Source organism: Antedon mediterranea, chromosome 6, assembly GCF_964355755.1.
Source record: "Antedon mediterranea chromosome 6, ecAntMedi1.1, whole genome shotgun sequence".
NCBI classification, from domain to species: Eukaryota; Metazoa; Echinodermata; class Crinoidea; order Comatulida; family Antedonidae; genus Antedon; species Antedon mediterranea.
In genome coordinates this window covers 22,254,876-22,535,707 of record NC_092675.1, presented here as the reverse complement: position 1 = coordinate 22,535,707, position 280,832 = coordinate 22,254,876, and the positions used below count along the sequence as shown (strand labels likewise).

Sequence of the window (280,832 nt, the reverse complement as noted above, 5' to 3'; positions counted from 1 at the left end):
TATTTTCGCTAGACACAAACGGAAGCAATTACACTAATAATATGTATACTTTAAAATACATACAAGATTGTTTTGACAAAAAAGATGGTATTTTGTTACAGATGAGATATGTATCAAATGGCATTAAGAATATACACCGATTGCCACATGCTGGTAACGTGTAGATACAATTCCACCAACCAACTCTGTAAATGGTGGTAGTGTCATTTGGTGTGTCGCGTTCGTCATCACGTACTCAGCGGCTCATGTCATTAATATACGGTAGTAAAACAAAAATACATGTGATCTTTAAGGAAGTATTATATTCAAATGATTATGTACATTTTCCAGGTGAAGAATAATTTAGCGTTAATGGAAAAAAAACAGGCAGCATTCTGTAACCTTTTCTGTTTTTAAATATTTTTAAATATAATTAGTATAGTTATTGTCATTTTGCAGTAAAAGGAATCTCGAATACGTAGAATTGATCAACCATGAAAAGAACGCCGGGTGGTGGAAACAACATATGGACTATTACGTAACAATGTAGAGCTTCATATCATTGCATTGAATGGTTGCTGAAATTATTTAAGACCAATATTGACAATACGGCTTGATCCATGAATAAAATGTTAGTACAGATTGATAAACGGGTCAAAGTCTTTTTGTATTAATACGTGTGATTGTGTTTTACTCTAGAAATAAGCCTCACAATATGCGGTTTTGCAATCAATTTAGGACAAAAATTGTTTTAAATTCTGAGCTTAACTTACGTGCTATTTATTAATTTAGAGATAGAGAGCAAATTGCATTGATTGGTTTCCAGACTTGACATCCATGCCTACTCCGTCCAACCTGTGGACACAACAGTTATCATGCTTACGCTAAACCCTATACTCGTGCTAGTAGTAATATTTGTTAAAATAATTATTGTAGGCATTTTTATACGTTATAAAAAGAAGCCTAAACCGCTTAATGTTGCAATAGCGATACTAGTAATAGTTTTTGTGTATCAACTCCATGGATTCATTACCCCAAACGGATACCAGCTTCAGATACCAAAAGGGTAAGTCAATTATAGTACATTTGATCATAAACAATATAGAGTCTCAGTATACCAGTCAGCAAACACAACAAGAAACACTTTACTTTTGAAAACAAAGATTTGATAAGAATGGTATACAACTAAATGGAGGATCATTAAGCGACGACATGTTTAATTCCTACTTAATTCAGTATTTTTAATTAAAAAATAACAAATTTAACAACTTGTGGTTAACTAAAATATTGACGGTATATAAGTTTACTTTAAAAACACCCGATTCTCGGTTACCGGTACTATATCTAGAATTCTCCAATATTATCGTATGTTGAGCTACAGCACTGAGTATTGCGTATTCTAAAATAGGAAATGTTTACAGACAAAGGCGCATACAATTGATTGAAAATGATATTCCAATGTTAACTACCAACCCCACCTATCAATGATTATTTGTTTCATTCAAAGGGATATCAAATGGATGACAAACGACCTTCGTTTAGAAAATACATATAGTAATATATCTGAAGATAGGCTACAAACACTTGAACGGTCATTATTATGCCAATCTTGTCGGATTTTTAATCAGGAACATCGCAAGATATTCAGGTATGTATGACAAAAACATGTGACAGTAGGCCTATGTAGAAACCTTTCAACCTAGTTGAGTCTGGCCCAAACGCTAAAGAAATGGAGATGGGCACAACGGCCGTTAGATTTAGCTTAGGTTTCGACTTTACCTTCCTAGTTATCGTAAATACTGTATAGTAAACCAATCCTCAATTATAACTATTAAGGAGTTACTTATAATAAGGACACTCTCGAGTCAAGGTACGAAAGGCAAATGTGATGAACGAGAGCAATGTGACGACGACCCAATCTAGGGACACCACTATTGAGAGGACCCTTTTTGAAACTTTGTTAATTGGATCCTGGAGGTGAACAGAGGCTCTACTATATTATATCTTACAGATATCAACTAAGACAGGAAGCAAACAGTTCAGCAGATATGTTGGTGATGGCAAAAAACAATGTTCATATCAATGAAAGTATCCAGTATTATTTAGCCAAAGGGCAGAAGTTTTTCGTGGTGAATAAAAAATTATTAAACGTTTTACCAGATGTAAGTTAATACAATACACTCTAGTGTTTAACATAATTCCTTTGCTTTGGTTCAAGTCCCGTCACATGTCAGGATTTTTTCTAAGGACAAAATTACAACTCCACACTAAAAGACTTGTAATAAGACTTTGTTCATGTAGAGCATCTTGTGTATATGTTTGTCTTGTGAACCTCTGACAGTCCCTAATGATCAGCAATTGCTGGATGGATCACCCTCTCATTTAATATGGTTTTTAAAAAAGAGTTAAGGGTGCATAAAACGGAGTTAAGCTGACCCGAGTCATGTCCGGGATACAACCGACCTAAGGGCTCGTATGATCATACTGTGTGTCGTTAACTCCAATTCAGATGTACAACTAGTAAGTTTAAATGGTCACTTTTTGCGATCAAACGCAGAAGAAGCTATTATTATGAAGCTAAACCGTAAGATTTAGAACTCTGATAGAGAAATGACCGTGTTTACGTAACTTTTAATCGCATAATAACGTACATTACCCGATCATATTTCTCACTTAAAAGTCGAGCGCATTTTTTTAAAATTCCACAACAGCTAGGCCTACAATTTTCTAAAAATGTCACAAAATTCTTCTTATTTTTTTCAGAGGTCACCGTTAGTGGGGAAACATTTCAAACGATGCAGTGTAATTGGTAACAGTGGTATTTTGCAAGACAGTAAATGTGGTTCAGAAATAGATAAAAGTGATTACGTATTTAGGTATCGTATTTATTTTTTTATTGTAAAACAAACGCCAACTATACTATATTTTGTTATAAAGTATAACACATTCAACATTCACAATTAGCAGTAGTTGAATTGTAGTCAGTACAGGTTGTTTCCCAGCTTCACAAAGAATACACTGTAAATATCATATGCTGCATCCAGGGAGTTTTTTTCTGCAACAAATTATAATAACGAACCAAAACTGGTGACGATGTAGAGGGCGCAATACCTTGTAGGATTTATCAAAAGTTTTGTCCACAAAACATCATCCAAATCCTTTGTTATGTAGAGTATCTTCTGTGTATGTTTGTATTTTGTGTTGCTATTACGGACAGTACTACTGGCAATGCTACTGAATTTACATTAATTCATTTAATTTTTGGAATAATTATATAATTATTAAATCATATTTAATAACTTAAATATTGTAAAAACAAATTGTGCTTTCATTGTTTATTAATATATAATATAAGAAAACAACTTATAATTATTGTAAAATAAATAAATATTGTTGATATAAAGTTTGCAGTACACCACGTATATTAGTTCTAGACGTTTCATCAATATGCTTTGATCGTCCTCAGGAGTGAGAAAAGCATTGAGAAACTCAACAGTTCTTTTCAGAACTAATATACGTGGTGTACCGCAAACTTTATATCAACATTTGATTTCGCCATGCAAACTGTCAAACAATACAAATAAACATTGTATTTACTTATTAGGTGTAACATGGCTCCAGTAAAACAGTTTGGAAATGATGCAGGATACCAGATGCATTTCACCACCATGAATCCAAGTCTACTGAAAAACAGGTAAGGATTTCACATTTAAAGATTTCTCAAATGCTTTAATGACATTTTGTAATATAATGTGACATTCATTTAGCGCTATTTCATGAAGATTAGAGCGCTGTGGACTTATCTCAACAACATTCTTCTCCCCTAAGGGTTACATCGTGTCATTGGCAGCCAACTACGGCACCATTACATCTGTCCATGAAAGTGTGTGTGAATTAGTACACCGGGGAACGCCCTACTCGTCTCGAAAGATGTACTAGGTTCTTTAAAGTGCACACGAGCAATATGCATACACTGGACCTACGGTTTATAGAGAAGACTTTGTTCAACCACCGGAACCATTGAGCGAGTGAGCCTCGAACCCTTGCCGATGTTATGGCTATGGATTACGGTTCCACTGTCTTACATTACTCACATTTTCTTAGTTCCATGTAACTATTTGAATTGTTGGAATTATCTTGTCTTTTCTTTTTTGATATTTTCAATCGCATTTGAATAAAAGTCAGTGTTTTTTTGTATCAATTTCAGTTCTTGATAAATATATAATTGTTTTTAGGTATAATACATTTGATAGGCAGCAAAATATAAGTGATTTTCGTGAAGATACTTCCAAGTATAAAGGTTTAATATGGATACCTGCCTTTGGTGATAATTATTGGACAAAAACAGTTTTTAGGGCCTTTTATCACCATCGGACGTCAAATTCAAAACTTGTGTTTGGTCATCCAGAACACTTTAAAGCTATCTGGAGGTTTTGGACAAAACAAGGTTTACAGACATGGCCATCAACAGGTAAATTATTTTATTACACATGGAACCGCCTCTTGTTGTCCGAAGAACGAGGCAATGAGTAAGGCATCATGCATAAGGATACAAAGGCACAAACAGGTTCGAACTCAATCACATGCTAGTACGATGTATTATTACACCATCACTCTCTGGTCTATGTTGAATCCGATATTCCCAAACACAAAGCAAACAATTTTTGTACAAGAAAATATAAATTGTCTAGAAAAACTAGAGGCTAAAAAATTACGCATGGACAACCAACTTAACTTAATATCATTTAAAATCGTATTATTTAATTTTGTATAATTTTTTAACATTTTTTTTATAGGATTCTATTTAACAACAACAGCTTTGGATCTGTGCAATGAAGTTCATTTATTTGGTTTCTGGCCATTTAATAAACAATACTACCCAGAGACACATGACGTACAATATCATTATTATGAGCACCTTCCATGGGCCAAGAAGCACAATATGACATCAGAGTTTCAGATACTCTGGCAAATGCACATGAATGGTGTTCTGAAGTTACACATTGGTAAATGTCAATAATGAAAAATGGTTTCTAAAATTGTTTCTACTTCAACTGGTAGGGTTGGATTGAGGGGAGGGAGAAGGTGTTTACTTCAGTATACACTATACTCTCTAGACCATATTCTCTATGTGGAGAGAAGGCATTGATATATATATATATAATATTAGTAAATTTTCAGTATATCACCAGGCAGTTTAGAATCTGTTCTGTGCCAGTGGTGTTTATATATACACATAGAGTTATGTTTAAAGGATGGAGATCATCAGGACTTTGCACTGTAACATAACTGTCTATATTTTATGTGCAATTAAGTTTAACATTTATATTTTCCACTAAGCAGTCTCCATACAGCATGAGGTATGTATCTGTTGTGATGATTGGTTGCTTTATGCAGGAACTTTATTTACTCTAAATCTGCAATGTACTGTATATATACTTTTATGAATGGTAATACATGCATTACCGACATGGACATTGCGAGTCTGAAACAATGAATTGTTCAAAAAAATTATGTATATCAAATTAATATCATCGATAGAATGTTAACTGACAAACAAAGGGTACATACTGCTAAGCCCTTGGCATTTCCTTAATGCTACCTATACCCTTCATCCATCTCTTCCTTTACTTGTTTAAGGGCGTCTTCCATCGTGAGCCTGGATTTCTTATGCATTTTAATATACTGTAAAAAGAAATTAGTTTATTTACAACTCAGGTGAATTTAGTAGGTAAGGCTGAATATAATGCAATAAAGATTATGTTGTTATTACTGCTAATCATATTGATATGTATATATGATATTGATGTTCAAGTATGTTTGACAATACTAATAAAAATAACAAAACTCAATGATTAGTTACATCTTACAAGTACACTTGGTTCCCACTAGGACGCAACACAAAGAGGTAAGCACAACACAAGCGAGTTGACCAATAACACACAAAGGCTTAAATAATCCATCAATTGTGATTGGTCAGATTACTTGCGTCCAAGTGAGAACCAAGCTCTAAATTGATTTCTTACCTGTTTGGTCTGTTCAAGTGTTGTATACTGATAATCTTGTGAGATTGAATCAACTAACTGCTGGTGGGAATACTGCATATGCTGTACAGCTGACTGTGCTCCAATTAGCTGTGCCCTCAAAAGGTCATTCATTGCAAGAATGCTTGGACTGTAACCAGTAAGTGCTGTATCAAAATAATAAAACAAAGAGGTGATATTCTGCTCTGTCTCATTATAGAGTTTTTCATTGATTATTAATCTTTGCTAACAACAAAGGCAAGATTTGAAGTTTGGTTCTTTACCGTTACTTATCATCTCACTCTCTCCTCCTTCATTTCATTTCAAAAGACATTTAGTTTCCACCATAGCAAAACAATACAAAATAGTATACAGAAATGATAAGGTTAAAAAAATATGGATATTGATGATTGTTGGATGGACAAAAGAAAAGAGGCTATGGAGGAAGGCATAATACCGAGAAGATGTGGGTATCTTGTGCTGGGTATGCCTATGCTAATAAAAAGATCTCTGTCTCTTTGCCCTATTTCACTACAGAGTATACAATATAAATGCTTCACTAACATACCTTCTAAGGCCTCTGTTGAAATGACATGGCTTGTAACCAGTTTTGGTTCCATGAATCCAGCAACTATTGACGGGGCGAGGCCTGGGATTTCAGAATCTATATAAAAAAATAGATAACACAAACTATAATATAAAAATATAAACACTATATATAACCAAATCAAACATTTTATCAAATACTAACTGAAAATCATAGCTCTACTGTTCAATATGTTAAAATAGACATTGACATGCTCACAGAAATACTGGATGGATACGGTATGTGTTAAGTTGAGGTTGGATAGCTGAAATTGACAAAATTATATTGGACTGCAAAGAAGAGACAGCCTCATTCAAATATTAGGGGAATACTTCTCTATTTTTGGACAATGATTATTATTTGGCTTGATGTGATTAAATTGATATAATAATTTAGTGAATGAGCACTGTCTGTTAAAGCCCCATTTATTATACTGAATTTCTTATTTATAGACATATTTTTTATGGTCAATTCAGCTGATAGCCAAAGTCAAACAATACAAAAAAGTGTAGTTAAAAACTAATCTTACCAGCATTTCGTTGGTGGCGTATATCTCCCTCGGCTACTTGTGTTCCAACATCAATACCTGGATTTCTGGGTTGACTCCTCCTCATCTTTCTTGGTGTAACCGTTAAAGTCCTTGTTTCAGAGTATGAAGTATAACTACGGGTGTAAATCTCTGATCTCGCTGAATCATTTGGAAGCTCTTCTACCTCTGAGTCGGTTCCACTATGCTTTGAGTAACTATCAAAGTCCTCTGTGTAACCATAGCTTCCTTGCTCCTTAGTTCTATTTTCAGATTTCTCTGATTTTCTTTTTGATTTGTCAGGTGTTTGCGTACCAATAGATGACGATATTGATTCAGATAAATAGCTTTTTCTTTCTTTTACAGAGTCAGTATACGTATCTACTAATTCCTCTATGCTATCAGCATCTTCAGTTTTTATTTCAGAGATAGTCTTATCGGTTGCTTCAGTTTCGAAATCACTTTCATAATTATTTTTACATGGCGTATTAAACTCTTCAACTGATGGTAGCTGAAGATCATCAATCGTCTGATAAGCGAACTTGTTAAGACTTGGTACAGATCTTTCGGTCTTAATCTCCTCTATCATGTCATCATCCTCAATTGTGTGAATGCTAGAGGCCAACGACAAAGAAGATAACTCTTTTACTATTTCTCTTGGTGCTTTTTCCATCACCTTTTCTCTCTTAACACTATCTGAAATAACATTATGAAAATAGATAATATTTAAACATTCACTGAAAGTGCAGTGCTTAATTAAAATACGTTTTTCAGTAAAAGAAATAAGTAATATAATAATAATACAGTACAAGTATATATAGAATAATCTGTTTTTAGTTTGCATTCTATTCATTTAATTTAAGAAATCTTCTGCCTGCCAAAGTGCATTTTTTTCGATTTGATGAGCTATTCCAATAATTCAAAAAGCATCTCGAACTATCAATCTATTTATACTACTGTACTACTATTAAACATTATTTAAAAATGTATAGTCTTTACCTTTCTTGTCCCTTAAAAAGCTTTTATTTACATCAACATTTTCTTTAACCTGCAGAAAGAAATACATAATAACATATTATATTTGATTTCTAATAATAATTTATTAATGAAAGTTTGGTCAGAACCTTTTGAGACATTTTGTATACAGACAAACATTAAACTGCTAACCTTATTTGGTACATCCTTTGGTTTTAGTGCCTGCTTCTTTCTGATGGGTGGGATATCAGGTGAGGTCACAGGTGATAAGTTCATGATAAATGCTTGCATTTCATCATCACTATCATTAAAATTTCTGATAGAATGAAAAGATGACTTGTTGTCTTTCTTCTTAGGTGTTGATGACCTAACTTTGTCTTTCTCCAGGTACTTCTTTTTTGCTAATTTTTTAACAGGTTTAATTTCTTCAGCTGGTTCCCTTAAATTCTGCTCTTCAATCTAATATATAATAACAATTGACTATTATTCTCATTGTTACTTAAAAAAATTGTCTATCTACTATATAGGTATCTAAACACATCCTAAGGTTAGAAAAAGTATATATATGTTGAGGGTATATTAGACTAACTCATAACTGGATTTAAGGGGAGACAGCCCAGGCCCCCAGTAAATAAGATAGGACACCAGGTTAAATTCAGCATTTTTTGCCCTACACCCCTTTTTTAAAATCCTGGATCCAACTCCCAAGTTTGATCCAATAATGTCAGTGTCACCAGAGTCATTAGAAACATGTTAAAATGTAAAAAATTACTTACATTATCATCACTGTCAGTTGAATTAATAATTGTACTCTTATCCTTCTCCAATGTTTTAATTGCGGACTTTTTCTTTGTGCCATACTTAGCATTAAAAGCTGCAGCCTTATGTAACGCTGATGAACTGTAGTTGGGTAGTGTTTTATTTAGATTTTCTGATGTAGGCTGTTTAGAAGACCCAGTGTTCTTAGTGTTTACTAAGGTCTGACTAAGGCTCTTCTTAACAAATCTATTCTGCAAGACCGGCTGTGGGTCATCTTCTTCATCAGTGGTTAAGCTGATATCACTCAGGCCTTCGACTTTTGATTTTTTAACTTGTGTTCCGGATGTTTTCATGGATAGTTGGGATAAATATGCCTAAATAAAACCATAAATTGTTAAAATAAAACGTGAATGTGGTAAAGACACTTGACGTTCATACAGAAAGAACTGGGTTCCCTATAAGAACAACTCCCAGTCAACTCAGCTGTAAATAAGTACCTGATTGAAATACTAGGGAGGATAAGGCCGCATGGAAATGAACTGGACAACCTACCACATAATGCCAAGGCTTAGTACAATGAGTTCTTAACATCCTATTATATTATATGTTCAGAATGAATATGTGACTTATTTTCAAGAATATTTATTTATTACACAATAATGCATTTTATCTTATTGTTTAAAATTCAAATTTTGCACAAGAAATACTTGTTTCAAAGCAATGAAATTTCTACAGTTTACATTGAGCTTTAGCAATGGCTTTGTAATCCTCCTCAACCGTAGTAATAAACTCACATCAAGCTCAGATCCACCATCGGTACTGGCCTTTGTTTTGGTTGTAGCTGTCGGTACATGACTAAAGCGTCTAGATTGTTTGAGTAGCTCCTGGGCCTTACCAATCACTGATGAACTATTTCTTCTACCTTGCATTGTTATCTTTTCACTTTGAAAACATAATCAATATAGTCAAATTAAAAATAAATTAGTAATAGTATTAGTATGTATTTGATAATAAAATATTTATGATGAGGTTGGATTCAGAATTGAGAAAATATTTTAATGAGTTGAAAGATTTTTTGTCTACCTACTACAGTCTACAGTAGTAGGCCTACCACTACCAATAGAGGGTCACTACTCTAGCCTACCGAGCTAGCTACTAGAACTAGACCAAAAAGAAAGCCAATTCTATTTAATTAGTTATACATTACATAATAAGTCATAATACATTTGTGTAGTCAGTAGGCTAGTAGGGGCCTAGCCTCAGCCTGCTGTGCCTAGAACACGATGTACACCAGCCTAGTCAGACAGTCAGAATTCCAGCAGCAGGGCGTTTTTAATTATTATTAACCTGCCTAGGTAGGCACTAGCTTACTCTCTCTCTAACCTAGGCCTAGCTACAGGAAGGTCTAAGTAGCCTAGTTAGGCCCTCTAGGCCTACGCACGCTAGTAGGCCATCTCTTGCCTTGTCAAACTAGCCTTCCTAGGCTAGGCCTAGCAGGCCTAGCTAGTAGGGGGATCCAGTCAAGTCGCCCCATCGCAAAGTCGCCCCATACAAAGTCGCCCAATACAAAGTCGCCCCATCGCAAAGTCGCCCCATTACAAACTCGCCCCATCGCAAAGTCGCCCCATCGCAAAGTCGCCCCAACGCAAAGTCGCCCCATCGCAAAGTCGCCCACGGTTTTATTTCGGAAGTGCCGCCGCTAGTAGTACGCTGTTTTAATCATATAGCGGTTGCGTTTGATATCGATTGCGTTGTTACTTTGGTCGCGCTAAATGTCGTATACATTATAATGTTTATCCTATTATATACATAATTTTTGTTTTAATTTTTATTTTACAGGTTTTAATGGAGTGATGTGCTTTTTAAAAATCATTAAAAAATAGTCCCTTGTTTGAAAGTTCTAAAAAGATTTCGAAAAGATTATCCCTGATTTATAGTTTCGAAAATGTTAATTTAATATGATTTTAAAATTAGTTACCAGAGCCACAATTACGAATCTTTCTTCAACCTACGCGTGGATACCAGCTAATTTTTTAGGATAATATAATAAGTGTATAAATAGTAGGCCTTCGTATATTTACAGTAGTTAAAACAATAACAGCGTTGTAAGACAATAAATGTTATATAGGCTACTTATTGATCATTTTGCATTTATTGACAAGTTATGTGTCTATAGTTATTTAATTTTAATTATGACTTTTCAAAATGAAGAAATAAAAAAAAGGGGATTTCTTCGCCGATATGATCGTTTTACACATGCAGGTATTTTAGTAAAATTAAAACGCTACATTTTGACCATGGAAAAACCATCGTACAGTATGATTATCGTGTGCGTGTTTTTTAAAAAGGGGAATCCCCGACGGGCAGCAGAAAGACGTAGCAGCTGTGAGAAGGAAACAGATACCAGAAGGAGCAGCTCCGATTGGTTTCAGAGAATGTTTCAGATTGCGAGTCGCTTTTTATTCAACAGCAGAATGATCATTTTACTGAAGAAATTCTTTTCAACCCTTTTGGTTATAGAACATTCTAATTATCATGCCTAATAAATATCCTCATATCGGGTGTTTATTTAATTTTAATAAACAAGACAGTGCAGTGAAGAGGCACGGAATAATACGTACACGGACGTACGACGAATACACACATGCACGTCATCATTTACGACATAATAATAGTGGCGATATGATGCAATTTTATAATGGATATAATGATGAGATTGCATTTCCAGGCTTATAATCAATGTTCATTGTAATACTATGTATATAATAGTAAACTGAATGTTTATAAATAAATTGTTTTACCTAATTTGTTGCATACAAAAAATAAAAGACACAGACGTAGCCTACGTTCCCTATAAAATATTTCACATTTAAATTTATGTACTGTTAAATGACATTATGCTGAATAATAGGCTTTATACTATAATCTTAAACTATGTTTACAAATTGTCATTTTTAAGGCACACATCTTTCTCTCATCATAGACCTCAGTGTAAAATAAAAACAAAAATCAATTATTAATATAGGCCTAATAATAATAAATATTCATCGACCAAAGTAAAAATAATCTAGATCGTATAACATCATTTTATCGCGACCAAAATTAAACGCCACCGATTTCGAACGCGACTGATATCATCGTAAAACTCCGACGGGGTTTCCCCATCTTCAGATGGTGCGTTGTAGTGCGACAACGGCGGAGTAATTACGGGGGTTTCTCTCTGGTGAGAGCATGGATTAAAGAATAGAAGGATATGCATCGACGTGAGATCAAGGGTTCCTTGACTCTCGCCGACAGACCGCGGACCGCCCACAATGTTACAGTTTAATTAACCGCATGGTAACAACGAAACGGTCGCGTGCCTAATATATTGTTTACTGCACATGTGCAACGACATTTAACCTTGTTGGCTACTACGCTTCTTTCGCGCGTTCTTTGGTGGCATGATGTTTGTAGATGGTCAACTATTGACTATGTTGGTTTCTGCCGCGATTGATCTACGCTAATGATTTTTTTATGATGATTAAAGTAGCATTTTATGACCTGTAGTAGCCCTACATCTGAGACAATAACTATTAGTTGTCTCATTTGTTGTAAAATTACAAAATCAGCAAGAATGCTAGCCTAGCTAGGCCCAGGCCTTGTACTAACTAGGCTAAACTGGGCTAGTAAACCCTATGATTTGCCGACATTGATACTGCCTAGGTAGGCCTAGGCTAATCTTAAATACTCACCGTTGTCTTACTTCTTGTGTGAATAATAATAATAGGTAGGCCTACTTCGTTTGTTCGTGATCAAGTTTGCCCTGCGTGTACTTTTCAAAACGACCGCTAGGTAACGAATCGCAACTATACATAGCCAGCCAATCCCGGATCAGGGATCGCTGTTTTCATTCAATTAGGCCCGGTGATTGGATGTGATGTGGATGACATAACCACTAGCCAATCACCAGGCACTACAGTTTAAATATAATCACATCGATAATTAAGGAGATTTATGAAGAAACCACTGCTTAGCCATATATTAAAAAACACGATTGTTGTATGTCTGAACACCGGCCACGCTAACAACATACATGGTCAAATGCATAATTTAATATTCTATAGATTAACGCAATTTTTAATGACAGAAGATGGCAGGCAAATAATGATAATTCAAATATAAAAATGGCATATTTTATTAATATTACCAACTACCTAAAATTACCAGTCGTAAGAAAGTGAACTTTTCGTAGTCCGATTGTGATGAAACTAAAACAGAATTATTCAGCAATATATGTTTGTTATCAATTAATCATCGACGCAGACATGTCAATAGAACATTCAGACTGCGCATACGATTTCTACATGGTTACGTTTTGGTCTCAAAAAATGTAACAGTTGATTCGCAGCGTTTTACAGAGGGCCGCGGTTAGAGACACGGAGTTCAATGAACGTGTTTGTTTGATTGGCAGCAGTGCTTTAGTATAGGCAAGCGCGTTGTAAAATCGTTTGATGTCACCGTCGATGCATATCCTTCTATTCTTTAATCCATGGTGAGAGCTAGCACGTTAGTGCGACCGCGGAGTGATTAGTTGGGGGCTTCCTCTCTGATGATTGGAGAGCGTGCCGATCGTGTGACCTGAGACTACATGGCGGGGCTTCCCCTTTTATGCCTACACGTTCCGTGTTATTTTGTTTATCATTGCGACATTTTACGCACTTTTAAACTATTTTTTAACGTTTTGGGGCGACTTTGCGATGGGGCGACTTTGTGTTGGGGCGACTTTGCGATGGGGCGACTTTGCGTTGGGGCGACTTTGCGATGGAGCGACTTTGCAATGGGGCGACTGTGTCAGGGCGACTTTGTTTTGGGGCGACTTTGCGATGGGGCGACTGTGTATGGGGCGACTTTGTATGGGGCGACTTTGCGATGGGGCGACTTTGCGATGGGGCGACTTGACTAGCATCCCTAGTAGGTAGGGCTAGGCCTAACTAGTGTCTGTAGTAGTAGGCCTACTCTAGCTAGGCCTAGCCCCTAAAATATAATAGATTACAAGTTTAATAAACCATTATTTCATTTTGATCACTTACGCTTTTATCCCTCATAATTATGTCTAGCGGTTTACCTGTATAATTATAAAAAACAATATACACTTGTGACTTCCTTCTCCGGCTAGGCCTACATTTTAGTTTAAATCGTCGCTGAATCCCCGCGCGCGACATACATCATCATACACAACAAACACGACTCTTCTTGCACGTTGAGGGCCGGTTTGCCAAATAATTATGTATGGCGCGCCGTAAGTGCCTGTTAGAAATACACATTCTTAGAGCCGAAACCAGTATTTTCAATTTGTATTTTAATTTTATTTAATAACAATTTATTCTAGTAGCTAAATAGTATCATAAGATAACAATTGTAAAATGTATCTTCCTCGCGCAATGTCATGCTCCTGTACTCACCACATTTAAAGAGTAAAAAGTCAAACATCCCAATTACAATCACATTATTTTAATTACAAGTACTGTGCAAAACAAAGTCAATACATGTATAACAATTTCATCAAATAATTTTCATCAAATTTTAGTATGAATACTGTACTACAAAATATTCCATTTATAATCAATTTTAATATAAATAATATTGCAAATACCCAATTCATTGAATTTTTATCTAATTTCTGATCATAAAAATACATCACTTTTTTAATGTGTAATAAATATTGTATAAAATGCAAAAGTTTTTTTTACCTAGACATTTGATCGACTTGGATAATGTTTTATATATACTGTATTATTTTATGTTCTCCTAGACAGAAAGACTGGTCTAAAACTTCCAGAAACCTTTCGCGATGAAGTTAAAAAGAGACTTTTTTAAATAGCAGTATGAACAACATGAATAAGGCTTAAAAAGAAAAAATACACAAAATATGAAAGATTTTAGCCTAAAATAATTACATTTCATAACAATAATTTCATCAAAGTTAAACCTTTATACTGTATTTATAATAGACACCTCAATTAAAGACAATTGTTTTGTGAATTATATATTACTATTATAATTATAATTACCTATATTATATATATCCAAACTGCAGACAGTACTGTTTCGATCTTATTAGATCTCGTCAGTGCAGCTCAGATTTCGAAATGAAATGTACCGCAGAACTGGCACAATATATAGGCTGAGCCAGGTATGCGGGACATGGTACACTGATTATGAACACAAAGAGTGCACAAGCTCAACGAGCGTGCTTTGCAAAATGCTAATAGTATTCACAACAAAAATGCACCGTTTCGAACTGAAGAGTGCTCTACAAAACAACATACTATTGTATATAGCAGATAGTAGAGGAGCGTAATATCCAATCTGCAGATGAACTTTATCGATAACTTATCCAGTTGTCTAGGGGCTCATTCTGGTTTAGTTATTACCCAGGTGAGTTGGTTTCATCATGGCACAGATATCGTTCACAGATATCGTTAACCTACCCAGTTAAATAACTGAACAAGAACAAGCCTAAAAACCTGCTGTTTATATGCTACTATTTGTTTGTTATGAAAGATTTAAACGTATTCCTATGTTATGTATAAAATGCAAGATTTTATATTGGATTCATTGGAATTTGCAATTTAGCCTATGGCTATTAATTGGGTGTTAATCAACATTTTAAGTGTCTTGTATTGCGTGACTCCCAAATTTGTTAACCAACTTTATCGTGTACAGCACACCTAAGAATTCGGCCTCTTTAGCACTCTTATGAAGGACTAAGGACAGTCGAAATACAAGACAGGTGCAAAAGTGCACTGGTGCCACCAATTGTTTTGATAAAACACAAAATCTAACTTCATTTTAGTCAAAACAACCTACCAGTTAAGGAAAATCCTTTAATATATACTTAAGTGAAATAGTACATTTTATTGTAAGAAAACTAAATGAATTGTAATAAATCCCTCAGTCCTGTAGCACCAGTTGTTAAAAAGGCTCGTCTGATATCACCACCAACAGAAATATGTATCTTAATAACAATGTACTTGCTTCGCGCTCGCGACCAATCAGAAATAGTGGGTATAGATTTGTAAACAAACCGAACACCTCTCGCCTAGTGCGTGTTGAAGCATAGCGAAATGGCGACTGCCGAGTGCTTTTGTTGCAAGGTGCATCATAAATGTTGTATATGTTGGATAAATCGTGAATTTAACTACACAAAATCACTGATTAATATTCCTGTTTTTAATTTTCAAACACTTGCCGAGTGATTTGCGTCGGCTCCGAAGGATAGTGGCACAAAATCTTGGATTTTTTTCAAGGAAAGGTACGTCCACGATGTGCTCGTGTCTCTCTGCCCGCCCGGTGGCGTTGCCTGATGCGGTACTTCGTCTACTAGGCCTAGGAGGCTTGGGTGTCTGTTTAAGCGCCGAAAAACATCACATAATACATGGAAGATGCAATAGGAGCATGAAGAAGAATGAAAGATAATAATTAATATATTTACGCAACATTTGTAAATAAAATCAACAGTTAACATGTATTAAATGCACCGTAATATATATGTGTCAAACCAAAAATGACGATACATAAATAAAGTCGATGATTCCGAACCAAATGCCCAAATAATTCTACAGTGAATATAAAACATAAGTTTAGAAAATAAATAACATCCTTACCATGCCATTCCATCAAAAGGCTAGTTTTGACGATTGCTTTTTAAGATGATCATCTCTCAGTTCTCCCATGCTTTAACATACCTCTCGCTGTGTTTGTTTACCATTGTATACCCACTAAAAGGTCAAACTGACGGTGACCTCGCGAGCGCGAAACGTGTCTATTGGAGCTGTGTAATCGAATTAATTGATTTCAAGATAGTTTATATTAATTCATAAAAATTGATTAAAAAAAAAACTGGCTAAAACTAAAGTAGGGATCAGTTTACAAGCAGCACAGTAACTTCCTAACAGTAAAAGTTGCTGAGCTACATGGTAAGTTACACAGTCCCACTAAAATGATAAAACTAAAACACTCACCACTACTAGAATGAATTTTATGAAAAGTACAAAGGGAAAATAACATTGTACTACAATAAGAAGCAGTACCCTCAAACAAAATGTTATGTTTGTTTGTTTGTTTTGCTGTACCTTTTTTAGGTCAAATCCATATACTATAGTTAAAGTTAAAAAAAGGTTGTGCTTTTTTTTCTAATTGAAATAGTACTCTGTTATAAACTTCCTGTTTAAAATGTTTACAAATTAAAAATGTTTAATCACACACTTTTGCCAGTGTAGACTAGGCTTTCAATATTAAAGATGTACCCAGTTCTCAGTGCTTTATTTTCACATGTAACAATATACAGAATCTCATGTGTATCACAAAGTGATGCCTGTATCATGTAATGTTATTGTAAGTCAAGGGTTAGGTTTTGATTTATGATACTAGGTGATTATGTGAAACACATGTTATGCTGTATTACCCCATTTTTCTATAATACTGGAAAAATATAGATACATTACATAGAATCGGGTGAACAATATTGTCAGCCAAGAGGCAAAGTGACAAGGATAATCTTTCATGTAACTACTACTTCTAACAAATAATGAGTGCATACAAAAGTAAATAAAAAGAGAGCAAAATTTGTGACTATCTCGGTTACAGTGTTAAAAATGTTGGAAATGAAAGCAAGTGTTGGATTTTGAACGTAAGCTAAGAGTAAGGTTGTTATCAAGCCAGGCAGTGGTATTGGTCGAGATGGTCGAACAAGCTGAAAAAAAAAAAGAATGTATTATTATAACACAGAGTGGAGATGGACAGAGGACACATTTGTGGTAGCTAAAAATATACAGTATGGTTTTTTAATATTAATAAGGATGGCATCTAACATTTTTGATCTACCCAAAATGTTGGAAATCTAAATTTAATATTTTCAGTGTTTTCCCTAGTATGCCTATAATTTCCTCTGAATTATTTCTGTACTTTATTTGTACCCTACTTCGCTTTTTAAAAATGAATGTAACTTTTTTTTAGCACGTTGCTATTGTATATTATATTTTGGATAGATCAATCACTTAACAAAAGAAAATTAAACACTTACTTCATTCCATGGACTGTATATCACCCATATGGTATAGGAAATGATAAAAACACTGACAACAGACTGCAAGAAAAAAATGATACAGTAAAGTGTGATTCTACAATTGAAATTTATTTACCATAATTTGATGAATAAAAGATATTTTTGCAGGCCTTGTCTTTTTAAAATTGTAGGTGTGCTACAAATTGCACTCTTCCATACATTCATGGGTTCTGTAGGTGTGTCGTTTGATTTATGGTGTGTAGAAGTTTACCAAATTGTGTTGTAAATCACATTCCTGAAGGGGCAGTTTAGGAGTGTGTTAGATGAGTGATCAAACTCGCTAATCTCAAAAGAAAAGGCCTGTTTTTGTGATAAATTTTGAAGAATTTTTCAGACCTAATTTACTGTATGGTATGTTAAACAAAAAAAAGCCAAAACTGGACACAACCTTGTATTGTAATAGAATTTCTGGTTTCTATCCTAGACTGATTTTCTAAATGGATTTTACGCATAAACAGTATATATTGTATTGATTTTTTAATAATTATAATAATTTAATAATTACCTGTTTGTTAATAACTGCAATGTTGAGAGCCAGAATTAGTCTTAAAAGTACTCCCAACCCAACTGCAAGTAAACTGTTTCGTGTTGCAAGCCACTTTACAACCTCATTATTTTTGGGTGTTTCATTACTTGATTGTTCATCAGACAATTGTTCTTTTGAAGTCATATTTTCACTGACTTCATCTGTTGAGTTCGGATTGTTTTTATCTTTTGTTTCACTTACTCCGCCTCCTCCATCTCCCTGTATATCTTTTAATATTCTGCTTGCAGATTTGTTATCAATCGCATTGTGCAAACATGTATTTTCTTCAGATTTTCCAACTCTATTTTCGTGGTCTCCATCTATATAAATTAAATTTAGTATCAATGAATTAACATGATGAATACTAAATTGTTTAAATGACAATAAATATTACCGTATCGCATTGTATCTAGTAAACTTTAGCGCCGGGTTTGAAATTTCTATTGTTTTATAAAATATAAACATTGCCTGGTTACAGCAGAATGAATGATTCTCACTGACTTACAGTATTAACAAATAAATTTGAAAATATACTGTAACAGATTCTAATTAATAAAATGTATGATAGGCCTATGATTCTATTGGCTAGTAGCTACCACCGGAATTCAAGGGCCTCTCTCCTAGTAGTAGTAAGCAGGACAGTATTTCGCCGGATTAGGCCAACTTTGGCCACATACAATTAATACAACAATATCTATGGAACGCCCATGGTTCCGGAAATATACCTAAAATGTAAATTGGAATAGAAGACTGTAATAAGATAAAACTGGAAATTATAATGATAATAATAATTAAACTTACAGTATACAGTATAATTAATAATGTATTTAATAATCATAATTAACGTAATTAATATTAAATTATTATATAGGCCTAGGCCCTACGTATAAATAGTATATTAATATATTAATTTATTTAATTATAATTAAGAAGGATAATTATTAAAGGCAGTATTATAATGTAATTAAATATTATGAGATACAACATAATTAACAATAAAAAAGCAAAAATTGTAATATATTTCTAATAATAATGTACTTAATACAGTATACCAAAATTTGTAATACACTAATAAATGTACTTTTTTTTTATAGAACATTTAAATTGTTAAATAGTTAAAACTTAACTACTGTACAATCTGAGATAACTTTCTAATAATACAATGCGTGATTTGGCACGCCATAGAAATCGTTTGTGGCTGAAACTATCTGTGGCCATGTGCCCCAAGCTAGGCCTAAAGCTACCTTAACACTGATGATGCCCATCCTGCATGATGTAGCATGGGGATGGGGCCTCGCAGCCTGGCAACCGCAGCCTACCACTTTAATTTATTAGCTTTAATTTGGTTAATCTACGTTATAAATAATAAACAAATACACACCATTATGACTAATATCATCAACTGAAGCGACATCGGCTATTTTTTTCATCCGTTCTTCTGAACTTTGAAGAATTTTACGCCGTCTTGCATCCCTCCTTTTAGCTGCTTCGTTTTCTGCCATGTTTAATTTTAGCGGTGAGGGTATGAGACGCCATGCGTGCCTTATTTTTAATTTTGCTCTGCCGTGACCGAAAGATGAAAAACTAAAAAAACCAAATAATGAATGTTTTTTCATTGAATAGAGAGAATATTTCATTCGATGAAAAATTGACTGCTCTATTTTCAACTCGGTTACAAATATAGCAGTCGATTTTTAAACTCATGAAATATTCTCAACTCATCAACATCCAATTAACTCATAAACATTCATTATTTGTATGCAATTTTCTATTATAACGATAGTGTGATCATGGAGGTATTCCTCCATGGTGTGATATAGTACTTTTGTGGTATATACCCATATCACAAACTGACAAACAGAAACATCTTGGCATTCACATTGATTCAAATTTATCTTTTTCTTTTCATGTAAATAAACTCCGTTCCAAACTGGGCTTGTCCATCTCCATCTTATCGCGTGCTCGGTCATTTCTTTAATAAACACACATCCATACTCCTCTATAACGGGTGTCACGAAACCTAAGACCACGAAAGCTAAGACCCCATAAGACCTAAGATCACGAAAGCTAAGACCCAAGACCTAAGATTACAAATTCTAAGATATACTACAGCTTAAAAACAATACTTGTTTATCCATACATAATTTTAAACACAGTAGGTTTCATATTACCATAAATATAATTTAATACTACCGCAAAACATAGATAAACTCACATTATTTTCGCCCGTTGAGTAAATGTATATTTTTTCTTTACAACAAACAAACTTGACGGGTTGTTTGTTGGTATATATTTACTCCATTGTGTTGGTTCAGAGGATGTTTTTCTTACGCACCTGCCTTTCTTGTATTTTGACTCCAAATTTGTTGACTAACTTTATCCTGAACACCACACTTTAAAATTAGGACTTATAAGTACTTTCAGAAGGAGAAACACATAATAACAAATAAATAAATCCTTTAAATTGATGATTTTACAGATGTGTTTCTTTGTATACTGTAATGTAACTCCTCGAGCTCCCCATGCTCAATGTTTTTGTTTCTATGGAGCGCCAAAAGAGCAACAATAATAGTACAAGTATAAAAACAGAAAGAAAACGAAACAAAAAAGCTTATCATGATTTTTAAATTAAAATTTATTTTCCAGTATTTATTTCTTCGTACTTGCATGATTATACTATTATCATTACAATTTTAATTTTACATTGTTCCATCCACACTGTAGATGGACTCCACAGAGTTTTCAGCCCTCTATATAATTTTTGCTCTTTTGACGTTCCATAGAAACAAAAACATTGAACATGGAGTAGGCCTACTTCTAGTGTGCTGTAGGCTAGTCATTTTGTGTGCGAGAAAAACGTCTGTAAAATCATCAATTTAAAAATGTATTTGTTACTTTTTATGTGATTCTTTTTCATGAAAGTGCCAATTCTAAGGTGTGGTATTCAGAATAAATGTTGGGAGTTAAAATACAAGGCAGGTGCGAAAGATAAATATTTGTAATCTTAGGTCTTGGGTCTTAGCTTTCGTGATCTTAGGTCTTAGGGGGTCTTCGCTTTCGTGGTCTTAGGTTTCGTGACACCCCCAATGTTGCAGCATTGATTAACAAAATCAAAATTTAACAGTGGGGCTCGTTGACCGCGAATGACTAACAATACCATCTTCCCCACACACCTGCACAAACTCATTTGTATAACAACGAACGGCATACCAAACTATGATGAGAGATACATTCTCTTCTCAACACGTAACGCGTAACGAAGATAATTAATTCCTTTTTTACATTAAAATTGAGGCCGCTAAACATAACATTTACAAGATCAAATACATGTAGCGAAAGCCAAAAAAAGAGTAAAAATTGTGCTCTCCTTGACTCGGTACTAAGGCCCTGCAGCAGCATTGGGTTCGTTTCCACCACATCATTACCAGATGCATTGCTAGTGCCTTCTCAATATGTGTGGTGGAAAGGGGGACGTATAATTCTATGAACCCCAAACACAATGGTCGCATACCTTTAACTCTATTCCACCGACCAGCGTGGGAATCGAACACACGACGCTCAGGCGACTGAGCTAACTGATCATTTTGGTTTTATCAAGGTTAATAGGATATTTATGATGTAATGATGAATTACGTAATACACGTATAAATAGACTATTATCAGCAGTCATGTTTCAGTTTGTGGTGCAACGGGTAATGCTCAGTTTTGAGTGGTATCAGCTGGGGTTCGAACCTCTACGGATATTTTTTTTTAATGAATATTGGGGTTTTTTTTAAAGAGAGATATTTGGAGGGTTAAAAATGTCAGGCCTAGGCAAGTGGACCTTAAATCATAAACAAAAGTGTATGGCATTAATTTTTCCATTAAATAGACAACATAACACCCCAAATATTCCTCATTTTTAGTACTCTTGGGTACGGTGGCTTCTTTTCAACGGATAAGCTGCTTTTCCACTTGGGGTTCTTTTCAAGATTACTTTTGTAAACTTAAGGAGGGGAGTTTCTAGATTCCCGCCCGGAAAATTGTATGATTTGAATTTCTAATAAAGATTAACAAAATCAAAATTTAACTTTTAAATTTTAATTTGTGGCGTGTTCACCGCGTAGGACTAACAATACTATCTTCCCCATTACACCTGCACAAACTCATTTGCATAACAACGCAGGGCTTACCAAACTGTTTAAAATAGCTACAAGGGCCCCAGAAATGACACCTATAGTATTTTGAAACATAATATATAAGAGTCTTCACTACCACACCATGATTGAGGCTGAGCAAAGACAATTGTGAAAAAAATATTTATTGAAATATGAAATTAAATATTAAGTCTCCAGTTAAGCTCACCATGGTTGGGGCAGAGCTAAGAATGAAAGCTTAGTCCCCGGAAATTATGAAACGAAATATAAAGGTCTTCAGGACCAATGGTGATTGTTTCCCAAGTGTGAGACATGCAATGCACGCGGCCGTGACGGTAATTCAACAAAACAAAATTATGAAATACAAACAGAGCTAGCACACAAAAGCCTACTTACTAATTTTAATATTTATATAATTTAGAAAAAAATTAGATTTATCATATCACCATTGATAATTATAATGTTAAATTTCAACTATTCATATATGCTTCAATTTCGAAGATCTGCTTAAAACATATTTATTTATTTATTTATTCTGCCATAAACGTTTATTCACAACATATTAGTAGGCCTACAATACAATATCTTGCATGAAGCGGATATTTAAAAATACAATAATGTGTAACGGTAGAATTACAATTCTAATGTAAAAGATTAACAAATAAAAATTGAACAGTGTTGTGTGTTGATCGCGAATAACTAACAATACCATCTTTCCCACAGCACATGTGCACACTCATTTGCATAACAAACGCACGGCATACCAAACTACGATGAGATAAAATTAATTCTCTTCTAAACACGTAACGAAGAGAATTAATTCCCTTTTTTAACATTTAAATAAATTGAGGGCGCTAAACACAATCAAAGCAGTTGGCGAGAGCCAAAAAAAAAAGATGGTAAATGTGCTCTCCCTGCCTCAGCACTAAGGCCCTGCCACAGCCTTTTGGGGTCGTTTCCACCACATCACCGGATGCATTGATGTTGTCGCCTCATGATGTGTGGTGGAAAGGGGGACGTATTATCTGTGAACCCCAAACACAGTGGCTCGCATAGCCTTAACTCTATTCCACCGACCAGCGTGGGAATCGAACCCACGACATACGTGTTGTTAACACGACGCTCAGACGACTGAGCTAACTGATCATTTTGGTTTTAGCAAGGTTAATAGGATATTTATGACGTAATGATCAATTACGTAATACACGTATAAATAGACTATTATCAGCTTTTCAGTCATGTACTTGGTGGCGTAACGGGTAATGCTCAGTTTTGAGTGCTATCGGCTGGGGTTCGAACCTCGACGCATATTTTTTTTTAATGAATATTGTTTTTTTTAAAGAGAGATATGTGACACTGTATTGTCGAACATGTATGGTACCACACCGGTAGGTATTCAAATATGCTTAATCGATGTAAAAATACTTTTAAAATAATAATTCATCAATTCTCATCTTTTATTATCTCGTAAAAACTTTTATTACAATTCCTTGGAAGTCATTCTAAGAAATATACATCACCTGAAACCTGTAATAATTGTATAATATAAAATATTACACATTTTCTGTATGTAGTAGGTTTAAGCGTATACACACATTCTCACGATGTCATTGCGTACATATTGTGATGACAGCCTGGTTATGAAGACGTGTCACATGACAAACACAGTAAAATATTCATAAACCAATCCGATCGGCCTACACATTCAATGTCCGTACGTATACACTTGTTGATGTGTATAAACGCACACCGTCACTGCGTACGTATACGCCTATGAATGACAGCCTTGTTATGAAGACGTGTCACATGACAAACGTCTACAAATATTCACAAATATTCAACCAAACAACTTACGGATATCCACATTCTATTGGCCTACATAGTCAATGTCCGCACCTTTTAAACGAACGCGGACAATGCGCACACATTATAATGACCGCCTCGTTATGATGACGTGTCACATGATTAAACGTAATAAATATTCACATTCCACCAATCAACTTACGCCTACCACAGCCTTGTGTATAGGTGTTTGTTGCTGGTCTAAAACGCTCTTTTCCCCTTAGGATACCGTAGCCAAAGAAAGAGCACCAATACTATATACATCATTTGGCTACAGTCATTGTACACAATTAGTGAATAAAAAACATAATATAATATGGTGGGTTAATATATAATAAAACCAGAACAATTAATATGAAAGAACACATTTACAAATAAATGCATCATATTACATATACCGTTCACAATCGAATCTAAAGATTGAAGTTAAAGTACCGTATTATTTAAAGATATATTGTCTCCCTGAAAACAAAAATTTTTATTTTTAATACTCGGAAAAACACTTAATACTTGAAAACATTTAAAGCAAAAATAGTCAAATTGGTTGCCAGGTTTTCGTTGAATTTAACCGTTTATTTTGTCTTTTTATAAGTGAAAACATTGTTTTTGGAGTTTTTCTTTCTACGGAAAGTTTGATTTTAGTAATTTTCATTGTTCATGTTTTTATGAGAAAATACATCTTTAAAGTATAATTTCATATTATTTAATAAGCGCTATATTATTTTCTAAAATATAGTCAACATAATGTGTATGCATTTAGACGTCATATATTATTTTTTTATAAAATATATTTGTATATATAAGAGGCAAATACCAAAACCATGATCTATTTCACTTTTTTTTTTATTACCAAAAGAAAAATTATAAATCATATTTTGTAATGATTCGTTTATATAGTACCATATTGAAATCAGTCGTGTTTGTAGTACTAAATGTTTATACATGCAGTATGATAATACTATATCCATCCTGAATAAGTAAAATGGAGGCGACTTAAAAAAAACTACAAAATAAATAGTTATATATACTATGTTTAGATACCATCATCTTTGATCGGATTAAAAAGCGCAAAATAAAATAGTTTAAACAATCACACTTAGGGATCATGTCGGAATTATTCTACTGCAGTAACGACATTTTGTTTACTGCAGTAATGCATGCTTTCAGTTTGTTTCAATGTTGGTTTATGGTTAGGTTAAAAGTTTTTTTTAAACAATGTGTATGATTAACCAAACAAATTATTGGATAAAAGTGTAGTATTTGCAGTATAATAATTTTGACATGGTTCCTTTACTCTGCACTACATTTTTTCTATACAATGATAAATTACAAAAGAAATTAATAAACAATAAAAATCTGGACACTATTGAGTAAATGTTTAAAGTACTACTCCTCCCTTATTCGTTGTAGTATTGAGCTGGGATTTGGCATGAATATACTACAGGGACATGTCCTCAAAGCTATAGAGACGGATTTTTAATTTTCAAACCGGATGCAGCCATATGACGTCTCGAAGATGGTACCATATAGCCGTATTTGGTAGGTTATTGATGTGTATGTGACGTCACATCCCGTCTTATGACGTCCTTACAGCTTCATTTGCTGTACCCCGAGTATCGCACATTCATGCTTTTTTGTTTGTTAATTAATTTGTTTAATTAAGAACCCACAATGTGTGACACACACCACAGCGTTCATGCGGAATCTTGGCGTAGTGGTTATCACGTTTGCTTAACACGCAGAAGGTAGGCTACCCGGTTCGAGCCCGGGTGAAACCTTTTTTTTAAACTTTAAGGTGAAAAGTATAACTGTATGCAATACACAGTATATCTTATTTTTATTATTTTTTTACATACTTATTTTGTGTAATCGGTAATTATAACTTTTACACATGTTTGTTTTGCTTTGTGCTTATTACCATATTTATTTGTAATGTAAATGGATTAAAAAACTTTGTGTAACCCACATTTTTTGTGTAAGAGGTTTCGTAGTGTGGTGGTTATCAAGCCTGTTTAACACGCAGAAGGTTCCTGGTATGAGCCATGGGGAAACCTATTTTTCTTAAACTTTATGGTAAAATATACTGTATACGTAATATGATATAGAGTATATCTCGTTTTATTACTCGGGGTACCTGGGTCTAGGACTCTCTCATCTTTTCCTCTTCTTCTTCCATCCTGACACTATTGAGTAAGAAGTGCGATTATAAAGTAGGCCTACTACTCCTTCCATTCGTTGTAGTATTAAGCTGAGATTTGGCATGAATATCTACAGGTCTACATGTCCTCAAAGCTATAGAGACGGATTTTAAAATTTCAAACCGGATGCAGCTATTTTACGTCTCGAAGATGGTACCGTATAGCCGTATTTGGTAGCGAGGTTATTGATGTACGTGTATGTGACGTTACATCCGGTTTTATGACGTCATTACAGCTTCTTTTTCTGTACCCCAAGTATCGCACAGTCGTGCTTGTTTAAATAGACACGTCCACGCTTACAGTGAGTTTGATTTGTATTCATTTGGTTGTCAAAATGTACCGGTAATCATTATTCACATAATTGATCCAAATTTAGACATTTGGAAGTTCATAAGATTAAAATTTATTAAAAAGCAGCAACATACTTTAAATATAAAACATGGAAAACAATGTTATATACATAAATAAAAGTCTAATTAAGTTGCCATGAGTTTCATTCATTTATAAACAGTATTGCATTCAATATAATAAACCTATACACGACACCAAATAGTCACCACTAGCTAGCGCTATTATTGTTCATTTTTAGCTAGGTAGCGCAGGGCCTTTTTTACCCCATACACTTTATACGCACATGGTGAATGACACATTAAAACTTATAACGAATTGTTATCACTAGGAGAAATCAGTAGATACAAAACCTTTGTTAAAGTAATAATACCGTAAATCTTGTAATTGTAACCCTGGGTTATTATTCTTTGATTGTTTTTAGGGTGGGTTACTATTAGAAGGGGGTTTTTTTTTTGGCGGGGGGGGGGGGGGGGTTCTTATTAGAGTAGTGGGTTACTACAGGTATTACAGATCTTAATTTAGACACCTGAAAATAGTAACCCACTCCAACTTTTCCGGTCAGCAAATCATAGCAAAATAATAAAACAGTACGAATAAATAAATTTGTTTGAACTATATTTTATACACTCAAAAACACTCAATCCTCCCCACTCCCGAGATCAACATGCATTAACTCCTTATTCCTCCTGCATCCTAAACGCATCCTTCATAATGTCATTTTTGTCAATAGTTTTTGTGACTCTAATATTATTCCACATGGGTAACTATTAGAGTAGTGGGCAGGTTATTATTATAGATTGACTTATAAGGTGGGTTACTATTAGAAGGAGGGTTACTAATAAAGTATGGGTTACTATTAGAAGATTTACGGTAATAACAGTACATTTTTATTATTCTAGTTGTATTTGTAGTCATGATATACCAGTTTTTGTGTGGAAAGTACAGTCCAGTGAACCTGGATAAAATGTAGGTCTACTGGTTATTATACACAGCATTATGGTATACAGTAACTATAGTATGCATCAATAGTCTCGGTAAATTCTTAAGCCACACCACCTAATGCACATTCAATAATGTAGCGGAAAATAAATAATAAATAATTACAAAAAGTATTTTTAGCTTCCAGGTCACATAGTGAGTTTCAAATTAGGCGCGCTTATTGCAGACGGTGCAGCAGTAACATTTGTTTTCGTAGTTTGCGAGTAACATTTTAAAAAATACAAACACCCTTTGAAACCAGTTATGCTTATACTATAGGTATAAGATTTTTTAACTTCGTTATTTATCAGTAAACATTCATTGGTTGATTACCGACGTAAAGCTCTGTCTACACTATCAAACTAGTTTGAAAGAAAAGTGTGATCTGCCCAAATATGGTAGTGATATAGCCTACCCAAATATAGTAGTGATATGACATCATCATGTCAACATATGAGCACATCACATTTTTTTGTCAAATAAAGTTTGATAGTGTGGACAGAGTTTTAGATCAAGAACAAACTCGGTCGCAATACGACGACGGTAACATCGTCAATAAAATAAACTATTAAAATGTTATCACTTTTTAAAAATGTAGTTCCAAGAAGTGGACATGTTACTGTTAATTTTATTATTCTCGTTATACACGAAAAATAAGATGAGGTTGTGAACAACACGTGGTAAAAACTAAAACAGATTGGTATGCAATTAGTCTCATATTACTAATAAGAAAATGCGCACTTGCAGCAGCTGTTGCAGCTGGCTGGACTTTCAAACATCAAACTAGTTTCAACAGCGCAGCTTTCCAAATAATGTACAATACTGTTAAAACAATCACGCGTGCCATTCCCGTGCGACACGCGAGTGCATGCCATTACATACCTGAAGGTAATCTTTGCGCGTATCCCATGTGGTAATAGTTTAGTTTGGTTCCCACGACGCAACGCAAAGACGTAATTACAACACAAGCAAGTTGACCAATGACAAGCGACAGTTAGGATAATCCGTCGCTAGTGATTTTTAAAATTGCTTACGTTGTGCGCTACGTCCTTGATTTCATCCTAGTGATACTCAAGCATTTATATAACGCATATAAGCAAGTTATCAATGCGCTGTAAACATTCTAGAAACATATAAATATAACATATAACATACGGAGCTGGGGTCCCGTTAGGCATTTGAAGTCAGCACTGCTGCTGACTCTTATGTCGTCAGCCCCTGCATCTAGTATCTGCCACAGACCTCTGGTCAAGGTGGGCACTGGACGAGAGAAGCCCTTGATCAATGTTAGCACCAATCAAGGTGCTTTAAACAGTCCTGGCTTTGTTTGTATCAAACCTGTTAGTGGCGGTAATTATCGCTGTTGGTTTCGATTGAATAAAATACAACAAAAATAAAATAATGGTGCAACTAGTTAGTATTCAGCGCGGTGGAGAGAGGCAACTGGCTCTTGGTATTATTACAATAAAGTAACTTATGTACAAACAATATTACATAATAGACATCCACTATTTGTATTATTATCTCATCTATCAACAGACTATTTCATACATATTTCATATAAATAAACAGTGTTATATTTGTTTAATTGAATATAGCATCCATAACTTAACTGTACCATTCTATACGTGCTTGTTGACTTTTGGCAATGTGTTGGCCTTTCTTGTATTTTATTTTCCTAATTTCAATTCGATTTCGTATGCAATAATAGACGGCTGTACAAACCGATAGATACATAATAGACAAACATATCATTTGCCCTTTGTTTACTCAGAAAAGGGAGAAGAAATCGCACGATTGGTGGCGTCACACATTGATCGCATTTTGCACGGCTGGCGTCTCATACACTTCACCTTATTCTTATTCATGTGCTCAGATTCTTAAAGTTTTATTTCCGTTTCTCCACTTTCCTAAGTTATAGCCAACAACATTTTCGATATGATTACGTTTTCACTGGTATACTGTTTATGTTCCCGTATATGCAATTCAATCTAGTCGATTGGTATTATTCATACACTCGCAATGGTTTTTTTGTTTATAACTTTGAAATTGTTCGAAATTCAAAATCAAACATTAATTAGAAACCAATTTAAAAAAAAACTGGACGTCTTCAATCCGTCTATGACGCGTCACCTGTGTCAGAAGGTGAACCAGGTATCGCTGAAGATTTAACTATTGCCTCAGAGTGTTGACGTGCTTTCATGCGAAGTAGAGCAAGACTTGTTGATCTTTTTTCATGTTCTTTCGTGATAACCATCGTTGATGAAGGAGAGTATAGTGCTTGTGGATACCTTTGTAATAAATGCTGATAGGGTCCTGGAAAAAAATAACACTATTCTTTATGGTGGCGCTTTTTAAAACAATTTCTCTAAAAATTAACTTTAACCTCCTAACTATTCAGCTGTCACTAGATACTATCTCACTGACTATTGCAAGTAAGTTGAATACAAGTCTAAATGTATTAACATCTTTTATTGTTAGTATAAGTTATATCTAAAGAAAATTGGAATTAACTCTTAAAGTTCCAATTCGGGGGTTCGCATTCAACTACAGGATAGGAATTGGTGCAAAGTGACAGTCGTGAATCAGATGTTTTAATAATATGAAAGAACCACTGTAGTCATTTTTATAATTTTGAAAAGAGAAGGTAGAAACGCCTTTTTGTTTGTTACTATGTATAGGCCTAAAGATGGTGTTTCAGTTTGTTTACGGTGGTGATCAATCGCATCATTTGACAATGTACATGTTTGTTGATATTCTTTTTACCTTTTCTAGCTGCGTACGTCATTAGCTGGGTTGCATAAGGCGTAGCCACGAGAGGATGAAGGCCATTTAACCAACTTAATGGTCTAAAACCAGTTCTGTAGATGAACAAAATAAATAAATATTGATAAATGTTGCGTAGAAACTAAAATGATTATGTACATAAATGTCAGGTACTATCATGTCAACGTCATTTTTATTTGGTATCGCGCACTATTTCAGGATAACGTACGTAGACAAAATCCGCGTACTATCATGATAACATATTTAACCATAAACTCAAGTTTCAGGGTAAAAGTACATGTTCCGCCTATAAATGTTATCCTTTCTAATCTTACGTTTAACAAGTATTAATTTATAAAATTAAATTACACCGTAATCGCTGTTTTATCCTCATTCGCTTAGTAATTTCGGTCTAGACATCAACCTATTATCAGGTGTCACAAGTGATTGTAATCTGTTTTCAGCCTAATGTAGTATCAACCAGCTTTATTTATCAACCTATAATGTTATACACAATTAACCAATCAAAAAGCCGCAGACACCTGGGCGTATTTGATCATAATTAACGTTCAGGTGAGTATTTTGTAAAGGTTTTTGGTAGGGTTGTTGACTGATGGTTTTTTACTTAAGAACAGTACGTATGCTTTAAATCAAAATAATTAATAGTTTGTAATTGTATTCGTTGAATAGAGGGAATATTTCATTTCGTTGAAAACCTCATAATCCACTTCGTTAAATAAACCAGCCGACTTTTCATTTTTTTTTAAAATCCCCATTCAACGAATTACATAAAAATTTCATTGTATCTGTATGCATGACTTGGCCGATCGATGGAATCTATTTTTATTGAAGCAACTGAAAAACTACTAATTAAGGGTAGGTGAATTGATTGATACAGGGAAGTATCTATACTGAATAAGTTGTCGTATAGTCTCACTTACTTATCATATGGTATTGGTCCGCCTAACATTACTGGTCGATTTAAGTAAGAAGACATCCTATCAATACCATCTTTACTAAGAACTTGACTATCATCGTCTGAATGCTCTCTTCTGATTTCTTCCTTCTCACATAAAGTACTATTTACTGGTGTAGAATCGGTCTGAGGGACTAATGATATAGCGCCACCATGTACCGTTTCATTTGATGAATCAACACTGTCCACTTTCTTTTCTTGCTTTATTCGCTCATGTTTTCGCCATTTTGCCCGTCTATTCTGAAACCAAACCTAAAGAAATATATATAGAAAAACAATAAACGTATAATTTATCACAAAATGTAAGTAAAAGAAACAGTTATTGTCACGTGTCTCATTTTGCTTATGGTTATTTTTTTTCAAAATACTGCAACAAATGAAAATGAGACAACCATTAGGCCTGCGAATTTAACTTGTATATAGGCCTTTTCATCCCAGAAAGGCCAGAAGTGTACCTGACTCGACTGTGTTTGGGTGTCACGAAACCTAAGACCACGAAAGCTAAGACCCATTAAGACCTAAGATCACGAAAGCTAAGACCCAAGACCTAAGATTACAAATTCTAAGATATACTACAGCTTAAAAACAATACTTGTTTATCCATACATAATTTTAAACACAGTAGGTTTCATTTATTACCATAAATATAATTTAATACCACCGCAAAACATAGATAAACTCACATTATTTTCGCCCGTTGAGTAAATGTATATTTTTTCTTTACAACAAACAAACTTGACGGGGTGTTTGTTTGTATATATTTACTCCATTGTGTTGGTTCAGAGGATGTTTTTCTTACGCACCTGCCTTTCTTGTATTTTGACTACGAATTTGTTGACTAACTTTATCCTGAACACCACACTTTAAAATTAGGACTTATAAGTACTTTCAGAAGGAGAAACACATAATAACAAATAAATAAATCCTTTAAATTTATGATTTTACAGATGTGTTTCTTTGTATACTGTAATGTAACTCCTCGAGCTCCCCATGCTCAATGTTTTTGTTTCTATGGAGCGCCAAAAGAGCAACAATAATAGTACAAGTATAAAAACAGAAAGAAAACGAAACAAAAAAACTTATCATGATTTTTTAATTAAAATTTATTTGCCAGTATTTATTTCCTCGTACTTGCATGATTATACTATTATCATTACAATTTTAATTTTACATTGTTCCATCCACACTGTAGATGGACTCCACAGAGTTTTCAGCCCTCTATATAATTTTTGCTCTTTTGACGTTCCATAGAAACAAAAACATTGAACATGGGGTAGGCCTACTGTACTGTAGGCTAGTCATTTTGTGTGCGAGAAAAACGTCTGTAAAATCATCAATTTAAAAATGTATTTGTTACTTTTTATGTGATTCTTTTTCATGAAAGTGCCAATTCTAAGGTTTGGTATTCAGAATAAATGTTGGGAGTTAAAATACAAGGCAGGTGCGAAAGATAAATACTTGTAATCTTAGGTCTTGGGTCTTAGCTTTCGTGATCTTGGGTCTTAGGGGGTCTTAGTTTTCGTGACACCCGACTGTGTTTTGTGTGTGTAGTAGACCATCATTTTTATAAGCAAATAAAAAGCAAAAACCTTTTGGAGGTTTGACAGGTAAAGGTATATAATTAAGAAAATATTGAATATTTTAAATAAAAAGATGATGTCATAATCACATTAAGCATAGCTCATCACCAACAAATTTCAATTCTTTTGTTCATGACAACAATCATACCAGACTCCTTACGGGTCAAGTATGACATTCAATGGTTTTATTTAATAAATATATGTCCGTGACATGTGACGATGTCCTAACTGGGCCAGAACTATTTGCAACGGAAATTAAATTCTGTTATGGAGGGACGAGAAAGATTGATAAAGTTTACATCTCCCGTGAGAGACATACAAGTCTAAATCAAGATAGGAAAAGACAATGTAAATAGAATTTAAACCAACAATAGGGAGTCTTGGCAATGAACTCGTATCGAAGTGTTCATAGATATATGTACTCAGTTCAGTTTCACTACCCTACATAATTGTTTTTCGTACTACTTCCTGTGATATCTGTATAATTTGTGTTTATAGATTTGATTGAAATGTTCATTCAGAATTGGTATTGATATGTCTATCAACATCAAGACCGATGAAACGCACAGACGGACAAAAAGACAAGTGCGTAGAAATCAACTACTTTGTCAATTAGGTACAGTATTTATGATCGGCAATTCTAATTCCATCATTTATTTGGAGAAAGATCGAGTTACTTTGACAAGGCTAGATATAATAAATGAAAATACTATTATTGGAAGTAGGTCGAAACTATTGAGATCATGCCCACGGCGATGTAAAATTGTCGAAATGTCTTATTAAAACATCGTGGATATGATATGATTCGTAATATAGTAATTTGTGAGCGTTTCAGTTAGTAAAATTAGGACATTCTGATTGGCCTTTGAAGGTTGCCGATTTGGAAAATAAAAAGAGAATGTGGTACGGGATCAGATGATGCAGTTTAAAATAATTTCACCTTATGCTTCTACAGATTCTCAAACTGAATATTCACTTCTATCACACCGGGTTTTAAAGAAATCATTGAACTTTAATATGTACTACTATTTTACCTACCACTAAAATAGATTATTATTATTATTTTACTCAATAAAGTAGTAGGCCTACTTTGTTTGTATATTAACACAGGGTAAATGTTATTAAAACTTTGTATCTTTTAAATTTTACGTAACTTTTATCGTATTTAGTTAGTTTCCAAAGCCTCATTCCTATTAGGCGTTGCACTCATCATATTATGATGCGTCCGTCTGGATGTAAAATGTAAAAGTTGACTTAACAAAATACATAATTTTATGGGCTATATAATAAAAAGAATTATTTTCAAAGTTCCAATATCGAACTGTTTTATGAGACAACAGTTTTAGAAAAAACATTGGTGATACATAGACTTTTATTTATTTTGTAATGGATATAAAAGCTGTTTCGTTGATTATACTTTTAACTTTACTTAATGATATTTTAGTAGAGACTACTATTAAAAATACATTTAATTATCATAATCACAAAGATACTTTTTTTTTGTATAATTATTGTATTTAATTATTCACCTGCCGCCGTTTGGTATTTTGTTTTTATTATTGAATTTTGATATCATTATTTCATTCTACTTATCTTAAATTAAGTCTGAACTTATTTTTATGGTTTACTTTTATTCGCCGGTTCATTATCTTTAATTAGTTGAAAGTTAACTGGCGGTTCTATTGTTGTGTTCAGCAGTACCGACCGTTTGTCACATTATCATATAGTACAAATTACACATCATTATGTTCTGTTGTTCGCTATTTACACCTGTCACAACACGATGCGGTTTCCAAATAAATTGCAATCGTTGCTCGGAGAACTATATTTTATAGGTTTTGTTTACACTGTTCGTGATAACTTTAATATTCCTATTACGTCTGTATGATAAAACAAAAGTAATAACACAATTATATGAACCATAATTAAAAAACAATGCATGAAACTTTTTTTTAAAATAATTATGTTGACATAGGCCTAAAACAACAATAAAATAATAACCGTATAATGCATATGTTCTCAGATAATTCAACGGCTTTTGTACGCGCGAGAGTCACCTTAAAAGTCAATTTACACAGGCGAGCCGACGTTAAGCGGAAACCCGCGTAGCTTGGCCTACGTAGAATCTGTATTTACACAGCGAAAATCGCTCGTCCGTTTGGAAATTGGATGCCAATATTAGGCATAGAGAAATGCTCACCTATCATTGTCTTTTACATAAAACACGAGCGCGCAGAAAAATCCATATCAATATTTTAAATCAGTCCTTGACGAATTTTACGCCATAATTGTTTGTTAATAGTTTAATTTTGTTTTTAATGTTTTAGACAAATTGTAAGAAATTACACACGTGTCTTGGTTTTATTATTTCAAATTTACACAGTTGTACATGATTATACATATAATTTAATTATGGTTTTGTTCCTGCTTTAATTATAGTGAATTAACATGAAAAACATTCAAATAATGTAATATTTAGAAGAAAAAACGAAGAAGGGAAGAATAAAATTACATATTTAATTTAATTTAAATGCAATATAACTTTCAACAAATTGATTAAACCGAAATAAACATAATATCTCTTAATTGCTTACTCTATTTATAAATACATATGTTTATTGATATTATAGTTCGTTATTACGTAAGAATTGAAATGGAAACTGCTTTAATGTTTTATAATGCAAAATTTGTATAAATAAATAAAATATAAGTAATGAGATCTAACCTTTTGAAGATATTGATTAGAGATGAGATACTTATTATTAATAATGTAGCATTTAAAAAAAAATGATTATGACGCAAATGGAAGTTTACTAGCGAGATACTGCTACTGATTATAAAAATGAAGGAAATTATGACAACATTGATTGACAAAAATAATAATGATGAATGTAATGACGACGGTGAAAACTGTCTGATATGTGACAATGACGACGGTGACAATCAGTATCATGAATGGGGATGACGTCAATTGTCATGTATCATTTGTGAGACGACGGTGGCAATCGCTTTGAATGTGATGACCATAACCTCGGCAATCATTTTGTCACATGCATACTGGTTTGTGATGACGACGGTGGCAATAAGCATAAGTGTGATGAGGGCAAAGGTGACAATTGCCATTTTTGGTTTGTGATGAAGATTGCGGCAATAATCATACGTGTGTTGAGGGCAAAGGTGACAATTGCCATTTTTGGTTTGTGATGAAGATTGTGGCAATAAGCATACGTGTGATGAGGGCAAAGGTGACAATTGCCATATATGGTTTGTGATGACGATGGTGGCAATAAGCATACGTGTGATGAGGGCAAAGGTGACAATTGCCATTTTTGGTTTGTGATGAAGATTGTGGCAATAATCATACGTGTGTTGAGGGCAAAGGTGACAATTGCCATATATGGTTTGTGATGACGATGGTGGCAATAAGCATACGTGTGATGAGGACAAAGGTGACAATTGCCATATAGGGTTTGTGATGACGACGGTGGCAATAAGCATAAGTGTGATGAGGGCAAAAGTAACAATTGCCATATATGGTTTGTGATGACGATGGTGGCAATAAGCATACGTGTGATGAGGGCAAAGGTGACAATTGCCATATATGGTTTGTGATGACGATGGTGGCAATAAGCATAAGTGTGATTAGGGCGAAGGTTATGACAATTGCCATATATGATTTGTGATGACGACGGTGGAAATCAGCATTAGTGTGATGCCGTCGTCGGTGGCAATTGGCAAGTACGGTTTGTGATGACGACCATCGCGACGGTGGCAGTCAGCATGAGTGTAATGTTGGTGACAATGAGTATTTCGGCGGTGACAACTGTGTTAGACACGGGATGAAATTATGACGAAGGTATTGATGACAATGAGGAAGGTGGAAAATTTGGTGTTAACGGTAATTTATGACGAAAGCGATGATATGATGACGATTTAAATGTTCTTGCTGAGATGACACTGTAATTTTATTTCTTTTGCGGGGTGTAACAACATGATGACTATTGTCACTTTCCTGAATAACTAGACCGTACACACAAAGTAATATATACGATAATTATCAATTAGATGTGCGTGAAATTAAGTTATAAGCAATCCATGGCCAAACAAAACTAATACAGAAAAGAGTGACATACAAACAAAAGATTCATACGAAATTACATTTTAGTAAGTGCGTACACTATTATTCAATTTATATTTTCATTCCGATGTTTCAACTAATTATTGAAATCAATTTCATCCACCGATATATTATTAGTTACATTATACAACTTTGGTCTGTTTGTAAATTGACCATTTTTGTAAGGAGGACAATATTTGAATTAAGAAACGGTACGCATACTAATAATGATGACGTACATAAAATATGTCACACATCTACGCGTGTTTATGCGATGATGTATTTATACGCGAGCGTTGACTGTATGTTTCTGCTGTACAATTTTTAATGACGACATTTCCGATTATCATTTAGGGTGTGTCTTAATGTATACGAAGACAATTATGTAATTATGGCAATGCATTCATTGTGTGGGATTTTCGACATGAATGCTATCGTTAAAAACAACATACGAATGTAAAACTAATTAAGTAATCGAATTACAACTTAATTTATTTATACAATTTTGTGACTAAAATTTCTCTCAATCAAATTGCTGTTGATAATAGATTTGTCATTTTATCATTGGTTAGTAGGACCCTGAATCTTATTTTAATAGGAATCATCTAATTGTACAATTAATCGAATTTCCGCAATTATTTTGTACGGTTATTTAATCTATCATTCGGCGCTAGCTTTAGCGGAGTTTGTGTAAGGAAAATTAGTTAATGTAATTTGTGTAAGTGTAAGAGAAATAACATAAATACTGCATTGCACTGGATCAGACGGATAACAAAATTATAATTTTCAAGTGACGAAGACGTTTGTAGTGTTAAAATGAGATTACATACTCGGAAGGATAGGGTTAACATGTTTTAATTTACGCAAGACGAGTTCAATTTTGCCAGTCACTGGACAAATAGTTTTAATCGATATATTTGTTATGAAACGAAAATATACTGAATCGTCCGTGACTTACAATCGTTAATCGGCGGTATTTTAATAAAAATAATATTTCCTTAAGCTCTGTCTACACTATCAAACTAGTTTGACAAAAAAAAGTGTGATGTACCCAAATATGGTGGTGATATTCCCAAATAATTATTGGCACATCACATTCTTTTGTCTCACTAGTAAAATTTGTTCAAATTGATTGACGTATATAATAAATAAATTTATATGATAGTCAGTGTTTGTGAATTTCCTCTCTTAGACTTTAAAAAAAGGGGGGTGGGGGGTAGTGGAATCATCGTTTGTTCTGCTCCACCGCTGTCGGAAAACAAGGGGATTTATTATCAATTTTGTTGAAAATGTTTATATTTTATAATAAACAATAGAAATTTAAACAATTGTTATACCTGTAATGATGCCAATTGACAAATTGACATCTGTATTTTTGTCTCAATTGAAATTCATTGCTAATTATTATTCATCCACTTTCAATCACCGTTTTAGTCGTTAGATCAAACACGAATTATCATACTAAAATTGTAAGCCTATGGGAATCATTTAAGGATGGGGATGATGGTGGGAAGGGACGACATTTTGTTACCTATTGTCCTCCTCTTTTCCAATTCTTTGATAGCTACTGTATACTTTAACTTTTATATCAACCAAAACTTAGTTTCGACCTGTTTTTTTTTAAAGTTGACACTTTTTAATTATTCATAAAATATGCTTCTTTTTTACCACCAGATTTAGAAGGTACCGCATCTTTTCTGTTTAAAAAAAAGTGAAGAATTCAACACTGAAATGTGGTAACAGGTTGAATGTAGGCCCTACAGTGTGCATCTTTAAGGAAAACCAAACAAACAAGTTTTTTTATCAATGCTGTAAAGGCCATTTTAATTAAATAACTCTTAATAATTAAATAAATTAAATAATTAAAGCAATAAACAACAAACGTACAAACACTAATTGACAAATTAAGCCTAGTAAGAAATGCTCAATTAACCTCAATTTACTTATACAATTGGGAAAGTGGCCGTTAATTTGATTTAAATTCAAATTAACTTTAATAGCGATTGAAACGTCCGAGTAAGTGTTTTAAGCTTATTTTTTAAATGGTTGTAAAATCAATGTTATTCAAACGACATCGTTAATTTTCTATGGATATTTTTAATATAGTTGAAAACAGTGCTAAAATAAACATATTTGCAATGTACTCATGTACTCCCTACACCCAAACACAATATTTTTTTCTGTAGATGTCCAAAGACCTTTCACCATAAAAACAAATTCAAAAAATATCAGCATATGGAAAACCAAATATTAGGCCAATGATGTCCGACATTGGGAAAATTGACTGTAGGCCTACTAATAATTTCTATGGACACCATGTTTTATAAATGAAGGAATTAATATCGAGCGACACTATTTTGAGGGCTGCGGGAAATTATTATAAATTTACTCCGAAAGTAAACACAAAATACAAACATTCCGACGCCCGCTGACTGATGAAAACCATACAGAGCGCGTGTCTTGTGATTGTATCTAACAATAATTATTACGAACAATTATCATACGTAATTTAATCAATCAATCAATCAATTTTTTTATATTCATCACATATTATTTTTTTTCCACATTTTCGCTGAGATGGCCTTATTGTTTCCCAAAATTTAATTTATTTTATGTGAGTTAAAAGTGGCATTTTGTCCCCTTAATGTTCGTGCGCATACGAACTTCCATCCTGAACTTGTAACCTCAATTGAAGTTGTGAAAATTAATGGACTAATAATAATAATAAAAGCAATCGTCATTAATGGCGCACCATAGATCGTTAGGTTTATGATGATAGATAGCGAAAATAAAAGTGTTTGATGTCGTTACGGTAGTGAAGATGATAATGGGAAAGTTATTGAAATAATGAAGTAATTAATCATATTATGAAATAGCGTTAATTAGCAACATCGTGTCGTGGTGCCTTCTGTCCAAATATTTTCAGGCTGATTTAGTTGTTGTCATTAGTAATAGTCTACAGAGATGTAAATCCATCATTTCTTATTGATTTAATGCATGTTAAAAACAAACTACCTAAAACGCTAAACAAAAGGATGTACAGTATATAAATCACGTCAAAATAAGATAGTAAAAAAATACCTAGTCACTCTCAAGTCCAGCGTGGGAAGTCCTATAAACACTCTTGGGTATAAGTAATGTAGGCTATAATCATTCAAATTCATTTTCTGTTGTTAGGGTGTTTTTTTAATCGTTGCTCATATCAATTTTGATTAACAGTTGGTATTCGTTAATTAGTTTGGTGAACTTCTACTATTCTCTAGATAGAAACCACGTTGCGAGTGTGCTGTCCTTACTGGTGGACATGATGAACGTATCCAGTTGATAATAATATATCTAGTTGTAGCATGTCTAGTTTTAGCATGTATATTATCTAGTTGTAGCATGTATATTACTTAGTTGTAGCATGTCTAGTCGTAACATGTTAGTTAGTTAGTTGTAACATGTTTATATCTAGTTGTAGCATGTCTAGCTGTAGCATGTCTAGCTGTAGCATTTATTATATATAGCTGTTGCATGTATATATCTAGTTGTAGCATGTATATATCTAGTTGAGCATTTATCTATAGTGTTAGCATGTAGGCATATCTTAGTTTTAGCATAATCGTATGTATCTAAGTTGTAGCATCTTAGGTTTATTACGGTAGCTTATCATTTAAATTTAAATACATTTCTATTGAGGCAGTAACCTAATTTTAGTTCTAGCGTAAATGTATCTAGTTTTAGCATAAATGTATCTAGTTTTAGCATTGTATCTAGTTTAAAATAATATGCTAGTTTTAGCATAAGAATGTATCTAGTTTTTGTATCTAGTTCTAGCATGATTTAGTTTTAGCATTGTATCTAGTTTTAGTATACACTGGGTATTAGCTTGTAACATGCTATTCGTCGTTTACCTTTTATGAAGGGACATTCATAACACAAGTTGTGACATTTTATCATCGCTTCGAATGGGTTCGTCAAAGTTCGTATTTTGTCGTGGGTTTCAGGAACGAATTCTCTATGAAAAAATTGTGTACGTTGTATAGCCCTATGATTTTTATGAATTTCATTAGCTGAATCCAACACTGAATCGAAAACCACTGTAATGCTCTATATACACTATCAAACTAGTTTCACAAAAAAATGTGCCCAAATATGGTAGTGATATGCATATAGTAGTTATATGACATCATCATATCCATATATGGGAAAATCACATTTTGTTTTGTCACATAAAGTTTGATAATTTTTGATAATTAACAATGAAACAACAATTATACCTGTACTCTAGCTTCTGTAAGGTTTATTCTCATGGCAAGATCCTCACGTGTGAACACATCAGGGTAGTGGGTCTTAGTAAAAGCATTCTCCAACTCTTCAAGCTACATAATAAATCATAAATTAATTACTTTATGATTTCATTTTCATGTTTTAATTAGAAAATAATAATTAGAAGTTCTTTCTTTACAGCCTCAGTAAGATAACGACAAGTGATGATATCTGAAAGGGAGGTAATTAAAAAGTAAACCTATAAACGAAAACAGAAAAATTATGTTATTATCATGAAAAATTAAGCAAAACAATTAATTACAATTTTAATTATGATCGTTGTTATACCAACGCCATTCTTGTCTTGTCATTGCCATATTTATACTATAGCCTTCTAACAATAATTATAATAATAATAATAATAATTTATTTGGAATCTAGGCCTACAGTTTCTACAAATCTACAATCAACTGTGGCACACTTCTTGAATGAAGATATAAACTTTCAAAGAAGAATAAGAAATTTGAACCTATAGATATACCATGACAAAGTATGCAATGTAGTACTACTGTAGTGAATTAGAATTAGTGATATTTCAACCTATAAGCCTTGTCTACACTATCAAACATTATGTGACAAAAACATGTGATGTGAAAAACATGACGCTGTCATATCACTACCATATTTGAGAATATCACTACCATATTTGAGAATATCACTACCATACCATCAAACTGTTTTGGTCAAACTAGTTTGATAGTGTAGATAGAGCTTTAGAAGAAACAGGTATCATGTTGGCGCGGGCGTACAAAAGTAGTGGCAATAATCAGAGTTTGAACTCCCGCGTTAAAATGTGTTAACTCGTGATTAAATGAGGAAATAACAGTAACATAGTTTCGCAAATACGCGTTGTGGAGGGTCTAACTTTCATTCTGCGCATGTTCAGTATGTTTCTAAACTTGAGTAGAAATGACTTTTCTACTCGAGAGCTGCGTCGCCTTATCAAAAAAGTCTTTATTATTTTCACAACTACGCAAAATTGTAAAATGTTTATCGTATCGAGAATACGCAGACGTTTGTAGTGTGTAACATCTCTGACCAGATGAAATACGTACCTGTTGCATTGTAAACGTTGTCCGGTTGCGGCGCTGTTTCCTTCTATTGAAATTCTCGTCGAAGTCTGCATTACCAGCGTTCATATCGCTATCTTAAACAAAATAAAAGATACATTTATGAGTTAATTAATGTAAAGTCAGCAACAAAGTAGTCATAAAAACGTTAGTATGTTTAGCAAACATTAGCAACATTATCAGTACCTTTAGATATATAATGTATTATTATATAGACTGCCGTCTGGCTTAAGTTACAATACAGTATAACTGTACTTTACTAAATAGTACATTTTTCAACAACAATGAAGGCTCTCTATAGAAGTATATTTTAATTATTACATCATTATCAAATTTAATGTGCATTTTTAAAGATGATTGAAAATAATAATAATAACTAAAAAGTGTTCATCCTTTCTTCGATTAGTTTATCAGGAAGAATTCCGCTGGACGGTTCTCTGTAATTATTCTTACTCTTGACACAGGCTCTTGTCGGTGACACTATACAGCAAATTGTTCTTGCTTCTGAACAGCCTATCCTTTTATATAAGACAGGGAAGAGTGAATATCCCTGATAAAATGTCACCTTGCTTGAGCCCAAAGCGGATATTTTTATTTAGTCCCGGCTTTGATTCTAACTGCTCGGATGGATGAAAATGCGTCTTCACCTCAATCGCAACATCGTTCAGTCGGAGTAAGGTTCTCCAACAGTGGTTCATTTCAGCAACTGTCACTATCTAGTTACATTAACTTAACTATTAACTAGCCATAGTTCGATGTGAACGCCACTAGTATGGCCAGTTGAATCTGGCCCATGTCCACCACCAACGAAATTAACTAATTAAAACACACAGAGCAATATTGATATAACACAAAAAAATCTATAACGCACCATATATGATTTGAAGAAGCAGTAGAATGGATATCTTGATCTGTGAGTCGCGTGAACGTAGAAGAAGAACTACATCACAAAAACACTTCACCAGATTGTGTCGCATAATATTCGATAATCGGATTAGCTTATTAAATAATGCATAACTAATGGCTCATTAAAATGGTTCTAATCAAATTACAGAGGTTTCATCTTCTTGAAAATAGTCCAACTATTGAACTTCTACTAATAATTACAATATTTTATGGTTCAATATTTTATTCATACGTCTTTATTTCATCTAAATGTTGCTAAAAAATCTCTCCTATTTAATCTCGGCTATTATTTCATATTCTATACTTTCCAATAATCGCATTTGTATTATGCAAAAATATATGACGATTTGGCTTAACCGTGCGAAAACAAATGTTGACTATTAACGAATGAGAATATAATTTGTAGGGCGTAAGATGGTATTCGCTTAAGCAGCATAGCTTTCGAAATAATGATGACCTGCGCTGTAGTCCCTTCTGAGAATTCGTTTTCAATTTGGCTGGTCGTGAAACGAGGCGTGCGTAATGCAAGTAAACACGGGTGGATAAGCACGCTGACTGAAGGTGAGAAAATTCGGCTCTAATTGAAACACATTGCTGATTATTACAGATGAGAACTGACTTGCAATTATCAAAATACTGCGTAGTTTCAATTCATTATCCATACCCCTAACCACATTACCAATGGTGCGTTTATAATAATCGGTGTTTCTCAATAATTTGGAGGAAATTGATGGGGAGCTGTCGGAAAAAACGTCATCATAAATTGAATCTATGTAGGCCTACATTATATTTCAATCAATTTTAAAGGGTAAATAGCTAAGTTATGGTTATGCCTAGACAAAGTAAAAAAAAAATCATATAAAAAAACAACATTGGACCATGCGCTGTCATCATCATATGATTTAAAATATTTTGCATATAGCATAACAGAATTCAGCCTAAACATTTTAGTTTGTATTCCAGAGAGAAAGATTACGTAATTTCAGATTTCCGCTGGTAGTACTACCGTGCTTGGTCATACGCATGCGTCACGTACAAATGCGTACCATTTTTATCATATTTTATACAGGCACACTGTTCTTATTTCACTAATGATAACAACAATTTCTTAATGTGTATATGTATATGTTTGTATGATGTAGTATGTTTAAGCGAATATTAGCCCTTGATGGCATTTGCAGCAATAAAGAAATTGAATTGAATTGAATTCAATTGAACGAATTTCAACAAGCACACAATGGCAATTTAACTCATTCGCACCGCTGAATTAATTTTCTTTAAAACTAACAGTAATATATATATATATATAGATATATCTGCACTGACGAGATCTAATAAGATCGAAACAGTACTGTCTGCAGATTATATATATATATATTAGCTGTACAGAATATCAATGCAGGTTTACCGGTTATGGGTAATTTAAAATGTACTGTACCTTGTTATTACCTCCATTATATTCTCACTATAATTACATTAGAATCATTAGAACAATTATCAAATGTAGGCCCAGTCATTTAGTTAATTTTACTGAAAACTGCATCGATGTCTTGTTTTCCGTTTCACTTTAGTCTTTTAAAACACTTCATTTACACGCCTAATGTTTTATTATGTTTAAGTGTTATTACGTTTAATTTATCTACTAGGTTTATAGGTGACAGAGTACAAAGTATAGTAGCCATATAAATGAGTAAAATTGGCATTGGGGATACCACAGAGATACAAAATTTGACACGCGCGCGTTCTATCGCGGATAAAATGACCGGTTCTTGAATGTGCGCGCTAATCTTCGTGTGAGCTAGTATAGTGTCACTGTCAATGTTTTGTTGTTTTCGCGTCAATGATATTTTCCAACATAAACTGTTATGAATGCGTTCTCCTTTCATGATCGTGTACGCATGCGTATATAGATCATACAGGGCGGTTCACACTTTCTGAAGAAGAATCTTGCCGCAACATTGTTGCGTTAGCTTGAATTAAGTATCAGAGCTAATTCAGTAATAATATCACTAATAGTCCTATTATGCGTTATTCAATAAGTCGCCTATCATTATCTGTTTGCATCGCTTCCCAATTACATTAATTGCATCGATCTAATAACGCGGGAATTATATCTGGCCGCTGGCAACGATTGAAAGTAGAAACAAATTCCGCCTTGTATTTTTTTTTCTCTGATCGTGTGTTTAAATTAATGATACTATCGGTAACATGACAAGACCCGTATGCTCAACTCATTCTTTTTAGTCGTGATGGAACGCTAAAAACAATACCTGTTTATAGCTATAAAAATAACTAAATTGACTCATAATCTATTTATCATTTTATAACACTTAATTCTTATCTCAAAACATCACAGTAATAATGTTTTTTTGGTTTCTAATAGTACAAATCTTCATTTTTATAGATCTTGAAAAATGCGAGTTTAATATTTAAAAAAACTATCTAATAAAACTGCATTCGAGTCGAACGAACTGAAAAAAGGTGGTAAAAAAGGAATCCAATACAAAAAAAGAATAAAGATATGACGTCTGAAAGTTTTTGTTTTCTCCCAATCACCGCCCATTTTCCGCAAAACATCAAATTTGTTAACTTTTGGTTGAAATTGCGTAACTTTAACCTGCTCTATTTCCATTTTGTGGACTCGGGTCTGCCATGGAAACTCACTGACTTGCGGTTCCATTAATAAAAACCAGGTACCGTTACCACTACAGTTCGTTTTCTGTCCTCGAGCACCAATTCTGGAACAAATTTCCCCTTAATCCGTAAGTCACCCTCACATTCACTTTTTAAAAGTCAACTTATGATCTACCTACAAAGTGAGAAAGTCCACTTCCTGCCATATCAGAAAGTGTTCAAACTCTTTCTGTGGCCTAATTACGACATTATGAGTATGAAACTTACAAAACTTACTAAAACTAATTGTAGGCCTATGTCTTTGTCACAACGGTATATCTTTACCGAGAGCTCTAAATTATTAGTTTCTACTCAGACAGTGGATAGGTCATACTCAATAAATATGGTGATTAGGCCTAAGGAATTAACTATAATTGGCAAATATAAACAATGCGTTATGTATATATTTATGTAATAATGCCGTATACACAGTGACTATTCTTATGAATTCGGTATGGTATTATGTCGATGAGTGAGAGTACGGGTAGGTCTCACATCTTAGTCATCTTTTAAAATTGAGGAATTCGGTAAAGAAGATCAGGTGACACTAATAATTTATTTTACTACTTTTTGCTGGCCTCTTAAAAACATGAGTACAGTGTTGTATTCTTACTATCCTACCATCAATGAATGAATGTCCAGGAAGAATTTAACCATGTAGTATGTATGTTCTTACTGTTAATGTTCCTTTGGTCATAACATACCGTACTATACTATACTAATATACTATATAGATTTATAAAGCGCTTTTCCGAAAAAAGACCAAAGCGCTGTACATTAATCAGAGCAGTATACAAAGACAAACAAAACATATATTATTCCTTAGGAAAAAGAAAACTTTTTAATAATTTTTTAAAATATTGTACACTTGGAGCTATACGCACAGTAATAGGTAAATTAATTCATAACTTAGGTCTAATGACAGAACATGATTTATCACCAATTAATAGTCTACTAGTTTTAGGAACAGCAAGACGAGTGAAAAAAAAAGACGAGTGAAATGATGGTAGGACTGACTGCTAATAAAAGACAGTGTACTACTTTTGTACGTTTGTATGTTTGTATGTCAACTGTTGTGTCCCTTTAGCACCAACCGCACTATTGCATTAAACTGACAACCTGTCGTAAGAAAAACAAAAAACCCTGAAAAACAAGTGTTTTTACACTAGTTTCACTTTATACCGCGAAAAATGAAAAAAATTTCTTACTATTGTTATCATCTTTTAGTACGCACGTGACAACTAATTTCAATAACGAATATTGTAGCCCAGAACTTTTAGATTTAAGATAATTTTAATGACACCACCTACATTCAGTTAAATTGAAAATAACACTGAATTTAAATAATTAGAGAGAGAAAAAAGTGGCCTATCTTTACTATATCTTTCATGCTTTACGTGTGTCTCAATTTACCGAGTTCTATCATCGCTAAACAAATAAATGTTCATCGTAAACTACAGTATTATTATACAAAACTTACTAAGAGGTGAGCCACCGGGCTTCATTTACTAAATGTGTAATAAAATACCAGATTTATTGCTTCGATTTAAGTATGAAGTCTGCTCAATTTATTGCTTTTCAAACATAAGTTACTTAATTGTTGAGTATATTTCGAAAGCACTTGTTAGTGGAAATAGCGATTGAGACGCTAAGGAAAGATAATATTTTTACTGCCTAAAAGGCTTTATAGTTAATTTCATTTGTGTCTAATTGTGTCGTATATCGGTTTGGAAAATTAACAAAGACGCAGTCGATAATCCACTCTCGTTTTTCATAATTTTTCTGCAATATTGTACATCTTAAATTTCAGTTGTGTTCTGGCAAAGTCGGCGCAACTGTAATTATATTTAATAACATAATTGAATCTAAATTATTTGGTATTATTATTGGTAGACCTATATTTCTATGTTTCGCTTAATTTGTATATTTCGCATGGTATTTTCTAATGGCACTTAATTTGCTGATGTTTGGATTGAATTATCAATAAACATTTTTATATAACATGATGGTTCTGCATTCAGTATTTTCCTGAAAATGGCATTAATAACATAACGTTTTGATTTCATTTATTTACTATATTAAAAATATTAAACTTTTCGTTGTTTTTCGAAATGATAAAACAGTAGATACAGTAATTCAATCACAACAATAATTATAATATTTATAATGATAACAGTACTGCAGTAATATACAGTTTGCTAAAATTGTTATATTCGCCATCAAAGTTAGGAAACTTAAGTTGTTAAATGTAGAGCCTGTGAACAGGTATTTCTGTATTGTTTTTCAATTTGTTCCGATGACGAACAGCTTGATAATGTTTAATATATATAAATGAAATTGTCTATTATTTTTCAACAATTGCCCTTTGTAAGAATCTCTTTTGCATGTCTGCTCGATATTATTTTTTCTTGGAGGGTTAGATTGGGACAGAAGAAAAGTGTTCGCTAAGAGAAATTAAATCATATCGACCTAAATTAATAATTGGTTCCCTATACGCAACGCTATGACATAAGCGCAACGCAAGTAAATTGATCAATCAATCACAAGCGATGGATTATTACTGCGGATCGTATTGCGTTGCGCTTACGTACTCACGTTGCGTTCCGGGAACCAATCTTTAGGGCGTAATTTGCAGCAAAAGAAGTATTGCCCTCATACAATACAGTTGTACCACCCATTCTGCGATTTGATATTATGAGAATGCATCTATGCGGCATTATATTGAGCATTGTTATAAAATAGGTTAATCTATTTTGCTACATTAATTTTAATATTTCACTTTTATGTCTCCTACGAATTACTTTAATACACAGAAAATAAGAATGTATTGTAACGTGGAGCAGTTATTAGGTAACATACATTTACGGCTGATTGTTTTTATTAGTGCCAAAATGGCATGATCTGATATTTTTGTATTTCTCTGATTGGCCAGTTAACTATAATCGGCAAATTGATGAGTATAGACACCTTCAATAATAAATGGAACATGAGAATTGTCTTAATTTTTATGGAATTTACATATAAGGTGGTAGTGGTCTATAGGGTGTTGGAGCAGACTTTCACCGTGTCAGTCTGCTGACCTTATGTGCGCAATAGACCGGCCTATATTGACATTCCACTTTTAAATTTTCACCAACAATTTTAATATCACTTTTATTTAGTGATATCAAATTTTTTTTCGTGCTTTTTATATCATTTTTATTGACAGTTTACAGTATTCAACACCAGATTCGTTGTACTGGATATCCAATGGCATAATGTGATACACAGTGTCACATATGTATCACATGTGATGTCTGTATTATATTAAAGTTAGGTTAAGCGTATGACCTATCTATATTATGCATACATTGTATTTTATTTACAGTTGAAATCGGCTTGAGGAAGTCATAATACAAAATTGAAATCAAACAACTTTTAAATCTTAATTTAATGGGATTTTTTGAAAGAAAAAAAAATCAATTTCTGTGATTTGCTCTATTTATTGTTAGTCAATAATACATAAAAGGATATCCACACATTAATCGTTCAAATTGCTATGTTTTATCCATAAATCATCTCGACTAATGTCTGAGTTTGATTGCATTTTTGCAATATTCGGAAAAATACAAAGAAATTGCTGAGATACTTATTCAATAAATTAATTTGGTTATACACCATTCCCAATCGAATTATGAATCAAAAGAAGACGGAGTAATACTCTTATGCAATTTTCATAAATCATTTTTCAAGTCGCCTAAAATATATTTTAAACAGTTTTATTCATTTTCATTTGAAAGCTCATGGGAGATTATTGGACTTTAAATTTCTTCTATGACTGATTATGATTACAGTTATATTAATGTAATTCGTTTGAAATAACTTTGCACGTGACACAAGGCCATGATGACTCAAAAAATGTAAGTGCTTTATGTGCTTATTGTTTGTTATGTTATTCCTTTGTGTTTTCGTATATTGTGTTGTGTATCATTTTGGGATTTTATGGTTCGTTAATGAAACCTAGGCACATCACCCGATTTGTCGATGTCCCCTGCACATGGCCTACTGTAAACAGGTTTCGATTCCGTTTATGTACAGCAGCACATGTTTCACATGTATCGCCTATTATCATTAACCTTGCATAATACAGTGTGATACATATAAGATGCTGTATTACCGAATATTTTGGAGATAATCGGACAAAGGGCGTCAGAAAAAGCTCAGGATTTAACATTCGTCGTCTTCGTCTTTTTTTTAGAGGTATCAGATAATCCGAACTTAAATTTTGCATTAGGCCTAAGAAACGAGTGACACAACATTGTGTATTGTTGAGCCTAATCTTCATCCAAGACCCTCCAGTTAAACATTAGCATTCTGATGTGGTTTTATAAGACATGGATTTTTTTAAACCGAATTGCATTATTTTAGTTGTTACTAAACACACACTTCATCCACAAGAAAGATTTGCATCTACACAATATTGGAAAAAAAATATAATTATTATACAGTTTAAATATGATGAGTTAATTTTAGGCCTATTTCATTTTAATCATCCCAAACTAGTGCACTGATTCAAAAACGGAAGGAAAATCGAACAGGAATGAGATTCCATCATTTAAAGATAAATTTTCAAAAAAGAGCCTGGAAATGTTATATAAAGTAATTGTAACTTTATTGAATACGTTTTCTTTTTTAAAGCATATTTTTCGATTAAACGCCTTTTAAACATTATGAACATTAGGTGTTTATGTATATCACTTTGATATTTATATTAAACACTCGGTCATTATTTAGAGTACCATCATGGTTATTGCTGATTGTTGTGGATGATATCGTTTGAACTCCATCTCACTGATCGGGCATTATATCTGTTTAAATATTATTTATTTCATATTATGTTTAAATTATAATTTTTTTTTAAATGAATATAGTTGATCTCATAAAATTGTTGCAGTAAATGTATAGCAAATAAGGAATAGAAGCTTATTTGTCAGTTTACGACATGTACATGGAACAATGAAATACTATACACACATGATCTTTAGGTTTATTAAAGGCTACACTTAGAAGCATTCAATCCCATCGAAAGCATGGATGACATAAACTGTGCCGATTTCAAATTATATACAGATTAGCATTTATCTAAACACTGCTCTCCTATTTGACGTTAAAACAGCCCTAGTTACTTAACATCCGCCTTGTAAGTAGATGATTAAACGTGAAATAATTAGAACAGAACACTATTTTATATAGGTTGTATTATCTCATAAACGTAGACCAGATAGTTTTCTTGTTTTGTTGTTATTTCTGCCTATTTTGTATCAAATTTCAAGTGAGTATTTTACCGCTATACATATCCCGCTTCGGTCGCAATATGATATAGAATAGTTTGAAATACGTAGCTTGAGGAAAAATACATCAACATTTCTTTTTACGATTAATCTGAACATATTGTGGTTATGTTAGTAAACTGATATGTATTTAACTCTAAATATTATACTATTTGAGTGCAAGGTAAGTGGCCCACAACACAAAACCTATATACTTGATTAAATAATGATTTTTTGATCATTTAGTTAAAATGATGAAAGTACTACACAGCATTTCCGTCAATTTATATATCAAAATATGTTATACCACCTAAAATATAAGTCAGTAAGCCGCGTGATCCTCAGATGAAAAGATTCCAGTCAGCACAAACTTATTCCAAACAGAGGCAAACTCGAGTCTAGACTTAAGGCTTTAAATTACTCAGAATCTTGATTTTAGTTTTAGGCAGAAGCAGTACCGGTAGGCCATGCTCCGTAGAAACGCATTTCTGTAAAACTACGAGTAGGATTATACCATTTTAATTTACTTTTGCAGCATCCATCATTAAGGAGGAATAGAGATCAATGCAAGTATGAGACCAGAGGCATTGTTCAAACTTAGAAACTTTAACACCAGAGGAAATTCACCTAATGCGTGATCAGAAATATCACTATGAACTGTGGAAGTATGAGACCAGATGCATTGTTGAACCTAGACACTTTGATACCAGACGAAATTCACCTTATGCGTGATCAGAAATATCATGATGAACTGTGGAAGTATGAGACCAGATGCATTGTTGAACCTAGACACTTTGATACCAGACGAAATTCACCTTATGCGTGATCAGAAATATCACGATGAACTGTGGAAGTATGAGACCAGATGCATTGTTGAACCTAGACACTTTGATACCAGACGAAATTCACCTTATGCGTGATCAGAAATATCACGATGAACTGTCAAAGTATAAGACCAGATGCATTGTTGAACCTAGACACTTTGATACCAGACGAAATTCACCTTATGCGTGATCAGAAATATCACGATGAACTGTGGAAGTATGAGACCAGATGCATTGTTGAACCTAGACACTTTGATACCAGACGAAATTCACCTTATGCGTGATCAGAAATATCACGATGAACTGTCGAAGTATAAGACCAGATGCATTGTTGAACCTAGACACTTTGATACCAGACGAAATTCACCTTATGCGTGATCAGAAATATCACGATGAACTGTGGAAGTATGAGACCAGATGCATTGTTGAACCTAGACACTTTGATACCAGACGAAATTCACCTTATGCGTGATCAGAAATATCACGATGAACTGTGGAAGTATGAGACCAGATGCATTGTTGAACCTAGACACTTTGATACCAGACGAAATTCACCTTATGCGTGATCAGAAATATCACGATGAATGGTATATTCTCATTCAACAGAATATTCTTTTTAGAGAATCTATCAATACCAAAAATTATTTGTGTAAGGATTCATTGGTGCTACTAAATTTATAATGGTACTAATTAAATAGTTTGTTGGTTAAAATGATTATCTACCAATTATTGTTCTTATGTATCAAGCAAACATGAGTGCAAGGTTTCTCATTGCCAAAAGCAACACCAGTCATCCTCTATAGGCCTACGGTAAGGCCTAGATGTCCATCCACTAGTCTGAGCTCTGGATGTGATTGGAATGAAAATATTAACTATGATTACCTAATGTTCTATTGCGTATATCTTTTGCAACGAATCAATAATCAATTGTAATGAATTCATGATGTAGTCATATATATTCTTATAGTTTAGTAAAATTATTGTTATAATTCACACACAATATGATATGGTTGTATACACCGACGGACGTAAAATCTAGAAAACTAGTATAATCTTCCACCAAATTAAAGCTTAATTCACATAATTCTTTTCTTAATAACTGCAACCAATCGGAGAAATAAGTGCGCCGCTCGATGAGTGTTGAAAAATGAATAAATGAAATCCAAGGATAAAAATTATGTAATTTCATTATCTTTCCTGGATTCATTTTCAATATCAATCGAAAAGTAATTATTTATGGCACCCGTGGGAAAGTTATTCAATGAAACATATCGGCCACAATGGATGAGAAATTGTATTTGATTATTAGGAATTAATTCGTAAATAAAGTTGGGAAATTGATGATGTTCACCGCAATAATATATGAATGAGCTTACTGATTCCCCAATTGAATCTATGTTTTGCAGTTTTTAAACAAAATAAAAGTCCATTTAGAACAAAGAACTTTTAAGAGAATTAACCAATCATATAACTTTGTTTCCTGCTTGGATATAGAGTACTAAATCTAGGCCTATATTGCACTAACTTTAAGAATAAATGCATAGCAATGTTTGAGTTCATTCCGCTTCAACTTAACTGTACATGTGAATTTCATGCACAGTGTCAAGTCTGACGACAATGAACAGCACCTGCGGTTTCTTGTCTGCTGACTACAACCTTCCTTCTACCATTGTTAACTATTTATTGTCTTGATACATTGCCACTTTTTCAGAGCGTTATGTCATTTTTTTTTCAAGTCAGCTGTTTGGCTGAATGCATGGTTACCGGATAAATTTGCATACATAACAATAAAACATACCATTACTTACAACCTAATTCACACTCGCGGCTAGATTCAATGAAAGGAAGTGAAGGAGTGTAACTGGGACTGGTGATAGGTGATATCTAAAATCTGCAATAGTACCGTACCGGTATATAATAGAGTAAGTGGGTTTTTGGGAAAGTGTAATTGTGGCCACTCTCTCACTCTTCTTTATTGGCTCATAATGGTAAGCACAAGCATTGACAGGGTAGATTGTAGATATTATGCCAAACCCAATAGCTCTCAGTTAGGCCCCCTCATTTAATATGCCTATCTTTCGAGTTAAAATAACGATTGTGAGGCATTTGATAAACAGGCAAACTGCCTTAAAATGTCTTGACATGTTTCGAGAAACTATTCTCATCATCATCCGAACTGAAATAAACGCCTAGAGTACTTATATACCAATAGGACAGGGTTGTATATCTCGTGAATCAACGTTTGTATATCAACATTGTAATATTCTTGTTCAGTTCTTTGCCTATACGTTTATTTTGTTCTCCGTGTTTGTTTTATAAGTTTAATCATTATGAATACACTGTCTAAGACAAACGTAAAGTATCAATTGATGCTAGATAGCAACTGTACAACATGTTATAGGTTAGTGACCAAAAACCAAAACCTGTTTCGTACTTAATAACTTTAAACGCATGCGTCTAGCTTAGGCGTATGCCTATACATTCAACAATTACTTAAAAGGTACGTAAGCAGCAGACGTCTAAATATAGCAAAACATATACGCCCTGTACACATACAATCACGGAAATATTTTTATTCATTTTGCAAATTAAATTCACGTGAGTAAATTCAATAAAAGCATATTATGCGGTTTATTCGATTTGGTTATCAACTCGTCCGCCGAACAGATGAATTTTTCAAGGGAATGAGACAGAACCTCTTCAGTATAATTACATTAGAATGGACTTAGCGAATAGATAATTCAATAATTGTATTATTAATGATTCGTGAAAAGAAGCCTTCGCCTTAGAGACAGTTAATGCGTTCTCTGCTAACTGAAACGAATAAGGAAATCTGCAGTAGATGAAGTCTTACTGCTGGTGTACTGTATTTACCTTTTAGTATTTTTTGTAGTTTGCACTTCATTATTATAGGCCTATGGCTGGTAATAATAGTAAAATAATAATAAATAAATTGGCAGTATCTGTATCCGAAAATCAAAATACATTTTTAAAAAGGAATACATTTGAATAGCTTGTCAACGATATGATATACATTAAAAAAAATTATTTAAAACTAATTTTGCGAGCTGTAAAGCATTGTCTACACTATCAAACTTTATGTGACAAAAATATGTGATGTGCCCATATATAAACATGATGATGTCATATCACTACCATATTTAGGAATATCACTACATATTTGGGTACATCACATCAAACTTGTTTGATAGTGTAGACAGAATTTAAGCTAACTAACCATCAAAGACGCAAACTCTTTTTTTTAGTAAATAGAACTGTTTCTAATTAAGTACCGTAATTTAATATGAACATTATTCCAGTACTCTGTGACTGAAGTCCGAGTTATAATTTGGTATAAAATCAATTTAACCTAGTATTCTCTGATATAAATTACATGCTATTATGTATAATCTATAACTTTAGACCTATATTGTAAATACAAATAGTTTTTGTAATTATTACTTGACTGACTCTGAAGAACGCCCTCATAAATCTTTCTTTTATGGAAATTATTCCCCAGCATTATAACATTTTTATTTTGTAGATCAATGTTATGGCAGTAACAAAATTGATTCAATTATATATTTTAGAATATTGCATACTGTACGAGCAGTATAACTCGGTAAGTTCCATGACGTGATTTTTTACCGATGTGAATGGCGTTGGAATTCAGAAAACAAAACAAAAATACCCTTGTTATTGAAACAAGGCCAACAGCCATAAGTCGCGTGCTAAAACGCATAGTGATACCGGACCGACAGACAGACCGACAGACCGACCGACATAGTGAACTATAGAGTAAAAACGTTACTCAATTTGAGGGTTTAATCGATTCAGACTAATTTTATCTGGTGATGTTTGATTGTGCCTACAACGTCGATGTTACCAATTGGCGTAAACGTTTTCCGTCTACCAAGACAGTATTAGAAAGCTGTAAAAATAATCATTATAGACTTATACTGTCAAGTAAATTAAATCATGATCCTCCAGCTAATCTGAATGTGGATACTAATTGAAAAATAGGATTAATAATTAGTGAAATAAATCAAACCTCGTGGCAGTATGTACATGTAATGCTCTAATCTACGATTAGTCAACTCGACCCGAGTGTGATTAACTATGTCAACTTAATTACCGCACTCTTGAGTAACCACGTGTAAGATACACTAACTCGTACATAATTATATTTATTTATTTAACAAGTGGACCTTAAAACGTAAATCGTTATGTAGATTGAAGATAATCTATAACTGAAGGTATCGAGTCATATACAAATTATTTAAAAAGACGTATAACGTGTATTTTGCAAGATAGGCCTCTTCTATGATTGTGAGCATATTCCTTTATGAGAGGCAAATGAACTGCGGAAATGTTTCATGTCTATGGACGGTAACATACCATTCCATGACACACGATTGGACTTTTATATTATGTTTAATACATAAATATTAACTAAACCTAACCCTCTAAATAATCACTCTCACTATAAATAAAAGACACGGTACCACATAGATGGGGTTCGAGTTGTTGGGAAGCTGAAGCAATAACCATTCAACCAAACTAACTTGCCGAAAAGCGTTGATATCGCGTTTGAAAAAGAGTCAATGTAGGACTATAGTGTATAGCGTAAGAAAGTATGTAGTCAGGAGATAAGAAACGAAAAGGCGTTTAAAAATGTATGTGTAATAGTGAGAGAAAGTGTATAGTTAGTCAGGAGACAAGAAACAGCTAGCTTGTCAGAAAGCGTTGGAATTAAACGCGTTTGAAAAAGAGTCAATGTATGTGTAATTATGGGAGAAAGTGTGTAGTTAGTCAGAAGACAAAAAACGGCTAGCTTGCCGAAAAGCGTTTAGACGCGTTTAAAAAAGAGTCAATGTATGTGTAATAGTAGGAGAAAGTGTGTAGTTAGTCAGAAGACAAGAAACAGCTAGCTTGCCGAAAAACGTTGGAAACGCGTTTGAAAAAGATTCAATGTAGGCAGGCCTATGTGTAATAGTTGGAGAAAGGGTGTAGTTAGTCAGAAGACAAGAAACGGCTAGCTTGCCGAAAAGCGTTTTCAAACGCGTTGAAAAAGAGTCAATGTATAGTAATGTGTAGTCAAGAGACAAGAACTTATAACATTTAACGAAAAAGATCTGTTAAATAAACAATTTTTAACTTGATCGATAAAATATTGCTTTATCGAGTAGGCCTACCCGCAATAACAAAGAAGCAACATCAAAGATACTCTTACACATTGTCATCAGAAGCATGCCTTTCTCAAATGCCTCCGTGCCTTCAAACAAGATATTAGTAATGTATTTAATCTACTTCATTTTATTTGATATGACATGTTGTGAGTAAGTAAATTCTTTCGTTAATAGGTTATATGTAAACTTTTATTTCAATGCTTACAATTAAATGACATTTGAAATTAAACGTGTATTTCAACATTAACACAAACACTCTTCATTTTTATCGAGTTATAGCCAGTATATGCTCTATTAATAGTGTTATTGACAACCCTGGAAAAACCATATTTTGACAAACCCTGGAAAAAACATATTTTGACAAACCCTGGAAAAAACATATTTTGACAACCCTGGGAAAAACAATATTTTGACAACCCTGGGAAAAACATATTTTGACAACCCTGGGAAAAACAATATTTAATCTATAAAGCACAAAATGCGTTGTGAAGAAAAAGTGAAAAGGAGGAACAACAATTCATTCAGGTACACCCAAAACGAAGTATCTATCTAGTATCGTTTCTATAATCATGAACTTAACTCTAATGAACTGCGGTTATTACAATGCTAGGCCTCATTACCATTGTTTAGTTCATTTACATACAGTATGTCTACAGGTGTAACTCTTCTTCTGATCCCACCATAATTGATAATTGTTTGTGTTGTCGTGATATCATTATGTTATCGATTATAAAAATAAAATAATATATGTTATAAATATTTTGTATGTATGTACTTACAGGAGGACGCCACTCTTGCTGGGCTGGGAGGTGAATCCACACATCTGTGCGCATGCACAGACGAACACTGATAGCAGAACATTGTAAGACCTTTAAAAAACACAAATAATGTAAAGGTAATTATTCAATCAACTTATTAATTAATACAATGCTCATCAATATATATATACTACAAACAAATCCTGTTTATATATTTTTGTAAATTGTTTTTTTTTTCTGTGCAATAGATTTTTTTGTATAACCATAATCAAATTGAAATGGTGAATGTTTTTTTGTCTGTATTTTTCACAGTAATTATTTTGTTTGTGTTTGTATATGTTTGTTATATCTTGCGTTTATTTGCGGGCTCCTAGATGATCAGCATGCTGTTTTGGTTCACCCTCTTTCAAAATAAAACAATTAAATAAATAGGCCTATATCATCATTAATGGCTCGGCATATTGGTCATGTGGTAATAGATTGGACAATAGATTTGTGGTTACCATGTTTGTCTATCAAACCTAGTGCTCGATAAAAGTCCAAATGCATTCTTATCGATATACCATGAAAATAAGACAGGCCTGAGGCTAATCCTCTCACAATAATTAGTTATTATAAACTTTGTCATTAGGCCTATTATTAATATTTTCATTTCATAAGCATCCATCTATATGATGATGCACTACAATAATGTATCCGGTACTTTATGAACAGTGATTGGAACCTCGAATAACTTTTTATTTTCTGTAGGCACGTTGAATAAAAAAACAGTAAAACAACAACGAACAAATGATATTTAGATATAAACTTTTCACAATTCAAATAGAACACAGACTTAGGCCTGCATCATCTAAGTGGACTAATTGTTTTGACTGAATTCATACATGATTTAAGGTGATATGAACGTGAAACATTGCAGTATTAAAGATAGCTCGAACAGACAATGATGGATGGAAAATAAACAATATTAACAAAGTAATATATTTAATTAAAGCAATGTCAAGTTAGTTGTATAATTATATGATTGATAACGGAGAAGGCAAACTAGGTATTAAAAGAATAACCGATTACGTTAGATAATAAAGATTGATCCAATAATTGTTATCATGGTTTCCTTGAAGACCGCGTTCGCCCCAGGCCAACACATTCATGAAATAATGATAGATCATTGGTATCATCTTTATCAGCACATTTTAGAATTTATACGCGCGCGTTCAAACACTAATTATTGTTATGCGCGTCCGTCACCTATCGCATTTGTTCGTCACTGATGCATTGTCCAGGTCAAACTTCATTTAATCGAAGTCAACGCTAGGCCCAGGTCAGCAGATTAATAAGACATGACATAATACATATTATTATACAAACATTACGAAGAGAAATGTAAGCGCGCGTGTTTTAACACTGATGGCTTTTGTACGCGTTCGTCACGTGTCGTGTTTATCCGGGTCGTCGCTGACGAATTCGCAATTCTAGTTTCCTTGAAGAAAGCGCTAGCCCCAGGCCAACAGATTAATATAGATCAATAGTATTACAATGGAGCAATGATATAACATCTTCACCCTCATCTTCTCACTACATAATGATAGATGAATATTTGTCTGCGCTGCAAGCGTATTTCCACAAGTGTTCTATTCAATAGAGAATGAAAGGCCAATCGTACAAATTGAAACAATGTCTTGAGTGACTCATTTACAGCAGATAGAATTGCTCTAGTATTACAACTTGTTCATTAAAGATTAGTAAGATAATGTCATCACTAATTGTGTATATACTATATAATTATTGCTTGGTTATAAAGAACGAGCTGCAATGAATCTTGTGAAATTAATTATGATGAATTGTAGAAGCAAGTGAATCTTTACATCAAAGAAAAATACGTTAAAATGTATTATTAAACACACTAATTAAACAGCCATATGTTTAATAGTGGAGGCAGTGTGTTGTAGTTCATTGTTACCTCTATACGCTGTTTCTATTAAGGACCATAATACAACACGCTTTTTATATCAATGTGAAACTGTCCAAACTCTCTCTATCCAATGAATTGCATTCTGATTTGATTTGAATCACCCAACATTATTTGTTTTAGTGATCTCTAACCGTAAAATTAATTATGAACCTTAATTGTATTATATTATTATTCCTTCTCCTTTCCTTTTTGTAAGTAATCATGTTGTTTATTTTCTTTGTTACTTGTTAATTCTATCAACTATGTTTTGACGTATTAATAAAGAATTGAATTTAATTGAATTAATGAAGGTAATGTGTTGTAGTTCATTGCTACGTGTGACGTTGTTTCTAATAAAGATCATGAAGTCGACAAGCTACTATCAATGAAAAACTGTTTCATACATTTTCCCCCGAAATTTATAATAATAAACCTTAATAATTTGAATCTTGAAAATGATCTACATCTTTTGTTATCTTTTTTTGTGCCATCGTGGTTTCTCTCCTCTTTAATACAGTTTGTTTCCTTCTTCTTCACTTTTTTGACCACATAATACAATTTTTTTTAACCAGCAAAAAAAAAAAAAAAATAAAGATTCCTTATGCATATAGATGGATTAATTCTACATAAATATTAGTATTTTCCCTCTATATTTTTTGTTAAGCTATGTTCATCATGGTAATAGTCATAGTTATCTTTTTTTCCAATCATGTCATGTTTCGTTTCTCATAAAACATGTGCTTGAAAATGACATTAAACGTTATATTACAAAGTATCAGTGTCCTTTTCGAGTTTGTGTGTTTAAACACAATTCCATAACCTTATCCAGAACCTTTGTCTTAGACAAGGATTATAGGAGAATAATCATGATCTTCTTGAAGAGTTAGAAGTACCAAAGCACACTTGTATTGTTCCTACGATAGGACCCCCTTTCTACACATTGTGTTTATTTCTTCTTCATTACTATTATCGTGTTTTTACTATTCTAATATTAATCACATAACTATATGCTGGATTGTTGAATTCCATTTATATTGTTGTATGTGCATAGGAACCAGGGAAGAACAACAGTGAGTTGGTCTGTTCCTCTGGTTAAAATTGGAGCCAAAAATACATGCTTTTAACAACGCATTCTCAGTCGGTTCTCGCACGGTACTATATCACATATAGGTAGACTAATTATTTCGTTGTACTTCGTTGAAATATTTAAAACCTAATTTTGAGATATATATATATATACACCTTCTGATTCCCAGAGGTTTCACTCATTAAGCAAAGGTCTACTGAATTAGTAGTTGTAGTACTAGAAGCGGAAGAGCATGTGAGAAATAGTCTCATTGATCTAAACTTTGTAATTCGGAACTACCCTAATAATGATATAAACCGTTGTTGCCAGTCGCGTAACAAGGGCCCAGTTGGTACAAAGATAAGAATTGTCACGCTTGCTACTTTAACGAAATACATAAGTCTCCACCACCTTAGCCCACGCATGGTGGGAGTCAACAAATGTTTAAAAATAGAGCTCACTATTTCTCAGGACCAGTCAGGTACCATGGTTGGGGCTGGTTGGGGCTGATTAAGAACATTAAACAAAAAATAGAGCTGCTATTTTAACAAATTGAAATAATAGTCTATTTCGAAGAAGTGCCAAGCAAAAACATTATTAATCAAACCGGTTAGCATTAAATTAGACGTACGTTAAGCAAAAATTATTGACAAATTAAACTTTAGAGAATTTTTTCAGCAAATCTGGCCTTCGGTTCGCGGGTATACTACTGTCATTGATGATGAAGGTACAGTGAATGTAATTGCTAGATCTAATTAGATTAAAGAAAGTATACGTAATATTTGCTTGTCTCAGTTCTAATGTACATCGTATTGCTAGGAACGTAGAAGGTGAAAATAGAGGAAACATGACAATTAGCAGGAAATGTGAGGAATGACGAGAATAATATTACATTTACTCACATCATACATTTAACCTGGGTTTACTATTTCACAATATATCTACGTAATGAAGTTTGCATTGAATTTTACAGTAAAATGACAACCTTACATTGTGAATTCGTCATATGTTTATTAATACATTAGAGGCGAATTTAGGATTTTTCTTGAAAAGATTTCTGTTTATTAGAAGTAAATGTATCTCAGCTGTTACAAGAACAATATTAATACAGGGCCTACTTGAGCCGTGTTTATTATCCACAATAACATGTCCAAAATACATCAATAATCCAATACGACATTACAGTGATTTAAATAGCAAAACATTTTTCATATAGTTTTATTATAGGCCCACAAAGTAGGCCTATCGTTATTCTGTTAAACTACAATTACACGTAAATATCATCAAGTAAAGTTAGACTGACATAAAGCCTACATAATCATTTCTTTCAAAGCATTATGACTATTTTGTTAAATACTTTAATACATCGTTTTTATTTTGTTGAAAATGGGGCCTACTTCGTATTTTAAACAAACATGAAAAAAGCAGTCGAATCTTCGCAGTTCAAAACGCTACCTAAGTCGTAGGCCTATTCATAAGGGGTGGAATAAGATCAATAACTACAATAAAATACCATTTTAAATTGTATGGATATATATACGATACATAAAAATAAATTATTTTAACTCACCAGAATATGAAATCTATATGCAACAAGATGAGGAAATAACAGGTCTCGTATGTTATGTAGACTATATAGACGTCTTGAGAAACGTTAAGAATTCACTCTGAGCGCGTGATGATATTATACTTGCAGTTATTAAAATAATAATTACCACGATGCTAGCTTAACAGTGTTATGTTCACAATTATAATGCACGCTAACATTATTATTACGGGATTTCCTTTGCAAAATTCTACCCATACGCACAGAAACAGCTCAATCCCAAACGTGTCTTACCGCTTAGAGAATAGTAAGATATCCAGCCGCATCTATACATGTGCGATCGACTTGACTCAGATGATTTAGAACTGCTGAGCTGCAGAGATGAGCTTTTAATCAAACGCCACCTTAACGTAATTATCTTCTGTGTTTGTCTATTTTAGCTTGTAGGTTTGAATTCATAGAAATGATCCGCCCGTTTAATGAATCAGCCAATGAGAGTTCAGAATAAGCAAATAAGCTATATCTGTTGTTTCATTTTTTTGTGTTGAATTACTCCGCCATAGCATGGATACAGATAATTGTATACATTGCCAGAATTATGATTTCAAATTTATCATAAGTCAAAATAGTAAGAGTAATCTTTGAATATTTTCTTCAAACTTCTATCATTAAATTACTGGCATTCATTAATAACCATTCTGTTAATAAATTGTTTTAATATAATTCATGCATCATATTAATGTAGAATTCTGATCAAACAAAAAATAACTTTTGACTTTCAAAATCAAATTATATAATTATAAAGTAAATCAATTGGGTAACCGGAAATAGTAGTCCCTAACCATACACAATATAAACTTAAACAATAACAATTTAATTGGTGATTTTATGAATAAACACAATTAAATTCGGTGGTGTATAAATTGGGAAGAAAACATCAAGAAGAGCAAGATTCTGACTGTCGTCTCAAATCATGGAGAAATAAGTATCAACTGATTCCTAGAAAGAACTTGGAAACGTTATTTTATCTGTTAGGAATACAAAAATTATCGCAACTCTATTATATAGAAAATAACGGGTAAAAAACTGATACCAATAGTAATGATAAATGTAAAACAAATTTAGAAATAGAATTTTTAGTAAAAATTACATTATCGAAAAACACTGTTAATTCTGCGGTAATATTCTAGAAATCATATAATAATAATATAGTCAATTACGGTGTAACGATAAAATAATTAATATTTAATGTCCAAAATTCATATACACAAACAATTTTTCAAGTCACTATTAGTTAATTATGATAATCGTTACCTACGTATTCACGACTAAATTAACAGATGGCTTTAGATAATGAACCGTGCAATTTTATTCCATCAGGCAGGGACTATAATTCCAATTATTATTTATAGATTATTTATAGAGTCTCTGGTAATGATTTTCATTTAATTCCTCTCTTATACGATTTTTATGTGTTACAAATTAAGAAAGAAAATTCTTTCATTATTATAGGAAGAATATTATTATTTAAAGAATTGTATATTCTTTCTAGTTTTATATCCTCTTTTCAAAATAAATTGTCAATCGAGGTAATTGAGATTAGGTTAAAATCGAATAATTATAATATTTTTGAAAACTGTAATATTCAAAGGCAAACGTTACTGAAAATGTTCACGGTATGTGGCTGGATCTCAAAGGAGATACAAACAAAATAAGAAAAGCTAATTAAAAACGATAAAGTAAAACAGCCAAACAGAAGTGGAAAAAGTTCAAAAATTATATATATATAAAATATTTTTTCTGTAATTTAAGCAAAAATGATTTTCTAAAAATAATTATGAATATGGATATCGAATCTTAATTTGCCAAAAAGGTGTATTAACATGTTTTTATAAAGAAGAAATTATTTCAGATGTTCTGCGTGTGTCAGTCAACAAAACAAAAACAAAACATTGTAGGCCTACTAGAGACAGATGCTGGTATGCAGAGAGAAGAAACATTTTTTTGTTAGAATTTAAGAAAGACTGTGCGTATTTTGACAACGCTAACTATGTCGGTCGGTCGGTTGTTTGGTTGGTTGGTCGGTTTGTCGGTAAACACTAACTTGAGCACGCGACTGCAGTCATTTGCAGTATATGGCCTTGTTCTTCAATTTTTCAAGTTTCAAACTTGTGTTGTTGGTGAAAGTTGAAAACAAACTTATATTGTTCTTTGAAATAGACAATTTAAATAATATTCTCATTAAATAAGTATTCCGATTTCGAAAAATCTTAAAAGGGTTGGTTTTAGGGCATTTTCCCTTCTTAATAAATGTATTGGTAACCGGCAGCTGTCAACAAGAGAATGGACATGTTGTATGAAATTTAATCAACTTCATCGTGAAATTGTAAACCAAATTATATTAGCTGAAGGTCCCATGAGAGAGAATGAGAGTAATTTACGCACGGCATAATCTATTACTGTACTTGATTTCGTATTCATGTACACATTCAACTCAAATCCAGCCGCCTGTTGTGTATCTTCACACCGCTATGCTAATTAATATAATTAATTAATAAATGATAATTAATCATTAGTATTTCATTTTACGTGACTGTAATTATTAATTAATATTGGTACCTGTCGAATGTTGGTACTGTGCCTTTGATGATAGGCCTATTAGGAATGGTATAAGTTTTTAACAGAACTATTATCAGACCTACATGAGCATGAATATTGCGACAACTTATTTACTTTTACTAAATAAAAAAACATACAATTGTTGAACCTCTCTTTGCGGACACTTCGTCAGCTGAGACCTCCATTATACGAACATTTTCCCTCCAAATATAATGTTTTCAAATTTTAATGACTTTTCTATAAACATTTTCGGAAATGAAGCACTATTACTCCATGATATAACGCAATACAAACATTACCTAAGAAATGAATGGTATAGTCCATTATATTTAGCTGATGTTTGAAGCATTTTATAGCGCTAATCGCGTTAAGGTCACGTGCTCTCTCAGACGTATACGACTTCTTCGGTGGGTCTTCGCTCTATAATCTAATTAAAGCTAATTCGCTTATTATAATGATAATTTAATATTGGTTTTATATGATCCTACACGGTTCACGCACTGACGACTTTATATTATAAAGCAGACTTGGCCACGAATGTCGTGTGAAAAATACTCTCCTAAGGGAAAAGGTGAATACTGTCGTATTCTCTACGTTTCAAACATCCTTCACTCAATTCTGCAACCCAACATATTGGATACAATTCCATCGTAATAACAATGTAGCCATATTTTAATTTCAGTTGTTTATAAATAAAATATCAACGCAACACAAATATGAACACAGCTAAAAACGCCCACATATGGCGCATCCAGTGTGGATATAATAATATTATATAGATTAATAATAGGCTTGAATATTATGGATTATTATTATTATTTCTACTATTGATTTATAATATATAAATGGTTAAATGAATCAACATTCAAGAATTAAAGTGCACACCACCACAACAACAACAACCACTGTCTCTTATTTAAAATGTCACGTTTGGTTCGATGTATGTAGGCCTATGTCTGTCTGTATTCTTACAAAATTCTTCAGTAACTTAGATATACGATCCAGTCTTAAAAAGAATAATAATCATCACGTCGTTCCAGTAGGTAAGGCCTATGTAGTCTGACACAAAACGGGCCTATCCTTCTATTATTAATACGGTCATAAATTACTTGGTTATCATCAAATAGAGCAACGTTCTTATATAAATGCTAATTTCAACAATATATTATTTTCATCTTTGCAATTCAGAATAATAATGAATCAAATGAATGCCCCTCTGTTATCTTGTAAATTCAACACTCTTAATTAATGATAGATGAAGTGACTTGTATTGGAAGAAAGTTTATAATCAATTAGAGAAGAGTGAAATTACACGCTTTCCTCTGTGATCAATGATGCTGTATGAGATCTGGAAAAAGAAGGCCTACGTATTTGAATTTTCTTGTATAAAAAATTTAAATTTCGATAAACTAACTAATAGTACTCACTTGCTACGTTTTTTCTTGTTAGTTAACTTTTTTGCTGTGTGCCCGAACTTTTGTAAAGGTCTTCAATTGTTTAATTGTTATACTTTATTATTATCTTGTAGGCCTAAGTCAATGATTTGAAGCAACTGCTCTATTTATACACCGTACTGCTTAGGGAAGATTTGTTAATGTTCTAACAGACGGTTGATTTACGTTCGGTGAAGGTGACAATTTGAACAAACATTTTTAAGTTTTTCAGGTAAATATATTTTTCTAAGATCCAATTTTTGGTCAGAGTGAAATTAAAATGCCATAAAATTCAACAACAAAAATAATCGTGGATATCACACCTTGAATTAAAAACACAATCACATACAAAGTAACAAATAAATCCTAGTATAAATTGAGGGTGTGCTCCACAATTAGGTGCAATAGTGGCCGTAATTATCACTGTTAGACCTTCTCATAAACACAGATATTGGCACATTCAAGTACGAAGCGACCATTGGACCATACTACTCGGCTCGGCCAGAGTAAGTATGTACAGTATGTATAGCCTACGAAGTCGTTAGCTGAATGCCCACTGGTGGCGCTACGTAAACAGAAACATTTTAATCGTATTATTTTGCGACGTTTGCTTTTCATACTTCTTGTTTCTCTGCTGTCTGTTCTTGCGTGCTTGTTGAAAGCCAAGACTAGATTTTTAAAGACAATTTTCATATTTATTCCAACTTTAAGCTATATATAAAATGGGAGGGGATGATGAAAGAAGACTCGAAGGTGATCCACCCGAAGTAAGTACAGTAATCGATTTTGTTTAAACCTGATTTAAGCTATAATAGCCTAGCCTAGGCCTAAATTGATCAAATGGAAATCGCGAAGCACATGCATGCCTGTACTGGCCTAGAATAACCCGGAATATAGCCTATCAAGGCCTAGGTGCGACAGAGTGCAGTCTATGTTTAGGCTACACAGTAGCTAGGCAGGGTCCAGTCAAATACAGTTTAGTTTGTACTACAAGTAAGCTAATAGGCCTGGATACCTTATTATACTATTACAGTAGAGTAGTGCAAAATGATTCTGACTGCACAAAACAACATGATGATAATAGTTAATACTGTGTGTGTAGGAAGCCCAAAACTATATTATAAGGCTACTCACTGTTAGTCTAACTTTTACTATCTTTAATGACTGTCCTGGTTTTTTTCCAGTTCATTCATTATATTTATACTAATAGTAATAAATACATTTAAACTGGAAATTTCTTTTTTAGGATGAAGAAGAGGAGGAAGAAGAGGACCTTATTGTGAGTTAAAAACCAAATTTAACAGGACATAACAGAAATGAATGAATATACCCTGTCTGAAATGAAATTTTTTTTATTCAGCTAAACTTTATGAAGTGGAATTCCACTAAATAAAGTTTGTAAATATATAGTACTTCCATCAACTCTCTTATAAAAGCAAAATCTGTGAGAGATGGGAAACTTGTTCGGTACTGTAGTAAAACAATACAATGATGACATGCCTATCAATTAATCAATCATTCGATTTATATAGAGCCATTCCAACAGTCATTGCTCATGGCGTTGCCAAAAATATCAGAAAATTTGAGTTTTTTACAGTGGTAATACTAGATGTTGTTAAGTCCACCGTCGTAGATTTAATTAATAATTAACTGTTGTGAAAAATACTGTGGGTTTAAGCTAAAAGTAAACCAGTGTTCAAATTAACTATTTAATTATCAAAAAGGAGTGGGGTTATACCAGTCACTGGGCTTATACTTGATACTAACATGATTTTCTTGTATTAAGGACCCTAGTGATGCTATTAGAGAAGATTGTCAAAAATTATCAGATTGTGAAGCGATGAAAGCTGAGCTGGATGTGTGTAATGCTAGAGTTGAAAGTAGAAGTCAAACAGAGGAGACCTGTACTCAAGAATTGTTTGACTTCCTTCATTGTGTAGACCATTGTGTAAGTACTAAAAGGTTACTCACTCTAAGGGCGCGTTTATACAACACGCTATTACACGCATATTCAACACGCCTACGAGAAGTGTGTTGTATAACATCGAAGAGATTCCGTGTAATGAGATTTTAATTGCAAAAAAGGCTACTTGGCTGAATCCTAAAATTTTGTGGATTCCCGGTTGCTGTTGGCGTGTTGGAAGTGTCCTCGGGGTATTGTTTTGACCTCTCGTTAAATAAAAGTATGTGCTGTGAAAATGTTGACCAAATCTAGTAGATAATTGTGATTTTTTTGAATATTTTAACCTATTTAGCACTTAACCTTAACGCTAATCAAATGTTGGCATAATTTGGCAAAATGTAGCATAGTTTTATCCTAATTTTAAACAGTTTTTTTCTAATTTCAAAAGCAGATTTAAAAAATCAATAATTGAATAAACTAAATTTTAAACGAAATTATCCTTTATGAACTACGGTATAACACGGTATTACGATTTCATGTATAACTGCAAGGTTTTTGTGGGGTTGACCTCGGCCCGTGCAACACGCTAAAAATTAAAGACGTGTTCAAATTTAGGGTGTTGTATAAACACAGCCTAACAAGCTACCATTTGAATATACATCTTGTTTGAATTACTCCATTTGAATTTTTTTACAAGTCCCCTATTTAAGTAAATAGTCATTCGTATGCACCCCATCCAAATAAGGGCTTTGAATGAATGAATAATCGCTCCTGCCAGAGTAATAACCGTTCGAATATGCACACTGTATTACATTATAATTTACACCCCCTCCTGGAATAGTTATATAAAGACCTTTTATTAAGCACCCATTCCATTAAGAACTGTCTTAAGAGCCTAAATCTCTATCTGCCCTATCAAACTTTTTGTGACAAAAAATGTTATGTGCTCAAATATTGATATGTCATATCACTACAGTACCATCTGGAAATATTACTACCATATTTGGGCACATCACACCTTTTTAGTCAAACTAGTTTGATAGTGTAGGCAGAGCTTTATTTGAATAAGCATCTTAATTGAAATATGTAACTTTTACATTTTTTTTTTCAGGTTTCACAGAAGATATTTTCACACTTGAAATAACAAAAGCTTCAAAGATATGAATACGGATTTGAATTGTGGTTTAAATGAGTTGTGTTAGCACTGTTTTAAAAATGTCTAATTAAATGAATTTAAAGAAAACCTGAATAGATGCGAACACACAGGACTGAGAAAGAAAAACTATAATATGATATAAAAATCAAAATAAAATATTTAATATCTATGTATTACAGGATATTACTATTTAAAATATTTGACATTCTGAACACTATACTGTACAGTAAACTTGCAATAATTACTGTACTCTGTTTACATGTAACTGCTGCCCTCTGTAGGCGTTATTAAAGTAATCAAATAAAATTACATTTGGTATTGACTTCTGACGGTATCTACATGTACTAATATCCTACAGTCATACATAATTGTTGTGTTGTGTTTAGTATAATATATAACTCAATTGTTTTTCTGTGACTTCTATAGTAAAAAAATGATTTTCAAATATTAACGTTTCAATAGTTGTTTAATGCTTCCAAAGGTGTTTAATAGATTTCTAATGATAAGAAAAAGTATGATTACTACACTGTATTAGTATTTTTAAACAAAATAACAAAAACTTCATGATACATACATAAAATAACAAATAAAATCAGCGCAGCAGTAACTTGTATTTTCAACAACCACTAGTAACACTAAGATAAATCAGTACCGCTTTACTCAAACTATACAGTTTTAAAAAATACAATGCACAAACATCGTACAAGCCTTTTCTATCTTCTTCATCACTACTTTATAATGAAGGGACGACCAGTTTCAAAATACGATATTTTTAACCAAAAATACCGAGCAATATTAGTACTGTAGACATTTTAAAGATTAATTTTATTTTTGTATTTCTAATAAAAATTTTAAATACATGTATTATAAATTTATTGGAACAACGGACATTTCTGTCTGGATTTGGTTGGTAAAACGAAATCAAAATTTAACTCAAAAAAATAAATTCAAACTCGACTAGAGTATGAGCGCAACTCTCTGTCAAGCTCTATTAGCTGATGAACTAGACTCATTGATAATCTATGCGGCTCTTCGAGGCTGTTGAAGGATTAGTCAAGTAGTATTTGTAGAACTTTATGGGCCAAAGCATTAACATCAGGGTGAACTTCAGGTGAACTGAGTAAATGTAGAAGTATGTCAACCCCACCTTCCTCCTGCAGCATAGAGCAGTTGTCTGATGCTTCTTTGTGTAGTTTTAAGCCTTAAAATGTAAAGGGTTCGCAGAAACATTATTCCACAGTTATTAATTAAACAATGCTCTCGATGTCATCATGTACTAAATGTTTAAATACATATATAGGCCTATACATTGAAATATGTTTTGCTAGTATCACTAAATGAATTGTCTTTATTCCTCAAACACACAGATTTTGCTTACTTGGATTTTCTGTGCAAACATAGTGCAGTGTCCACACTACCCATAGCTGTACTCCTGGTTTATCACATAGTTCAAGCAATGGAAACAACGAACTAAATGTCCGGTAGCGTATTACCCTTCCTGGATTTTTCCAGGAAAGTACCTTAGAATGCTATAAAGGAAATTATAAATATGCTGGATTGTTGTCTTTTGTTCTTGTTCTTTCCACTACGTTATAAAGACGAGTTAAGGCCCATTTATACTAGGACGAAAACGATCGACGATAAATATATAAGCATGCATTTGTTTTACATAAAACAAAAGAAATTAGAAATGTTTTCGTTCTAGAACTATAGGATAATCATTTATGCTGTCTTTGATAAAAATAATATTGTTAAAATTCCAATCAAATGACGTCATGATAAATAAAAACAATAAAATCGTTGTATTTGTCACGATATTTTTGCTCTTTCAAATCATGACGTCATTTGATTGGACGTGTGAAAATATAATTTTCATCAAAGGAAGCACAGATAGTTATTTTATAGTTCTAGAATGAAAAGTGTTTGTATTTCTTTTGTTTTATGTATAAAAAATGCATAGTTTGTCTATTTATCGTCAATCATTATCGTCCTAGTGTGAATGGGCCTTTACAGAGAAAAAAATGGCATTAGTTTCAATTTTTTGCAAATTGTAAAAGGTAAGGGTTTACACTGCTTTTGGCAATAACAAAAACGGTGATAAATGATATTTTGAGTAGGACAGGAAAATAAACAATAAATGAAGGAACGACTCACCAAGGAACTGAGGATGTCAATACGTTGTTTGCAAGACCCCCAATTACGTTCTAGAGCTAGATGAGATAGAGTTCCCGCTGCAGCGTAACTGACTTTAAATTCACTATCAAGTAGTAACCTCCTAAAAAAAATCATATTTTATATCATATTATATTATTTATAGAATCATTCATATCAAAAGTATTTTTGATTCGCCAATCATACCTAAATTCTAGCGAATTGCTCTTGAAGGCATTAAAAAAAACGAAACGGAATGTTACTGCTTGAAGTATTAAAATTGGGGCAAACCGTTTTTTATGTATTGTTTTATGTTTCAAACCTGTTAGTGGCGGTATTTATCGCTGTTGGTTTTGATTGAGTCAAATTAAATAAAATAAAAATAAAATAAAATATAATCTAATAAGTTAGTAAAAATTGAGCTAACCTGCAATGTTCAATTATGTCTTCGCGTAGTAAGACATGGCGTAGATGCTCCACTTTTGCAATATACCTCTATGGAAAAAAAATGTTTTTTCATTGTGTCATTATACCTAATGAATATAAACCACTCTTTTAAACCGGAAAACTGAAAAAAAATTCCAAAACATTCTAAAGGCAAGCTATTTGTACATAATGCTTCGCGTGTAGTATTAACATTATCCCCTCTTTTACGTCAAAATGACTGATAAGATAACTGGAGCAGTAAATTTGTCACTGAGAATCGGTTTTTAGCCGCGTGGACGCGACTCTATAGTTCACTATGTCGGTCGTTCTGTCGGTCTGTCTGTCTGTCGGTCAAGTATCACTATGCGTTTTAGCACGCGACTTATGGCTGTTGGCCTTGTTAAATAGTAGCATACTTACAAACAGGTTCAGAACGTAACGACGTATCGATGCATTCGGAAAGGACTGAAAGATAATATTGTTGTTTATAATTGTTTCTAGCTCATCTGATTAATGGAATAAATATATTCTTGTTAAAAATGCGAGTACTAGGACAAATAACTATAATGGTTCCAGTGTCGAATTGAAACCTGTTTGCTGCCATTTATAGAATACAACTTTTAAACTGTTCTAACCTGTAATATTTCGATAAAAAGTTCAAGTCCACCTTCGTTGACAAATATCTCGCATACTGACGATGACTCATTAGACAGATTAATGATGACGATTAGTGTAGAATCCACTATATCAATATTATCTGATTTCTGCTTTAGAATCTGAAGTAATTTCTTATGAGAAAACATACATAGCGTGTTTTATCATGGTTGAAAGAATCAAATCAAACACACGTAAATAAAATAAAAACATAGATAACAAAAAAGCCCAAATGATATCTTATATTTGTCATGTGTTATATAACTCATTTGTCCCCTTTAATGACACTGTCATCCAGTTCCGAAAAACAGTAGGCCCTACTGTAGTTCAATGGCCAAGTCAGGTGAAAGTCCAGTCCATTAACAGTTGCTATGTGGTGCCTGTTAATAAAATAATGGTTGGACAATTGTTTTTCTAATTTTTTTCCAGTAATTTTGAAATGCTCTAGCAAAAGGGGATGTTGGCATGTTTTGTAAATTTGTTTGTTCACACGATAGACTTCCAGAATGTCCTGAATTATAATTATTCCAACACTGCACTCGTATTATTGTTTAGTTACTGTTACTATTACCATTATTATGATTAGTATTATTATTGTCATTATTTTCATCATATTATTATTTTATTATTATTGATACCTGAACATTCTTCTTTGTACAAAGTTCAGATACTTGTTTAATTGGCATCTTGTTAATTAAGGTTGCGCAGAGTGATATTCTCCTGAGAATCATTGGCTGGTCTTCAAATACAAACAGAGTTTTTATCACCATTCTACAAGCCTGGAAATAATCAAAATCCTACAAGCCAAAAAAAAAAATATCCTTTTAACCGTAAGAAAAACAAATCAGTTTCTGACATAGTAGGCCTAAGAAGGAAACATTTTGAGTGTGAATAATTGTGCTAAAAGTTAATTGAACAAGCTGTTATGCCACACTTATACTGTTTTTTGATTATCACCATTTTTGAGAGAGAGAGAATATTACAAATAGATTTGTTTAGGCCTACTTACCACTTCCTGGATTATTCGCTCATTTCGTATCGTTCGAATTGCATTCGCCTGAAGCTAAAGTAAAACAAGAGTACAGCTAATATAATAACAAAATACAAAAGGTATGCGGTAAAAAAATTACTGTAGGCTACCACATTAATCATAGTTTAGGCTTATTACAATAATAAAAAAAACTCTGTACCTACACTACCAAACTGCTATATTTTGTAAGATGAAGTCACTCATGTATACATGAGTTTTACTGATAACCAATATTATTTTAACTATTAGTGTAATTAGGTATCTATTATATTATGTATATTAGTATGCATGTTATTATTGTATACATTTTACATTACCTCTCCATCTCTTGAGAAGTTGCTCATTGCTTCCAAAATAAGTTCAATCATTGATTTCAAAATGGATAGATCAACACCCTCTCCTAGATTGCCTTTAGTTAGATTGCGCAGACAAGCACTAAAAATACAATTTAAATTTATTTGTCAACAAAACAATCCGAATAAACGAAACCGTAAAGCTAACTTTTACCGTAGGTTTCCAATTGGTTTGTTAAAAAACAAGGCCAACAGCCATAAGTCGCGTGCTCTCAGAAAAAAATTTAAAAAAATAATGTACATCAAAACAGTTCAAAAAGTACAGAAAAGCGATAAAACGCATAGTGATACCGGACCGACAGACAGATCGACAGACCGACCGACCGACATAGTGAACTATTGAGTCGCGCCCACGCGACTAAAAATCCATAATTCATTTTCTACTAAAATTAAGATGAACATTTACAATCAACGATTTCATTCTTGCTTATCACAAACTCTGGTAATTTCTGACATTTTCATGTCTATTTTATTATTTATAGTTTATTTCGTAGTTTAATTGAATACCGTATTAATCTACTTTTCATCCTCATTTGAATCTTGGGTTTCACATTTTACTCAATTTTAATCTAGGCCTATATAGGTTCGTTTAAGAGTAAGCTCAATCTTCCCTAAAAATACCTAATTATTTCAAAAGTTATTGTTTATTTTTAAATTACTGTTTCAATGTTTGAAAAGTTTGTAAATTTCTTGTAGATATTGGTATTGATGATTTCAGATTGTATTTTATTATTTTTTTATATTTTTCTATTTTGACCATAGGTGTTTAGCATCTTGTTAAGGTATTGAACTTTATATCTGTCCATGTATAATTGGCAAAATAGAGTTAGTATTATGAATTAGTATTTCTGAAAAATCTCAATCAACCTAATATCAGTTTGTATAAAGCATATTAGAGAATTTTTTTAAACAAAGCATTGTATGTTTTTATTTGTTTTATGTGTGTAAGCACACTATTCAAGAAATCGTACCACGGTATTGACGATACCAATCCCTGCGCCTACTACCATTTTGAGAAAATTAGAGTCATCTGCCGTGTTTTTTGCAGGTCTTCTCTTTGCTCCAGCTCTTCTACCAGTAGCAACTTGTTTTTGATGTGCTGTTGTTTTTGTTGATGTTTTTGTTGAAGACCTATGGGCTCTTCCACCGGCACATTGTTGGGATCCACTTCCATCATCAGTTTCTGGGCCCAACAATATACGTTTAGCCCTTTCATTCAACTTTGTGGCAAACGTCTTCAATTCCGGTTGTTTGTTGTCTAACTTTTTTTCTTTCTCCAAATGAAATACTACAGCCCATTTATTGCCAAAGCGATGATGATCCAAATCGTAGAACGCGATTAAGTTTCCAGTGTCATGTTCCGTGATATTGATAATTGCTTTGTAAAGTTTTTGACGATACGAAGACAAACTTGCGGCACCACTCTTATTTTGTATACCTGATTTTTTTTGGTAATTTTTGACACTGTCTTTTGCAGAGACATTGTTTGTCAGGTTTGCAATTTCTGACAATATGTTAACATTATCGTTGAAGATATGACCTCCGTTTTTTAATTCATTAAATAATCTCATTCCCGGGTTTTCTCGACTTAATTCACCTAACGGTAAATAGTCTTGTAGAAGAAACCTCAATTCCAGTTGTTTATTTCCAGGAAAAGCATTACTGAATTCGTAAAGAAAGTCTTTAAACATGTCACCCATTACGGCTGTGAGTGCAATTCGGGCTTCCTGGTGAAATATGGATAAAACTGATTTTCTTGTTCTGTAATGTTAGTAACTTCCTTATAGGAACTCAGGAAAGGGGCGTCTCAACACTAAATAACCAATAGAAGATCATATGCTTATCCGAGTCACAACCAATCACCTGACAATTTTATTTTAAACTTTGTTATCTAACGAACAAAGGATCAATGGTATAAAACGATCTGACAGGCTATGATAAAGTACTGATGTCAATCGAACAAACAATATATTAGAAACCATGTTATTATCAGCAACGAACGTACGACGTTTTAAGTTTTTGAGAATATTATTAGAACATTCAATTTGTATATCATTTTATTGTATTTGGTCCAGAAAATCTCAAAGTTCCGTTAATCTATTAGACTATTACATAATGTTTTTTTTATCATGCATATCTTTGTGCACTGCTGGTCTTCAATTCAATATGTGTTTAAAATGCATGAAAACATTTTCTAGTTTATATCTAATAGGAAAATAGAAGAAAACAGCTAAATACAAATAGGCCCTACCTATAAATGAAGCGGTTTTTCAAATATTAATTGTAGTGTACGTGGTGATTGGCTCTTGGAAATTTATACATCATATCGCATCTATTAAAACCGGTTGTTCTTAGGAACATTATAGAGCTGCGTGATATCTGTAAAAGAGATTGTACATTTTGATCAAAGCGGTAGAGGCCCCATGATCAAAGGTCGTCGTAAGTCTTTCTGTTGTTTGTCATAGTTATGTAAAGTCATAAGAAAAGCAATTAATAACAAACCTAAACTATTGTTTGATAAATAAGCTGATATTGCAAAACATAGACACAATTACGCTGCACAAACTCACAGAAAGTAGATAAAGATAGGTTACTTTAGAATTTCTATGGAAAAGCGGCTTATCAATAGCTCTAATTAAACAGAAGATTATAAAGAACTAATTCTATAAATAAATTGAGAATGGCTAAACATATATTGTTTTTATGATCGTGGAAAAATATATAAGGGTAATGTACAGGAACGAAGAATTTGAGTCTCTCTACATTGTAATGTGTCGGAGTACGTTTTCTCGATCGCGAATCCGATCTGAGGATTAAGAAAGTGACATAATAATGATTTGCTTTCTTTTACATCACCGTTCATATGGTATTTGAGACACACAGAAAAATTAACTAAATTAAGTGTTTTAGTTAAAATATTGTACACTAAGCATAATAATTTTACCGTCACTATCTCTAAATTTTCACTTGATGTTTTTAACATAAAGGTTGGTTTGAATAAAATAGAGAAACCTCTGCTATTTGTGGTGCGGTAACAAAGCTGTGCCTTTCCATAATTATTTGTTTACTGATTTAGACCTACAACCTTCTTATCAATAGTGCGTTTCTTGTCAGAATACGATCTACTTTCGGTCTTCTAACCATTTACAATTTTCTCTTCTTAAAGAGTGGTCTCTAAGATTTCTCATTTTCAAAGATTTCCCCATCTTTATCGTTTCATAATCAGTTAATTAATCAATCGATTTTCAGTATATCCCGTTAATGTTCTGTGCCTCTGGTGTTTGTAAGTACAGTATCTCTTTGGATATCCCGGTTTGTGAATTAATACAGTGCTGATCTAATTGGTTAGGACATCAGCATCAAGCAAAAGGTTTAGTTCGAATCTTAGGGGTTGGTTCTCAGTCTCAGATTTCCTCATTTTTGTCGTTTCAGATTAATTAATTTCAGTATATTACTGGGCGGTTTAGAATTGACTTTTGATACGCAATTGACAACGTTTAATTTGATTTAAAAAGTAATAATATGGACCGTGATTAAGTTAATTTGATTATTTCATCTCTTTTTTTTTTCGATGACTATAACTTGTGATACTGTCTGATACTTTCATTAATTGGTTGCTAATTTCAAGAAAAGCATTTTATTTGGGTTCTAGACTACTAGTCCAAGGCTATTAAGCAGTCTTGCATTGAATCTGTTGACTAGTGAACATCGGAAGACTAGGCCTACTTTAAAATATTCAAACATCTTTCCTGATAAAACCGTAATTTATTCGATTAAACGCCCTGCTTTGAATAAATTCCCCCTCGAATAAACTCCCCCATAAAACATCTTTGGAATAAACGCACCGGGACCTTTATTTACTTCCTCGAATAAACATGCATAGGCTATATACACAATAATATTGTATTCTACTTGTAGTTGAATTAATTGATTGACGACCTCGGAAAACATCTCCTCTCAGTGTGAACAATAGTATAGTAGGGGGAGTTTATTCGAATATACGGGAATAATAATTATGTTTATCGTCGGCGTTCCATATGTATTATGATAGAGGGCGTGTTTCCAAAGTCGAGCAGCCATTTTTATTGTCAGCGATCGGCGGTACGGCGTGAGATAAAAAAAGTTCCAAAAAAATGGCTTTTCTTTGCAATTTCAGCCGGGTTTCGTGTATTGTTAGGCAATTTACCAATGCTTCACGTCATCAAATAATAAGAAGATATGCACAGGAGGCTACTGAAACTGCTATACCTGCCGGGCAAATGGCTTTTACATTCGGCTGTCCTTCAAAGGTAGGCCCTTACTTACTATCTAGGGCCTAGGCCTAGAGCGGGTGGAGGCCGGGTTGCCGAGCGAGGCGAGGATGCCGGGTTTCCGAACGAGGCGAGGAGGTCTAGCCTAGTCCTCCCTAAATAACTACAGTCGGTACCGTTTGTTTTGTAGTTAAGCCTATCAAATTAAGAACGTTTCATCCCGGGAAGTTTTGGTCCAGGATGTTTGGCCTACTTTTTGGCCGAAAAGTCCCATTTGAAATAGGCCTATCTTAATTTTAATCATGGAGTAACCTCCATGTTTTAATTAATTATTATTAGGCCTAGCCTAGAGGTAGGCTAGTATAAGTAGTAGTGTAGGGCCTACCTAGCTAGGCATATTTATAGGCTACTCTAGTACTAGGCCTAACTAGCCAGGCTTAGTACTACTCTAGCCTACAATACAAGTCAGATTTTCATAATTGTTGTTTCTTTAAGACTAATTAAGAGTAGGCCTAGGCCTATATAGTATATAGGCTACATTACTAGGCCTACAAACCGTTACATTTATTAACTTTTGAATATACATCATTATCCCTAAAATATAAAAATAGAACTTCTAATAGTAATACTAATAATTATAAACTAGCTAATAAATAATAGAAGATTGAAACGAGCAGCACCGGCGATAGTTCAGTTTGGTATTTTATATAATGGTCAATGCCTGTAGTATTTTAAATACAGTAAAAATCAATAATTAATATGCTGTACTATAATGTTTATGACTTTTAATATTCCATATTGGAATGTGTATTAACAGAGATACAATATCAGTCTTTAAATCATCATGTTAGCTTTATTATTCGCTGAGCTATTGCAGTTTACTGTAATTGTACTAAGTTGGAAACCTTTTTTTTCTGTCAATTTGGATTTGTATAAACTCATCAATTGGTAACACCATGGAGTAAATGGTAACCCTGGGCTGACAGCCTTCAAGTATTTGAACATTTTTTCCACTGTGACAGATATGATCATTGTCGTCGACATCCATACTATAATGCCTTTTTTAATAGAAAATGCATTGGGAAATAACCATTTTGTTTTACTATAAAACTCATTCTGTTTATATACTGCAGATTTTCTATAAGGCAGAAAATGTGAAACAAGTTGATGTACCCTCAGCAACAGGCAGCTTTGGGATCTTAGCTCAGCATGTTCCAGCTCTTGCAGTTTTAAAACCAGGTCTTCTCTCAGTTCATGAAGAAAATGGTGACATTACTAAATATTTTGGTAAGCAATATACATTATCGTATACAATAAATCTATTTCAGTTGATTTCATTTAGTGATACTGCACAGAGATTTGACATGAATATCACTGTGCAAATCCCAAACATTTTGCAGAGCATGACTGGGCTCTTTCCTCAAACCAACACCCAATTTTATATTTATCTGGGGCTTGGCATACTATTTCCTTCTTTAATTTGTATTGCAGTTAGCAGTGGATCAGTAACAATTCATGCAGACTCCTCAGTCCAAGTACTGGCTGAAGTAGCTGTTCCATTAGAAGAACTAGACCCTCAGGTAAACTGCCCTCTGATATGTTGTAAACAGTACACAGATTCCTGGTTAACTAAAGAGTAAACTCTAATATAATCATAGCTCAAACAGAGAGACAAAGATATGTGGTAGCCCATCGGCCAATCGGATACGCAGGTTTGAAATCATGGCCTCTATACTTGGGTCGCTATCTAGACTTTGTTGATGACCAAATTATGTGATCTGATGTCCCATCACTGACTTCACAAAAGGCAGAAACATTCATGTGCATGTATAAATGTCTCTCCTATTCCTATCTCTGTTTCTGAACATCGTATTGAATACAGTATATGTAAATTGTTGTTGCAATGTTATTGTGGTTGTTTACTAGGCTGTAAAGGAAGGCCTAACAAAAGCCCAGCAAGAGTTAGGTTCAGCATCAACTGACGTGGAAAAAGCAGAAGCACAAATAGCAGTAGAGGTCCATGAAGCAATGGACCAAGCTGTTAGAAGTTAATTTAAATCATCAAATAATATGTAAGTCAATTTTGTACATATTGTATTGTATACCACTGCCACAGAGATGCACCAAAATCATCATAGTGTGCCAAGCCAAATGCTCAATTTCTGATACAGTAGTAAAAAATCCCCAAACTATAGAGGGTGCTAATATTATACAGATATTGCCTGCTTAGAGGTGAAATATAAGATTTGACATCCCCTCGGGAATGATATTTTGCTTGAGGGAATATATTTCCCAAGAGCAAAATATCATTCCCGAGTGGATGTCAAATCTTATATTTTACCGATATAAAAGGCGATATCTGTTATATTATATAGCCAACAACAAGTAGAATATCTACTGGGTTGGGTAGCTAGGCCTCCTTTATTTAAATTATCTTTATTAATCCGTCTGGAAATTCATTCATATATATTTCTATACAGTGTGTTTGCCAGATATATAATAAAATTTTAATCAAAAGCATATCATTGTCTTGGCTCCTGTCCAATGAATTTATTGTAGTGGTCTGTCTCAATTGTTTTCACACACCTACTATATGATGTATCCTAGACATCTAAACTCCCTGATAATCACAGGAGTCTCCCAGTATTTTGTGTCATCTCCCTCTAAATTCAATTTTCTTCATTTTTTGGATAAACATAACAAAATATCATGATAAGGTGTAACAATTTATAATTTTTATTTCTTCAATAAATGCTGAAGTATTTTTTGTCTTCATTAATTATCAATTCTTTTTATCTCATTGCAGGTATGAAGAAGGATTTTGCAGTGCCATTTACATTCATATGAAAAAGAACTGACTGTTTTGAACATGATATTTACTAACAGAATGTTAGGAGCAATTTTCAGAAATACAGTATTGCTCAAAGAATTTTCAAGTTTAAGAAATATTCACATTTTACTTTAGTAAACTAATTAATTGCATAATTGAAAGCAAAAACAAAACAGTCGCGTATGATGGAACTTACTTTAAAAATACCCGATTTTCTTTGTAAAATAATAGATTGCATTATAAATGATTCAAATGTGTTTACACATTGTTTGTCAATAAAGGATCTTAATATAAATTTTTTGTTTTGGGTTGTAAAATTGTTCTTATTTGATATGAGGAAAAAAAATCTAAAATTACCAGATTTTTAAAGTTACTATGTTGAAAAATGTTAATTATTTTGTAGAGGTGTGTTTAAAGTGCAAGGGGACACTGGCCATTCATCTAGAGACATCACTTTTATTCATTGATTTTCTTTTTTGGAATGGTGTATTACTTTACAAGGGTTTGAACATTTTTAATTCAAACTTTAATTAGGACTACTTCATTTAAACCACCTCTCAGTACTAGTAGTACATCTTTCGAGATTATTATGGGGAGGAAGGTGCGGGCGGTACCACAATTCATATGGTATACACAGCCTATATTATTATTGGAGAGAGGGCACAACAATCCATCAGGTTAATAAATTCACCTACATTTGTAATGATTAAAACCAAAAGTGTAAAACCATTCATTTACATTTGACTTGTATTTTAACGGTATTTGCCTTCCATACCAATCAGCAGCACATTACGTCATACCTAAATCAACAATAAAAATGACAAGGAAGTAAGTACCTCAGTACCGGAGACAAAGTCCTTTTACTTAAAACAAAAGGTAGTATTGTGATTTAAAAAAACATGCATATTTTTCGTAAAATATATACTATCGTAACCTTTAGATAGATTTAATGTTATTTATAATAATATATATAATATTATATATATTATTATATCTTGTGACAGCTAGTAAAACTTAAGATAAGATTAAGAAAGACCAGCAGCAGAAGAGTTGGCCGGCTAAGCTTACCAACCTAGCCTTAGGCTAGGTAGTAGTAGGGGATCTCCGTAGTAGGCAGGCCACTATGGTTTCGATCCAAGTCGGCCCTAAACCGTCTCGGCCAAAGTCAAGTCGGCCTCAAGTCAACTCGGCCTCAAGTCAACTCGGCTTCAAGTCAACTCGGCTTCAAGTCAACGCGGCCAAAAAATAATCGGTCAACTCGGCCCCGTTAAAGTATGGAACGCAAAAAGTGCAAATGAAGGGGATTGATAAAATAATATTTCTAAACAATTTTTTAACTATAAATAATTCTGACTTTTAATGAATATTTAGACAATAATATATTTAGCAAAAAAAATAGGAATGATTTCACCAACTTTCCTTTATTAATACGTTTAATAAAATTTCTAATTGCACAATTGAAAACAATTCGTAGCTGCGCCTCCCTGCGCCTTTGGCAGCTTTTTCGATATCTACAACTGCTACGTGTTTTCACTGACCGGGGGATTCCCTTTTTTTTAAACGCAAATCATGGACAAAAACGATGTACGATCATTTTTTCTATGGCCAAATGGTGGAACGTAGGCCTCCGTCTTCGATTTACTAAAATGCGGTACCTGCACGTGTTTTTGTAACACGCGGGTACTTATATTCATATCGGCAATGAGTTCATTTTTTTATATGATATTATTTAATTATATATTTTTTTTTATTCATTTTTTTTAAAGCGTGGATAGTAAGAATCATAATAATATTAACCACTTTTTGCGTTCCATACTTTATTGTGGCCGAGTTGACCGATTAGTTTTTGGCCGAGTTGACGTGGGGCCGAGTTGACTTGGGGCCGACTTGACGTGGGGCCGACTTGACGTGGGGCCGACTTGACTTTGGCCGAAACGGTTTAGGGCCGACTTGACCTGCACCCGTTTGAAATCCTCAACTATTTTGTGAAGTGCCAGTAGAAGAGCTTTACACAGTGGCTACATCTATCTACTCCTACGCTTTGAGGATCCTGAAAACAAAAAACATCCCGCTGGCACTATAGGAAATATTGAGAAAAGTTATTGTACTAATGGGTTTTGAACCTTATTAGCATAACATCATAGCGAGACCTACGCACTGCCTATTTCAGATTGTGATACACAGATTGCAGGCAGTGTCTTCAATCAAAGGGCCGAATAGCAGCAGGTATGGTCTAGTGCAAGAGTAGAGCCTATGCAAGCTATGAGTTAGGGCATCTGCCTATTGAGAACTCTGGCATTATTATATTAAAATAGTATGCTTTCCTCTCTCCTTAGTATTTCAAACAACTAAAATGACGTCGACAGCAGCTGTTCCACTGCAAGTTGCTCCAGAGGCTGCACCAGTCTTTCTCTGTCAACCGGGAAGAAGCCAAGTCCCATCAAGTTTAAACACTACAGCTGCACTTGTGACTGGCTATATGCAGATTAGTTTATCGGTTTTATCTCTTGCTTTTGGTGTAGCATGCCTCGAATTTGGATATTTACAGGGCAACATTGCTGTCCCAATCTGGGGTGCACTTGGGGTAAATATAGTTGCTTATTTATTATCTAATATTATATGGTATTTAAAAGTGTTTTGCTAGAGATTTCATAATTTGAAAGATTAATTTCTAATAACTGTAAATTGTTATTTTATTTTTAGTAACTTCAAAGTGAATTTTGTATGTTAAATTGCATCAATTTTATAGGTTTATGTCACATTTTTCCAACAGTTTTATCTTGTTGCTGGAATACTGGGAGTGGTTGCTGGACATTCTAAAGGGCGAAATGCTTGTGTTGTAAGTTACTATTTATATTGGGGACTTTATATGTATAAAATTCTTATTGTTAAGATTGAAATCACAATGGGCTTACATTTGTTTATTCCTTGTTTTAAAAAAACATTTTAAATTACTGTAAAATTAAATGCTAGTCTACCATAATTTATTTCATCTTGTTTTCTGCTAAAAAATCACAATCTTCTGATAAGAGCTTAGATTTTCATTAGATTTGGCAAAGATAATAAGGAAAGATAATGAAGACATCAACTACAAATGGCACATTATTTACTAAAGGCTCCACGGTATACACCCTGTGAAGCCCTTTATGGTGATCTTGGTTGGGCCCCTTTGTCTCAACTACATGAAATATCTAAAACAAAGCTGTTTAATCGATTTATAGAAATGGACACTAGTGGCCAAAAATTGTCTTAGATTGTATGGTACAAACTGATTGTAACTTATTTTTACGTAGTTGTGTTAATGCATTTGACAAATGTACAAATTATGTAAACTCATAATGATAATATATTTAATGTTAATAATCTGTCTTTCACATCATTTTCAGTTTAAGAATATTGAACAGAATCATATAAATCAGAGTGGTCAAAATATTTACTACAAAAACTTCCTTAAACGTTTATTCTAAATCAAAACCTGAACCAAAATTAGAAAAATATCTTCTTGACAAAACAAATTTGTATGGTGCCAGCTTAAAGTTTAAGGCTAGATCAAACAACTTGATTGTAAAACATGTAAGTGGTCAAGTGAAGCCACAGGTGTTTGCACACTATGTAACAATGGTGAATTTGAAGGTATTAAACATTATGTTTTGAACTGTAACGCTTTTGAAAACATTAGAAAAGAAGAATTAAGAAACCTAGAAAATGACTTGACCCTGTGTAATGATTATGACTTATGGACATTACTTGTAAATGCAAATGATGACAAACAAATTAAATTTTATATTAGGAGGAGAGTCTGTCCCTCTTTCTAAAAACTCATTTGATAAATTTTGTAAAAAATATTTAAATTCTGCATGGGAGAAACGATCCTTATAAAGTACTCCCAATAATCAATTTATAATATTGAATTGTTGCTTGTAAACTGTAGTTTCTAGAAGTTATTTTTTTAAAAACTTGGTTATAGTTTTAGTTATTCATGTTTTTAAATTTTCAATATGTTCTGATTAGTTTCTTGCACTGCATATTGTCAGTGCCACTGATTCAAAAGTGTCAACAAATAAATAAAGGCTTTAAATAAAGTACAGTAATACTATACAGTGCAATAAATACATTGTAACATATTTACAGATTATTGGTTGTCTTGTGATGTCAATAATGGCAGCTGTTACAGCAGGAGTCCATGTTATTATTGGTAGTATTAGCAATGTATATGCATCTGACGACTACTATTATTTTGTGAGTTAATTCCCACATTTATAGAGTTACCACAAACCTTTATGATGGACCATCTAACACTGACAAATGTTTGGTTAACTCTTTTGTTCTGTGGCCTATAGTTTCAAATTCATTTTCGCTCAATTATTATTAAATTATATTATCAATAAAGTTGTATAATTACAATATTTCTTTTTTTTAAAAATTTAATCAAAATGTCACAATGTGCAGTTGAAATGTGTTATTTGTAATGTAGGGTACTGGTCATAATGTTGTGAACATTATTTGTACGATAATTGGAGGCATAGAACTTGTGGTTGCAATCATTTCATCGGTCTACATGTGCTCTGGTGCAACATGTTGCTGTGGAACACCAACAAATGTGAGTTTCTATTATTGCTATAGTAGGGAGACTAAAGGCCAACTCAGACAGTGTTGTACGAGGATGCCCGATGAGTTGCCTCAACGACCTAAAATCTATGTCCGACGCTATTTTAAGACGACTCGTCCTGTCTGGATTCAAAGCAGACAGCACCGACAAGTCAAGACGTTTCGTCGTACAATGCTGTCTGAGTTGGCGTTTACAATCCAGACCTATATTATTATGCTCATCTCTATGTGTGAGTTGTGGTACAATAGGAAAACTACCTAAACAGTGGAATTTTGTTTTTTTCCATTAGTGCTATGATGAAAATAGGCCTATTCATACGTGCTCTTGGTGAATAATGGCCAATAACAGTTTTAATTGTATGATTTTAGATTTGCTAGTGTGTGATAATAAATATACAGTATAAAAATTGGCCCAATATATTTTACTTCCCAGATTAACAAATAACTCATGTTAATTGTTGATTTATTATGGAATAGTATAGTTGATATTTGAACATAGACAGTATTGGTAGGCCTATAGAATTGTTTTATTTATTTTGATTAAAGACACCTTCCCTACGTTTTTTAGATCTATTTTAAGATCATAAACTATATTTTATGTAAAAATAATACTATATGGTCCTATTGCGATAACTTTTTTCGTCTTTAAATGGTTAAAAATGTGAAAAATAAGTCGATTCTAATTATTATAGCGGCCCGCTATAAATCCCAAAATGCATTGCGCATTTCTGTTTTTCTTCTGTAATTCACCCACTTTTCGATCGATCGTGAGGCCAAAACAAATGGAAGACTCCTAACTTTTCAGCGAAAATACCGGGTTTTCCCCAATTTGTATCAACGGAGTCTGGCAAAAATAGAAAGACAATTAATGCAGCAACTATACAACATCAGGCTACCTATATAGCTAGCGTACGATGTTCGTACGTTACTGATGTTTACCAGCTAGGCCTACAAAACTAAAGGCCTAAAGACCGTCCACGAGAGGTCGGTCGCCGCGAGCTACTTAGGTAGTGCATTGTTTCTCACTTTTTATCATAATTTACCATAAAACGTACATTTTAGACAAGGAATGACCCGGTTTAATGTTTTTAAAGTAATATATATGTATTATTTCTACAAAACGTCCCAAATTGTAGGGAAGGTGTCTTTAATAATATTGTTATTTTGCTTTATTTTCCAGACTCAATATACATCCTATGTGGTACAATCTGGTAAGATATTATTTATGTATCACAATTGTTTTTTCTTTTTCAAAAAATTAATGGGTTATGAGCTTCTCTCTATTTGTGGCTTATTAAGCAAGATTTTCAGTTTTAGAATAGACACACAATTTTCAACAGATTTACAGTATTTAATGCATTTTTAACGAATTTTACAAGGATGCATTTTCAAATCTCTTTCAATGTATATACTAGAGGCCCTTCCACGTGGATGAGCAGTTGAGCGGAAACCTGCCCATGATAAACACAATTTCTATGTGGGACAATCACGCTGTTTCCACCTAACGTTACCACTTGTCTGTGTAAATTGGCCTTATGGTAAAAGCTTAACTGAGTATGTCTGATTGTAGTCAATTAGGATCTAATACACTTTAAATCCTGATTCACTACAGGACAAGTTGGTGGTCATGGATTCCCTATGGTGCAGTATTTTGGTCAACCACAGTTTATGGGTCAACAACAGGTCATGGGTCAACAACAGGTCATGGGTCAACAACATATCATGTTTCAACCACAGCAAAACAGCCAGTATATGGGGCAAGCTCAAGCGCAACTGCCACAGCAAAACAGCCAGTATATGGGGCAAGCTCAAGCACAACTTCCACAGCAAAACAGCCAGTATACGGGCCAAGCTCAAGCACAACTGTCACAGCAAAAAGGCCAGTATATGGGGCAAGCTCAAGCTCACCTGCAACAGCAAAACAGCCAGTATATGGGGCAAGCTGGAGAACAACTGCCACAGCAAAACAGCCAGTATATGGGGCAAGCTGGAGAACAACTGCCACAGCAAAACAGCCAGTATATGGGGCAAGCTCAAGCTCACCTGCAACAGCAAAACAGCCAGTATATGGACCAAGCTCAAGTACAACTGCCTGCTTATAGTGAACATCCAGTGAAAGAACCTCTTGTAAAACATCTATAATTGCTTGAGTAATGTGGGTGATCCATTTATAAATAGGCAGAAGACCTCTTCAATACATTCAAAGCAAAAATATATAAAATCAAGTAACTGTTGCTAGTTTCATAGACAATTAGTATAGAATGTCTAAGAAAGAATTGTATTGACACGTTAGTAAATGGCATTCTAACCTGGTTATTCAAAGAAATGTTTACTTGGAACCATGATTATTTGTCATTAGTAGGCCTATAATATTCAAGATTCAACAGCATTCATGCTATTTAATTATTTAGTATTTTTATAGTAAAATGTATCTGCTTAGTTATGCTGCAGTCAGTATTGTGTGAAATGTTATACAAGTTTGTAGTTGCAATGTAGCTTGGTGGTTAGAAGTATTTACTACTACCTTGTATCTTTGTTGGTTCTTCCAAATACAGTAATATTTCTAAAACTTATATTTATCAGCCGTATAGTTCAGATGAAAGCATCCTTGAATAGGCATAGCATGATTTTGATCTCTCTACAAACTCGTAATCATCATTAACTTTTTTTCTTCTTTCCATAAACAAATTATGTTGACCATAATACTGCATTTTATATAGTTTATTTTATATCATTGTTGTTACTTTGGGAGTACGGAACCTGAACTCTTGTTATAGTGATTAGGTTCACTTTTAGGTTCCTGCCTACTCCCTTAGTTTCTGTGTTTTGTTTGTTTGTAACTGGTTTTTGGCAATAAATAATAATAATAATAATTTTAAAACTCTCAAGAATAAGTATAAGTAAGCAATATTTCTAATACAAGTAGCAACACATGCATTTTCATTAAAGTGTAGTGTATTAGCACCTTGTTTATTTTAAACTTCACTATCAAGCAAAAGCTTGCACAAATTATAAAGGAATTTATATTTCTATCTAATAGGAATTATGTGTCCATATTTATATACCAAGTATAGTTCATTTTAAAATCTAATTTGTATTGCCATATTTTGTATTGTTTATTTTAGATTCTTAAAGAATAAAAATCCTCAATGCATGATTTATTTGGATTATTAACTTCTTACATTATCAATCACCTTCTGTTATTCCTGCTACTACTACCGTACTAACCACTGGATGCAAAAGTGTGATGGATGGGGATGATCATTCTAAAAAAACACAACAAATAAAAAAAATCACAACCAACTGGCATATTATTTTATAGAGCATGGAGAAAAAATCTATGGTAATTATTCTCACTTATTTATAATATGCTAACTATAAAAGTTGCTTACAACACAAGTAAGAAGTACTGTTTTGATTTGTTTATTTTGACGGATATTGCCCTCCATACAAATCCTTGAGCAACGCATTAACAACAAAAAGTTGGAAATTGTGACGTCATACATTTTGGTTTGATACACTTGGTTGGTTTTGTTTATTGACGACGCAATAATTAATAGTTAATTATAGAGTAAAGAAAGAGCAAACAAGGAAGTGTTTATAAAGTATCAAACAATACGTAATAATTATTAATATACTAGGCCCTAGCTAGTGAATATTCCTAGCTATCTAGGCCACCCTCTAGTAGGTATAGTAAGTAGGTAGCCTACCTCTGTAGTAAGGGATGTCCGTAGTAGGTTAGGTAGCTAGAAGCTAGCCTAGGCCTACTAGCCTCTATCTACTAGTAGGCTCTAGCCTAGGAGGCCTTGCTGATCAACCGGGTCCGCCGGGATTTAATCATTCGTGGGCCTAGGCCGGCTACCTACTACTATCTAGCCTAGGCCTAGTAGTAGTAGCTCTAGGCCTAGCTAGTACTTTAGGGTTAGGCTACCTAGAAAGTAGTAAAAAAAGTTTGTAAAAAAAAAGTAATTACTAGGCCTATTTTTTATGTATTATTAACCAAGTAACTAAACACTAGACCATATAGATAGTTATACTAGCCCAACTAGCTAGGCTAGTTTACTATTACTACTATATAATATAGGCCTAGTAGAAGTAGTAGTAGTAGTCTAGCTACTCTAGTACTAGGAATACTAGTAGTAATACTGTAGGGTAGAGTACTAAGAACACTTGTGACTTTGCCATATGACTAATACGAATAATATTTTATAAAATTTATCAGAGCGGTCATTTTGTTACATTTGTGTTGAATTAAACACTGTTTGGATCTGGTATTGCTAATGCAGATTGTTTTCTTTTCTAGATTTTATTAGCAAATACTGTACAATGACGACAACTACTGTGCCACTGCAAGTTGCCCCAGAGGCTGGACCAGTAATTTACTATCAACAGCCAGGAAAAGTTTCAAGTTTAAACACTAAAGCTGCACTAGTGACTGGCTATATCCAAATTAGTTTATCTGTTTTATCGCTTGCTTTTGGTGTAGGGTGTATTTTTCTTGGATTTACTCAAGGATATATTGCTGTACCAATATGGGGTGCACTTGGGGTAATGATTATTACATATTTTTGTTATGATACCTAACCAGTATAACTGCTTATTTGAATATTTTATATTGAAAACTAATATTAAAATTTGTAAAATGTTGTATGTTGTTACTACATCTAATTTTGATTAGGTTCATGCCATTTTTTCCCCTAACAGTTTTATCTTGTTGCTGGAATTCTGGGAATAATTGCTGGACATTCTAAAGGACAAAACTCTTGTGCTGTAAGTTACTGTGATTGAATTTAATGTATTAATTTATTATTCGTATGAATACTGGTAAAAGGTTTAGTCTTACAAATAAATTGTAACATATATTTACAGATTGTTGGTTGTCTTGTGATGTCAATAATGGCAGCTGTTACAGCAGGAGTTCATGTTATTATTGGTAGTATTAGCAGTGCTGCCTACTACTATTATGTGAGTAATACTAGACAATTTATGCAAATCTATCATATCATGTAATTGGAAAATTACTACATGCTTGCTGACAAAAAGTATAGAATATGCACTAATGTTTGCAACATTATTTACATACATAGGGAGGTGGTAGGGCTGTTGACATTCTTTGTACGATAATTGGAGGCATAGAACTTGTGGTTGCAATAATTTCGTCAGTCTACATGTGCTCTGGTGCAACATGTTGCTGTGGAACACCAACAAATGTGAGTTTCTTATTTTGCTCAAAATATTTATATCATTGTTTATGTACAGTATTATACTCATACAGTATTATACTCATACAGTATTATACTCATACAGTATTATACTCGTACAGTATTATACTCGTACAGTATTATACTCGTACAGTATTATACTCGTACAGTATTATACTCGTACAGTATTATACTCGTACAGTATTATACTCGTACAGTATTATACTCGTACAGTATTATACTCGTACAGTATTATACTCGTACAGTATTATACTCGTACAGTATTATACTCGTACAGTATTATACTCGTACAGTATTATACTCGTACAGTATTATACTCGTACAGTATTATACTCGTACAGTATTATACTCATACAGTATTATACTCATACAGTATTATACTCATACAGTATTATACTCATACAGTATTATACTCATACAGTATTATACTCGTACAGTATACTGTAAAACCTCTTTCGAAAATAAGACCATCTCTTAATCCACTGAGCTTCTTTTCAAGGTATTATGGACTTCTTTTCGACTTAGACTATTTGAATATCAAAGGTTATTTAATGCCAAATATCTTGGTATTTTGTTCACAAATATGTAAAATTTAGTCTTTAGTTTTCAAAAGTAATCTTGAAAAGAAGCTCATCTTGAAAAGTAGCCCACCTAAAAAGTACTTAAAAAGGTTTTACGGTATGACAGATAGGCCTATACTGGATTTGATATACAGTACCATGAAGCAATATATGTATGATAAACCTGCTATTGTGTATCAGATCACAACAGTTTAAATGTTAATGTTTTTTTAATAAACAAACTGTGTGAATTACATGAGATAATTTATAAAAGTGCACATATTTTTGCTCTGTTTTCAGACTCAATATGCTACCTATGTGGTACAATCTGGTAATTTCATATTCTTTGTATTTTATGGTAAATAAGTATTTAAATATAGTAGGTCTATTTTACATGAAACTGCCTAATCCACATGGTGACTAAAGTCTTGTTCGCATATCTCTGCTGGTAGATGGTGAGCAATTATTTTACAGTTTCTATATTTTGTTATTTCAGTTTCTACAATTTTTCTCGATTTGAGTCCTTTCAATCATTGATTATGCTCTTAAAAATTAGTAGTGAAATGGTGACCTAAAGAAACCTGGCTATCTAGTTTTTAGCTATGCATTAATTACAGTTCAATCCTAAATGTTTTATGAAGTCACATTTTTATGAATAGCCCAAGAAAAGTAAATTAATGAATATTACAAAACAGAAATGGAATTATCTATGCAAAATTTGTCATTTGTATTGAATTATGTATGTTATTTATGTGGACCTAATTTACATAAACATATACATTACTTTTTCAATTTGAGGGAAAGGTGCCATGAATACGTAAACATTAAACCAACAAATTTACTGCAGGTCAAGTTGGTGTTCAAGGATATCCTATGGTGCAGCAGTATTATGGTCAACCACAGGTCATTGGTCAACCACAGGTCATTGGTCAACCACAGTTCATGGGTCAACAACCAGGCATGGGACAACAGGTCATGGGTCATCAACAGGTCATGGGTCATCAAGTTATAGGTCAACCACAGCAAAACAGCGGCCACTATATAACGCAAGCTCAACTGCCTGATTATAGTGAACATCCAGAAAAAGAACCTCCAGTGTAAAACACTATGCATATGGTTAAATGTAAAGTTGAATGTGGATTATCTCATTCATAAATGGGCGACAGTCCTGTTCAATAACCATATTGTATTCTTCCAAAGACACATTAAAGGTGTTAAAAACAATATAATAGTCAAATTTATGTTAGTACATGTAGTATAACTATATTTTAATCCAAAAAAATCAAAATGTTTAATTTAATCGGTCATTTAAAAAAAATAGAAATTTGCCTATAAACTTTTCTCAAATGTTACATTTAAAAATTGAATTTGAATATAATGGAAATGTATTCGTGTAGGGTATATCTTCCCTATGTCCAATCAAAGCAAAGGATTTTTGCCTTATCATTTTTAATTAAATGACCCCATTTTGTTTATTATTGTAAATAATATATAATTTCAGTGTAAATCATGGAGTACAGTTATAAATTGTTACACATTTCCTGAGTTGGTTAGTTCAGGGAGTTGTAATGGTTAGTTGTAATTTGATTCACCTATATTGGGGTGATTTTTATAGTTAAATATAATATGTTTGTATAGAACAGAAAGTTGGTCGGTTTTCAATCCTTTAGTCCTGGTTCAAATCTTAGCTTTTTTATAATATAAGTTTTAATTCGTAGTTACTACCAGTCTAATAACTTGAGTTAGAAAGCTCATGTTAAATATGTATGGTCTATGTTGTGAGGTTTCCACCCGTAAACTTTCTTTAAAGCTTTATTCAAGCCGTCAACTTCAAGTCAAAGTAACCATTTTTAAGAATATAATTTACAGTAGTAGTAGTATAAAATATGCCTAATACCAACAACACATTCGTAAAAGTTACTTGATAGATTGAACTTTTATTTCTGAAGGATCCTTTCATTATTCTTTTGAAAGATGCCAGGAAAGGTTGGATTAATGGGCACAGTTTTTGCTAATGTTAGTTGGTGTGTAGGAACCAACTTGCCGGCTCTCTAGTCCCTATGACACAATTGAAAACAAATTAAGGTACAGCAAACAAACTCCTTGTTTATTATAAGCATAATAATATTGCTGTCGGAACTAGTGGTATAATAGGAAATTTTGATATTTTAAATTTACTGAAAATAAAATTTTAAACGGTAAAGATGACGAAATCTGATAATGACAAACAGTCTTTTATGGTATGCTTCAAATTCGAGAATTATAACTTGAATGCACGTAATTAGGCCTAAAAATTCTTTTATTTTGCCTCTAAACGATACATATTAAAAATACAAAACATTGACCAGAAAAGTAACATGATTTTGATTTGTTTTTATTACATGGTCCAGTTTTGCCATCGGACCTAAACTGTACAATTGTCACTTATTTACAGTAGTAGTAGGAAATTAAGAATGTTATTCCATGGTTATTCGATTTTGAATGATCTTATTCCATCCATGGCTAGAGTTGACATTATTCGTGGAGAATGAAAATAAATCAGAACTTAATTTGAAATTTTACAAAAGGATCATGTGATAAAATAACCACTATACATATTAGATTAAAACTTCATTTCAATGAATAGGCCATTTTGTAGTTTAAATAAAATCACATCCGTGTAAAAAAAAAATGAAATGAAAAAAAACCCCTTTTATTTATAAAAAGACAAAATAAACGGTTAATTTCAAACAAAAATCTATTGGCAAACAGCCAATTTTACAATTTTTTTGGATTTAAATTACAGATTTTTTCTCGGGTAAATATTTTTGTTAATCCAATTCCAAAAGTGAATGACTAAGATCAAGGCAATCTACATTGTCTTGCTATTATACAGACAGTGTTTCAAACTGCAATTTTCTTACATACGGTGCTGCGCGTGCGCAATACTGGTGCTTCAATACATAGACAGTAAACTATAGGTTAATTGTCTGTTGCGCATAATCTGAATCGGTTGTATAATAATTATCGTCAATATGTCGCGTTCTTTTAATCATGTATTCAAGGCGTGAATTAGAGGAGAATGATATGATGACATTCGTTTTATCTCAAATGTTATTACTACAGGTAAAATCATATGGGTCACTTTGCTGTTTTCCTTGTTTATAAAGACTGTGTAATGAATTATCTATCCTAAAATACTATTGCTGTACGTTAATCTGTATTAGGCCTTATTCGTTGTAGTACGGAAGTAGTTCAGTACGGTAATTTGAACCGAAATGTGATCCACGCATGCGCAGAAATTTGAGACTCACCGTAGCGTTAAATTTGAGAACGGTAGTGAGAAGAAATAGCGTCCTGTCTGAAACCAGGCCCGTATGCAGCATTTATAATGGGGGGGGGGGGGGGCGTGCGAGCGAAGCGAGCAACAATGGCTGGGGGCCAGGGGGCCGCCAAGGGCCCCCGGTCAAATTTGCGTTATTTGACGTTCTAAAGACTGATGTAAGACTCTCTGTTGTGGCTTGGGCTAGTTGAACGATGGACACCAGAACTTAACGCTTTCGTGATGAGGCCAACTCAGCAGGGGTGGCGCCAGGTGGCTGCATTCCCCGACGAGGGGGGCTATGCGAGCGAAGCGAGCATCACTAGGCTGAGGGCCAGGGGCCGCCAAGGGCCGGAAGCAACGCGTTCTAGCGTCATTTGAGGTCTTTTTAATCAGATTTAGGGTAACCATTTTTTCCATTTTTTATAATGCATAGGGCCTAAATAAAATACTGCGTGCAAAAAAACGATGCGCGATGACTGTTTCAATCCATATTTTTCAATTTAAAAAATAAAAGTTCAAAGAAAATTTAGAAAAATAGAGTTGAAGGTCCCGGAAATTGGACTTATTATACTTCAAAACATGAAAAAAAATATATAAGTCCCTATCATGGGTTGTGACTGAGCTAAGAAATGTTTGAAAAATAGAGATGTTAGGTCCCGGAAAATACGTACTTCTTGTTCTTCGAAATATGACCAGCTTTATTGTTGGGGCTGAGCTAAGAAAATGTTTAAAACTAGAGCTGCAGGTCTTCAAAAAATTGCATTTTATACTTTGGAAACATCAGGCCTAGAGGCTTAAAAAACGCAAGCGTAGACCTTTTTCAGTCGGGGAAAAAAGTTTATTCCTCCCAGGTGTATGCATGCGTACCATCTGGACTTCCGAGTGGTGAGAAATTCATGACATACAGGATATTGAAAATGTAATAACTATAGCTATAATGTTGGCTAAGCGAAAATGGCATGTTTTTTTGTTTAGTAATGGATGAACAATTTATTTTAGGTGCCCCACCACGGTACAGAAGGTTACTTGTAAATAAAAAAATTGGTGAACAAACGAACAATTAACATAATTCGTTTTTGCTGTAGTGTAGCGTACGATTATCATAATTAACTATACTAATAGTGACTTGAAAAATTGTTTGTGTATATGAATTTTGGACATTAAATATTAATTATTTTATCGTTACACCGTAATTGACTATATTATTATTATATGATTTCTAGAATATTACCGCAGAATTAACAGTGTTTTTCGATAATGTAATTTTTACTAAAAATTCTATTTCTAAATTTGTTTTACATTTATCATTACTATTGGTATCAGTTTTTTACCCGTTATTTTCTATATAATAGAGTTGCGATAATTTTTGTATTCCTAACAGATAAAATAACGTTTCCAAGTTCTTTCTAGGAATCAGTTGATACTTATTTCTCCATGATTTGAGACGACAGTCAGAATCTTGCTCTTCTTGATGTTTTCTTCCCAATTTATACACCACCGAATTTAATTGTGTTTATTCATAAAATCACCAATTTTTATTGTTATTGTTTAAGTTTATATTGTGTATGGTTAGGGACTACTATTTCCAGTTACCCAATTGATTTACTTTATAATTATATAATTTGATTTTGAAAGTCAAAAGTTATTTTTTGTTTGATCAGAATTCTACATTAATATGATGCATGAATTATATTAAAACAATTTATTAACAGAATGGTTATTAATGAATGCCAGTAATTTAATGATAGAAGTTTGAAGAAAATATTCAAAGATTACTCTTACTATTTTGACTTATGATAAATTTGAAATCATAATTCTGGCAATGTATACAATTATCTGTATCCATGTTATGGCGGAGTAATTCAACACAAAAAAATGAAACAACAGATATAGCTTATTTGCTTATTCTGAACTCTCATTGGCTGATTCATTAAACGGGCGGATCATTTCTATGAATTCAAACCTACAAGCTAAAATAGACAAACACAGAAGATAATTACGTTAAGGTGGCGTTTGATTAAAAGCTCATCTCTGCAGCTCAGCAGTTCTAAATCATCTGAGTCAAGTCGATCGCACATGTATAGATGCGGCTGGATATCTTACTATTCTCTAAGCGGTAAGACACGTTTGGGATTGAGCTGTTTCTGTGCGTATGGGTAGAATTTTGCAAAGGAAATCCCGTAATAATAATGTTAGCGTGCATTATAATTGTGAACATAACACTGTTAAGCTAGCATCGTGGTAATTATTATTTTAATAACTGCAAGTATAATATCATCACGCGCTCAGAGTGAATTCTTAACGTTTCTCAAGACGTCTATATAGTCTACATAACATACGAGACCTGTTATTTCCTCATCTTGTTGCATATAGATTTCATATTCTGGTGAGTTAAAATAATTTATTTTTATGTATCGTATATATATCCATACAATTTAAAATGGTATTTTATTGTAGTTATTGATCTTATTCCACCCCTTATGAATAGGCCTACGACTTCGGTAGCGTTTTGAACTGCGAAGATTCGACTGCTTTTTTCATGTTTGTTTAAAATACGAAGTAGGTCCCATTTTCAACAAAATAAAAACGATGTATTAAAGTATTTAACAAAATAGTCATAATGCTTTGAAAGAAATGATTATGTAGGCTTTATGTCAGTCTAACTTTACTTGATGATATTTACGTGTAATTGTAGTAACAGAATAGCGATAGGCCTACTTTGTGGGCCTTTAATAAAACTATATGAAAAATGTTTTGCTATTTAAATCACTGTAATGTCGTATTGGATTATTGATGTATTTTGGACATGTTATTGTGGATAATAAACACGGCTCAAGTAGGCCCTGTATTAATATTGTTCTTGTAACAGCTGAGATACATTTACTTCTAATAAACAGACATCTTTTCAAGAAAAATCCTAAATTCGCCTCTAATGTATTAATAAACATATGACGAATTCACAATGTAAGGTTGTCATTTTACTGTAAAATTCAATGCAAACTTCATTACTTGGATATATTGTGAAATAGTAAACCCAGGTTAAATGTATGATGTGAGTAAATGTAATATTATTCTCGTCATTCCTCACATTTCCTGCTAATTGTCATGTTTCCTCTATTTTCACCTTCTACGTTCCTAGCAATACGATGTACATTAGAACTGAGACAAGCAAATATTACGTATACTTTCTTTAATCTAATTAGATCTAGCAATTACATTCACTGTACCTTCATCACCAATGACAGTAGTATACCCGCGAACCGAAGGCCAGATTTGCTGAAAAAATTCTCTAAAGTTTAATTTGTCAATAATTTTTGCTTAACGTACGTCTAATTTAATGCTAACCGGTTTGATTAATAATGTTTTTGCTTGGCACTTCTTCGAAATAGACTATTATTTCAATTTGTTAAAATAGCAGCTCTATTTTTTGTTTAATGTTCTTAATCAGCCCCAACCAGCCCCAACCATGGTACCTGACTGGTCCTGAGAAATAGTGAGCTCTATTTTTAAACATTTGTTGACTCCCACCATGCGTGGGCTAAGGTGGTGGAGACTTATGTATTTCGTTAAAGTAGCAAGCGTGACAATTCTTATCTTCGTACCAACTGGGCCCTTGTTACGCGACTGGCAACAACGGTTTATATTATTATTAGGGTAGTTCCGAATTACAAAGTTTAGATCAATGAGACTATTTCTCACATGCTCTTCCGCTTCTAGTACTACAACTACTAATTCAGTAGACCTTTGCTTAATGAGTGAAACCTCTGGGAATCAGAAGGTATATATATATATCTCAAAATTAGGTTTTAAATATTTCAACGAAGTACAACGAAATAATTAGTCTACCTATAATTATGTGATATAGTACCGTGCGAGAACCGACTGAGAATGCGTTGTTCAAAAGCATGTATTTTTTGCTCCAATTTTAACCAGAGGAACAGACCAACTCACTGTTGTTCTTCCCTGGGCCTATGCACATACAACAATATAAATGGAATTCAACAATCCAGCATATAGTTAAGTGATTAATATTGGAATAGTAAAAACACGATAATAGTAATGAAGAAGAAATAAACACAATGTGTAGAAAGGGGGTCCTATCGTAGGAACAATAAAAGTGTGCTTTGGTACTTCTAACTCTTCAAGAAGATCATGATTATTCTCCTATAATTCTTGTCTAAGACAAAGGTTCTGGATAAGGTTATGGAATTGTGTTTAAACACACAAACTCGAAAAGGACACTGACACTTTGTAATATAACGTTTAATGTCATTTTCAAGCACATGTTTTATGAGAAACGAAACATGACATGATTGGAGAAAAAAGATAACTATGACTATTACCATGATGAACATAGCTTAACAAAAAATATAGAGGGAAAATACTAATATTTATGTAGAATTAATCCATCTATATGCATAAGGAATCTTTATTTATTTTTTTTTTTGCTAGTAAAAAAAATTGTGTTATGTGGTCAAAAAAGTGAAGAAGAAGGAAACAAACTGTATTAAAGAGGAGAGAAACCACGATGGCACAAAAAAAGATAACAAAAGATGTAGATCATTTTCAAGATTCAAATTATTAAGGTTTATTATTATAAATTTCGGGGGAAAATGTATGAAACAGTTTTTCATTGATAGTAGCTTGTCGACTTCATGATCTTTATTAGAAACAACGTCACACGTAGCAATGAACTACAACACATTACCTTCATTAATTCAATTAAATTCAATTCTTTATTAATACGTCAAAACATAGTTGATAGAATTAACAAGTAACAAAGAAAATAAACAACATGATTACTTACAAAAAGGAAAGGAGAAGGAATAATAATATAATACAATTAAGGTTCATAATTAATTTTACGGTTAGAGACCACTAAAACAAATAATGTTGGGTGATTCAAATCAAATCAGAATGCAATTCATTGGATAGAGAGAGTTTGGACAGTTTCACATTGATATAAAAAGCGTGTTGTATTATGGTCCTAGTATTAGAAACAGCGTATAGAGGTAACAATGAACTACAACACACTGCCTCCACTATTAAACATATGGCTGTTTAATTAGTGTGTTTAATAATACATTTTAACGTATTTTTCTTTGATGTAAAGATTCACTTGCTTCTACAATTCATCATAATTAATTCCACAAGATTCATTGCAGCTCGTTCTTTATAACCAAGCAATAATTATATAGTATATACACAATTAGTGATGACATTATCTTACTAATTTTTAATGAGTAATGGGTAGTAACAAAGTGCGAGGCAGCGAGGCACGCGAGGCAGGGAAGGCATGCGAGGCAAGTCAGAAATTTATGCGAGGCATCGTTTTACCATCATCAAAAAATGCGAGGCATCATTTTATCATTTCTCAAAATTGCAAGGCAGGAAATCACCGAAATTGAAGTAGCCTAGGCCTAGGCCCGCTAGGCTAGTTTCCTTTTGCACCTGCCTTGTATTTTAACCAACTTTATCCTGAATACCACAGCTTAGAATTAGTAGGCCTACTTTAATGAAGAAAAATCACATAAAAGTAACAATAAATCCATTAAATTGGTGATTTTACAGACGTTGTTTTTCTCGCATTTCACACACTCAATGTTCAATATTTTGGTTTCTATGGAACGCCAAAAGAGCAAAATTAATTAGAGGGCTAAAAACTCTGTGGAATCCATTTATATTTAACGCATTATTTGGTGAAAATCAAGTACAATTTCAATAGATTTTGTCACTGTCAGTAAGGAAAAATATTACTGTTGATAATGTACACGGTTTCGTTAACCTTTTAAAGAATAAAATAGAAAAATTCATCATAATATCCTTAGTAGGATGTCCTAGGTCTAGACTAGGTAGTGATGTTGATTTAGGATCGATTATTATTCTTTGAAAACAGAACAGTATCAGCAGTAACATATTACAGCATTTTTATTGACAAATTAACAAATATATTGAAATAAAACGTGTTTTTCACCAATAAATGCATGAGAAATTGACGCATTCCACTGAGTTTTAGTCCTCTATTATCGTTGCTCTGTTGGCGCTCCATAGAAACAAAAATATTGAACATTGAATAAGTGAAATTCGCGAACAGTGTTCGAGAAACACGCATGTAAAATCATTAATTTAAGGATTTATTTGTTACTTTTTATGTGATTCTTTCATTAAAGTACTCATGAGGTATACTTCTAAGGTTTGGTATTCACACGATAAAGTTAGTTATCAAATTTGGAGTAAAAATACAAGCGAAGGAAACTAGCGCCAGGTTTATTAGTACGTACATGGACAACAATAAATAAAAATCGTTCGTAATATACCTAGCTTACTAAAACAGGAATAGTGTATCATTATTAAATATTACACCAATTATTATTATATCAAAATTGATTAAATTATTTTCTACATAGGCCTCTTATCTAGGTTAGGGCTAAGCATATTAGCTAAAGTTTAATTTTAGGCCTAGTATTACAATTGTCGGACGTAAGTCTTTTTTCACACTCGCTCCAGAATTCTGTCGCAATTTTTTTCTTTGCGGCATGTTATTGGATCGCCATATCAGTTACCTTTTATTCACCGCCAGTTATTGAACTTGTCCTGGCAATCGCTGTTCACCTTATTTGCGAGAGAGGTACACGTGTTGTTCCTAGAGAATGGAATGTCAAAAATGTCTTTGGCACGCCGCTCAGAGAGAAGTCTGTGCGTTGCTGCTGAAACCACGTGCTATAGAAGGGGAATGCACCACAATCCTCTGAGCTGAGGGCTGAATCATTCCGCTACCTGCTAAATAGTAAAGAGGGAATTTCCATCTCTCGGGTCTACCGGATCTAGGCGCAGGGGTGTGACAAAATATTATTTTCACTCTGCTATGTTCGAGAGACATGTGAGTGAACACGCTCGAAATGCCAACAAACATTGCAGTCATTTGATGAGTGTGTCGCTATAACAACTATTGTTTATCGAAAGTTGAAGACTGTCGTTAAGATTTTTGAACCGTAGTTTGGGCACTTTTGTAAAAGTAAAATTTGACACGATATGACTTGAATGAAAAAACAATCGTTACATAAAAATAAACAACATGATGAGTGTATACACGAATCTATTTAGATACGCTTGTATCGATTGATTATTAGGCCTATAATATAGCATAATAGCACGTTAAGATATGCCTCGCACCTTTTTGAAATTGTAAACTATATGCCTCGCATGCCTCGCACTTTTGGAAATGATAAAATGATGCCTCGCACAAATATTTGGCATGCCGCGCATGCCGCGCATGCCTCGCTTGCCTCGCGTGCCTCGCTGCCTCGCACTTTGTCAACACTCCTTAGTAATATGATGAATGATTGGCTTGTGGGTGACTTATCCCCGGACTTACCTGAAAAACGCATTACATTCGTCGTCATTGTAAGATTCCAGATTAAATTTATTGTAATCATTGTACTGAACATTTAAATTATTTGTTTTATTAAGATTATATAAAAGCAAATATTCCTCAGGGTCAATTATATCTTCATAAAGTGCGATATTTAATGCATCTTGTACGAAGCCATGATGATTGTTTACAAACATATCAAGCCGAGCGTGACGCGACGTCGTCGTCCCATCGCGTATCGTAAACGAACTTTTTAAAGTGGACGACAACCAGCTTTTCACGCATCAGCGCGCACTGGTAATCCGTCGTCGTCCCTCTCCGTCGTGTTTCGTAAACTCTCTAGTATGTATTATATAACACCTAAATAAATTCCTGTCATTTGATTGGACATTATGTACATTATGTACGCGCATAACAATAATTAGTGTTTGAACGCGCGCGTATAAATTCTAAAATGTGCTGATAAAGATGATACCATTGATCTATCATTATTTCATGAATGTGTTGGCCTGGGGCGAACGCGGTCTTCAAGGAAACCATGATAACAATTATTGGATCAATCTTTATTATCTAACGTAATCGGTTATTCTTTTAATACCTAGTTTGCCTTCTCCGTTATCAATCATATAATTATACAACTAACTTGACATTGCTTTAATTAAATATATTACTTTGTTAATATTGTTTATTTTCCATCCATCATTGTCTGTTCGAGCTATCTTTAATACTGCAATGTTTCACGTTCATATCACCTTAAATCATGTATGAATTCAGTCAAAACAATTAGTCCACTTAGATGATGCAGACCTAAGTCTGTGTTCTATTTGAATTGTGAAAAGTTTATATCTAAATATCATGTGTTCGTTGTTGTTTTACTGTTTTTTTTATTCAACGTGCCTACAGAAAATAAAAAGTTATTCGAGGTTCCAATCACTGTTCATAAAGTACCGGTACGATACATTATTATAGTGCATCATCATATAGATGGATGCTTATGAAATGAAAATATTAATAATAGGCCTAATGACAAAGTTTATAATAACTAATTATTGTGAGAGGATTAGCCTCAGGCCTATGTCTTGTTTTCATGGTATATCGGTAAGAATGGATTTGGACTTTTATCTAGCAACATGGTAACCACAAATCTATTGTCAAATCTATTACCACATGACCAATATGCCGAGCCATTAATGATGATATAGGCCTATTTATTTAATTGTTTTATTTTGAAAGAGGGTGAACCAAAACAGCATGCTGATCATCTAGGAGCCCGCAAATATATAAAATATGCCTAATACCAACAACACATTCGTAAAAGTTACTTGATAGATTGAACTTTTATTTCTGAAGGATCCTTTCATTATTCTTTTGAAAGATGCCAGGAAAGGTTGGATTAATGGGCACAGTTTTTGCTAATGTTAGTTGGTGTGTAGGAACCAACTTTCCGGCTCTCTAGTCCCTATGACACAATTGAAAACAAATTAAGGTACAGCAAACAAACTCCTTGTTTATTATAAGCATAATAATATTGCTGTCGGAACTAGTGGTATAATAGGAAATTTTGATATTTTAAATTTACTGAAAATAAAATTTTAAACGGTAAAGATGACGAAATCTGATAATGACAAACAGTCTTTTATGGTATGCTTCAAATTCGAGAATTATAACTTGAATGCACGTAATTAGGCCTAAAAATTCTTTTATTTTGCCTCTAAACGATACATATTAAAAATACAAAACATTGACCAGAAAAGTAACATGATTTTGATTTGTTTTTATTACATGGTCCAGTTTTGCCATCGGACCTAAACTGTACAATTGTCACTTATTTACAGTAGTAGTAGGAAATTAAGAATGTTATTCCATGGTTATTCGATTTTGAATGATCTTATTCCATCCATGGCTAGAGTTGACATTATTCGTGGAGAATGAAAATAAATCAGAACTTAATTTGAAATTTTACAAAAGGATCATGTGATAAAATAACCACTATACATATTAGATTAAAACTTCATTTCAATGAATAGGCCATTTTGTAGTTTAAATAAAATCACATCCGTGTAAAAAAAAAATGAAATGAAAAAAAACCCCTTTTATTTATAAAAAGACAAAATAAACGGTTAATTTCAAACAAAAATCTATTGGCAAACAGCCAATTTTACAATTTTTTTGGATTTAAATTACAGATTTTTTCTCGGGTAAATATTTTTGTTAATCCAATTCCAAAAGTGAATGACTAAGATCAAGGCAATCTACATTGTCTTGCTATTATACAGACAGTGTTTCAAACTGCAATTTTCTTACATACGGTGCTGCGCATGATAAAATATTTGTATATTTCTGTGGCTAAATTCTCCTTTACAATAAATCAATAAACACAAACAAAACTTGTGCAAATTATAGGCCTACTTAATAACATAATATATATATTTAATATTAAAATAAATATAATAAAAATATATCAATTAAAAATAAACATGTTTTTCGAATTTATTTCGATTTCTCACAGAGCCACGTCCAGGGGGGAGGGATTTTTTAAGCAATTGAGCCCTTGAAAATTTATCCAGTTGTAGGGCAAGTTGTCGGACATAATATATTATTTAATGACATCAACATAATCTTTCCAAAAAAAAAGCATTTTTTATGTTTAAAATTGACTGTTAATCGACTATTAACAATGTCAGCAGCAAAAGTGGGCGCGATCTTCTTCTTCGGCAAGTTTACCGTACGGTAGTGTATTAGCTCCCCGCCCCCCGTTCGATATTTTTTTGGTAAGATTATCACCTGTCCCGGTTGGTTGACCAAAATAATTCCTCCGTTTTTTAGAATCAACGATAATGACAACCACTGCGCCACAGCAAGTTCCACCAGATGGTAGTACATCAGTAATTTACTATCAACAGCCAACTGCTGCAGAAGGAGCCCCAACAAGGTTAAACACTAAAGCTGCATTAGTAACTGGCTATATTCAAATTAGTTTATCGGTTTTATCCGTTACTTTTGGTGTGGCATGCATCGGTCGTGAATATCATCTTCAAGGATACTTTGCTATTCCAATTTGGGGTGGGCTTACGGTAAATTATTTCATGATAATAATAACAATAATAATAGTCTGATAGAAGCCCCTAATGTTGTGAAACTTCTAAGCGCTGTAAATAATAATGATTACCCCGGTAATTTTTGGATCATAATGCAGCTAATCATTGCAAAGGTGTGTCTTTACCTTACTTTGAAAATGAATCATCCATTCAAAAAAAAAGTTAATGGGACCCGCTTGGTATTTTGTTTTCATTACACCATTGTTTTTAGTCGCGTGGACGCGACTCTATAGTTCACTATGTCGGTCGGTCTGTCGGTCGGTCTGTCTGTCGGTCTGTCTGTCTGTCGGTCCGGTATTACTATGCATGTTATCGCTTTCTGACCTTATCTTGATATCAGTTTAATTTCTTGACTTACTTTTCAACTAGAAATTACGTTATACGAACACGTCAAAAGTGACAGGCTACGCACGTGTAAATTAAAAAAAATTAAATGTTTTTAAACATTTCAACATTTTTAAACATGTTCAGTAATTTCGATCAGTATAGTTCACTATGTCGGTCGGTCTCGGTCTGTCGGTCGGTCTGTCGGTCCGGTATCACTATGCATTGTAGCACGCGACTTAATGGCTGTTGGCCTTGTTTTTTAAACAGTTTTATCTTGGTTCTGGAATTCTGGGAGTGATAGCTGGACACACTAAAGGACACAAATGTGCTGTGAGAATACATTATTGCTTTTCTTATGTTATGTGAAATTTATTTAACATTTGATATACTTATTTGTGCTGAAAAAAAATGCATGTGCTTGGTATTGCCAATCGCTACTCTTATTTTTTGACACATGGTAGGACAAAATGACATAACAAAGCAACGTCGTTCTAACACTCCTTGCTAAAATGACACAACACTTATACAGGACTATTTTTGTTCATTTAAATTAAGTAAGTATGATTGTGGTATATTAGATAGCCTATGATGGTTCTAGTTTTAATTATTTAGGCCTAACGTACCACAATAGGCCTACATCTTTCCAGCTGACTTGCGGTAGTCAGTTAGAATCTGTCAATTGACAGCTGCAGAATCGGGTGACATTATTAACATAATTTGAAGTTTCTATGTTTTGCATAGCGAACAATTTCGCAACCAATAAGAGCTCAGGAAATAACCACTCATGCGAATCGAAAAGCTCAGCTGAAATACGATTGTAGCTAGCTGAGTCGATTCTGTCGTCGTAGAAAGAAGGGTAGCGCGATTTTTATTTCTACAAAACATTGGATTATAAAACAGGCTTTAGGTGAATTTATATCATATTTTCAGATTATTGGTTGTCTTGTGATGATTGTCAATACTTGCAGCTCATGTAGCAGCACTTCATACTATTGTTGGTACTTTCGACTTTAATGTGAATTTCTTTTTGCTTGAAGTGAGTAATTAGTTCCAACTTTGTAAAATTCAAATCACACTGTTTTTTTTTTATTTGACTTCAGTACATTTATGTCAAATATAGAACATTCGGTTTACCGATAGCTGTTGTTATTACTGGTTATTGTATTTGTTATTATTATTGTTATTACTTATTTGACCAATCAGTATTATATGTATTCAAACAGGTCCATAATAATGATCTCCAGAACTGTTTTTAAGTTGAATGCATGTGACTCCAGTAGAACTCCTTCTTTAGCAAACCTTAGCTATAAAGGGGATTCAGGGGGAAGTATACTGTTTAACTCGGGCCAGGATTTGCCTCGATGGAGCGGCTGCAAAATTCCTCCGAAGTGAGTCCACATGCGGCCATGAAAGAAAAGCAGATATTCTGCTTGATATTACTGATAAATAACGTTCAGTGTCAGTACATTAAACATGGGTACATATTACATTAGCACCGCAATTGTTGCATTTCAATTAACCAAAATGAATAGAGAATACTGCAGAGTATTTGCAATGGTTTTTTTTTTGTATAATCACGAGGATACTGAGATTGTGAACAATATCTGTACGGTAATTGGAGTTATAGAATTTGTAGTTGCAATCATTTTATCGACGTTCAAGTGCTCTGGAGTAAATTGTTGCTGTAGAACTTCCATAAATGTGAGTTATTCTAAAGATATACTTTTTTTCATATCTTGCCTGCTTTAGATAGAGGTGTAATTATAATTATCCCCGAAGGAAAATTTAATCCACTAAAAATAAAATTCTTGAAGGAGATTCGACTCCACATAGCCAAAAATAGTTTCAAATAATACCGTACAAAAATTAGTGTAAAATGATAACTGATCTAAAGTTGCATTTTTGTAACATATACAAAATTGTAAAAAACGTTTTGCTACACAAAATATAAACATGTTTCCTAAACAATTTATTAAGCCCAATTTACGGTCTTCTTTTTTTAGACCAGTAATTACGGTATTGAAATAAAAGATTAATAAAGCCATTCACTGGTCACTTTGCTAAAATGTTTCATTACAACAAATAAGACATGCTTTTCTCCACAAACGAAATGAATCCAAATATTTGTGTTCTCTCTCAGATTAATCCCACCAGTGTGGTAGTTAAAAATTATCATATTCTTTATTCAGACTGCAGAGTATGCAACATATGCGGTACAAACTGGTAAGTTTATAACAATAACAAAGATTTAAACATTAGGTTTGATTACATTTGTTTTGTAATGTAATTCCGTCCTCTGGAGTATAACTGCCTATTTTCCGCTAGGCGAATTTGTTCGCGCGAATCGAAAGTGCCAGCTTATATGCACTGCATATTCATGTTTTGAATTTCCAAATCCCTCTCTGCGCAGCACGTATAAGCTGAAATTTGCTTAGTTGAAAAAGTCGGCATAACTGCCTAAATAAAAGACGCGGCGCGAAAAATACAATGTGGAGGTAATCATTTTTTTTTTAAATAGGTGACATTTTATGTTCAAAATTCAAAGCACCAAACACCATAAATACGTTTGTACATCAATAACATTTGTATTGTCAATAGGCCTATACATCAATACAGTATTAATATAAAAGTGTCGAATTGTCATTCTTATTTTTGTGTTGATGCTTTTTGTATCAAAGTAACTGTAGGAAACCTTCGTTGGTAGGCCTACTGTATGGTAATCAGCAATTAAGTTTTGCCGTGCCGTTCAAATTTCAATGGACTTGCCTATCGTACTTCAGATTACTGACGGTAAATACAATTTAAATATAATAAAAAGGCCTAAGTATGTGTCGAATGTTCTGCATTTGTTTTTGAAAGAAAACTGCATTTTAGTGACAGCATACATGACATAGGCCTACTAACATAAGCATTTATCCAGACATCGACCATGGATTATATACATTACATGCATAGACCATGGAGGTCACAGACGTACAGTATGTTTGTCAAGGCAATCTAACAACAGGATTCTATAACTCCAGAGATCAAAGGGATTATCTGTTTGACTGTCACGAGTTTCTATCTTGGCAAGGCGAGCTAAGTGTTCTTTTGTTAGATTGCCATGTTATATAATATCGTATCAATGGATTTAAAACATTGAAATCTGTACATATCAACCTCTACCCAACCGCCAAAGACGGGTACTAATGCTAAAATACATTATAAATACGAAAAATCATTTATATCATGACCCACAAAGAATCTATGATTTAAGGGTAATAGGCCTATAGTGGTTAAATTTAGCATTGAATTATTACTGTTTGATCCACTGACTGTGTAACACAATTTGAACTTTCTGAAATGTAACAATAGAAATGAATATCATAGGCCTAGTGTTATATCATTTTATGTTAAGTTATTGATCAACTATTGTTAAATTTTTAAATTAGAAATTACTCCTTTTTTCGATCCAAGTTTAAGCAAATTGAATGATGTGTGACATTGAAATAGCATTATAAAAAAAAAATATGTTACGCTTCAATACATATCGTTTTATAATCCTCGATCAAAGATAGAAGATGTCCATTGCCATTATTGTGGAAAGGCGTTGATTAGACATATTGGTTGGTGGTTTTTCTTTCACCATTTTAACATTCTAGCAATCAGATTAGGCCTTATGCTTACTGTATGTATCGATGACAATGTTATTATTATGCCTTCTATGTAGCCATAGCCTTAATTTATTTAGGACCTATCGACTATGTTATATCTAGGTAGGAGGCCTAGTAGTAGCTAGTATTGTGATCGGCTCATGAGAAGCTGCGAATCATGTTTTTAAACATGACAGTAGGCCTATAGGCCTAAACATTTGACATTCTTAATAAGTAATTATATACATTATAATCATGATTGTTTAGTTCAAACTTCTTTTAAACATCAATTAAAAATATATACCATAAACATTATATGAAAATCTCACCTGGTGGTAGTTCGATATTTGATTGAGAGGTTTCGGCTAGGGGTTGGTCAAAACCTGAGCCGAAGCGTCCATGATGTTTTAATAAATCCTGTACGACTCGTTTCTTATAATGTATTATCTATACACCAAATTACATTAAATTAAGCTCTGTCTACACTATCAAACAAGTGTGATGTGCCCAGATAAGGTAGTGATATGACATCATCGGCATTATGGGCACATCATCACATGCGCCCTGTTATCTGAGCAATCTCTTACGGGTGTATAGATGTGCTAAGAGAGGCCTGAGGTCCGAGATAGATCGCACTAGATTGGATCACTGTCTCGAAAAGCGGACCTCTGGAAATAATACTTTCTCAAAATTTGGACCGGTGATGTGGAATGAACTCCCGTCTGTGATCAGGGAACAAACCACGGTTTTAAAATTTAAAAAAGCCCTCAAAACACATCTATTTCCTAAGAAGTAACTCATTGTTGGGTCTGCTGATGTAAAGCGCTTTGATCATTTTACACTAATTTGGAAAAGCGCTATATAAATGAAATAATAAATTTAAAAAAAATAGTATACATAGTTTAAGAATTGCGCAAACTTCACCGTAAACTTATTGCAATGCATTGTGTAGATACTTTAAATTTAATTTTATTTCTGTTGGCCTATTATGTTTAATATGTCACTGAGAAAGCATGCTATTTCATATTAGATTTATGCTGCATTGTAAAATGGATTTAAAACATAAAACATTACATAGAAAATTATATTTCAAGTCTTGAATATAATATTACATGCGTTTTCTCGTTGAGAATTTATGCTGCATTGTAAAATGTACACAAGCCGTGCTTGTACATTATATAGAAATGCTATCTATCTATCTATCAGAACTTTGAACTGTTTTATGTTAATGTTGCTGTTGCATAATTAGTTATGTATTGTTGTAATAATTAGTATAGTTTTAAACAAAAAGTTTTGTAATAACGTTGAGTAATTATGGAAAAAGTGCTTATCGAATTTGATGTTAAGCACGAAAGTTCCCAATCAAAATATAACAAATGTTTATGTTTTCTTTTCCATTATGTTTGTATAATTTAAAAGTTTGTTTTTTGTTGTTGTTTAAACTTTTAATTTGTAATTGTATGGACGCATGTGTGGCACTTTTAAAAAATGATTATATTATTATTTAATAAAGATAATATAAAATGTTGCAGACAGTTTTGGTGGTGTGTGAAACTGGACTTTCTACTTTACAGTGCAGAAGAGTACTGTTTCCACTAGAGTATATTAGAACTACAACACATACCTCTGAAAGAAATAAGAAATACAGCAAATTCATAGCACATAATAAAAGAGTAAAGTTGATTTAAGTCAGTACATAGTACATAGATTTTTACAGGCGAGCATTAATATTGATAATAGTCTGTGTTTAAATAAAATATCAAAAAGAAAAAAAATTAAGAGAGCACCGGCGTTTAGAGTCATTGTGTCTCTGTTTTGTCTCGGTACTTTTCGTTTTTCGTGTTTTGATTTTTTTTTATGTTGGCGCGCAGTGCGTCAAACTCCGTCTGCTAGACGAGGTAAAAGGGGTATTGAAGTGATCAACGGTTGTCTCCCGCGGTCATTTTGTGCATTACTGACATGGATGGTTCATTTTTGGTAACATTCTGGTGCGAGACACATAAGTGCCATTTATACAACAGCTTTTGTCTTTGTTTAATAGATCCATTTTAATGATGACAACAACCACTGTACCACTGCAAGTTTCCCCAGAGGCTGCACCAGTAATTTACTATCAACAGCAAGAAAAAGTCCCATCACGTTTAAACTCTACAGCTGCACTTGTGACTGGCTATATGCAGATTAGTTTATCGGTTGTATCCCTTGCTTTTGGTGTGGCATGCATCTTTCTTCAATATCTTCAAGGCACAATTGCTGTCCCAATCTGGGGTGCACTTGGGGTAAATATTAACTGGTTTTAAATATGTTATGATACAGTCGACTCCGCCAAAGTCGAATTCGCGTAAGTCGAAAAATCGCGAAAGTCGAATTTTTAGGAAAGTCCCAATTCTTTCCTATACATTACTGTGTAATTTTCATTTGTAAGTCGAATTTTTCTAAGCCGAAATTCGTCTAAGTCGACGTCTTTTTGCGGTCCGAATACACACATTCTTTAGTGATTTATATCGTATAAGTCGAAGTCACAAATTACGCGGCAACAACGCGCTAAAAAAGCCGATGAAACGTACGTAATTCGATAAACAAACAACAGAGGGGATAATGTGGGACCATATCGATTCTCTCAAGCAGGTTGTATAGTATAGGTGGCGTCCTACAACTCGCGCTAGTGTATAGTGTATGAGTTGTTTCAGAGTTGAGAACTTGAGCGGCGTTTTGTGGGTACCTATTTTGTGCTAGACAGATGGCAATAAACAATGGATACCGATTTCGAACAAAAACCGAAATGTATTTATTATACGTTTTTGTATTGTTTCGGGCTTAAACCATAAAAGAAAATACAGTTTATCATTGCCGATAAAGAGGCTTAGCATTTATTAGGCCTAGCTCTAGCTAAGCAAACTCAATTCAAGAAGGCTCATCGCGTGGGCCGCGACAGGGCAGGGTCCACTAGGCCTAGCCATAGCGCGGCTAGTGAGTGAGCCTAGGCCTAGCATTTTTTTTGGCAAATCTGTAAGTCGAAGTTCGCGTAACTCGAATTTTTATACCGGTCCCATTAGATTCGACTTAGGCGGAGTCGACTGTATTAATTTACATTTATTTTTAATTCAAAAAGATGAAATATGGTAAATTAAAATTTCAGCCACTTCATCCATTTTGACTACACGTATTCTTTTGTTACTGCATAATAAGTTTGAACTATAACAGTATGATGTCAGCGTCATATTAATATCTACAGTTTTATCTTGTTGCTGGAATTCTGGGGGTGATTGCTGGAAAATCTAAAGGACGAAACTCTTGTGCTGTAAGTTATTACGATTGGTTTTTCTTGTGCTGTGTTCAATCCAAAAGACACATCTGTGTGTGTGTAAATATTCATTTACGTAAGGGCAAAATTCGGTAAATCGCGCTCTCGTAACTTCTGAAATTTTTACATGATGGTATATAAAATTGGTACATACTGTCAATACTGATTTTTACCATAACATAATTAGGTGAAGTTAGATAATTAGTTATTGACAATTAAAATGAATTTAGGTTCAACGATTTGCCCCAAATAGGGGTGTTTTCCGATCGCGGTACACTGTCTAATGGATGTCCATCTTGAAAAGTACCCGCACACAATATTAAAAGACACTTTACTTACTCTCTTCACCTAGGTGTAAAAATGGGTACCTGGTAAAATCAAAACACAACTGCGCAACATTATGGGAGTATGTTTGATTCAAAACATAACCGGTGTATTAATGTGAAACGCTTTAAGGCTTTATGCATTAAGCGCTATAGGATCGACGTATTTTTATTATATCTAAAAAATTGGTTCAGATTTTTATTTTATCTTTACTTTAAAGAACTGTAATTTCAGATTGTTGGCTGTCTTGTGATGTCAATATTGGCAGCTGTTACAGCATGCATCCATCTTTATTGGGGTGGTATGAGCAGTGCATATTCTTCGTCCGATTACTACAATGACGTGAGTTAGTTCCCACGTATTATCAAGGAGACTAAAGTGATACCGTCTCAGACTCTGTAAAATTAACACATCATTATTGTAAAGTACTTAGAATATCTACTAACTTTATCCAAAATTGGTTTTTAAATAATTTGCTCTGTCAAAAATAATGTGTCTGAACACAAAACACCACCTAAATGTTTACATTGGCCGATTACAAAGAAAATTTAGATTGATTATATAGCTATGTGTTCAGCTTTCATTGCCATGAATGTATTCTGTATACATATGTATTCTGTATACATGTGTATTCTGTATACAGTACCAGCATATTTGAATGTTTCAGTACACAACTCCTATATTTAAGCCTGTGAGGAGATACCGTTCCTGAATTCAAAATATGTTTACTATATGGTTGGTCAGTTAAACATGATCGAGGTATCCTATTAATATAGGATATAACAATTAATACTGAAATTGAAAAAGATAATGTTTAATATATAGAACACTGAATATGCTGCTGTTGACATTGTTTGTACACTAATTGGAGGTATAGAACTTGTGGTGGCAATCACTTCATCAGTCTACATGTGCTGTGGAGCGACTTGTTGTTGTGGAACATCCACAAATGTGAGTTACTAAAGCTGCTAAGTGCTGTTTGTTGGGTTTTAAAAGTTTTAATACAAAAAACAAAAAGACCAAACATAAAATAATAATCAAAATCATTTTTAATACAAAAATATTCATGCAATTATACTTTTTTAAAGAATTATTATACCATTTCTGGCTTGACAGTTTCATTAGTAAATATTCTTCTCAAGTTCAGATCGATTTTATTCGTTCATTTTTTAGTATTTTTTTCTTGCGAAAACTTGGTGGGTCCCAAAAGTGTCCCCTCATAAAAATAAAATGGTATGGCTATATCTTTAAAGAAGAAAATAGAGACTCGTACCGCAAAAACGAAAATTCGGAGTTGATCCGGAATTCAGAAGTGTAGCATTTTCCCTGGGAAAGGTATTTGGGATGTTTGTCTTGGATCACATCCTATTTGTTTGATTTCAACATATCAGTTGAATATAATGTTTTAAATGGATTCATTTTTAAGGCGAAAACGTGCCAAAAATTAAAAATATCATTTTGTTATTATAAGACCTGTAGATATTACTACTGAGTTTTAAAGTGGAACTCCAATCAGAAGATTTCTATTTTTCATAAATTTCAACTGTTATTTAAAAATATTATCCCTCATATTTTTTTCAATGTGTACGATTTTCTTGAAAATCACGCCGTTTAGCAATTTGGAAAGATTATACTGTAATTTCATATTCTTTTACATGCAAAATAAAAAAGAAAAATCCTAAAAAAATAATTTCTTCACCAAAAAAAAAAAAAAAATGTTTTTTGTTGAGTTATTGAGTCAGATGATGTTACTTCTAATTTGGAATTATGGAATTTTAGCTCTTGCAACATCGATGACGAGACAATGTAAATTTGTTTTTAATTGAAAAAAATTTGCTTGTTTATTTTGCCAAATTTGACAAAGGCGTGTGGGGTATTGGGTGATTAATAATATTGTTACTTTTTCTTTATTTTCCAGACTCAATATGCATCGTATGTGGTACAATCTGGTAAGTTTTATAAATGTATCAATTAAAGTCAACTTTAGTTCTCTCAACAATAATGGTTTGATTGTTTCCATTCGTAAAGTATAGGTTGCGCCATTGTGTTTTGTATGCACTAGTTTGTACAGACTTCCCTAGTTTGTGCTCAGTTCATTTTTATTTCATTTATTTTTGTCTCATAAAAATACAATATAAAAAAACATGAAAACATCACACAAAACCAGGGCAGAGACAGGATTCCTAAAGTGAACTTAATCACTATCTAGTAGGTCTCCTAATTGCACTGATTGTATAACAAACATTTAGAATAAAACTTGTATAAATACTCAAAATAAATTAAAATATATTGCAATATCATTAAAAATCGTCAATACGTAGCAAAATCTTACTCAAAATAAATGTTAAGCTTATTTATAAAAGTCTTAATACCTGTATTTAAAATTAATGAATCTCTTATTTCTTCCGGTAGTTTTGCACATTCGAACACTGAGGATAGGACACAAATATGTTAACATTTATAACATATACATTGTCTAATCTAAAATTTAAAGAAAGCAGGAGGAATATGTAAAAAAAATTGTATGTATGCATAAAAAAAATAATATCCAAATGAATAACGGTTTATAAACACGATGTGTCATCCGATTCTTAAGCAGCCATGAAATGTGCGAACTAAAACTTCATGCAGCATGTGTATACGTATTGCAATAACTTATCATTGTTTTTGATTATAATTACTGTTACTAAATTCTGTTACTATACTGTACAGGTCAAGTTAGTGTTCAAGGATATCCTATGGTGCAGGTCGTGGGTCAATCACCAGTTATGGGTCAACAACCGGTTATAGGTCAGCAATATGTCGTGGGTTAACAACAAGTCATGAGTCAAAAACATATACGTCATTCAGCCATCAAATGGGGCAACTGCCTGATAGTGAACATCCAGTGAAATAACCTACAATGTAAAGCATCTATGCATCCGGTAAAATTGAAATTGGATGTAATGATTCCATTTATAAATGGGTGAAATACTCAATACAAATAATGTTTTATTTCATTTTTTTAAAGTCAAATAATACTTTTTAACACATTTTCTTTCTCAACGTAGTAAATGATACTGGTAGTTGTGTCATATTATTTCTTCAGTATACAAAATATTTCTGGTTGTGGAATAAGTTTTCTCGGATAAGGACTATATAAACTGTAGGTCCAGTACAGTGTCCACTTTAAAGAACCCAGTTCATCATTCGAGACGAGTTGGAGATTTCCCCGGTAAACTGGTTCACAAAATAGCCCCTGTGTCAGGGGTATTACCCCCGATCGGATAGGACAGACATTAATTTACTATTGGTAATCCTTGTCCATAGTTTATAGTTGTAGAAAGTTCTTAGTTAGGATACAAGACTGCAGGTATATTTTAGGCCGACTGTTAATTATTGCATATCAACACTGCTAATTAAGATATCAATCAACAATCAATATTATTTTTTCTTTTTATATCTTAACAAAATGAGAAACAAATTATTTGTACCAACATTGTTTGTTCACGTCAACATGTTAACTATAACAGCATTCCAACGAAAATTGATTCTCTTTAAGACAATTTTATGACACATTTCATACACGATTAACAAATGCAATTAGCCTAAGTACAAGCAGGAACAACTTTGCGATAAAAGACATTTATGTTAGTTTATCATATTTTTTCAGTGCATATGGTATTTAATTTTCATAAACTATTCTTGCCAGGTTTTATATTGGTCTGTATATCAATTCTAGATTAAAATAAAAACTTCTTAAGTAAGAAAAGGATTGTTAAATAGATAGTAATATTTTAATATAATCCAGTTCTAGATCTTTCTCACTTTCTTGAAAAAAACATCAAATCAGGACCATTTGAGAGAATATTTGGAAACAGGTCCACAATTGATTACATTCATTAATTGTTCAAAAGCATTGCTTATTCTTTCTTCTTTTTTCAACAAATAGTTAATGCATTCCTAATTTCTTTGGAATCCGTTTATGTGCTCGATATCAGGCCCGGAGGAGATAGGAGGGCTTTGAAAAACCTCCAGTGCTTTCAGAGTTTCTTTTCATTGACATTATAGAACGACAATTAATATCATAATATCACCACAAAACAGGTATGTTTGAAGTATAAATACACAATCATCAACAAAGATTACAAAATTACAGATCATGGCTCAGATTGCCTTTCATAAAATTCCCAGGTTGCCAAGTGCCGCGCGTGCGCATCAGTTGTGCTTAGCCATCCGATATAGATGATTAAGATTAAGACAATATAAACAGGAGCTGTTGAAAAAAAGTGTAAAGTAGACGAATATCGACCACATAAAAAGGTATGTATTATATATTATCTTAGGTATTCTATGATTGATTTGGTTTTACTAGTTTGATTTGGTTGTTTTTTCCCATGGCATATTCAAAATAGAGTAAAAGAATACTCTTTTTTTTTCATTGTACCCTGTATGCTATTACGGTGTACTAAGTGGGCTACCTCTCCTACTAAGGAGCCTACTTGGTGGACTGTTTCTTCTTGTCATGTGACACTTGTGGTATGTACTGTGTAAATAATCATTTCCGGTAATTTCTATGGAACGCCGTCAATGCATCTAGTAATCTTTATTATTGTTTTCTTCATGTTCTTCATTTTTCTGGTATTTCTAACCAGACTTGCCAACCCCTTGTTCACAATCTGAAAATTTTTTTTAAACTATCGACAAAACTTCTTGAAATTTACTAGTAACTCAAGGTTTCCAAAATTAACCAATATTATGAAAATAAAAAAAGTGTCCCATGTAAATTGGACTCACATGTATATCGGTGTCCTGTTTAGGAGATATAGTGTGCAAATGCTTCAGCTTTGCAGATATATTATTGAAAATTATTATATATTATATATTTCGTTTTGATTTATGTTAAAACATTTGGCAAGTAGGCAATTATTTGACAGTAATTTTACTGCAAAATTACAGTGTGAGATAATCTTTTGGAGCTGTTTTCTTTCTTTTCCTTTTTGATTTGATCGACTACAGGCCAAATGACCACAAGTGTACCACTACAAGTTGCCCCAGAGGCTACATCAGTAACTTACTCTCAACGGCCTGGAGAAGTCCGATCAAGTTTGAACTTCAAAGTTCTCCTCGTAACAGGCTACTCAAATCGTTTTATCGATTTTATCTCTTGCATTTGGTGTAGCAAGTATCTGTCTCGAACATCAAGGAAGCAAAATTGCTATCTCAATCTGGGGTGCACTTGCGGTATATTTTCTTTATTATCATATCATGATAAACTGCTTTTATTTCAAATAATCTAAATATTTAAATGACATTCATGGATTAAAAATTATTCAATAATCTTGTATGTTGTTAATGCATCATGAATAAGCTGGGATGACATCTAAATTAAATTTCAAATGTTTAAAAAACAGGGTGTCATCATATTTTGCTAAGTCTACACTATCAAACTGTCAATCAAAAAGTGTAATGTGCTCAAATATGGTAGTGATATGCCCAAATATGGTAGTGATATAACATCATTATGTCCATTTTTAGGCACATAACATTTTTTGTCGCATAAAGTTTGATAGTGTAGACTGAGCTTTTAATAAAAAACACAATGTATCAGTAACAATTAATAACAATAGGCTACTAAAAGAAATATAAATATTGAAAGTTGATGTTGAGAAATGATATATAAATAAATTATTATTTTGTAAACAGCATGGTTTTTCACAAGCACAATGTGTTCTTTACAAGGCCATAAAAAATGCAATGCAAACAAATAAAAAGATGACTATCAAAGAGATTACACAGGGAGAAATTACAAAAAAACAATATCTTAAAAAAAAATATTGTAGTTGGTAATTCCATAGAGATATTATAGTGATATATCTCTATGGTAATTCTAATATATTCCTCAACGAAAGAGCTTAAATGATTAGGAAGAAATTAATAATCTATAGATATTGCATTTTTTTCTCCAAAGTTTAAATTTAGTTTAATGAACCTACAAAATCATTTATACATTATTCAACATTCAACATTAACGACAAACATACATATTATTTACTGAACCAATTTAATTTAGTTATTTATATTTTTATGAAGATTATTCTCTCCATTATGTTGTCATTTTATAGGTGAAAACATTTGTTTTTGTTTTTTCCTACTGTACGTGATTAACTTTATTAAAACTACAAAATGGCCTAATCAAAGTCTGATTTCATTCATCTTCATTTTTCATGTTTTGGGAGGACAATAAATCTTTAATATTTTCGTTATCTAGATTCATTTTGTTTTTGTTTGTGTGTGATCCGGTTGTAACAATATTGCTGTGACAGTATATTAACGCATTAAAAATATAATTAATAGGTAACAATATATAAATTGTGCTTATAATGTTTTCAGTTTTATCTTGTTGCTGGAATTTTGGGAGTGGTTGCTGGAAAATCTAAAGGACGAAACTTGTGTGCTGTAAGTTTTGTTTTGTTACTATGATTGCTTTTTTTAATGTTGTGTACAATAAATTACCCCACTGGATACTTGGAAACTGGAAATCTGAAGCAATTTGATGTACTGTTTGTCGTCTATTTTATAATGTATTTTATGTATGAACCAGATAAATTCAATCAATCAAACATTCATTTCATTAATTTAAAAGCCATTAATGCAATTATTCTAATAGTAAAATTATGTATTTATAAATGTAAACTACTGTAGTTAAATGTAAGCCAACTATCAAAATGCTTATGAACGATTTAAAAAGGTTTTATGAAGCGCAAAAATTTATTTATCATCAAAATTTTAAGGACAATATTTTTAATACAATAATACAAAATGGATACAATTAGAAACATTTATAAATCAAATTATTAACAATGATAAGGAAAATATGACTTTATGTAAGTCTTTAAGTCGATTCTTAGCTATTCACGACTTAACTTTACTAGAAAAGTTTTTGATAAAACGATATTTTTAATTCTGAGATTTCTATACTTATAGTGTAAATTGCTTGGTTTTCTTGACAATTGTTGACCTAAAGCAAAAGTTTATACAATACAAATCAGATGTTTACAAATACATTTTTGTTAAAAACACAAAATATTTATTTCATTATAGATAGATTCCAATAAAAATTTAGTATTGCGTGCAATTGTCATTACCTTACAGTAATACAGCAAACAATGTCTTGTTCAATGTCAAGCATTGTGTCTTGTTCTTGTTCTAAAGCTGTTTAGTCTGCTTATGCTTAAATTCATTTTCAGAATATTGGTTTTCTTGTGATGTCAACATTGGCAATTGTTATAGCAGTTGTTCATGCTGTCATTGGAGGTATTATCAGTGCACATTATAGCCTCTACAGCTCTGAATACTACTACTACTTTGATCTTGTGAGTCTTGTCTATTTTTCTTAAAAGTAAGCCTTATTTAGAAGTCTTGCTTTAAACTGCAGGATTCATGATTTTGATATGAATATTTCAACATACCAATGCCAAAATAGCGATATCTCTTTTTTTTTCCATTTTGACAATGAAACCCTTTCACACAAAAAGCAAAACTCTGGAGACACTTCTGGAGTTGACGACCTGGTGTTTTGGTGTGTAAGGGGATTAAGTTAATGAGTTTAGTAAAACCCACTTATTTGAAATGTTCATTAATGTTTGCAATATTTTATATAATAGAAAAAAAGTTACAATGCTGTTAACATTGTTTGTACGATGATTGGAGGTGTAGAGGTAATAGTTGCAATGTTTGCATCAGTCTACATGTGTTGTACTGGAGCATGCTGCTGTGAAACATCCACAACTGTGAGTTTCTTTTCTGTGTTGTATTTACTTCACTGACTGACTATTGAAATACAATAAATAAACTGGATAAATGATGCTGATATTTGTTATTTACACCTGACACAGTCAGTAAATGTGTTGTTTAAAGTACAGTATTTTATAAAAAAATATTTTTAACAGAAGATATATTTCTATTGTTTGTACAGTTTGCAATAAATCAACAGCAAACAATACAATGTTCATTGGTTTGATAACTCATTGATTCATATTCATATAAACAGTCAAAGTAGGCATATATTCTTCCTATTTGATTGGTTGTGATATCTGCCATTGATAGTTATCATTCAACAGTAACAAAGTAGTAATCAAAAATCAATCAACACATTTTGAATGAGGATCAGTACAACCCCGCGTGGCAAAACATGATCAGTATTATTACACTAAAAAAACATTCAATAGTTACCGTCCGTCATAGTTGTTACTTTAGGAGTACGGAACCTGAACTCTTGTTATAGTGATTAGGTTCACTTTTAGGTTCCTGCCTACTCCCTTAGTTTCTGTGTTTTTGTATGTTTGTAACTGGTTTTTGGCAATAAATAATAATAATAATAATTTGTGAAAATAAATGAACGGAACATGCGTAACCAATCAAAACAATTTACTGTGTTATAATATGAACTAAATTCTGTTCCAATTACCTTGATAGAATTATTTGCATTGCAGTTAAAACTGTATTGTGATGATATCAATTGATGTTCCAAGTGGATAATAGGACATTTAAGAAATACTATCCCTACCGTTATGTAATAGTGTACTGTATCTTACATGTTTTCTTTCAGATTCAATATGCATCCTATGTGGTAGAAACTGGTAAGTGTGTAACATTTGGCAGCAATTTGGAAATTTGTGTATTCAAGATAAAAATGTCTGACTTTTTAAACAAATTTTTAAAAATTTAATTGAATAAAATAAATATTCTTTAACTAGAATTTAACATCTAAATTATGGTTTAACCCTTGTGATCACTGCTACTTGGCGAGTCATATGGCCGAGCGGTTAAGGCAGGGGCGCCGTTTACCGTACCTAAAGAGCCAACAACAACATCGGCAAGGGTTCGAGGCCGACTCGCTCCTAGTTCTGGTGGTGGAACAAGTCTTCTCAGATAAGGACTATAAACCGTAGGTCCAGTGTACACAGTTATAACCTGTGTGTACTTTAAAGAACCCAGTTCATTATTCGAAAAAGAGTAGGGGGTTACCCCGGTGAACTGGTTCACACAATAGCCCCTGTATCAGGGGGATTACCACCTAACTGATAGGACAGTGATTAAATCACTATTGGTAATCCTTGGCCACATTGCCTAAAGACATAAAATAAAATAAATAATAAATACTTATTATTATATCAGTGCTGGTGACCTAATGGTGACCTAATGGTGACCGTCAACATGCTAAACAGTTGAACAGTATGTTAGTTAAAATCATTGCATTGAATTTCATGTGTTATTTAAATGCAAACATAAATTTGGATAACATGAACAATTGAACAATTAAAAAAAATTATATTTTAAAAATATGTTTGAATAGGTACATGGTTTATGTTTACAACCTCTTGATTGGTAGCGATGTAAATTTAATGCATGTGCGAGTAAACAATTTCGTTCTATTCATTGCCTAATAAAATAATTGTTTTATTGGGGATATAGGCCTATTCTTTCATTCATATATTCATTTTGGTGTGTAATCAATATCAAAAACAATGTTTAAAACACAAGGTGCGCACACCCTCCATACAACATTAATATTTTTGTTCATGGTCTTACTGTATGTTACTTTTTTTTTAGAGCTGATAATGTACGATTGTATTTTTTTTAATGATATGAATTAATTACAATTTTCTAAAGGTCAAGTTGATGTTCAAGAAAACCCAGTGGGGCAGCATTATTTTGGCCAACCGCATGTCATAGGTCAACCACAGTTTAACAGTCAACCACCTTACATGGGTCAACACCATGTCATGTATCAGCCACAGCAAAAAGGCCAGTATATGGGGCAAGCTCAAGCACAACTGCGACAGCAAAACAGCCAGTATATGGGGCAAGCTGGAGAACAACTGCCACAGCAAAAAAACCTGTATATGGGGCAAGCTCAAGCTCACCTGCCACAGCGAAAAGGCCTGTATATGGGGCAAGCTCAAGCTCACCTGCCACAGCGAAAAGGCCTGTATATGGGGCAAGCTCAAGCTCACCTGCCACAGCAAAAAGGCCAGTATATGGGGCAAGCTCAAGCACAACTACCACAGCAAAACACCCAGTATATGGGCCAAGCTCGCCTGCCAGCTTATAGTGAACATTTAGTGAAAGAAGCCCAAGTGTAAATTCTAAAAAACTTGACCGCATAATGTGTATATAGTGTCGGTTAATGGTAATTGTCGCTATTCCATATATTTTTTAAATTGTTCAAATAACCATAACCTATAAAGGGTTCAAACCCCATCGACATCTCCAATGTTTTGTAAAAGTTGAGAGAAATTAATTAGAAGATTATAGGTGTTATAAAAACGTATATATCTTTCGTTCTATCGTTGCCATTTTAGCTAGTTATATAGTCAGCATGTAGGACTTGATATTATTCGAATATATAAACATTTATCCACAATTTTGTATTTTTATATTAAAATGTATATATATACTAGCGGGTGTCACGAAAGCTCAGACCACGAAAGCTCAGACCCCCTAAGACCTAAGTAAGATCACGAAAGCTAAGACCCAACACCTAAGATTACAAATACTAAGATATACTACAGATTAAAAACAATACTTGTTTATCCATACATAATTTTAAACACAGTAGGTTTCATTTATTACCATAAATATAATTTAATACTACCGCAAAACATCGATAAAACTCACATTATTTTCGCCCGTTGAGTAAATGTATATTTTTTCTTTACAACAAACAAACTTGACGGGTTGTTTGTTGGTATATATTTACTCCATTGTGTTGCTTCAGAGGATGTTTTTCTTACGCACCTGCCTTTCTTGTATTTTGACTCCAAATTTGTTGACTAACTTTATCCTGAACACCACACTTTAAAATTAGGACTTATAAGTACTTTCAGAAGGAGAAACACATAATAACAAATAAATAAATCCTTTAAATTGATGATTTTACAGATGTGTTTCTTTGTATACTGTAATGACAATGTAACTCCTCGAGCTCCCCCATGCTCAATGTTTTTGTTTCTATGGAGCGCCAAAAGAGCAACAATAATAGTACAAGTATAAAAACAGAAAGAAAACGAAACAAAAAAACTTATCATGATTTTTAAATTAAAATTTATTTGCCAGTATTTATTTCTTCGTACTTGCATGATTATACTATTATCATTACAATTTTAATTTTACATTGTTCCATCCACACTGTAGATGGACTCCACAGAGTTTTCAGCCCTCTATATATTTTTTGCTCTTTTGACGTTCCATAGAAACAAAAACATTGAACATGGGGTAGGCCTACAACTGTACTGTAGTAGGCTAGTCATTTTGTGTGGGAGAAAAACGTCTGTAAAATCATCAATTTAAAAATGTATTTGTTACTTTTTATGTGATTCTTTTTCATGAAAGTGCCAATTCTAAGGTGTGGTATTCAGAATAAATGTTGGGAGTTAAAATACAAGGCAGGTGCGAAAGATAAATATTTGTAATCTTAGGTGTTGGGTCTTAGCTTTCGTGATCTTAGGTCTTAGGGGGTCTGAGCTTTCGTGGTCTGAGCTTTCGTGACACCCATATACTAGCCTAGTTAACAGCTGAATTATATCGCAGGTTATTAATCAGTATTTTTTAATTTTGATGTACAGCCATTAAAAAATATTCATATATATTATATCATAATTTCGTTTGTAACTGTGTTTTGTGCTGTGTTTCGAAAAATTAATTTGCTGCCTTCCCCAGACGCTTAATATCCGATTTACTAAAACTTTACTCAACATGAGAATTGAAAAAAACTTGTGCCATGGGTCGTATATGTTTCCAGGGTGGAATGGAGTTGTGGCCTGGTGGTTATGATGCTTGGCTGCCAATCCAAGGGTCCTGGGTTCAAGTCCTGTCATATGTCAGGATTTTTTCTAATGACAATTTACAACTCCACTCCCAAAGATTTGTAATAAAGACTTTGTTTATGTAGAGCATTGTGTGTATATGTTTGTCTCGTGAACGGATTACCACCTTTAAGAAGGATAGTGATTGAATTTGCTTATGGTTATCCTTGGCAATTTGCCTAAATATATAAAATAAAAATAAATAAAATAAAAAGGGTGAAAAAATAAACATTCTTTATTTCCTAATGCTTTATCCGATTTTAAAAGTTAAAGGGGGTCACAGAGTTAAGCAAATAATGCTTGGTAAGACCTAGCACTACTACATTTCCTTCATCTGCTGGGGGTGACGTTGATGTGTGACTGGGGTCTAAGACAACTACCACCCGGACAATAACCTCCTGGACACAGGGGTGGCGCCAGGATCTTCCCGACGTGGGGGCTACATTCCCCGACGAGGGGGCTATGCGAGCGAAGCGAGCATCACAAGGCTGGGGGCCAAGGGGCCCCGGTGGGGGTCCAGGGGGCGAAGCCCCCGGAAGCAACGCGTTCTAGCGTCATTTGAGGTCATTTTAATCAGATTTAGGGTAGCCATTTTTTCCATTTTTTATAATGCATAGGCCTAAATAAAATACTGCGTGCAAAAAAACGATGCGCGATGACTGTTTCAATCCATATTTTTCAATTTAAAAAATAAAAGTTCAAAGAAAATTTAGAAAAATAGAGATGTTAGGTCCCGGAAAATGCACTTCTTGTACTTCGAAATATGACCAGCTTTATTGTTGGGGCTGAGCTAAGAAAATGTTTAAAACTAGAGCTGCAGGTCTTCAAAAAATTGCATTTTATACTTTGGAAACATCAGGCCCAGAGGCTTAAAAAACGCAAGCGTAGACCTTTTTCAGTCGGGGAAATAAGTTTATTCCTCCCAAGTGTATGCCTGCGTACCATCTGGACTTCCGAGTGGTGAGAAATTCATGACATACAGGACATTGAAAATTTATAGCTATAATAAGATATTGGCTAAGCGAAAATGGCATGTTTTTTTGTTTAGTAATGGATGAAATATTTATTTTAGGTGCCCCACGGTACAGAAGGTTACTTGTAAATTAAAAAATTGGTGAACATACGAACAATTAACATAATTCGTTTTTGCTGTAGTGTAGCGTACGTCGACACAGTACACGACAAAACCGTCGGTAAACTTCGCCTGGAAAATAACTATAGTACACATTTTGGTCCCTGGATGGAACATGATATCACGACCCAACGTTGAACGATTCGTACAAAGGGATACCGCCAGACAAGTGCGTACCTATAGCTATTGTTTAGTAGTAAGTTAGATCGCTTGCAATAATGAATGCATATAAAGTGCATAATATCACTCTGACGTACTCTCACGGTCAATGAAACGTCGAGGTTTTCTAGGCGCTGAAGCTACGAAGTGAACGCGAACGAATTATATTCTCCGACAAAAAGTACCCGAACCGTCGGTAAACTTCGCCTGGAAAATAACTACATTACACATTTTGGTCCCTGGATGGAACTTGATATCACGCGTCTCGACCCAACGTTGAACGATTCGTACAAAGGGATACCGCCAGACAAGTGCGTACCTAGCTAATGTTTAGTAGTAAGTTAGATCGCTGGCAATAATGAATGCATATAAATTGCATAATAGCACTCTGACGTACTCTCACGGTCAATGAGACGTCGCGGTTTTCTAGGCGCTGAAGCTACCAAGTGAACGCGAACGTCTTTTACTGTATATTATATTCTCCGACAAAAAGTACCCGTGTTCCCTTCGGTAACCGTCGGTAAACTTCGCCTGGAAAATAGCTACATTACACATTTTGGTCCCTGGATGGAACATGATATCACGCGTCTCGACCCAACGGTGAACGATTCGTACAAAGGGATACCGCCAAACAAGTGCGTACTAGCTATTGTTTAGTAGTTAGATCTCTGGCAATAATGAATGCATAAAAGTGCATAATAGCTCTCTGACGTACTCTCACGGTCAATGGAACGTCGTGGTTTTCTAGGCGCTGAAGCTATATGAAGTGAACGCGAACGTTTTTTACTGTATGTTATATTCCCCGACAAAAAGTACCCGTGTTCCCCGACGGGGGGGCTAGGCTCCCCGACGAGGGGGCTAGAGCCCCCGTAGCCCCCCCGCTGGCGCCACCACTGCCTGGACAGTAACCCCCTGGACAATCACCCTCCTAGGACAACTACCCCCCGGACAACTACCCTCTAGGACAACTACCCCTAGGAAAACTACCCTCTAGCTACCCACTAGAAACAACTACAGCTTACGATTGGTAACCAAATTAACAAGCTGCTTCTTTTGGTGCTAATTGTATTGTAAAATCAAATGATGTGTATAGAGGGAACTACGAGGGCGTTGTACCACACTATACATTTAACAATATTTGAGGTGAAATTATTAAAATATCGACGTATGTACCTAACATTTGTAGTATATTTTGTAATAACTGTAGCGATATTTATTTTTCTTAAACTTCTAGGACAAACTATGAAAAACGATTTCCTCAATTGGCGCAGTTAGCTATGTTTTCAAAATAGGAAGACTAAGAAATGTATGAACTGTCAAAGAGAGATTGATTTTCAAATCGTCTAATGTAATCAATTGTTTTATAGTGTAGGTTTTTTTTAAAATCTAAAGTCAAATTAGGAGGTTCTGTTCTGTAGAAAACGAATTGAAATAAAATGAAATAAGTAGAAATGTTTAAGTCATAATCATATCATGGATATAATTATTCTTGAGGTTCTAAAATAATTTTGGAGCAAGAGTAGTTAACGATTGGAACGCTTTGCCGAGAGTTGTTGTAGAGTCAAAGTCATTGAATCAGTTTAATTTGAAAGAACACTGGAAAAACCACCACCAGAAGTTTCAGAGCCGTATGTAAGAGATTTGTAATTCCAGAGAGGCGAATAAGCAATTTGCTTTAGCCTTTATTTCAAGGTAATTCAAGGTAAAAACGTTTATTGTCCTATGTTCTCAGGAGTGGAAAAAAAATGTAAAAACAAATCAATTTAAGTTCTTCTATGAAGTAGTAACAGCCAAACCAATATTTCATTATTAGGCCTAACCTACTGGACTTGTAGTAGTAGGGCCTAAACGTATAATGTCATTAAACAACATAACATAAGCTCTTACGGTAAAACATTTGTTTTGAAAAAGAAAAGAGAGAACAAAATCAGGCCAATTTTTTCGATAATAAGGAGCTGCTTTAGTCCCACTATCTTACAAATTCCCTCTAGTCCAACTGCTATGCCCCTAGGACAACTACCCCTCTAGAACAACAACACTCTCTGAACAACCACATCTTCACCTCACATTTTTATAGTATATTTTTTAACCCATTTGTTAAAAATTCTTTCTCTTTTATTGCTACTTTCCTTTTCTAAAATCATCAGTGTTAATTTTAATCAGACTAACTGCTATTCCCCTAGGACAACAACACCCTCTGAACAACCACACCTATATCATGACACCTACACCTTGGGTTATAATTACGATCTTGTAAAACTTACTGAACTTCAAAACATAGGGAGGGAGATTGATCTTAAATGAAAGTTAGGCAGATCATAAGTCAGATCTCATTAATTGCCTAAGTCACACAGCTGACTTGGGCAGAAACACAAAAAATATAGTATATTGATATAAGCAGTGAGTTAGGCAGAAAAAAAAAATTATGACTTAGACACTTTTGTTATGAGGCTGTCGATATCATCTATATACAAAAAATGCTACCTTTAAGTAACAAAATTTAATAGCATCAGCTCTTCAGATTAAAATTAACACTGATGAATTTAGAAAAGTAAAGTAGCAATAAAAGAGAAAGAATTTGTAACAAATGGGTTAAAAAATATACTATAAAAATGTATTTATTATTTTATTTTAAAAATCATCAGTCTCCTCTCCTTAATTGCCTAAGTCACACAGCTGACTTAGGCAGAAACACAAAATGCGATCTGAGCATGTGCAAATGTATATAAAAGCACTCAGATAATGTACAGAGGGCAGTATAAAGATATAAGCAGTGAGTTAGGCAGATCATAAGTCAGCTCTCCTTAATTGCCTAAGTCACACAGCTGACTTAGGCAGAAACACAAAATGCGATCTGAGCATGTGCAAATGTATATAAAAGCACTCAGATAATGTACAGAGGGCAGTATAAAGATATAAGCAGTGAGTTAGGCAGATCATAAGTCAGCTCTCCTTAATTGCCTAAGTCACACAGCTGACTTAGGCAGAAACACAAAAAATATAGTATATTGATATAAGCAGTGAGTTAGGCAGATCATAAGTCAGATCTCATTAATTGCCTAAGTCACACAGCTGACTTGGGCAGAAACACAAAAAATATAGTATATTGATATAAGCAGTGAGTTAGGCAGAAAAAAAAAATTATGACTTAGACACTTTTGTTATGAGGCTGTCGATATCATCTATATACAAAAAATGCTACCTTTAAGTAACAAAATTTAATAGCATTAGCTTTTCAGATTAAAATTAACACTGATGATTTTAGAAAAGGAAAGTAGCAATAAAAGAGAAAGAAATTGTAACAAATGGGTTAAGTATAATGATATATGCAGTGAGTTAGGCAGATCATAAGTCAGCTCTCCTTAATTGCCTAAGTCACACAGCTGACTTAGGCAGAAACACAAAAAATATAGTATATTGATATAAGCAGTAAATCACATCGCACTGCTTCTTGCTGTTAATTGCATCGTATGATGTAGCAAGAAGCAGTGCGAGGTTGGTTTGACATGATCTCCCAGAGACAAATCCATGCTGCCTAGGACTTAAAGCATTAGCAACATGTGATGACAAACCATCATCCACAATGCGCTAAAAAATCTTAGACATAGTAGGCAATAACGAAATAGGACGATAGTTACAGATTAGTTTTTTGGGACCACTCTTGTGAATTGGGACAATATTAGCGTGTTTCCAAGATGAAGGAAAAACCCCAGAATTAATAGATAGCTGAAACAATTTGCAAAGCGGATACGAGAGTGAGGAGGAGGCACCCTTTAAGACAACGTTACTAATCTGATCAATGCCAGTAGCTTTATTGATATCAATGTTACTAAGTGCCTTTTCCACAGAATGCTGATTCACAGACAGAGAACTCAGTTATCCACCGCAAAGTCAGGAAGACCATCTCCATGGGAAGACATAGTCCCGGGGAACGTCCGGAGAAGGCTCACTGAAAAAAGAATGAAAATAAGAATTAAATGTGGTAGCTTTATCATAATTAGACTGGAATGAAATGTTATCGTGACTCATGACAGAAGGAAGATTATTTGACTTGTATTTAGTTTTCATCCAGCTCCAAAATCTTTTACTGTTAGTGACAATTTGCCTAGCCAAAAGAGTCCAAGTAATCTTTGTACTTTTTATTGCACATTTTGCTGTGCAATTAACACAACCATTGTTGTGCATGGTTTTGAATGGGTTTCCTATGATAATAGGTGATGTCATTTGAGTGAGTCTTTCATGGCATTTGTAGTTGAGTTAGTCTTTGGTGACAATAGTAACACACACTTGTAATTGAGTGGTATTTTGATTTTTAAATTTCATATTTCTAGTTAAAATTTTGAATATCTGAATATACCACAAGGTGTATCATTCCCTAAATAGCCCAAAAAGCTAAAAAAAGTGATTTTTGAAAAATGTACAGTATAGTACAGGGATTTTTTTGCAAATTCACCCAAAATATGAACTTTTTAAAATGCAGTTATTATGAACTAACATTGCAATACGTGCCCATATATTGCCGTATTACATCATATGGTGCCATAGGACCACTTTATGTTGAGAAATAAAGTCATCAAAATTTGCCTATTTTTCGACAAAATCCCTGTACAAGGATTTTTTGCAAATTCACCAAAAATATGAACTTTTGAAATGCAGTTATTATGCACTAACATTGCAATACGTGCCCATATATTGCCATATATATGTGCCATAGAACAACTTTATGTTGAGAAATAAATTTGCCAATTTTCCCTGTAAATTCACCCCAAAAAAGTATGCACCAATATTGCAATACAAGCCTGTATATTGCCATAATTATTACATCATATGGTGTCATACAACCACGTTATGTCAAGAAAAAGAATTTGATATAATCGCTATCTGTTCCAAGATTAAAAATAAAAAGTACAAAACAAATAAAAAATCAAAAGACATACAATTTAATTCATAATCTGGAATTACATAATTGACATAAAATATATTAATTTATATTATTACTCGCTGCTAATTAAGTGGAATGTACGGCCTGATAGGAATGAAATATATAATTATTAGTTTAATAGCTTAATTCCACTTTTCCCAATGAGCAGTAAATTACATTGTTGTGATATAGACTTTCATTTCAAACTGGATAGTGCATTAAAAAAAAAACAAATTGAACCAGTTAAATTGAGTTTATGAAAAGATATTACTTAAAATTACTCATTTTACGTTAAATGCACATTTTCTTAGGAATATTTGCAATATTCATTTTTTATTTGTTGATAAGCAAGGTCCCAAGTGTCGCATTTCTATATGGTATTCTGTACTGAACTACAAATTGACCTTTTTGACAGCCAGTATCAATTTTAGTTGTTTCAATTTATGTTACAGTGCCCTCTATATATTGTCTATTCATCTCTTTAAAAACTTGTTTCTCCCTTCCTAGCACCAGTCTGAAAAATGAATGGTTTATTCACAACGCTTTTATGAACAAAAAGAGGTTATAAATAAATTTATATATTATGTCAATAATTTCAAACATAATTCCTCTTTAAGAAGAGAAGTATAGTGCTAATCATCCTACAATTTAACATCCTAATAAAACCAATATTATTTTACTAATGTGCATACAAGCTAATGATATTGATACATAACTTGTAAAAATTAACTTGAAATTGACCTTTACATTTAAATCATTTAAACAGCTGCCTATTAGATTACATGGTAACTGTACTGTTTTATCTAATCATTCAATAGTAGTAACATCTTTTAACTACAAATTTACTATTTTCCTGATACCATTACTTTGTGATCTCAGCAGTGCTGTTAAAAAATGTTTTTAAACTACCATAAAGGGTCTTTCACACCTGTTCTGGCACCGCGCTGGAAAATCTAATTGAACGTTAATGTTTTGTTTTCATGAGGCTACGCGCATATCGATTGACGCATAACATTGATGTTCTATTCTCCGGACGGGAACCGTGCCGGAATAGGTGTGAAAGGCCCTTAATATAGTAGAACCCTTTGGGACACTTTCTATGGGATAATTTCCTGTGAAACAAACGAGAGGAGATTATGTTTTGTTACATTACAGTCAACCCCTCTAAAGGGGACACTTCTTAAGGGGACACTTCTTTAATGTATTTACTGTGTTTAAAACTAATTACTTGTATACACAATGCATCATGTTCTATGGGTATACATGGCTACATGTTTACTATTTAGGACATCATTATTCACAAACACTAAGTATTTCGCTAATAAGTCAATAAACATTTCCAGAATGTGGAATTCAATATAGTTTTTGTGTTTCCCTAGCATAAGCATGTATACTGGTAATATGTGTAACTAGCAGCTATATCAACACACTGAATAACTTTCACTTTCAGTATATTATGACTAAAACTTGGGCTATAAATGAGTACAATTCAATTTTTCCAGCTGGTTTTGGGAATATTGACTATCATACATTTACATTGTTAAAACTAACATTATTATCTTAATTCACATATTTTTTAAATTTTAATAACAGTTACAGTACAGTTTCAAACACAATATCTATGTACAAGATGTTAATGAATATTATTATAATATCTACTTACATTACAAATATAGTAATTGTGTTAATTAAGGAAACTATGTTTAAGTAAATATTGACATTTAATGTACTAAACTAAACACTAAAGTATCTTACACGTAAAATATTAAAAAATTAAAATTATGTTTATAAGTAAATTTCATAACTAAAATTAATACATAATATTGAAAACTTATTAAGGTTTTTATTTTTTAAATGGAAATGAAATGTTGTTAATCTACCTACCTCTAAAACAAAAATATAGTAAATATTGGGATTACAATTAACACATTAATGTATATCATTTTTAGTTTATAGCCTGAACTAAAATTAAAATAAACATTGATTATATATTAAACTTGGATTATTAATATTGCTAGAGTTAAATGATATTTTATTTAGTAGTTATAACAAACCAAATGCTTTGTCTCTAGCTATATTGTAGTAAATGTGATATTAACAAATTTGAATTTTAAAACTGAAACAAAACTTTGTTTCAATGATTACATTTAGAACTGAAAGCAACTAATATAACACATTTAAAGATAAGTACATATGGGTCATTATCTACTGTTTACAGGCAGTATACTGTACATCAGTGTATTAAAATACAATTATAATCGACTTAATGGGTTATCCTGGTATTCTTTTAGTACATTGTATATTTTAACTTTGGTGTATGAATATCGAATAAAATCAATCAATCAATAAAATATGCTTTAATGTAGGCCTATGTACAGTATCAAATAAACCAGTACTGTACCTCCATGATTAAACTATCCGAAGTACTTTTCATAATCAAAATAGTACAAGATTAGATTGGCAAAAATTAAAATGAACATAAAAAAAAATGAAATGAACATAATATAATATAAAGCTACTTTGGTCCTTGTTTCCTCTTTTCCTAACGTCTTCCCGTTCCCCACAAAAAGCCATAACTAATATGAATGTTAACTCCTTTAAACTTTATTTATGGCTCTTTAGATAGAAAAGAATTGTATAAACAAAAACCATAAATAAAGGTCACTCTCTAACCATGTTCAGTACAAATTCAGTGAAAATACTAATAAATGGTATCAATGATTGTAATGGTTTTCTTGATTTTGGACCTACTGTATCATGGACTACATTATACATCAAAACTTTTAATAGGGTCCACTGGTGAAAATGCATCCATAGCCACCGATTGTAGTATAGTATATACTGATAATAGAATTTAGAATACACTTAATAAGATTTAGTAACTATGCCTGGAATTATGGGTTGATAACCGAGTACATGCGTGCAAGGTTTGCTTTATTAAACTAAGTTCTATATTCTTCCGGCCCTAGCATCTGTAATAGCACCCCATATATCAAATATAATATCGTCTGGAAATTCAAAATCACCAAGTTGTTGGTTAAGCGCTGTTTGAAATTCAATAGGTGATTTCTTGTCTTTACCGAGATCAACCATTGTTCCAGCTGAAAGATATAAATGATGAATTAGAAAATTGATTATTTGGAGGAGAATTAGAAAGAGATCAATGGATATTGCTATGGAAAGAATAGCATGGGTAATTCATTTTGTGAGATAAACAGATCAATGGCTAAACATCCAATTTGAAGGACGAGGTAGGTCTCAAACTTGTGACACACAAGTCAGCCTTCTTACCATTGCGCCATCTTGTTCATACAAGCTGTGTTAATAAATACAGGTCAGTAGATGTTTGTCTACAGTACATACCACCAAGATAGCCAGTGACAAATGATCTATATATGTTTTAACACTAAGATCAAACTAAGATATAGTTCTGCTGTAATTTCACATGTTAATGATCAAGATTAAAAATAATAATAATAAACAATAAAAATAATTCTAGCACTCTTATTAGGTAAACATTTAATTTCATACCACACTATGAGATCCAATGAGAACCCAAACGTTCTATAAAAAATACCGAGTACAATATCTTTGGAACCAAAAGCAGTGTCCCCTTACTGTATAGGAGTGACCCCTGATTAGTGGCTGGTTACAATGTTGCCTTTCATTCATTTTAGTATAATTAAATATGATAAATTTCAAGTAAATAAGATGTAAGATTTTTCTTACCCAATTCTTCATCTCTTATTCCCATGAATGATTCCAATAAATCATCAATTCTCTTTACAGCTCTTGTTTCCCATTCTAAGGGCTGAAAAGCGCAAAAGGAAAAAATCAATAAAACTCTACATCTTTTGTTAATATATACAGCACTGTAACATGTACATTTATAATCAGATATTCAATCAATCTATTTGCAAAGTCTGAACAAACAATGTATCATACCACACAGTATAGTCTGCTTCTGTACATGTATCATAAGCATTGTTTTAATCTAAACCTTCATATGAGCAAGTAGTTTTATTGCTCACCAAGAAACATAAATGATAAAAACGATCCGTCTGGTTGCAGAAAAATAGTTATTATTTTATTTTAAAAAGACACAGCTACTAATTTTAGGGGGGGGGGGGGGGGCACCTAAATCTGCGTCTGATTCAGTGGGACTTAATTATAGTTATACCCATAGTTACAGTCTGGTATGATACTGAATTTTACCACACATTGACTACGGTGCTCTTCTCTGGGGCACCGGAAGTAAAACAAACATTAATAAGATTCAAAAACTTTAAAATCGCGCTATGCGTGTTGTTCTTCAAGCTCCGCCTCGCACCAGCACTCACATTCTTCTAACATCTCTCCACATCATGAATGTGTCACAGAGGGTGCAGTACCAGGTAGGCTGCCTAGCTTTTAAAGCCAAGAACAATATTGCCCCTCGATACATCACCCAACGATTTTCCACTGTTCCGATACACTCTATGAGGACTAGGGCTGCTTCCAGGGGAGACTTGCTGGTACCCAAAGTTAAATTGGAATGTTTCCGGCGCTCTTTTATTTATTCTGCTTGTATTTTATATAATGTATTACCTTCTGTTTTGAAAGAATGTACCAATATTAACTCGTTTAAATTTAATTTTAAAAAACACATTTTATCGTAATTGTTTAATTGAATTTTTTTTGATAATTATTTTTTTATATATTCATAGTTTTAAATTTAAATGTATATAGTAGATTCGTATTAGTTAAGTATAGTTTTATATATTTTGTCATTTTCAAGAGGGCCCCTGAATATCAGCTGGCCTGCGGGTTCAGCTGGAAGGGTTACCCTCTATAAATAAAGTTGAAATAAATAAATAAAAAAAATGAATGTCAATAGTATACAAACAAATGTTTATGAGTAATTCATCTTTTAATTTTGTCCACATAAAATTTAAATCTTTGTTCTAAATTTTGTTGGTGATTTATATTTAGTTTAAAGTGCACAGTTTTAATCAGTAGACTTTGAAATACAAATATATACTTTATGACACTTGACCCTATTAAACACATTTGCAGCAGGTTTGAAGAGATCAATATACATTGTGTTGTTTTTAATCTCATAACACAGCCAAAGATAGAGACGACAGTATGTATAGCATACTGAGCTACTATACTATAATAGGAAACACCATACAGTATTTGATAAGTCAGTTGCCATGCCATGTACTGTAGCTACTATATAGCACGTATACAAAATGTAAGCTAGATTATTTCCAGTTTAAAACCTTCCAATCCAGGGACCTGGATCTAATTCTATGTCCTGAATCACACTAAAGAACTGTTCGGACTTGCAGCTTAATTGTAGAGATTTGTACGCGGCGTACACATTTTTAATTGCGTCTGAAAAAGGCAGCGGATTTAGTGTTTGCAGATAGCTCAGCACGAAGCAGCAAGTCAGATTAACCATGGATATATAAATGCTACTTCTCGGTCAGTGACATTCTGTAGATCCCAGCCAATGAACAAACATGACAGTAATCAGTGATATTACTGTAGTTATAATAAGATGTACCGTGTGCTGCTGATGCAAAAGTAACACAAAAAAACTCTGATTTAGCAAATTTAATTGGTTCTGAACACCTTTTTAATCTCCATGAGTACTCCACAGTACTGTGTTAAACCTTGTGTTAAATATAACAAAACACCCGCAGGTCTCTTATTAAAGGCTATGGCAATATTAATTACATAAATAAAATATTAAATCCAATTCAATTACTGTAGCTGTACAGTACAGTAGTTGGTTTAGTAAACATCAAAATATTACAAAAAACATTAAAACACCTTTTTCTATGTACAATTTGGAACAGTGGGCATGTTTTATAAACAGGGATTAGTGTTTTCAGCAATGAATTAAAAAACTGGTTAAACATTATTGTTTAACTGATTTTACTGTATCAAGTATTCATCATTAATAGTATTACAGTATTCATCTGATATACCTTTTTAGTGTTAAGGAAATAATAACTTCACAATAACTATTCTTTTGTTTGAATTTAATGAATGCAACTTTATAGTAGTATTTCTGTACAATGGAACATTGCATGCAATACCATAGTTTAACAATAGTAAATTCGTGCATGGTACAATAGATTAGATTATGAACACCTTAGGCTGGCCCAAATGTCTGGTTTTCATTTTAGGTGAATTTCCAATTTTATTACTAAATATGGAGCTCAAAACACCTTAAATTGCAACAATATAATACTACCATAACAATAAAATATTTAATTTACAAAAACAAAGAACAATTCAAAACAAGAAGAAACAAAAATACAGTAGTTTAGATTAAACGTTGGTTTCCATTTCGATACAACGCAATGATGTGGACACAACGCACAGTTCGGATGATCCATTGTATCATGACCGGTTAAATTGCTTGCGATGCGTTTATGTATTTGCATTGCGTGGAAACCAAGTTGAAGATTTTATGTTTTTAATTCGGAGGAAATTGATGGTAATGTAGTGCGATAGTTGTTGTTTTGATTGGTTGTATAAACTGTAGTAACTGTAAACCTGGTAAATAGTACTGTAGTATGATGCACCTTCAAAGGAAGTAATAGAAGCTATTTATATCCTATAATAATATGTTTACGGAATGTACAATATACTGTGATACACAGACCAGAAGTGGTGTTTGTAATGCCGCTTTTACCTGGATAGACATTGGCCCCAATCACATTATTTTTTCGATTTGAGTGAATGATTCACGTCTAATGTACATGGGTGGTAGGTAGTCTACTTATCCACAGGTACACCTCATGTACAAACATTTTAATTGAAGTGGACACGCCAGTGAATGTATGGCGTAATTCATTCCTTCATATTATTATTTCGGAATACCATGATGACATAATATATCCATAGCAAAAGAAAAAAAAAACTCATAATACAAAAACAAAAAATATAATATACGGTTTATATAAAGTCAATGCAACAAGGCATTCCACTGAATGTGCATTCTTGGCACATTAAGTTTATTATTAAATTTTTTTATAGCCTCCATCCACACACTTATCTTTTTTTTTATATTATTATTATTTGTATATCTTCTATTAAAGGGGGGTTCCGGGTTTAAAATGAATAGTAAAAAATGTAAAATATATTTGTTTGTCTCTTGAACGGTAAAAGTTTCAATTTATATAAGCGCCCAGTGAAGCAGAACGAAGGCTGTGAAATCAGGCCAGATAACAAGTGCAGCTACGGCAAAATCACACTGTGGTTACAAAATAGGAAATTCGTGAAATGGTCCATCTTCCGACGACTCGTTATCATAAACCATATCAATTACTTTTGTAAAATTATACTTATCTGATGTAATTTTAGTCGGTCTTCCCATTTATAAAGTCAATTTTTTATGAAAATTCATCAAAACAGTGAAAAATTAGATATGTTTGCACTTTACGTTTGCCGATTTTCGCACCGACTTAGGGAAAAATCAAAATCAATGAAGCGTAACGTATACTGTACATTCCTGCTGCTGAGGATCGAGCGAGACGACGATACACGTGCTCTCTCTGCTGCCCATGCCTGGCATCGTCACGTGATAAGCAGATACAACAATACCAAACTGGTCGGGTCGAGTATACCCCTTTACCCGTCTATAATCACAACATGAACGATGTACAGTATTTGATTGAAGGTCGACTTGACCTACCGGAATGGTATAGATAATATAGCTCGAATGAGAGAGTTGGAATATTTGTGTAGTGCAGCCTATAGTAAAAGGCCTGGTAGTATCAATTCGCATAGGGTCTACTACACTAGCTAGCTCAATTTTTAACTGGGCCGGATCGGCTAGGTCTCCTTCCTACTACCTGGTCTACTTGATGCATGAGTATCCGCTTTTTTGGAGAGTAAACTAAGCCTATTTTATTTTAGGCCTACTTAGACGATCGGGACACCATACGTGTGGACGGCGATCGGACCTTGTTTTGCTTCAATATTTACAGCCGATTTTGTAGAACGTTTTAGGTTTAGATTGTTTAGGAGTTTGGTTGATAGGATGGGTTTTGTTATTTATGGGCCAATCGTCTAGTAGTAGGCTAGCTAGGCCCATGGGCCCCATTGTTTTAACGTAGCCATCGTGGCATGGAATCCCTAGTCAGAATGGCTCTCGCCCATATTATTATTAGGCTAGGACTAGAGTAGTATTGTACGTGAAGCCGATAATACGATCTGTACTATAGAGGTATAAAAATACTGTAGTATAATTTATGATTCCGTATCTGTACTAAATTTTGTATTTCATTAAATGTCAAATAAATATATACTACTACTGTTATTATTACACTTTAGGCCTAGCTTAGAAAATCTACAAAAAATGTATTTCACAATGATCGGGTGGTCGTCGTTTGACAGGGGAGAGAGATGTAAATTAGTTGACAAACACAACGTACATGACGTCGCGAGTTTGGAATCCACTGGTGCCGTGATTTTGTGAATATCTCATGAATATTAATGAGCTTCCCTAAGCTGCTGAAAAACAGACTTTCCATGAATTTACCCTAAAATGTATATGAAATTTAATTTTTTAAATTTCTCGTTATTACTTCTTCATTCTGACATGTCTATATTGTTATAATATTTTTTATTTAATAAATAAACGATATTTAAAACCAATTTTAAACCCAGATTCCCCCTTTAAGTTTATTATACTTTGTGTGTTGTAAAGTAAAACAATGAACAAACAAAACAAAAAGAAATCTAGTGCACACTGCACATGGCGCTACCACTGGTTATCGAAAAAGAAATCGAAAAGTCCCTATTGTATTCTCCAATACTTACAATGGCTTCAACTCTTGCTTGTCCCGTGCTTCGTAGCCTTAATGTTTCTTTACCAGTCTTTACTTTGCCATCAGTTGGTGCAGTGGGTGGTTTGGCTGCTGATCTTGGCTGAATTTGAGCTTCAAAAATAAATTTAATTGAATGTATAATTGTTTGTATATTATTATTATTTTAATCACCTGTATGTAACAAAGTTAAATTTTAAATGAAGAAACAAGAATTTAAATAAAATTTAATTTTCTACCATCATACTGAATTGCAAATATTTAACTATTTTTATTATTAAGGTATGCTTATGTTAACCTGAAACTGAAAGACATTTCAACTCAACTAAAAGGAACTAGTTGCAGTACAGCACCAATGTCAACTATAGAGCAACTGGACGGAACTGAAAAGATTATGTTGACATTAAAATGATCATCGCACACATACTGCACATGATAGAAATTTAAATTGCATTTATACAGCGTAATTCCTTATTCCAGAAAGGTACAAATCAATGGAATTCAACTGCACATACTGTATACAATATGTCAACATATTTTAGGATAATGTGTGTTACTTTTAGCTGTGATCTTGAAAAGCTTTGTTTTGACACAGTGGAGTTTAGTCGATTTTTGTTCTGACATAGTAACTCAAATTTAGATACAGTGTACATGAACCTACAGTAACACTTCCAAAGAGCAAACCATACCATTAATTTTCCTTGCAGCTAATAATTCACATTGATAATATAATTGTTTAACTATATGGTTAATTGGATGTTTTTTTAACCATTTTAAAAATGCCAATTAATCTGTTAACTGAAATTTGTCCCATTTCACCTGCTAAGAAAATAGAGGCAATTTATTCCAATATTATTTAACCAGTTATTTCCTTATAGCTTAAAATTATTTCATTTAGTTTGCAATTATCATAATAGTAACTCAAGGCTAGTTATTCAGGTTGCCATTAGTCAGTCAGCTTGTCTACAATGATCAGGTTTTATTGAAATTACTGTTATTATAATAAGAGTACATTCCATTTCTCTGCAAAACAAACTGTATACATGAATATTACAGTACTTTCAATTTTCATTCAAGTATACTTTTGGTAGCACAAATGAGGGCTAAATGAAAAATATACCATTTTAATAACTTTACACTATAATTAATAAAGAGGTTTTTGTTAATTGCTAGGTACTGTTACTACTGGTAAAAATAAATACCTACTGTACAGTACTGTCTAAATACTGTACAATAATCCATAAATAAACTAATGTAGGCCTACTGCATTACTGTATGGGTCAGTATTTTCCCTTTGTTAAAGATAATGTCTCTATAGCACCTGTACAGTATGTTAGCTTCCTTTTTTAACATGCACAAACAGCAACAAACTTCCCAATTACAGAAACTATATAAAGTCTAATTTTAGGATTACTGTAGGAAATTGAGTAGAAAGAGTTGTGAGTTGTATCACTAAGTCAGGATTGAACCCTGGACCTTAGGATTTGAAGGCAAGTTTACCACCGACCTAAAGCTCCACTCCGCATTGTAAACAATTTGTAAGATTTAGCAAATATTAGCGCTCATTACTAATTAACATGCCCATAAACCAGTGCTACTGTACTTGATGATACCGTACTACTAAGTCTTTTACTTAAGTGGCATATACTATGAAATGACCCTTTTAAATGAGAGATTATTGGCAATACAATGGTAATAAAAGCAAGTGAGTTATAATTGCAATCATGAATAACAAGCTATTTAAATCAATTATATCCTTTGTCTCAGTTTAACTACTCTATTGATGTTCATAATGCAATTAGAATCAATTTTAAACAAACGATATTAAAAAGGGGTAATTTTTCCGGCTTGTTATACCTTTTTCAAATACAGTTAAATTTTAGTGAAACTTCAATTAAACACGTTCTTTCAAGTGTGTAGTATATAAAAACAACAGTTTTTACAGTATTGATGTTTTGATATACTGTATTTGATCCTTTTCAGATTCCTGAAAGTTTCAATCAAAATTGTTCTGTCTCTTACTGTTTATTGTTTTATCATGAGTAATCATTCGTTCAAGATTATTTTCTAACCTGTAAAATCCAAAGTTAAACTTGTTTTATCTTTTATTTAATTACTCAACTTGGATCTGGTACTGTAAGTAAAGAATCAGCACTATAGTAATTTATATAATAACTTAATTTATGTATGAGTAATCATTCATTCAAGCTATCTCATACAGTAAAGGTCATGTGATTATTTACCTTGCAAACTCCTTATAATGAACAGTAATTGATAAATGAGCAATTCATCTATTACACACACTGCATGCATGAGTACAAACAGAAAAATCAAACGTGATAGCCCTCAGATCAAAAAACATGCATGAATAAACCCAACAGATCATAACTATACTATAGTGGTATAAACACAATCAATATTTATCAAATTACAATTTCAACACAAATATTGTTGATTTTTAATCTACTCATCTATGCCTAACTAATGTATACTGCACTGTAGTATTATTACTAAAGTACTCATATCATTATCAATAATTGAACTTATTTAAATGTGTATTGTAAATTTTATTCTGATACACTTATTTTACATTTCATTAATTAAAGATTTCTTGGTGATTTCACTTTGTAGTTCAGTAAAGTAAGTACTCCAGTTAAGGACTCCTAAAACTAATGTCGTACAGTACTGATAACAAGGTCAAAAGTCACAGCACCACCCTGACTGGGTATATATTCTCTGGAACATAGTTTCATGGGATATAATCTGCAATTCTTGTATTAATAATAATAATATTATCAGCAGGTTCAAAAACAACATACTACTAGTACTAGCTCCGTAGAGGAATGTTTCTGTTTTATTCCGAGCAAATACAGTACCCTGTTAATGGTGTGTGAAAAAAATGACCTAAAATACAGTACATTCAGAAAAGGACTAAAAAATAAATAATTGGATACTGATTGTAAATGCCATTTAAAAAAAACTCAAGCTCAATCAATTTGGTGTTGAAACACCATTTAACAGGTTATCGGTGTGTAACTTTTAGCTGAAACACAAAATACTGTGATTGGTTATTTGATTGACCACTAGTTGCAACGCAAAATACTATACTGTGATTGGTTATTTGATTGACCACTAGTTGCAACGCAAAATACTACACTGTGATTGGTTATTTGATTGACCACAGTTGACCTTGAGTCAACTATGGCACCATGATCATTTGACTACCTGAGCGCAAACACAGTTTCAAAATAAACTTACTGAAAGCTTTCAATGGTTGTGTTATGACCAACGTGAATCTCTGGTTGACGGGTAAGCTTTTAAGTGCTTGCGCAACTTCAAAGTGACGTAATCCTACCATCGTTTTTCCGTTTATTGACTCGATATGATCACCTACATGTATTCGGTCATCCTTGTCCATAACGCTATGTTCTTTTATCCTTTTAATAAATGCATAGCCAGCACCATTGTCCGTAATTGTTAGTCCGAGTGCTTGTTCGGTTTTTTCAAATGCAAGTTCGTCAGTTTGTCCTTTGATGTGTGCAAAAATAAAATCTTCTAAGCCAATTTGTCCTCCTAATAGCCTTGTCATATCTACAATGTGTGTGTTTAGGGTGCAGAATAAAATCTAAAAAACAAAAATCACAATATACTGTAATGTATTGAAGAAATAATTTTCAGCAGTTTCGAATTAAAAAACTGTCAATCAACTCTTATTATATTATCGATTGATAGGAAAAAGTGCTCAAATTTAAAAAGATAAATTAGGTCTAGTGTAGTTAGTAAAGTATAGTACTACTAAAGTTTCCCACGTCGCATGGTCCAACCACCCGCTGAAGTTTTCACCTTATATTTAATATGATTTTATCGTTAAGAGGGGATTTTTTTCGCCTCGATCCCGTAGATGAAAGTGTACGGGAAACAAGTAAGTAAGTAAAGTAAACAAACCTGTTTTGGTGACATCCCGAAGGCTTCTCCAATTTTTTCGTACAATTCTCGGACATTAGTAAAACCTCCTATCTTGCCCGTTGGACTTCCATGTGCAAGCTGTGTATGGAAAACTAGCTCAGATTGCTTCTTTGGGGCATGCCGGGTCTGGGGTATTTCAGCCGTGCCATATACACCGCCACCAGGAGTGGCCTGTCTCGGTGGAATACTAGGCTGTGATTTATGGGGAGTACCCCCGCCGCCAACGCCACGATTACCGCCACCATTTTGATTCACATAAGGGGGTTCGGTAGCCTGTGCGATTCCCTGTTCGTTTTCCGTTAGGGCAGACCCTTTCGCCTTTTTGTCATTCTTTTTTTTCGGGAACAGAGGCATTGTGATTATTTCCTAAAGAAGAGGCTGTATGTCTTACCAACCTAGCCTAGGCCTACTGTTTTTTTTTTTATATTCTAGCTGCCGTCCTTCCCTACGTTGTCATAACCGCAGCGATCGCACCGGTCCGTCCTGTCGCTGTTGTTTTCAGTATATATCCCGGAAGTGGTTTCCCCTAATCATAATTATAACGCCCATCGTCATTGGTCAAACGCGTGCATAATGAAAAGTATGAACAAATCATTACACTCATTGCGCATCTCATGGCGAGGCGAGGGCGCTCTACAACTAATTTTAATTGGTGTAGAAAGTTTTTAAAAACTTTCTGACCGACCACACACAGTGTAGATAAAAAAGGATTTTTGAACTAAATAAAATATTTTTATTATTTTCTTATTTTTACAAACCTTTATTCTGATTTTTTTTTCTATAAAAACGCATGTTGCATAAATGTTAATTGACAAAGAATGTTTTTCAAATATTTGTTATTTTTAATTAGTACTTATTTTACTTAAAACTGACATTTCAAACTCAAAATATAAAAAAAGTCCTATCCTTATAAAGGGACTATCTTCGTGTTGTAAACTAAACGTTCTTGTTAAAGACAACAGAAATAAAGAAAAGAAGAAGATGAAAATTAACATCAATACTTTTATTGGATGTAGGCCTACTGGAAACTTATTAGTATACCAATACTAGGTATTTTAATGAAAGGAACAGATTGCAATTCAAAACTGAAGGGAACTCTGTATCAGCAGTATGTCGTCTTTTTTTTAAAAAGCTAACTTATACTACCCATAACTTTGTGAATGCTTAGTTGCCATAAATCCGCAGTTTTACTTGATGTGACATTATAGTATATTATTATTGTTTTACTGAAGTCAAAATAGTGAAGTAGTACTAATTAAAAAACTTTATTTGTCATACAAGATTTTTTTTTTAAATATGCACAATTATTAATTTTGAATACTGACTTAAGCAAAATCATCGACTTGCAATTAAGATGTTTCACTAAGCAAAATCTCCTAAACTGTAACTGTTCAGTTCATTTCTACTAGTCAACACAGCCTACCTTTAAACATTAAAATTATTCAATGTGTTTTTTTAAACTGGTCAATTTTTATATAATTATTTTGAACAAACATTACACACAGAATTATCATGTAACTTTTAATAGTACTGTACTGTAACAACATTACTATAAGTTAACTCTGCTACTTGAAGCGCATATTAAATGTAACCAATATTATGTATCAAGGCGTTTCTAGTAAAATTCAAGTAATTAAATATATTTACAGACTTTAATCTTAAGGAATGTAAAAATTAATCTGATTTTAAAAGTTCAATACAAATATTGTTGAAAAAATACAAAACCATGGAAAAAGTGCAAAAATAATTATCCCATCATGGTGTGGATTTTGTTCAATAATGGAAAATTATATATTTAAGAGGCTACAACTACAATGTGAAAAACAAACTTTAGTCCTCTATTATCTTCATTTAAATCTAAAATACAGCACTGATAGATCCACAGGTGGTGGGGAAGGGTACAGCAAGTTTCTTTTCCCACATTAGACCAAATATTATCTCTAGTTGGCAGAATCAGACTCAAGGCTTACTTCTGGACTAGGCTGGAAAGTTATTGGAAAGGCCTAGCTTATAGAATCATGTTTATATTAGATATTGACAACCAACAACTATAAAATATTATTTGCAGTAGGAAGCACAAGATCTTGTAAGAAGTCTGTCAGAGTGTCTTTTTCCAGATCAAGTGTAAGGAACTCATTTACTATCATCTCACTTCGTTTAAACTGATTTTTGGTGTCCACAGTGTCTGCACGCTCAATGACTTTGTTTTCAGCAATCAGGTTTGTTACCTGCAGAAAAAAAGACCAATATCGTATCAGAATAAAAGTACTTCATCAAGATCAAATAGATGATGTAGATTGTGGAGATGATAACAATGATTATGATATTGATGATGGTGGGTAAGATACTAATGGTAACTGATGATTATGAAGATGGTAATGATGATATTGATGGAGACCGATGATATGGTAATATTAATGATGGAGATGACAGAGGACACTCCTCTATTTTTGACAGCTAAAATAAAACTATAAACTACTTTTTGATATCTATTAATATTTATGTTAGTGCTTCTCTATTTAAAAATTCCTGGATCTGCCCCTGAATGAATAATGATATGACGTTAATAGTGTTACCATTCAACAGGCCCCAAATCATACATCATTGGGGTATAAAATGGAAATGCTTTCATACAGACAGTGTATGTTCAACATCACAATTCTTATGCCCTGCAATTGGCTACAACGTTAGCGTGCAGTGGGTATAGATCAATATACAAGCGTTATTTATAACCTTACTTCTATTCCTCTTTGAATAAGTTCTTCTGGAAGACCAACAGTCTTAGAAATTTGATTTGCATGACTGTGGCTAACACAACCTTCTTTTAACTGGAACAGAAAGATCATCTCACTCATAATCTGTGCTACATCCATCATCTTAAAAAAAATATAGTAAAATTTAGTAATCAAATTATATTGTAAGAGTACTGTTCAGGCATGCAGCACCACTATTCCTGATTCATACGCTATCTTTTAAATATTTATATAGAACATTAGTTTGCAGTAAATTAGGGTTGTGATCTTATTTGCGATTTTACCTAAAATGTTTGACCTCAACTTATCCCTTTGCATGGTCAATTTTTCCGAGAATTTACTATTTGTTACCTGATACATAAGCTGAGGCGAGTCAGGTAAAAGATGCTGTTTACGGATGCAATGAAAATGTGTTGACACCAGTACATGAGGGCAGTCTTGCTCTTTATAAAGCCAATGTTTAAGACATGCACATAGCAGAGAAACTCCATCTTCAGTTTGAGTGCCTTTGCCAAACTCATCCACTATCACCAGAGACTTAGCTGTTGCGTTGTGAATACACTGAGACATCTGTGATGATAAATATCAAAGCTAAAGTTCATTAAATGTCACAGTTAAGTGTGCGCATGATTTAAAGCATTAACATTAAGTACTACTGTATTATTAAAGTATTACTATTAGTCCTTCGTCTCAGAGAGTGTATATGACTTACATTATATTACTTTAGGCACTAGCGATTTATTTCAAATATCAATTATGTATCATATTGTTTGTTGTAATTCCTTTTTATTTATTTTATTAAAGAGGCCCTTGAACACCATTATTCCAATGCGGTAAACTGGAAGGGTTATAAGGTAAGATAAAAAATAGTTACACAAGCATCTCTTCTTAATACTTTAACCATCATCAGGTTTTTTTTTTTCTTACCTGATTTACGTCTATCATAAATGTTGACAGGGCTACAGAAACAGACTCTTTTGTTTGCACTCTGGTGTAAATGCCATCTAACAGACCAATACTTGCGCCTTCTGCTGGAACAAAGCTACCAATGTGTGCCATGAACACAATTAAGCCGACCTGAAATAAACAAAACATGTAAACTATAAATCAAGTTGAGTATATTTATTCTTCTTTTTTAACAAAATATTTTTTAAATAGAAACTTATTCGATATAGAAGCAGCGGATTGATTGAATAAAAGCTATCTTTAGAACAGTTAAAGATGTACTGTCCCCCAAAAACTTGAAAAATGAAGATTAATAAAATCAAACTTTGAATAGGCCATTTTGTAGTTTTAAAAAAGCTACTCACTTCCATAGTTTTCACTTTTAAAAAGACAAAATAAATGGTTAATTTCAACCAAAAACCTATTGGCTGGCAATTTCTGGTAAATCATTTTATTCTTCTTCAATCAAATTTTTGGTAAAAGTGAATAACTGTATGGGATATATAATAGCATATTCAACAACAAAATTTTAAAAATTGTTTTCATGCGACAATATATCTTTCTTATAAAACAATTAATAGTCTGTATTCGTTGAATTTGATAGAAAGAACATTTTCATTCATTGAAAGTCCGACTGTCTTCCCAGATTCACATCATTAAATAGAACAAATCTTTCAACTCATAAAATATTCTCCCCCTTCATTAATTGTATACTGTTTTACCTGTTTTAGATAAACACTTTTACCGCTTGCATTAGGTCCAGTCAATAACTTCATCTTTCTGTGGCTGCCTCCAGAATAGGTGTCATTCGGCACAAAAGTTCCAACACATATTTCTTGCAAAGGATGACGACCTCCATATATCTCTATGATGTTGTCAGTCTTTAGTTCTGGTCTCACATAGTTATTCTCCATAGCTGCCACTGTAAGTGCTAATAAACTGTCAAAATATCAAATTACAAATATCTATTAACTAACAAGAAATTAATTGAACCATGATATAACACCAGTTTCAAAGCAACGTGATATTGTTAAATTCCACAGATTACAATGCAAAATAGACATTAGGTTCAGTTCAACATTTTCTTTTACCATTTTCAAAATTCTGGATCTGTCACTGAAAATTGCACATACCTTATAAGGCAGTTGCACAATGGCATTTCTTTGCATAGTGCTATTCAATTGATTGAATTAGACATTTTTTGATATTTGTATTGGTGATTTCACATCTATTCGCAAATAAAACCTGGCATTTTATTTGATGATAAATAATAGCAAAATTTACCAATCCAACTCTGCCGCTAGATCCATCACTTTCAGAAGGACTGCACTTCTCTCCAAGATACTATTCTGAAGTCTATGCATAATCTGTGTCTCATGGTCTAATATTAAAATATAAAATGTCTTCAGAAATTGTTTGTCTTGAGACTAGATAATCATGGCAGACTTAAAACCCAAAATAACCAATAGTTGATCAAAATACAGATATCCTACTAAAAAGTTTAAACAATAAATAAAACAAATGTTAAGGACTATATACAAGATCTATTTTCAATTTAACTCAGACTTTAAACATTAATTATTTGTATACTATGTATAATTAAACCCATAACCAATGTAACTTCTAGCACATTGTGTGGACAACATATGTTAATGTTGTAAAGGTTGCTGTAAGGTAACTGAATATGAATGTTTTACCTGTAATGACACATTGAGTATCTCCTAGTTTTTCATCCAATGCTAGAAAAGGAAAATTAATGACCAACTAATGACTATTAAATTCAGTAGTAAATAGAAATGTTAGTAGTTTTTATTATCTGCATCACGCCATTCAGTCATTCTGCGCATGTAGTACTTGAGAACCCTGGGATCTGAAGGTTGAACTGTGCAGTAAACACTAAAGATCCCAGAAAAGTGCTTAGAGATTTACTTGTTAATTTAAATTCAAATTAAAAAAAACTGCCCTTACTCTTTTCTTTAAAAACAACTTGTAATTTCATTTTATATGAGAGTGCACGTTAAAGAAGTTACATTTTTCAAAAAGAATAGGGGATCGTCTCCCGGTGTGCTGATCTGGTAGGCGCTGCACTGCTGGCTGCCATGGGTCCGTGGAGTGCCTAATCCGAATTTCCTCAGTTTCCAGTTAGACTTGAGGACCAGTAATAATACATTTAACATTTACATTTAACATTTTAACATTTATATAATTATTTAACTCACCATTTGTGCCAGCACTTTTGTAGTGAACTCGGTCATTAGACATAAACTATAACAAGTTAAAATAAATAATGTTTATATAAACACATTAAATCAAACCATCTTTTTATATTTTGTAAAATATAATTTTGAAAGTAAATGATAAAAATATGCTGTGTTAAAAACTTGATGTGGTAATGTCATGTCATGAGGAGAAACCAGTTTTATTGGTTATAAAAAAATCTTTACAAAAAATGTCTCACATCTACTATATTTTTTAAAAGGCTAGTAGGCCAAAGAAAGCTTATCAAAACATATCAAATGTCAAAATCATATTGATTAATGGGTAGCAACATAAACAAAAAGACAAAAAATGACGCTATAATACAATGTACTCTCTGTTTCATTAGGCTTTTGTGGAAATTCATTGGACCATTTCTTATTCACACTTCAGTTTCTGGAAATTTCAGTTTCTGGAAATTCCAGTTTCTATTTTATTTTCAAAAAAGTATTTTGATTACAGATTGCTAGACTGCTTCAGAGATACGTCAGACAAATATCATTAGAATATTTGTAATAAATTGTTTCTGCAACATTATGCCTCCTAAGACACGGTCTAAGACACGTCAGTCTGAGACACAGCCTGAGGTACAGTATAGTATATTGTTTGTTTAGTGAGACTTCAATCTACCAAAACAAGTAAACAATAATTATGTTATGATTATCATTAACTAGGCAAAAACACCATACCAAGGGAAAAAACGTGCTTTTGGAGAATTCAAATGTACATCGTGTAGAAAAACTTGGAGCAGTGCCAATTCATGGGCTAACATGGGACAACAATGTAAAAAATGCAAGATAAATGTGTATCCTCACAAACAGGTAAGGTTAACTAAGTCAATTAAAGTAGTTGTTATCGTACCCTTTCTTCATTTACCCTATATTTAACCAGTATTTATGTGCCAGTGCTTCAGTGCGAGTTGTTGGGAAATGTATAACCGATGTTAACATACTACACTGATACAAACAGTAAACCTGCAAAAGTGGTTAATTTAACCTAAATGAGTACAGTATCTATATGGTTACATTAATCTTCAATTGGTGGATATCTCAACAATGTATTAAACACACATTTTAAATATAATGTGGGGAGCTTTTTATTGGACAAACTGGCACATCCTACTGTCCTGTTGCCCAGCTTTTTCTGCAGTGAATTAAATTATTACTATTGTTGAAAAACTATTAATAACACACAAATATACATATAATCAAAATTTAAAGCACTATACATACACCATACACATTAAGATTAATAAATTGCATCATCATTTAATTTTTTTCATTAGTATAATTCAATTTTTCTACTTCCTTTAGAATCCACTTAAACCAACAGAAGGGGAATACAATAGAGAACATCATAATAACAATTTGTGTGAGATGTGCACGAAACTTCGATATTCCTGCAAAGAATATAATCCATAGTCATAGGTCTAAAGCAAAAAGAAACCTGTTAATTTCAGGATTTTCAAAGATGTTTTTTGTTTTAATATACTCAAGTCTTACTGTCATTAACAAAATTATTCCTAAAATTAATTAAAAACAAACATTGCAAATTAAAATAAGTGTCAGTCAAAACACAAAACAAAAACTTTATGTTGTAGTTCCAGTCCAATTTTCCTTCCTGTCCTATGAACAGTGGTTAAAACAAAACATGATATTATCTAGAATTTAAGGTTGTTAGCAATACAATTAGTATACGAAGTTAATTACTTAAGTACTGTAGACCAAAGATAAATGTAGTGTATTGAATAATCTTTACTATATGACAACACCAAAGTGTATCCTTTATATTTGATTGGTTAATTTTGTTTTTGAACAATAACAACAACAATGTTCTAATCAGTAGTTGTATTACATGGTTTTACCTTAGAACAGTAGGAATATATTTTCTATAACTGAAATAATGAATGTTCAGTGGAATGGAGAGTTGGGAGAGCAGTTCACTAAACTAGTTCAACTTTCAATAAATCACCAATACAAAACATTTCACCTACTGTGAATGTTGCAAACTAGGCCCTAGACCAATTATGGCACAAAGAATTTGGCCACAGTTTTTGCAACAGTTACCAGACCAAAAAAAAAAGAGTTCACAACAAGCTGACTATGTAATAGAACCAATAATGTATTGTGAAATATAAAATAAACTAATCAAAAAGGATTCATTCAGGTGTATTAAAATAAATTTAGTTTAAATACTAAAGGAGTGTTTGAGCTATGTATTTACCAACTGTTTAGCACAAAAGTTTCCACTGAAAGATGTATTGTCCCCCTGAAAAATAATGTTTATTGGCTGCCAGTGAATGGATTTTCGGTTGAAATTAACTATTTATTATGTTATTTTATAAGTGAAAACATTATTTTTTGTCGTTTTTTTCTATGGAAGTGATTAACTTTATTAAAACTACAAAATAATCTATTCAAAATATGATTTAATCAATCATTTTTCATGTTTTCTGGGGGACAATACATCTTTAAATGAATCAGATTATAGAACTAATTTTATATTTTATGTTGACTAGTATTAAAATAATGATATTAATAAATACATGCTTTAGAATTATGACTGTGTTATTGATCTTTTGCTGTGTGCCATCTGTGTACCTGCCAACATTACAGATATTAACAAAATGTACAAAATTAGTGGTAAAACAATGGTTTTAGTTATGTATAGCACCAATAGTTAGGGTGACCCTAGTCTCCTTGATAATATCTAAACCTGAAAGATGGTACATTATTATGGCAAGTTTGGAGCTCATCTTCCACATTTCTAACTACAGTCTTTCTAAATTAATACAAAATAAAACATAATATAAATCAATAGTTTACCATGAATTGAAAACCTTCCATTTCAAAATCTGCAGAATTAATCATTTCGGCCTTGCATGAAATCGTCAACAAATAACCAAGCTAAAATCAGTATAAATTCAAATTATTAATTTGATAAAGTATAATATATTTTTATTAAATATAGTTATCATATTTATCATATGTTAACATTTATTCTGTCATCATCAAGCACAAAAAAAGTTATGAACATAAACTAATGAGACTTCAGATAAATATAGATGTCTAGTCAGTTTGCTTCAATCACACTGGATTTCATTTGGTCAATTTAACTGATTCGCAGGATAAATTGACTAAAGCTCTGTCTACACTATTAAACTATTTTTATTTTGACAAAAAAAGTGTGATGTGCCTAAATATGGTATTAATATGATGGTATCGTGTCCATACAGCATATGGGCTCATCACATTTTTGTTGTTACAAAAAGTTTTATAGTGTAGACAGAGCTTTAGACAAGTCTGAATGCTGGCTACAATTCCCTTAAGAGTAAAATTACAAGATCACGACCAGGGTTAAATAGATATTTAATACTAATACTGTAGGTACTATGGTATGGGCCTGTTGCATTTATTGTCACTAAACAAGATTTCATATGAGAATCAATTGCTAAATTTGCAATACCTGTGGCAGATAAATGATATTGCATTCCTTAATATCTTCACTCAGTTGGTTTAATTCTTCACGTGCAACTTGAGTCATGAGACTTGGCAGGCTGTTGAATGTTCGTTTCTCTGTAAAGAAACAAACCAAAATTTACTTGTTTGTGTATTAAATTGCACCTAAGTTTAATAAAATATCAATTGGTTCATAGTGAAATATCAAATCACTCAAAATTATGTTTGTCTTATCTCATACACTAATCAAGTAAACAATTTTTATACAAAAAATTAAGAGGGTGAAAATTAAAGTAGGAGCCTGTAAAATGCTGGTTAGAAACAAAACATGCTTTAATTTAAATATATAATTTACATATAAGGTAGCAAATGGTAAAATAGCATTTAAAATATGAAAGGCAAAAAAAAAAATGAGGCAAAGCAGACAGAGAGAGTTTTTATTTATATTTATTTATTTATTTACCAGATTTCTATAGCGCCCTTTTCATGAAAACTCATGCTCAAAGGCGCTTCACATCATAAAGACAAACATCATAAGCAATAATTACAAAAGTAACCTCAAATTATTCGAAATAAGATTTCTTAAACTAAGTTATAAATATTCTTACTGTACATTAATTAAAATCGCATAAAATAGAAAAATAAAATGAACAATATACAAAATAGTTCGGAATTTCTTAAACTACGATTACAAAAATACAATTTATTTACATATTAATTATTATTTAATTTATTTATTTATTTAATTTATTTATTTTTTATTTTTTCTAAATTTTAATTTAATTTAATTAAATTGATTAAAAATATTATTGCACAGTAATTGACCAAACTGGTTCAATATAAATTTGGGTCAATTAAAGTTGACAGCACAATATCAATTTATTTTTATGACAATTTAAACGGAACAAAACAATATCAATTTGGTTATAGCAATATTACTTGCAATTGCAATTATCCATTAGGTTTAATGGCAATATAAAATTTTTACCGCAATAGCCATTTATTATGACAATGTTAATTTTGTTAACAGCAATCAGAGTAATGAGGGCATCGACTGCCCTTTTTAACTATTTTTTTTTTTTACTATTCAGTTGTCTTAATTTTGTCGCGAACAAAATCAATATGGCAGTGAGAAAATTACAATTTTCATTATGTACAGTTTTTAACAGTTAATATTTTAACATGATTGCTGTGAATGAACTAAAATAATATTGTTGGGAGTAATTGCTGTGCTCTCATTTTTTACCTCCGCCAAGGAGGTATATGTAATCGGCAGCGTGTGTTTGTTTGTTTGTTTGCAGGATTACTCAAAAAGTAATTACAAGATCTTTATCAAAATGAATATACAGATAGATATGTGGTCAAGGACCATTCCATTAAATTTTGGGACCATTTGGGACCATGGTCCCAATTCTGGACCACTTTTTGAGTATACTTTTCAGACCTGCTAGTGTTAAAAGATAGGACAGAATTTTTCAAAAGCCGGCGAGCAGTCTTAAAGTAACAAGTAAACTGAAATTGCATTTTCTCGTGTCCAAAAAACTTCATTTTTGTACAAGAGGCAGGAGTTATAATTTGTGATTTGTAATTTTAAAACATAATTTGATTTAATGTGCACGTTTTTTGATGTGAGTAGTTTAAAAAACCTATTTCTTTTCAAATTCACTTGTTTGATTTTCGCGTTGCTGTTCTATTGTTAGTCAACTGAAGCTATTGTTAATTGAAAGACTTGTTACATAACCATTATTACACCAAACTCGCATACACATGCTTGTAGTGAAATTAGCGTAAATCACAAACAGCATTAAGACACACACATATATATATATATATTTTTTTTTTTTACCGGAGAAATCTTATGTAGGAGAATTTTACAGTAGGCGGAGGTATGCACTCTCGGAGTGCCTTTCTAGTTTCTTATGGTTCAATGAGGATGCAGAACACATTTTAAAAGTTCCTGAATACCTATTTATTGTATAATTTGTCAAACACATGCACTTTAAAGGTTTGTGTGGCCAATAAACACTAGTGAATTAAGTAGTTTGTAGTACACCATTTGTTTTTACAAAACGGAAATTAATATAGTTCAAGAATGTTTTTTGCCCTCTGGGGTAAAACTGAGGGGAATAGAAAGTGAACACAGTCATCACTAGGCAATAGATTAACAAGGCTGGCTTGGTTTTGGCTTCATTCAACTTTATTCTGTTTTTGAAAAAAAAAACCCTAATACCCCACTTAAGTACAGATACTTACTATGGTCTAATTCAGCATCTACACCTTCTTTCACTGTAAACCTATTCTGAGCAATAGATTCATCAAAATCAACCTAAATCAAATCACAAATACATAACATTTGTATTCATAGTTAATTTCATTTCTGTTAATTTATAGACTGTTATAAATATGATATATTAAGATGCATAGCAACCTAGATTATGGCACCAAAAAGAATTCAAATTTTAAAACCTGAATTCATCATCAATACATTTATATGCTAAGCAAGCTTTAAATTAATTATTTATAGAATTATGCAAATGTTAGCAATCATCAGTGGATGATTATTATTATATTTTGATAAAAGGTGATGACATTAATTACGAACATACTGTTGAAACAAGTGACAGTGTATGACGATATTCATGTTTCAACAAATTTATATCTTAGGAAGAATTTATTCCTATACTCCATCTCCTTCTATACACAGGCAACCCCTCACTTTTTTTATTCTTTAAATAACGTAGGGGCTCACTACAAATTTGATTCAATAACTTGTATAGATGTACCCTAAACCTTCTATTTGGAACATGGATGGTTCTTTAAAGTGAACATAAGCCATGTGTACACTGGACCTAGGGTTTATAGTCCTTATCCCAGAAGACTTGTTCTACCACCAGAACCATGGAGCGTGTGAGCCTCGACCCTTGCCCATGTTATGGCTACATATTACGGTTCCACTGTTTAAACCAGTCGGCCACTCACTTGTTATACCCAATTTTGAAATTCTTCCTTTTCTTTGTTATTATTAAGATTTTCTTGTCATTTTGTATAATGTTCTCTTGTTTCGGATTATACAGTATGAGAATGAGAATTTATGCTTATTTTATATCTAATTCCATTTTCCTGCTTTGTATAGCAATGTTATATTATTTTTATTTTGGAATAAAAACTGACAATGAAATATGAGTAATGAGAGTCTATAAGTCCCTAGACTCTAGGTTAAATCCGTTCAAATGACAAGATATTTGGAATGACCAAAAACAATTCATCTTCCTAAAACATGTAAGCCTAATTTTGTCCATCAGATCCCATGAGTATTATAGTAATTTTAAACATTCAGTGTAATTAATGTTTTGTTAATGTTAATCATGTTTTGCTAGAATGTATGTACATTGCCAAACACAAATTGACAATATTGAATCATGAAGATTAAATATATAAATGAGTGTATTAATCCAGTTTATATCCAATATTACTGTATATTCTGTTCGTCAACTTCAATAATCTAAATTTAACTATAAAAATGTATTCAAACCTAAATTTTCTATTTAGCCTATATGTGTGTTGTTATAAAAGAGATATCTCTTCGTTTATGCTTTTGGTTTGTACATGAAGTGGTGCGTGGCTCCAATTGGTTAATTAAAAATATTCTATGTTAAATTAAAATTTTAATTTACAGTATATATAAGTAAGTAAATGAACATACGATTCTACTTATGAGATTTGCAATAGAGTGAAGATCTTCTGTAAAATCACTGCCAATCTGTAAAAGAAATAAATTTTCAAATATTATACAAGTTTGGCGCATGGAATTGCTAGTATGTCTGTAATGTAACATCAAATAATGACACAAACTAATAAAATGTTATTAAGGACAGCTCTAGGTTTTATTTGAAAGTCCTGCAAGCATGCCTCACGAAAAATATATACATACATGTAAAGGTAATTAGTTCCTTCTGACCATAGGGAAATTAGCTGTCAGGATACAATATCAAAAGAGAAATTGCACAGTGTCTTTTATATATATAACAATTCAACATACAGTAGATTGAATTGCTCAAGACAAGATAGTAGAAGTTACTAAAGTAGTAATACTGTAGTATTGGCGCATCTAGAATGGGTGCTTAGGGTATTTAATAATAATAACAATATGAATTTGTAATGCGACAATTCCAGCAGTAAGTGAGGGAGCTCAATTTGAAAGAAAAAGATAAGTTTTCAAGGCTGATTTAAAGGCGATAGTAGAAGAACATCATCTAATAGAGGTGGGTAGGTCATAAGCGAGAGGCAGCAGATGTAAAGATGCTTTAGGCCATACGTTTTAGTGTTAAAAGAAGTGTAAAAAAAAAATGTTTTGAAGACGAGCAAAGGTGACAGGAAGGTATGTGAAGAGGAAGAAAGTCAGAGAGATATGAAGGGGATTTGAACAAGAGAGCTTTATAGGTTAAGAAGGCATAGTCAGTCAGAGTCAGTTCAGGCATTCACAGATTGGCAACCATGAAGGTTTCATGCAAACTTAAAATACCTCAACACATCCAAGCTATTGAATATAGGTTTACTGTACATTGACGTCATTCAACAGTCAACACATGTATGAAGCAGAAAACAACAGAGGTACTGTGTATATACACGCAACAAAAAATAAAACTATTTTTTTTATAATGATCAAACCCACAATTGATGTTAGTATTAAAAACAAAAAAATTAAATTCGAATTTAGAAATTTATATACAGCATGCTTTTTATCGCGTACATAACACGTTTACAAAATAATTTGTAATTTAAAAAAAAAAATGTGTAAATTTGCATATTTATTATAGGAATATCACCCATTGTTATATGTACTCCTATTTTTTCCCATTTCCCAGTAAATCCTTATTACTTCCTTTTGTTAGAAAGATTACTGTACTTCAAAACTACTGAATGGATTTGGACATAATTTTAAACATTATACAGACTTTAGACAACAAGAAAACTCCATTAAAGGAAGTATACAATCAATAGTAACATGATATTCTAAAAGCACGATTTTGAAAAACTTGTGCTCATACATATCATATCATAGGAAGAATTGAAAAAAAAACCAAATTTCTTTTTGACTAAACTAGAGCATATACATATTTCCAACATTACTAAATTCATTCTGATGGAGGTACACATTTTGTATGAGCGCATGGTACTGTACGTAAATGTAGAAGCTATTAAATTTGTGACAGGATTCGGATATCGTTTCTGGATCCGTCTTCACTTTTCACCTCTGGCAGAAGTCACAATCCTCTTATTATTATTTTGTAACTCTGTTACAATCTATTTATTAGTATTATCATCTATAACTATTACCTTATTTACATAGTTTTTTCAATATTGCCATTAATCATTTTTTTGCACTACCTTTGGCAGAATTTGCAATCCTCTGATTATTACTCTGTTGGCACCCATTTATTAGTATTATCATGTTGCATCTATAACTATTACATTATTTACATAGTTTTTTCCATATTGCCATCAATCATTTTTTACTTTACCTTTGGCAGAAGTCGCAATCCTTTGATTATTATTTACAACGTCCATTTATTGTTAGTATAGTTATTATTATTGTTATTGACATAGTTTTTTCAATATTGTCATCAATCCATATTTACATAATATACATTAAATGTACCAAATAGCTGCAGGCAAATCTTATACAATTGTCAACAAAATTCATTAATATGCATTCAATCAAAAAATATATAAATAGATTAAATTTGATAAGTAATGCTTTGTTGGCATGGAAACACTTTTTTTTGTGTAAATGTTTTGAATATTATAAATCAAGTGTTTTGATTGGCTTGTGGTTATTGAGCTTTTATTGATAGCTTGTCTCTTATAGCTGAAGCCAACTGTCAGTGTTTAAAATATCGTTGTTGACAGCAGAAGCAGACAACTAATAGTTTTCAGTAGAAGTATCCTCATTTTAATGTTAATTTGATGTGTGATATATGATCAAACGTTTAATCGTCAGCATTTCAGTAAAATTGGTTACAAACGGTAAGTACTATGAACAATAAATTTTATATTCTTTTTTAAATTTCCTATTAATATGTGTAAATTTTAAAAGCTTTTAATGTATCTCTTTTCTGAAAACTAATTTTTGTTTTGCATGTTTTGTACATGGATCATCTATTCGAAATAAGGAAATGAATGAATTACTTTAAAAATAAAAAAAATGAAACAATAACAATAATAATCATAATTAGAAATGTTTGCTTTGCATTTTGTTAAATAGTTTATTATAATCTTTTAGTTTTGAGAGTGTGTTGAGTAATGTTATGATTGTGTGGGCTTGAATTTTAAATCTCATACTCCAAGTGGGGTCGACAAATAATAAATGATAATGAACTCTTAAAAAATGTTAACAATAATCAATAATAATAAGCAATAAATAAAAGAAAATAGAAGTAGCCTAAAATCTAGTATCATAATCTAGATTTAGGTACCGCATTATCTAAATTGTTTACTAAATCACAGCCACTGATCATAACTGGGCTCTCTGGGAGACCATTCTTTGACTGAAGAACAAGTACAAATAAAATATATCAATCCAATTTAATACAATGTAAAGGAAGTAAATCATTTTAATTCAATAGCATATGCTAAGTTTATTAGGTTTTTTTTAACCCATAGAGTAGACCAAGTTTCAATAGATTTTATTTTCTTCTAAACTACGAAAACTTTTCATACTCGACTAAAATCCTAGTTAAGATCCTTAAACCAACACCCATAGTCTAATAGTACTATGTATAAACAGCCTTGATCATATATTTAACACTTTGTCATTTGACGTGCTCTTTCCTGCTTTTCATTACTACTAGACGGTTTAAATAAAAATGCTTATCTATAAAATACAACTGAATTGAACATCAATCAATGCAAAGGAGTTTTTAGCAATATACCGGAAGATCCACTGATTAATTTCAGATAAAATAAAAAAAGGGTTCTGTCTCATTAAAGGGGAGATAAAATCACAATTTTGCAGGTAAAGTTATTCTTAATAAGATATAAGGGCTTTAAAAGCAGTAAAAATGTCCCTTTAATATGAATGTCCTCTGAATAGGGCTGTAGTGTTAAAACCCTCTTTTCCTCCTATAATATTATAGATCGTTTCACAGAAAAGCGTCCCCTTAATAAGGTTTTGTCAATAGAGGAGTTGATTATTATACAGTATTCTGGTTGGGGTTTTTTCCCTTCAACTTTATGGTAAGAGGGGGACAAGCTGGAAGGTTGGCCAGGTTTGATTATAATACCAACTAGAGGGTACTCCGAGAGTACAAACCTCGATCCGCCTACTGTAAAATTCCCCTACATAAAAAGCCCCCTGAAAATGTTTTATTTTACATTTTTTTTAATTCTACGTGTAAATAGGCTAACTGCACACTACAAAGTTGTGGATGAGAGTTTGGTGTAATGGTTATGTATCCAGCCTCTCACAGTTGAGATTGCTGGTTCAACTCCCGCTGAAGTTTTCTTTTTTTTTTTTTTTTTTATTTTTTTTTTTATAATTTTTTTTTTTTGTGGACCTTGATCTTTGACTCTGACCCTTCAAAATTTAACCACAATTATATGATGAGTCATTGTGGCCAAGTTTGGTGAGAATCGCAAAAAAACTGTGGTCTCTAGGCAGTAAAATAGTTTTTTGTTAGTTGTGATCTTGACCTATGACCTTTTGCCTTTAAATTCGAATTTGTCCGAGCTTTTGGGGTATAGATATTGTGGCCAAATTTGGTGAGAATCGGATAAAAACTGTGGCCTCCAGTCTGTTCACAGACAGACGAACAGACACACACACACAACATACAGGGGTGAAAATATAACCTCCTTGGCGGAGGTAATAACAATTATACAGTATCTGTGAGACTGAGCATAGGTATGTAAAATTTAGAAATTTGTAAAAAATGTATTTGAAATGATGTTCCTACTTTGCTTGCATGAGGCATGATCTCATAGTGATTTTGAGCATAACTTACTAACATCCATTGCATCAAAGTTCAGTGCAGTGGTTCGCATCACATTTTAAAATACTGTCGTCTAATTAGCATAAAAAATCTACTGTAGTGTTTATGTGCAAACATAATAAAGAATGTATTTTTTTCATTACATTTTTATAATGAATAATTGCAAAAATATAATCATACATTGACACAATGCTACTACACAAAAGGTATTTTATACAACTTGCTTTGTTAGTATGAAAAAATACTGTAAGCATTAATAATATTTAAAGAGACTTTTCCCTGCAATTTTGAAATTTTGTAAAAATAATGCATATTATTATAAAAACATTAAACTAGGTCATTGTTTGTCTTGTATGTTTTATGGTTAATTATGAGAAAAAGAAAAATAAACAATGTACCAACGTAGGTCATGTCGAATGTTCTCCCCTACAGTTGATTTTCATGTAACAACATTGATGGGTATGTAGAATATTATCTTCATGAGTTTAAATTACCCTTTATTATAATAATATAAATATTTAGAGGCGATCTTTACCAAAAGGTATTACTGCAGCCCCTTGCTTTGCAAGTCAAATATAAGCTACAAGTCATAATAGCCACACATCTTATTTACAGATATTAAATGTCAGATATTAAATGTTATTATGAAAATTATCAATAGGTAGCTAACCCTTAAAAACCTTTATGTGCATCGTTAAATTTTGTTCAATGTCTCTTTACTTGTTATGAAGACATTAAATCTGTTTTTATATTAAAGTTGTCTTGGCTGCTGAGTGACTATTCCCACATCATAATAATAATCAATGAATGCATGTAAACAAATTAAAGATACTAGGCCTAGGTGTAATGTCTGATATTATAAAAGTAATTACTATCAACATACAATTGCAGTATTCTCTACCATGTTAGGTATGGAAATGTCAATAAAAGCTGTCATATCAATAGGAAGTAATATATATCAATATTGGCACAAACAGTATGCCAATCAGACTAATGTTCAGACAAATTTTGAAAGTGTTATAACAAAATACCAAATAGTTATTTAATATTTTCTTTTTTCAGAATCATCAAAATGGATGTTAAAGTATGTGTCTTAATGTTCTTTATGGGGATGTCGATATCAGGAATAATATCAGCACCATGCACACAAAAAACCTTCTACTGTAATGCCATCGAAGATGAGTGCGTCTGCCAACATCTTTCTTGCATTCCTGCAGGAAACCCATGTGTAAATCTTACACGAATGAATTTTGAAGACTCAACGTTTACAACTCTACCATCAGATGCGTTTGTTAATTACACACAACTACAGTCTATTGCTATCCTTCAACAAGAGGACGTTGTCACTATACAAGAGAATGCTTTTAGAAATCAACATAAGTTGACAAATCTTTATTTGCAATTCAAAGGACTGCTTGAGAGTAACTCTTTTACAGGATTGCATCGATTACAAACCCTTTCAATGACGCCAGGTTTCAGTACTATTGATAGCAACACATTCAACGGTCTGACAGCATCGTTAATACAATTGTATTTGAGACGAGGGATGCTAGCCGATGTGAAGAAAGATGCATTTGTACAACTTCATAATTTGACAACACTTGATTTATCATCTAATCGGCTGACTAAAGTTAAATCAAACTGGATTAGTAGTTTAAGTTCATTAGAGATACTCTACTTAAAAGCAAACCAAATTTCATCAATAGAACCAGATTGTTTTAAACATATGACAAAGTTGACGAATCTAGATTTAAGCTTAAATGCATTATATACAATTCCTGCTCAACTATTTGATGGACTGATATCGCTCACAAACATTGACTTGTCAGGCAATAAGATAACAACAATTGAAGAAGGAGCATTCAAATCACAGTATAGTTTAACTACATTATATTTTCAATATAACAAGTTAAGCACATTTTCCTTTGCAGACCTGTATCAAGAAAATAGCACGCTATCGGCCTTACTATTAAACAATAATAGAATGTCATCTCTGGTATTCCCAACCTATCCTAGCATCCCACTACGAAAACTTCAATACATAAATTTATCCTATAACAGACTGCGTACATTTCCAACCGTTGTCTTGAATTATTATCTCCCCTATTTGACCACTGTTTATATGCATAACAATATGCTAACTTGTGACTGTACAATGTCAAATCTTACTAGATATTTCACAACCTTTTTTGGCAATGTTCCCAATTGCACAAACTCTGAGAAAGCCCGATGTTTTGCACCATCCGTATACACTAATTCATCTCAAGTATTAACTAAACTAAACAGTAATGTTACTTTACGATGTAATTTTCTAGGCCAGCCTTATCCAAGAGTTACCTGGTACGGCCCCAAGAGAGAACCCTTAATTGGCCAATATAATCCATTCACTGGTGATACCTGGCTAAAGCTAACAAATGCTGAGACTACTTCGCTAGGTAAATACAAGTGTACAGCTACTAATCCTGAAGGGTATAATGATAGTGTAATAACTGTTGTTAAGCACTTGGAACATGAACAGACAACTAATTCTGCCTCGACATTCATAAGTATCTCATTATGTTACCTGATACCCTGGTTAATGACAATTTACACTTCTACAATGCATCAATAAGCTTTACTTTACTTGGATAAAAAGCTTGGTTAAAAAATTGACATTTTCTGGGGTCAGGATTGAAACAGCCCTAAGACCTAAGCTCGGCCAAATAGGCCTTGGGTATAGAATAAAATTAATGTGCTGAAACATTGGAGTATGATCACATCTAACCTCCAAACACAATGACTCTATTTTAAGAAATATAACTCTAGGTCCCTCTTCTAAAAAAATGGTTAAAATGACTACCAATGTAATGAAGCAGGTAAACCTTTGGTCATAACATTATTATAAAAATAAAAGTTAAAATAAAATAAGTATACATGGTTGTTTTATTTAAAAAAACACTAAATATAATATTATGTTCAGAACTTGTTATAATTTGAATAATGATATGTGCTAAGCAAAAGTTCGGTTTTATCTAACCATTTACCCTGTAGCTTAAGATTAATCCAACCTTTCTCCAAGAACAGAGTAGTGAGATGGCTATCGTACAGAATACTGAATACTGTACTTGCATACATTATTTAAGTATGGGAAGAAAGAAAAAATGTGTATATATACATTCTTATGGTTTTTATCTTCTTCTTAAAACATGAAAAACTTGTAGTAAAATGTTTACTTTTTATATAAATACATTAATTAATAATTTTAATTGTCAACAAACCTTGTGAGTTTTTATTTTTTATTTAATATATATTTTTACCAAAGTGCTTTTAGTTTTTTAATAATGTTGATTTAACATTTTCCATTTAGTTAATTATATACCATTTACAAATTGTATTTTGTTGGAAACTATAAAAAAAAAACAAATGTTTGTAAATGGTACAAACTTTATTTTGATTGATATTGTGAATTGATTTTGAAGGATATGAACACACTTATTATATGTATAACTTTACTAATATTTACTGTTGTATAATATATATAAATCTTTAGCATGAAAAATAAACATTCAATGTATTATCGTGGAGGTAAATAGTAATATGTAAATTCAGTACTGTAGTTACATCAGGTATGAATAATAATAATGTATCAAACAAGGTTACTTATTGAATTAAGCCTCAATAGATAATAGCAAGTTTTCTAAGGAGCACTTAAAAGTTAACAGTCTTCTTGGATAATCACTTTATTACCAGAGTCCTCTGTCTTAATATAACGGGATAAAAAGGGATTAACTAACTGGAAGAGACACACTCCACCTGCAATATGTTGCAATTATTTGTACTGCTTAACTTCACTGCTACACTCAGCAACTGATCAGACCAGTTCTTGACTGAGGGGTTACCCAGTATAAATAAATAAATAAATAAATAACAAATTCAAACTGTTCATTAATAAAAAGTATGGTACGGTTGGTAGGCTATAAACAGTCAAAATTCAACATCACACACACCATACAATAAACTTTTAGACAAACTACAAATTAAAATTTGAACATATCAGAGTGAATAAAGAAAGTTTAGATAGATTAAAAATCTTGCGTGATTCCATGATGGTTCAAGACACGACTGCAGAGAAGATAAAAAAGATTTGATTATTTCCTGTCCATAACTAAAAAATACTCATTTTAAGAAATGGTCCTAAAAATAGTTTGAAATTGCTTAATAAAAAATAACAAATGACTCACGAAATAATTGGAATTAGACATATTTTCAATTCACAGTAAAAAAAGTTAAAATATGATTCTCAACACTAATTACCAAGCTTAACGTGTTGTCTGACCAGGGACGCCAATATACTCGATTTGACCACTAGTATTGTTCTTTTTCAGTAGCAAATATTTATATCCATATAGCACCCTCTAGGTATTAGGGACTATTATTTTTGCCATGCAAATGGAAATACTGTAGCACCCTCTATTTCCTTAACATCTATATGCTAGTACCCCGGTAGTATTTTTGTCCACTTTCAAATCAATAGAAACATTTATAATCTGAAAAGTCCTATCCAAAATGATATATTTATTGATATTTTTTGTGATACTATTTATTGTTTTCGTTGTAAGATTACTGTTGCTATTACATCTATTTAATTACTTTCTTTATGACAATTTGCTATGGTATTGATTTACCTGTAATTTTAGCTAATTGTGTTGTTTAATTAATTATCTATATAAATTATATTTATTTATTCAATCCTGTTATGGGCGACTTTGGTCGCTGTTGGATGAAGATGAAATGAAATAAAAATAACTGTCTTTAAAACCTTTAAAACACTATGCAGCTTATAGTCAGCGTGTTTAAAGCTATAGTATGCAAAATGTAACTTTTTAGAAAAAGTAATTAAAAATTATATAAAGCAACATTCTTTAATTATATTTTTAATTTACCAATAAAACTTTATTGTATTATTTAATAGTATTTATTGCACACATTTGTCATGTGTTATGTGGTTCGTCATAAATATAGCAAATTACAATTTGCAATAGAAATATTAAATACATATTTTTTAGTATACTTAAATTGATAAAATTTTTATCACATAATAGTCTGTTCTTATATAGCGCATATAACCAAGCTCTCAATGGACTTTACATCAAAAATAAAAGGAGGAAATGATACTAGACACTAGAACTGTGCACTCAGTAGCAGGAAATATTGTAACAATTTACATAGTGTAATATATTCATATTAGGAATTTAACGACTGGATTGGAGTTCTACAAGATGGCTGAACATTAGCACATGGTCTGATTTCTTAGTGAAATACTTAGTGTAATCATTCATTCCCAGAGCACAATATATAACACATAGCACCCTCTAGTGTTACAGTAAATTTGAATTGTATCATGGTGGATTTTTGTGAATAATAAAAGATTACGTAGATATTTATGTACATTTTGTTTTTTTGTCTAAAGCAAGATTATTTGTAGTAAATGTAATGTTTAGACGATATGTGAGCAGCACATCACAGAGGTTGAATAAATACAGTTAAAATTTATTAACCATCTCATCATATATTATACATTGGCGATGAGAATTGTGGATAAGTGAACTCCGTGAATATTATATTATAAGTAAGCAATAATGTCTAAATTTGACATATCGGTGGAGTATTTTGATCCAACCATACAAGAATGGGCGAGATGGATCGCCAGGTTTGATAACTACTTAGTGGCGGCGAACGTGACTGTTGACGTAAGGAAGAGAGCACTACTGCTACACTTCATTGGCCCAGGTAACTTTAACACATTTGAAATGCTACCAAATAAAGGTACGACATACGTACAGGCAAAAGAAGCTTTGAAAATTACTTCTTACCATCATCGAACAGTGAATTTGAAAGATCAAAATTTAGAAAGTTACAGCAAAATAAAGGTGAGAGCATTGACGTGTATCACAACGTGAACAAGCTGATAAGTGTGATTTCCATGAGATTAGTGGAGAGATTAAATCACATATTATTCAATCGACAACAGATTCTAAGCTAAGAAAATTTGGTTTGAAAACGGGTGGATGTACATTAGATGAGTTACTTCTACATGGTAGGACAAATGAACTAACAACTAAACAATCTAATGAAATGGAGAACGGTGATAATACTAGTAGTAGTATGCCTACTCGTAGTGGCGAGACTAAGGCAGATCATTCAGTTAATAAAATAACACAAGCGAAGCAATGTAATAAGTGTGGTTCTACACCAGGCCATACCGCTTCACAGTGTCCAGCTAGCAATAGAATATGCTATCGTTGTTCAAGAGTAGGACATTACGCAACACAGTGTTATTCAAAGAGTACACGCAAGGGAAATTCTTCACGTGGTAGAAACAACCAGCGACATAACGACCAAAGTTCACGCGGTGGTAATAAGTAGCCGTGTCAATCAAACAGAACGAGGGTTCTCAGATGATGGCGACAGTGATCATTCAATGTTTGTATTAAGTAACAATAAGATAGATAGAAGTCATTTCAAAACTATTTTAAACGTAAATGATGTTAATCTTGAAATGCTAATTGATACTCAAGCTGATGATACTATAATGTCTATTGATACCTACAACAAATATTTTAGTCATATTAAAATTGACCCAGATGTTATTCCCCTTAAAACATACAGTGGTGAGAAACTTAAGTTAACTGGAAAAATTAAGTGTAAAGTTGTTGACAAACAAAATGTCATACACTATCTGAGTGCTAACGTAGCTGACTATAAAGCTAAACCGACTTTACTTGGTGTAGATTGGCTTAATGTGGTTAAACTAGACTGGTCAAAACTAACCCAAAACTTAAATTCCAGAAATGTAAATAGTCTGCAAAAAGATAAAGGTGTAAATTTGAGAGATAATTCTCAGTTTCAGGCATTGTTAAAAGAACATGCACAATTGTTGGAGTCTGATAAGAAAGGTATTACAGGAGAAAAAGCTCATATTAACATGAAACAAAATGTTCAACCCATATATTGTAAAGCTAGATTTGTACCATATGCAATGAAATCTAAAGTAGAAAGAGAGTTGGTTAGATTAGAAAATGAACATGTACTAACGAAAGTAGAAAAATCAAATTGGGCATCACCTATAGTAGTGGTTCCTAAATCCGACGGTACTGTTAGAATTTGTAGGGACTATAGTGTTACCATAAACCAACATGTAACAGATGAAGAATACAGCTTACCCAGTGCTGATGATTTGTACTCTGAACTTTCAGGAAAACGTGTATTTACAAAGCTTGACTTATCACATGCATACACACAGTTGAATATTGACGAAGAGAGTAAAGAGTTTGTAACTATAAACACACACAAAGGTCTATATACGTTTAACAAACTGCCGTATGGAATTAAACCTGCATCAAAGCTGTTCCAAAAACAAATGGATAAGATGTTAACAGGGATTGAATGTTGCTTATGCAATCAAGATGATGTTTTGATCCATACGAAAACCGAAGCTGAGAACTTAAGAGTATTAGAGACTGTATTTAACGTTTCAAAGACAACAATGTAAAACTAAAAACTTCCAAGTGTAAATTTTTGGAAATCGAAGTAGTTTATTTGGGATTGCGAGTCGACAAACATGGTATATCTCCGGTTGATAGCAAAATCAAACCGATTAAAGAAGCTCCGCAGCCACAAACCACCAAACAACTAAGATCCTTCCTAGGGATGGTGCAGTTCTATTCGAAATTCTTACAGAACTTATCTACAGTATTGAAACCATTAAATACACTGTTGAAAGATGACGTAGAGTGGAAATGGACAGCGGATTACCAAAACGCATTTGACTGGTGTAAGAAACAACTAACTTCAGATTTGTGTTTAACACATTATGATGTAAAGCGACCATTAATTTTGTGTACTGATGCTAGTCCTTATGGCATAGGTGCTGTTATTTCGCACATAATGGATGATAATACAGAGAGACCCATTCATTACGCATCGCGAACGCTAACAAAGAGTGAACAAGGTTATGCACCGCTCGAGAAGGAAGCGTTATCAATTATTTATGGAATCAAGCGTCTCTCATAGGTCGAAAATTTACGATTCGTACGGACCACAAACCATTAACTAAGATACTAGGTCCAACCACCGAGGTGCCGGTAGTGGCAGCTAGTAGAATCCAACGGTGGGCGTTACTACTTAACGAATACAACTACGAAATAGAATACATACGTTCAGAGGATAACGCAGTGGCAGACGTATTTATCGCGCTTACCACACAACTTGAACATGCGATCTACAGTATCAGTATTGATGAAGACTTTCCAATCAAAGCAGATGAAATTGAACGAAAGACTATTAAAGATGAAACTTTAAGTAAGGTACTTAATTATGTAAAGCAAGGATGGCCTAATGAGGCTGCATGTAAACTTCTAAGTGAAAATAATAGTTTGAAGCCATTTGTACAGAGAAAGCTTGAGCTAACATGTGTTGGAAATTGCCTATTATGGGGTCCTAGAGTTATTATTCCTACTGAATTACGAGATAAAATGCTAACAGAATTACATTGGGAACACCCTGGAATTTGCCAGATGAAGGCAATTGCCCGATCATAGCTGTGGTGGCCTAAGCTTGATCTAGATATTGAGAATATAGTTAAGAGTTGTAATCCATGCCAAAGTGTTTAGTTTACCTACCACACCACTTATTCCTTGGAAATGGCCAACTAGACCATTCCAGAGAATTCACATTGATTTTTGTGAGAAGGATAAAGATAATTTCTTAGTGTTAATTGATAGTCACTCAAAGTGGTTAGAGGTAGTTCATATGAAAACAACCACAAGTACTAGAACCATTGAGGAACTAAAACTAATATTTGCACGTTTCGGTTTACCCGAGGAAATTGTTTGTGATAACGGTCCTCAGTTTGCAAGTACAGACTTTAAAATATTTTGCCAAAATAATGGTATTGCATTAACGTTTTCACCTGTTTATCATGCACCCACAAATGGGGCTGCCGAAAGATCGGTTAGGGTCATTAAAGAGGCGTTAACAAAACAAGTGATTGAAGGCAAAAAGGATAATATCAAAGTTAGACTAGCTAACTTTTTATTCAGATACAGAATGACACCTCCTCATACAACTACTAAGTGTACACCATCTGAATTATTTCTGAAAAGAAATTTAAGAACAAGACTGTCATTAGTAAATCCTAGTTTAGCAGAACGAATAGAATGTAAACAATATAGCCAAAAACTACATAAAGATCCTAAAACACAATCAGAAAGAATCTTTTCAGTGTCAGACAAAGTAAAAGTGAATAACATGAGAACACAAGGTAAAGGACAAGATAAATGGTTAAATGGCATAGTAATAAAGGTATTAGGTCCAAGAAAGTATGAAGTTAAAATAGGACGATTGGTTAAAATAATACATCCTAATCACATGATGTTGGATACCACATCTGATGTAAAGAGAGAGAAAGGAAAAGGGAAATAAGATGTAATCATTATATAGTTAATTTAAATCTAGAAGATCTTGTTTTTGTTATATGCATTATGTTTATTGTTACTTAGTTTTAGAATGTTATATTAGATAGCCATACTATAATTAATACTGTATTTTACAAAACCAATACCTGTATCACTTGACTCAATTTTAAAAGAAGGAAGTAATGTAATATATTCATATTAGGAATTTAACGACTGGATTGGAGACTAATAAAGGAGTTCTACAAGATGGCTGAACATTAGCACATGGTCTGATTTCTTAGTGAAATACTTAGTGTAATCATTCATTCCCAGAGCACAATATATAACACATAGCACCCTCTAGTGTTACAGTAAATTTGAATTGTATCATGGTGGATTTTTGTGAATAATAAAAGATTACGTAGATATTTATGTACATTTTGTTTTTTTGTCTAAAGCAAGATTATTTGTAGTAAATGTAATGTTTAGACGATATGTGAGCAGCACATCACAGAGGTTGAATAAATACAGTTAAAATTTATTAACCATCTCATCATATATTATACAAATAATGAATGTTTATGAGTGATGGTACAAATAAATGGCATGAGGTGAATGATGAAAGGTTATATTTCAATGAGGCGAAGCCGAGTTTATATATAACCTTCATCATTCACCAAATGCCATTATTTGTACCATTACACGAATATAAAACATTCATTATTTGTTTTATACAAAATCTAAATAGATCCTCTTATTTGAATCAAATAAAAAGAAAGGCCCAGCCAAGGTCTACATTAGATTAACATTGATTAAAACAATAACAACATTTGGTTTTTAATAATTATATTAACTATTATTATTTATATGGATTTTATAAATGCACATAATGTAGTGTTTCAACAAACGACCAACCATCCTAGGCCTAGCAAGGCTAAAACGCCTAGGCCTAGCCTAATACTAACAGGCCTAGGCCTACTATACTAGGCCTAGCTAGGCTGAAAGACAGCAATACGAAACTTCGACAGGCAACTGGAACTCATCTAGGCTAATTTTTTTTTAATGATTTTACGTCTTGTAGAGATGTTCCCATTAATTAATCAAAATCATAAAAACGATCTAAAGCTAATTTAAATGCCTTTTTGATCTAAATTAGTACATATATATCTCTCCAAAAATGTACTTCCATCGCGAAACAGTCATAACAATAACAATAATTAGTGAAGCTAAATAATGACCTTGAAAATTTGGATGAGTCTGCAACATGGGAACATTTTATAAATGCTGATGTTAATGAAAAAACTACTATAGTTTTAGGGGGAGATATTAACTTGGATCCTAGTAAAGCTGTCTTGACAGCATTTGACAAATACTGTAAGAATTTCCTTAAAGTTGCCTGGAAAAAAAGATCAGAGTTAAAAAAGAGCTAATTTGCATTGTTGCTTTATAATTTTGTTTATTAATTCTCACTGTATATTGTATTTAATGTTGCAGAGAAAGACTGGTGTACATCTCTGTAAATCTTTTTAAATTTCTATTTGTGTTTACTGTATTCGTTGATCTTAAAGTTTATTTTCATACTTTAATTTGTTAATTAACTATTGTATAATTCATTTCCTTTTCTTTTTCTTTAAACTTATGAACGCACCGTCATAAAACGTGTGCCGCTGTTCTAAAAGCGTCTGTTCAAATAAAGTTATTATATTATTATAATAACATTTGTGACGAAAGTAGAAAATAGGTGGCGCTGTTGTATTTTAGAAGCAATAGTATAAAAAAATATTTTCCAAACGCGAAAAGATTTTTTTTTTGTACATGGAAAAAAGCAGTGAAATTGATCATACCAGATATCATAATCTTTGATTGATTTCAAAGGCGATTGTTTTTATCTAGACCACTGATTGGATAAAACTACATTTAAATGAAAACTAAAGAGGGCAGAATTCAAGTTAGCTAACATTATCAATAAAGAAATAAACCCTACATTGAGGGCTCACTATAACTTGTTAAATGTTTATAAAATGTTTTTCTTATAAGACATTCTTCATCAAAACCTAAAGCTTTGGATATTATTTTTTAAAAAAACATGTACCAAATTTAAATGTTAAAATCATTCATGTAAACCTAAAAATAATATAAAAAATTCAAGACAATGTGTAATTTAAGAAAAAATATGTTGCTGTTGTTTGTCTAACTTTATATTTATTCTTTGATTTATACTTACCTTGATTAAAATTGTTAATAAACTACTTTTTACGATGCTTATCGCCTCGTGAAAGAACAACTTTCTGGTGAACAAGTTTTTTTACGTTGCAAAATAATGATTTTATTATTATTATTGTTTCTTTTTTTTGCATGTAAACATTATCTACTAACCTGTTTAAAAATGTGCAAGCTTGTAGCTTGTGCTCTGCAGATATCCCCAATGTAAACAGCATTGAAAGCAGTCTGTAAATAAGTCACAATCATACATGTTAGTAAATATTACAATATTAAACAATAAAGAACTTCTTCAAATTATATGACTGATCCTTTGCTCAAGGGTTCCCCAACTCACAAAAGTGAAATATCTTTGGAGAATGTATTAAAGCTTGACTGAGCAAAAGAAGGTTCTATAAACATTGAAAAATAAATACAATAGATAATTTTTGAAACAAAAATGTAAACAAGGATTGTGTAACATTGTAATAAATGTACCTTATACAGAGCTTGCCAGTCACCAATGGAAGCCTGAGCTTGCTTCATCTTGGATAAAATCCTCTAGAAAATAAAATAAAAGTTGCATTATTTCAATTAGAGAGATATGGTAATTCACTACATTGAATGCAATAAATAAAATGGGGAAAAAAGGATAAATGCAGTCATACAATTGAAATTCTAATAGTAACAATAAAAATCAATTTTGGAATATATTGAAGTATAATTTATCCAAAATGTTATAAGGTAGGTCAAAAAAGAAACATATACACAGTATACAAATATGGAAGGGAATCAAATATGGAAGGGAATCAAATATGGAAGGGAACCAAATATGGAAGGGAATCAAATATGGAAGGGAATCAAATATGGAAGGAATCAAATATGGAAGGAATCAAATATGGAAGGAAATCAAATATGGAAGGGAATCAAATATGGAAGAGAACCAAATATGGAAGGGAACCAAATATGGAAGGGAATCAAATATGGAAGGGAATCAAATATGGAAGGGAATCAAATACGGAAGGGAATCAAATATGGAAGGGAATCAAATATGGAAGGGAATCAAATATGGAAGGGAACCAAATATGGAAGGGAATCAAATATGGAAAGGGAATCAAATATGGAAGGGAATCAAATATGGAAGGGAACCAAATATGGAAGGGAATCAAATATGGAAGGGAATCAAATATGGAAGGAAATCAAATATGGAAGGGAATCAAATATGGAAGGGAACCAAATATGGAAGGGAATCAAATATGGGAAGGGAATCAAATATGGAAGGGAATCAAATATGGAAGGGAATCAAATATGGGAAGGGAATCAAATATGGAAGGGAATCAAATATGGAAGGGAATCAAATATGGAAGGGAATCAAATATGGAAGGGAACCAAATATGGGAAGGGAATCAAATACGGAAGGGAATCAAATATGGGAAGGGAATCAAATATGGAAGGGAATCAAATATGGGAAGGGAATCAAATATGGAAGGTAATCAAATATGGAAGGGAATCAAATATGGAAGGGAATCAAATATGGAAGGTAATCAAATATGGAAGGTAATCAAATATGGAAGGTAATCAAATATGGAAGGGAATCAAATATGGAAGGGAATCAAATATGGAAGGGAATCAAATATGGAAGGGAATCAAATATGGAAGGGAATCAAATATGGAAGGTAATCAAATATGGAAGGGAATCAAATATGGAAGGGAACCAAATATGGGAAGGGAATCAAATATGGAAGGGAATCAAATATGGAAGGGAATCAAATATGGAAGGGAATCAAATATGGAAGGTAATCAAATATGGAAGGGAATCAAATATGGAAGGGAATCAAATATGGGAAGGGAATCAAATATGGAAGGGAATCAAATATGGAAGGGAATCAAATATGGAAGGGAATCAAATATGGAAGAGAATCAAATATGGAAGGGAATCAAATATGGAAAGGAATCAAATATGGAAAGGAATCAAATATGGAAGGGAACCAAATATGGAAGGGAATCAAATATGGAAGGGAACCAAATATGGAAGGGAATCAAATATGGAAGGGAATCAAATATGGAAGGGAACCAAATATGGAAGGGAATCAAATATGGGAAGGGAATCAAATATGGAAGGGAATCAAATATGGAAGGAATCAAATATGGAAGGGAATCAAATATGGAAGGGAATCAAATATGGAAGGAATCAAATATGGAAGGGAATCAAATATGGAAGGGAATCAAATATGGAAGGGAACCAAATATGGAAGGGAATCAAATATGGGAAGGGAATCAAATATGGAAGGGAATCAAATATGGAAGGGAATCAAATATGGAAGGGAATCAAATATGGAAGGGAATCAAATATGGAAGGGAATCAAATATGGAAGGGAATCAAATATGGAAGGAATCAAATATGGGAAGGGAATCAAATATGGAAGGGAATCAAATATGGAAGGTAATCAAATATGGAAGGGAACCAAATATGGAAGGGAACCAAATATGGAAGGGAATCAAATATGGGAAAGGAATCAAATATGGAAGGGAATCAAATATGGAAGGGAATCAAATATGGAAGGGAATCAAATATGGAAGGGAATCAAATATGGAAGGGAATCAAATATGGAAGGGAATCAAATATGGAAGGGAATCAAATATGGAAGGGAATCAAATATGGAAAGGAATCAAATATGGAAGGGAATCAAATATGGAAGGTAATCAAATATGGGAAGGGAATCAAATATGGAAGGTAATCAAATATGGGAAGGGAATCAAATATGGAAGGGAATCAAATATGGAAGGGAATCAAATATGGAAGGGAATCAAATATGGAAGGAATCAAATATGGAAGGGAATCAAATATGGAAGGGAATCAAATATGGAAGGGAATCAAATATGGAAGGGAATCAAATATGGAAGGGAATCAAATATGGGAAGGTAATCAAATATGGAAGGTAATCAAATATGGAAGGTAATCAAATATGGAAGGGAATCAAATATGGAAGGTAATCAAATATGGAAGGGAATCAAATATGGAAGGGAATCAAATAGGCTATGGAAGGTAATCAAATATGGAAGGAAATCAAATATGGAAGGGAATCAAATATGGAAGGAAATCAAATATGGAAGGAATCAAATATGGAAGGGAACCAAATATGGAAGGGAATCAAATATGGAAGGGAATCAAATATGGAAGGGAATCAAATATGGAAGGGAATCAAATATGGAAGGTAATCAAATATGGGAAGGGAATCAAATATGGAAGGTAATCAAATATGGAAGGTAATCAAATATGGAAGGTAATCAAATATGGAAGGTAATCAAATATGGAAGGGAATCAAATATGGAAGGGAATCAAATATGGAAGGTAATCAAATATGGAAGGGAATCAAATATGGAAGGTAATCAAATATGGAAGGGAATCAAATATGGAAGGGAATCAAATATGGAAGGAATCAAATATGAGAAGGGAATCAAATATGGGAAGGGAATCAAATATGGGAAGGGAATCAAATATGGAAGGTAATCAAATATGGAAGGTAATCAAATATGGAAGGGAATCAAATATGGAAGGAATCAAATATGGAAGGAATCAAATATGGAAGGGAATCAAATATGGAAGGGAATCAAATATGGAAGGGAATCAAATATGGAAGGGAATCAAATATGGAAGGAATCAAATATGGAAGGGAATCAAATATGGAAGGGAATCAAATATGGAAGGGAATCAAATATGGAAGGAATCAAATATGGAAGGGAATCAAATATGGAAGGGAATCAAATATGGAAGGGAATCAAATATGGAAGGGAATCAAATATGGAAGGAATCAAATATGGAAGGGAATCAAATATGGGAAGGGAATCAAATATGGAAGGGAATCAAATATGGAAGGAATCAAATATGGAAGGGAATCAAATATGGAAGGGAATCAAATATGGAAGGGAATCAAATATGGAAGGGAATCAAATATGGAAGGTAATCAAATATGGGAAGGGAATCAAATATGGAAGGTAATCAAATATGGAAGGTAATCAAATATGGAAGGTAATCAAATATGGAAGGTAATCAAATATGGAAGGTAATCAAATATGGAAGGGAATCAAATATGGAAGGGAATCAAATATGGAAGGTAATCAAATATGGAAGGGAATCAAATATGGAAGGTAATCAAATATGGAAGGGAATCAAATATGGAAGGGAATCAAATATGGAAGGAATCAAATATGAGAAGGGAATCAAATATGGGAAGGGAATCAAATATGGGAAGGGAATCAAATATGGAAGGTAATCAAATATGGAAGGTAATCAAATATGGAAGGGAATCAAATATGGAAGGAATCAAATATGGGAAGGGAATCAAATATGGGAAGGGAATCAAATATGGAAGGGAATCAAATATGGAAGGGAATCAATGGAATCAATAAAGTTTCCACGCTAAAGATTTTGGCTATCAAGGATGCCTAGTGTCATAATTTGTTTCACACACCATAAAATAAATGGCAAAAGATATTTTAAATGATAGAATTTGTTAAAATATAAATACCGGCACATTCTTTATATGTTTCAGACAGCCTTGTAAAGATGAGAGAACTTCCACATTCCTTGGAGACATGAAAAATGCAATGGCTTCTTGACGCTGGCGAAGAAGATTGATATCACGAGACGGCCTCCTAAACCAGACCCTACCAATAGCAAAATCAATATTATCATATGCAAAAATATGCTTTCATTTTCAACAATGACACTAACAAGAAGATAATTTAAAAGAAACCTAATTATTATATTTACTTAATTACGCAAAAGACAAAATAGAAAATAGAAAACAATTGTTAGTAATTAAATAACAATAAAAGATTTGATTATAGTTGAAAATGTGATCTCTTTTAAAAAATTCTATGCAAGAAAAAAAAAAAGATGCAATAGTCGTAAAAAGACAAAAAATACTAATCAACACTATCCTGTGCTGTTTGGGCTGTGTGTGTAAATGAGAATGAAAAAGAACTTATATAGGAACAAAAGGGATTATGACGGATGTTTCGTTGCTGCCACGGGCTGGTTGATGAATCTTGCTGATGGATACTGAACATTGGAATATTAATGAAAACATAGTTTAAAATTATGTGATAAAAAGTGTTTAAAACACGTTCAACTAAAAAGTAACCAAAATAATAAACGTAAAATTTTAATTTACTTCTTTGGAAAATTACCTCATTAGATTACTACCAATTATTGACTTGGTTCTATTCAAAATACCTACATTAACAATACAAAATATTGCCGTTTATATTACTTTTACCTGTTTAAACACCAACATTAAAGACCAAATTACAGAGACGAGTGGTAACAGAAAATGGAGAAGTACGTAGCTTGTCCATGTAGAATCTGTATCTGACCTGAGCGGCGTCCCTTTTCTATTTACCAACTTCTTTTCTTGCGTTAAACTATTTATGTTCATTATCAGTTGTATATTTACAGTATTATGCTACTCTGTATTTTGCTTCATTATTTGTGGAAATAAATATTATTATTATTAGCGTCTGTGTAAATTGGCCTTAAAACTTTGGCAGTTGAATATGTACTTGCGTGCAAACAATAATAAATAAATATTGTTGTTAAAGCTAGCAACCAACACCTTACCAAACAGACTGAGACCTTCTTTAGCACCACTTCCTCCACTCTTAAAGGCTGACGGATGCAACTCCTTACGGAATATCTGAAGGGCACGGTAGGTGTTTTCTTCAAGGAAAAGAGTGTCTTTCCTAAACAAAAAATGAAAAAAGATGTGTGCCACAAACACCACATTTCAAATTATGACATTCAAAGTATTGCACCTAGAGAATTAGTAAGATGCCTACATTTTCAAATATATTTCTTCCCTTTATTTAAGATTTGCTATCGAGGAACCTTTTTGGACAACTGTTTTTTAAAAATTTTTTTTTCTTTTTCCCCACCATCACATAAATTAATATTGTATCCTTTGTAGTTATTTTCAATGGCCAAAGAAGCTAAACAACTACTTTTATCTAAAATAATTATATCAATATTTTTATTATTTTATCTTATCCTGTGTGGAACATAAACAAATAACTAAGGTAGGCCCTTTTTAAGGAAATATTTTAAGGGCTATAGAAAAGGGTAAGAATGATTACTTTGTATTCTATTTTAGACTCAGATAACTTACAAAGAGAAAAGGTGAAGAGAAAGAACCGGCACTTTAATACCCATGTCTTCCAGCTCAACACCAACACGTTTCTTCTCCATGAACTTAAGAAGGGCACCAGCTGCTCGAATCTAAGAAAACAAAGATTATCAACATGGCTTGAGTAATTTGCATATTTCACTATTAGTATCAGAGACACACAAATACAAATTCATTTTGACAGAGGGTTGCAGCTATACACTTCTTCCTCTTTAAATATTATATTTTAAATAGGGGAAAAATGTGTTTCAGAAAAGATGGTTATCATATAAACCATTGTGCAATATCAATACAACTACAATTAGATAAACTTGATTGCACATTGTAGAAGAACTATTGCTCTTCCACACATTGTGGATGAAATATTCTAATACCTAACAGTAATACAAACTTGTTTGAAGCAATAGTTTTTGTATTTCAAAGTTAGTAATAATTATTTCATAAACATTATTTTCAAGCCATTTTTTTAACTGAAAGAAACGGTAAACAGAGTCAAAAGAATGTTTAAAAACTGTACTGTAAACATTTCTAGTAAAGTATATTTCATACTGTAAAAAACCCATTTTAATACATGATTTATTGCAAAAAAAACTATGCTAGAAATACAAATTCTTGAATAATAACTGCACAGCGCCCTCTATGAGAAAATTGAAAAAAAACTTTTATTTCACATGATACAGAGTTTCAAACAATGAACAACATACTCACAACTTTTTCACATTTAAAGGGTACAATAGATGAGATGAAGATGCTTCTCTCAATGTCTGTAAAATTCTCAGGCATTGTGGGAAGGTTCAGTGATACTAATCGCCTTTTACATGATTCCAAAGCTGAAAAAAAAAACATAATTTTAGATATCAAAATGAGAAAATAGACTAACACAATTATTCGTTACAAATATACAAAATACTATAAATTTTAATAATTATCAATATACATTACTGATTGCATATTGGACCAATACGACCAAATTATAAATTTTAATAATTATTATTAACATGTAATATTAAAGTTTATAAATATTTCCCTTCCTACCTACTGCTTAAAATGGATTAGGAAGGAAAGAAGTGAGATCGGCAATAAAATTTGCAATCAACCCAACCCAACTCAATTGCTGATAATTATAGCTGTGAGTCAAGAATGCCTTTAGGGGTTTGGTTCGATTCCCATCTCTCATCAATTTTTCAACTTTGTCAATAGCATTGACTTTTACATGCATGATGCATTAATCCTTTGGTCTGGCAAATGTGCAGAACACTTAAAAACAAAAAATGTATCGTCTCCTAATGCACTGTCCAAGTACACTTTATGGCCGAGCATCAACGGATGGAACTAGCTCCCTAAAGGTTGGTTATTCATGAACTAAACAGATCCACATTCAAAGGTGAAAGAACTTTGTGTTGTATGTTTTTACTTCATGGTATAAACAAAGGTCACAGTCAAAAGGGAGGGGTCTAAAATGATGTGTCAAGTCAAAATAAAGTTTATTGAATTTCAAAATTATCATAAACATTAACCAGGTGTTTAAACCAATCAATTCAAATAAGGTATAACATCTGTATCGTTTTGCACCTGTGATTAATGCATCACATGGTGTCAAGTTGCAATCACAGGTGTCAATTCTCTGGGTACTTGTTATTATTATACACAAATTGTTTACTTTATACAATAGACCTAGTATTTATGATTTTATTAATTTAGCATTTTCACTAAAAATAACTTTCACAACACTGCCATCCAATCAACTTTTTTGAGATTGTTAATACAAGCAATAAATTGTTAATACAAGCACTAAATATCTGGCATTATATGTTGATATCCACTTTGATCAAAATTGGATCGAAAAAAAAATGTATATACAGTACCTGAAAAAATGTAATTTAAAGCAAAAAATGGTAAAATTGGCTGCCAGTCAATGGGTTTTTGATTTATTATTATTTATTATGTGATTTTATAAGTGAAAACATTATTTGTTTTTGTTATTTTTTCTATGGAAGTGATTAACATTATTATAATTACAAAATAACCTATTCAAAGTCTGATTTAATTATTCTTAATTTTTCTTGCTTTTTAGGGACAATACCCTTTAAGAATTGTATAATAAGTAGATTTAAAAATGGCCGGACTTAAAAACTCATTAAGTTATTTCCATGCATTTTTTTTTGTGGCCAAACTGAATTAGTAGCAGTTTCTCAGAAAAAGTAAAGCTTACTTCTTGCTATGCACCCCCAACTTTTTTTTTCTTCGTTATGCTAGATCTGCCCATAAACACGGTAATGAAGAATGGGTGAGTCATCCAGGTAAGCATTTGTTAAAGACGTATATCTGAAACCCATTTTAATTTCTTTTTGATATCAAATGTTGTTTTTATGCATGGACAGGGGTGTACACAGTGGCCTAGACAATACACATGGCTTTTATTACCAACACACCTTTTCAACATAATAGCAATTTGTACATTTTTTATTTCAATAACCGAAACCGTATGGTATTTATATCCAATAAAATACTGCCACCTGGAGGCCACATGTGTCTTCAGAAACAAAGACAGGATGGTTTACACCAGGTGATTTTCATTAAATTGTTTGAAATAGCTTGAAGTTATAAATTGCAGCATAATAATAATCACAGTGTTTGTTGGTGGTTGGTCTCATGCCAGTGAAATTGAAACAAACATATCAAAATAGATTACAGTATAACAACTATTAAAGACATAAACAACTTTAAAAATATTTTTTTTTAATAAACATGGTTTACGAACGATGACAAAAATGTGTAAATGTTCCCTTTTAAAGTGTGTGGTTCCATATGAGGGTACATATGGATTTTCTCTTCCCTTCCATAATGTGGCATTTTAATCAAGATAGGCAGATTCTAGCAGGGAGACATCTCCCTGATTCAAGGTAGGAGCCCGGCCAATAATGAAACTCCCCAGGCAAGATGAATGAAAACAGCAAAAACAATAAAGAGCCAGTTTGCCTGTTTTATTCTAATATTATCAATAATCATAATCACGTTAAATCCTCTTGCACAGTAGAGTGTTTGTTCTTTTTACATATTATCTACATGGTACTGGTATAAAGATCATACACACATTTATTAAAAATATAGATTTTTTAAAAAACATCATGCATTTTTTAGTGGAATATACAGTACAAAGCATCAATAGAATAGCCTACACATTAGAATTAAATTAATACAAAATAAATATTACCGTTAATATAACATATTACTTTCTCTTTTCCCTTTATTGTTTAATCTAAATAATTGTTTATAAAATACAAGGAAATGAACACTGACATAGTAATTGAATTGCACTTTGTTAAACAGGTTCTTATTAATTTATATATTCAAAGGATGTATCAGTCAATGTTATTCTTATTTGTGAGTAGTACATTTTATCTTTTTTTGTTTGAGTTTTTCTATTAAGTAGGCTCTACATACATGGTCTCAGTCAGCCCCGTCATACATGTTATTATCCAGGAATTGAGGAACATATGCATTTAATCGCTACCTGGTACCATCAATGTTTAATGTAAGCACTTAAGAAGCATTAGAATGGCAATACTGTACGTGTTTTGATTTTTTATAGTGTTTTCTATTTTTTATAGTAGTTGGGTTGCAATGCAATTTACTAGGATGCTTAAAGGAAAACTCCATGTTTAAAACAAATTTGCTTTTTTAAAACGATAAATTTACTTTATTTTGCACATAATTTCCTGTGTTTTTTTAATTTGAAACAAACAAGTGAAAATACTGTAAAACAGATTTTTGACATGGAAATACATGGCGTGTGAGAAGAAGCAAGATTGGTGGGCTGTTTCGCTGTAAAGTACAGCATAAACCTTGCTATAACCCTTAAATAATCTTAAATAAGAAGAATAAGCTGTAAGTCATGCGGTTTGAATGCAACAATCTTATAATGATTGATACAATAATCAAAATAATCTTCAGCGGGAACCGCTGAGCTTCCTGCAGAGCTTGTAAAATCCGACGTTTAATTCAAATATCCTTGATGTTGCCTAAAAACAAAGGAAATCACGCAAAGATGTCCTACACATTGTTCGCAAAACTAAGATTCTGACCAACATGACCTTCAGAATGTCAATAAAAACGTGCGTGATAAACAGTACAATTCCTGTTTTTACACACTTTATATGTAAGGATTATTTTGTTGTTTTCATGTCCGACAAATTTGTAAGAAATACTGTAAGTACAATGACTTTCAACTATACAATTACAGAACACTGAAAAATTAAATATAGGCTATAGCATTAAATCCAATGGAATTCCCCCTTTTTCACACTAGCATTTAATTCAAAGTTTTTTAAGGCAATATTTGGTTGGTGATCATAAATTATACTAATAAAAACTCATAATTTTTTAAATCAGCAGAAAAGTTCTTATTGTCATTTCACTAAATGTGACAGAGATGTCAGAAAATGGTTGAAACCAACTTTATAAATTTTCTTGATATACCACTTGGTATCAATATAAAGAATATAAACTGCACATACTATTTGGAAATGACCATATTTGGAAATGACCATATCATTGTTTAATGTTTTACTGAACAATGATGTCATAATGGAATGGGAAAACCCCTGATGATTAAGCTTATTTCTGTTGCAAGGGTATCACAGTGTTTTGGTAGAACATTTGACTCACTACAGGATGATGAAGATACTTTGTAATACAATTGGGTGAAATCCAATTACTATCACACTTTCAAATAGTCTGAAAGGATGACACAAAAAAAAAATTATAAAGAAACGCGATGTTTTGATTTAGACAGAAAATTTCAATAGGCAGTTTGCTTCTTAGCCCCTTGAGTTGATCCACATTGAACAGTTTTTGTTTCTAGTAAGTATGCATAGCCAGGTATATTACATTTTAAATCCAACTTCTTAGATTTTAACACACAAGATTTATCTTGTAATTTGAAATGGCACTGATCCAGCTGCAAAAGACTACTTAAAAATACTTCTACAGTATCTAAAATAAATTCCAAGAAGGCTCATGCTAGCTAGCACTATGCTTTTGACGAAAAGATTACTTTAGACCTAATACCTAGTACAGTAGAATTTGCCAGCTGGCTACGAGTAGGATTGGACAAATTGTCATGAGCTAGACTAGCACTGCTGTAAATGTGGTGGTTTGAAAAAAAAGTAGTTGTTCTAATCCTACAAACTGCGGACTTGAATTAAATCCAGATCTCATATTTGGGCGCATGTGAACAGGGTACTCTATTTTTTAACAAGTTTGTTCCAAATGTAGTAGTTAGTGTTTCAAAACATAAACATATTGTCTAATATGCTCTTGTAGAAATCGGTAAGCAGTTGTCTAGCTTTGAAGATTTATTTAATCAAAATTCATTACTACCTGTTAGATTAAAACTCAAAAGGGGTGTACTGTATGAATTTCCCAAGTGGCACAATCGACAACAATACATTCAACATATTTAAACCCATTTAACTCTACTCAAGATTAGCTATTAACAATATCACTAACAAACCTTGTGCTAGTTATTAAAAGTAATTAGGAAGGGGAGGAATTCCAATTGAAGTACCATGTTTCTTCCTTCCTTCACTCAAAGACCCTATTATAAGTAATTACGGTATTCCATGCAACCTATGCTATATGCTAAATTTTGTTTTTCTGCAAAAGCCTCAGTGACAACAAGACAATATGCCTTGCTACAATATTCATTAACGTTTATTTTTCCTTCTAAAGCACGTTTTCATGTTTATCTTTGAAAGCAATCTGGCAGAAGTTAATGCCATACAGATGGCAGACTTGGATGTAAAGTAAAACCATACTGTAACATAACCACACATCAGTCTACTGCCAAGCATAAAATGTTATTAATTTGACATTACATTTATTCTTTAATATGCACTGTTACATCACAGAAACATGATATTAGTATAAAAGAAGCATGAGTTAATCATTTGGGATTATTTGTTGATAAAAATGATAGTCATGAATATATTGGTCGAATTTTTTGCCCTACATACATACATACATACATAAATACTGTACTAAGTACATTTTTTGACAATACTTGCATAAAAATTATAGCCATCAGCGCAAGCTCGGTGGTCTAGAGGTATGAACGCCAGGCTAGTGATCTGGAGGTCGTGGGTTCGAGTCCCACCCGAGAATTACTTATATCGTATTCTCTAATTTACTTAGTATGAAGTACAAATTACGTCAGAGTAGGGAAAACATCTGACCAATTACTCAAGTCCCTGACGCAAAGCTACTCCACAGTAGTTTAATACAATTACAACCATGATATATTATATTCAATTGCTTATTTGCAATATAACAATTTGGAAGAATACCTTATATTCGAGATACAACAAAGTGTCACTTTAATGGGGGTTAGCCATAGTGTTAAAACATAATTGTGTTTGCCCTTGTTACTATTTCACAGGACAGTTTTCTTTTAAAATCAAAGAAGTGTTCTACTTTATATAATAATTAGTTTTTTATACTTCGGTGACTGTTTTGTGCATTAGAGAAATTCTGGAACTAGGGCAGGATTTGTACCACAGTTTACAAATAAGTTTTATAATTATTCATTTCAAAACAAACTTACCAAAGTCAATACTGGGGACAATCTGTACTCTATTAGACTGGTTTACAATCGTCTCATTTTCATCAATTGTTTCTGAAATAAGATGTACTGTATATTGTAGAAAAAAACAGTCAACCTTACATTTAGCAGTAGTGTAAATGAGAAACATTCAAAAGAAAACCTTATATTACCAATGGTAAAGTATTGAAATATAATTAGTTTATTCCAATATAACTACTAGGCTAATTGAACTTACTGGAAAAAATGTAGCATTAATTAACATCATTGAGGACTGTTTGTAAATAAAGTAAATTCTCTATACAGGGTATAATCAAGGAAGAATGAAACTCTTCCCTAGTTGGCATAATACAGAAAACTTTATTTGCCTTGATTTGTAACTTTACATTGGACACTGGCTCAGTGTTATTTCGAACATATGTTTTTTGGTGTCAGGGCAACTAGAGGTTCATTATTCTGAATATTGTTCTTTCTCGCACCCACAATAACAAAAATCCTGCCTCCGCTCCAGTGTGCAGTAATTAAGGTTTCACATTGATGTCAATGAAGCTGAGTGAATTTACTATGAAATGCAAGAATTCCATATAAGGTTCATTGAAATTTAGATCAGTCACGTTTGAAGAAAAGACAGGATTTTTGTGGAAAAACATAATCCTTCTTCCTGAACATATCAACCTTGCCCCTTAAATTATGACATTCTCAATTTGAAGAGTACAACACAACATGAGAGAAAAAATAATAGAGAGTTCATTTCAAGATTCAAAAGTTCATTTTGATTCAAGTATTCAATGTTAAATTGTCCAATTTCGCTACAGGATGTGAGAACTTTCAAAATCTTACAAATCTCATCTTTCACTCAAAAGAAAAATTTAGAAGAACCCCAGTAAGATACTGAAATGAATACGGTGAGAAAATCTGTAAAGCCTTGTCTACACTATCAAACTATGTGTCAAAAAAATGTGATGTGCCCATATATGGTAGTGCTATGCTTAAATATGGTAGTCATATGACATCATCATGTCCATATATGACATCATCATGTCCATATATGGCACATCACATTTTTTGACACATAAATTTTGATAGTGTAGACAAGGCTTAAGAGTGAAAAAAGGTCTTCCAACTGAGACAGCTAATGTCTGTTTGTTATGTAGAACTTCATTAGGCTACTAGAGTTGTGTTCATGATGTTGAAATAGGGTATAGACAGCGATCAAGGTTAGATAGTACCTTTTAACCATCAAGTTGCCACTTGAATACTCATATATTCATGTGCCGTTCCTTCTTCCAGAGATTAGCCCTCTTCCATTTTTATACTTTATCTTTGTTTTTTTAATTACTTTTTTCTTTGACTTTTTTTTTGTTTCACTCTGTCATCTTTTTGTTAGGAAAGAAGTAAATATTGATTTTTTTTTATATATTTGATTTGTATTATTACAGACGTCAAAGGTAAAAAGTAAGGGAATGTGCTGAATATTTACCTGGTTGTAATGCCTTTAGAAACTGTTCATCCTGTTTGGAGCTGACAATAATACATGCAGGCTGTACTTCTTGTAATACTGTAATTTGAAATAAATTATGTCTTTAAAGGGCTAAAAAATGTATGTACCATGTATTAACGCTGCATATGTTTTTGGATATTATTTATTATTCAATACTTTTAATCGTACATTAAGGCCTACTCTGGACATAATGACTCGCTTGCAGATCCATTATTTTGAAAAAAAAAGGGGCTGAGAGCCATTTTGTAAAATGAAATGCTATCCTATATTTTGCATTGAAAGTTTAGGGGAGAGTTGTTTCTGATTCTGCCTGTGTGTCTTGTTTTCTGGAATGCCCTGTTTTTAGAAGCATTTTATGTGATATGAAAGAATCCGGGACTTAAAAAAATTGAAGATTCTGATTTGGTAGTTTCTAGTAAAGCAGAACTGCTAAGCTTGTTAACGTTAACATGCTTCCTAAAAATTCTTAATCACTTACAAAAGCTCGTCATTAAATATGGGTCAACATCATAAGCAGGTTAGTTCACGACATCATTTAAAAAAATCTTCATCAAAGTGTGATACAGTGGGCAAATGTTATGTTGTGTTTATATTAAATGTGCTTATATCTATGGACATTTTATGTTTGCATATACCTTAAAATTAATTGATTATGACATAAAAGACAAAAAAACTGGGTTTAAAAAAGGCTATTAGCATTGAGAAACATGCAAAAAAAATAGGTCAATAATCTAATTAGGTCATATCAACATTATGATTTCTCAATCAACGCATAATCATAAAATTCTTGTAAAATGGAAAGGCAAATATAAAATAGATTATTCCTGTTCATTTTAAAGCTATTTCTGATAGATTTTTAAATGTCTTTTTTGGTGGTAAAATATTAATATTATGATAAATACTCAATACGATATATGTATTTGGAAGTCACAGACATTGTTAAAAGAGTTACCGTACCAAAAGAGCCTTTTAAGTGATAGGACTATCAACCCGACCATCAATGTTTGTTATATTATTTGTAAATTTCAACTACTGTACTTTAACAAAATATTGGAGGATCAGGCATGTATATGTTTCATGACAGCGCATGGTACGGCATCAGAAATGTCAAAATAACTTTTATAATCTTACCTCTTTTACATATACTGAAATTATCTGTTTCTGTTATATCTAGCATAAGATGAAGCTGTGATGTTTCAAGATCATAGTAGGTTATTCCAACAAGTTCATTGTGCCAAAACACGCTCATGTATTTCTGTATAAAAAATAAGTAATATTTAATAAACCAAAACATTTATTTACAAGATTTAGTGTATAAAATTGAAAAAGTATAGGGTCATAATTTAATGTTCTTATAAACTGGTGATTTCGGAGTCTAAAAAAGAACTTAAAAAAAGAATACTTAAGCGTATATAAAAATTATAGAAAAAATGTTCCAAAAGCTTTCTTGTAATGCTGAACTTCTTTTCAAAATAGATGAACTTCTTTCTAAAATAAATTAACTTCTTTTAAACCATATGAATTTTCATGAACTACTTTTCAAACTAGATAAACTTCTTTTCAAACTAGATGAACTTCTTTTCAAACTAGATAAACTTCTTTTCAAACTAGATGAATCATTTTTAAACTACCGTATATGAAATACTTTTTAAACTAGATGAACTTCTTTTCAAGCTATATTAACTACTTTTTAAACTATGTGAACTTCTTCTCAAACTAGATGAACTACTTTTTAAATTAGGAACTTCATTTCAAACTATGTGAACTTTTTTTCAAACTACATGAACTTCTTTTTCAAAATATATGAACATCTTTTCAAACTAAATGAACTTCTTTCAATCTAGATGAAGTTCTTTTCAAACTAGATGGACCTGTTCAAACTATATGAACTACTTTTTAAACTATACAAACTTTTTTTCAAACTAGATGAACTTCTTTTCAAACTAGATGAATACTTTTCAAACTATACAGTATGAAATACTTTTCAAAATAGATGAACTTCTTTTGAAGCTAGATGAACTTCTTTTCAAACTAGATGAACTACTTTTTCAAACTACTGTAGTTGCACTTCTTTTCAAACTATATGAACTTCTTTTCAAACTAAATTAACTTCTTTTCAAACTATATGAACATCTTTTCACAGAATGTGAACTTCATGAACTTCTTTAAAAAAATTAACTTCTTTTAATTTATACAAGATTTAAAAATATAAAAAAAACTAACTATTCTTATATGTCGACTATCACTAATTTACATACTAATGTCACTATATAACAATTTATCATACGACCTTAATAATACCAGAGCAAGGAGACCGTTTAATGGTTACGATCTTAATCAGTAATATTGAGGATATACCTTAGTTATTAAGGAAACAATATGTCAATATCAGTTTTAGTCAGAAGATACGATCAGAAACAACATCATAAGAATTGAAATATTACTGGAAGCTATATCAATTACAATAAAAATAGATTATATCTACATTGTATATATAATAATAACAATGAATCATCATTTTATTAATATTAATAAAGTAATATTTGTATAAAATAAGTGGATGAATCAAATAAAGAAAGACATACAAGGACATGTAGACACTAACACAATAACAAACCATCCTGCCATAAACAGACAAAAATGGAAACAAATTGTGCAAAGCGTATGTCTGGAAGATGGAAAACGTTAAGAAGAAGAAGAAGATAAAAAATTAACATTAGTAGGTAATCGTGATAAATTTGTGCAATACAATAAAAAGCAATATTTCCAAGACTCACTATGTAATAAATATATGTTAATACTGTAGTTCTCATCTAGGCATTGTAAAATAACATTAAAAAAAATGTCCTTAGCAGGAATTGAACCAGGGTTTAAAGTAAAAATAATTCATTCATCGATTAAACTTATTTTCAAATTCTAGAAAATTATCTTTAATGTTTTCAATAATTCCTGCTTTAAATACTGGCCCCATTGGCTAGTACCCAAGTTTTTCACTCACGGATATTTAATTAGAGACATGTAACAGCAGGGATTAGACCAGTAAACGCAAGCCATCTTGCCCCTTCCTATCATCTTTTGTCCCTCCCTTGGGATAAACAATAGAACGTACAATAGACTCGCGCCGTCAGATGCCTGGCCCGACGACAGCGATATGACAGTTGTATTACAAGTGCAGAGCAGGTGCACGGAACGCTTAGCATAGGGAGGAAATTAAGCGGCTAAACAAGGTCTGTTTTTCTTACAGCCTTAAAGTCTTCTAATTCAGTAAAGTTCACTGATTCTAAATTTGTATTAAAGGAACATTATCAAGTACAAGAAAACAAGCCTGTAGCCAGAATTTTTACAGGGTTTGTTTTTCCATTAAAAAAAAGGGGGTGAAAATTGTCATGAGCTGAGCTAGATAGTTAGGCCTCTATACTTTCACTGCTGATCTCTAGTTTGAAAAGGGCACTTCGGGAAAAAGGACACCTCACCCCACATACAATGGCTTTAAAATATCTGACAACAAACTTGTAATTAGATCTCTTTCTTATGTATGAAAACCCTATTAAAGTTTGAACAGACTAGATGCAGAACCATATGGATCAAAGTTTTGAAATACTGTAATTGAGAATTTATGATTATTATAAGTTAACCTTCCATAAATTCATATTCATCTGTAATACATTTAACTCTCAATCTTTAAAGAACTGGGTCATATTATGAAGCTTATAATACCTATATGTAAAATGACAGCAACTCAAAACAGCTAGTAATTAATTGATGTGGTCAATTATAAAGCAATGAGGGTAGTAATTTGTGTACTGCCCTCTATAAAGTTATAAACTGATGTAGTTTACTATTCTCCAGATGAGATACCCAACTCATGGGAAGGCAGACGTACAATAGACAAAATGATGACCTATTACAGACTAATTATCTCTGACAACAAACTTGTAATTAGATCTCTTTCTTATGTATGAAAACCCTATTAAAGTTTGAACAGACTAGATGCAGAACCATATGGATCAAAGTTTTGAAATACTGTAATTGAGAATTTATGATTATTATAAGTTAACCTTCCATAAATTCATATTCATCTGTAATACATTTAACTCTCAATCTTTAAAGAACTGGGTCATATTATGAAGCTTATAATACCTATATGTAAAATGACAGCAACTCAAAACAGCTAGTAATTAATTGATGTGGTCAATTATAAAGCAATGAGGGTAGTAATTTGTGTACTGCCCTCTATAAAGTTATAAACTGATGTAGTTTACTATTCTCCAGATGAGATACCCAACTCATGGGAAGGCAGACGTACAATAGACAAAATGATGACCTATTACAGACTAATTAGGCTAAACATTACAGTACTTAAACATTAGTACTGCTAACTGTATAATTTTCCATCTTATTCCTATATCATATGGAGAGAGCATTATGTTGTAATGTAGTATTAAGGGAGAATGTTATCGGCATGGGTCCGAGACCTGTCTGTGACATTCCTCGTTCTTCAGCTCAGATGCAAGGCTGCTGGGATCACTTGAACTTACAAGTTACAATAATTGCACATTATTCAATAAGAATATGGGACCATTTCCAGGTATGCTGATCATGGTCCTGGAACAATATAAAGAAAGTCACCCAGTATAAAGAAGAAGAGTAAAATCAAATAAAACTTTTTTTTCTACAAAAAAATTAAACTTTCATTGACAAGTGGTGTTCGAAGCAGTAATGAGATCATGTTCTGAAAATGAGAATTGTTATCAATATAATTTGTGTCTATACCGGTACTATCTATTTATATAACGACTTCCTTAGTGGTCATTTTTGGTATAAAAAACTTACTTTCTGTTTTAATATAACAAAAAGATTACAAATGATAGATTATCTATACCAATTTGTAATTAAAAAAAAAGTGGAGGGGGGGGGGGGAGAGGGATTTTTTAAATTTGAAAGCTGAGTTTTTTTTACACTTGACATACATGATTAAAACTGAATAAAAAACTTAAAACTGAAAATTTTTAGATTTTTTTTTAAACACAAGGGTCAATAACTTGACATGAATTCTTGGGTGAATCTGTCAAAACAGATTTAATATGTAGGAAGGAAAGACATTTTGAAAGCTTTGTTTTCAAGTGTAGGTGGCTCTTTTACCTTTGTAAGGCATTTGACTTCTTGCCAATCAATAAGCCTCTCGTATTTAGAATTTCCTTATCAATTTCTGGTAAATTAAGTTCAATGAAATACATTCTGTTACGATCAAAATAAAATTATTTCACAAAATTTACTACATACTTGCCAACATTTGAAAAAGTGGTAAATATCACAGAACTTGTCGAGGCCAAACTCACCACCGCCTTAATTTGTGAAGCCCTGGGGAAAATGGAGGGCCAACAAGTGTACTAACCTGGCTGTAAAATTAAAGTACTGTCAATCGTGTTTGGCTGGTTTATTCCAAGCTTAATAAATAAAAGACATTTATGTTGAGGGTTATGAAACCCTTGTCCCCAGTGTACAGGCTTAATTGACTCTATAGGCCTATATAATAAGTACCAGTTTCACTTTTTGAATATCATACAAATCTACATTTCTTTACTTCTTTACATTTTTTTACAGAAAACTTCTTAACAAAGGCAAATTACTGAAAGTAATGACAATGCTGTCAGTATCAGTGGCTGGAACTCAATGGAGATACAAAATAAAATAAGCAAAAAGCTAAATCAAAACGATAAATATATATAAAGAAAATTACATTAATTTTTAAATGAAGAAATAATAACGTCATTATTAATTTATTATTATTAAAATATAATAAAACATATTGTTTTATTTAGTCACTTTATGCATAATTTATTAAAAAGGTATTTTATACAGTATATAGAAATTTTAAATACATTTAAAAAATACCAAACTATCACCTATAATTGCATTTAATAAAGAAAATCCTGTTATTTACGTTGCAAGAAAATGTTGAACATTTGTTCACGTCTATTGGGGATAAAGGGTCAAAATGTTGAGATATTAGGACGAGGGCAAGTTGGAGCAAGGACAACATTTTAGGGACTAATTAGGGTAAAGAGGAAATAGAAAACAGGGTAACTTCCACCTAAACTTAATATAAAGTAAAATGAAAGCAGAGGGTATTAGCCCAATTTTATGTGTAACGTTAACTAAAAAACATGTTCGAATACTTGAGTATACAGATTAAGAATTAATTTGGATCGCAGCCTTTATGTTATATAGTGGAAAAAATTTTTTTTTTTTTTTAAACAAACCAATTATGCCAAACTCAATCAAAGAGACTAAAAACTATATTAAAAATGATCTCAGTTAAGCCATTCCTGCAGTGAATTTAATAAAGACATGGTGTGGAAAAAGAGTAGCCACAAGTTGGTAGAGAGTAATCACAAGGTGGTAGGAGAGTAGTCACAAGGTGCGTAGTCACAAGGTGCGTAGTCACAAGGTGCGTAGTCACAAGTTGCGTAGTCACAAGGTGCGTAGTCACAAGGTGCGTAGTCACAAGGTAGTAGAAGAGTAGACACAACAAGGTGGTAGAAGAGTAGTGATATAAGATGGTAGAAGAGTATCACATAAGGTAGTAGAAGAGTAGTCACATAAGGTGGTAGGAGAGTAGTCACATGGTGGTGGTAAAAGAGTAGTCACATGGTGGTAGAGGAGTAGAAACAACAAGGTGGTAGAAGAGTAGTCACATGGTGGTAGAAGAGTAGTCACAAGGTGGTAGAACAAGAGTAGACACAAGGTGGTAGAAGAGTAGTCACAAGGTGGTAGAACAAGGGTAGTCACAAGGTGGTAGAACAAGAGTAGTCACAAGGTGGTAGAACAAGAATAGACACATGGTGGTTGAAGAGTAGTCACAAGGTGGTAGAACAAGAGTAGAAACAACAAGGTGATAGAACAAGAGTAGTCACAAGGTGGTAGAAGTAGAGTAGTCACAAGGTGGTAGAACAAGAGTAGTCACAAGGTGGTAGAACAAGAGTAGTCACAAGGTGGTATAACAAGAGTAGTCACAAAAGTGGTAGAACAAGAGTAGTCACAAGGTGGTAGAACAAGAGTAGACACAAGGTGGTAGAACAAGAGTAGACACAAGGTGGTAGAACAAGAGTAGACACAACAAGGTGGTAGAACAAGAGTAGTCACAAGGTGGTAGAACAAGAGTAGTCACAAGGTGGTAGAACAAGAGTAGTCACAAGGTGGTAGAACAAGAGTAGACACAAGGTGGTAGAACAAGAGTAGACACAAGGTGGTAGAACAAGAGTGGACACAACAAGGTGGTAGAACAAGAGTAGTCACATGGTGGTAGAACAAGAGTAGTCACATGGTGGTAGAACAAGAGTAGTCACAAGGTGGTAGAACAAGAGTCGTCACAAGGTGGTAGAACAAGAGTAGTCACAAGGTGGTAGAACAAGAGTAGACACAAGGTGGTAGAACAAGATTAGACACATAGTGGTAGAAAAAGAGTAGTCACAAGGTGGTAGAACAAGAGTAGACACATGGTGGTAGAACAAGCGTAGTCACAGGGTGGTAGAACAAGAGTAGAAACATGGTGGTAGAACAAGAGTAGTCACAAGGTGGTAGAACAAGAGTAGACACATGGTGGTAGAACAAGAGTAGTCACAAGGTGGTAGAACAAGAGTAGTCACAAGGTGGTAGAACAAGAGTAGTCACAAGGTAGTAGAACAAGAGTAGTCACAATGTGGTAGAAGTAGAGTAGTCACAAGGTGGTAGAACAAGAGTAGTCACAAGGTGGTAGAACAAGAGTAGAAACAACAAGGTGGTAGAACAAGAGTAGTCACAGGGTGGTAGAACAAGAGTAGAAACAAGGTGGTAGAACAAGAGTAGTCACAAGGTGGTAGAACAAGAGTGGTCACAAGGTGGTAGAACAAGAGTAGACACATGGTGGTTGAAGAGTAGTCACAAGGTGGTAGAACAAGAGTAGTCACAAGGTGGTAGAACAAGAGTAGTCACAAGGTGGTACAACAAGAGTAGTCCCAAGGTAGAAGTAGAGTAGTCAGTAGTAAATTAGATACGTGGTAGAGGAGTAGACACAAAGTGGTAGTGTCACAGAAAAACCAACTGTAACATGTATTTCTCTAAATATGCCAATGTTAATTTTTTATTCAACTGTAATAAAAACTGTACTTTTGGTTGTTGAAGTGCAGACATGCGGGTATTCAGTAAGGGGAGTTCCTTCCTCAATGTCTACACCACTAGCTATGTTATTTAAACCCCACTGTATTGATGATATAGTGCTAATTAGATAACAGTTCTCCCTTGATACTTAATTTCCCAACTATTTAATTTGGATTAAGTAAGACATCCTTTACGTAATAACACTTTAAATCACCTGCTGGCTGAGTCAGCGGCAACAGCGTTGTTTCTTCCTCATCTTAAAAGTTGACGGAAATGATTCAACTTCTATTTAATGATTTATACCACATTAATTTGATAATTAGATACACATTTAAATGATTAAACTGACAAATAAACACAACCAAACAACCTTATTTTGTTGAAAATTTTTCAATGACAAATTCATTGCTTTTATCATTTCTATCTATTTCATGACAGGGAGGATTCACGAAACAATCATGCTTGTAAACAATAAAGTAGCACTAGCAGTAAACCAAATTCAAAGATGGGGTTGAAGGGATGTGGAAAGGTCACTTTTTTTTTTTTTTTCATAAACATCCAACCTGCCAGTTACAGGAATGATATAATGTACACTGTATTTTATTGATGTTGCCATATTTGGAACTCATCCTAGTTATATCTAGCCAAAGGTGTAATGGATCAGTATAGTGATAAATCCTTCAAACATTGACATTTGACGACCATTACTACAGTATTCATATAATACTGTACTGTTGACAATTCTAAAATTATTTGCGAGATCATTTAACCATATGCCAAAAAAGGTACTAGAAATTGAGATCCACAAATTAAATCAAAATTTTGCAAGAAGTTGCGGACTGTTGTAAGTGTAGGAAATAAGCATAAACAGGCCATTGTAAAAATAATATAATTAAGTTTAATAAACTGTTGTTTATAATATAATAATAATAATTATAATTCTTAACTGTTTGATAATGCAAAAAAAAGTGGCAATAAAAATAAAAGTATTGTATTTTGATAAAGTTATTGCACTTGAGAATTATCAAGGTACCATACAAGAAGAGTATGTCTGAGAATACATTCTAGGCCTCTATCCAGGCCTGTTCCCTAAACAAATCTCTTGTTTTCAAACGATATCGGTGACAAGTTCTTGTTGTTCATCTTACACCGCAAAAAGTTTGCGTGCAGTTTGTATCTTAATGTCGTAACCTAGAGTGAACCGGCAACAGTAAAGCAAGGATGTGAGTCACTTGCGGGGATGACACAGCCTAGTGCTCAATGATGACTAGCGAATCACGATGACCCTCTTATGAATCTTAGTCATAGACAACACATTCTTCAAATGAAAACTTTTGAAAACACTGAATCACCATTTCACTGTGAATAAAGTTTTAAGCAAAACGATAGCTGTATAAAACGGATAAACGTGGTCATACTATGAAAAAACAAACTCGTTTATGATATATAGTGACGCACAGGTGTACAAAAAGTGCAAAATCATCAATTTTATGACATTTAATAATTTTACAAAAGGAGCAATTTTTAGGGTGTGGATTATTAAATATGTACTAGTAGAATTTCATTTCAATAAAACATAAGGGGTTTTTTCCACTTCCAAACAACAATAGTACTGCAGTTATGAACTTTTTAATACTGCCATCTCTAATAAATACATTGAAACATGTCTGGTACTGGTAAAAAAAAAATCCACTAGCTTCTGACTATTACTCTCAGTGAGATATGAACCCAAGACATAAGCACTGCTAGACTTGCTCCCATTAAAAACAAATATAAAAATATTTGACTTGCCAAAAGCATATTATATTTTGGACAACAGCTATGAGCGCTCACTGGCTAAATCCAGGGCTCGTTCCAGAGCTTAAGAGGCATCATAGAATGAGGGTCAGGGTTGCAACTGCCCATTGTTGGAGGGTCCCTTTCTTCCTACGCTATGGCACTGATTTTGAAGTTTAAATAAACCAATAACCAGATCTAGATGGTACTAAGTTTTTGCCTGTGAAGAAACTTTCTATAAATGAAATTTGAAAATGAGCTTGTTTCGGCCTATATATAACAAGGCCAGTGAATGATATGGCAAGCAACTTCATTCAACACCATAGTCTTTGGGGAAGCTATTTTAAAATGATTTGGCATAGGTTCAACAAGAATACATGGTACTGTAGTATGGAGATAAACACTCCATACTATAGCCTTATCCATACAGACATGTGTTTAACTATCATACACAATCAACTATCTGACATCCCAAAACTTTATCTAAACAAAATATTAATCGTTTTCAATAAACTGGGAAAGAATCTACAACTTGATAAGTTTCTTTTCAGAAAATTCAATTTGAAGGAATTAAGAATCAGCAATTAAGTATGATTATATAAATGATCTTTTAAATCTTAAAGGTTTATTATTGAAATAGTATGACTAACCAAGTGTCAAGCAAATTGTTTTAAAAGTCGAAAGTTAAGAATTAAAAAGTACAAGTAGTTTATTATCAAGATACTGTGACTTGCATCATTTGTGGATTAGGTTTCCATGACTCATTTTGATTAGAAAGTTTTAAAATAACTTGCATAAATTACAGTATAGTTCAAACTTGGTTTCTATTTAATAAATATTAGCAATGTGGTTTAATGTACCTCTGTGTAGTGGCACTGCAGCATGGTTTAAAAGTATTGTTTAAAATAACAATTCATGGGTTTTTGTTCAAATCCAGTGTCAGGTCAAACATTTCCCTCATTGCAAAATCAGTTTTGAAGGCTCACGATTAATGGCGTATTTGGTGGCTTAATTAAGTATGATAACTAATATGTTATTTAAGCATAGACTCACTGCAGCAATGCAGTTCATTTCATAATAAAAGTTTCATTTTGTTTTCACGTTTAGAGGAATAGACATGACAGTTGAGGATTTAAAATGGAAGAAAAGAATGTATTGTTGCGGGTATTCCTCGAAAGGATTTGTATAATGTGTGTAAAGTGTAATTTTAATCACAAGAGCCTTGTAGAGCCTTTGGTAACACTAACACTAACAGTCAAATGGCATCCTACACATTCTGAATAAGAAATTACTAGAGATTAGAAAGGCAAAGTTATTGTAGGCTGTCTAGGCGCGATTGTTTACAGGTGTTGTTGATAAGCTTCAACAACTTTCTCCTTTAAGTTCAATTTACACATGCGAGTGGTAACGGTAAGCGGAAAAGCACGAGCTTGTCCCATGTAACGACTGCATCTATCCGGAGGGGTTTCAACTCCCACTCGTCAACTCCACATTTTGTGTAAATGGTGATAAGAAATGACATATAGATTCTACATTTTGTTTCCACTTATTCCATTTTTTCCATTAACTGTATATTAATAATCAGCAAGAAAAAAAACAAAATCGACAAGGAAAAAAAGTAGGAAGGTGGACTAAAAATACTTTTTATCAAATTAATTTTCATATTTAAAAGAGTGACAATGTATCTTTAAATTGAGTATGTTGACAATGTTTGTATCTTTTTAAGAGTAAAATAAACATACTATGATAATAATATTGCTACAACTGACAAGTGATTGAAAGGCAGCCTCATACACCCACTGTGTTGACCTTCTTTGTATTAAGCAGGGATTCTACAGCAATAAGAAGTGACACAGTCAACATGTTATGTTGGGCCTGGACATGGGTCTATAGGGACATTAGTCACAGTGGTCTAACAGGGTCTCTTACCACACCCTACCATTGAACGGGCCTTGACTTCTTCACATGCATTCGTTAGAACAGCGTGATCGGCCGCATACTGTTTCCCCCAATAACACTGGTGCAACAACTTAGCAGTACAATTAAATTAGCATGTTTTATGTCATTAGTTATTGCAGAGTAAATTAGTTGTGTAAACCATACACCCTTTGATTCATAGTATAGGTGTTTTGGTTTGTTTTTTAAGTTAATCAATTAGCAATACATACAGTGAACTCTCCCAATACTTTACACCCTTTGAGCTGTCCAAATATTTCTATATTTGCCAGAAATTCTGATATTCAGAATGTGTTTTTAATGATGATGGCATCGTTTGAACCTTAAGAAGTCTGGTTTTGGGAGTTTCCAGTTATTCAGAGAGTTTAGTATATATTTCTTGGGGAAGGTATGTTAAATAGCATATTTTAAAAACCCATGTTTAGTGGTGGTTAAAAAAAACACTGCTTTTAGATGTTGACAAATTTATGTTATATTTGGTTGCCATAAGTGAAAAAGTGGTATGCCTGTTTGTTTCCATGAGTCATACTTTAATATAGGCTGAGGAACACGGTGGAAAAATGCTTCAAAAAGTATCATACAGTGATGATATCTAAGAACATTTTACAGTATGACCTTATGTTCCAGAGCGGAGCATGTCATTCTTTCATCTCTGCAAGACTTCTTCCGTATTTCAAAATCTGTGCATAATAAGTGATCGTTTTTGCCAATTGAAAATAAAAGAAGAGAATGCCTTTTCTGTTCAAAATTTTGGAGGTGATGCGCTTTTTATTCAACTCAATCATTCCCACAAAATGTTTTTCTTACCTCAGAACGTGTTTCAAACAGGTCATGTCTTTCTGGATTATTGTAAACCTGAACATCATGGCTACTGATAGTGGTACTACCAAGATTGGAGGAACCTGGGGTGGATAAAGATAAAGCACTGGTAGTAGCATTGGTAGGGACACTTCTACATGATGTATTCAACGCACTAGTAGCATCTGTACGGACACTGGAGCTGAAGAACGAACTAGTAGAATCCATTATCTGGGGAAAACAAATCTGAAAATTACAACCTAGCTATCAAAAACTTTTAAACTTTTTAAACGATTTATCTTACGAGCACTTAAGTATAGTGAATCATACACAATTTAAGTAATCAAAGTACAGTAGGTAAATGCAATGTTATGTCAATCAATAAAATTGGTAGTTTAACCTTCCATAGCATTTGTAAAGACAAAGAGCAACATTTTTTAGTGGGCCTATGACCAATTTTTTCGCAGCATTCCAAAAACAATGAAGACCTCTGAATTTTCCAAAAATGTTATCTTATTTACATTAAATTATTTAAAGATAATTTTGTTTCTTCAAGTAATGATTTTCAGTACCTATAGAAATTGATTTGATTTGATCAAAAAACTTGTGGGTGGCTTTCGCAGTGTTTATGGAAGGTTTCAATTTTAGGGTATGTTCAGACTCAGGGAGTTACGGTGGAGTTATCTACGTACGGCGTACGGTAATCCGTGGCGTTAAAAGCCAAGGTGTTCAGACAAAACTACCAACATTCTAATGCCTTGCGTTTAAAACACTCTTATCAGGTCAAAGCAGATAGAACTCTATGTGTACATTCATGACAATGCATGAAAGTTAACATTGTTTTTTGTTTTTTTTTCAAATATACTGATTTAATTCAAAATAATTTAAAACGTAATTGTTACACGGACTATTATCTGATTAATTGACGCCAACTTTACTGTTCTTTAAAATCTGAACCTGAAAATACATTTGACATAGCTATTTCGCTGTCGTCTCATAGGGTACAGGTATGTAGTTGCTGTCTGCTAATCGTGGTCGTGTATTTTCAGTGGTTAAGGTTAAAATCACTGATGCATCACTGGATTAGCGTTATGAAATCTACCACTGGCGCGGAGTAACAGCTCCCTAATGCTAATCCGCGGCATGGTTCAGACACAAAAATGTGTACGCCGCTTACATAACTCCACCGTAACTCCGTGAGTCTCAACATACTCTTAAATTTTATATTGAATGTGTGAAAAATAACTTCTGTGTGGGTGTTAAGTTCCCAGGTCCTGGGTTAAAATAAAGTCATGAATTTTTTTACATGTAGGTCATGCAGTAAAAATCCAGGGTTCAGCATTTTACTTGTCTGACCACAGACTTTAGGCATTCAGACCAATAAAAAAGGTAACAAGGAATGTTGTTTACTGAAAAGCATTAGGCAATTTGCTCCTATCAATATTATTTTTATTCCTTTTTTTGTAGTTTTCAATCCGAACTTTCAGCAATGGTGAATTGGTATACCTGATACTAGGATTTGGTAGTAGGGGCAGGGTGTAAGAAAGAGTTTGAGAATTTATAAACATCTGTAGTTGTAACAGTTTTAACACACATGAAATAGAAAGGTGATGAGAAGTTTAAGTAAGTCTATGATTTATTATCGTAAATAACGAAACTATTTACCAATGATTTGTACTGTAACAAAATATGTAGTGCTGCAAATTCAAAGTGTGCACAGCCACACATCCCCCTCCCCCACAACAAAAGATCTCTGAAACAGGAAAACTAATTTAATAACTATCTGGTTATTTCCTGCAAATGAAAAGTTGGATTTACAAGGAAATTATTTTATGCAATGGACATTAACAGCAGGAAAAGAAATTGATTTGTTGTTAATGATTGCTTGTTTATCATTTAAAGGAAACTCTTTACTACAAAATATGAGTAATTTCCTAAAACATTATAGCTTCTTTGGTAGACTTGCCACCAGCTTTTCAATTAACAAATGATAAAATAGTCAAGTCACCACTATCTATTTTAAGGCAAAATAACTTTAAGACATGTTTTGTTATTCATAACCAGGATCTTTGGCCAACTCATCAAACTATTATAACTACTCATCATCACAATTGCGTGTTTAGTCAGTGGAAATGAAGATGAATTTTGTTAATTATTGCAATAGTTTTTTAATACAATGATTCTCTATCCTGTATGTAAATGAGTAGGTTTAAAAAAATTCTGTTGAACATTTTATTTACCGTAAATAATAATAGTTTATGTGAATCATAAATACTTATGATCGAAAGAACAAAAAAAAGTTTCCTCAACCATATATCTGAAATTTAATATACTAATGTTTCATCAAGACAAATTATAAAAATTTGAAATATTTTATATTATAATTGATAATCAAGTGATTTTATCATTAGTTATCTTTAATCATTTACTTAATAACGGTTTACCTGAAGAATAAAAATCACAGACTGCTGCCTAATAATAGTTAAGACTAAATATATAGTCTGTCATCAGATAAATAAAATCCCATCTAATCCTATACCCAAGCGACTGCTGAAGAATTAGCAAACAGTCAAGTCTGAAGCCTACCCGACATTTGAGACACTTCTTAAAGCCTTTTTTTCACCTTTCAAAGGGGGTATCCCACCCTTGCTTTCCTTATTATCACTTCACAAGCCAGTAAGGGTGCATGAAAAGAATTAGTGTTACCAACTACAAACAACCAAATCTCCTACTCATGAGAATTACACTCTACTAATCTCCTACTGATGAGATTCAAACTCTACTACTATCTAAATCCCATAGCCAAGAGAATTATTCTACTAATCCAAAAGTGATCTCACAACAGCCAGTCTAAAACATCAGTGAATCACAAATCTCCAGAAACCTGCATTCAGGATAATTGTCTCCGAGTACTTAGTGTCAATTTTCATTAAAGATGAACTAACGTCCTGTATACTAGAAAATCATGATCATCTAAATTATCAACACTGTTCCGGGTTTCGGGCAATACAAGCAAAATATTTTTTAAAAACTTAGATGCGGGCTTAGATGACTCAGCCAAGAAGTTATATACTATATACTTAATATTTTAACAATTATTTTTAATGTACTTTTAATTTAATTTTAATGCAATTTTACCTAATAATAATCACCAAAATATTGTATTTATTTACTTTTTAAGGTACAATAAGCATAATTGATCAAACCATACAGTAAGTGTACAGTAAACAAATTCCAGTCAGCAAAATAAACATGGTTGGGATTGTTGAGGATTGGATAATCTTTAGGGAGGATTTCGGATTTAAGGGTAGATGTGAGCTAGTCTCAACCACCTCAGCACCAAACATGGGCCAGGGTGTGTGGTCAGAAAATGTTGAGAATATGGACCTCACTTGGTCAGAAATTCACAGCACCTGTTTGGTTCAGCACCAGTAAAATATTTGTAGTTGCATCAGTTAATCCTACCAACAAAAAAGACCTTTTTGCAGCAATATTAGAAATCTTTGAAAAAGAAGAATACAATCATAAAAATGATTGTATTAAATGTTCTATGCAAATTGTAATTTAATGTTCAGAAGTTTCAAAACACCAATGATACACAGTGTTTCTGTTTAGAAGTTTAAAAATATCAATGATTAAACATGTTGCCCCAGAATTTCTAGGAAACGCATGAAATTACTAAATGCTACTTTTTCCTTGCGATAGAAATGATTTTCATAAAAATGTAAAAAAACATTAATCGATTACAGTTTCAATTACCAAATAAAACAGCAAAAAACTGTGTTTGTGAGCAATTAGGTGCAGTCTATGTGGACAAGACATCAACACCTGTACACAACATGTATTACCGAGTTAATTACCGGCATTACTTTGAGTAGAAATGTTATTCACATTTTTGTTAATCGTTTTTTAAGTGTTTGTTTCGAAAGAAGAATATCATCATTTTTTTTGCATTTTTTTATTTTATGGAAATGGCTTCTTAGACCATTGCTACTCCAATAAACAAAGGCTTAATTATTAAATATTAAACATTTTAATAGAATAATGTGAAACTAAAGTTGATTACAGTACTTTCATTTGACATGATTTAACCTTCGTTATCTAGACTTGTGGTCTAGAAGAGAAAGTCAGGAAACCACTTGAAAGTTTCCCTAAGCCTGTTTAACAAATCCTATTGTTATTAGAAAAACAATAAAAACAATAACAAATTGTATTCTACTTTAAAAAACCAAGGCTAAAATGTTATCATATAGCAAATTTGTAGTAAAGGCTATGGTTGCTTTTTATTGATTTATTATATTCCTAAACCTCAGGAGAAATAAAAAATAATCTTTTATCCAAGTAATAAAAGAGGGCTGTTTCTGTTTTTTTTTAAATGTAGCAATCATAAAATTTACAAATATATGTTTTCTTCAATAATCAAAACCAATGGCGTTAGTTAATGCGGTATGTAGCTGTCGTAGATAACTTCACAATGTAGCGTAGTGAGTGGAGATAACAAATACCACTGCCTGGTTCACACTCAAAGGCATAGGTTACGCATGACTTACGCTAGCCTTACATCGTACATGTGAACATACCTATTAGTCTCTAACCTAACGAAGATCCATATAAAATGGTAACACATATATTTTACAGTTATACTGTAGTTTCTATGTATCAATTATCATTGCAATTTAAAGACCCCTTCCCTACGTTTTTTAGATCTAATTTAAGATCACAAACTATATTTAATGTATTTATTGCGATAACTTTTTTCGTCTTTAAACGATTAAAATGTGAAAAATAAGTCGATTCTAATAATTATAGCCGCCCACTATAAATCTCAAAATGCATTGCGCGCGGATTGATTTTTGTTTTGGGTTTTGCCCAATTTATATCAACGAAGTCTGGCAAAAATAGAAAGACAATTAATGCAGCAACTACAAAACGTCAGGCTAGGTATACAGTATAGCTAGCATACGATGTTTGTACGTTACCGATGTTTACCAGAGGCCTAAAAAACTCAGCCTAGCTAGGCCTAAAGACCGTCCACGAGAGGTCATTCGCCGCAAGCTACTTAGGTAGTGCATTGTTTCTCACTTTTTATCATAATTTACCATAAAACGTACATTTAAGACAAGGAATGACCTGGTTTAATGTTTTTAAAGTAATATACAGTATATGTATTTTTACAAAACATCACAAATTGTAGGGAAGGGGTCTTTAATTTAAATTTTTGAATGTATCTTCCAACCATTAAAATCTAATATTAACATTTAAGTCGTTTACTATAAACGTGCTCTCTCCTGTCATGTGATTCAGATTTGACAACCTTGTACCAACTAATACTGACCTAAGTCAAGTAATAAAATATAACCATGCCAACTTATTTTAATATTCATAACAAGCTGTTGATGAAGTACTTTCCCCAAGTGACTGTTTGATTACCATGTGCTAGTTACTAAACTTATAATGACCAGGCAATCACAGGAGCTAACAATCAGAATGTTTTCATTTTCAAAGTATGATTTGATTCACTGTGGCTCACTGCGGGATTGTGAACATGTGGACTGCAACAGATATTTTGTCGAGAGGAAGAAAGCGGTTGGGGTTACGAGGATGAGGTTCGCTTATAGCTTTACGCTATAAACAGGTGGTTTTTGCTCACGATACTTGCCATACCATTCAGTGCAAGTAACTTGAGTTTGTGACTCAAACCCAAGGGAAACGTTCATTCATCTCTTTATGATATAGATTTTTAAAAAAACATTTCATAAAGAATGAACAAAAATTATTTTGCATTTCCAATGTATATTTTGCAATTTATTTTGATAATAAAAATTATTTACCACAAATCAAAATACAAATTGATCATATCCTATCTGTATGCATGGAGGGCTTTACTCCATGGTATGTGACCACATCAATTTCTGCAAATTATAACAATTACAAAAACCATAAAATAATGCCCTCCATCAACAGACAGACGTCAACCTAGAGTTTACTGTATACTACTAGAATTTAATAAAAGGTAGGCCAGTCATTTGGTTTAAAGTTTAATAACCAACTCTGTTTAGTAAGAATGTAAGTATTATAAAATGTTTCTGCTGACTGCTGCGCATCACAGAAAATAAACTGTCTATTAAAAAAAATAATATTTTTAGCATTTTCTGCTCAATTTGTGCTACGGTACTCGATCCCTAATAAGTTGAACAGTTTTCTTAAAAACGGTTTACTAAAAATTTGTCCTGCTTCTGCTGCTAAGTAATCCAGGTTAATTTATTCAAAAAGTTAATAATTGGTTATTTGTTCGCAGCAGAAATATGACATATATTAAAATCTGCAAGTAATACTAGACAAATAAAAAAGTTAATTGTTTTAAACTATAGAAACAGGACTTACTGTACTGTTAGTTATTTCAGTAGAACATCACACTAACTCCATTGAGTAAAGAAGTAACTTGTTCTCATATTACTGGCACAGATGTTTTCAAATGATATGAATATCATTAAATGTGGTAAAGGTCACTTAACAATTAGAAAAGTTCAACATTTCAAACTGAAATGTAAAATAAAAGCACAGTTTTTGCATTAGATATTCGATATTGGTATTTTTACAAGATTTTACAATCGAATAGTGTTCTAACCCAAATCGTTTGGGTGTTTTTAACCGATGTTATATCACCAGTTATTAAAAATGTATCATCTCTGCTTCCACTTTTGGGTAATTTATTCACACAGTTATCTGTTAATTTTTAAGAGCAGAAACAGGACCTAAATGTGTACACGTAGTGAACTCTGAAGTATGAACTATATTGTGTACTTCTTAAAGAAAAAATATAATAAACTGATATTAATTTAATAGACTGAAGCAGGTTTTGTTTTAGTTTATTTTAGCTAAAGTGAGTCATGGATTTGGTATTAGCACTTACCTAGACATTTTAATTGTAGTCTTGTAACCCAGTACTTTTGATGAATGAAGTCAATTGTTCAACTTTGGCTTCTAACAGGTTGAACATCAAAACTAAAATCAGGTTCTTGCTGAGAAATGATAAATGAGCCACTTGTATTATCATTATCATAGACAAAAGACAGATGTTGAGATAATTTAATTTTATACCTCTACATAATTTTACTTTCTGTTATTTTACATAAACCCATTGACTTCATTAATTTCAGTATGTAATTCACTGAGATTATTATACTGCGGAGGGAAGGTCTTGAGCTAGGGGATTTTCCATTCTATAAAATATGATTTGAAACCAAACAAACAATGGTGATATTGTTTACTATTGATAAAACATTAAACCCTTGTTCATCTACCCCTTTTCTCTTGGTATAGTAATAGAACTACTTAATTAATTTCAGTATGTAATTCACTGAGATTATTATACTGCGGAAGGGAACGTCTTGAGTTAGGGGATTTTCCATTACAATAAAATATGATTTGAAACCAAATAAACAATAGAGATATTGTTTACTATTTACTTATCCTTAAGATGTAACCAGGATGTGGTTAATCAAACACTGCTTTTATTACTTATTCAATAATAGTGCATTTCCTTATTAGATTAAGTATTTTAATTTCTAAACAATCAAGTTCCTTTATTAATGTGTGTTCAGATATCTAATCCGAATGATAAAGTTATGAGTAAATAAAACTAAATATACAGTAAACCCCACTCATTTGGGACAATATGGATATTATAGTCTTTTCAATGGAGTAAATAAGGGGAAATATATATAAGACTACATACATTCTCCTTATTCAGGGGGCACCCAAACAGGGGACACTCATATTAAGGGTTCAACTGTATTGAAACTTCTATTAAAATTAAATAAAAAATATTGAAACCATCTTTTAAACAAACAAAATGACTAAAAAAAAAGCAAAATTAATGGAAACGTCAATGTTTTTTGTCAAATATACTGAAATATTGAAAAGGCCAGCTAGTATACTTCCAACATTCTATTTTAAACTCTGCCCCGCCTAGTTAAGATAGAACAGTCAATCTTTCAACTCATACACATTCATTATTTGCATACATTCATAACTGTACCAAATAGATTTAAAATACACCCATCCCTACTTGGAATTACCCAATTTATATTTAATTGGATAAAAACCATAGATCACATGCTCTAGAAAAACTTAAAAGGTTTTATGGTAATCAATTCTATTATATTTTTCATACAAATGTATAAATATAATACACAGTATTTCAAGAATTTGTTTTATTGTCACAATGTATTTACTGAATTTCTTTCTTTCACAACAATTATTATTTAGTACAATACTTCCTCATGAAAAAGCATGGACAATAGCAACACAAACATCAAGGCCAAAATAACTCCTACGCAAATATAGAATACAGGATGTTACACTGTACTGTACCTGGTATTTCCACTACAGTACAGATCAATATTAGAAAATCTATAAATATTTATTGTATGACTCACATAGCAACAGCATAGCAACAATGCTCATCAGACACAAAACCATAACAAACCTGGTTGGGCTACCCTGTGTATGAGATCATTCTTAACACAGCAGTGCAGTGGCAGCAGTCTTATGACCAGTCAGGCATAAAGGTGTTATTACACATATTTCTGAGTCATGTACAACTGACATATCCTCAGGTGGTTGTTAAAACCAATTCATTCTTTTATACCTTCATGCTATTACTTGTCAAATTTCGGACTGTCAGATTTACATTTGATTTGTTGTAATTAATTTACTTAAGAAGGTTACAAAGATAAATGACATCATTAGTAAAGAAACTAAAGCAAAACAAATTATATAAAGTAAATGAATCATTCTACTAAAAAATTGAAACGTGTGTAGAATCAAAATTACCCAAAGGATACGAACATTCAACCTTCTCAAAACGAGATTGCGACGACTGGTACTTATTCTAAACACAACTTTCCTAACAAATCTTAATCCATAATTCTTTAAAAGGCATTTTAAAAACCAGACACTGCCTGGCCAGTAGCCCAAAACTTGGTCAGTGACCCAAAACTTGGCCACTGGCCATAAAGCAAATCTGGCAGAGATAGATCTTTATATGAAAAATATAAAATCAGATTTCGAACATGGAATGCAAATAAAATGACAGAACATTAGATTAAGTTCAACACTTCACTTTACAATTTTTAGACCCTCCAAAATCCTGGATCTGCCACTAACTACCTCCTGGCCTTGTGGCCAAATTGCATATCACATAGTTTAAGCCTAAAATCAACACAAAATACACAATATTTTTTGGAATTAAACAAGCTTGGTTAATTTCAATTGATGTAGTGGATCAGTGGTACTCACAACTCCATCACATAATGGGCTTGTATACTGTTTTCAATACCCCAGCATCAATGTACACTACCAAGTATCAATCATAATTATTGATAAGTTTACCAGGTTTCAACTTGGGGTGGGTACCTTGCATTCGAGATGTCTACATGTAGCGATTCAATGTAAAACCATGCTATAAAGATAATATGCAGTCTAAATTTTGCCTTCAAATTAAAATGTAAACTTTTAATTTAAATCTCTCACTCAGGAACAAGACACAATTTGGACAATGGTACTGATATAGGATGTCAACTAGGTATTCTTTTAGGAAAGCATGTAAACCACCACAATAGTCAATACCAATGAGTCACCTATGGAATTTTAATGGCAAGTTGGAATTGTGCCAAACACTTTAATAAAAGAAAATAAATTTGAATAGTAAAAACAGAACTGTCAAACTTGTTTATATATAAACTTAGAGGTGAACTATGAAAGATCATGTATTTTACTTGACATGCATCTTGATAAATTTTTTTACATCAGTGCTGGGAATATCTGGAAATACGAATTCAGTGCGTAGCCACAAGAATTAAAGTGGTGTGGTCGTCGCAACAAGAGGGAAAAATTCCCGGTGCAAGCCGTGGCTTCTGCCATAAAAACCCTTACCAACCGTTCCCTTCTTCTATTCTAAATAACAAGGAACATTCAGTTCCAACATAAAACAAACATATTGCTATGTCATTAATGAAACTGTTGACTTCAGATCGAATATTAGACACAAACCGACACAATTTTCAAAAATAAAAATATCATTTTATGAAAACAGAAGTTTCAGATACATCGATTCTTATCTTTGGTTATTTATTATTTTTATTCAATATATTTATATTAGGAGCTGTTATAGCATTTGCGTTTAAAACTATCCTATAGCTTCGGCCCAGAAAATGGGAAACTTTTCTTTTTATAATCAGTGTTTGGCTTATGTAAACTTATTACAGTATTATATATAATTGTTCGTGTTTATAGAATCTGTTTCTAAGTAGGATAGTTAAGTTATTCAATACCTGAAGTTGAACATGTTAAATGGTCATGGTACTTTTTAATTTTCTTTCCATGGCAGTAGTATAAACCATTGTGATGTTCCCACTCTAACTGTATGTGATGGAATTCCAAAAGCTAACTATGACATCATAGTTTATATATTGTGGCTACTGTATATTGTGCATAAATAAACCAGGAACTAACCTACTATCATTTGATCAAAGTTCGCATTCTATATTTAAAACAAAAAACATTAATCAATCAATCTGCATTAAACAAACACCATACAACAAATAAATGGTGATAAAAAAATGCTAATATTCAAAAAATTAGAATAAAAACATTTTACTAGCAAATATCTTTCTAGCTTTGAAATTCTTCAATAATTATGTCTATCAATTTTAATACAGTGTATGTTTATTTTTTTTTTAAATAATACAGTATATACAGTATAAAACTTTCAGGCTAAAACAACACACTGAAATAAAGAGCAGTCTTTAATTGTAATGGTAATAATTAGAAATTGTATATTGTTTGAAGGTTTGCATGGTGAAATCAATATGTTGATACAGTATAAAGTTTGTGGTACACCACATATTATTAGTTCCGAAAATTATGTGGAGTTTAGAGAAACTTATCAGTTTGTTTCAGTAGTTGTGAAAAAACTGTTGAGTTTAGAGAAACTCATCAGTTCATTTCAGTAGTTGTGAAAAAACTGTGAGTTTAGAGAAACTTAACAGTTTGTGTCAGTAGTTCTGAAAAGAACTTCCAAACAAAATATATGTTTACTACAAACTTTATCAAGATATTATATTGATGATAAAATTATACTGTATTTGTTTTCAAAGTACTGTACCTTGATTATGGGTTCATAAATCAAATGGAAGATTTCTAATTTGTCAAATGGGAAAAGTTTCAAATGTCAATGATTTATTAAATGGGATGATTGTTAATAACAAGTTTAACTATCAGAAAGTGAAAGGTGAACACCTCCTAGCTTATAAATCAAAAGTTGGTATGCCCTTTCAAAACCCTCTGTTTATACATTCCATAATCACTTCAAAAGCAGGCCAGACAGTGTACTACAAAAGAATAGTATGACTCATATATTTACACTAATCTAGAATAGGTGTGATGGAGTTGGTTGGTACCCAAAGAAAATCCTAATCAATTTTACACTTGAATGAAACATACAATGTAATCAACAATCTATTATATTGTGTATGCAAACAAGTTTCTTATGATGATATCCTATTCAAAGTAATTAGCGCCAGCTTGATGGTATTTACTAATACCATTTCACATTATAATTACAGTAATTAAACTTCCAAGAAACACCAACAGAAACCTTGAAAAGATCCCATTCACATCAATCCTGCAATACTGAAGTTTTACATCAAATTTTAAACACAATTACAGTAAAATAAATGTGACGCGATGCTAAACAATTGTTCTGGTAACTTTCACATTGTGTCCCCAGTGTGCGTTTCCAGAGTTTGAAGATTTAAAGTATTTTATATCATCCTCAATCAAACTGAAATTCAGATTCAAACAAAATACCGGTGTTGCTTCCATGGTGAGTTTTGCTATGTGATGATGTGTAAGGGTATTAGTGTTGATCATGACCAACTTTTTTACAATGTTTCATGTAATCCTGTGAAAAACATGAATATCTCAAATAGAGTTAAAGAATTTCACTGATGAAATAACCATCAAAACTTCATGAAATATATACTGTATATTAATTTTATATTGATGAACCTAATCTATCTTAGACTACTAAAACATTGGGGAAGATGTTGGTTGTGTTGAAGCACCTTATAATTCACCAAAGTGGTGTGATCATGAAAATGTGTTTTTATACCAAATTCTTTTAAACTGCCGAACTGGTGTTCAGAAACACTTAGCCATACACATCACACATTCCGTTTATAAATTAAACAATTATATTCATCAATACTCTTCTGTGTATTATAACATTAACAAATGATTGTATTTAAATCACTATTTCAATTATTATTTTAGTCTTTTCACAATATTATAATGTAACTATATTATTATTATATTGTATTGTTATTATATAATATATATTGTTTACCTGTTCGAATCTTGTGTAACAATTACCAATATTTTCTGAAATTTAAAACAGAAGACAAAATATTGTACCAATTAATTAATTGCCATTCCATATATCATTGGAGTCTATTTTTATACCTCCATCATGTCATGGATATATGTAGCCCATCACGATGTTGAGAAATTGATAACATTTAACATGCATGATTGATCCTACCATTATCCTTGTTTGGAAGAACCTATATAGCTAGACCCTCTAGGCCTAGGCCTATTTAGTATTTTACATTACTATTATATATTATGATAAATATAGGCTGTCCATCCAACCTTATTAGTCTAGGCTAGGGCCTAGTACTACTAGGCCTAGCTAGGCTAGGGGCCTAGCCCTAGCCTAACCTAGTAGGGCCTACCTACTGTAGTCTAGTAGGTCTAGGCCTAGGCTCCCTAGCCTAGGCCCTAGCTAGCCAAGAGAGAGGGGCCTTCTTCTAACTAATCTTGTTGTCTAACTCATGCCTAATAAACCAAGCTTGCGTTTTACTCCCGGTTTTACTACCCAGGCTAGTAAAATTGTCTATGCACGCGATAAATATAAATGCAGCGGGAAAGTTAAGTTTATAAATTGTCCAATAAGTACACGCTTACTCGATCACCTGAACGATTTTAATGACAATTACCAAATAAGGCAAGTCACGGGACAGACAACAACACAACGTCCATTTGTTGTCAAATCGTTTGTTTCCGGAGTGCTTATTGTGACGTCGTAATCCGCAACACACAATAGCTGATTAGTTGATTAGGTCATCCCATTATACTAATTCCCTTTTTTTCATTCTTATATATCTTAAAGTAGAAATTTATAATAATGAAATGTATTATATTATATTATTTTACCAAATAAATATTTAAATATTTATTTATTTTACAAAAATAAATTAATTAACTACATATTTCCTTATGTTCACCCCTCCATATAAATGTAATCTTCCTGGAGAATACCCGTTTTATGTGACGTCAATAAATTGGGCACTCCCCACTACCCATAATGCTCTGTGATCGATTTAGCCAATCAGAAGTCAGAACTGGGCATCTACTATAGCCGATGATATCATCTCCAGCCAATGAAAACGCTAGGATTTGATGTCATTTCAGTAGTAACTATTTTTAGACATTGAGTCAGTGGGTATAAAACTGACTCAGCCTTTGCTTAGGAAACGCATTCCAATACTCGAAGAAACACAGTCGAGTTCTATGTGCTAAACACAAAAATCGTTCAACCAATACATAACGAAGGAATCCCGAGTATATTTGTGTCGGTAGTGACTCACAACTTTAACCTAAGAGACGTTTAGTCAGTGTTTTCATTTGTATGTCGACCACTGAGGAAAAGGACACTGTAATTGTACAACAGACACGATCCAAGATGGAGACTCAATTTTACGAAGACCATCCAAACTGGATACAGAAAAAGAAAACCATGACTTTGGATCTAGCTCCTGGCTCTCGCAGTAAGAAGCCAGTTACACTTTTATCTACACCTGATGTAAATATGTTAAAACTAGCATCACCTGAACTTGAAAAATTGATCGTTAACCAGCAGGGAAATGTATGCACAACACCAACACCAACGCAGTTCATTTGCCCGAAAAACGTAACGGACGAACAAGCAGCGTTTGCTCAAGGCTTTGTGGAGGCTCTTCATAATTTGCATCATTATACAAATGGCGAGGACGGTAGCGTGGTAGAAGCACAAAATGTACAATACTTCTCTCAAGCAGGAGGCGTAGTAACCCGAGCCCCACCAAATATTGTGGTAACCAGTACTCAGGCGTTCAATCCAGCACTCACAACAACAACTCTACCTGGAGCTTCACCAGCTGTAAGTATGACATACACCACAAATAATAGTATGCCTACGTCAACAGCCCATGCTTCAGTGAGTGTCATCAATAATAACCCGCAAGCTTGGAGCCGACAGCAGCATATTATAAAACAAGAAGAACAAGAACAAACTGTGCCAGTTTACCATGCCACACCACCAATGTCCCCAATTGATATGGACACACAAGAAAGGATTAAATCCGAAAGGAAACGACTAAGGAATAGGATTGCGGCCAGCAAGTGTCGTAAAAGGAAATTGGAGCGAATTTCACGTTTGGAAGATAAAGTAGATGAATTAAAATCACAAAATCAAGATTTACAAACAGCAGCCACAAAATTGAGAGAACAAGTATGTCGACTGAAACAAAACGTAATGGAACATGTGAAGAGTGGATGTCAGGTTATGCTTGCTCAACAGTTAGCATTTTAAACATCATAAACTTGATAAACAGACAATGAATGAAAAGAACATTTTGCCTTGAACGCTACAAAGAAACAGGGAGTTTATTTTATAGGGTACTACTACTTTAGCAAAAAATGTCAACTTTTTTAAAGACTTGTAATAATGTTTATATTTATTCGGGTATACTGTGCATACTTCGAATATGTCACCTAGGCCTACACAATAACTAAAAGTAAGACCAGCATTTTTGTAAATGACAGAGATTATTTGTTTACGACCAGACAGTAATGTATGCTAAATTTATAATGAATAATGCATTTTAAAAGTATTGTAAAAATAAGTTGACAATTGTGTCGTTTATCAATATTGGTTTATGCAATGGTTCAGTAATCTTTTTAAATGTGAAGTCCGTGTCACGAGTTTCAACTCGTGACTTTAAAGTGTACGGTACCAGCAGTTTTTATTTGTACTCTTCTTTAGGCCAATGCTATATCAACAATCCATATCACGAATAAATAATCTCCCATATTTCGGAATACGTAATAAAGGTCAAAGTAAAAAATTTCGTTGTAAATACAAATTCGATAGGCTAAATTAGTTGGGCTGGAACCATTACGTTTAGTTATTAAAAAAACGATCTAAAATCAGTATTATTATAATATGTGGATAATATTGTTATAAATTATTAAGGAGGGCAACTGCTGGTCATTGTTATCCTATATTTTGCCAAAATAATAACGGTACATAATCAAATAAATCTGATTTGCCAGTAAAATTCTATAATTATTGAGGTTAAATACCATTGTAGTTTCTGCGAGCGGGAACGGCGGCGATGTTGACTGAAAGTGTACATATATTATATTTGGCCAGAAGATCGCATGACGGCCAACAGTCAATTTATGTTACTTTGTATTTTATGTATAAAAGAAATTTAAGGTCACTGAATAAAATTTTAAAATATGAAGAAAATTTATTCCAGTCTCGTGTATTGTATTATGTGTATTTATGAGACGAAAAACGACTGAATAACTATCACAAACTAGAAGACAATCAACGAGAGAAGTAGGCCTAGTGGGGGATGAAATCTTTAAATTTGTCAACGTTTACTATTCAGCTGAATTTTTCCTGAATTCCTTCAGCCCTTTAAATAAACGTTTTATCAAGGTTCAATTCAATATATTTCCACAATACACAATAACATACAGGATAATAAATACAATGAAATACTCATGTCGGGAGAGGGTGGTTTGACCCACCTCAAGAAAGTTGAAATACAGTACTGCATTTAAAATCATTGTTGTACAGTAATTGTGTGGGTGATCACTTGTTTCATCAACATAATTGACAAAATTGTTTATTTAAACAAAAATAATTTGATCAGGGCCGTACGAACTTTGCCCGTGGGTTTTCCGTCACCGTAGAAACTGGAGGAAATCTGTCTTCAACCTTGTACAAAACACCCTGGACATCAATCGTAAGTTCATCGGATCGGAAGGCGTGGATGTTTGACCATCGCCCTGAAACAAAGTGACATTTGACAATCTTATCTTCTTCATATGTATATTAATTTCCATCTAAAGCAACATTGGCCTACATTGATAAGAAAACTATACACAGAACATGAAGTAAGCATGTTACTTAAAATGTTAGTACAGTGTACTATATCGCCTTTGGCATCTCATTATGCTTATTAAACGGAACATTAATTTCAACATTATTTTCTAATTAGTACCATCTGTATTCATTTGAAACACGATGATAATATAGCCTATAATCTGTATTTCTTCAACCACATATCGTACAAATGGACAGTGCATTTTCCCGAACTGCGTATCATGTTGGTGCCCAACAAAACAGGTGTAAGCATTTTTTTTGACAAACTGTTCCTTTCTCGCAAACAACTAAATTGTCATTTTCCGGTTAAACTAGTGAACCAACTTAAAGTCTTAAGTCTCTAATCACGGCTTCTGATAGTTCGTATGGCATTTGTTTCTTTATGTCAAATCGTGTTGTCATACTATAGAATATATTTCCGATCCAGTTGGAAAGCTCAAGCAGGTTTAGCAAAAACATTACCCTCACTGACCATGATGTACGATGGGTATACCGTACCCAGACACTAGCCAGGCTTGTCATTCATGGTGAGCGGACACAGATTCTCTCTAGTAGAAGTCCTGTTTTACCCCCAATTACCCCACAGGCCTGCGGTCTAGTGGATAACGCCCACCCCCGAAAAGAGAAAAGGTATTCTCCTAATTACAATAATGGTAATTAAGATAAGATAACAATAACGATAACATAATAATATTAACTATGATTATGATCAAAACATTATATCATTTTAAATTGTATATTACTGTTATTATTGATAATAATAATGTACAAAGTCAACAAAAATGATGTTCGATATGTTGTTTTTCAAAACTAATAATTAAAAATATGAAAAAAAAAACCTTTTCACTCTCGAAACCAAGTACCGTAAATACAAAAAGGCGCCTTCGAGCAATATGAGAGTATAGTTATGAACTGAAACAATTAATCGACTGATTTTTTTCCCAGGGGAAATCCCCTCAATTAAATACGGTAATTATTATAAAAATATGTTGGGAATTTGTGTTTTCTTTTATTTCTCAAATTAGGTCTACAGATTGTTACATTGGTAACTACAGTATATCCCCACAATAGGTAAGTTGTTACGTCGGTAACTTCCAGTAACACATATCGAACAGATATCGCTGACTGAATTCAAACAAAGCTTGTAATATTATGTTCATTGGTGTATAAGTCCAGTTAGATACAATTGTCCCCCTAAAAAATAATATTGTCAATTTGCTTTGTTGACTATTTAATTTTAATGTCAAATATTATTGACTTCGTTGAAAAATTGGATTGAAAAAAGAGAATTATTTAACCTGAAAAACCCATGTAATTTAAAGGGAAAAAAAGTCAATGGAATGGGGTTTTTTTTGGTTAAACTTAACCGTTTAGGCCTATTTTGTCTTTTTATAAGTGAAATCATTATTTTCTTTTTCGGGTTTTTTTTTCTACAGAAGTGATTAACTTGATTAAAACTACAAAATGATATTTGTTTGTATTAAAATTAACCGTTTAGGCCTATTTTGTCTTTTTATAAGTTAAATCATTAATATTTTTCTTTTTTACAGAAGTGATTAACTTGATTAAAACTATAAAATGACCTATGGAAAGTTCATTCAATTCTCATTTTTAAAGAAACGATGCAAAAATAAAATCATGAAATAAAACATATAGGCCTATATACAGTATAGTGTAGGAGAATTGTGTACTATACCATAAGATTTTTTATGATTTGACTATAAACAATAAAGTTTTTCCATGCATGTAATTAGTAATTCACAAACTAAAAACTAAAGGGGGTGTGGCGGAATTTTTCAAAACACATAATTATTCTTTTCCTGGGACCGATGCAGTGAACCCTCCATGGTAATGACTTATGTCAATTGCGATTACTAAAACTGATAACATGATAAGTGCTAACACACTCGGTAAACACTCAATACCGTCAAACAGAGTTATGTGGATATATCCTGATATATAACATATTTAGATCACTGATAGGTAGTAGTTTTAAAGAATTATTATTACCCTGCCTATCTTATACTGTATTACTAAACGTGTTCCTCGATGTGTTCTATCCCGTCGCCCTCGTTTCTCTGTCAAACCGAACCAGTGCTCTGTTCCAACCCACGTAATGTTTTCGACACTTCGTTGCATCCAATCGGTTTTTTTTTCTTCAACATTTCAACCACTTTCGATTCTTTTAAAATTAATTAAAAAACCTATTTTGTTCATCAAAATTTCACACTGATACACAACATGTTTCTTTTTTTTATAACTTTCATGGGTATACATCTTTTTTTTAGTCTTACTCTGAATTGAAAAACAAAATATAAACATTTAAATATATAAACACATAATAATACATAGAATAACAAATTTAGCAAACCAAAAAATATCCCCAACAGCATTCAAATGTGAGTCCCTCCTAATAAAATGTGATTCAGTCCTATACATAGCCTTGGAAGAGGACAAGTCAAGAGTAAAATAAAGTAAAAATAAAGATAAAGTCAAATCTTAATTTACTGAGTCATTATTTTAGTGTTATGGGCCTATAGCTAATTAATGACAGTGCATTTTAAACAATAATAATAATAATTTGTTAAAAGCAGTCTTTAATTAACATAATATGACGACAGACAACATTGTTGGTTAATAATAATTTAATTAACGCGTGGATCATGATTCCATGGTAAAGTTCAAACGTAGTTACCTCTCAATAATCATTATATAACATTATTGGCCTTCGATGATTAAATATACAATCACAATCAATAAAACATGGTTTTAATTGTATTAAACTACTGTAAATAGGTATGAACGCCAGGCTAGTGATCTGGAGGTCGTGGGTTCGAGTCCCACCCGAGAATTACTTGCGAATTTGTTCGCAAGTAATCTTGTATGAAGTACAAATTACGTCAGAGTAGGGCAAAATATCTGACCAATCACTTAAAACATATTATATGACTTTTAAACGCGATTTTAAAATAATTAAGAATATATTGAAATAAAAAAAACAAAAAAAAAGATATAATATCTAAAAAATCCCATACTTTTCCAGATAAGTTTATTAGATTAGGTATTGAATCCTGTAGGGAAGCGCTTGGAAATTCCCAAACGGCTTTATAACATAGATGCTGATGGTGAAATTGAGCATGAAGGTTCGCCATTCCGGAGGGAGACTAGCACACAAGAGTTCACCTAAGCACTGCTCTAGTGTAAGACATACATTTCCTGTGTTGATCTCTATTATGAAGCCTGTTCCAAAAATCAATGCCAAAAGCGTGATGCTACAAGTTATAATTTCATTAAAGGGACCGTTCACTTTAATGAAATTCATAAATTCTAATACAGACAATATTCGTCGGTGTCATCCCAAAGACAAACAAAATTGGCACGCGCGAATAATCATTTTAAACCAAATTTGACGACTCGACAAGTAAAACGTAACCAACCTATCGATACATACCGGTACCTACAATAGCTATTTTTTTTAATGAACTTATAAACGATTAGTGTGAATGTTTTGTATTTATTAAAAAGAGATTTTCCGTAGTCATTTTGGAGTATATGCTGTTTTAGAAGAACTGTTTCAATTTGAAAGAACGTGCACTTCTTGATGTACACATGCGTTCAAACTGTAATGATACAGATTTTTACGCCCGCGTTCAACTCTGTTGAAACTGGTTGAAATGGTGCGGTTCCTGTACACACGCGTTCAAACTGTGATGGTACGGATTTGTACGCGCGTGTTCAACCCTGTTGAAATGGTACGGTTTTTGTACGCGCGGTGCAAACACTGATAACAAAATGGTAATGGTTTGTGTACGCGCGTGTACAAACCCTGATGAAAATGGTACGGTTTTGATACGAACGCATGTTTATTCTTTAAATAATCGGCGCCCAATATTAGTATTCACCATGATCTTTTCATTTCATCTTCGGTGTTGCTATTGTCAACAAATCTCGAAAGTTTAAATCAAGGTGGCGCAGTACTACCAATCATCGCGATCCACATGAAGATAAAATTGATCAAAGGTGACACTGCAATCTTTCATGGTGTCTCGTACAGCAAATTAAATGCTAAAAGTAGCTATTTAATATAACACTATTATACTACTTGATACAGTAACTGTTATTAATTTATGTCAGAGAATCATCAAGTAGAAAGATGTTTTGCCCACTCGGGCTATGAGATCTGTAAGTCATTATGGGTTTGAATCCGGACTGAAAACAACAAATTCAAATATATCCCGTTTATTAAATCAGAGAGAAGCAATGTATCTATCTAGTTATATTGTCTCAATATGGATGCATTTTACAGGCGGATCTTGAATGTTGGGAAGGGGTGGGAGAGATGGGGTGAAAATAGACTGTTGTATTTGATAGAATCCCAATTAATTACCCCATTTTAAAAGCCCGAATCAGCCCCAATATGAATCCTGTTATGAATTATAATCTACATCAAAGTAATAAAATTTAAGATCGACGATATATTATTTAGCACTTGATCTATGCTGAGGCTTTTTTTTTTTATCATACTGAGCTGGTAGGTTGCTGTCAGACACATTATATCAACAGTTCCGTGAGAATATCATTAATTAAGAATTGATTGTAATATTCAATTTTTGAAGCCAAATCTTCAAACGTTTGTAACGTTATTAGTTTCATTTCACGTAGTTCATAATTGTTTTCATCGTAGTGGTTAATCAGAATCGCAACCATCACAATCGTCATCGTCATGTAAATCTCATTGTAATCATTGCAACGTAATCCCCACAACCACCACCATCAATCATCATCACTAGTTTTTAAAACCATTGTCATCACATGAACCAACACCACCACCACCGTTCGGCGTCATCATACTGCCACAACCACAACAACGCGAGCACCAAGTAGTACCTCCTCCTACTCCTCAACACCACCACCAATCATCACAGAAACATCCGTCAACATCTTCGTCCTACACGATAATTACATCAACCAACCACAACTACACAACAATTAAAAACCACCAAAAAATGATCATCATTTTCACCATTATTAACAACATTGATGTACAGTATTAGTGGGTTGACTTGAAAACAGTCAAAGACAAAATGCAATTATAAGGAAGGCAATGTCATTGTGAAGAGGAAATTATTATTGTTATGCAAATAATTATTGAATGAAATTACAATAATATTGCTATTATATGAATTTTTACATAAATCAACGAATAGAATACAGCAATTTGTAATTTCTGTTGAGATGCCTAATTTATAATATACTGTAGCGAATTATATGCTTCTGAGTTTTAATTTTCAATTCGAATGGATGTATAACTAGGATTGTTTTTTTTTTGTAGGGCAGGGGGTGTTTGTGTTGTGGATTAGAAAAATGGTAAGAAAACTGCTCTATAAAAAAAAATTCTTTCAATCAATAATTATCTTTATGCATTAGGTTTATTTCGGTTAGGGACGTCTATACGGTACGACTGCATCATGTAGACAATATCCAAAAACTGCAAACTAAAAACACAATTTAATTACCCTGGTAATCTAGGCCAGGTCTACTACCATGCAATGTTGCAGAACTCGTTGCCAAACTATCTTGTAATTTCCAAACACCGTATGTAATTATTTATCTAAAGGACACCAATAGAAATTAAAGCAATACATTTCATTTACGTGAAATTGATAGTACGCGTCAACTTCAAATATTGTGGGACCAGTTCCTACATCATTCATACCTCCATATAATCACATGATATTAAAACAGTGCATTTATTCAGAAATAAACTCATTTTATTAAAAAAACATGCGTATTAACTACACATTGTACAAAAACAATTTTTTTTATTTCACTTCAATATATTCAAATATTGTGTAGTACCATTTCCGACATTCACATACCTCCATATAATCACATGATATTAAAACAGTGCATTTATTCAGAAATAAACACATTTTATTAAAAAAACATGCGTATTAACTACACATTGTACAAACACAATTTTTTTTTTATTTCACTTCAATATATTCAAATATTGTGTAGTACCATTTCCGACATTCACATACCTCCATGTAATCACATGATATTAAAACAGTGACTTTATTCAGAAATAAACATACTTTATTAAAAAAACATGAATATTAACAGAACTACACATTGTACAAACACAATTTTCTTTATTTCACTTCAATAGATCTTTGAGTAATAAAATATAGTATAATACAGAAATAAACTGGGCACAAATTATAATTTTTTTTAAATAAATAAAATCTAGGCTTTATGGTAATCTAATGAACAGTAAAATACATATGTGCAGTACAATACAAATAAAACAAAGTCTATCAATTTGTAAGTGCAAGTTATACCTGCGTCACATGATACCATTATTAAGTACCATAAGATAAAAAATTATTACCATTTCTTATATCATTAACTTGCATAAATATTAATAGAAATTACCTTTGTTTTTGTCTTTATTACCCTGGAGGTCCCTGGAGGTTCTAGGCCTTGTGTTTACAAACCTAACCTTCAGAAGTGAAACTAATATTCTTCCTTAAAAAGGTCTTCCAAAGAGAAATTATGGCAAAGAAAAATTAAATGTTTTTAAAAGTATTTATGATTGACATCAATACAAAAGTTAGTTGGCCTTGGGGACTGAAAGTACACGGCAAAAGTAAGCCAATTTTAACAAGGCTGAAAACAAGAAAATATTGTCAATCTGATATTGATATCCCATGGGAAAGGTAGATTTCCAATGGTGTGATTGCAATAATTGGGTGATTAATGAAAGTAAACTTTTCCCCATACCACAATAAACTTTGCACATACTTCTGTAAGCATGGTATATCTATATGATATTCCTCATGTGACAAGCTTCGCACATACTGGGCATTAATGTGGTACTATATGTGCACATGTACAGCACATACAATTGGCATCTATCAGTAGAACTTATTAAAATATAAAATTAGAATATATTTCAAGCAAGTAATGATAATGTAAAGCACTGCTGATTATGACCGTTAAAGAAACGTGGACTCTATTAAGTACTGTATTGAGTATTATAATGTTAACTTTCATAATTAATTCATCTCATAGGCTTAAACATACAGTAGAGTAACAACCATTTCTGCTGGGCACCTCTAGATATTACAACTATTCCAACATTGCGTACGGCGTGGTACATGGTGTGTACATAATGTAGGAACGTGCAGATGAAAGTGTTGGTACACAGAACGGGATAAGGTCTATGTAAATACAAAGACATGTACACAGATGTTAATCATCTGGTGTCAAATCAATACATAACAAACATTTTGTTGGTATTATACATTTCATAAACCTGACAAGAAAGTTTTAATTAACATGAAAAGGACAAATGACGCAATAATATGAAAATTGTTTTATACTGTATCAATGTATAAAACCTACTGTGGTTATATTATACAGATATTGACTGCTTAAAGATTAAATATAACATTTGATATTAAGTTATACTGTATCAATGTATAAAACCTACTGTGGTTATATAAACTAGTAGTATGTACCATACAAACTAGACAAGCAATTTGAAATTTTGGATTATTATAAGAGGTCATACAGTATATTGCCGCATTGTTTACATATTGAAAATGGCAATTCATGAGTTTAATAAATTCATCATGTCAATTATTTTTGTGTTAAATTTTGAAGACAACCTATTAAACTGCAGTATTAATGGAAAAAGATCCATTCCATGTGTGGGAGACTTGCAAACAAGGATTTTGGTTCTCATAAAAACTTTGTTTTTGTAATGTTGATCCTAGCCTAGATTTATTTCCCACATAAGTTTTTTATAAAATGTGATCTTTCTGAAATGAATTGAGTTGTTCTAATAGTGTTATGAAACATGTTTTTAAAAAATGTGTTCTTTACGAAATGTCTAGTAAACAGTATCACTTCTTCTTGAGCCGTGACCTTCAGGAAAACCTAATCCTGTTGGAAACAAAGTCGGACTGTTCCGAATCCAAACGGGAAATTGTTGGGATGGATCTCAGGAAATGACTAGACACCATATAAAAATATTTTGTTGTATTACATTGTTTAAAGAAAAAAACAATGAACTCATTGACTACAATTAATTGTTTGTTATTCTTTGTCCACAGCAGGTATAAACTGTAAAATTAATAAAAGTTACCATTTCGTTTACTTTAGAGCAAGCAATGTAATTTCTAGGAAGAATAAATGTTTTTAATAATAAACTATACTATATAAAAATATGATGAAACGCTGAAACAAATGTGAAATATTTTTATCTTTTTAACATATTTAGTTTATTGGTATACTTAATTAAACAAATAATAATGGCATCAATTGAAAGCATATTAAAATTAAAATAATATTGATACAGTATCAATAACATTAACATATAAATCAGACAAACATAATTATGTGACCATCTTTTCAAGATATGTACTTGATTCAGTACAATATTACCATACAGTACCATACCACACAGACTAATATTATATGTGTTGGTTTAAAACCAGTAGGTCTAAAGTATTCAGTGGCTTTCTAGGTAAAATAATCAGTTATTTCATGTGAAATTAATTACAATAATTAATACTAGGTAAAGTATAGAGTTCCAATGCATAATAACATATTGAAACACAGCATGAGATGTGACCTGCTGACCCCATGTACATAATTGTTACACCACAGCCTCGAAAATGATTTTTTATTATCAAAATTACAAGTACAAGATTATATATATTTTTTTATAGAATAAGAATGTGCCAAAATGGTAAAAAATGTATTTTCCATTGTCAGCAGAATTTATTTTTCTGATTAAAGTCGCCTCCAATACCAAATGGTACATAAAGGGAATCCCGCAATAACTGAGACGTTGATTGATATGAAACACATGAATTTTTGGATAAAAAACTTTTACCGCTTTACTTTGAATGAACCAGTACAATACCAATGGTAACATCTTGTATGACATTCCTATGTCCCGTCAAAGGATCTAGAAGTGTGCCAGGTTCAACCATTGTAATATACAGAGAGTGGCATAGTAGACTGTAATCAATCTCTGTTAACATACATATTTAAATAGAGTATTTAGAAAGGCTTGATAAAAATAAGACTAAAATTAAATAGGGAAACATACTACTATACAGTAACTTATCATAAATAGGGTCAGACTAATTAAATACACTTTATAGAAGCATAAAAAAGTATTCTTTTATTTAAGATACAAATATAAAAGTTGGACACACAAATTCAAAATAAACCTACTGGAACAAAACTATGGCGATATATTGAACAAGATCAGGTCTATCACAAGCAGGATATCAACGTGGCATAGCAAATAAAGGGATTTCCTGAAATCTGTAGTTTGCATTGTATGTGCTAAACGCATTAATATGCTAAAATCAAGTTTTACCAGCAAGCTATGTAAAGCACCCATATTGTGTATCTTTTCATATAATATCTCCCAATTCTGATGTGATGTTTTGAGCCGAGATTTATTGTAATACCACCACTACTGGAGAGAAAACATAGCGTCATAGTCATAAAATGGTGGTGGAGGAGGACGGGTGTGAAAGGGATGGGGTATCTTTTTATAAAGAATGTCTCTTGTATAAAAAAAATGACAAAAAGGCATCATAAGGATTCCTATGAGAGTAAGGCTGTCAAATTTAAAGATATTAATAATGGCAGCAAACTAAATTACATCCTTAACATTTCTTAACTTTCTACACTGACATTAATAAACCTCCAATCACACTTTTATTAAAATTAAATTCAGACAGATAAGAAAGCTATACTAAAGTGTATTTTGCATAGCATTCAGCAGGAAATTCTCTTCCTTCTGGAAAGGATGGAATTTATTTTAATTTGAAATAGGTGTAAAGTAACTTTGTTATCCTATTATACATCATTAACAAATTGACCTTTGTAAAGGGAAATTGTTTTAAAGAAAGAATATTTAATTTAATTATTAAGATTAAAAAATTAGTACGGTACTATACAGCAAATGATGGTCAGATAACTCCATGACTTAACCAACAACCTATATAATAAAATTCTTTGAAACAAGCCAAGAACACTGAGCACATATGAGTACAGCAGTCCCTACTCATCCTATGAAGAAATTTGCACTAGGCAAGAAAACACTGATGACACTAGTTAAAGGAAAGCATGCTGTCTCTCAGCAACACAAAAATAATGGTATTAGTGAGGACTTTTGACCAGGGGACATTTCAATTAAATACGAAATGTATAATTTGGAAAGATTGGCTTTGCGAGCGCGCACAAGAGAGATGTGGACGGTTTGCTATTGATAATGATATATGGGAAGAAGAAATAGATTTTGGCAACATAAAGGTCACAAAACAAGAGAACCGAACAGAAACATTTCATATAGAATTTACATCAAATTTATGTGTATGTGTAACAAACAGCTCAAAATTATTGAAAACCCAAGCTGCTCATCAAAAAGGGATGACCACCCTATAGACAATGTTTTGCTCCAGTCATTAGAGGATAATGAGGAGTTGAATCAGCTGGAGGAGTTTTTTGAACAATTCGGAATTAAGAAAGAACATATACATTTCTCAATGTGATCCAAAGTGTGGATAGAGAAACAAGGATAGTAGGTAATGAGCAGGAATGCAGATTGAGACTGATGTATTGTAAAAGGGTATAGAAAGACTGTACAAACACTACCACTATACGTTCATAGCAGTCCCACTGTTCACAGTATCACTTTCCTTCTTAAAAATCATTAAAGTTTTCTTTGAATTATGAATTCAAATTATAAGCCTAGAACTATGACAAATGTTTAGTTTGCAGAAGGCAGATAGGGACTAAAGCCTTTGGGCTATTCGTAAATCAACAAAAAAACTAAAATAAAAACTATTCGTCTAGACCTAGTGTGATAAAACATGTCTACAACAAGACAAATTAGTAAAGAATAAATCGAATGATCAATTAAAGATAACATTTTAAAAGACCAATAAAATATATAATGAACTTTAAATTAAGGAAGATTGAATCATGTGTCATATCATTTAAATGTATAGCATGACATTATATGTACACAACTGTTTCCTATAGCATGAATAATGTGGATTTCTAATTTTAGATCAGAGTAGGCCAAGTATATTACTAGGGTTAATAATTTACAATGTTCAACATACTAAATGAATATTTAACTGTTTATTTACCTTTTTATGATGTAAATTGTAAAATATGGTTCACCGTACTGTGAATTGTGTGGGCAAAATTAAACCTGTACTACATTTTTAGAACCCTTATTTTGCACGATGATACTACTTATTATTCTTCATAATATAGAGGAAATAGTTATATTACTAGTTATACCAAAATAATTCAAAGGGGCAGACCAGACAGAACTCCCAAAAACTTTTACTAATTTGTCGGTTTTTATTTTTAGATATTCACAAGCATGTTTACAGCTTTTTAGAAATGAAGAGACAGCAATATAGTGGTACATGTATTTTGCATTCAATTTTATTATGATCCTTGGGTGTGGCTTGTTCAGGTTCCGAGGATTTGCCTTGGTCTATAATATATACTGTATATTGTTTGCTAAGTCTATAACATCTTCAACTAAAAAAAAGTAAAATCTACATTAATAGTCAGAGAGGGCGCTATACATATTAAGAAGGACTTTAGGACTTGCACAAGATAATAAAGTAGCATAAAAACATTCATGTACGTATGAATATTAAAGTGTGTGACTGCTCAACACATTTACAACCGTAAATATGTAGGTTCACAGAAAGATTCCATTTTAGGCCACACACAAGGCCACAAATCCAGTAATGGACACCTGTTTTCTACAAATCGATGAAAATGATTATTATTATATATTATTAAATTATGATTATATTAATGTCACCAATCCAAGTGGCAGCACACCTTCTTACTCAGGGAATTTTAGCTTACTTCTTCTTCTTCTTTCCTTGGAATGATCCAAGAAACATTTATTAATATATGGCCTTTGGCCCAAATAATATACAATGTAACAGTAAATTCTGTTCTACAAAAAAAAAAAATTGTTTACATACACATGGAGTAAAATGAGTGCTGATGAGTATTGAGAAGAATTTAGAACTCGATCACAATGCCAATACAGTTTATTTGTACTTGACTCGGAGACTGCAAAATAATATTTCCATTATAGAACAGAAAAGGATAAACAAACTCTCTATTTAGCCAGGACTACCACAGCCAGAGACTTAATAAATTAGTATTATTCTTTCACCTCAACATAAGATTGATAGAGAACAAGACTCTACAAATGGAAACATTAATTGCAACAAAAATGGAAAGTGAGAAGTTAAAGGTAGATAGATGATATTGTGTTAATAATTGGCTCACAGCAACCTAGAAATGAAGACATATTTGAGAAGATCATTTGCCCCTATAATCAAGTTTGATTTACATGTGCAAAGATGTCAAAAACCAACAGCGGTCAGCTAATAGTTGCAATATGCATGCCTCTGATGTAACGCGTACATGAGTTGTTAAAACACAGTGGTTAAATGGTTTTTATTGACTCCACAGATTTGTGAAGTGTATAATAAACTGGTTTTATTCCTGTTTTTTTCCATCCTCATGTTGGCATCGCACCCTGTATGTAAAATAAAGAAGCTAATAATAAGTTCAACAGTGGTTGATTGGAAAAGTTACCAAAGTTTATCAAAGTGAAGATGGCCGAGTGAGAGTGGCAGAGGTCAACGTAACTAATACCAGAAAAACATACAAACGGCCAGTTTCAATATTAGTTAAACTAGATTCTAAGTGTATCATATTTTGAAGTTGTAAAAATGTATTTTCATGATCATAATGTTATTGTTCGAAAGTTTATAAGTCATAATTTACGTTTTCTTTAGTTTTAATATTATGAGAGTTTCTCATCGGAGAGGATGTTGTATTTAAGGTTAAGCGTTATTACATGTATTACATAACGATGCATTATTAATTATGTTTATACGCATATCAGATTAAGAATGTACACTTATGTCGTGTGCGTTGTATTCAAACATGTCTAAAGAGCATTCTCATAGTTGTTATGAATCAGTTAGTGTATCTACATCGAGCATGGTAGTAAAGTACCGACTAGTCTGTTGCTAACCTGTCTAATGTTAAAACCATAGCCAACATACTTAATCAGGGTAAGCTTTACAAATACATTTGCTGTTGCAGCTTAAAGGAAGAAAAATAAATCAGCCTAGAAAAATCAGGAAAAACTTTGAAAAAATTAAAGTGTTCAAAGCAGGCCATACGCTTGAATAGCAGAGCAAGAAATTATTGAAGAAGAAAATTCCACTAAACATTTCATGTTGATAAATACATAGAAATTTGAGGACGCATTATAGTTAGAACAACTAAAACGTCCCGCACATGGTCATGTTTCTGGGCATGCTCAGTATTCTTGCTTAATCGCTGACTGAGTTGTCTAGTCTCGAAAAGTTTGATATTGATTTCTATGACAAGTAACTTGATAATCATGGGAGAAATAAAATAGAGATATGTTTGTACTCAGGATTGGAATAATCAAATAACGTTATTGTTTTTGTAGGCTGAAAGTACTTTAAAACAAACAGAAAAATCTCTTAACATGAGGTATGTATGGCGAAGATGGATAATTTTTTGGCATTGCAAAATAACAGATACATTAAAAAAAACCTAATAAAAGATTACATAAATGCCCGAATGTAAAAGTCTAAAACATAACCATTTTTACAGCGTTTGGACTTTCATCTCTTTTTGTGTTACAGAATGAATAAAGAAGAGACTGAACATCAGATCAAATAATTCAAATTTAAAGAGGAACAAATATCAAAGTTGGATCAACAGGTGGAAAAACTGAACAGCGAGTTAGTCAATTAAACCTTTGGGATTCGGTTAAAAAACAATAACTGTATCGTTTTACTTTTCAGACATGCTGATATGAAAGAAGATTTGAAATCAAAGGTCATGAAGAAGGAATTAAAACTATAAAAAAAAATATTGCTTCTATTAAAGCCTTTTCAACCTTCATTGACACAGGAGATTGATTGTGGCTCTGCTTTTCCCCATGTGAACAATCCACTGGAGTCTTTAAAATCTGGAATTGGAAAAAAATGCCTTTACATTTTCTATGATGTTTTCTTCTTTTATCTTTAGATATGCAGTTAGGAAAGTGCAAATTAAAGCGCTATAACAATGACCTCTCCGGAGTAAGTATCTGTCTTACAAACAGGTATATAACTTAAAATAAGAATTTAAGCACATCCTGGCAAAAAAAATGAATTTTTTGTTTATTTTTAGGCTTGTGAAAGAGGAATTGTATTTCAAAGATGCAGAACTGGACCAAATGAAAGAAAATGACAAGTAAATGTCTTATTTATTATTCAAAACGAGGTTATCAACATAATATTTTCAATGTTTTCTTATATTGAAAAAATTTTATTGCAAATTTGACGGTGATAATTAGTAAATTATCGATGGGCAAAGCGTGAGAACGTTTAAGTTCGATTGATTGATAATTTAAAAAAAGTTCGTCCCCTTTGTACTGGTAATAACGTGTCATCATAATATTATACTTACAAGGATGGAAAAGGCAGAAAAAGAAAAAAGAAACGTTAATTTCACAGCGTCAGAAATATCAGCATTGATTGACGGAGTCAGTAAAAGAAAAAATGTAATAAACGGCAGTTTGAGCAACCTAATCACAGGAAAGTAAAAAAAACGGGCTTGGGAGGGTGTGGCAATGGATGTTGCTGCCATATCTAAAGTTCCTTAAAGTATCGAGGAACTTAAGAAACAAGGCCATATACATGGCTGCAGTTGAGTGCTCAAACTTGAGTCTACCCGACCGACATAGTGAGCTGTAGAGTAGAGTAAAAAGACTGCAATTTGCTTAAAAGGATGTATGTATGTTGTATGGTGCATCAGTGCATTGGGGAATACTTTTACCCTATCCAGTACAACAGCACTGAAAGTATTGCGAACTGGACATCCATCATTGAGTAAGCTTGATTGCATATTCATGACAAAAGATGTTATCATTGACCTCAACATCATGCACCAACAAGGAATTCTCCATAATGACGTAGAAGCAGCAAGGAACATCTTTATCCACCATGATGTGTCTGCTATAGAGCGAAGATATCAGACTTCGGAATGGCCAGCACCATCAAAGAAAAAATACATAGTTAACTGGAGTTGTTGAGTGACCAACATTCAGGTCCTTGTGTTGTGGCCATCTTTCTCCAAGCCATGGTTGCATGGAATTAGGAATACATTAGGAATACTCTTACCCTATTCAGTACAACAGCACTGAAAGTATTGCGAACTGGACATCCATCATTGAGTAAGCTTGATTGCATTCATGACAAAAGATGTTATCATTGACCTCAACGTCATGCACCAACGAGGAATTCTCCATAATGACGTAGCAGCAGGAAACATCTTTATCGACCATGATGTGTCTGCTATAGAGCGAAGATATCAGACTTCGGAATGGCCAGCACCCTACAACATCAAAGAAAAAATACATAGTTAACTGGAGTTGTTGAGTGACCAACATTCAGGTCCTTGTGTTGTGGCCATCTTTCTCCAAGCCATGGTTGCATGGTGCATCAGTGCGTTAGGAATACTCTTACCCTATCCAGTACAACAGCACTGAAAGTATTGCGAACTGGACATCCATCATTGAGTGAACTTGATTGCATATTCATGACAAGGTTATCATTGACCTCAACATCATGCACCAACGAGGAATTCTCCATAATGACGTAGCAACAAGAAACATCCTTATCCACCATGTGCCTGCTATAGAGCGAAGCTATCAGTATCAGCCTTCGGAATGGCCAGCCCCCTACGACACCAAAGGAAAAATACCTAGCTAACTGGAGTTGTTGAGTGACCAACATTCAGGTCCTCGTGTCGTGGCCATCTTTCTCCAAGCCAATGTATGTTGCATGGTGCGTTGGGGAATACTCTAACCCTAGTACAACAGCACTAAAAGTATTGCGAACTGGACATCCATCATGGAGTGAGCTTGATTGCATATTCATGACAAGAGAGGTTATCATTGACCTCAACATCATGCACCAACGAGGAATTCTCCATAATGACGTAGAAGCAGCAAGGAACATCTTTATCCACTACGATGTGTCTGCTATAGAGTGATGCTATCAGACTTCGGAATAGCCAGCACCCTACGACACCCAAGAAAAAATACCCAGCTAACTTTCAAATCGTCAGCCCAACTGATTCATTACCACTTGGACCACAGAGAAGTCGCGGCAGAAAAATATTTTTACGGTGTCTGCAATTCTGTTCGCCGAGTGACATATATTCTATCTGTTTTGTTATCAGATGTGTAGGATTAATAATTTAGATAAAGCAGGAAAAATTAATTATTTAATAATAACAATTTATTTATACTAACTTTCCAAAAACCTGGAAACAATTTATCGCTCAAAAAATTACATACCATCAGATTTATGCTGGATCTGCCAGTAGCAAAGTGTACATTCTGGAAAAGCAACCAAAAAGCAGAAAAGGCTACAGCAATACATGGAACACCATGTCATGCTGATGAAAGAGAGACAGCACTACAGACTGGCAGAGGCCCAGAATCCCTAACATCACCATTTCTTGGTGATAGATAGACAACACAGTTTTGAATTTGCACAAGCGCGAATTACCCATACAATCGTCATCAGAATAAAAAGAGTATTGTTATTGTCACAGACAGACAAAGGGAGTGCAACCATCAACAAATGATACAGGCGTAGCCACCTTAACGAACCCTTGTCTTGTTGTTAGAAGTAACTTGGAAACTTCTCATCCAATAACTTTTGACTAAATCTAGCTCTATTCAATATAATTCAAGATGGCGTTGGTATTATTGATAGTTACAGTAGAGTGAACTTCGCAAGTTTATCAAAATAAGTCTGCGCTTGTATTGAAAACAGCACATTGTTAGAATTTCATGGTTAAATTGATTGCTTTGAATATTATGAGAAAACTATTTGGTCAACCAAATTTATATACAAAGTTACACTTAATAGTGAAAGAAGTGGTTATCTAAAGATTCATTCCTTCCTGTAAACGATTTGTTACAACAGTGAACAAACAGTTTATTAAAGACTGAAGTGGCAAGTAAAAAAAACCAAACATATATTAATTAATTTCTATCATTATATCATAATCAGCGCTTTACATCAATTTATAATGTTGCTTGAAATAAAATGTCAACTGTCTTTTAAACTAACTGTAGTTTCAGTTAATTTACCAGAATTTTGCAATTTCACTTGTTTGGGTCAGGCTACAAAAAATTATCTGCTAAGGCAAAACTAAAAATAAATAAATTTAGTTAAGGGTAATTTATAGTATTTATTTTTTATTTATTCGACTTCTCACTAACTCAGTTAGTGAAGGATCTGGACCAACAGGTGGTAAACACCTCTAAAACGGTCCAGTACCAATTTGCACAGTGGCTGTGTGTGACAGTGGCTGTGTTTGTGTGGACTAGTACACCGGGGTAGTAATATGCATTTGGCCAAGCCAGACACCTTTACTCTACCCCAGTGTTTAAAGTGAGTAACTATTGTTCTCTCTAAACCAACTGGCTGGAGAACTAGTTTGTTTTCAATTGTTTTATGGTGGATTTGGACTTTTTGCATACTTTTTTTGTGCCCAGTCTGAATTAACTACATACTATTTTATCTTACTAAAGGCTTCAACTAATTGCAGTTGCTGCTTCACACACCTCTTTTCTTCATAGTTGGCGTGGAGCATCATAGTGTGCATCTTAATGAATTAACCAGTTGATCATCACCTACCGCTACCACAAATCTCTGACCAAGTTTACTATAAATGTTGTCAATAACCACTGAATAATTTTCAGTACATGCAGTCAATAGAACAAACCTCTTTGATGGAATTATTTTGAAGTCTCATAAGCGAAATAAGGTCCCAATTTTTCCTTTTGGGACTTTCAAACACTTCCTTTCTTCTGAATTACTTTTCTCGTGAAAAAGATCCATTCATTCAACCACCACAGCATCTTTCTTTTTTACTTCATATCTGGTTATACTAGTAGTTCCAGCAGCTTCTAGCCAACTACGAATGCAAACACTTCCTTTCTTCTGAATTACTTTTCTCATGAAAAAGATCCATTCATTCAACCATAGCATCTTTCTTTTTATCTTCATATCTGGTTGTAGTAGTCTCAGCAGCTTCTAGCCAACTACGAATGCAAACACTTCCTTTCTCCTGTATCATTTTTCGTCCAAGGGTTGTGATCACTTCTCCAGAAGGTTTCAAGATGATCAGTTTTGGAATAGCTTGTATATGAAACAATTCTGTTAGTTCACTGTAAACAATAAACAATTAAATGTTATTAAAACTATTTAAATAATTATGACCACTTAAATCTTCCAAAACTGCACACTTTAAAACCAAAATCCAAATTCTTTTGTTGTTAAGTTCAGTATTACAGTTTGAAAAGGATGGTGTATTGTTATAAGTTATTTAAATAAATAATGCAATATTGGAATAAAATCTTATATACCATTCATATTATGTTCTGCTACTTTCTTTTAAAAATGGTGTGCTATAGTATCAATTGAGTTAAGTAGCAGATAGCTTTTATGTTAATTTGGTGGTCAGATGATATAAAGTGTTAGTAGCAATCTCAATGTTATACAACACTCTTGAGAGAGTGGAGTGTCGTTATGCAAAATGCAATTTCATTTTTATTACACTCTCAGTGAGTGAGCACCCACCCAACGCGTGACAAGAGGTTTTCGTAGAGGACTTGTTCTACTCCATGTCCAAAATTGGAGCAGTGCTGCCTTTTTTAATGGTTTCGGTCTTGCATACTGTACTAAGAAAAGTAAAGACAAAAACAGTAAATACTTTGTGAAAGGACTTGTAAATGGCAAGTGCAGCCAATCACCATGATCTTCAATAAGATATTGCTTCAATTGTTCAGAATCTTCGTTAACTGACACAAACACTACTTCAAATGGATATTTCTTGTCTTTTATTTCTTGATATAAATTAGCAAGGACGGGTGTAAATTGACGACATGGTGGACACCAACTGGCTGAGAAGTATACGCCTATCACCTTACCATCCAATATGGCATCTGTATCCAAAATGGCCTCGCCATTGGTTCGTAGAAGTCTCTTTCCTTTGAATAATGATGCCATGATTTATATAAGGCCTAATATGATAAGAGAAAAAAAATTAAATATCAAAAATTTTTTTTTAAATTTGCAATTAGCCATCTAGGCTTAGCGACCCCAACGCAACGAGGTAGTCCTATTGGGACCGAATCAAGTGCCAATAAGTGCAGCACAAGGAAATACTTGGCCAACTTGGACATAAGGTTTATGCGTACGTACATAATTTGGTGTTTGTGTGTACGAGTCGTGACGTTTGCTCCCAAACCCTTTCCATCATGCAAGCTATTTGCGATAAACCTTATTAATATTATTGCAAATGAGAAAACTCTGCTGACACAGCATAGAGGGCGCTGTAGTGTTAGGCCCTAAGAAGTCTAGTAGTAGCTAGTCCCACACCTAGCCTACTAATAGTAGGCCTCCTACCTAGGCCTATCTACCTTCTTAGTTTAGTAGGCCTATATAACCTAGGCCTACTCTAGCTAGGTAGGCCTAGGCCCTAGTTAGTAGGGCCTAGGCCTAGTAGTAGTAGGCTAGTAGGCCTAGCCATTGATTGATTTATTGATTAGGCCTAAACCCTAGCTAGGCTAGGCCTAGCTAACTAAGGCCAGGGCCTAGCTAGCCTAGGCCTAATTAGGGTTTAATTAAATTAGGCTAGGCTAATGAGTACTAATAATAGGCCTAGCCTAACCTAGGCCTATATTTCATTTCATTTATTTCACTTTACAAATATATAAATATAAAGTGGAGGAGCCTAAAAGAATGGTGAATAGGCTCCTCAAAACAAAAAATAAAATATAGCCTAGGCTAGGCCCTAGCCTAGTAGGGCTATGCATAGCTAGGCCTTGCCTAGCTAGGCCTAGGGTTAGGGGTTAGGCCTAGGCCTACGGTAGGCCTAGCCTAGCCTCCCCTAGCCCTAGCCTAAATAAAATAACACAATTAGAAACTAAAAAAAAAAATATTAATCAGTGTTAGGATCGAAGATAGTTGAAAGCGAAGTGTAAATCATAAATACCTTAAACTAGCCTAATATTTGTTAACGTAGCATTTGAAAAGTTCTAGGCCTAGGCCTAGCCAGTTTTGGAATTGGAATTGTTTGTTGCCATGCGCGCCGTTTGTGACGATCGAATATGGAACGCTTTTAAAAAATGATTTTATGAACAACGCCCTCATCATTACAAAAGAAAGTAAAATCGTTTTAGTAAAAATAAAAAATTGTATAGCGCCCCATACGTCAGGAATTCGAACTTTTTTAAAGTATGGTGTAAACTTGATTACTAAAGTGCTCGATGCAATGCAAAATTTAAATAAATATAAATTATAAATATAAATTAATTATACAGTATATATCAGAATAATTATTTTCTTATGGTGGGTTATAACATGAAGAAATATGCTCCATGGTTAGTGTCAAACAAATATTAAAAATAAAACAAATACAATTTGATGTGAATCTAATTACACTTTATTGAAAACCAGTATTTTTCAAATCAATTGTCGTATTCGATTGGGAACTTTCGTTGTCAACGTAAAGATTCGTTGAGTACTTTTTGTATTCGAATTGTAAATTTGTGCTCAACAGAAAGTCATTCGAATAGAAAACGTTGACAACGAAAGCTTTTTCGTTAAGAACAATCTCAACGCTCAAAATACTCCGTTAAAGAAGTACTCAACGGAAAAACTGTACTCAACGGTGAAAGTCTAAATCGAATACGACAAATGATACTGCTGTACTGTATACAGTAATCACTTATTAAAATCAGTCACTTATCTAATTAACCTACAGTATTGAAAACAAGAAGCATGAAACATGAAATATGTAGTGCAGTTTTGGAAGATTAATTTCTGGTAAAATTATAATTTTGTTTGCAAAAAAAGTATTTTGAATATGTTATTTCACCTGTGTTGTTGTTCTATGCTTCAATTTAAATAACGTTTTGATTAAATACATTCACTGTTAGTAAGAAATTGCACATTGAAAAAGGTATTTTTGGTATTATTTATATTTCTAAATATCTAAATAATAAAATGTTGATAGCAAATGAATTAATAATAGTAATACTGGTAATTAATTTTACAATCATTATCACTGTGTAAATGTACTATACAATAACAGTTCAAACACAACCAAAACAATGTGGCGAGTTCAGAAAATCATCCATTGTTCTGAATTCCAAAAACTTAAACTAGAAGTTTCCTAAACATTCTGCCTTAGAATCAACTTGTTTTATTTCTAAAAGTTAGCAGTGTTTGTCAACAGCAAATGAATTTACATACATTTATTTCACAGTTTGTATTGCCACCAACAACTGTTAGATTGGACGGAAAATGAAATTATTTCAAATACAATTTCACTATTTCATAGCCTACCCTAAATATCTCTATAAAAATTAAAATGAGTTGATTAAACATGATATGGAAGAAAACATTTAATTAAAACTTAAAAGCAGATACGAAGCAGTTATCAACGTATAAGGTCATGTGACCTTGTAAGAGCAACCATACAAACACAAGCACGCAATTGTCAGGTCAACACCACCGCTAGTGCGGTTTAGGAGTCGACCGTCATAAAGTGTTGTAAGATTACATATCACATGGACACACAACCTGTATGCCGATAACCTTTCTTTAAAACCGCTAACACTATCACCAGTATTTACTGAAGTCTTTCGCACAGCTCTGAAAAAAAATTAAAAAAAATTTTTTTTTTATAGATACTGTATATTTCTTTAAAATGACTAGATATAATCATTTTGATCACAAACTGACAATTTAAACAAGAAACAAGATATGGCAAAATAAGAAAAAAAAGAAATTTAATTTTAATTTTGGACTAAGAGAGTTGTGTGGCCAAATTCAACTAAAAATTGATATTCAGACAACCCCGGCCAGTAACCTTTTTCACAAACAAAATTCTATGAGATATTTTTATGCTTGCTTCTAGATAATTCACAATTAATGATAGCTTTATCCAAAATTGTTTGAATGCATCCTGTACCTCCAGCACAAGATTGTCTTTGTTCCCTTTGTGCATCAGACTACTCTTTGTCAATCTGTCACTTATAAATATTTCAACTGCAATGTTATGTACTTACTTGTGGAGAAGTCTGTGGTCCATATCGTTTTACTGGAATACCTTCTTTATTTATAAGGAACTGCAAGAAAAAACGTACCAAAAATGTTAGTCAAGACTACTTCATCAGGTAGAAAAAGCCATGTCATGTTGCAGCTCATCAATATGAGCTATATTATAAGATTTTGTTTGTCTTGTTGGTGAAGACTAATTGTAATGTTTTTTTGGTGATGCGAAAACTCAAGTTGGTCTGGAGTTAGAAGGTTAAGCATATTTAGACATTGCAATTCCAACATTAAATAAAAACTAAAATCAGCTTACCTTAGTGAAATTCCATTTTATTGAACTGAAATGAAAAAAAAGTTTTTTTAGTCTAAATAATGTTTTTCAGAAGATTATTCACATCGTAATTCTATAATAGGAATGACCTCTTTTTAAAAGGAGTGAAGTACTATCAAGGTTAAATTAATTACATTTCACGGTGTATAATTGCATAGAAGAACATCATCTTTGAACAAATCGAGTAATTTTGTTTAATTGTTGAGAAATTAAGTACTTTTAGTATGAAATTCAATGAAAGATTCCATTATTTTTGGTATTGCTATAAATAATAAGATAATGGCAGGATAATAAATAATAATATTAACTTTATTTCCATGCTAATGAAGAGACTGTTTACTACAAACCTTCCTAGCGTTCCACCTTGCTTGCTTTTAAGATATTTATAAAGCGGGTCAGCTTTATCTCCATTCACTTCAATCTTTGCAAATAAATCAAATTCGGCACCAAATTTACTTGTAGCGAATTCCTTAATTTCAGCATTTGTTCCCGGTTCCTAAAATTATAAAACAATTAATAAAAAAATGGACTAACAATACCATACAATAGACTCATGAGTGTACATTTGAGGAAAAGCTGGGCACCCAGAAATCTGGACCAGGTCAAGTCTGTTGTTTGAATGAATGAACATTGCCTGTAGAAAAAATCCTTTGCTACAATTCCCTTAAATTAATCAAGGCCAATGGTTATTATTTTTACAGACTATTACCTGCCCTGTAAAACTTTGGTAACTACAACAACTGAAATTTACCCATGGTTTAAATTTTTACAAAGACTAGTGCAAACAAATATATCTTTAATTTTACTTTATCAATTACCTGCTTGCCAAATTGGTTGCAAGGGAATGCTAGGATTCTAAGACCTTCTGACTCAGCATACTTAGCGTGCAATTCTTGTAGCTGAGTGTAGTTCTTAACGGTGAACCCTCACTGAGAGGCAACGTTTACTATTAAGCAAACATGACCCCTGCAAATAATCAAACAAACAAAATATTTTTAGTTAATTTAATAGTTTCATAGGATCGCCACTCAGTATACTGCAAGTCTGTTTGTTTGGATTTTTAGTTCAAACAGAATATGTTATTGTTAATAATTTACAGATCAAATGGAAAACATGTGCTTGTTAATTAACCCAACCTTTACTTATATTAATAAACATATTTAATTTCATTTATTTGTTAGACAAACAGCATCTGGGGCTTCTAAAGAGTCAATGAAGCTCTATAGCTCGTAAGCCAAAAGTTCCAGAAAATGCAAACTTGCTATGGCAACAAGAGCTGCAGTGTTGATATTTTATTCCTTTGTGTCTAGATCTAAGCACTATGTTTACCAATTGACATGTTTATTGTGGAGCAATGTTCACTATGTTAACATATCATTTTACAATGTTGAACATTTAAATTTAAATTAGTATTGTGTTACAATGTATATACAATTTAAGAATGAATATACATTTTAGTATGAGTATCGTAGAACAGTATTAAACCATAATTTAATGAATACATTATAATGTATTTTGGAATTAATCTTGATGTCAAATATGAGTAGTGTCTAGAAAATTGTGGACAGAGGCTTGGGGAATGAGCTGCGTGAAAGCCGATTTTTATTTTGTTATTTTATTTGTAAGCAGGGTTTACTGCAAATTGTTATCGTCCAGCAATTCCCATTACAATGCCTAGAGTTCCGATATTAAACATGAGTTAGTGTACTATACCTGTATTTCTCTAAACTAACTTCTTTGCCATCTATATCATTTAATGAAAATTCATAAATTGACTTTGCTTTCTTCCAATCCATGGCTTGTGCCTGCAAAACAAAATACTTGACTTGATAGACTTTGAACATCATTAACGCTAAGTTATTAAATGTATAGACTAAGAGACTCACATTATATTCAATCTTAGCTAATTTATAAAAAACTTTTACAATGCACCATACAGTAGATCCAATAAAATATTAATAGATGCAGTAGTCTGGGCTCCAGACGGAGTTTTGTCTTAATATTAGTAAAAATATAAATATTTTTGCACATATGGCGTTTCATACGTGTAATACTTGAGTTGTATTTTCAAACAAAAATCAAAACGATGACGTGTGGAATGACATAAAAAAGACAATAAATACAGACTTGGAGCAAGTCTATTATGCAGTAATAAATCTATTTTTTGTACACAAATGTCATAAGGAGGCATCTAAAGATCCCAACAATGTTACTGTATGGTACTGGTGGGAAATAATTACACACTCACACACTGTAATATTATGAACAACTTAAATTTTATTTCTAGGTTTTAATCGAAGTCATGAATTTACTTTTGTACAATACAAACATTTCTTGCACCATATTTTCAGTTTCTGTAAAGTCATCACAATCATTTAAAAAAAAATTACGGTACTTACTGGAAATTAATTTAAGTTAATAATAATAATACTTAATTAAGTAATATAACTAACTACTGATATTAAAGATGTATTGTCCCTTGAAACACAAAAAATGAAAAAAAAAATATTCTAAATTTAAATTGACCATATCAAAGTAATATTAAAGTTATTCACTTTAAGTCGAAAATTTGAGGCAAAAACAACAAGTTTACGTAATTAACAGGTAAATTGATTTGATTACATTTCGTCTAGAAAATCGTCACAAGCGAAAGTAAACAAAAATTTCAAACCACGAGTATGCATTATGCATGATGCTTACTAGGATGGTTTACAACTCGTCGCGGTTGAGAAGGTGTTTTCACACAGATCGCGAGTAAGTTTTATGATTATGCATACAGAGTAGCCAAACAAGCATGTTGCATTATGAGATATGTTTTGATCGAAAACTTTTACTGGAAGTCAAAGTTATTTTTTTAACAAAAAAACGTCCGTATTTCGGTTAAATTATTTTTTTTTCAATTAATTTTTGGTGAAAGTTAATAACTATTATGACACTTCAAAATGACACACTTTTTTATCGAAATATAAAAAAAAAATTTTTTTTTTAATTAGTCAAAGGGACAATACATCTTTAAACAAAATCGACATTTTACTATTAAGACATTTTTTCAGTGCAATTTGAATTTTTTGCTTAAATAATAATTAAATTTGTTTATATAATTTACAAAATAATTTTGACATGCATGTTTCTGGCTGACCTTTAAGAATAAAATTGGACTTTAGATTTATAAGTACCTCTTGACCTTTCTGAACAGTATTTAAATTCAGATATTAAATAAACAAAAAGTATTCACTTAAATGGGGTCATCATCGATATCAAATTTGGTATGGTAAGCCCCTTTGTATGAGAAATACTAAGTACACTACCATCTGAGGCCAAGTCTATTGTAAATTTATTTTATTAAAGCATGCATTACTATCGTGTTAAATATTAATTAATGAAGTTCATTCCATTGAGAGGTTCATTCCATTGAGAGAGAGAGGTCAAACAAACAAATGTGTATGACATTGTATGAAGCAAAGAATAATAATACTGTCACAAAATTAGATAAATAATGCAAAATGATCTGGAATTACAGACTTTTTATTTAACTGTCAAATATTGTCATTTTAATTTCTGACAAAGTTACATTTATTTTATATTTTTTATAATTGTTTACAACGGAAATACTGACTTTTTTCGAAAAAATTAAAATATTTAAAAAGGTCAGATAAAAAGGAAACGTTATGTTACACAGACAGAACTTCAATATTAAACTGTTGTACTTTTCACTTCTTTTAGGCATCATGTAGGCCTATTTTATATAGAACTTCTCATATTATACTAGGCGTAGAGAGTAGAGGTTGGGTCTGGATTCTACTATATGCCTAGATAGATGCTGCAATGTTTAAAATTAAAATGCCTGAAAAAATAATGCTAAATTGATTTGGAGCATTTTTTTGATATTAGCCAAATAATATAAAAAAAAATGCTCCAAATCAATTTAGCATTATTATTTTTTCAGGCATTTTAATTTTAAACATTGCAGCATCTACCTAGGCATATAATTATAGTCTATACATTAGTAGAATCCAGACACAACCTCTACTCTCTACAATCAATTATTAGGCCTGGGCCTGGCCTAGTCTAGGCTACTAGGCTAGGCCTATATTATAAATATAATAATGGCAAAAAAGAAATAAAACATTTTCTTACTTTACTGTTTACAAAACTTTGATCCCCACTCTCAGACTGCTGTCTGTCTGTGTAGGCTAGGCTATATGAGCGGTCTGTAGGTAGAGGATCCAGAGGATACATAGGGCGCGCTCACGCTAGCTAGGCCTAGAGGGTACTCTACTATACGGCCTAGGAGTAGGCCTTGGCCTAGAGCTAGCTAGGGCCTAGCTAGCCCAGTCTTACACTCACGATCTAATTAGTCTAGTCTGGGCTTAATTTTACTAGCCATATAACTTACCATAATTGTGAAGCTTACAACGCTAACGTATGGAACAGCAGTAATATACCGGCACGATAAAAAACTGCTTTGTAATGATCTAGGCCTAGGCCTAAACAAATTATGTAATCTTGTGACAAACAGCATGCTCTCTCGCGCGCTCGCTCCTCCCCTTTTTTCGTCGCGATTATTTGACAGATTTTGATCACATATGGGACGCTAATGGGGACACAAAGTATCATTAGTAGTGAGTTGTAAACAATAATCATGCGCGTAAACATCAGACCCCTTTTTGGGACCCGGGTTTTAGTGGTCTTTAGTAGAGTTGGTCTCTAATTAACCGTTAACAGTATTTTAAACATTTTACCATACATTTTTGTCAATTGTATAGCTTTGTTGCAATTTGTTCCATAAACAAACATTGTATTCAATTTAATGAATCTCTCTCTAAAAAGACCAGCACTGAACTGTATCAATGTCGTTACACATACTCAACCAAGTAGGCGGAAATATTATCTTCTCTGGACTGGTACACTGTCCTTGTATCACTTTTCTTCACGTTATAGTTTGCGGCGATTAATAAATAGATTAACTAATTATAGTGGCTATGTAATTATAGAATGTTTATTTATAAATTATAAAATATATCCAAAGGCAAATTATTATTTTTTTCACAGATGTGCAGGAGAAGAATATATAGGCCTACAGCAGAGAATATTTTATTACCATTCCGGTAATTAGTGGAGACTGTTTGTATCAGTCTCAGGGGAGATACAAAATAAAATAAGAAACTTTCAAGAATCACTAGCCCTTCATCAGTGCAAGTATAATATATTAACATATATAAATCACTGATGAAGGGCTAAGTGTTACCCGAAAGCTCTGCTAATCTGGCTGTTTTACTTTATCGTTCTGATTTAGCTTTTCGCTTTTTTTTTGTATGTCCATTGAGATCCTGCCACTGATACCCACAGCATTGTCATTTTTTCAGTAATTTGCCTTTGGATTAATATACAGTATATAAATTAATAAATAAATTTAGTTTACCTGAGAGTGCTCAATACACGGAAGAGTAGAGCTCAATAAACATGAAATAAATAAAACGATCCGAGATCTAATTTCATAATATATTAAATATTAAGAATTTCAGTCAATTCAATAAACATTTAAGTATTTTTCTTAAATTGTATTCACTAGATAGGAGATTTTGCATGTTAAATACTGCTAAAGCTCTCTGATTTGATAAAAAAAAAAATGTAATGCCGCCCCCATGCGTCGTAATATATATTTTTTGTAAGCTCGAGCGGAAATCGCTAGCGCCGGGGGAATATGCAGTGGACCAAATAAGAAGACCCGTCAAAACCGTCTCTGTTACGCTTTTTATAAATCATTGTATGGAGGCCTAACTTTTTGAAGAAAATAAAAGTATATAAGTATTCAAGATGGGACATTATGTCTCTCACTATTTCATACATCCTGATACGGCGCCGACGCTAGGGACTGACCCGACTTTTGATCCTCTTTATGGGTTTCCTGATGGACGAGAAGAACGAGGTATTTTTGTATGGTCACTGCTGGAACTGCTGGGCTAGGCCTAGGCCAGGTCTACCTACTAGTTAGTAGAGTGTATACTACATGCAGCGCTTACTGTAGGCCTATATAGATGTTATGCGCGATTTGAACGATTTGCGCAATTTGAAATTGCGCAAAAAAATCCTTGCGCAATTTGAAATTGCGCAAAAGAATTCTTGCGCAATTTTAAATTGCGCAAGGATTTTTTTGCGCAATTTCAAATTGCGCAATCAACTTGCGCAATTTCAAATTGCGCAAGAAAATCTTTGCGCAATTTTAAATTGCGCTGCACAATTTGTAAATTGCGCAAGATAGTTCTTGCGCAATATGACACCTTTGCGCAATTTGAAAACGAACTGTAAATTTTCCCATACATGGCTAGGCTAGGCCTAGGCAGAGGAGTTTAAAATTTAGTATTATTTTTATTATATAAATAAGACCATTTCAATGAAGATAATGTTTAATACTCACTTTTTAAGTTTTTAATATTAGTTTAAGCTAGGCCATGTAACCTAGTCAGTATCAGTAGTCCAGACCCTAGCTAGGCTAGAGTAGTATAGCCGGCCGCCCGCGCCGCGCCCGCCTGGTGGAACACCACCGCTTCGTTTTCCTTCGTCGGTTCTTCGACGGTATGCTAACTTATAACAATATTTGCACTACTAAAATAAGGAAATGCGATATTTATCTTTAATTTTGAATCATTCTTAGAAATTACTATAAAAATATGGGTGTGCATGATTTCACAATCTGTCGGAAAAACCTTGCGCAATTTGCAGATTACTTGCGCAATTTAATACGTTGCTTGCGCAATTTGAAACACATGTTTCAATTCAAATTGCGCAAGGATTTTTTTTGCGCAATTTCAAATTGCGCAAATCGTTCAAATCGCGCATAACATAGACAGTATAGGCCTACCTAGCTGTTCAACTAGGCCCTCTCTACTGTCTAGTCTAGGGCTAGGCCTAACTAAAATATTGAATTTGCACACTTTTTTTGTAAATCATCATTCACAACACAACTAAAAAAAAAACAAAAAACGGCCAGGACAATTTTTTAACATACTCAACAAAAAGTTAGTTTTTACGTTGTTTTGAAGTAATTGTTAAAAAATATTGTGATTGGTAAAAAAGCGTAAAATTTGAGGTCTGTGTGTGATGTGGGAGCTTGAATAAAAAAGCATGAGCCTCACCTCAGGTGTGTGATTTATCGTATTCGATTGGGAACTTTCGTTGTCAACGTAAAGATTCGTTGAGTACTTTTTGTATTCCAATTGTAAATTTGTGCTCAACAGAATATCATTCGAATATAAAACGTTGACAACGAAAGCTTTTTCATTAAGAACAATCTCAACGCTCAAAATACTCCGTTAAAGAAGTACTCAACGGAAAAACTACTCAACGGTCCACTCGAATACGACAATTGTGAGACTTTACTCAACTGTGCATTTAGTGTCCTATTTCTCTAAATTCCTTTAGAAAATATTAAATACACATCTGGCGTATCTATCTGGCATGGGGCTCCCCCATTTTTTACTCAAGCCACACACCAGTAGCAACCTCAAACCGGACATGTAATTTAATTTAATAATTGGTTGAAATTATAATCTAAACATTTGTTTTCATTACACTACAGTGATGGTTGCAACAGAAGAAGAAATGAATAATGCAAATCTGAATTGGAAAGACCGAGATTATTGTGCTCATCTTTTAATATCTTATCGAAAATGCCGTCGTGATCAGTTTCCTTTAGGTTTTCATTGTGAACATGCTAAACATGAATATGATCAGTGCGAATTTGATGAGTAAGTGTTATTTTTGATAAACAACTATTAATAATAATAACTGTCTCTTTTTAAATGAGTATTCCTCAATTTTCATGAATTCAAAGCACTCCCAAATCTAACTGCTGACCAAGCACACACCAAGTTTAAATGATGTCATAGGAATATCCATGATGAGGTATCGATGCAGCATACAGTATGGTACAGTGTGTGTGATCTTTCTATGCTGCGTGACAATTGAAAAATTGTGTTTTTAGATATACATACATGTCTCCAACCAAATGATAACTAAATTTGTTATTTCTTATCTTTTCAGCTTTGTTATACGAATGAAGGAATTTGAGAGAGAAAAGCGGTTATTAGAGCGAGCTAAAAGGAAGAGAATAAGAGCTGAAAAAGAAGAATTGAAGGGTTAAATAATTAATAAAGACTGAATTTATTTTAGAACTGACACTGGTTTACCTAATCATAAAAACAAAAAAATGATACATAACAAATACAGATGATTTGATGATGATTTTGCCTGGTCATCATAAAAGCTTCCACAATTTCCTGAATTTTTACCAAAATACTGTAAAGAATTATTTGAAAGATAAAAGATTACGGAATGCTCTGAAGCAAAAATATGAAAGACAACAATGTTATACAGTAGTCACAGTTGAGTTTGATGTGGTTTAAGTGAATGGTTTTCATTTAAAACATCTAGAAGTTGTGTGTTAATTGAATAAAATTTCAATCGTTACAAAGAGTTTCAAATATTAAGTGTTTTTTTCTCAATTGGAACAACTACTGTACCGGTGCAATAGTGCTCAAACCATTATTTGCTAACTGCATAAAAAACCTGAGAATTGTACATGTTTGATCATTTACAGTATATTGCTCAATATCATTGCTAGCTCATGTACACCTACCAATAAATTTAGATTGTGCTGACTGCGTTCAAAAGTTGGCTACCATGACTTTATGGTGATACCAAGTCAATCTAACAACAAGATACTGAGCTCCAAAGATCAAATGGTTGATCTGTGGCTGCGACACGATCAGTTCCACGCACCTTAACAGACACCATACTGTTTGAATTTGTCGCAGCCAGACAAGATCAACAGACTGTTATGAGTTCCTATCTTGGCAAGGCGAGTTGTGTTAGATTGCCTTGATGATACTAAGGGGAACAGCAGGCTCCCAGAACTGTTGTAACATCGACAGAAAGGGATTAAAGAAGGCCTCTACTCTTCTCAAATATATGTTGGGTTTTGTGCAAAAAACCTGTTTTTAAGTCCATACCCTAGCCCCCTTCCCTTCTGTCAATTGTATGGCTATATAACCGTTCTGAGCTGAAAATTTATATCAATAAAAATAAATAACTAAATACAGGTTAAAATAATTATATTGTTTATTCATATTAAAGCTGCGTTTTTCATTTATTGCAAGCGCGCATTTCATACATGAAAACATGTAAGAATCGGTGAAATAAACATAATAAATAAAGTAAAAATTACTTAACATTGCAGGTGATATTTCTGAAAACTACGCCATATGCGATTTGCTTATACTATTAAGGGTGGGGGGAGGGGGGGTACATAATAAGAACCCTAATTTGTTTCATGTGGAAATGTCCCCTGAATAGAGTGCTCAAGTGGGTCTTGGCCTACATAAAAAACACATCATTCAGATTTTTTGTGTATACAGTAATTTACCAACAGTTATTACAGGAATAATTACAAAATTTTAATGTAAATTAATTGTAAAAACACTGCATTCTGCCAGTCATTTCATTCAGAATCATAACAGATGCATACAGTTTATAACAAAGTTTAGTATTCAGTCATTGTTGTTGACCATATTTAATGAGGGTGATCCATACAGCAATTGCTGATCATTAGGGACCCTCAGAGGTTCACAAGACAAACATATACACAAGATGCTCTACATAAACAAAGTCTTTGGGAGTGGAGTTGTAATTTTATCCTTAGAAAAAATCCTGACATGTGACGGGACTTGAACCCAGGACCCTTGAAATGGTAGCCAAGCATCATAACCACCACTCCACTTATTCCTTTCTTATCTACTGTATATGTTACTTTAATAACAATGTCATAATTTAATATTTCAATATACAGTACAAAAATGAATTTAAACAATACAAAATTGTTACTATTTTTTGCACCATGATTCATTATATATATCAATATATTTTTTATAATTTAAGATGTAAACATACTTGTTTAAACCAATACATTATATTTAAATATTGTATAGTTGTAAACAAACAATACATATTTTAAATTATTAAAATATTACCTGTAACAATTTAAAAAAAAATTATGAAAAGACAAAATGCAATCCAAGAAAAAAGTGTAGGATATTGGCAAACAAGATGCATACAGTGAGCATAAGAATGTATTATTCTAAAATGACAATTATAAACATTTAATCAAACATTGAAACAATAATTATTTCCAAATTGACAAACATACGACAAATACAAATGAATAAATTAAGGACTTTGGTATTCATATTCTATACCACAAAGATATTTCATAACCTCATAAATAACTACATTTGTACTAAAAACTATAAAACATTAAAACTACAAAACCAGGAATGGAATATTGTATATTGGTGTCAATCACATGGTATCAGTCATATTGTAATTGTGACATAACATAGTTGTGACATAACATAGTTGTGACACTATCATAGTTGTGAGACATCATAGTTGTGACATATCACAGAGATATAGCTATGACGTACTCATTTTGACCTCATACCTGTAACATCATACAGTATGTTTGTACTGTACATGCATATTAAAACATAAGCAGTATTACAGAACAATTAATCCACACTTTTAGAATATATTAATTTTCTTTATGTTTAAAATGAGAATTTCCATTTTGACTGTGATGTTTGCTCTTATTTGATTTGGAATAAGCCTTGATATAAAAATCCATGAAAAGGATGAAGAATATAAATCCGTAGAGGCCGATGACCCATGCAAACACCTTTGGATACTTGCAGTCGATAAAGAAAAGCTGTGAACTATGCACCATCGATAAAATAAACTGAATCTGAAATTAAAAGGTAAGTTTAGTGTTAATGAAGATGTTCATAAATAATAATGTCCTGTACAGAAACCAGTCGTTCATTTTGAATCACCTTAATTAAATTAAAAGTGATATAAAAGAATTAAGCTTATGATAAAAATGGCATGGATAAAGTCGATTTTCCACTAGGCGAATTTTTTCGCACGAATCGAAAGTGTCATGCTATGCGCATTCAAGTTTCTGTCTGTCATACTCCCTTTTTTGACGAATTCTAGTCCTTTGATTTTTCGGTGCAGCGAAATTTACTAGTTAAAATTGTTTCTACTTTTTGCAAAGTGAAATATTGCGCATCCAATCAGAGCTCAGGAAATGAGCTATGACGTTTTCATGAGCCCTCATGCGAATCGAAAAGCTCAGCAGCCACGCGAGGAACATAATGCAGCAGCTATTCGCTCATGTAGTGGAAAGAGAGTAGGCGATTTTTTTTCTATTCGAAACGTTTCGCCTAGTGGAAAATCGGCTTCATGCCGTCATGCTTTAGACGGAATGCTGTTGCTCCTGTGTGCATAACACAACAAGAAGGCAGTACGCTATTTGGATACGCAATGACATCATACAGTACTATATTATCAACTCTACTGAAACTACCTAATTTTTCAGAAAACCAAGGATAATGTTTTAGCCCAGTCCACAGGTAACAAATATTGGAAAGAGTTACCTATATTATATATTCTTTAAATTGTAGGATAACTAATCTGTTTAAATTAAATATATTGAAAGAATTGATTATATGAAAGATTCAGTCTATAAAATGAATAGAGAAATTGTTTACCAGCTGCATTGTGGTCATGTAACGTTTCCACCATAGAAAGCGTTGAAAAGCTGGACCCAATGCTGCAAATCCGTAGTATATGTACATCATAAAATGTATAAAAGAGTTCATTGTTGCATGGAAAGTACCAAATCCACCTAAAAAGATACAAAGAAAGTATTGTTAACTCAAAAAGAATAATCACTGGATCAAAGAGTCAACTTTTGCATCTGGCAAAGGAACTGTATGGTAACTACCGGAGTTCAATTTCAATTTAATTTCATTTCCACAATATAATATAACATACATACAGGATAAACAAATACAATGAAGTAATCATGTGGGGGGAAGGGTCATATAAGTCAGAAAGACTTTAAGTTTGACCCACCCCAAGATATAACATTAAATACGAAAAAAAAAACAAATAAAAAAAAAATAATAATAAATAAAAATAGTTCTTGTATACTAATTTAAATTTAGAAGTTGTAGATGCATTTTTAATATCTACATGGATTGAATTCCGTAATTTAGCTCCTTGGTATTTAATAGAGTTCTTGATCAAATTGTTTGTACATTTAGGTAAAAGATAATCATTTGCATTCACAGCAATATGAACTTAATTTCAAATTAGTTGGAGGTGAAAGTAAAACCTTCACTGCTTGTAAAATACTGTGGCGGATGTGTAAATAAAAAAAATGGTCAAGTTTGTAATCTACTAGAATCGTTTACTAGCCTTGTTATTGGAACAATTGTTTGGAACAATGGTAATCATTTGTGTACCAATTTCATTGTTGTTAGAGTCTTCTTATACTTTCACTTTTTTGACCATCAACTCTTCTTATTGTTTGTTGGGCTCTCTTTCTAGTTGTGTTTTAAACTCATTAATTGAATTTACTGCAACAGGCAGTAAATTGTTCCATTTTTCGACAATGAAATATGAAAAAAACTGTGCATTGTCCTAGTATGTTGCTTAAGAATTTTGTATTTGTATTTTGTATTAATATTTGTCCTCAGTGAGGAAATTCGGATTAGGCCCTCCACGGACCCACGGCAGCCAGCAGTGCAGCGCCTACCAGATTAGGCAATGAGAGTAAAGCATCTTGCCTAAGGATGCAATTAGTATGGTACAGATAACCTCGAACCCATGCCTATCACATGCTAGTCCGATATTACTGAGGTTATGGCCTCGTGTTCTATGTTCCTTATTAAATAAAAAGTAATCATTTGGATTTAAATTGTTATAACCATGGACCATTTTGAATAGGTGAATAAGGCAAGAATGTTCACGTCACATTTAAGTGTCATTTACTGATAAGTTATGGAAAAAACTGCCAAAAGTTATATAACAAACAAACAATTTTTTATGTGCCACTGAGTACTAAAAGTGCGAAAAGAATAGAAATAAAGAAATCAATTATTTAAGTAATCGATATTCCTAGTTTTAAACCAACCTGCAACAAATTTAACACCAAACCACCAGCTAAATGGCATGATAGCGTGATGGAATACATGCAGAAATGACACCTGGTTATTCTTCTTTCTTAGGATAAAGAATATCTGAAACAACGTTTAAAAATAAAAGGAATCAATGGATAAAATTTACAAACTTGTAATAAAATCACTTGTCTCTGAAACTTTGCTATGGAATAACTTAAAGGAATGAATATTTTAATCTGACCTCTCTTTGCCATTTAACTATTATGTGTTATTTATATTACATTATACAACATGATTTACATTATACTGTATGTGGAGATACAGAAAGATATTTTAAAAATATAAAAATGGACTAAAATTAGCACACACTCACTGTATCAAGCATTTCTATATATTTGGAAACATAAAACAACCAGCAACACCTTGCCATCTGAAAGATATAATTTAATTTAGAAAAATAAAAACCAACAATTATAATATAATGTGAGTACAAAAATAAATACTTTATATAATAATAATTTATTTAATCAATCTTGTGTAGGCTTAAAGTTTCTGAAATTATGCATTTAGTATAACTTACTTACCCTTAAAGCTTTTGGAGTATTGGAGTAATCTACAGGTTGGCATCCTAAAGTGTATCCCGTCAACCAACCAGACATTAAAAACTGAAATTTTAAAATCATCCATTAAACAATAATATAATTAATACAATTTGTGCTGGGATTTTTCCACAAAACGTGAGTGAAAAGTTTTAAATAAATAAGAAATGAAGAGCACGCACATTATGAACTAACCTTATATAGAAGATAGCCAGACAAGCCAACCATTGCCATGTTATACACCAACAGAACATTCTTTAAAAGGTAAGGTTTTCTGCTGGCCATCTGAATTGGCCCAATCCAAACAACAAACAAGTAGATGATCACCATAATAGTGCCTGGTATTGGACTACTCATTAAAGACCAGTCACTAACCCTAGGATCTGTAGTAAAAAATTATCAGCATGCAGATTACTATTTAACAAACTTTAATACATTGAGACAAATGACCGAGCGTTTAATACAGGGGCCCCATTTACCATACATAAAAAGCCAACAATATCGGCATTGGTTTGAGGCTGACTTGCTCCTTTCTAGTTCTGGTTGTGAAACAAGTCTTTTTGGATAAGAACTATAAAACGTAGGTCCAGTGTACACAGTTTGCCCAAGCGAACTTTTAAGAACCAAGAGGCGGGAAGGGAGATACCACAAAGAACTGGTTCACAAAAAAAGTGGATTACCACCTACAGGTATCTATTGATAGGACAGTTTATTATTTATTTATTTACTATTGGTAATCCTTGAAAATTAAATAAAACCGTATTTATCTGTACTACATATTTGGCTGTTGGGTGTTGTGGGGCGACAAACTCAAAAAGAAGTTGATACATCTTCTTTTATATGCATGTGCATATAATATTTTTTGTAAAATTTGTTTAAGAAACCTTCACTGAAACTCAAAAAATAGTTACATTAATATTAAAAGGAAATTAGTAAAATGTCAATGAAAAAAAGGCCAAAACATTCTGTGTAGGAAAACTAGGCCTAGCCTATTATTAATATTATATACAAATACAAAATTTATGTTTCAAAAATTTTACTTTGAGTTTGAATTTGTTTGTTGTCATGCCTACCCACCAAATGGCAAAAGGGGTGTGGTTTTGAGATCAGTATTCAAAGTATAGCAGCACCTTTCACACGGTTTGGACCTGCTTAGTTTGAATATTAGTAGTAGGCCTAGGCCTAATAGCATATAGGCTAGGCCTAGTCAGAGTCTAGGCTCTAGATAGAGTACTACTACCACTTCGCATATTGTATAGGCTAGTACTTAGTAGTAGCAGGAGGCCGGGAGTCGAGAACTAGGCCTAGGCTAGCCTAGTACTAGTAGTAGTAGGCCTAGCCTAGGCCTAGTTACTAGTAGGCCTAGGCCTAGGCCTAATAAAAAATTACTCAAATTCACCTGCATATTCAGTAATTACGTTATCCCACCACTGTAAAAGAGAAGTCATGATTGGGCCTACTTTCTCCGCTTATTCCACAGAGTGTGCGGCGGCGCGGGTTTGGTTTTTGTGGTGGTGGTGGTGGTGGTTTTGGCCGTCGTCACAGAGAGGGAGAAAACGTGGTGGTAGTGGAAACTTTTTTTCTAAAGGTCAACTTGTCATGCATGAACGCACAGAGGAACAGAAGAGACCTGGACGTGACCTTTTGCGACGGTTTTTATATGTGGATGTGTCTCTTGATCTATCGGCATCCTGGTATTCCTTAATTTTTACATTTCTTTAATTTTTATTCCAGTAAATGTTCAGTAAGAATACTTTTAGAAGGTATTGAACATTTTAGTACATTTCCTTTTCTTAGAAATCGATTAAATATCACTGAAGGTCTCCCCCTCACTCAGCCAGGCAGTCTGAGTCAGGCCTTCTCCCTTTTTGTTGTTGAGTTGTTGTAGAGGTAGGCATTTTTTTAGATAGTGGACTGAGTTTGGTTTGACATAGCTAGCCTAGGATAGACCCTCAGCTGGGTCTATACAACTGTTGCATTCAGCTCTGGTGGCAGGGGAGTGGGCGCTAGTTCCGTTTCACACCTGATTTTTGTGATCTCCTTCGTAAAAGTATTTTTGAGGCCTAATCCTATTAAGGTGTAGTAATCACGATAAAGTTACTAAACAAATTTTGAGTCGAAATAAATGACAGGTGCGAAACGGAACTAGCGTTGGGGAGTGGGTCCGACAAATCGAAATAAATATCCCAATATCCAATGAACCACAGCTAGCCACCACGCCCATGAACACCAAAGAACTACAGCAAACCCCAATCAAGGAACCACAACAATGGACCACACACCACAGCAGCTAAAAAAAACAAGGTCCAATTATCATTTGACCAGGTGTAACCCAATTAAAAAACCAACCGGCACGCTGCATGACGGACCTGATGCTGAGTGACAGGCCTTTTGTTCAGCGAACTTAAATGGTCCTGGTCCATATATTCAGACTTAGTTGGTAGTGATCCTCATCATAAAAGTTACTCATGGGTATGTCGAGTACATACTGTATAATTCTAGACCTGACAGGTCAATGCCTTGGATCTTTAGATCGCCACATAAGAACCTCAAACTTTATACAGTATCATTTATTCAAATAATTATTAATATTGAAACCTTTTAATAATTCTTATCTCCGTTCATATGCTAACCATAGAAATGTTGTAATCATTTGTGTTTTTAATTGTACATTAACACTCATATTTCCAAAATAATATTAGCATACACTTTGAAACAACAACAAAATGCTGAATGTCATATTTGTTTATTTTTATATATATTATACTATTATCATTGTTGATACAATTAGTTTCATCATTTGAGTGCATCATGCATGGAAATCCAACTACTTGTATTGTAGTATTTGACAAAAGCTCTAGTGTAAATCCACTTTAAGCCAATGCTCAGGCATTTTAAGATCCATTGTAGTGGATACAAAGTTGTTATCCTCTTTTATGCAATAGATTAATGTCTACACACACCACTTTTTTTTCCAATAACCAATAGTTCACTACAGTAGCTATTCTGAGAACAGTACAGTACAATACAGTACTCTATATTACAGATTTTTTTATGCCCTATTAAAGTATTTTGAACACTTTATTTTAATTCTAAGAACATAATGGCAGTGGCAGTGAGAAGGATAACAGAATTCTATGACTGGATAGAAGATGTAGCAGGTATGTATGTATACTAAATTGCAATTAAAATACCGTCTTGTACAAATCAATCTTGACACAATATGGAATAATATACAGTAGAACTCCTGGACACATTTAGGATCCAGCAAAATGTCTTATGTGTCATGTGAAAGTGTCTACTTAATGCTACCTGAATAGAGGTGTTCCAGAGGAGGAATTCTAACTGTAGTGTAAATACGTTGTGTGACTGAAATAATGATTTTCATTTCAGGGAAGTAGATGAAGGAGACAGTAGTTAATCAGACCACCGTGACACAGAGTTGAACGTAAAAGATTGCTTGTTTCAGTTCACTCATCATGTTCTGTTAAATTATTGCTATTGCCAGCCCAACACCGAATCGGCATCTTTATTGTTGCTCCAATCATAAACATTTCTTCTTTTCAAACATACAGTACTAAATAATTACTAAGAGCCAATAATAATCACTGTGTTGTTTTGTTTTATAGATGACCGGGTAGAGGATTGGCTTTTGATGGCTACACCATGGCCAGCCATGGCCTTTATTATAACGTACCTCTTATTTGTATGGCTTGGACCAAAGTTCATGAAGAACAGAGAACCATATAATCTGAAATCTACTTTATTAGTGTACAATTTTATGCTTGTGATTTTATCAATTTATATGTTTAAAGAGGTAAGTGATGATCTGAATTCCAGAATATGAACAAATAAAATAATCAATAATAAAAACAACAATTAAACAATTAAAAACATTTTGTTGCTTAAAAATCGAAAGTGACTTTTTTTACCATTGACCCTAAACTATCTACTACTGTATAGAAAAGAAAAAGACCAAAAGGTCATTGTGATCGAGTAGCCTTTTATTTTACATGGTTTTTTATTTTCCCGTTTTCAGTTTCTAATCACCTCCTTATTGGGAAACTATAGTTACCGTTGCCAGACTGTAGACTATTCTACTTCGCCTCTTGCTATGAGGGTAAGTTCCTGCTGCTGTCAAAGTTCTCAACTTGCTAAATTTAGATTGAGTCAAATTGTTGATTCTATAAAATATAGAAAATTGTACTTTTTTACGCATCACGTCAAACCATCATCCTGCTTCTGAGCATGTGTAGAATGATTTTCTGATTTGACAGTGTATCGTAGTTGCTTAGAGCGTCAGGAACAAGTGAAACCACCATGCTATATTTTAACTCTTATGGGGAAAACCCAGGAACCGCTCCTATTCATGATGTCGGTGATTTGCCCATAATTATTACATTTTGCCGTGGGTTTCCATAGTACTTTAGAACTCTGTATTATTGTACATTCTCATTCTCCTGGGTGTTAAATTCCTATTTCAGTGATGAAGAAGTTCCTAGTTAATTCATCTTTTTTTTCTCTTGTAGATGACACGAGTTTGCTGGTGGTTTTTCTTCTCTAAAGTCATTGAATTGTTAGACACTGTCTTTTTTATTTTACGTAAAAAGGATAACCAGGTAACATTTCTACATGTCTATCACCACAGCTCAATGGTTGTCAATTGGTGGCTTGGTGTTAAATATGTCGCTGGAGGTCAAGGTAGGGGGAAGTTCAACAGATATTATCAGTCCTGATTTTTTCACATATGAGAATTGTCAAATCATTTACAAACTCATATTTCCAAACTAACCCTCTTAAAATAGTCTTGTCACAATTCTTGTTTGGTAAAGATCTATCACCTTTTTCTATAAGTAAGGAATGAGGCAGCTTGAATGCCAAATAAAAGGAGTCACTAAGGGCCTGATCAGACCTACGGAGTTATGCTTTCTTACTGTACGCGGCGTACAACTCCATAGGTCTGAACCAGGGAAAGATTAGTGGAAGCCACCTCGTTCGTTACAACAGCTCAAGGTAAAAGATTAGTGAACGCCGCTTACGATACAAAAGTCATGCATCAACGATTTTGACCTCTAACCAATCAAATTTACTCCTGCATACCAGATGTTCGCCCAAATTGGTGACACTTCAGTTTGAATTGAAAGCGTTAGTTAGGCAAATCTGAAAATTTTTTTGTTACGACGCTAATTATAATATGACATTGCTTGCGATACGAAAGCATAATATCCATAGATCTGAACATACCCATAAACTTTACATATGATTTTCTACACTGTTAACATTAAAAATGAAAATTACAGCATACTGTATTTAACCATTTTCCCAAAACTGGAACCTTAACCTTAAGATTTCAGGAATTCTTAACGCATTAACATAATGATATGTTTTTCATTTGCAGCCTTCTTCATAGGGATGTTGAACAGTTTTGTACATGTTGTTATGTACTCTTACTATGCGCTGTCAGCAATTGGACCACATATGCAAAAGTACTTGTGGTGGAAGAGGTACATGACACAGTTACAATTGGTAAGTACATGTACAATCATAATCAAAGGATGTCACTGTCCTGTCTTGTCTTCCTATAAGAGGACTGAGTACTTAATACAGCTATATAAGCCTAGTTCTAAATATGGTCTATTGAGAAAAATGATGAATTTATAGCTGTTATAACGATAAAATAAAACGTAATATTTAAATCTTTCTTTTAGGTTCAATTCTTTGGATTTTTATTTCATACTGGTTACAACATGACAGTAGAGTGTGGATTTCCAACTGGTTTTAACATTGCTGTGTTTTTATATTGTTTTTCCATGGTGGTACTCTTTTCCAATTTCTACATTAAGTCATACAAACAGAAAGGCAAAAAATATAAAGAATGATTACGCTAACAAATATAAATTGTGTTGTTACGACAGACTTGCTGTTAGACAACACAGAACCATACAAATTTGCAACTTCATCCCTCTAGGCAAAATTTGGATTTAAGTTGTACAGTACTAAGATAGTTTCAATCTTAAAACATGATTTCAAAATAAAAATATACCAAAGTTTCTTATGCAATGCAATGATCTGAGGTGTCTACCCTTTCCTTTTCCTTAATATTTTAACCTCTGTTTAATAACATTAGTGTTTTGAATATCTTAACATCAAACTTGAAACTTGAAAAAAAGTGTGATGTTCCCAAAAATAGGGTAGTGATATGCCCAAATGTGATAGTTATATGTCATCGTCATGTCCATATATGGGGCACATCACATTTTTGTATCACATAAAGTTTGATAGTGTAGACAGAGCTTTATATGGGATATCCTTGTCTTGACTTTTGTGTGACTATCTTCACTCTTCAATTCAATTCTGGTTTATAAAAACAAGTGACATTGCAGAAAAATCTGAATTGCGCAAAATTTACATTCTGATATAAAAAAAGTTAAAAAAATATAAAATTCCATTTAAAAATGGTTGCTGTAATTATACTATTATTTAAGTATATTATTAAATTTACACACAAATATACAAACATATTGCTTGGGAAATTTAGAATAATATAGTTTACAATTAAATATAAATAGACGTATTATTAATTTATTATAATATTATATCTTATACAATGCTATAACTTGAAAGAGGTTAAAAGTAGAAAAGAGTAAAAAGATAAAATAAGGATATACCTTAATTGTTATTTAATTTGTAACCTAATTGTAATAGTCTCAGGGTTGATATATATTCTTTTTATTACCATCATATACTCTTTTTAATTGTTTATTTCATGCCAACTTTACCTGGATCATCAACAAAAATTAGCCGAACTATCTTTGAGAACAGCCTTACAATTCAAATACATAACATTCATTGAACCATAGTCAATAGAAGTAAATTGACTATGATTGAACACACTAATCAGAAATGATGATGGTGGTGGTATGTTAATATGGTCGTATGCTTTAGGAAATATGGATTGTACCATTAAGTGATGTGGGTGTTTTTTAATTGATGTGCTCTTGTGAAAGGAAATTAGGCCAATGTTGGTTTATCCAGATAAGATAGGCATGAAATGGACCAACATCATGTTAGGTAAGGTTTGATATTTAAAATGTTTGTAGAATTTGTAAAATGTAGAAAGTGTCAAATTAAAGGTAATTGTTATTGGTTCACGCAAGCTGCATTTATTATTTTAAATATATATTAATATTAAACTTTTGTCAATAATTATTTTTATACTGTTTTTAATTAATAAAAATGCTTTTTAATGAATGATAGGCCTGTTAAATTTGAAATGGTATAAATATTTGTATAGTAAATTATTGTTTGTACACATGGCATTTTAAACACAACACCGTCTGTACAGTACTACAACTACATGATTAATACTGTTTTTGAAATAAAAGTTAAAAATAACATTTGCTTTAACCGAGTTCGTCTATTTTCTAGGTGAGGACATTTTAGACTGGATATATTCGCGACGATGACAAACCAATATTGATGATGATCAAGTGTGGATGAATAAACTACGATTAAGCTTTCAATTTACTTCATTTTCAAAAGACGTTCTGTAAAAGTTTGATAGGGGGAATTTGCGACAACCTAGGGCCTATGAGTTACAGTAGTATTTTTCATTTGATTTGATAATTTTATTATTCTATTGAATTATATTATTCGCTAACCTGTTTTTATCATTACAGTACCTCTTTTATCAAGGAAGAGTTAATTTAACTCTTCCCTGGTTTTATGTAATAAATCGTCAATTTCAATGTATAATATCAATTTTTTTTAATTAAAAAAATTAATGGTTTTATATTATGATTGTCTCATTTGCTATTCGATTCTAATCCACATTCCAAAGCAGATAGAGATAGAATAGAATATCCATATTTAAAAAAATATTTGTTAAATTAATTTATAAAGAATTTTTTAAACATTCATATGCCCGGTGTAAGATCATGTATTGTGTATAAATATAACGCAAATAGTTTATGAATATCATTTTGATAATAGGCGAGACTTTGATATAAAATTTAACGAGACAATGTTTTATAGAGGGCGCAATTGTAAAAAAAAAACATGTGTTATAAATGGCGGTCGCGTCCTGAACGTTTGTACGACGACTCACCGGAATTAAAGTAAAGTTGTCCATTTTAAGAATACAATTTAGGGATTTTGAAAGCAACTGAGTATGGTGAAACTTACTCCAGAACTCATAGAGCAATGTGCTCAATATATTAATCCAGTACGGGATCGTGAACTTGATTTGCGGGGTAAGTAATGTTAGGTTTTTAGATGTGGTAGCTAGCTAACTAGGCCTAGGCTGGAGCGCCAATAGGCTCACCATACTGGATTTACCGGCATACTACCCCCCGATCCTGGCCGGTCTAGACTACTGCTCTACTACCTGATCTACAGTAGGTTAGTAGGCAGAACTACTATCTAGATAATGTATGGTAATGGGCATTCCCTGTACTGTATTTATTTAATTTTTAGAAGCTAATAATATTATTTTAAAATCTTTGTAAAACTTCTAAAGAAAATTGACTAGGCCTAGCCTAGTAGGCCTACTTACGTACCGGTCCTAGGCCTAGTCCTAGCTACCGTAGTACTAGGCCTCTAGACTAGGCCCTTACTAGGCTAAATAAAACTGGAGTTGATACACATTATTATTGGGCCTAGCTAGAGCCTAGGGCCTATTTATATAATTATACCAATTATTTTTTTACTTTTGTATTTCAGGTTACAAGATCCCGGTAATTGAAAATCTTGGAGCGACTTTGGTAATTTAATGTTTTACAGTAGTCTAAATAATAATGATTAGCAAAACCAGATTTCAATAATAATAGAAACACAATAAAATGTTATTGTTACAGTTGACAATGTAAATTTGAATATTGTAAATTGAATTTACCTAAACAACACAAGTGAATTTGACCATCACAGTTGACAGTTCGAATAATTCATTGCTTTTGATTGGTCTATTCGTTTTCTCTGATGCTTATGTCCTTGCATTGCATCCTAGTGGGAAACAAGCTTACATTGCACACACTATTAAGTTACAATATACATTTTTTCTGACGTTTGATTAAATAAGGAAAACAAGTGTAAATGTAGCCTTATATTATATACATTTTTTTCTCCCCAGGACCAGTTTGATACAATAGATTTATCAGATAATGATATTCGTAAGGTTGATGGTTTTCCATTGCTGAAGAGACTTAATCACATAATGCTAAACAACAACAGAGTATGGTAGGTGATTTGGTTGTTTTTGTTTTTAATAGTCAAGTCAAACTAATAATAGAATAATTAACCTACATGTTTCAAACAGAGAAAAGAGAGCACTATGAAAAAAGTAATATTCATGAGAAACTAACCACCTTTACTTTAAAGGTGGTAGAACTATGACAAATGTTTTTCATGTATTTTAATGAGTGTTTTTTTATGTAAAGAGAAGAAAAAAGAACACACAAGCATTCTAATATAGTTTAATGTTAATTTCCAATCCAAATATACAGTACTAGAGTCATAATAACAAGAATACTGTGCTTAATTTGTTAACAGTCGCATTGGAGAGAATCTAGAAGAGTCCCTTCCACGATTAGAAAGCTTAATACTTACCAACAACAACATGCAGGAGTTGGTAAGTTTAATGTTTTAATGATTTGCAAGCTATAGTCACATCTCCCTATTTCATTAAATAATGTAAGTCTGTAAGCAAAAATGATCATATGGTATACAATCTTTCCAATTGTGTGGTGTTGTACCAAAGAGGATACTTTAAACCAATCATGTGATACCTTTCTGCATCTACAACAAATTCTTGAATTTGACTGGTAGTAATTGAATCTACTACTAACACGATATGTAATGGCTTACTGCAATTGCTATTTTAAGATAAACAATTTCTGTTGTTTTTTTAAATACTACAAATAAAGCTTTCTTTTTTACAGGGTGATTTAGATCCACTAGCCTCAGTGAAGACTTTGTCAAGCCTTAGGTATGTAATTCAAACATCTTTCATGCCTAACCAAGCACGATTTAATAGTTCTAAGCTAGGGGTCGAGATAGGCAACATAAGGATGGAGATGCAAATTGACAATGTAATCTTTAATTGTGTCTAGCATGCTCATCGTCTATGCAGTAATTGCCTATCAACACCCTATAAACTCAAAGTTACTATAAACACAAATGTGTTAGCAATGTACAAACCCTTGAAATTTATTTACAAATTATCATGAAATATATCATCAAATTACAAAAATTTACTTGAAATTTAGTAATGTTACAGTATTCTTAATTTTCACTTTACTAATATGTTTTTGTTTTGTTAGTTTATTACGGAATCCAGTTACAAGTAAGAGGCACTACAGGCTCTATGTGGTTCATAAACTACCTCAAGTGAAACTATTAGATTTTAGGAAAATCAAACAGAAGGTAAGGCATGATTAAGTTATACACACATCATTTGTAATTGTGTACATTATTACAATCATTAACATTTTAGTTTTTATTTAAATAATGTACTAAATAAAGAATCATAAACTGTCCTGGCTTAAGTTAATAGTTTATTTGGGATACTAGTTATAGCCATATCCATCATATTGGTACAGATTCTAGGCACTTTTTGACCATATGGTGGTGGTAGTGTACACATCTGACTCATGTGAAGAACTCTATCTTTTAGGGTAGGGGGTCATCCCAATGTTTTGGTACATCTTATGTGATGTTCTTTACAGCCAATGACAAGATGATGCATCTTGGATGCATCTACTTCATATTATGCTGTAGGTCTGGGACCCTGGTGTAGTTCTAAAATATATATTTGATCATTTTAATATTTTTACCATGTGAATTACTGAAGACCACAAACCATATTTTTTATAGGAAAGAGAAGCAGCATCGCTGATGTTCAAAGGAAAGAAGGGTCAAACACTCGCCAAAGATTTGGGGAAACGGTCAAAGACGTAAGTTTAATATTAATTAAATACTTTTTGTGGTTTTCTTAAAATATCACTTTTAAAGTGTTACTACTTTACTGTACCTTGCCTTTCTATGCCTCTCTTGTCTAAATAGTTTTTTTTTAAGTACTTTTTATTATATTTGCCCAGTATTGTTTTTAGGCTTGAGACTTATAATTGTCACTTTTCTTGCAGTTTTGTACCTGGTGCAGGTCTACCGACTGAAAAGAGCTCGGGACCATCAGCGGCTGACATCAGTGCCATCAAGGTAGTAACCATTGCTATTGTTTTATATAATATCTGTAGTAAAATGCTAATATATATTAATATTGTATTATTAGTACATTAACTATGTGAACTTTGAATGTAAAATTTTGACAATTTAATAACACACAGATGTTTAATTATTAAACTTAAAATTATGATCTGTGATAGAAAACCTTTAATAAAGTAGTTGTTTAGGTAGATGAATAAAAAGATATAAATTATTGAAATTAGTACTATAAATATGCCGACATGTCCACTAAATGCATTGTTTACTATTGACATAAGAAAAATACAATGTTTCCATGTAAATCTTTTAACACTAGGTAAAAATCTTATAGCACAAAAAAAAAGCAATGCCTATTCTGCTTTTCCTTCCACTCAGAGTAGGAAGTTTTAAATGTACACCTGCTTTGTAAAATATGCTAATTCTGTTAAAAATAATATGAAAGAAAAGGTTGGTTGCATGGATTAGTGGTAGGGAATATAATATGTCTTTGAATTATGATTGTAAGTTGAAACGTGGCAGTGAATATGAAGCGTTCGTTTTGATGAGGAGACAGTAGAAGTGGTAAGTGATTCGTACATCAGGTAAGTAGACAAGCGGTGTTACTAGTGTTATATCGACAGGTAAAATGTAAAACAACGAGAATCGGTCAAAAGCAACTATAACAACAAATATTCAACTGCATGCAACATTGATGATGGTGGAAGTAATGGAGCATAACAAAAACCTGAGTATGCTCACATAACAATAAATTTTATGATAGATTTTGCAATGACCATGATTCTGCCTAGTGTAGAGTAGGTGACAATCATTGGTTGTGAGCATGTGCAGGTGTTTGTCATGCTCTACTGCTTTTTTTTTGGTGCTTACAAAAAGCCCTTATTTTTAACATTAATAAATACTTTTCATACACAAACAACAAAAAAGTCAGGAGTAACTGAACTTCTTCAAACAAATTTTCGGCTACAGTGAGCTAATGTAATTTTTTTTTTGACATTCCAACATAAAAAAAACTTGACTCCTGGATTCACTTCACAAAGTTTTTAATCCTAAAGCATATCATGTATTTTGGATAATAAGATTTTGTGTACAAATGAGTATTATGTAAAAATTATAGCCATAATCAGATTAATATCAATAATTTGAATTATGAAATTTTATGAAGCTGATAAAGAATTGATACTACTCAGGGATAAAAGAGTTCAGGACACTTTTTTTAAATTCAGCATTTAATCTTGTTGTTTATAGGTTGCCATAGCAAATGCTAAGTCACTAGATGAAGTTGAAAGGTTGAAGCAGCTACTTCAGTCAGGCCACATACCAGGCAAGGAAGCAACGTCTAATGGACAAGGTTAGTTTAATATAGAGTTCTGCGGTGTGACGTCACAACGATAGATGGCGCTAGCCAACCAAAAAATGCGTTCAACGCTACGATGTTGATAAACTATATAGATCTGTAGTTCTATCAAATTATGTATCTTAGCTTGATTAAAAAAAATTTAAACTAGTATATAAACAAATATTTAGTTATCTTTTGAAATTTTAGTTTGCTTTCCTTCAGTAAGCCTATTCCAAACCATTGGTGACCTCTGAGTCACTCAGGCAGGTTGAACGCATTTTTTGGTTGGCTAGCAACCATGCAGTGCCACCTACCGTCCACGCAGGCATCCATACACATGGAGTATCAAAATGGCAATGTTTTAAACTACATTTGAACTGCCACAGGGGTTGGGGGATTGGGGGTAACCATACAAGGACATTTATATCCTCTTATGTCAAGTATAAGCTGTGCAATACACTAATAATGTAATTTGCTGTATAGACCACTCTCTGACTGGACTCTCTTGGGCTGAGAATTTCAGAGTGCATTTTTAATAGTTGGGGACATAATACCAATTAACCAATTACAGAACAGAAAGAAAAAGCCGCGGCCAATCAGTGCCCATACAATGTGTTACAATCTGGTTGTATGTGGATTGGAAGTAATTGTAGCAGTTAAATTTTATGCAAATTATTTTCTTTACAGATCGACCGGAAGTAGAAACTGAAGAGGACATGGAAATGTAATCTGTATTCAACAAGGACCATGAAAATAAAATAAACTTCTACAAGAAAAAATGAAGAAATATCTTTTGTATATATTTTTTAATCTTGGACTTGCCTGGCCTTTCTTGATATCATTTCTCATTTATTTATTTATTTATTAGCTTTTTTTTATTGTAAAATTATTATAATGAAAGTGCCGTAAATATACAGAAAATAATGACGACAAGTTTTCAATAATGGTAAGCAAAAATTAGAAGAAAAGATTAAAAACTTGAAAATTTAAATTTTCATTGAAAATGGTGTGTGCGGCACAACCTTTTCGTGTCAAACTTAATAACATACTCAGAAAAGTACAGATACTACACATGATTGATATTGTATTTCTTGGTAAAAAAAAATCTTTTGTTTTTGTATAAATACTAATAAACTAAGTTTTAAAACTAAAAGGTTGTAGAAGCGAATACATTGTGTATGTGATTAGTTTATTTTAAAAAAAGAAAGGAAAATTTATTTTATTGTTTGTTTTATTTTGTCATGTGTTGTAATGGTAGATTAATAGTTTGCATCAATGTTTAAACAATATATGCCAAAATATTGAGGCTTCCTGCAGACGCTACGGTAAATGTTATCTTTGTCCACTAAAGAGAAAGGAAAATAAATTAATATTTGGGACCACCATATTAAAAAGTAACATTTCCCGTCAAAAGAATGAAAAATGGGGACGATCATCTAACCCAAGACCATCAGAAGATCATTTGTGAGAATTATGCCGCGGTTTGGCCTTTATGCGCTATTGCTAGGTAGTACGCACGTATATTGGTTGCGTTCATTATCTGTGCTCTTTATATAATAAAAGGGTCAACATTTTCCAATAACTGATAAACAAGAGAGTTGTGACAACATTTGTCATTCAATGCTGTAGTAGTATTTATTTAGTTTATTAAAGTTTTATAAGTTTACTTTTTCTGTGTAGACAAACACCTATATTTTACAGTGCTGTATTAATTGTTCCACATAACCTAACGCTCCACTGGTCATCTAAGATAATATATTTGGCAATGCAGTGCATGATTCATTACTTCATACGTCTAATTATTGGTACCACTGTGCACATGATCCGTCACTTTGGAGGGTTTAGATTGAAAATGTTGGATGTGTTTCATCTACTGTTATGTACTATATACAGTATATAAAATAACCCACAAAATGGATGAAAACAACATCCCTCTTGATACTTAAAGTAGCACAGGCTGTATACGTTAATGTACCACGTTATTACTTAATTAAGACTTATTAAATTACAGTAATAATAAAAAAATGTTGCGGCTGTCAACAAATATAGAGTTTTCAGAGGGCGACCTTTAAACGTCTATATTCCTACTGTTCGTATATAATATTATAATTCGCTCGAGTTTTAAGTTCATGGGTAAAACAAAAACTATCCTTGTTTAAAAAGCAAGATAGCCATTTGTCCAACGTATAAATAGATAGAATAATCAGTTTCGTGTGTTACGTAGCTTCCAAAACTCTTTCCCACGATGCAATGCCATGTAGGCCCAAGTTTCTCATCGCATGCTTGTTTGATGTTGGCGGCAATGTCTTTCTCCACTTTGCATCGCTTGAAGGCGTCTAATGCTAGTTCGACTGCCGTCTCTTGCATTTCCTCGGTCATGTCAGAGCTTTTGATCACGGCTGTGTTCCTATCGTCATCATTTTGAGATCTTGAGTCTAAAAGAAAAAAAGAAGTAGATTAAGTACTATTATGATCATGATGGGAGTATGTTTCCATCCATACGCGTTTAATCCAAAAAATGACTGGGGTAATAATGTTCAGCGCTTAGAGGTTTCACAACATTAGGCGCTATATAAATCCAGGATATTATTATTATACAAATTCTAGTGTATTTCCCTCCAAAAAGAATTTTAAAACCAACTTTCACTCTAGCTGCTAGGTTGGAAATCACTTGAATGTGAAAAACGCCAACAACCATTTACACCAAACCCTAGATCTACCTCCAAGAATCGTAATAGGCCTACCCCATTTGATTTCCTTATTTTTAGTCGCGTGGACGCGACTCTATAGTTCACTATGTCGGTCGGTCGGTCTGTCTGTCGGTCCGGTATCACTATGCGTTTTAGCACGCGACTTATGGCTGTTTAGTTTATATAGTTTGTATACATATTATTTCAAACATACATACATAATTGTTTTCGTTAAAGACAGTAAATACAAGTTTGAGAATAGGCTGTTTTATTTCAATTATTGATACAGCATTTAATACTAGACCTACCAGATAGTTATTGTCACTTTTAGCAGTCAACCACGGCAATTTTATTCGGAGATAAAATCTCCGTTTTACCATGGAGGTATATTTTTTATACCTCCATGGTTTTACTAATCCCACGGTTAACAATTGTAACCTAATCTCCTCGGCTATATTAGCTATTGTATTTTATGGAATTTGCTTGACAAGCCCACATACTTCAGTTTGTTTAAACAAAAAGATCCTTTTCCAACAGACACCGACCAGTTAAATACAAATTGTACAGTACCGTACAGTATGCACAATTTGTTTAATTTCTCTGCTTTAACCGCCTTTTGACTAACACTTATCAAACCTTACTAAATTTTATATTTTACAGGATACAGTTTTAGAAAAAAAAAAGTAGAAAGATAGCAAAATAGGCTGAACCGATTATTATTATGGTTTACCGAATCAGGCTTTATATGACACACAGATACTTCAGCTATACCGCATCCAATGCTATTTCGAACTATATAGTATTGAAAATACGTAGTCTTAATGAGAAATGGTGTAATTCTTAAAAAAAATATTAGCAATAGCATACCAGAAATGAAGTAAATAACATCGTTAAAATCAACTAACAAAAAGCATTCGAAGTAGGCCTAAACTTACTAAAGTTACTAGACAGTGGCGAAACTGGTCTGAACTGGTGTGTCTTGGAGTCGCTAGAAACGCGAATACTAGGTACATTTGTAGAAGATCCATTAAATCCGGTACTTGTTACCGATGATGTACCATGATCAATTCCGTTAGATGATCGTTGGTTTGACGTAAATCTTTGTTGCGTCTCGATTCGATAACTCCGCGACTCGGTTCGAACGTTGGTACCGCTACTCATTCTGTTAAAGTATCTTCCGTACTTGAGCCTACAGATCGAATTTCCTAAATAGAATGCCTATTCTAGGGCAGTCAACATAGACAGATAAGTCGGCACAAATAATGGGTATTGTCCTGAACAGTGGCCGATTATAAGGTGTTGAAACAGCGTCAACGCACCTTTTTTGACTAATTGTACTCGTCCTCGTTTAATTCTTACAGTTATTGTATCTGGTTACGAACCGTGACAAGGTTTGTTCTATGAGTTGAGAGCATGTGGGTGTAATTTTTATTGTTAGGTGATTTAGGCATTATTCGTTGAAGAATAACTACTTTACAGTAAACACTTATACTTATGATACCACTAACTATCTATATTACCGCTAAATAAAGCACACAAGCATACATCTAGCACCTCTGTAGCACTGTCCTTACACTACATCATTTCTTCAACACCGCTGCTACAACTAGTACAGTACTCACTACGAGTCTTTTAACATCTAGCTACATCTTACACAACAGTACTACTGTTTCTAAAAATGTCTGTACTACCACTACCTAAAGTTTCTAATACTCAGTACCATTGCTTTTAAAACTTATATTAAATGGGCATCACAACTTCTAACACTACTTCTTATAGTACTATATACAACTCCTTTTGAAACTTGTGCTAATACCAATTGCAGCTCGGGAACAGCTACTATCCCTACTTCTCCCACTAGTAAAGTACTACCATGAACCTCAAAATTAGGTCCATGGTACCATCACTGCTTTGGGAACTTATATTAATACCACTGCTTCTAAAACAACTACAACACTAACAACTACCACTATTAGTACTACTACTACTATGCCACTAAGTCTACCCAGTATGCCCCTATAGAAGGTATTCAAACCATATTCTCGGTGGTTATTAAATCAGTTAAGGAAATTCATTTACCGTAATGATGCGACTGGTAGGTGCCAATTGACGAATTCATTTTAATAGTTTGTCGTTTAGTGACTTAAATAAACTTGCAATTAGAACAAACTAAATGGTCCGCAGACGCTATACCACGGTTCAAAGATCTAAAATGTACCTATTTCAGTTTGATATACTTGATCAAACAAAGTGAATAAATAATAAAAAGTATCAAATCTATAATACACGTGGCAGTACTTGATATTGTTATTATTTTCTTAGGCTTACTACGGTTTGACATTGAAAGGTAATCGGGCAACTATTGAGGTTAAGATTTTTGTGAATGTTTAGTGAAGTGTATATTCTGTGCCGATGATGTCACAAAGCTAAATATTGTAGGCCTACTACATTATTTCTACATTTCTAGAAGTTTATTATTATATTTACTTAATTAAACTTAAACCCAGCTCATAATGCATAAGATGCATGTGAAGAACCTCTCTCAGGTTCAACAAGTAGGCCTACAGAAAGTACTTTCTGTAGCCATAATGCCATATTAAAAAAAAAAAACATACGCGAGAGATTACAGTTTCCACCTGATGTTTCCTGATCATTTTCCTGGGTTTTTTTATCTTGAATTTTAATAATGTTGGTCTTCTATTGTCACTTTCACAATCGTTAAACTTAAGGTAAAAAGTGTAACCAAATGGTTAGTCTGGGTTCAAGACCGAATTTTGTCTTATTATTAGTAAAAAGATAAATATTTTTGCACATATGGCGTTCGACATTTTAAACGCCGCTCCACATTTTAAAATTAATTATGTTCTTTCTTCAGATATATTAATAATTTATAGAAAATATGTTGTTACCATGAAAACGTGTAACAAAATAAAAATATGTTGGTTAATCGCAAAAATACACAATCACTATTAATTTTTAATTATAAATCACATCATGCCCATTTTGGTGAGTGTTAGTAATCTGGTTGTATTTCATTGAATAATTGATATTTCTGATAATTTTCAACAGCATTTAAAAGAAGACATGTGTACCTTTCCAACAATGTATTATTTGCCAACAAATATGAATCTACTAATTAAAAAATGGCATTTAAAAAATGGTCAATTTTGAACTGCTGTGTGTGTGACCTTAATTTTCCCATCCGTTTTTGGGTCCAGCAGCTGGGACCTATAGAATTATAGTCGAGTTTACAAATTCCCAAAACTGTCGGCCTTAGAACTATAGCTACCGCGATGATAAAGCCCTTTAATGAGTATGTCTTGGAACATTGCTGGCTAAAGCCGCGGCGCGAAAAAAATAAATAAGAAAGACAATGAATACAGATTTTGGGGCAAGTCTACCCTATGGTATAGGCCTACAGTAATAGTTTTTTATGTGTGACGATATAGAGGGCGCGTTGCCAAAAACAAAAGCTTTTGCCAAGTCAAGTAGGCCGCGCCTGCCTTCGAATAATAATTAGGCAAAGAAAACAAGAAAAACTAATCATTAACACAAAAGAGCTTTATCATTTCCATGATGAGACAGTAGAACGATGCTATTTATATTTTCTTCTTTCACAAAAACAATTAATTAAAGGGTAATTGAAGTGTATCAACACAAAATAATGAACACGATTAGCCGTGAGCGAATATGAGCAATTTACTTACTATAGGCCTATTACTGTTTGCTTTTAAGTAGTGATTTCTCATTAGTATTTATCACCAACTTGATTACATTGTCGCAGATGCGCCAGATTTATAGAAACCCAATTGATCACATAACAGTTGTAGGCCTATGTCATACAGAAGTAATTATGATTTTCTCCTTCACTGTTTGTAACCTGCGCTATGTAAATATTGTTTGATTGTTTTGTGATGTAACGACGTAATTAGTTTTTATGATTAAGAATAACTAATGATGAAGGGAACGATCAACATGCACAGAACCTCTAAAACACTACCATTTATTTGTTTTAAAGTCCCATAATAAACAACAAATTACGGGAAACGATAAAAGATCAATACATTATACTTCTCTAAAACTTGACTGCAGAAGAATCGTAAAATAGTTACTGCAGGAATAACAGAAGCATATTTGAAACTGAAACATTTTGTTACTATACACTTTTTTTGCACATTATGTCTACCGTTTATAGAAGTAAAAAATAGTTAAATTTTCGATTAATAATACTATATTATATTCAGTGAACATTTTGAGTCTGCTTGCTATGTAAATCACACAATAGAACTAAACATTCGTTCGTTGATAATACAGTATTATATAACACCTATATAAATTCCTGTCATTTGATTGGACGAATGTGGGTCACATGGCGTGCAATAGTAGGCCTACGCACTATTCAACGATCGTTAAATAGTACTTTTTGAAACATTTTTGTGTACGAAAAAAAAACGTCTAGATGTTATATAAAACAAATAATGAATGTTTTGTATTCGTGTAATGGTACAAATAATGGCACTTGGTGAATGATGAAAGGTTATATCAACTCGGCTTTGCCTCGTTGATATAACCTTTCATCATTCACCTCGTGCCATTATTTGTACCATTGCACTCATCATAAACATTCATTATTTGTATAATATTTGAGCTTGCTTTCTATGTATATGTCTACCGTTATTATAGAAATAAAAATTATTTAAAGTTCGTTAATACATGTATTTAGCTAACATTTTTGCTTTCTATATTTTGTATGAACACTAACAGTAAATCATAATAGAACTAAACATTTAGTTCGTTGAAATCACAAACCATTCATCATTATTAATCCATCATCAATAGTCCATTTCTCATTATTTCTTCTCGTGCATCTTGCTACTATAATTACCCAGATGTGTCTATCTAATGAAAACTCAATTTGCTTACAAAATACAATATTGTTTTAGATACTCACAGACAATTTGTGACTGACTTTTAGTAATTAGAATCGAATCGGTTGTTTGCATTGGAAGTTGTATCTTTTGTCTTGTCTGAAGCCAATTGGTTTCTTATGAAACAACATTAATTTGGTGATTATTGAGAGTGATTGAATATACTAATTCAAAAAAATAAATATAAAACGAGAATGATAAAATAAAAGGAAGAGGAAGTTAAAATGTAAAAAACAACCCATTATTGCCAGATCAATGAATTACGCTGTAGTATTTTTAATCTAGTATTTTTCTTTCGTTGTTAAAAAAAATATTTTATGATGAAAATAAACGTATTTGAATTAGGCCTACAACCGTAAATTGTACATCTGATAAGCATATCTCTTATATCCATCGATCAAAAATGTTATCATCTTTAGGCTTCTATAATAATTCAACAGATTAAAAAAAATGTCTTATCGCAAGTACAAGGTGTTAAAATATATGGCTAGCCGAAACGTTTTCGATTACTACCATATGACAGCAAAGTTATTAACGGATCTTAATTCCATCTATACAAAGCCTCTTGCCACGTTCGGTAACTCGCCCAAGCAAAGATGTTATCTCACATAGTCCAAAGCGAGCATGTTGCCATGGTGATTTAAATTGATTGGTATTTTCAGGGCACGTTCATCGGTACCCAATCCAAATATTGTGTTTATATATGATCAGAAAACCGATCCATCAAAATGAATTTGACAGTTTTATCATGGTTATCGTTTCCAAATGTTGGGACATTTTTGGTAAATGCGCTTGCTAGATGTTGAGTTGTTGCGTTAATTGCCGTGTTTAATGATTGACAACTGGAACCAAATTCCTAGTGGTGAAGGGTAATGACCATCATATTATACACATGTGTGTAATATTTTATGAAGAACATCATTTACAAATTAAAACATACAACGACGTTATGAGTTATGACATATCTCATAACATAAATGGCCGGGTTTCGAACTTTCGCATAAAAAATAAACCGTTGAAAGGTGTACTGTATAGTAGCGTACAAGTACTTTTGTTTTTTTACGTAATTTTGATGCGCGCAACTCAACATAACATAAATAGGCCTATAGTACAATGGAAATAAAAAGACGTTTTAATCATTTAAAAATTATGGATCTTTGTGTAAAATGTTTTCAATAAACAACTCCATTTTTAAAACGCCAAAGATACTTTTCATGTTGAAAATATTGTACAGTATCTATATCAACGAATTATTAGTAAAATAACGGTAAATTACTTCTATTGTTTATTTTAACGATTTTTTTAACTAAACCAAAATGAAGAAAATACTTCGACAAAAAAAACCCACAAGATTTTTTAAAATCTTTAAAATTTTTAAATTTAAATCTTTTAAATTTTTAGTTTTTAAAAAAACTAAAAATTTAGGCTATAAATTCTAGACATTTAAATATGTTAAGCCATCGTCTGTACAATTCATCTACATTGTGTATTTACGCCTACGCCATTTTGGCTCATTCCGGTTCATTTTACCATTGACTTCTTTACGTTCTTTAGGCTGAATTGGATTTTAATTTTACATTATATTATTATTATTATTATTTTACATTATACCGGTATTACCGTATTTCAAACTATATTTTCTTATTGTTAATCCATCCAAATTTAAGTTTTCTCGACTATCTACTATCTAATAATATAATCTGTATTTCCTTTAGGTCTGAGGCCGTTTATAAAATAAATACATAACATTTTATTATCAACAATATAAGTTTTATACTTCCGCTTTTTCCAAATACGGATAACATTAGGCAACATATCGCCCTCAACAACTTTTTGGTTTTATTAGGTAAAACATGTGGAAATAGGTGGACGATACGCCTGTCCTTGGGGGACAGGTATCCTTCACGTGACGGCGTAATGGATGGCGCAAATGTCCCAGTAACTTTCAGGGAGTCGGAACACTTCAAAAGGAACTGGTAGCGCCATAGTAATTAACTTGTCTGCAATCCCAATTATTCACTGTATTGTATAGAAAAGGTAATGATCAGTCCAGGTGGGATAGATGTAAATTGATTTGAAGTCGCAAATTAATGGCCAGGTATCTAACGTCAGGTGGGCCGACAGACGGATGCCATTTGAGAGAGAACAATTGAAGAATTGATATACAGGTTTGAAGTGGGATTAACCGAGTATGTTAGTCATCCATTCAGGTATTTTGTCTCGAAGGAATTTCGAACCCAGGAATTGTGGTTAGGTGTATTCTGGATTACTTGACCTTTGAATATCTACAGCCCTGGATAGAACACCTTTTTACCTGTATTAATATAATTATAATCGTATTTTTAACAATGTCTACTATTGAATTCCAATCTTACCCTTAAAAGAGACTATAAAATACCCCATTTAAATCAAATGCATCAGCAAAACAATAATGATAATGGTAAACATTACAAGAATAAAGATAAAAAAATTAAACGTTTCTCTATCTCCACAAAAATGAATAATTGAGTAAAAATTATCCAGATATGTGGTAATTTTAATATTATTCTTATTATTCTTTGGATTAAAGATAAACTCAACTCAACTTCTTAAAATGTAAACATAATTTGCTCAACTACTCCGCTACTAGTGCATGTTGAATGCATGGGAATATATCGTGTCAGACGTCACTGTGAAACGCGTTTCACTCAAACATTTATAACTATGACTCTTGTTCGATCTTTGTATTTATGTATGGTACAACTGTATATTTAACTGCAAAAATCAATTTGTAAGGTACAACGACGAGTTATAAACACGTATTTTAATCAATCTAGAAATGTACGGTGTATTTACGTTACAAGACAAATTGATTTAGAGCAATCCAACAATTGTTGTAGAGAGCCTGAGTGGGAAAACGACAAGTTATATCATGCTCTGTATAAATGTTGGTATAGGATAATATAAATAGAATTACTTCCTCTTAAATTAGATTGGACTTTGTCTACTAATTAAGCTCCACAGTACAAACCGTGCTCAAAGTATGGTGTCATTAATATAGCGAGTATTGTTAAAACGTTATTGGCCATCAACGCCTGCCAGCATTGCCATTTAGATCTAGGCCTATATAGTTATTGTTTTGACAGAAGGCCTCTGGATCCTGTTGCACCTCCTTACCTTCCCGTCATAGACCTATAAGCAGTTCATGATATTCTTAGATTTTATGGCAGCTTAAATTCAGCTTAAAAAATGTTTTCTTTTATTGCATGTTTACCTTTTGTTCTTTCAGTAGGTCTATACTTTTTACTTATAGTGATAACAATTCGTTTTTAGTTTTTCATTCAAACTTCCAACGATTTCTAAGGCGATATTCTTATTTTGAATTCTTTCTTGATTCTTTATTCTCCAGAATACTCAAGTATGGAGTGCCACATGGGTAAAAACATATTACGGCAATGATTTGACTGTATCGAGGATTCGTTTCTTTGGCGTAGGCATACACAAATGTTGATAGATGTCCTAACGTAAAACGCTACACTCAAGTAAAATACATGTATAACAAGAAGTGTTGGATGTTTTAATTAAAGATGGCGGTACATAAACAACCTGTTGACATATTACGAGGAAGTGGTCATTTTTAAACTACCTTGTTCAAAATGACTTCGCATGTTTTCTGATGGTTTTATGTAAGTTAAACTGGATGTGTAGATTGTGTGGCATTTTTCTGTCATCGGCCAATTCAGGCGTACATCTGTATAAAGTGAGGCCACTAAAGATAATACGATGCTACTGATTAATTCCTTCCTGGGTTCGTATGATGCCCCATAAAACTGGGATTCTAACCTTTAAATATTTCTATTTTTGTTTTGTTAAGTGTCTTTCACACCTTACCATGCGTGTTAGTTAATTTCTCCCAATTTGTTCGTTTATTCGACCGTTACATACAAGGTCTGTACGATTCTAGAAAAAAACAAAAAAAACAAAACAATGCAATCACTTTCATATTATGTTGGGTAATATTAGCTCTATACTTCTCTTCACTATAAGTTCATGTACACACAATTTCAGACTTTCTTAATCTTCGTCTGATCGTATTTAGCCTACACAAGTATTTTTCTTATTTAAATACAACAATGTCTGTTATCAAACAGATTAACACAAATTTAGAAATGCTATTTATTCTAAATTGAGTAGGCCTACAAAGGCTCTTACTAAGTTTTCGTACTGAAATGACTGGGAGCCTTTCTCTCCATCTAGTTTCTGCTGATTCTAGCTCGTTTTGTTTGCTCATGATCTACCACCGCGTTCGATATGTATATGGATATTTATTATTATATAACTACACTTTGTTTTATCTTAATACACGGTATACTACTACTATTCTCAGTCATTGCCTCTATAAATTAAATTAAATTATACATTTGATCATAACCACACTGATAAATATTCACAGTATCATGTAATGCATCCGCATTGTGATGCTTTATAAAAACTTTCCGCGCCCTCTACGTTTTGAAAAGTTTTCATTTCGTCTGAGCTGTGTGGATTTTGTTTAGTTTTTACCGCAAATGATGAACCGCAAATAATAGATCAACCGCCGCTGTCCATTAAGCGCCGCATCAAAGTTGATTTATTTTCGGTAATAATTAGGGCCGCGGCGGGTATAAAGATATATTATTCTTTATTGTGTTTTCTATAGCTAGAAAGGTGTGATATTAGGGATAAACATACATTACATTACCTGGAAGAATCTGAGTGTACACTTAAACAAAGACAGATTTTTTAGTTGGTAAAATGATCCACCACAAAATGTCGCTGTAGAGAGTAGACATATGGTAGAAAAGTGAGTGAACAGAGAAATAATCATATCTCATAAGCACTGGTTGTGTATAATTACACAGTCGTGGTGCGTGTTCCAATTATTTTACAATGTTATATCGTGATTTTAGTAATTGTATTTTGAAATTTTATCAATAATTTATTTAAATTATTTGAAAGTTCGATGAACTGATTTTATCATCCATTATGAACAGTATATATCCACCATTTATAACACCAGGTTTTATGATATGTTATTTTATAGGTCTCTTAAAATGTGTGTTTAATGTGTTTGTTTTGCGGGTCCGTTTGTGATCTCATTTAGCAATAGTTGCTATCATAAAATCATCAATTGTGAAAATCGAAGAACAAAATTGCTTACGAAAAGTCTCCAGTACAAATTAATTTTTGAACCATACAAAATGGCCGCCTATACAAAACTGTCAAAGTGTTACTAAAATATTATAGTTCAATAATATCCACTGACATTTGAACTTCGACCTGTAGACCTACCTAATTTATTATAGACTATATTGACTCACATTAGCCAACAGTTAAAACAAATACATTGTGTTAATACAAGAAGTAACGAAACTGAATAAAATGGATGCATAGGGCCTATACTTTTTTTAATGGTTACCGTATAATTCGTTTTATCCTACATGAGTGAATTACTTACGTAATAGGCCTTGCAAAACAGTTGCAGAATGATTGGTGATTATTGTTGTTTCAGTATTCATAATAATGACCAAACGTGGTAAATAAGTAATATTTTAAACCAATACAAAATGGACATCTCAAACAAGAACATAACGAAATTACCGCAATAAACCAGTATTTACCTAAGTCCTGTCGCGGAGCTGTTCAAAGCTAAAACAAGACAAATCAACGCGGCAGATGATACTCAAAGTGCTATTACGTAGCAAATTATTCGCTCTATTTATAAGTTATTATTTAAAACAAATGCAAATCGAGTAAGTTCAAACAAGTTCTGTTTGTCAATGTCAATAAAAGGCGTTGTTATGGAACGCTATGAGAGTGATAAAAATAGTCGACAGACAAACTTTATATAATCTTATGGCACTTGTCATTAACTATGTGCAAGGCAATTCTCTATAAAAACAATTTTTATAACATCCAATTATACTTGCGAAAAACCGTTTTATTGCACTGAGAGTATGATGATGATAAATTAATATTGGTATGGTGGAGTCATTGAACGTAAATATTACACATATTTTTTCACTGTGATTGTTTTTGGTATGCACAGTTAAGAGAGTCGAGATTGCAGAGGTTTATATCTCACTTAATTTATTATTATATGCCCACTAATCAAAGACATTTCATCACATGTAAACAATGTTGTTATTTGTAAGTGAATGTGTAAATCATGCACTTGATCATCGAACCAAATCTCATAATTTTACGACGATTGAAACATACCACCACGAAGTGATAATGTTGCATTTAGGCCTATAATAACTCTTTGTTTTGTTTGTTATTTTTTTTAAACATTCATTTTCACATATTTCTATAATTTAATACGACGTACTAATGCAATTGAACTTTATTTTTTTTAGCTTATGTTTTTTTTTTACAATTTTTAGAATCATGAATGAAATAAACCTGACACACAACTGGTCACTTATTCTGGATCCGACCCCTTCCGTACCTGCTATCATCTCAACGGAAACTAAAGCACCTCGAAGTACGTTGCTTCAAATAATCCGAGTATTAAAAAAAAATAGGCCTAATTTAAATCTTTACATGCGATTTTTACAACATTTTTAAAACAATAAGGCATTGGCATGGTTAGTTAGAAATACTATGGTAAGTGTTACTACGGACAAGCAATCATCCACAACCTACTGTAGATGTAGGCCTAATCGGTTTCTTATTCTAGTTTTGATCTTTACATTATTTTAGTTGTCTGATAAAGAAGATCTGATGTTCATGTTGATATCATAACTAGACAAAATGTAAATCATTTTAGTTGTTATATACAGCAGTGGCAACCTTTATAATTTGTGATGAATATTTTGGACATGTAAGTCACCGTATATAGGTAATAGGCTATATGCATCACAAGCGTGACTCCATGTATGAAATACCAAGCCATGTAATACTGTTACTCAATTTCTTATCGCCAAAAAAATCATGAATTTTGCTGCGTGTTTTCTTAACTATTTTAAATCACTAGTGAGCAAATTTTAGGTTTTATTTAATTATCATACACGAATAACTTTATTTCGATTAGCATTAGAATGAATAAGCAATTCCCATTGACAGGAAATAATTCGACAGCTAGTAAAAGAAAATTATCCTTACAAAACTGTCATATTCAATGCCAATACTTATAGGAAGTAGGCCTATATATATATTTATAACGAACCTATTAAAACCGTCCCATATTTGGTGTAGTAGGCCTACATGATTTAGTTGCTCACTACACTATTACTAGGCCTAAACACTAAATATAAAGCCATTTCATCAGGCAAAACAATATGATGTTTGGAGAATGTGCAAACCCTATCAAGCCTCTCCATTAACTTGAAAAAATAAACCAAATATATGCCTTTAACCATTTTTACATTATTTCGTTCGTCCGACATTTCTTTCTTTATCAAGAATATTATAATAATTAGTTATAGGCCTATTTGATTGTAGGCCTACTGTATACGCACGCACGCACACACACACTGAAATGTTAGGACTCCTATACACACATTTTCAAACTAATTTTTAACGTATTAATTTGATAACTGTTTCCGATATATTAAATGTATGCTTACATCTGTTACTGTTAGGACACAGCATTTCATTTGTTGAGCAGGTAAAAGAAGATCACACCCTTCCCTGGTAGTTGAGTAGGCCTACAGTATACCCTACCGTACATTTTGCTTCCCTGGTAGTTGAGTAGGCCTACAGACCATAC

At 32.8% G+C, this 280,832-nt stretch overlaps 23 protein-coding genes, 1 long non-coding RNA gene and 1 other non-coding gene across 37 annotated transcripts; 15 read left to right on the top strand and 10 right to left on the bottom strand.

Moving 5' to 3' along the window:
* The first annotated feature begins 1,499 nt into the window (after positions 1-1,499).
* On the top strand, positions 1,500-4,999 carry LOC140052495 (alpha-N-acetylneuraminate alpha-2,8-sialyltransferase ST8SIA3-like). Its single transcript, XM_072098101.1, has 6 exons — positions 1,500-1,627; positions 1,991-2,141; positions 2,743-2,855; positions 3,584-3,673; positions 4,215-4,450; positions 4,776-4,999. The coding sequence occupies exons 1-6, from the start codon at positions 1,500-1,502 to the stop codon at positions 4,997-4,999; spliced, it is 942 nt and encodes a 313-aa protein (XP_071954202.1).
* On the bottom strand, positions 3,422-14,038 carry LOC140052033 (uncharacterized). Of its 6 annotated transcripts, none has more exons than XM_072097410.1 (10): positions 13,921-14,038; positions 9,643-9,790; positions 8,866-9,222; positions 8,282-8,548; positions 8,114-8,162; positions 7,118-7,810; positions 6,571-6,666; positions 6,006-6,169; positions 5,551-5,664; positions 3,422-3,662 (listed from the first exon to the last, which is right to left on the bottom strand). In XM_072097410.1, exons 2-9 carry the CDS (start codon positions 9,775-9,777, stop codon positions 5,578-5,580), a joined length of 1,848 nt encoding a protein of 615 aa, XP_071953511.1. In that variant the 5' UTR covers positions 9,778-9,790; positions 13,921-14,038; the 3' UTR covers positions 3,422-3,662; positions 5,551-5,577. The 6 variants fall into 6 exon arrangements, with proteins under 6 accessions (XP_071953511.1, XP_071953505.1, XP_071953509.1 ...); XM_072097404.1 differs by having other exon boundaries at positions 3,422-3,659; XM_072097408.1 differs by having other exon boundaries at positions 3,422-3,659; positions 13,956-14,026.
* Positions 14,039-16,412: 2,374 nt separating this feature from the next.
* On the bottom strand, positions 16,413-19,996 carry LOC140052075 (uncharacterized). The gene is made up of 4 exons (XM_072097467.1): positions 19,865-19,996; positions 18,463-18,803; positions 17,916-17,978; positions 16,413-17,585 (listed from the first exon to the last, which is right to left on the bottom strand). The coding sequence occupies exons 1-4, from the start codon at positions 19,983-19,985 to the stop codon at positions 17,394-17,396; spliced, it is 717 nt and encodes a 238-aa protein (XP_071953568.1). The 5' UTR covers positions 19,986-19,996; the 3' UTR covers positions 16,413-17,393.
* A 9,799-nt stretch (positions 19,997-29,795) lies between these two features.
* LOC140052494 (dorsal root ganglia homeobox protein-like) lies at positions 29,796-43,506 on the bottom strand. The gene is made up of 6 exons (XM_072098100.1): positions 43,374-43,506; positions 42,794-42,885; positions 41,690-41,791; positions 31,696-31,982; positions 30,755-30,849; positions 29,796-30,304 (listed from the first exon to the last, which is right to left on the bottom strand). The coding sequence occupies exons 1-6, from the start codon at positions 43,504-43,506 to the stop codon at positions 30,108-30,110; spliced, it is 906 nt and encodes a 301-aa protein (XP_071954201.1). The 3' UTR covers positions 29,796-30,107.
* A 24,207-nt stretch (positions 43,507-67,713) lies between these two features.
* Positions 67,714-70,567, top strand: LOC140051246 (cytochrome b-c1 complex subunit 6, mitochondrial-like). Its single transcript, XM_072096389.1, has 4 exons — positions 67,714-67,849; positions 68,329-68,361; positions 68,869-69,030; positions 70,097-70,567. Exons 1-4 carry the CDS (start codon positions 67,805-67,807, stop codon positions 70,127-70,129), a joined length of 273 nt encoding a protein of 90 aa, XP_071952490.1. The 5' UTR covers positions 67,714-67,804; the 3' UTR covers positions 70,130-70,567.
* A 148-nt stretch (positions 70,568-70,715) lies between these two features.
* On the bottom strand, positions 70,716-74,770 carry LOC140052492 (protein zyg-11 homolog B-like). The gene is made up of 9 exons (XM_072098099.1): positions 74,720-74,770; positions 74,382-74,435; positions 74,011-74,169; positions 73,354-73,506; positions 73,139-73,183; positions 72,720-72,787; positions 72,296-72,416; positions 71,520-71,670; positions 70,716-71,342 (listed from the first exon to the last, which is right to left on the bottom strand). The coding sequence occupies exons 1-9, from the start codon at positions 74,768-74,770 to the stop codon at positions 71,191-71,193; spliced, it is 954 nt and encodes a 317-aa protein (XP_071954200.1). The 3' UTR covers positions 70,716-71,190.
* Positions 74,771-78,821: 4,051 nt separating this feature from the next.
* Positions 78,822-82,564, top strand: LOC140050884 (ATP synthase subunit delta, mitochondrial-like). The gene is made up of 5 exons (XM_072095864.1): positions 78,822-79,044; positions 80,139-80,292; positions 80,497-80,585; positions 80,932-81,077; positions 81,812-82,564. The coding sequence occupies exons 1-4, from the start codon at positions 78,889-78,891 to the stop codon at positions 81,055-81,057; spliced, it is 525 nt and encodes a 174-aa protein (XP_071951965.1). The 5' UTR covers positions 78,822-78,888; the 3' UTR covers positions 81,058-81,077; positions 81,812-82,564.
* A 74-nt stretch (positions 82,565-82,638) lies between these two features.
* On the top strand, positions 82,639-89,783 carry LOC140050882 (uncharacterized). Its single transcript, XM_072095861.1, has 7 exons — positions 82,639-82,711; positions 84,172-84,419; positions 84,609-84,674; positions 85,967-86,074; positions 86,310-86,435; positions 87,624-87,654; positions 88,056-89,783. Exons 2-7 carry the CDS (start codon positions 84,189-84,191, stop codon positions 88,583-88,585), a joined length of 1,092 nt encoding a protein of 363 aa, XP_071951962.1. The 5' UTR covers positions 82,639-82,711; positions 84,172-84,188; the 3' UTR covers positions 88,586-89,783.
* Positions 89,784-89,849: 66 nt separating this feature from the next.
* LOC140050883 (uncharacterized) lies at positions 89,850-94,581 on the top strand. 2 transcript variants are annotated; one of them, XM_072095862.1, is made up of 7 exons: positions 89,850-90,048; positions 90,747-90,991; positions 91,148-91,213; positions 91,313-91,408; positions 91,531-91,653; positions 92,526-92,556; positions 93,073-94,581. In XM_072095862.1, exons 2-7 carry the CDS (start codon positions 90,770-90,772, stop codon positions 93,324-93,326), a joined length of 792 nt encoding a protein of 263 aa, XP_071951963.1. In that variant the 5' UTR covers positions 89,850-90,048; positions 90,747-90,769; the 3' UTR covers positions 93,327-94,581. The 2 variants fall into 2 exon arrangements, with proteins under 2 accessions (XP_071951963.1, XP_071951964.1); XM_072095863.1 differs by having other exon boundaries at positions 89,850-90,062.
* Positions 94,582-107,340: 12,759 nt separating this feature from the next.
* LOC140051077 (uncharacterized) lies at positions 107,341-117,283 on the top strand. Of its 3 annotated transcripts, XM_072096167.1 has the most exons (8): positions 109,858-109,931; positions 111,533-111,675; positions 112,000-112,237; positions 113,194-113,259; positions 113,821-113,928; positions 114,412-114,537; positions 115,505-115,535; positions 116,299-117,283. In XM_072096167.1, exons 3-8 carry the CDS (start codon positions 112,010-112,012, stop codon positions 116,397-116,399), a joined length of 660 nt encoding a protein of 219 aa, XP_071952268.1. In that variant the 5' UTR covers positions 109,858-109,931; positions 111,533-111,675; positions 112,000-112,009; the 3' UTR covers positions 116,400-117,283. The 3 variants fall into 3 exon arrangements, with proteins under 3 accessions (XP_071952269.1, XP_071952267.1, XP_071952268.1); XM_072096168.1 differs by lacking the exons at positions 109,858-109,931; positions 111,533-111,675 and adding an exon at positions 107,341-107,362; XM_072096166.1 differs by lacking the exon at positions 111,533-111,675 and having other exon boundaries at positions 109,854-109,931.
* On the top strand, positions 107,998-109,041 carry LOC140051216 (uncharacterized). Its single transcript, XR_011845491.1, has 3 exons — positions 107,998-108,027; positions 108,467-108,549; positions 109,005-109,041. It is a non-coding gene; the product is annotated as an uncharacterized lncRNA (long non-coding RNA).
* A 1,426-nt stretch (positions 117,284-118,709) lies between the features above and the next one.
* LOC140051078 (uncharacterized) lies at positions 118,710-125,570 on the top strand. Its single transcript, XM_072096169.1, has 6 exons — positions 118,710-118,809; positions 119,959-120,024; positions 120,816-120,941; positions 121,233-121,358; positions 122,177-122,207; positions 123,241-125,570. The coding sequence occupies exons 3-6, from the start codon at positions 120,834-120,836 to the stop codon at positions 123,711-123,713; spliced, it is 738 nt and encodes a 245-aa protein (XP_071952270.1). The 5' UTR covers positions 118,710-118,809; positions 119,959-120,024; positions 120,816-120,833; the 3' UTR covers positions 123,714-125,570.
* A 7,997-nt stretch (positions 125,571-133,567) lies between these two features.
* Positions 133,568-144,926, bottom strand: LOC140051892 (PDZ domain-containing protein GIPC3-like). The gene is made up of 5 exons (XM_072097232.1): positions 144,421-144,926; positions 143,734-144,100; positions 140,471-140,589; positions 135,377-135,458; positions 133,568-134,748 (listed from the first exon to the last, which is right to left on the bottom strand). Exons 1-5 carry the CDS (start codon positions 144,793-144,795, stop codon positions 134,597-134,599), a joined length of 1,095 nt encoding a protein of 364 aa, XP_071953333.1. The 5' UTR covers positions 144,796-144,926; the 3' UTR covers positions 133,568-134,596.
* A 643-nt stretch (positions 144,927-145,569) lies between these two features.
* Positions 145,570-213,592, bottom strand: LOC140052385 (mutS protein homolog 5-like). Of its 4 annotated transcripts, none has more exons than XM_072097985.1 (28): positions 213,238-213,592; positions 212,846-212,880; positions 207,347-207,455; positions 206,818-206,973; positions 202,099-202,186; positions 200,443-200,664; positions 188,896-189,019; positions 187,744-187,821; positions 186,267-186,338; positions 180,371-180,492; positions 179,645-179,754; positions 179,101-179,222; positions 178,671-178,716; positions 178,007-178,145; positions 173,976-174,038; positions 173,655-173,726; positions 157,557-157,613; positions 156,107-156,179; positions 153,861-153,970; positions 153,221-153,301; positions 150,359-150,404; positions 149,837-149,878; positions 149,424-149,520; positions 148,862-149,078; positions 148,122-148,271; positions 147,546-147,764; positions 147,180-147,317; positions 145,570-146,669 (listed from the first exon to the last, which is right to left on the bottom strand). In XM_072097985.1, the coding sequence occupies exons 5-28, from the start codon at positions 202,159-202,161 to the stop codon at positions 146,490-146,492; spliced, it is 2,643 nt and encodes an 880-aa protein (XP_071954086.1). In that variant the 5' UTR covers positions 202,162-202,186; positions 206,818-206,973; positions 207,347-207,455; positions 212,846-212,880; positions 213,238-213,592; the 3' UTR covers positions 145,570-146,489. The 4 variants fall into 4 exon arrangements, with proteins under 4 accessions (XP_071954086.1, XP_071954085.1, XP_071954087.1 ...); XM_072097984.1 differs by having other exon boundaries at positions 213,474-213,592; XM_072097986.1 differs by lacking the exons at positions 202,099-202,186; positions 213,238-213,592 and having other exon boundaries at positions 212,846-212,949.
* Positions 150,880-152,930, top strand: LOC140052388 (zinc finger CCHC domain-containing protein 24-like). Its single transcript, XM_072097989.1, has 3 exons — positions 150,880-150,982; positions 151,070-151,216; positions 151,709-152,930. Exons 1-3 carry the CDS (start codon positions 150,932-150,934, stop codon positions 151,814-151,816), a joined length of 306 nt encoding a protein of 101 aa, XP_071954090.1. The 5' UTR covers positions 150,880-150,931; the 3' UTR covers positions 151,817-152,930.
* LOC140052387 (uncharacterized) lies at positions 159,760-167,255 on the top strand. The gene is made up of 2 exons (XM_072097988.1): positions 159,760-159,880; positions 162,907-167,255. The coding sequence occupies exon 2, from the start codon at positions 162,917-162,919 to the stop codon at positions 164,453-164,455; it is 1,539 nt and encodes a 512-aa protein (XP_071954089.1). The 5' UTR covers positions 159,760-159,880; positions 162,907-162,916; the 3' UTR covers positions 164,456-167,255.
* On the top strand, positions 185,755-185,829 carry Trnat-agu (transfer RNA threonine (anticodon AGU)). The gene has a single exon. It is a non-coding gene; the product is annotated as a tRNA-Thr (tRNA).
* Positions 213,593-214,019: 427 nt separating the features above from the next.
* On the top strand, positions 214,020-216,077 carry LOC140051832 (transcription factor Jun-like). The gene has a single exon (XM_072097154.1). The coding sequence runs from the start codon at positions 214,190-214,192 to the stop codon at positions 215,129-215,131; it is 942 nt and encodes a 313-aa protein (XP_071953255.1). The 5' UTR covers positions 214,020-214,189; the 3' UTR covers positions 215,132-216,077.
* Positions 216,078-233,487: 17,410 nt separating this feature from the next.
* Positions 233,488-236,993, bottom strand: LOC140052001 (nucleoredoxin-like protein 2). Its single transcript, XM_072097373.1, has 3 exons — positions 236,912-236,993; positions 235,628-235,937; positions 233,488-235,082 (listed from the first exon to the last, which is right to left on the bottom strand). Exons 2-3 carry the CDS (start codon positions 235,921-235,923, stop codon positions 234,887-234,889), a joined length of 492 nt encoding a protein of 163 aa, XP_071953474.1. The 5' UTR covers positions 235,924-235,937; positions 236,912-236,993; the 3' UTR covers positions 233,488-234,886.
* A 351-nt stretch (positions 236,994-237,344) lies between these two features.
* On the bottom strand, positions 237,345-243,850 carry LOC140051108 (glutathione peroxidase-like). The gene is made up of 7 exons (XM_072096217.1): positions 243,705-243,850; positions 241,022-241,113; positions 240,127-240,274; positions 239,656-239,804; positions 239,291-239,315; positions 238,992-239,051; positions 237,345-238,575 (listed from the first exon to the last, which is right to left on the bottom strand). Exons 1-7 carry the CDS (start codon positions 243,828-243,830, stop codon positions 238,543-238,545), a joined length of 633 nt encoding a protein of 210 aa, XP_071952318.1. The 5' UTR covers positions 243,831-243,850; the 3' UTR covers positions 237,345-238,542.
* A 1,123-nt stretch (positions 243,851-244,973) lies between these two features.
* LOC140051455 (NADH dehydrogenase [ubiquinone] 1 beta subcomplex subunit 7-like) lies at positions 244,974-247,784 on the top strand. Its single transcript, XM_072096675.1, has 3 exons — positions 244,974-245,237; positions 246,888-247,056; positions 247,352-247,784. The coding sequence occupies exons 1-3, from the start codon at positions 245,126-245,128 to the stop codon at positions 247,449-247,451; spliced, it is 381 nt and encodes a 126-aa protein (XP_071952776.1). The 5' UTR covers positions 244,974-245,125; the 3' UTR covers positions 247,452-247,784.
* A 648-nt stretch (positions 247,785-248,432) lies between these two features.
* On the bottom strand, positions 248,433-254,489 carry LOC140051360 (very long chain fatty acid elongase 7-like). The gene is made up of 7 exons (XM_072096552.1): positions 254,329-254,489; positions 253,125-253,312; positions 252,915-252,995; positions 252,704-252,760; positions 252,345-252,450; positions 250,915-251,051; positions 248,433-250,106 (listed from the first exon to the last, which is right to left on the bottom strand). The coding sequence occupies exons 1-7, from the start codon at positions 254,375-254,377 to the stop codon at positions 249,897-249,899; spliced, it is 828 nt and encodes a 275-aa protein (XP_071952653.1). The 5' UTR covers positions 254,378-254,489; the 3' UTR covers positions 248,433-249,896.
* On the top strand, positions 254,056-260,421 carry LOC140051361 (very long chain fatty acid elongase 4-like). 2 transcript variants are annotated; one of them, XM_072096553.1, is made up of 8 exons: positions 254,056-254,069; positions 254,410-254,692; positions 256,027-256,090; positions 256,559-256,746; positions 256,969-257,049; positions 257,459-257,630; positions 258,328-258,455; positions 258,638-260,421. In XM_072096553.1, the coding sequence occupies exons 3-8, from the start codon at positions 256,033-256,035 to the stop codon at positions 258,806-258,808; spliced, it is 798 nt and encodes a 265-aa protein (XP_071952654.1). In that variant the 5' UTR covers positions 254,056-254,069; positions 254,410-254,692; positions 256,027-256,032; the 3' UTR covers positions 258,809-260,421. The 2 variants fall into 2 exon arrangements, with proteins under 2 accessions (XP_071952654.1, XP_071952655.1); XM_072096554.1 differs by lacking the exons at positions 254,056-254,069; positions 254,410-254,692 and having other exon boundaries at positions 255,963-256,090.
* A 576-nt stretch (positions 260,422-260,997) lies between these two features.
* Positions 260,998-267,148, top strand: LOC140051037 (U2 small nuclear ribonucleoprotein A'-like). The gene is made up of 10 exons (XM_072096107.1): positions 260,998-261,181; positions 261,651-261,691; positions 262,057-262,163; positions 262,476-262,554; positions 262,865-262,911; positions 263,246-263,348; positions 263,799-263,878; positions 264,068-264,140; positions 265,392-265,494; positions 266,170-267,148. The coding sequence occupies exons 1-10, from the start codon at positions 261,100-261,102 to the stop codon at positions 266,208-266,210; spliced, it is 756 nt and encodes a 251-aa protein (XP_071952208.1). The 5' UTR covers positions 260,998-261,099; the 3' UTR covers positions 266,211-267,148.
* LOC140051038 (uncharacterized) lies at positions 267,100-269,565 on the bottom strand. Its single transcript, XM_072096108.1, has 2 exons — positions 269,108-269,565; positions 267,100-267,917 (listed from the first exon to the last, which is right to left on the bottom strand). Exons 1-2 carry the CDS (start codon positions 269,331-269,333, stop codon positions 267,628-267,630), a joined length of 516 nt encoding a protein of 171 aa, XP_071952209.1. The 5' UTR covers positions 269,334-269,565; the 3' UTR covers positions 267,100-267,627.
* Between the last annotated feature and the right edge of the window lie 11,267 nt (positions 269,566-280,832).

Coding starts and splice junctions, on each gene's coding strand:
- LOC140051246 (XM_072096389.1), top strand. CDS start 67,805: ATGGGAGGGGATGATGAAAGAAGACTCGAAGGTGATCCACCCGAA. Junction 67,850..68,328: donor TCGAAGGTGATCCACCCGAA/GTAAGTACAGTA, acceptor TTTCTTTTTTAG/GATGAAGAAGAGGAGGAAGA. Junction 69,031..70,096: donor TTCATTGTGTAGACCATTGT/GTAAGTACTAAA, acceptor TTTTTTTTTCAG/GTTTCACAGAAGATATTTTC.
- LOC140051892 (XM_072097232.1), bottom strand. CDS start 144,795: ATGCCTCTGTTCCCGAAAAAAAAGAATGACAAAAAGGCGAAAGGGTCT. Junction 144,101..144,420: donor TCGGGATGTCACCAAAACAG/GTTTGTTTACTT, acceptor TTTGTTTTTTAG/ATTTTATTCTGCACCCTAAA. Junction 135,459..140,470: donor AAGCAAGAGTTGAAGCCATT/GTAAGTATTGGA, acceptor TGCGCTTTTCAG/CCCTTAGAATGGGAAACAAG.
- LOC140051078 (XM_072096169.1), top strand. CDS start 120,834: ATGTCAACATTGGCAATTGTTATAGCAGTTGTTCATGCTGTCATTGGA. Junction 120,942..121,232: donor ACTACTACTACTTTGATCTT/GTGAGTCTTGTC, acceptor TTTATATAATAG/AAAAAAAGTTACAATGCTGT. Junction 122,208..123,240: donor ATCCTATGTGGTAGAAACTG/GTAAGTGTGTAA, acceptor AATTTTCTAAAG/GTCAAGTTGATGTTCAAGAA.
- LOC140050883 (XM_072095862.1), top strand. CDS start 90,770: ATGACGACAACTACTGTGCCACTGCAAGTTGCCCCAGAGGCTGGACCA. Junction 90,992..91,147: donor CAATATGGGGTGCACTTGGG/GTAATGATTATT, acceptor TTCCCCTAACAG/TTTTATCTTGTTGCTGGAAT. Junction 92,557..93,072: donor TACCTATGTGGTACAATCTG/GTAATTTCATAT, acceptor AATTTACTGCAG/GTCAAGTTGGTGTTCAAGGA.
- LOC140052075 (XM_072097467.1), bottom strand. CDS start 19,985: ATGGCAGAAAACGAAGCAGCTAAAAGGAGGGATGCAAGACGGCGTAAA. Junction 17,979..18,462: donor TTGCAGTTATTAACAAACAG/GTAATTATTAAA, acceptor TTTTTCTTGCAG/TCTGTTGTCAGTGTTTTTAT. Junction 17,586..17,915: donor TATACAGTCCATGGAATGAA/GTAAGTGTTTAA, acceptor TTTTTTTTTCAG/CTTGTTCGACCATCTCGACC.
- LOC140050882 (XM_072095861.1), top strand. CDS start 84,189: ATGACGTCGACAGCAGCTGTTCCACTGCAAGTTGCTCCAGAGGCTGCA. Junction 84,675..85,966: donor AAGGGCGAAATGCTTGTGTT/GTAAGTTACTAT, acceptor ACATATTTACAG/ATTATTGGTTGTCTTGTGAT. Junction 86,075..86,309: donor CTGACGACTACTATTATTTT/GTGAGTTAATTC, acceptor TTTGTAATGTAG/GGTACTGGTCATAATGTTGT.
- LOC140051038 (XM_072096108.1), bottom strand. CDS start 269,333: ATGAGTAGCGGTACCAACGTTCGAACCGAGTCGCGGAGTTATCGAATC. Junction 267,918..269,107: donor GCCACTGTCTAGTAACTTTA/GTAAGTTTAGGC, acceptor TTTTTCTTTTAG/ACTCAAGATCTCAAAATGAT.
- LOC140052492 (XM_072098099.1), bottom strand. CDS start 74,770: ATGATTGAACTTATTTTGGAAGCAATGAGCAACTTCTCAAGAGATGGA. Junction 73,184..73,353: donor TTTTTATCGAAATATTACAG/GTTAGAACAGTT, acceptor ATTATCTTTCAG/TCCTTTCCGAATGCATCGAT. Junction 71,671..72,295: donor TTGACATCCTCAGTTCCTTG/GTGAGTCGTTCC, acceptor TTTCCTTTATAG/CATTCTAAGGTACTTTCCTG.
- LOC140052001 (XM_072097373.1), bottom strand. CDS start 235,923: ATGGCATCATTATTCAAAGGAAAGAGACTTCTACGAACCAATGGCGAG. Junction 235,083..235,627: donor TTTACAAGTCCTTTCACAAA/GTATTTACTGTT, acceptor TATTGTTTACAG/TGAACTAACAGAATTGTTTC.
- LOC140050884 (XM_072095864.1), top strand. CDS start 78,889: ATGGCTTTTCTTTGCAATTTCAGCCGGGTTTCGTGTATTGTTAGGCAA. Junction 80,293..80,496: donor TGACATTACTAAATATTTTG/GTAAGCAATATA, acceptor TTTGTATTGCAG/TTAGCAGTGGATCAGTAACA. Junction 80,586..80,931: donor TAGAAGAACTAGACCCTCAG/GTAAACTGCCCT, acceptor GTTGTTTACTAG/GCTGTAAAGGAAGGCCTAAC.
- LOC140052033 (XM_072097410.1), bottom strand. CDS start 9,777: ATGCAAGGTAGAAGAAATAGTTCATCAGTGATTGGTAAGGCCCAGGAG. Junction 9,223..9,642: donor ATGGTGGATCTGAGCTTGAT/GTGAGTTTATTA, acceptor GGTTTTATTTAG/GCATATTTATCCCAACTATC. Junction 8,163..8,281: donor CAAAGGATGTACCAAATAAG/GTTAGCAGTTTA, acceptor TTCTTTCTGCAG/GTTAAAGAAAATGTTGATGT.
- LOC140052495 (XM_072098101.1), top strand. CDS start 1,500: ATGACAAACGACCTTCGTTTAGAAAATACATATAGTAATATATCTGAA. Junction 1,628..1,990: donor GAACATCGCAAGATATTCAG/GTATGTATGACA, acceptor TATATCTTACAG/ATATCAACTAAGACAGGAAG. Junction 2,142..2,742: donor TATTAAACGTTTTACCAGAT/GTAAGTTAATAC, acceptor TATTTTTTTCAG/AGGTCACCGTTAGTGGGGAA.
- LOC140051037 (XM_072096107.1), top strand. CDS start 261,100: ATGGTGAAACTTACTCCAGAACTCATAGAGCAATGTGCTCAATATATT. Junction 261,182..261,650: donor TCGTGAACTTGATTTGCGGG/GTAAGTAATGTT, acceptor TTTGTATTTCAG/GTTACAAGATCCCGGTAATT. Junction 263,879..264,067: donor TTGGGGAAACGGTCAAAGAC/GTAAGTTTAATA, acceptor CTTTTCTTGCAG/TTTTGTACCTGGTGCAGGTC.
- LOC140051455 (XM_072096675.1), top strand. CDS start 245,126: ATGGGACATTATGTCTCTCACTATTTCATACATCCTGATACGGCGCCG. Junction 245,238..246,887: donor TGATGGACGAGAAGAACGAG/GTATTTTTGTAT, acceptor ATTACACTACAG/TGATGGTTGCAACAGAAGAA. Junction 247,057..247,351: donor GATCAGTGCGAATTTGATGA/GTAAGTGTTATT, acceptor TTATCTTTTCAG/CTTTGTTATACGAATGAAGG.
- LOC140051360 (XM_072096552.1), bottom strand. CDS start 254,377: ATGACTTCTCTTTTACAGTGGTGGGATAACGTAATTACTGAATATGCA. Junction 252,761..252,914: donor ATACTCCAAAAGCTTTAAGG/GTAAGTAAGTTA, acceptor TATATCTTTCAG/ATGGCAAGGTGTTGCTGGTT. Junction 250,107..250,914: donor ACATGACCACAATGCAGCTG/GTAAACAATTTC, acceptor TTTTAATTTCAG/ATTCAGTTTATTTTATCGAT.
- LOC140051361 (XM_072096553.1), top strand. CDS start 256,033: ATGGCAGTGGCAGTGAGAAGGATAACAGAATTCTATGACTGGATAGAA. Junction 257,050..257,458: donor CTTCGCCTCTTGCTATGAGG/GTAAGTTCCTGC, acceptor TTTCTCTTGTAG/ATGACACGAGTTTGCTGGTG. Junction 258,456..258,637: donor ACATGACACAGTTACAATTG/GTAAGTACATGT, acceptor TCTTTCTTTTAG/GTTCAATTCTTTGGATTTTT.
- LOC140052494 (XM_072098100.1), bottom strand. CDS start 43,506: ATGAACCACTGTTGGAGAACCTTACTCCGACTGAACGATGTTGCGATT. Junction 30,850..31,695: donor GGACCAATACCATATGATAA/GTAAGTGAGACT, acceptor GTTCATCTACAG/AACTGGTTTTAGACCATTAA. Junction 30,305..30,754: donor GACGTACGCAGCTAGAAAAG/GTAAAAAGAATA, acceptor ATTTTTTTCCAG/GACCCTATCAGCATTTATTA.
- LOC140051832 (XM_072097154.1), top strand. CDS start 214,190: ATGTCGACCACTGAGGAAAAGGACACTGTAATTGTACAACAGACACGA.
- LOC140052385 (XM_072097985.1), bottom strand. CDS start 202,161: ATGTGTGGCTGTGCACACTTTGAATTTGCAGCACTACATATTTTGTTA. Junction 179,755..180,370: donor CCTTTAAATGTGAAAAAGTT/GTGAGTATGTTG, acceptor TTGTTTTCTTAG/ATTCGAGCAGCTGGTGCCCT. Junction 174,039..178,006: donor AACATATAAAGAATGTGCCG/GTATTTATATTT, acceptor TTTATTTTCTAG/AGGATTTTATCCAAGATGAA.
- LOC140052388 (XM_072097989.1), top strand. CDS start 150,932: ATGCCTCCTAAGACACGGTCTAAGACACGTCAGTCTGAGACACAGCCT. Junction 150,983..151,069: donor AGTCTGAGACACAGCCTGAG/GTACAGTATAGT, acceptor ATCATTAACTAG/GCAAAAACACCATACCAAGG. Junction 151,217..151,708: donor ATGTGTATCCTCACAAACAG/GTAAGGTTAACT, acceptor TACTTCCTTTAG/AATCCACTTAAACCAACAGA.
- LOC140052387 (XM_072097988.1), top strand. CDS start 162,917: ATGGATGTTAAAGTATGTGTCTTAATGTTCTTTATGGGGATGTCGATA.
- LOC140051077 (XM_072096168.1), top strand. CDS start 112,010: ATGATGACAACAACCACTGTACCACTGCAAGTTTCCCCAGAGGCTGCA. Junction 112,238..113,193: donor CAATCTGGGGTGCACTTGGG/GTAAATATTAAC, acceptor TAATATCTACAG/TTTTATCTTGTTGCTGGAAT. Junction 115,536..116,298: donor ATCGTATGTGGTACAATCTG/GTAAGTTTTATA, acceptor TATACTGTACAG/GTCAAGTTAGTGTTCAAGGA.